Source organism: Micromys minutus (genome assembly GCF_963924665.1).
Source record: "Micromys minutus genome assembly, chromosome: 2".
Taxonomy (NCBI): domain Eukaryota; kingdom Metazoa; phylum Chordata; class Mammalia; order Rodentia; family Muridae; genus Micromys; species Micromys minutus.
The window spans coordinates 95,081,891-95,370,248 of NC_137971.1; the positions used below are offsets into that span (position 1 = coordinate 95,081,891).

Consider the following 288,358-nt stretch of genomic DNA (forward strand, 5'->3'; position numbering starts at 1 on the left):
TTATCCATGTATCCATCTATGCATCCATCTATGTATCCATCTATATATCTATCTATATATTCATCTATGTATCTATATATGTATCCATCTATGTATCTATCTATGCATTCATCTATGTATCCATCTATGTATCTATGTATCCATCTATGTATCTATGTATTCATCTATGTATCCATCTATGTATCTATGTATCCATCTATGTATCTATGTATTCATCTATGTATCTGTCTATGTATCTATCTATGTATCCATCTATGTATCCATCTATATATCTATCTATATATTCATCTATGTATCTATATATGTATCCATCTATGTATCCATCTATATATCTATCTATATATTCATCTATGTATCTATATATGTATCCATCTATGTATCTATGTATCCATCTATGTATCTATGTATTCATCTATGTATCTGTCTATGTATCTATCTATGTATCCATCTATGTATCCATCTATGTATCTATGTATTCATCTATGTATTCATCTATGTATCTATGTATCCATCTATGTATCTATCTATGCATTCATCTATGTATCCATCTATGTATCTATCTATGTATCCCTCTAGGTATCCATCTAGGTATTTATGTATCTATGTATCCATCTATATATCTATCTATGTATCCATCTATGTATCCATCTAGGTATCCATCTATGTATCCATCTAGGTATCCATCTATGTATCTATGTATCCATCTATGTATCTATCTATGTATCCATCTAGGTATCCATCTAGGTATTTATGTATCTATGTATCCATCTATATATCTATCTATGTATCCATCTATGTATCTATCTATGTATCCATCTATATATCTACTATGAATCTACTATGTATCTACCTTTGTATGTATGTATGAATGTATGCATGTATGCATATATGTATTTACCTATCTATCTACCTACCGATCAATAAGCATGTCTTATTTTTAGGACCTTTTGTAGTCCCAGTGGCCAGGGCTTAACTCATAGACTTACTTTTACTTGAAGCCCAAGTTAAATAAAGATGATTAAGCATCCCATAACCAATTCCACATCTGTGCAGTGGGACCCGTAATATACAGTGTCTTGGGGTTAATTTAGAATTAAATCAACTCCTATACACACCATGCTTAGTGTCTTACACAGATTACAATATATGTTCATTTAAGTAGTGCCTAAGATCAGACTGACAAAAACCAGAACTGGGTGCTGGCTTCCTTGACAGTCTATTTCTCATGGTATTTATTTTCAGAGTTCTCAGGCCTCTTCCAGCACCTCCTAGCCATGAATATCATAATCCCCCAGAGGTCATATCTCCAAAGTATCCTTGTTCGCAGAGCTCCTAGCTTCTAGCTTCACTCACAAGCCAGTCCTGTCTCCTTTAATATCACCAGCATCTATCTGGACCTCAGCTTGGGATGCAGAGTAGCGGATAAGCTGAGAGTGGCTCAGAAGGTTGGGCAGAGACTGGGAAGTCAGGAGCAAGAGTGGAGGAGCCCTGGTTGGGGAAGGAGGGGCAAAGGCCAGATGTGAAAAGCATTAAATGTAGGCACCATCAAGCCTGCATTTTAGAAGTGTCTCTGTGGGCCATGGGAGTTGAAAGCTGATTGGAGGGTCAGTAGGCAAGGGATTAGGGAAGCGCTATGGCTCTCTGGTGAGTTAGTGCCACAGCAAATCTAGAGCTGGACCTAGAGGGAAGGCAGATTAATAAGCAAAGTTACAGACTGAAGAGGCATGCTTATAGGTTTAATGGGCAGGCTATATGGCAGACAGGGTGAGAGATGGATGGAGAGTCCAGAGGAGCAATCAAGGAGAGGATGGCACTGGTTTGGGTGCATGTGATGTTTGGTGGCTCAAAACCACCTGGAAGCCAGAGTGCCAGCACAGCAGCCTATGCCCTTGGCAACACAAAAGTTATCAGAGTGACAGAAAGTGACCACAGTTGTTGCAGCTAATGGGCGAGGAGAAACTTCCTGCTATTCACTCATCTGTGGGGCTTCTGCAGCTCAAGTCTCACACCCAACCACCGGCATGCTCATGAGAGAGAGACAGAGAGACAGAGACACCAGATAGATCTTGGAAGTGTCAACAGGAGCAGGAGGGGTTAGGGTTAGTGGCTTGACAGGCATCTGGTGCCACCTGCAAAGGCACAGAGACCACAGTGACTATGGTTAGGACACAGAGGACCCTGAGAGGCGGTCAGAGGTCACAGGAAGCATCCACATCCATAGGCCACACGTGGGCTCCTTACTTACTTTGACAGATGGGACATATTTGGAGTTAGTTTATCTGGTCTCAATTCAGGGTGGCCACATTTGCCAGACAGACCTCGGATAGTTCCTGATAGTCCCTGGTCACCCCCAAGGCTGTCCCTGAGCTGGCTTCCAGGTACGCTTTCAAGCACTACTCTTTGTGGTGACCCTGTTCTCAGCTTCCCACTCATCACACCTCAGGGTCCTCTCACTGATGTCACACTGCCAGTGTCGGACCGGCTCCTTCCCCACTTCTCCATGCCACCATCTCCACAAAGCCACCCAGACCCTGTAGGGCTTCACTTTCAGGACTGAGTTAAGCTTGGTTACACCACTGTCCGAATTCATAAGGATTAGAAACACTTGTTGAGTGGGTTTGTCTTCTACACCAGACTGTGTGAGAAGAAGGAACATATGTTGAACCCCTGCATGGTGCAGAGCCTGTGTAGAGTTAGTACTTCATGAGTGACCCAGTAAATGGACGGATGAAGTTAACAGAAAGAAAGAGTGCAGGTACAGGAGAGGAGCCAACTATGGTCTTTAATCCTGGAAACCTCTCTCCTTCACAACAACAAACACCATATTATTGCACGGGAGGAGAACAGGGCCCTTTCAACAGGTATAGCTTGCCACATGACATAAATTAACCTTTGACCTCCCCTTCCAGCTCTTGGCTACTGACTCCCAAACCACCTGCCAAACCAAAGAACACAGTGTACACAGAGGTCAGGAGCCTGGGGCCACTGAGGGCACAGATGATTCCCTGATCTTTACAAGGGTCAAGGTCAAAGGTGAGGAAGTTGCCTAAAGGACTTCCCCAGTAGCAAACAGGAAAGACAATCAGAAAGCAACTTCGGAGGAGGCTGGAGAAGGACATGGAAACCTACTAGGAGGTTCAGGGAGAGGAGAGTGAGGTCTGGAATCATAGCAAGAGCTCAGAAAAGTTGAGTGTGCCAGACTGCCCAGGAATGTGGGCATGCAGATCTCACTTTTACCCAGACAGCCACGCTTTATTTATCCAGACAAATCCTCCCCATGAGGACATAAGCTTTGCCCTGGGCTCTGGCTTCCCTTGAGGGTCACCTCTTAATGTTACAAGTAATGCCTTAGTGGCTAAACTGTGTAAAAGGGATACACCTCTTTGAATATCTCTCTCTTCTTCTGGACAGACAGACATAGAGAAGCATAGAAGGACTTCCAAGGACAGACTCATTAAACCAGGAAGGGCATCTCTGTTACCTATCAAAGAGAGCTGTCTGCGTTCTATCTTGCTTGACTATACACACTTAGACCCATGGAATCCTAGAAAGCTAAGAACTCAGACTCTGTCCAGTCTCTAGAGAATGTGAGCCCCAGTGAGGGAGGAGTTAGGACTTGCCAGAGATCCCTGCCTTGTCCCCGCATAGACTCCACAACCATTCTAAAGCTCTGGGGAGGATGCTTGCAGAGCTGCCCAGCCAAGTGACAGGGCCAGAAGAAACGGGTTCAACTTGTAAGCAAACAGGCTGGGCTGAGACACAATGAAGAACTCCTGAATACAAGAGTGAGCAACAGGTTCGGGTCCTACCCAAAGTGGTGCCTGATCTTCGCGCCGCATCTCTTAGGGACATCTCTTACATATTAGTCCTCCTCTTTGGGAGTTCAAGATATTCTAGGTCCTTTCTCGGAGCCGGCGCCATGGCCGGCGGCTGAAGGAACTTGAGAGGCCAGCCCGGAACAGGTGCAACAGCTGGAGCAACTGCGCAGCTGTCTTGGGGCCAGTGAGTGAGGCAGAGACCTCTACTGGTGGGAGCAGGGAGGTGCAGAACCTGTCCCTAGAGACCCAGACACAGGGTCTTGCCCAAGGCTGAATGAACTTCAAGCCTTCCCTTACCAGCTCTCCACCCAGTTGAGCACATCTGGACAGATGGATAGAGATGTGACTAAGATGGACAGCAGAGCAGGATTTCATATTAGTAAGCATCTCATGACATATTTTACTACACACCCGCCCCCCAGGCACTTCTTCATAGGTACTGTTCATCTATTCCTCCCCACAGGGCAGAATAATTACACTCTGCCAACTCCCACTCCCAAAGTCAGGTGGACTCGTATTGGAGGCCAGGACATCTTCGCTACCATGGTCCTCACACCTGTTTAAGGACAAACATCTCACCTTATAGGTGGCAAACAGAGGCCTGGGGCAACATTTGGAATCAGGGAAAGAGCAACTGCTGGGTCCCTGACATTCTGATGGTATGTTTGCCTTTGAAACCACATCATTCTGTAGGAACTACCTCCTTGTCCAGGCCTGCTGCTGGGGTCTGAAGCTCCAGTTCCCGTGAGACTCAAACCCTTGAGGGTTGATGTCTTACTTGGCGACCGACCCTCTCCTGGAAGTAGCATTAGATAAACAGAGAGAAGAGAATCCTGGAGCATGTTAGACAGTTTGTAAGGACACAGTTCAGAGAGGAGCAAGTACTAGAGAAGGTCCTGGACATGAATAAGGGAACGGGGCCACTGCTGAGTCACAGAGGGGGTGCACGGCTAGGGCTGAGCCACACAGATGGGACTCCACCTGGAACTGGGGTCAGTGCCAGTCGGAAATGAGGCCAGAGCCTCTCTCAGGTGGGATTGGGGGTCAGTCAGTGGTGAGTGTCAGACAGTCGGGGCTCAGTATGGCTGAACTGAGACTCAGTATGGATCTGCGGGTGGAAGTAGAGCCAAAGAGAGAATAAATAGCCTTTGCTGAGTAGCCTTGGACTTTAGCTAAGGAGTATGCCAAAACCCCTGCTCACCGGCCCTAGACATATTTCAGGGCGTGGCTGCCTTAGACCTGAGAACACCCATCTGTTGGCACCATTTGTAAAAGCATGTTGGATGGCACCAGGAGACTTCTCACACCCCACAGGCTTGAGATCTCTTACCCTAAGACAAGACTTCTCATACAAGACCTTAGAATAAGGTTCTGGCAGGAGACTTGCAAAGTTCTCAGACCAACAGCACTAATCAATTAGGATGTGTTCCAATTTACACAGCCAACAAATGACAGATCTGGGGTTAGGATCTAGGTCTCTATTCCTTTCTTCGTGGCCTTGTAGTATACCCTCCCCCAGATTAACTGTGAAAGCAGTCAATCCAATGGTAGACATAGAAAAGAAAGCTCTCCCTGCCTTGGCAACACCAGGATCTTAATGCTCCTCCCAGAATGCCAGGTCACCTCAACTTCGTGACAGTCATTTTCTTGCGTGTCTGGAGCTCTGTATTTATGGGGGAGATAGCCTACTGCAGAACTTGGTGACAGATACAGACTAGAAGGAGGCCCTCAGAGGCACAGAGGAGGGGAGGTCAGCAAAGGAACAGGTCACCAGGCAGAGGTGATTGAATTGCTGAAGATACAGTGGTCATGGGGGCAGAGGGGGACTTTGAGTACCCTCTGAACCATCCTCAGAGGGGGTCACCCAGGGCAATGATGTTGGGAAGGAATCTGCAGGGCCAAGGCCAGGACAGGCATGGCAGTCTTCTGAGACTAAGTCTCTTTCAGTGGACAGCAGGCAGGCTAGGAGGAACCCCTCAGGGTTTAAGGAAGAAGAGAGGATGTTTTCTGAATATTTGACATTTTGCTAGGCACTTGGAAGCATTGCTTCCTTTAGTCCTTCCCAGAACCCTTAGACCTTGGTTAGTAGCTCTCTTTTGCTGATGAAGAAACGGAGGCTCAAGGATGTTTGCAAAATGACACAGGTGTTCAAGGTAGGACTTGAACCCAAATCTGAACTCTCTCTGTTGTGTGTTCATGAGGCTGTCTATGAATCTCACACCCCCGGCAGGCTTGGGATCTTCAGACAGACAGGAAACCTTTCCCTCCCTAGAAGAAACAGGACAGAATCTAGCCTCACTAGCTCCACAAAGCCAGGAACCAGGCAGAAGCAGAGCTGGCAGGTGGAACTGAGCTATGAAAACGGAAGGTTGCCGGCTAGGAGGTGGGTACCTGGAGGGGGGGTCTTCAAGCTTGGCTGTGCTACTGTGGCCGGGAGCATAGTACTGCCTTCGTTTCTTTATCGGGGAGGTCCAGAAGCGGTTACCAGCTTAAGGGGGGCAGTTAGGAAACCGGGAACGTGATCCTACATTACCTACTGTTTGAAGTGGAAACTCCAGGGGCTTCAGCAGCTGATAGACTTTGGTGATACCACCTTGCAACATCTCTATGCAAGCTGCTCTGCCTGCTCCCTGTCATGTAATGCTCATAACCGGCTTAAGAGGCTCCTGTTTTATAGATTAGAAAAGAGACGGTGAGGTGCCTTCCGTGTCTGACCCGCCAGCTGGTATACAGTGGGGCTGAGAAGATGAAGAACCTCGTTTATTTCACCCCAATGCTTTCTAGTCTCACAACCCCACATCGGAGTGTCTTCCAGACTCTAAGACAGATTTTGGAATTAGACACTTGGCTTTGGATGGCTTACGAGTTCCGGGCAACTTTCTTCTCTTTGCCCTGCCGACTTTACTCTGTTAAACGTAATAATGACACCTCACTGAAGTGTTGTATCAGAAGTGATCACGGACACTACTTTGTTCATCTCTCTGCCCAGGAGCTCTTCCACACAACAGCTTTTCTGTCTTTCACTCTCTTTCCTACGTCGACACGCCAGGCTACTGGGAACAAGGTCCCTTTCCACAATGCACACTGCCCTGCGTCAGCGCCCTGCCTCAGCAGCCCCCCAGATGAAATTTTACCAAACTCCTTCTCCCCAAGGCTCAACAGCCCACACTGGTCGTGGAGCAACATCTACCCCTGCTATGCAGGTACTGCCTGGATAAATGCACACGTTAAGGGATCCCCAGATCCTAGCATCTTCCAGCAAAGTACACCCCACTGGTTCGCATCACTCCCCTGCCTGCCCAGACTTTGCTTGGTTTCTACTTACGGGCTTGGGCTTGTGAGTCCAGCGGGAGCCAGAACATCAGGAGTCCCAGCAAAGAGGGGATGATCCTCACAGCGGGAACCATCCTTCCTTGTCCCAAGGTCAGACAACCCCAGGATGAGCCGGGAGAAAATGAGATAAGAAAGACCCAAGAAGTAAGTCCCCAGGACCAAGTAGGACCGCGGTCTGAGGAGTCAGATAAGCAAAGATGAAGAGGGCAGGAGAGGTCTGAGGTGGGGATGAGAGGACCGAAGAGAGGGGAGGAGGAGAAAAGAGAGATGGAGATATGGGGAGATGGGGAAATAAAGGAAGGTCCGGCAGAAGAGAAAAGCGATGGCAGAGAGAGAGAAGGTGCACCAGGGCGCAGTGTCCCGGTGGCGCTGGCTGGCGACGGCGTGGCGACACGGAGTTCGGCGCGGGTCTGGGACGCGGTGGGGCGACAGGACCCTCGGTGGCGGCGCGGCGCGGGGGAGGCTGAGCGCTGCCGCTGTGCACGCCTCGGGCGCCAGACGCTGCGCTCGGGCGCATTTGTACTTTGCCGCGGGAAGCCTGCAGCCCCGGGCCGGCCTAATGCTGGCGCCTCCTCTGAGGCACCGCAAGCTCGTGGATTGGCCACTCGAGAAACAAGCCCATTTCTCCCCCTCCTCTCTAGTGCAGAGCTGGGAACCTTCGCTCCAGGCGAGGCGCCGAGTGGAGACAAGGGAGCTGGGGAGGGGGAAGGGGCCACACGCGCCCCAGGTTTTAACCCCTGGCTTCCCGCAGTGCCCAGCCTGAAAGGGGACCCAACCCAGTTAGATTTCAGATGGAACTGAGTGGGGTTTGTGTTAGAGTGGAGAAGGTCATAGCGCGGGTCTGGGAACCTCAGGATTGGGTATTTGGGAGATGAGGGGTGGTGGTGCAGAGAAACTTGCCACTTTGAACAGTTTGTGGGCTTGGATGGAGCGTCTAGGATAGAGGTTTTCTCTCCAGCACTAAAATGCTGATTTCCATCACTTTCAAGATCTTCAATATTGTCCTGCAAATGTTGCAAAGGATCAAATAAGATTAGGAACGTCAAAGCACTTCAACTTTGGAGGAAAGCCCATTCAGGAATCTCCCATTGGCAGGTGGTGGTCCCAGGCACCGTTGAGAGCTAGCTTTGCTATGGATTTACTGCTACTGCCACTTACCTAACAGCCCAGGATGAAGTCTGTACAGGTGAGGCCCACCACTCAGCACGTGCCAGTGACAGCCAGTGTCAGGGCCTTGTCTTCTCACCAGGAGGTGAGCACACTGACCCAGAACCCCAGCAGCCTGGGCAGGCTTGTTAAATAAGCTCCTGAACTAATAGGACCCTCAGAAAAGAGCCAGCTCAGTCCACCCCAGAGCACCAGGCTCTGCAATGAAAGGGCAGACTCAAGATCCTGGCTCCATCATAGCTTGCAGAGCCACTGAGGGTAAAAACAGTCGTCCTGGCTTTGGACCGTGATCCCTGAGCCTCTCTTGCACATCTACCAGAGTCTCAGACCAGAGCAGGGGTAAGAGAGGAGAGATGGCGGGCCACACTGACTCTGGTAGAGGGTCTGATCTCCAGGTTCTGTGACTGGCAGGAAGGCTGTGCTCCTCACCCCAAGTGAACAGTGGAGGGAACCAGTGACCAAGAAAGACAAACGCGAACTTCCCCCAGTACTCCTCAGACTTAGGTTCTCCTTGTCAAAACTCTCCTCCATGCCTGCCTCCAGGATGCAGTGTTTAAGAAGCGACCTTTGCTTTCCGTCTCTGCTAATGTGTGCTCTGCACCTGTTTAGATGTCTTAGGTTGCCAAAGGTGGGCTCATTGGGTTCCCCTAAACCCTGTTCATTCTACCTCCCAGAGGGGTCTCCGCCATCTCAGCCCTCCTCAGAGCTCTGGCATCTTCAGTCCTTACTCAGTCCTTTCCCACAGCCTGTCCTCAGATCTCCTGTCCCTGGTCCAGCCACTCTGGTGCGTTTTCCTCACATTCTCTTCAAGGGTTGTGCTGATCACTTCAAGACAAACCGGACGTGTCCTCTCCCTCCTTGAACCCATTCTGGCCATCTTGTAACTCATAGGATTAAGATGCATAACGCTCAGCATTGACTCCAAGACTGTGTATGTTTGACTCCTGACACTGTCACCCACTCTCTACCCCACCCTCCTCCACCCTACCCACCCCCACACCCTGACCAACCACTCGCCTCCCCAAAGTGCCCATACATTTCACACCTCTGTATTATTGTACATTTTTTTTTCCTGCTAGAAGATCAGTTTCCTTCTGCTTCTAAATCTTGGGCCATGAGCAAAGTAGGCCAGCATTTTCTGACTCTCTTCTCCACTCCTGCCTTGCCAAGTTGCACCAACTGGCTTTCAGTGATCCTCCTGCCTCAGCTTCCTTGTGACTAGGAAAATAAGTCTGCACCCTTGTGCTGGAACTTGTGACCTCGAGTTGCTTGTTTATTTTTGCCTTGTGTGTCTTTTGTGCACGCACACTTGTGCACTATATGCATACCTGGATTTGGTGCACATGCTCCTGCACTTGCATGTTATGACCAGATGAGGGCAGTCATCTTGCTAGATCACTTTCCACCTTGAGACTATCTCTACCTGCGAGAATCTAGTACCTGTCCAGCTAGCCAGCCCCAGGGATTCTCCTCTCACCTCCCACAATGGACAGCACTGGAGTTACGGGGTTGAACAGACATACACAATTTTTTATGTGAGTGTGTGTGGAGGGGATTTGAACTCAGGTTCTTATGTTTGTCCTACAAGCGCTCTTACCCATGTAGCCACGCCTCTAGAGCCCCACGATTTTAACTTACAGTGTTCCTGCCTCTCCCTCTAAGTGCTGTTGGTTGTAGGGATACACTGTCACACTCAGCCGGGGTTGGTCAGGGTCTCCTGTATGCCAGGTCAGCACATAACTTAGCTACATCCGCTCTAGGACCTCACGGAGTCTCTCAGTCAAAGATTTTTTTTTAAGAGTTGGGGATCAAACTTAGGGCTTGCTACATGTTAGGCAAGGGCTCTAGTGAGTTCTCAAGCTTTGTGTATAGTGTAAGGATCGATTTGTGTCTCCACACTGCGCCATGAGAAAGTGCCCTTTTCACATCTATATCTAATTCGAGTAGTATGTAAACTTTTGATACACAATGACACTGAATAAACATGGCTGGGTGTCTGGGCAGGAACATGAATGAGTTCGAGAGGTATTACCCTTTCATATGAGTGCACGAGGCATCCATTGCCCTCAGCCTTAATCGGAAAGAAACACAAGTATCTATTGCTAAGGTTCTTGCCAAGCATGTGCAAGGCCATCGGCTTGACCTTAGCATGCGTTACTACAGTCTGCTTTAAAAGGTCTCCCCAATCCCTAAAAATGCTATGTTTTCGCAGTCTCCAATATCTTAACTGTAAGCTCCTATGAATATCAAAACCAAGTGACACGCTTCCAACATATTAGGTACTAAGTAGACATTTGCATTTCAGAGGAGAAAAAAAAGGTCTAAGAAAATGAGAAACCATAGCGAAGTAAGATCAAATCCAATACAGGAAACAACAAATCTCGAGGCTTCAAAGACCATCATCTGGAATCTTCTGAGCTCTGTAGAACAAACATCATTTGAGGAATACTTTGGTTTTTTAATGTCCTACGACTTTAATATGATAATATAGATTTGTAACAATCACTAATATTATATCAACTGATGTTGTATTACATGATTAAAAAAGAAAAAGGGGGCTGGAGAAATGGCTCAGTGGTTAAGAGCACTGACTGCTCTTTCAGAGGTCCTGAGTTCAATTTCAAGCAACCACATGGTGGCTCACAACCATCTGTAATGGGATCTGATACCCTTTCCTGGTGTGTCTGAAAACAGTGACAGTTTACACACATGTATTAAATATATAAACAAATAAATCCTTTTTTAAAAAGCAGAAGAAAGGATATCATAAATATTGACTTAATATGCTTACAAATTCTTAATAACAGGTGGGACAAAAGCATTCCTGTCAATTACAATTCTCATTCCTCAGCAGGTATTTGTAATAACTGCCCCTTCCACAATAGGAATGGTGTTGTGTAGTCAACCTGCCACCAGGTTGCTGGCCGGTCACCCCAGAGAATGACATATATCAGGAGTTTGGTTTTGGTCTCTGCTGCTGGCAGATTTGACACTCAGAAGCAGCCATAGTCAAATCAGCCTTTGTAAGTGGAACTCCATGCTTTTGAGCCCATGCATAACTCCATTTCTGCCACTATAACTATTTATTTCTGGGCTATTGGGCAATGGCAGGAGTGGCTAGAAGAAGAAACAGTGTCTACGGATTGGGTTATCCCATCCATTTGACTATTAAACTCTTCCCCTTCTGAGGTCATCTTTTGAAAAGCATTTCCATGGAACACAGTTCTCTTCACATCCTTCTACTATTTGAAGAGATCTATCTACACTCTTTCCCTAAATGTCTCTCTCATCAGTTTTTCAAACATGCTCCTTTTAAGTCCCTGGCCATATTACCAATCCATTGATTACAGCCCATGGATGAGTGAAAAAAAATCACACATATGCCTACTTCTCTTTCCAAGAAAACACACAGATACGTAAGTTCGCTGCCAAGTTCTGTCCACCACGAAGACCTTTCTCCAGTGTCCTTCACGATTGCTCAGGAAAGAGTCTGTAATGTGGCAGCTACCACTCCTGAGTGACATTTACATGGTATGCCGAACCACCGGTAACCTGGGTGTAGTGGTACTCACCTTTCATCCAGCATTTGGGAGAGAGAGGCAAGTGGACCTCTGTGAGTTCAAGGTCAAGCCTATCTACATAGTGCATTTCAGCCAGGGTTACATAGTGAGACTCTGCCTGGGAACGAAAAATAAAAAGTCAATAAACCAGGTTCTAGTCTTTTCTTCTTCAGTCACCTGATCATAGGGCATACATGACAGGGCCATAGGTGGATGCTTGGAAACAAAAAGCAAATGTAACAGGAGTCGGAACCATAAACATTTGGTAAATGTTGTGTAACACCCTCTGAAACCTCACCTGACAGGGCTCCACTTGTCTGTGTTGCCCTCAGCATTGCCTTCCAAGCTTCCACCATAGCTCATTAAGCTGTGAGCATCAATTTTTTTTTTCAGCCCAAACCTCTAGGATCCTCCCACAATCCTCTCCAAAGCAAAATGGTCAATTCCATCACAGTGATCCTTCGTTTGTGATACGTTGCTAAAATTACTTCCCTGGGGTAAAGGCTGTCTCATTTCCTCTCCCCAAAGTCCAGATGACAAACCAAGGTATGATTTACCAAAGGTCACCCAGGGAAGCTGGTGGGATAATTTGACCTACTTATAGAGCAATGGTGAGGAGTTATGGGTAGGAACACAGATGACCTTAAAGTAGTCATACAAATCAGTACTCAACAGGATGTTGGCTTCCTCTTGGCTGCATAGATGGAAACCCTCTCCTCCTCATCTACAGCCTCTAGCTCTTTCCAAAGACCACACTCAATTAGGGCAGAATTCTATAACACTGGTTGGAAGAGGGGACTGGATCCTCAGGAGAGGTTTCTATGACCATCCCTGACCATGCCTATGAGGCTCAGATGTGATGATCTTTGGCAGAACCCCTGAAGATGATGAGAGTTTGGCTCAGAGAATAGTCAGTCCTGTACACTACTCAGACCTGCTCCCCTCCTCTGACTCTTACTTTTTTTTTTTTTTTTTTTTTTGGCATCTTCTTCCACATGGGTTCCTGAGCCTGGGAGGGAGTGACATAAATTTCTGACCAGTTTCTAACTCTAGTGAGGTTCCAAACCCTTGTGCCCTCTGTGGTGGTTTGAATAAAAATGACTCCTAGAGGCTCATGTTTGACTACTCAGTCCCCAGTTGGTGGAACTAATTGGAAAGGATTAGGGGGTGTGGCCTTGTTGGAGGAGGTTCGTCACTAAGGTAAGCTTTGAGGTTTCAAAAGATCTGTACCATTGCCAATATTCCTTCTCTGTCTTCCACTTACAAGATGTGAGCTCTCAGCTACTGTTCCAGCTGCCTACCCACCATGCCTTTCCCCCACCATCACAGACTCTAGCTCTTGAAACAATAAGCCCAATGAAATGCTTTTTAAATAGGTTACCTTGGTCACAGTGTTTTGTCATATTAATAGAAAAGTAATTAAGACACTATCATCATTCCTCCATCTCTGGAACATGGGTGGGAACTTCTCCTATTACAAAATGCAAGTGAGACAAAGGACAAAAGGAGGCAGGGAATAGGAAAATGTCCAAACAGACAAATGGCAATAATAACTTTGCAAACACAAATGTGGGAAAGCAACCTTGGCTATTATATCCTTTAGCCAAGCACTAGCAGCTGCTTCTCCACTGGAGCCCATGACTTTCCTGGGCACCAGCTTTATTCTCCCCTGATGTGCCGGTGACTTAGTGAGCTCCTGAGTCAGAGAGGCTCTGGGTTAGGGCTGTGACTGTATCTCCAGCTATTGTCTGTCCATCTACCACACCTGCGTGGGAGAGGCCATGGCTGGACGAACTAGCTCTATCTGTAGCATATCTTTCTTTTCTGTAATTTTATTTATTTATTTATTATATATAAGTACACTGTAGCTGTCTTCAGACACATCAGAAGAGGGCATCAGATCCCATTACAGATGGTTGTGAGCCACCATGTGGTTGCTGGGATTTGAACTCAGGTCCTCTGGAAGAGCAGTCAGTGCTCTTAACCACTGAGCCATCTCGCCAGCCCCGCATATCTTTCTTCAGGACTGCTTAGACTACAGGGTTAATGGTCCACCACAGGATATGCTTGACTATCTTCTTCTGTAATGTTTTATCATAGATGCCTTTGGTGACCTGATCCTCAGGCCTTGATGCCTTCCAGAAGTTCATTAACACAAAGTTTAGCTTTCTTTCATTTTTTTTCCCTTAGAAACTCAGATTCAATGCAGATCTCACCACATTTGCCTTCAAGTAACCCAAAGAGACCCTTCCCTCAGTCTTGGCCAATCTCTTTTAGCATGTGAGTTGCTCCATGACCCTGTAGACACGGTTTACATGTTGGTCAAGGTCATGCAGATCCATCAAAGATTTTGCTATTTCAAAAAGGGCTCCACAAACGACTGTAACTCCATCCAGTCTTGGGGTCCTTATTGAATCCAGTTCTTCTTTAAATCATTGGCGAACAAAGTCCCAGAAGCTAGGCATCACACATCAATTTTTCTTGTCCCTAGTTGCTTCTGTTGTGCCTGTCCCTCCCTATGGTTCTCCAACACCTGATACACACAATGACTTCCACTGATGATGACCAAATGGGCTACTCCATCAGGGACGGTCTTCCCGTGCACTGCCTTTGACTGTTTACCTTGTCTCGAGTCCAGATGTATGTACACCATTCAGTGTCTCTGTTTCCACAGCTCCACATCCCAGAGCCTCACAAGCTAGAACTGTGAGCATCTTCCATCGCTGTTTAAAGGGTTCCCCTGTTTCCAGAAACCCCAGTATTGAATTTTTCTTTATTACCATAGTCTCGTCCACTGGACCATTGTTATGGCCACAGACTGGATTCTGGACCGTGGATTTTCCATTTCTGTATCAACGGGAATCACTCTCTTCCTTTTTGCTACTTGGCTTCTCCCATGGATTCCAGGTTTTGGATCTCCAGAAGGGCTTTTGAATAAGATTGTATTTGGGTTTTCTTTACTCTTTGGCCTCCCAGCTGTGAGAAGCATGCTACGCCCCCCACTCTGCCCCCATACACATGCCCTATAGGGACAGATCACAGTGTCAAAAACTCCCTCTGCAGCCGCTCTCACACTTCAGCTGCCTGGCCTGTCATACTCAGCAGAAGCAGTACCATTGCTCTTCCCAAAGGCATCCTTGGTTTGTAGTATCCTGCCAGCTAAACCAAGTATTGCTGAACTCCCCTCCCAAGGGTAGACATTCTTTAGATCTCACAGTCTCCACAAGGTCCCAGTGACCAACTAATGTACAATTTCACCGAAGTTCTCCCTGGGGAACTGATGAATGTACTGGCCTTACTTATAGAGCAACAGTGTGTGGTTATGAACAAGAGCGTAGGTGAGTGTGAAGTGGCCACCCTGGAAAGTCTGGGTGCTGCACCCAGCAGAGGTAATGGCTTCCTACAGCTACATAGGTGCCTCTTCCTCATCCTTCCCCACCTGTCTCTAGACTATCCACCAAGGCCACATGCAATCCGGGCAGAATTGTTACAAGGGGTTGGGAGGGGTGATGGGATATTAAGGTGCAGGTCCCTTGGCTCTCTCTACCCCCTTCTGCTTTTTAGAATTAATTATTTTTCTTTTGAGACAAATTTTCTCTGCATAGCCCTGGCTATCCTGGACCTCATTCTGTAGACTTGGCTGGTCTCGAACTCAGAGATCTGCCTGCCTCTGCCTCCTGAGTGTTGGGATTAAAGGTTTCTGCCACTGTGCCCAGCTCAGCCTCTTCTTTCTATGACACTCCTAAAGATGGTGATGATTTGGCTCAGAAGATAATATGCAGATAGATGCTTGCACAACACGGCACCATTTTCTGTTCTGCTTTGCTTCCTGTTGCTATGGTAAACACCAGGACCAAAAGCAACTTGGGCAGGCTGGTCTTCAGAGTGAGTTCCAGGACCACCAGAGAAAAATAATTTAGAGATGTGTCTCAAAACACAACAAACAAAAGATTACATATTTACCAGAGTTGAAGTCGCCAATACCTCTTCCATTGTACACCATTTACTGACTGCCCTACTAGATGCCTGCTTTGTGCAGGCTGTGTACAAGGTGCTGGGGACACAGTGGAGAGCAACAAAGACACTGGTGACCATAGGCATGTGAGTTTATTTCTGGGTCTTCAATTCTATTCCATTGATCTACCTGCCTGTCTCTGTACCAATACCTTATAGTTTTTATCCTGATTGTTCTGTAATGTAGCTTGAGGTTGGGGATTGTGATTTCCCCCAGAAGTTCTTTTATTGTTGAGAATAGTTTTTGCTATCCTGGGGTTTAGTTATTCCAAATAAATTTTCAAATTGCTCTTTCTAACTCTATGAAGAATCAAGTTGGCATTTTTATGGAGAGTGCATCGAATCTATAGGTTGCTTTGACAAATGTCTTGGTTAGGGTTTTATTGCTATGAACAGACACCATGACTAAGTCAAGTCTTATAAATAAAAATATTTAATTGAGGCTGGCTTACAAGTTCAGAGATTCAGTCTAGTATCAAGGCAGAAGCATGGCAGCATCCAGGTAGGCCTGGTACAGCAGGAGCTGAGAGTTATACATCTTCATCCAAAGGAAGCCAGGAACAGACTGAGCATCCTCAGGCAGCTAGGAGGAGTGCCTCCAAGCCCATCCCCAGAGTGACACACTTCCTCCAACAAGGCCACACCTTCTACTAGTGCCACTCCCTGGGCCAAGCATATGCAAACCATCACAACAAAGGAGCTAAAACCAGTAGAAAAAAAAGACAGCATTTTCAACAAATGGTGGTGGTTCAACTGGTGGTCAGCATGTAGAAGAATGTAAATCAATCCATTCTTATCAACTTGTACAAAGCTCAACTCCAAGTGGACCAAGGACCTCTGCATAAAACCCAATACACTGAAACTAATAGAAGAGAAAGTAGAAAAGAGCCTCAAACACATAAGCACAGGGGAAATTTTTACCAATGGCTTATGCCCTAAGATCAAGAATCAACAAATGGGACCTCATAAAATCGCAAAGCTTCTGTAAGGCAAAGGACATTGTCAATAAGACAAAACAGCAACCAACATATTGGGAAAAGATCTTTACCAATCCTACATCTGATAGAGGGCTAATATCTAATATATACAAAGAACTCAAGAAGTTAGATTCCAGAGCATCAAATAATCCTATTTAAAAATGGGGGACAGAAAAAAACAAAGAATTCTCAACTGAAGAATATCAAATGGCTGAGAAGCACCTAAGGAAGTGCTTGCCATCTTTAGTCATCAGGGAAATGCAAATCAAAACAACCCTGAGATTCCACCTCACACCAGTCAGAATGGCTAAGATAAAAAATTCAGATGACAGCAAGTGCTGGTGAGGATGCTGAGAAAGAGGAACACTCCTCCACTGTTGCTGGGGTTGTAAGCTGGTACAACCACTCTGGAAATCAGTCTGGTGGTTCCTTAGAAAACTTGGCATAGTACTACCTGAAGACCCAGCTATTCCACTCCTGGGCATATACCCAAAAGATGCTCCAATATACAAGGACACATGCTCCACTATATTCATAGCAGCCTTATTTATAATAATCAGGAGCTGGAAAGAACCCAGATGTCCTTCAACAGAGGAATGTAAACAGGAAATGTGGTACAATTACACAATAGAGTACTACTCAGCTATGAAAAGCAACAACTTCATGAAATTCTCAGGCAAATAAATGGAACTAGAAAATATTATTCTCAGTGAGGTAACCCAGTCACAAAAGAACACACCTGGTATGCACTCACTAGGTGAATATTAGCCCAAAAGCTCAGAATATCCAAGATACAATCCACAGACCACATGAAGCTCAAGAAGAAGGAAGACCAAAGTGTGGATGCTTCAGTCCTTCTTAGAAGGGGAAACAAAATACTCACCGGAAGAGGTACAGGGACAAAGTGTGGAGCAAAGACTGAAGGAAAGACCATCCAGAGACTGTGGGGATCCATCTCATATACAGACACCAAACCCAGACAATATTGTGGATGCCAAGAAGTACATGCTGACAGGAGCCTGATACAGCTGTCTCCTGAGAGGCTCTGCCAGAGCCTGACAAATACAGAGTTGCATGCTCTCAACCAACCACTGGACTGAGTACGGGGTCCCCAATGGAGGAGTTAGAAAAAGAGCTGAAGGAGCTGAAGGGGTTTTTAACCCCACAGGAACAACAGTATCAACCAACCAGAACCCCCAGAGCTCCTAGAGACTAAACCACCAACCAATGAGTATACATGGAAGGACCTATGGCTCCAGCTGCATATGTGGCAGAGGATGGCATTGTCAGGCATCAAGGAGAGAAGAAGCCCTTGGCCCTGTGAAGGCTCAATGTCCCAGTGTAGGGGAATGCCAGGGTGGGGGGGGGGTGAGAGGGAGTGGGTGAGTGGGTGGGTAGGTGGGGGAACACTTTCATAGAGGCAGGGGGAGGGGTGATGGGATAGGAGGGTTCCAGAGGGAAAACTGGGAAATATAAGTAAAGAGAATATCCAATAAAAAAATAAAATTTAAATTAAAAAAAAAAAAAAACAAACAAAAAACAGACACCAGTACTTAGAGACTGGGGTCTCTCTGGAGCATGTTGATGGTGTCTGAGTTCGCATCTTTATTCTGCATGCTTCTGGTTCCTGCGTTACATCATCTACCACACTGTTAGTCACAGAACTGTGCCACCTCTACAGCAAGTTCCTTCAGGACACAAATCGGTATTTAACTCATTTCTTCTCTGATCCTCAGCACATAGTTCTACCCACTTTTCCAACCAAATGCAGATTTTCTGGGTAGATTCTCGCTGCTTCAAATGGTCTGCTAGGACCCATATTTCTTATTTTGAGACAGAGGCTCACTAACTTGCCCAGGCTGGCCTTGAAATCACTGTGCAGCCCAGGCTAGCCTTGAACTTGTACTCTTCCTCAACTTCTCACTGACCTTAGATTCAGGAGGAACTCACTATGTAGACGGGCTGACTGGAAGTCAGACACCTGCTTGTTTTTAATCTCCTCAATTTTGGATATAATGACATCTCATTTTGAAATTGTTCTTTTTAAACTAACTTGCTAACTTGAGGTTCATTAAAAAGAATTGTTGGATGAATTTAGGATTAGGACAGTTTCCAGTAATTGCCAAGAAGACCCGGGACATAGCTCTGGGTTTATACTTTTCCAATGTAGTATTTCCAGCATTCGTCATTAGGAAATCAAAATATTGGCCAGTTCTGAAGACTCAAAAGAGGCTTCGTAGTTTATAGTATCAAATATTTAGACAAGATCTAATTGTTTATCTAAAAACACTTAAGCACATCTCTTCGTGAGTATGCCAGTGTACTTTTATGTCCAACAAATGGTAAAGGTGTCCATATACCAAACAATTATTTTTGAATGAATGTAAGATTTATTATTAATCAAATTTTGATACCTAGATAGCCTGTAACAGTGAAAACTTTTTGTGTGAATGGGAGTCCAGATGGACACCGTTTAAGAGCTCTTTCTTGTTCTGATCACGTGTTATTTGTGGCCAAAAGGTCTCCTCCTGGCCTAGAGATTGCTGAGCAGTGTGGAACCAGGAGTGCAACCTGGGTCACAGGGCTTAGGGGACATCACCACTCAATTCTGACACTGCTTCTCAAAGGACTCAACCCGAGGGGGTTGACAAGAGAGAGCTACGTGACAGACACTGGTGAACGTATAAGTTCCAGCTTTGGGGATAGAGACACGGTTCTGGCGTTTATCTTCTTTTTAAATCTATTTCCATGGTAATTTGCTCAAGGTGTGTTTCCCAAAATAAGTCGAGAACTGTGGTGTTTAGAAGAAAGAGATCTCAAAAATGGTGTGGCTGAGCTCAGGGGTAATGGAAAGGAGAGAGGGATGGACACTGGCTCCCAGATCAAAACAAAAAAGAAAAGGCTGGAATCCACTGGTGTTCTTCACCCCCCTCTCCTTCCTTCCCTTCATCATCCGCTTCACTTTCTTTGCCCTCATCAACGTTTTTCCAATCCTCCTCCTCCTCCTCTAATTTTTTTCTTTTTCTTTTTCTTGGATATTCTCTGCATTTACATTTCAGATGTTAACCCCTTCCCCGAATTCCCTTCCCCTCCCCTTCCCATTGCCTCCATGAGGGTGCTCCCTTCTCCCAACCACCCTCTCCCCACTCAGCACACTGGCATTCCCTACACTGGGAATATGAGCCTTCACTGGACCAAAGGCCTCTCTTCCCATCGATGCCAGACAGTGCTATCCTATGCTGCATATGCACCTGGGGCCATGGGTCTCTCCCTGTGAACTCATTGGTTGGTGTTTTAGTCCCTGGGAGCTGTGGTGGGTCTGGTTAGTTGATAATTTTGTTCTTCCCATGGGATTGCAGACCTTTTCAGCTCCTTCAGTCCTTTCTCTAGCTCCTCCATTGGGGTCCCTGTGTTCAGTCTGATGGTTAGCTGCAAGCATCCTCCTCTGTATCAGTATGGTTCTGGCAGAGCCTCTGCCCCTCTTCTATTTTTATAACACCACCATCACCATTATCACCATCTCTCTCTCTCTCTCTCTCTCTCTCTCTCTCTCTCTCTCTCTCTCTCTCTCTCACACACACACACACACACACACACACACACACACAAAATCATCCATATCAGGAACCAAGGGTCTGGCCAACAAATACCTTTTACATCTCTTAATTTGTCTGCACTGGCATGGCGTGGTGAGTCACCCAGGTAAAGGAGCCCCATGGATCCTTATGCCGCCTCCTCCCACTGGCCTTATTCTCCATTGGACTTGAGTGTTTTGTCAAACGCTTTGCAGATTTCCATGTGATTTCGGTGGCCTTTGAAGATGGCTCATAGCTCTCATCCAGACGAAATTCTTCAGAGAGAACCTTATTTTCAGAGCAAAGATTTTCATCAGAGTAAAAATCTACTCTGTAACCTGATGATATGTCTTCAGATTCTGCTACTTGAAGTCTGATCAGATAATATGGCGCCTCTCCTGGTCCTCCCTAAGCAGAGCAGACATGTGTGGTTGACAAATGTCACCCCCAAAATTTGGGATTTTGGTGATAATTCTTACCTAGTCTGAGGGGAAGAAATGGCTGGTGGAGGGTGTCTCCTATAGTCCAGGGCAGCCTTGAACGTCTTGGATGGCTGAGGCTGACCTTGAACTTCTAATCCTGACTCCTCCTCCTCCTCCTCCTACCCTGCCTTGTTTGTAAGGAAGTGAAGATAGAACTCAGGGCTCCATGCAGGACACGTATGCACTGTTAACCAAAGAACACTCCAGCCCTTGCTACCTCCATTTTAAACATATTTGTGTGATTAGAAGTGCATGTAATTTAATTTTGCTAATACTGTAGGCTTTCTTTGGCTGCTTCTAAGTATAGTCTGCCCTCCGTGTCTATGGGTTTAACAGCCACAGATTGAACCAGATTGAGGATCTAAATTGTTAAAAAGGACTGAACACAGGCAGGCCTCTTGCTGTCCTTTTTTCTAAGTGGGATGGTACAGCAATTAATTTATAAAACATTTGCACTGTAGTGGGTGTGAGAAGTCTGGAGGTGGTTTAAGTGTGGAAGCAGGACACGTGTTGGCTGTCTGTAAAAGCTATGAACAGATTCTGCAGGGTCCTGGACTCAGTGGCTCTGGATAGTGAGGGACAACCACTGGTTCCCGCCTTTTCTTGATCATTTCCCTAAGGGGCGGGGAAGGAATTGACGCTTTAAAACAGAACCAATTCCCAAATTATGGAAGGCAACAGCCTCCTCACAGGAGTTATCAGCATTAATGGGTAAAGTGAACTATGCTTGCCTGCCAACATCTCTCTGTCCAATCACTCACTGATGCGACAAGTATTTATTTAAACCCAATTGAAGGTCACTACTCTCCTACAAAAAGATTCATTTATTGTTATTTTAAGTGTATGAGTACTTTGTCTGCATATGCCACTACATTCACACCGGGCGGCTGAGGAGGCCAGAGGAGGGTGCTGGATCTACCGGAACGGAACCGGAGTCACAGCTGTGAGTGACAGTGGGTGCTGGGAACTGAACCTGGGTCCTCTTCAAGAGCTCTTAACTGCTGAGCCATCTCTCCAGCCTCAAATTGCCATCTTAACTAAGTTTGTAGTCTGAGGTACACAACCCCAGAGTCTCCCCCCCCTACCCCCAGGATCAGAAGGATGATTTTGAACCTCTTAATATGTTTAGTGTCTTGCCACAGCTGTCGCAAGGATCAAAGGAGGTCACAATGGTCAAAGTACATGTCAGAGATATGTCACCTACATGTCAGAGACATGTCACCTACATGCCAGAGATATGTCACCTACATGCCAGAGACATGTCACCTACATGTCAGAGACATGTCACCTACATGTCAGAGACATGTCACCTACATGTCAGAGACATGTCACCTACATGCCAGTTGCTCTTCTTGCCTCACCCTCAGTCAGTGTTTCTAATGTTTCCTGGCGCCTCTCACTGACTGACAGCTTTCCCAGAGAGACTCTCCCACTAACCAAGCACCCAGGATGAAGTCTGTACAGGTGAGGTCCACCACTCAGCACGTGCCAGTGACAGCCAGTGTCAGGGCCTTGTCTTCTCACCAGGAGGTGAGCACACTGACCCAGAACCCCAGCAGCCTGGGCAGGCTTGTTAAATAAGCTCCTGAACTAATAGGACCCTCAGAAAAGAGCCAGCTCAGTCCACCCCAGAGCACCAGGCTCTGCAATGAAAGGGCAGACTCAAGATCCTGGCTCCATCATAGCTTGCAGAGCCACTGAGGGTAAAAACAGTCGTCCTGGCTTTGGACCGTGATCCCTGAGCCTCTCTTGCACATCTACCAGAGTCTCAGACCAGAACAGGGGTAAGAAAGAAGAGATGGCGGGCCACACTGACTCTGGTAGAGGGTCTGATCTCCAGGTTCAGATAGTGACCCGCAAGGTTAAGGCTGAACTCACGGTTCCCATCTGCTGTCATCTCTGCTCCAGTGACCAGGAAGCAGAACTTCCCTGGGGCTCTCAGGAACAGGACAGCCACAGTCTGCCTGTCCTTCAGGTTTTACATCTTCCCTCCAGTTCTAAGACATTGCTCCTTTGCCTCAAGTGCACAATATCTTAGAAACAGGAAATATTTTTTTCCTTCCATCACATTTTCGGGAAAGACTATATGCCTGTTAATGGCTCATTCTGCTTCCGAGGAGGGTCTCTGCCATCTTGGCTTTCCTCCCCATCCTTATCTCCAGAGCTCAGGCATCTTCAGTCCCTAGGCAGGCTCTCTCACAGCCTGTCCTCTGGTCTCCTGGTCCCAGTCTGGGTCTCTCAGATGTATTTTCCTCACATTTTTCCAAAGGGCTGTGATCATGTCGCCGACAAACCAGATGCCAACACCTCCCTCCTCGAACCTGTCATGTCTACCCTGTCATCCCTGGGATGTAACTCACATGTAAATCTTACAGCACTGGATGTGAGAGCACACACTTTAACTCCTTTCTCTGCCACCACCAAGTGTGCGTCCCCACGAGGCGGCCGTGTGTTTTCAGAACTCTGTGTCGGTGTATACACGTTTTTCATCTGCTTATAAATGCCCTTGAACATAGTAGGCCAGCACTTTCTGTCTGAGATTCAGACCCACTCTGGTTTTGCCAAATTGTCCTAGATGGGCTCAGTGAGCCTCCTGCCTCAAATACCTAGGATTATAGGTGTGCACCTCCATGCTGAAATTTGCTATGGCCTAAGCTTCTGTCTTCTTTTTAGGGGACTGTGTTCATGGGGAGGGTGTGTGTGCATGTGTGAGTATTGTCTATAACTTTTATGCTGGTGCACACAGCCCCAGACATGGTTGTCAGGTCAGAGGTGGTCACAGGTATACTGTTTTATCATTCTTCACTATTCATTATTATTGTTGTTGTTGTTATTATTATTATTATTATTATTAAACCTGGAAGCCAGGCTCGAAGCTAGCGAGCACAGGCAATGCTCTTCTCTTGCCTGCCACGTTACCAGTGGTTGTGCATGTGTGACACCACACCCAGCTTTTTAAAACACAAAGGAAAACTTTATTTTATATGTATGGGTATTTTGACTGCATGTATCGCTGTACACGCAGCGTTCTCAGAGTCGGAACAGGGCACTGACTCCCCTGGAGCTGGAGTCGGAGACCGCCCTGATTAACCAGGTGGGTGCTGGGAACCAAACCCCGTGTTCGTCCTCTGCAAGAACTTCAGATGCTCTTAACCACTGAGCCATGTCTCTGGACCCCAGCTTTTGTTTTGTTTTTTTCAATGTTCAGTTTCTTTTAATGACTCTCATCTCCCTTGAAGGGTAGGTGGAGGCAGCTAGGCGACTGGTAGGACGTGTTCACTTGAAGATCTTGCCTTGATTGACGGCTTTGCCCACGGGCTGGAAGGCCCCTTCCCAGGAAAAGTACTCTCGAACCCGGGTCTGGGCCTCTTCGCTACCGGGATCCAGTTTCTGCCATGTATACGACTCATAGTCCACCTGCCAATCTGGACTCAGCAGAAAGGCGAGCTCTTGGTCCCGGAAGACCCAAACGCCAGAAATGGAGCTGCTGTTGGTGGTTCCAAAGAGGATAACACTAGCAAAGGCATTCTTCCTCAGTCTGTCCAATCGCTGGAACATTCCAGTGATGAGGCCTGGGTGAGCTCTTCAGGGAAGTGGTACTCAAGCATGCCACAGGGACCAGCCAACTTTACCAAAGTGTTCCCACAAAGATGGCAGCGCCAACTCACCCAACACAACAGTGCTCTTGGGCAGGTGAGCGGAAGGGTCCTTAGCCTTGGGCTCAGCAGACAATGCCTGCTCACATTAATCCATCTCTTCCTCAGGAGCTGGGGCAGCTGACTCTTTTCCTTCTTTCTGCTCAGCCTGGGGTTTCTGTTTCTCTTCTCGTGAACCCCTTTCTTTCCTTGGGGTATCTTAGCATCGAGCTGTGCCATCTTCTCACATGGCTTCACCTCCCCCAAGATGGCGGTGAACTGGGGCTGGTTAATGCAGGTAAGGAGCCATCGGTTGGTATTGAGAAAGGCCTGGCGAAAAGAAGGCTCTAAGACCTGTTTATAGAGCCACAACAGGGTGCAGACAACTGTGATGTCAGCCAATGTCACTTGCTCACCCACCGGAAAAGTCCTTGTCTTCGAGTGAGTCAGACCCCAGCTTTAATGTAGGTGGCTGGAGATTTGAACTCGTGTCTTCATGCTTGCACAGCAAGGGCTCTCACTCACAAACCCATCTCTCCAGTTCGTTATGATCTTAAACACAGTCCCTTATAGCTCAGGCTGGCTTTGGACTCCCGTGAAGCTGAGGATGGTCTTCAATTCCTAATCTTCCCGAGTCTACACCCTGAGTGCTGAGATGGCAGGGTACCACCAAGGCTTGGTAGTCATGGAATGCTGGTGACAAAGCCCAAGGCTTCATGCGTCCTAAGCAAGCATTCCACTAACCACGCCGAATCCCTGACCCTACAATCTCTATTTTAAAGACAGTTGATCTCATATTTTATTTTGGTAATAACTACTTAACAGCCAGTTGCAAAGTATGGAGAAGTATAACTCGTGCCCCAGTACAGTCAGTTCTTCATGTCTCCGGGCTCGGCATCTGCCGCTCGAACCGATTCAGGTGAGATGTTCAGGAAGAGCGTCATAGCGTGTGTCATAGTGTGTGCAGGCTTCCTGCTGTCTTATCGTCATCCCTGAACACTAACGCACAAAGTAGACTAGACGTGAGTAGACCACATGTGCAGAAAGCATGCGTGTGGGCTCTGTGCTGATACATTTTATTCAAGGGGCTGGTGTGTTTACAGTTTTTGGTATCCACCAGGGTCCTGGACCTAATCTTTCATACATAGTGGGAGATACCCGCTCACTGCTAGAGTTGATTGTCTCCTTAAGAAGGGTGAGCTCCTCACTTTGACTCTGAAGTCAGAACCAATTAAGAACAGAGGGAGGAAAATCTTACTTTAGGGGGCTCAGAGTTAGCGTGTGAAGAGAGTATTGCCCACCTACTCCTGGGCGCAGTCACTTGTGTATATAACAAATGCTTATTTTAAAACCAGTAAGACAGGCATGGTGGCACGCGCTAGTAGTCCCAGTGACTGGGGAAGTTGAGGCAGGTGGATCATAAGTTTGAGACTAGCTTGGTTACACAGTGAGATCACGCCACCGGTATTTTAGGATGTGTTCATCTGGATCTCCAGATGGACATTTGCAGAATGAATGAATGAACCCTTAACACATCGAGTTGCTACTTATGCGTTGTGAACACTCAATATCTTGTTTATTTATTTAAGACAGAATTTCTGTGTGCAACAGAGCCCTGGCTGTCCTGGAACTCACTCCATAGACCAGGCCGACCTTAATTAAACTCACAGAGATCTGCCTGCCTCTTTAATGACAAGTGCTGGGATTAAAGATGGGCGCCACCAAACCTAGCTATTACACTGATTTTCTTAAAGTGAAATACACTATATTTTATGTGGCCATGTAAATCTCACTCAGCCTCTCATGCCCCATTATGAGCCTTCTCTTATCGGGGCAGTTTGTACACAGTGAGATGCTGGACCGAAAACGTGGCCAAGCTGCACACACTGCATATGGCTCCTGAAGAGGACCTGGCCTCAGTTGTCAGCATCCAAATTAGGTGGTTTACACTTGCCTGTAACTCCGGTTCCAAATGACTAGATAACACACACATACACAGGCACATGGATACACAACACACACACACACACATACACAGGATGAACTGGAGATGTGGAGTGCTTGCCTAGTATGTACAAAGCCCTGGGTCTGGTCCCCAGTGGAGCATAAATCATGTGTTGTGACACATGTATGAAACGCTGTCATTGAGAGAAGCAGAAGGATCAGACTTTCAGGGTTATCTCTGGCTACATTGAGAGCTCAAAGCCAACCTGGGCTAAATTAACCATAAAACACAACAAAAAAGAGACCTCATGAGGGAAGCTGAATAGGGACAATATTTACAGTGGATTTTCTGGGATGAAATCACCCTTCATCTGGGTCCTACGCTCTGCCACCCCAGAGGCCTCTGGTGCTATTGGCAGTTATGCTAATCTTGCGGTCCTTATTAAGGAAGCAGCATAGGGGATGGACCCGTGGTTCTGGCCTCCTCTACACTCAGGGATGTCAGGAAAGCAGGATGTTCACAGGCTCCTGGTGGTGGTTACCTGAAGTTGGCAGGGGATCAGAAGGAGGATGCTGCCCTGTCACTTGAGCCTGTGCTGTATCCATCTGAATGTGGGAGTCCTTAGAGTTAGCGTCTAGAGGGTTAATTCAAAAGGTCTTAATGTTCTCCTGGATTAGGGGTTCTGCATTTAGAATCCAGCCTCTTGGTGGCTCTTCGAAAGCCCTCTCTGAGCGACCCCTGCCTATTCTTAAACTTCCTTTCTCAAAACTTTGTGCTCAGGCACCCGGCCTTTCTCTGTCCCTGGGACACTTCATGTTCTCAGCCTCCATCAAGGCCTTTGCCTTGTGATTTCCTGCTTGGAAGATTCCTTTCAGGCTTTCTTTCTCCAGAGCAGACTTTACGTGTGTCAAGTGCTACGTCTTCAATGGTCTTCCAGGTCTACCCGACCCACCAGAGTCTGCTTCCAGACTGCCTTCTTTGATTTTCTGCTTACCTTTTTTTTGAGGCAGGTGCTTACATGCTTTAGCTGTCCCCAAACTTGCTGGGTGGTAGAGGATGGTGTTGAGCTTCTGCTCCCCCCTTTCCACTCCCAGAATGCTGGGATTACAGGCCACCAATCTGAAATACAGTACTGGGCATTGAACCCCCAGCTTCACTTCAGGCAGGCTGGAAAAAGACTATCGCCTAAGCTACATTCTTCGCCCTCTGAGTCACTTCTCTCTCTCTCTCTTTCTCTGTGTGTGTGTGTGTGTGTGTGCATGAATATGTATGTGTACCTGAGTGTGTGTATGTGTGTGTGCATGTATGTACCTGTGTGGGCATATGAGTGTATATGTGTGTGTGTGCCTCTGTGTGTGAATGTGTGTGTGTGTGTGCATGAATATGTATGTGTACCTGAGTGTGTGTATGTGTGTGTGCATGTATGTACCTGTGTGGGCGTATGAGTGTATATGTGTGTGTGTGCCTCTGTGTGTGAATGTGTGTGTGTGTGCATGAATATGTATGTGTACCTGAGTGTGTTATGTGTGTGTGCATGTATGTACCTGTGTGGGCATATGAGTGTATATGTGTGTGTGAGAGTGTGTGTGCCTCTGTGTGTGAATGTGTGTGTGTTAACCTGTGTGGGCATGTATGTGTGTGTGTGCCCTTGTGCACATGAATGTGTGTGCCTATGTGTACATGAGTGTGTGTGTATGTGTATGTGTGTGTATGCAATAGCATGAGTGTGTATGAGTGAGTGTGTATGCTTGTGTGTGCACATGAGTGAGTGTGTGTGAATATGGAAGGTGGATGTTTGTGTCTTGCGTCATCATTTCCCACCATGTGTATTGAGACAGAGTTTCTCACTGAACCTAGAACTCACTATTTGGTGTAACCTGGCCAGTCAGCTTGCTCTGGGAGTCCCGTCTTTGTGTGATGGTGGGTGTTACAAGGGAGCTGTCACACTCACAAGCTTTTACATGACTCTGAGCTACAGCCCTCGTGCTTGGACTGCAAACACTTTCCCCATGCGGCCACCGTCCCCGCCCGGCACCTTGTACTCACTGTAATTCTTTTTGAGGAAATATTTTGGTTTTTAATAAATTTATACAATGTATTTTAATCATATTCACCCCAACTCCTAACTCCTCCCAGATCCACCATCATCTCCCATCCTCTCCCAACTTTATGTTCTCTCTTTAATTTAATAATTCACAATCTCCAACTTGTGATGGCCACCGTTTGAGTATGGGACCATTCACTGCAATCTGGTCCCCCTACTGGAAGCTATACCCTTTAAAAACTGACTTACCCCCACCCCCAGTGGATACCATCAAATGTTTTTAGCTCCTCAGTTGGGCTCATGAGCCCTTTCTCACTCCGGGATAGACCGTTAACTGTGCAGACATGGTGCCCGGGTCTTGTGTTCAGAAGACACCATTTTGCTTTGGTCCTTCCTGATCTCTGGCTGCTGCAATCTTTCTGCCCCACCCCCATTCTGTGATGGTCCCTGGGCACAAAGCTGAACACCCCACAGTTCTTTTATCTGCATTGCACCCAGTTGTGAGGTTCTGTGTTCAATACCATCCACCACACAAAAGAAACTTCTCCAATGAAGTCTGAGAGTCTTGGGAGTCTATGTATAGAGAGCTAGGATTTTAAAGGGTAGTTTGAGGCTAAGTCCATTTAACAAAATAATAGTAGCTGACCTAAGTCTTATACATAATCTGTCTCTTTCATGTAGTGAGAATTGTGGTTTCTTTAAAAAAAAAAAAAAGTTATGTTGCGTGAATATCTTTGTTTTAATCCCAGGTGTGGGATATGGGCTGCTTCAGTTCACAGCCATTAACTTAGATTGTCACATGCTCTGGGATGGGGGTGGGGGGGTTAAGCCCCAGAGGGTAAGCAGCTAAGCCCCGAGAGGGTTTGTGGCAGCGGCTGCTCCTCCCTGCCGCCGCTCCCACGGCAGTATGAGTGTTTGCTGTTGCAGGATGCTGACATCCTGGTAATGACATTAGACTTGCCCCAAGGAATCCCTCGACTCTAATCAGCAGGAAGTAGCCTATAGAAGTCTACATCCGCTTTCCCCTCTAGCCTTCTTTCTCTCCTATCTAGTGTTGGGGGGTTGGAAGGGATGGGGTGGAATAAGGGTTAGAAGGGAAGTAGAGATATCAGAACGGAATAAAGTAATAAAACAAACACACCAATACTCCCATGATCTTGAACACTCCAAGATGAGCTGGACCTTAGGGGTGTGTGTTTGGGGGGGGGGTGTTGGATGAGAGGGTGAAGATAGCATAACTTTGGGGTTTTACTGTTTTCATAACAAAACAAAGGATGAATCCTAGGCCCCTTTCCGGTTGCCCATGCTCTGATCCATGGCCTCACATTCTTCCATGTTCTTCCATGTTCTTTTGTGTTATTCTATGTGCATGTAGACAGCACTGACAAGACTTGGTAACTCAGTAGTTCCCAGCCTTCCTGGTACTGCAAGCTTTACCCAGGTCTTCATGCTGTCGTGACCCTCAACTATAAATTATTTTTTGTTGCTGTGTCATAACTGTAATTTTGTTACTGTTTTGAATCATGATGTAAATATCTGGGATGGAGGATATCCGATAAGAACCACTGTATTAGGCTAATGAAGGAAGATATGAAGTTGGTATGGGGTTGGGGCCAAGGGAGTCTGGGCAGAGTTGGAGGGAGAGTGGGGGGTTGATAGGACCCATATGCATTGTATATATGTATGAAATTCCCAAAGAACGGAATTTTTAAAAGATAAAGCATCCGCCTGGCCATCCAGCTGCCTCTCTCAAATCTTCTCCCACGCTTCATGGTAGCCAGGCTTCCTTTGGTCGGTAGGTGGGATCACTCACCTCATCCCAGGACAATCTTTTATGTAGTTTTAGTGTAGACAGTTGGCTTGGTCTGCCCACCGCACATCTCTGCTTCCAGTTATAAACCCACGTCTTCCTGCCTGCGTGCGGTCCAGGCCCTCCTCCAACCGTGTCGCTTACTCTCGGCGGGGTTGCTACTTCAGTCCGTGCTTAGAGAACAGCCCAGTGAGTTCAGGAATCTCCAAATATTCCTCACGTTTGAGGAGGCGCTGGGACGAGAAAAGTGAGTCCAGAAAAGTGGAGGCCAGGATACGACGACTCATCAGCAGTATCTGATTCACACGGACGCCAAAGCTCAGATTCAAGGCTCCAAATCCTCAACATTTCATTGTGTAATCCTTTCGAGAGTACTTCTGCTGCTGCTTGTTTTATTTGAAACAGGGTCTCTGTGCAGCCTTGGTTGTCCTAGGGCTGGCTAGGTGGACTGGGCTTGCCTCTGACTCACAGGGAGCTACCTGCCTCAGCCTCCTGAATGTGTGTATGTGTGTGTGCCAACATACGTGTGTCCTGTTTGTGGGTGCAGTGGACTCGGGGACCAGAAGAGGGAATTAGATCCCTGAAGCCAGACTTAAGGTGGCGGCAGCCTGCCTGATGTAGGTGGCTGGACTTGACACACCGCAGTTTCATGCTTGGTGAAATCCTCCAAATTGCACACAGCACAGGCAGTCTGCAAGATAGCAATGTAGGTGCTGGAGATACTCACTGTTGGTCAAAACACAGTGAGTTCCAGGCAGGCAAGGGCTGTGTAGTCAGACAGAGAGAATGTGGGGAGAACTGGTCTTGTCAGAAGCATTGGTTTCTAGTTCAAAGGATTCATTAAAGAGCTTTGACCAAGCTGTTCCCCTCTCTAAACCTTAGGTTTTTTTTTTTTTTCTTTATTAACAAAGGGGTTTGGTTAGAAACCTCTGATGATTTCAAAGGCCAGCAGGGTTCTGAGTGACTGGCTCCCGAAAAACTGTTTGGAAGTGCAGGCTCTGTTTGCCCCCTGGTGGTCACTTGGTGACATCACAGTCCTGGGAGCCCGGGAAACCAGCTGAGACTAGCAACCAAATAGTGAACCAAGAACCACAGTCCACTAACCAGTCTAGAATAGATAAAGTAATTTTATCACTGGTCACTCTGCTCTCTGCTCTAGGCCTTTATCTGCATCCGCCAAGCGTCAGTTTCTTCCCAAACTAGAGTCATTTTCTTCAGAGGCAAGCTCTTCATTCTGCTTAGCATGACTCTTACCCATTCATTTACGACAATATATGGCTTCACTTTGTCTTACACTTGTCCTCGAACCATGGCCACTTTTTTTTTTTAAAATTCCAAAATACTTAACTATATTGCAACATGAGCAGAAAAGTCACATGTATGACAAAAGCATCCATATAACATTTTATTCCAAATAGAACATCTAAAGCTTAGCATTACAATCCCAGTAGCTAATATAAGTCACTATTTAAGAAACACTCACAAAGGATTAAAAATTAACACCAAAAAAGGTAACATTACATCTTCCAAACACCTTTAGCTTAGTTGGTTTTCTATAAAGAACACATGAAGGGAATCTAAGTCTTTAAACTAAAAGGATCACTTGCTACTTGGCTCATTTCTTCCTCAGTTTGTTCATGTTGAGGGACAGAATCAATCTAGGAGAGGAGCCTAGAGAGAAAGAAGAAGCTAATTAAAATAACTGTCTTAGTATAAAGATGCTATTTAAGTAAAGAGAGAAATTAACTAGTACACCTTAAGAGGGCTTCAAGCTGATCTTAAATCTTAGTAAATACTGTGCTTCCCACTAGTATTTACTAAGCCTATGTTGACTGTATCAAGACTAACATTTGTGATAATCTGCAGATACATCTTTCTTAAGATACACAACGTCTGGGATAAAGTATTTTTAATTTGTGTGTGTGTGTGTGTGTGTGTGTGTGTGTGTGTGTGTGTGTAGGGGTGTCAGCACAATTTGTGGGAGGGAGTAAATCCCATTCTGTGGCTCCTCGGGATGAAAGTACCTTTACCCACTGCATTGTCCTGAGAAGTTTTAATAAACGGCCTTGTTCAACTTATGTAATCGCTCGTCCTAGAAACAGTGATGCCTTAGATGAGTCTCTAAGGACAACAGAAACATCAAACAAATTACAGAGAAGCTGGACATGGTGACTCATGTCAGCAATCCCAGGGTCTATAAGGCAGAGGGAAGGAGATCATGAGTTTAAGGCTGGCCTGGACTACATGAGACCCTGTCTTGGAAAAAATATCAAATACCTCAAAACACATAATTCTATTAATTTTAATTCCATCAGTTTTCTGCCTCTGATGTTTATATGTAGCAAATCAATTTATTTACAGGTACTTACAAGTTAGCCTCCACTGCTTCTTTGAAGGTGAATGATTATGTGATGTTTTTAAATCACATTTTGTTTGATCCTTCAAATCATGAATTAGGCTGAAGGGTTTAACAGTCCTTATTTCTCATCGTAACCCACAATTCTTTCCAGCCAAAGCCTCCATATAGTGATACCCTGTCTCAAAAGCAAAAACAAAGGGCTGGAGAGATATGTAACTGGGCAGTTAAGCCCACAGCTCTACTAAAAGATAGTACTGAGATTTGATTCCCAGCACCCACATCAGGTGGTTCATACAACCTTTTAATTCCAACTCCAGGGGGCCCAATACCTTTTGCTTCTCTGGGCACCCACACTCACAAGCACATACCGCCCCTCACACACATATACTTGTGATTCCTATTGTCCCTACCTACAGGGACTAGCCTTTGAAGCATTTCATAAGGTCCTGGGTTCTATTCCCAGCACCGCATCATGTATTTACTATATTGCTATGTATGTATGCATGCAGGTATGTATATGAGATCCTTGGGTGTGATGGCATGTGCCTTCAGCATTCTAGAGACAGAGGCAAACGGTGACTTAGTCTAGGCAAGTGAAGCTAGTAAGATTTTTTTTTTTTTTTTTTTTGTCTTTTGGTTGAGGTTGCTCATTGAGAATTAAGCAGATCCGAGCTATAATATGACAAGTCCTATAAATGGGGTTGGGTAGAGCTATTTGCTCATTTTTCTCTTATATTTTCTATCATAAACACGATGTAGATTTAAAGTCACCTTTGCCCTCTTATAAGCAATAACTATATGTAATATAAACTCATCAAAGAAATTCTGTAATAAATCAAGCTTGGTGTGGTAATGTAGTCCCAGCATTCTGAGGCTGGAGAGAGGAGGATTGGTGTAGGTTCTAGGCCAGTCTGGACTACACTGTGAGGCTTTATCTCAAAAATGGGGGGGGGGGGTGAAATTGATTACTCAGAATTTCTAGCCAGGGTCTATGGGACAGAAGAGCGGGAAAGACTCAGAGGCAGGAAGCCTGCGGGGATGGGGAATGCTAAGGAGGTAGAGTAAGTAGGCCCTGATGCATATATAATTCAGTGGGTTTACAGTATGTAAGTAGGAAATCCAGAGAGAACTTTGTGGGGAGGGGGCAGGACTTCTCTGTGTAACAGCTGTGGCTGTCCTAGAACTCAAACTGCAGATCAGTCTGGCCTCAAACCCAAAGATCCGACTGCCTCTGCTTTCCTAGTGCTGGGACTAAAGGTGTGTCATGTCACCCTGCCTGGCCAGAGATAACTTCTCTTAATAGATCATTTTTTTCTTATGTGTTGTACTTTGAAACTCACTGAATGTAATGAAATTAACTGTTGGACGTTATTCCATGAAGTTGATTTTGTAACATCTAGGGTGGGTCAAACCTTGTACCTGAAGCTGCCCCCATGTCATCAATCCCCAGCCTTCGTTCTTGTAGCTGAACTCTCAGTGCGTATCAGTGTTGGACACTGGTTTTCTCGAGTGACCGATTGGCTCCATATGGGTGGGGAGAAGACACTGTTTTTACCCCTTATCCATAACTATGGTCTGAGAATTATTCCTATAAAATTCGTGTGCAACGTTCCTTTAATTCAAATATTAAGTCTTTTGACTGTGCCCAAAGATCTTGAGTGTTTTCCTCCGTAAAACAGAGACAAACATGCCCACGGCGCAGGGCTGACCGGCTGAAGTGAGATAGCCCCTTACTGCTGAATGTGCCTGGATGCTCTGTAAATTCTAGTTTTGTTTTGTTTTTTTATTTTTATTGGACATTCTCTGTATTTACATTTCCTCCAATCCCCTCCTCCTCCACTTGTTTCCATGAAGGTGAAATTTTATTTTTAAACCACCTTTTCTTTTTGATTTTCATTTTTAAAATGTTTTTGGTTATGTGTGTGTTTGTCTGCATGCTATCTGTATATTATAAGTGTGCCTGGCGCTTTCAGAGGCCAGAGAGGGCATGGCTGTCAGAAACTGGAATTGCAGACATTTTGGAAGCTGCTCATGTCAGTACTGGGAATAGAACTTAGGTCTTCAGGAAAAACAACCACTAAGCCATCTCTCCAGCTCCATTAAGACAATCTCTTAGTTTTACATTTTGGGGGTAGAAAGAGGTAGAGAGGGAGCAAGGGGGGAAGGGGCAGTCCTTGAGAATGCCAGGCTTACCTGTGAGGATCAGACAACGTGGAGTCAGGTCTTTCTTTTACCACCTGGGGCTTGAGAGTTGATCTCAGTTCCTCAGGCTTGCTGGACCTACTTTATTTCCCCCCAATTTTCTAGGCTCATTTCTGGCCCTGTGTTCTTTCTTCCCAGATTGAATTGCTTAGTCTGAACACCACCCCCCAAACCCCCCGTCTCCAACACACACACACACACACACACACACACAGAGAGAGAGAGAGAGAGAGAGAGAGAGAGAGAGAGAGAGGAGCTTTGCTGCCTTCATCTTCATTCTCAGCTCTTTCCTTCCCTCCTGTCTACTGGGTGAACTCACTTTCAGAGTGGAATTCAAAAGGGGGTTTCAAGGGGCTGGAGAGATGGCTCAGTGGTTAGAGCACTGACTGCTCTTCCAGAGGTCCTGAGTTCAGTTCCCAGCAACCACATGGTGGCTCACAACCATCTGTAATGGGATCTGATGTCTTTTTCTCATGTGTCCAAAGACAGCTACAGTGAGTGTGTTCATATAAAATAAAAATAAATAATTCTTTTTAAAAAGGGGGAGGTCTCACACTTCCCTAGGACTCTGCCCATTCTTTCTGCTTCCATAGGACTCTCTGTGTATGTGTGTGTGTGTGTGTGTGTGTGTGTGTGTGTGTGCTCATTATACTGATTCTAGCTTTGCCACAGTTCTTTGGTTATTATTATGCATACATAGTTTTGCCTATCAAATTGTAAACCTGACACAGGGGAAGCATCTAACACCAAGTGTTACGGAGATTCATGCAGAGTCTGGAGTGGTCAAACGGGTGACGGCATCAAAGTAATGGGTACAATGATTGGCTTAGTGAGAACTTCTGAATCCAAAGGGAGGAAACAAAGGAACTGCTCAAAGAGAAGAGCAGGACAGGCACAGGGAGGTCTATGGGTTGGGTTATTTTTTTTTTTCTCGTGCTAGATGTGTGAGGTCTTTTGTGGGCTGGTGTGAAGGAGCTCCTGGCTCTGCAAGGAGACACACAGCCTTGTTTCCACCTAGACTCAGGCTGAATGGTCTTCCTTACCTCACAGTCCACAGCAGAGCAAAACTGGAGTCATCAGCCTGAAGGAAGAACAGAGAGAGGTTTGCTCTGGAGTGGATGAAGAGTTTTAGGATTAGTTTAGGACAGTTTGGAGCTGTTCCAGCTGAGGCACTATGGTAGCTGTGCGGTCCTCAGCCTGGATGATGGGTGGACCAGAGCCCGGGACTTCATTCTTGTTCTAGTTAGCATCCTGCATTAAAGTGAGTCTACGGGTCCGAGTTTTCCTGTTAGTCGGTGTGGCAGGTGGAGGATGAGAGCAAAGAGCTGGGCTCTATCTCACTATCCTTCTGGGCACAAAGCCTTGGCCCTAGATCCTGCACCGAACCCCAGCAACATAGGCTCAGCCACTGTCCCCTCCGTCCTACAGATCGAAGAAAGACATAGAGTAAGGGTGAAGAGCAGAAAAAGATTTACTCAATGTGGTCCCAGTGGAGAAGAACACAGGTCAGATGGACTATATCCCCCTCCTCTGGCCAAATCCATCGTCTGGACCTTGACAGGATACTTAGCTTTAAATACAGTGCAAGAGGCACGCAGAGCTAAGCAGTCCTGGTCTAAGCGTGGTCCTGTCCTTCCTCATTGCCTGGGCTATATTTCCTTCAAGGTGGTTTGAAGAGCTGTTGGTATTGCACGAAGTCTCCTTCTGAGAGACAAGTTTCTCCTCTGTCTAGCACCATTTCTAGACTTTTCCTTCTCCCAGTATAAGATTTACAGGGAAATTCCAGCCCCGTGGGGTCTATTATTCAGAGAGTTCTGTATCTAAAGGGAGGGGCACAACTGTCTCTTTGGAGAATCTTCATTCCTTCTCTTACACTATTGGGGCTCTTTCTGTCTTAGACCATTGGCTTAACCTTGTCTCATTTCATAATCTGTGAAGCATCCTTAACAACCTGTCTTAGACAATGCCTCAAAACAACAAGAATTGCAGCATAACAGGAAATGAAAATGGTTTAAGGAAAAACTAAGTCAACTAAAGAGGCGAAGAGGCCAGGCAGCTGGTGCCGCAGGAACAGTTCAGCGTGGATGCAATTACCAAGGAAAGGACACCACCCCTCCCCCAGTTCTCACCCAACAGCCCTTGCTGTTGGATACCCACTGTCTTTGTTGCTAGGAACAATTCTAAATCTGTTTCTAAACCTGTCACTCACAGAAGATTCAGAGTTCTGAGAGATGTGGGAAGGGAGTGGAGCCCAAGACCTCTGACCAGTCCTGACTTCTCCAGGCAGGGAGGACTTAGATGTTTCCCTTTGTCAGTTTCCCTCCTCTCCTCAGACATACAGAGAACAAGGGGTTTCTTGGCAGAAAAGAGGTTTAGAGGATGGTGGCAAATGAGATAGAACAAAATGTCTGCCAGGCTTCTCTCCTCTCAGACCAGTGCCCCCTCCTGGTGGCTCTATTTTGCTGGCTTTTCAACCGTGGTCATAGTCTCTGGTTTATGCATGAAACTTCAGAGCCATCTTCTTCTCCTTCCTGTTCTCAGTCATGAATAACTCTCCACAGATCTGCCTCCCCGTTTTCCGTGCACACCCTCCCCCCCGCCTGTCCCATCACCATTACTGTGTTAGAAAGATTACCGTGGCAACAGCATAGAGGAGAGAGGAAATTGGGAATTCGGTCTTCCGAATTCAAGAGCTAGAAGAGACTATTGAATGTGTCCATTTTAAGTCTCCCTTACAATCCAGTGCTAGATTCTTATAGCATTAAATCTGGACCTCACATAGATCTTGGTATCCTTTACCTCTGCCTTTGGCATCAGTACATCTGAGGTAACACCTGGGCAGTCATATGCCCATGTGCATATACTTGAGTGGTGCATTCTGGGCCGAGAACTGCTGAATTCTAGTACATGGATTGTAAAGCCGAGGAGACTGAGGGCAGGAAGGAATGGAGCCGATGAGAAGGACTGGAAACAAGATCAGATCTGGCATCTGGTCATGTGATACTCAGATCTCTTCTTTTCTTTGTGGAAGAGAAAATTTTCTGTTTCTCTTTGTGCCCAAGAAAGCAAGCTACACTGTTCTAGGCTAGCAGTGAACAGGCCCCTCAGACTGAAATCCTACTGAGTGGACAGCTCACAGGAAGCAGCTGTTTCTAATGGTGGCTGCTTTCTAAGTTTCACCAGGCTGTACTGAAACACCATGACCAAAGGCAGGTTTGAGGGCTGGAGAGATGGCTCAGTGGTTCAGAGCACTAACTGTTCTTCCAGAGGTCCTGAGTTCAATCCCCAGCAACCACATGGTGGCTCACAATCATCTGTAGTGGGATCTGATGCCCTCTTCTGGTGTGTCTGAAGACAGCTACAGTCTACCCACATTCATAAAATAAATAAATTAAATTAAAAATTAAGCGGTTTTGAGAGGAAAGGATTTATTTGGCTTATATTCCCTGAATTACAATCCGTTGAGGAAGCTCAGTCGGGGACTCAAACCAGGCAGGAACCCAGAGGCAGGAGTTGATGCAGAGGTCATGAAGAGTGCTGCTTAGCCTGCTATCTTACAGAATCCAGGACCACCAGGCCAGGGTCATACTGCTTACAGTGGGCCAGGCTCTCTCTCCCCCTTCAATCACTGACTGAGAAAATACTCTACAGGCTTGCCTAGAGCTTTATCTTACGGAGGCCATTCTCAACTGAGGCTCTCTCCAGTCAGATGGCTCTAGCTTGTGTCAGGTTGAAATAAAACTAGCCAGCATACTCCCTGTACCGCAAGTGTTCCTTGTCAAAACCAGGTAGAATGACCCTGGGTAGGAAGTGAGGAAGTGTCACCGGTAAAGGACAGCCCAGCTAAGACCACACTTCTGTGTCTGGCAGTATTCTGGCTGTCTGGGCCTTAGTCTGGGCCTCTGACTCTCTGGACATGATATTTAGTTACTCATTGACCCTTTGTCTGTCCTTTAACTACCTGGTTCTCATTTTAAGACTCCATGGCTTCCAGATCCCACCCTGTCCCCGCCCCTGGCTTCTGATTTGGATTAGTCACTGCTTTGAATAGGTTGTCACTAACTGTGGACACTCTCACGGCAACCTGGAGCTTCTAGATGCTTTCTTCTACATGAAGTTGCTTAAAAATAATGTCTTTACAAAGCCTCTGCTTTTCCATAAGATAACATCTTGGTCCAAATGTACTTTAAGGCAAAACAAAACAAAACCAAAAACCAACCAACCAACCAACCAAAAAAGCAACAACAGCCCGAGACCTGTTGTAGTAGAGCCATCATTCCACCAGGGGCGCCATTCTTTTTCCTAAATCCTCCGTATCCAGAAAGGGAAATCACAACAGAGTCTGAACACCTCTCCCTGGCTTTAACAGGTATGATGTGGTCGGTAGGAACGAACTCTAAGACCCGTGGAGCAGTGCTTATAGGAAGGGGGCTGTGGTAGGAGGTCAGTTTGCATAGGTCTCTGCTGCCAGCTAGGCGAGAGCTGAGGAGAAGTAAGTCCTTCAGTTGCCTACGGAATGAAGAAGTGGGTGGGAGCAGGCTGGAAATAGAGCCTTTTGGCCAGAAAATGACAAGACTGTAAGTTAAAGATGCCTGAAGTGGGAGCTCGTGGACCCGTGGACTGTGGCGATGGTTCTGTGATTAGAATGTGGGAAATAAGGGCTGTTTTGAAAGGAGGTGAACGGAGGGTGCAAGATACCCAAGGATGTTTCCATCATGATAAACTGTAACTCTGAACTGCAGATATTAGTGTGGGCTTTCATGAGGAAGAAAGAGGAGACCAGGGAATCATATAGACAGAGAAAAGAAAAGGCACAAGTTTACAAGAGTATCTACATTTAAGTATCAAACACAGAAGTGATCTTCCAGCAGGGTTTGTATAAGTGAGAATTAAAGTATGCTTTGCCCCAGTCGAGGGAGGGAACTTCATAAAGGAATGTGGAGAGAGAGAGGGTGAGATGAGGGCTGGCCAGGTTGTTATTTCAACAACCACTCAAGACTTTTGGTCGTGGTAGGCCTCATTTTAATCACAACAAGCTGTCCCAAGGAGAAAGCCCTTACCAAATGAAGTACTTCGACAAGTTTCTGGATAGCTCACATTTATAGTTCACTTTACAAAGCTCAGATGTTCCAAATAAATCTTTTCAGTGTGCAGTCTCTCCGGATTCAGTGAAGAAACTGCAAAAAAAGGAGGGCGGGCTGAGGACCCGATATATAAAGAATAATCATTAAATATTAATGAGCAGCCTCCTCCTGCCAAGCAAGAGGCTCTAGGAGAAATATCCTCAGGCCAACTAGGTTTCCCCGCCCCCTCATGAATATGCAGATAGCTGTCCGCCTCGCACTGCCCCGCCCTCTACTCTCCCAGCGCAACGGACTCTCCCTTCAAACGGGAAACAAGATGGCGGCGGCAGGTCCGAGCACTCGGGCTTCTTCCGCGGCGGCCGCGGCAGCTCTGAGTCGGCGGGGCCGGCGGGGCCGCTGTGACGAGCTGGCGGCAGCAAAAGCCGGGGTTCCGGGCCCGGCCTCTAGCCCCGCGTTGTTAGTGTTGCGGCCAGCGCCACGGCCGGAGGAGTCGGACTGCACCGGGTGCCTGGAGACCCCGGGGGAAGTGGCGGCCCTGCCGTGCAGCCACTCGCGGTGCCGAGGCTGCGCCTCTCGCGCGGCCGGCCCGGGCTGCCGTCGCTGCCGTCCCCGCGGCTCGGGCTGGGCCCGCCGTCGGGCCCGCGACGACGGCCAGGCCGCCGCGGAGCTGCTGGGCGAGCGCGCCCGTCGCGGACAGCCGGAGCGCTGCCGCCCGCGCCGGGACGGGGGCGCGGCTGCCTCGGGGCCCAGGCCGGAGCTGGAGCCGCTCGCGGAGCCAGGTGGAGCCTCCCCTCGCCCCTGTGGGGTCCAGCCAGGCCCAGCCACCGGGTCTGGCCTGGTGAGCGGGGTGGAGGGTCCCGGGCCCTGCTGGAGCGGGTGTGGAGAGTTCTCCTGGGGTCGCGACCGGGTTCTGCCCTGGCGCAGTTGTGTGTTGGTGAATGTTGAACTTTGGAGCGAACTGCGGGCGTGTTGAATTTGGAGGGGCAGTGAGGGGACCCCGCGCCTTGCGTAAGTCCGAAGTTTGGAAGGAAACAATTCTTGGAACAAGTTAGGGGCATGTGGAAGTTGGTGCGTGGAGGGGGAGGGGCCCCGGAGGATCCCAGAAGCGCTGGTTTCAGTGTTGGGCGGAGGGCTTGGGGTCGCATTCTAGGGAGGAAGTGTCTTCCAGGGCTGGAGAGGATGAGGTGCGGGGTATCCCAGGCTCTGGGGGAGCTTTGCAGACTTGAGAGCACAGTGGGTTTTGAGGATGAGCTCGCGTGTGTAGTTCTCGTGCAATCTTGAAGAAAAAAAAACAAAAACAAAACCCTGCTTACCGCATAGCTTTGCACATAGTGAGGATAAGATAAATGCCAACTATATTGGTGATAATACTAATCATAAAACGGCAGTAGTGCTTGATGAGAAAAGCTGGTGGGATTTAAGTTTTGGAGATGAAGACTGGTTGGCTAGGGGCTGTTTTCTGCCTTTCTTTGTAAGTTTCGTTTATGATGCTGGCAATTTAACGGTCCGTTGTAGGACTCTTGGTCTGAACTTTTTCTTTCTCACCATCGGCAGCCCATCACTTGTTGGTGCTGAAGTCTGAGATGAATTCCGTTTGTAACAGGAACCAAGACCTAGGCTTCTTTGGTGCATGCCTAGGCAACACACCTACAGCTGAGATTTTCAAGAACCGTAAATCAGGAAAATCCATTTGCTAGCCCTTTTATGTTAGGAATTCTGCCTTACCTTATCTTCAGCAGAAGGAAGTCATTGCTCTGTGTGTATGAAAGTGCAGTTCCTAGAAACTACAGGGTCCAGAATGCATCTGTTTTTGGTTCAAGCAAAGACACCTGTCAAAGACAGCTTGCTTTTCAGTCTAAGGGCTGAGATGGTCTACATTTTTCCTTTTTGCATTTCTTGTTATTCCTTCTAACAACATCACAACATTCTTGGTTGTACCTTTATTTCTCTTTTATAGTTGAGATTGAGGCCCAAAGAGATTAAATAACTTGTCTAATGATGAAAGTACAATTCCTCGAATCTTCTCAATTCAATAGCTTGTTTTAATTTCTGAGATTATAATTATAAGCAATTTCTCTGGTCTCCCTACTAACTACATTGACTGTATGGTCAAGTAGGATAGCAGTTTCTCTTTCTCCATCTCTTGGAGCTGTTGTAAAACATCTACTTTGAAATCTGAACTATGAAAGAATATACTGCTTATTGATTTATGTAAATGTTTTCCCATTAAAGAAATTTGTTTTCTTAAAGGATGGGCTATTAGTGATTAAGGACATTTACCTAAAATGAGAGGCCATAGGATTTGTTAAATTATTTAGTATCTTTCAGTTATATGTGGGTCATAATGAAAAGTATTTTTTAGGCTGGAGAGATGGCTCAGCGGTTAAGAACACTGACTGCTCTTCCAGAGGTGCTGAGTTCAATTCCTAGCAACTTCACAACCATCTGTAATAGTATCTGATGCCCTCTTGTGGTGTGTCTGAAGACAGTGATAGTGTACTCATTTAAAAAAAACTCTTAAAAAAGTATTTTTTCTAAATTTCCTTTTTGGATCATTGAGTATATGAAATCATGTTTATCTAGCTAAATAATTTTAGAAGAATAGAAAATACCACTAAACCAGTCATGGTAACGCAAACTTAGAATCTCAGTATTTGGGAAGTGGACTCTAGAAGTTCAGGTTGTTGGCCAGGTGTGAAGCCATTTAGTGTGGGTAGTGACACACATACCACCATTTTATCCCCAGACCTGACAATTCTCCCAGAACTCACTGATCCTGAATACTGTTTGGATAGAAAGGGAAATAAGGAAAAAACCGTAGCCGGGCATGGCACATCCTCAGGAGGTAGAGGCAGGCAGATCTCTGAGTCTGAGGCCGACCTGGTCTACAGAGTGAGTTCAGGTCAGCTTGGAAACTATCTTTTAGCTTTGGTAGGTATTTACTTATGTTATACACAGTGCATTTTAATTAAAACTTTAACAACAGGGGTAGGGCAGCAAGAAGTCACCAACAGTGCCGCGCTTGAAAGCTTGAGTTCAGTTCCACTGAGTTCAGTTCCAGCATGCTCATAGTGAAGGGAGAGGACTATGAAGAATTGTCCTTTGACCTCCACATGTGTGTAGTGGCGTGTGCACACACCTCCCAAAATACATAAATAAAAATGTAATAAATGTTGTCCAGTGTGATAGGGCAATCCTATAATCCCACTGTTTGGGAGGCAGAGACTAGACAATAAATTTAGGATCCTTGAGTACATAATAAAATCCAGGCCAGTCTGGGCTACAGAAGGGTGTCTCAACAGAACAAAACCAAACACCTCCTATCGCTCATGAATTGAGGAAAATGGGAGAAGATATTCAGTGCTTTCTTCTCATTTCAGGGTCAGCAGTGTTTGTTTGGTTTCTTTTTTCACAGTTTGTGCATCTGCACAAAATCCATATCAAAATGAAAATACATATGTTGCCATGCTATACACACTTGTGTATGTTGTGTGTGTGTGTATGTGTTACATGGGCATCCAGAGGTCAGAGCAGTGTCAGATACCTCTCTGCTGGTGGTTCTCAACATTCCTAGTGCTTCCACTCTAGTGGGGATTCCCAACCATAACATTATTGTTGCTACTTCATAACTGTTTGCTACTGTTATGAATTGTAATGTAAATATTTGTGTTTTCTGATGGTCTTAGGTGACCCTGTGAAAAGGTTGTTCAACCTGCAAAGGGGTTGAGACTCACAGGTTGAGAACTGCTTTATGCCGTTCTGCTTGGAGATGAAGTCTCTGACAGAACTGGGAGCTCTTCAATTTTGCTAGGTTGACTGGTCAGCAAGTTCTCACAGTCCTCCAGTCTGTCCTCAGTGCTGAAGTGACAGAAACCTCTAACTGCCTGGCTTTTTATAGGGATCTGAACTTAGGTCATCCTTGCAGATCAAGCATTCTTACCCACTGAACCATCTTCTCCCTAGCCTATAAATTCTTTTTCTGTTTAATAATGTGTGCATACTAGAACAGAAAATGTCTTTAGCATTTTTACAATTGTATGGAATTTTATTAAATGGATATAACATTATTTAACCATTTGTATGAGTGTTTTGCCTGCATGTGTATACGTGCATATATACGTGTGTGTGTGTGTGTGTGTGTGTGTGTGTGTGTGTGTGTGTGTGTGTGTGTGTGTGCCTGCTTCCCAAAGTGGCCAGAGAAGGGTGTCAGATTTCCTGGAATTGGTGTCATAGATTTTTGGGAACTGAACTCTGATCCTCTGGAAGAATAGCTAGTGCTCTTAAGCACTGAGCCATCTCTCTAGACCCATGATTTTTAAAAAGGTTGTTTTGTAATTGTGCATTTCCATGGAGAATTTACCACAGCTTGAACAGATTTTCAAAGAGTTGCTAAAGAAAAGAGGAGGTTAAGGACTGTTTCATTCTGGGTCCTCATTGTTGCAGAGAGAAAACTGAAGTGGAGGCAAGAAGGACTAGTTACAGGTTGCAGTGAGGTAGTAGCTAAATAAACAAAAGCTAGAAGAGGGACTGTGTAAAAAGACAGAAGGCAGACTCCTGACAGGGAAAGGTTCCTGCTGACTTTGTTTTGGTTTCTGATAAGATCTGACATTAGAGTCTAGCCAGCCTGAGCTATTCTGCTTTAGGTTCTTGAGTGCTGAGCTTGCAGGTGTGAGCTACTGTCCTGGCTCGTGATGGCTGTTAATGGAGGAAGTTGAAATATTTTCATTGTGATTTCTTGATAGAAAGCACAGCAGCAGGAGGTCATTTGTAGGAACCCAGCAAGTGTATCTCTTGGTGGATTCTTACAGTACGGTTAGGCCTGCTAGCGAAGGAGGGTTGGCCTGCTTCCTGAGACTGGAATGAGATTGTCTCAGTGCACTGCTGTGTAAGTGAGTCTTTTTGTGTTTGCTTGCTTATTTATTTGAGGCTAGGGTGTGTTCTGTTGCTGAGCCTGCTTTTGAACTGGGGCAGTCAAGTGGTCCTCCCACTTCATCCTCCTGTGTATATTTCTGCAGCTGCTTATTCTGTTCTGCTTTGAGACAGAAGCTTGCTGTGGAGCCCTGGCAGGCAGTGCACGTGGGCCTTCTAGTCTGAGTCTCCTACGTGTGGGATTGAAGCACGAGCCACCGTGCACAGCTTATTTATTTCTAAAAACGATTTCAGAATACAATGTCTCTTTTAAAATCTATAAAAAATGTATAGCTGTACTTATTGAAAACTTTGGCTGTGGTTTTGACATTTTTGTGGCTTGAAATTTATTTAATTTGAGACAGGATATCACTGTGTATCCCAGGCTGGTCTCAAACTTACAGCACTACCCCTTTAGCCTTCTTAGTGCTGGGATTATAGGAATGTACCACCACACCTGGTTTATTAGTTCTGTTGATCTGTGAACCCCTGTGTGAGAAGGCTACAGCAGTAATCATGTCAAGACTGGCTCCAAGCTCAACTTCACATTCTTTGAAGCTGTGCAGGTCCTTGTCTGTATGAATATACTAAGTTTTGGTATTGTCTTGAACAGTATGGCAGGGTTTATAATGAATAGCTACATTTTGTTAAGCATTTTTCATACCCACAAACAAAATCTAAAGTTATTTCTTATGCAATTTATACTCTATAAAGGCATTCTAATTTTGGTTTTTAAGAATACTACACAAATATAAATAGTTTTAGAACTATATATAATAATTTTATTTAAGTCATATTAAAAATGATTAAAGGATTTTGGATTTAAAGCCAGAAGAGCTTCTAAATTATACTGTCTTTAATCTTAAAAAATGGAACATTTTAGTTTTTAGGATAATTCTTTTTTCTTCTATAGGTAATGATTAAAGTAATAAGGTAGAAAAAGTCTGATAACAGTTTTAAGTTGTCAGACTTTTTTTTTGTCTTAAAATTGAATTTAAAGAATGTAGTAGATAAAAAGGTTTATACTATCCCATTTATCCTTCCTTTTTATTCTAGTCTCCCCACCAAACATCCCTGTTCACACTTCCTGTTCACTTATGATTAACACACATTTTAAACATTTGTTTTCTGTAGAAAGCAAATAGTTCTGGTCTATTACTCAATTGTCAGACAACATCTGCTAAGTGTGTTGCCTAAATTACTTTTAGGACTAGTGCATAATGAGATGATGTGATTGTGTACAAGGACAGATCTCTCTGGTCTGTAAGGGCTTGTTTCAGAGTATGTGACTCATCCCTTTCTCCTTAATGACAAAAGAAACAAGTCCTTTGTGTTGCACTAAGGCAGATACTGTGTGCCTCATGCTTGCCCATGTGTTTTACAAAACTAACGCTGAGATTACTTCCCCATCTATTTACCAGGGGAATGAATTACCACTGAAGGAGTTGCTTAGCTCTTCAGATTCAAACTGAAGAGCAGGAGTGCTGGGTGTCTGCTTCCTTCCTCTCTCACTTCTGAGATTCAAACTGAAGAGCAGGGATGCTGGGGTGTCTGCTTCCTTCCTCTCTCACTTCTGCTCCCTGATACCCAGTTAATTTAGAAGACTTGCCCACCTTGAGTTCATTTATATGTGACTTTCCTTGAGAATATGATAATCCATCTTAGTCACATTTTATTTGATTAATGTAATGAATATTTGGTTCCTACTAGTTAGGACACAGTATCCAGAAGAGGGTGGAAGGTCAGGGACAGACTTGTTGGGCGATGGTGGACTTTGGATGCCCTGTCAAAGGGTGAGGTTGTGCCAAAGAATTCCAAAGAGGAGCTCACTTTTGCACTTCAGAGACTCTGATGGGGCTCTGTTGTGCGTGTGTTGGAAACCCCAGTTGAGCTTAGCCATGTGCAAGAGGCAAAGACTTCTGCATTGCTCAAGTTTTTCATGGCTGTGTTCCCTGTGAAAGGATTGGCAAACAAACCAAAAACTACCCTCTGTCACAGAGAGAACAAAATCTTGTCTTGATTTGCCTGGGGTTTTTAGCAAAGTGGAAATTAAAAACAAATAAAACCCAAAGCACAGGATGTGCAGCTCACTCACAGGTAAGATGGGAAAGGTTTTGGTTCAGATAACCTTATGGTGAGGAATTAATATTGAAAAGATATCCCTAAGCTAGTGAACTATGCAGTCAGATGGAGAAACTAAAGCAAGACTTTCAGGAACACTCTCCTACCCCAGATGGTCCAGGGTTCTTCCAGAAGGAAGAAGCCCAGCTGTGGGAAACTCAGTGGAAAATGACAGTATGAGCTAGCAGGGTTCCACAAAAAAGAGAGTCCACATGCAGGAAATGAGGACTAAAGTGTAGAGAGTCAGTTCAGAGGATAATTAAAATAGCGTAGTTCAGAATCCACACCCCAATGAATGGACATGGTTCAGGACTGAAGATATTCCAGAACCCAAGATCTTTTATATAAAATGAAGACATCTAGAATTGAACACCTCAAATGAGTGAGTAAGACAGGAAATAATTTGTAGAACTAACTGTAATGGAAACACCTAGTCAGTGAGGTTGGAGCTCAGTAAGGCAAACCATGGTTGAAAGTAGCCCAGTATGTGAGGGAACTCCTCAGACAAGCGAGGATGAAGAAAATAGCAATGAGAACTGTAGATTGATCAGGAAGCTCAAGTGTTCCTGTTGTCCCCGGGGAAAAGCAGATAGAATGAAGGGTATAGAACATGAAGATATGATGACATGAGTCCCAGGGGAAAAGCAGATAGAATGGAGGGGTATAGAACATGAAGATATGATGACATGAGATGGTTTCAGAATTAATAAAAACCTGGAACCTTTTAAGATTGATGAAGTCCAGCAAGAATTGAAACACCCAGGAGCCCTCATAGCTACACACATTGTGGTGAAACTGCACAACACCAAAGTCACCCCCCCACCCCGCCCGCTTGCTGGGGATTGAACTCGGTTTCTAAGTAACAAAGCCAAGTGGTCCAGGGAAGTTAGAAAAGTAGTAGCAGGTCAAATCCAAAGGCAGTACAAGATAGGAAAGAATGGAGACATTCTCACTGGAGGTGCTGGTCTTACCTGTAAGACTGAAGGAATGCAGTGCAGCTTTTCCAGTGGTACGTATCTGCCTTAGGGGAGCTTACGGGGGTACACATGCTCACGTGGTCCACCTCCAACTGCAGAACTGGAAAGAGTGACAGTTTCCTTCGGAGGAATAGAGATAAATTATGGATCTTTTCTGTAACTACAATGAATGAACAAAGTCCTTATTATTGTCATGAATAAATCTTGAAAAACTGTGTAGTGGGAAGTTACAAAAGGCTCTAGCTAATGCCATTTATACAAATAAAAGGTGCACGATAACGGGCTTATTTGAATAGGCAAAGGACTGAGATCAAAGGAAAAGTCAGCAATATTAACTATTCTTTCTGCAGTTAGATAGTGAGAGAACAGAAACAGGACTTAAGGCAGGAGAGTCCAGCTCTACAGAAGAGAAGCAAAGCAGGTTTTACTCAGGACCCAAGCTGCCTTTGGAGAGTACTCCCCAACTCTCATTGGGATTTTGATAGAACGTGAGAGCCTAATTAACAGAGACCATGTTTCCTTGTTGCTACTTACTGCAGGAATGGCAGGCTGTCCATTTGTTTATGAACTGCTGCTGGTGTCCAGAGGCTGCTAGAAAGGAGTTAATGGTTAAAGAAGGTCAGGGCCAGACCTACCTAGTAAATTAACACTGAGTGCTTAAGTGCCAAGAATTGTTCTGAATGTTTCCACAGACATAGTTCCTTCCTAAACCTCCCTTTCTTCCTCCCTTGTTCCCCCTCCCTGTCTGTCTGTCTCTCCCTTTCTCTCCCCACCCCCTTTGTGTGTGTCCCCATGCACACGTGTGCACTTGCCTTTATAGAAGCTAGAGGACAGCCTTAGGTGTCATTCCTTAGAATCTATCCAGCTGGAGACTCCTGTTTTATTAAGATAGGTTGGCTGGCCAGAAATCTCCAGGGATCATCCTGTTTTCACCTCCCCACTGCTACTATTACAATTGCATACCAACTTTTAACATGGGTTCTGGGGATCAAATACAGGCCCTCCAGCTTGTGTGACAGGTGCTTCACTGACTGAGTTAGCTCCTTTGCCCATTTTTTGTTCATTTTAGTGCTAGATATGGAAGATGATCCCTAAATTATTAAGCTATTGTACTATGTGAGTATTGGCATCTAAACATGAATAGTTAGTTTTTTCTCCCTCAGAATCACATCTTTTAGTTTGTGAGTAATATACATAAATATGATTATTTCCTGTACTAGATTTTTTTTGTTTCAGTTTTCTGGTCCATAAAGAGTAAGTGTCACAAGCTGCTTTAAGATTTAGGTAGGAATTATGTATAAAAGCACTTAGTATAGTGCCCAACATGTGAGCTCAGTCAGTGCCAGTTTACTAGGTTCCTGAGTGGATCGAGCTGCCTCAGGTCCTCTGAGTGCTGTCACCTGCATTAAGTTCTGCACTCGCTCCCCCTTTATTCTCCAGCGTTGGTGGAGGTGCTAGCTTTTTGGAGTGTTTGCGTCCCTCTATGTAAATGGATATAGTAATGGCAACAGCTCCTGGAGAGTATTGCAAGGGTAAAATGAGATGTTCGATACAGTGTTTAACAGTGATATTTAAACAGTAAAACCACGTTGAAAAAGAGAATAGCATACTTCATGTTTTTATGGGATTCCTAGTATGAATGAGTAGGTCTCTTAAGTCTTTATCTGGTTTTTGTGCCTTTTCTTGGGGTCTTTTTATTCTGTTTGTTTATTTTGTTCTAGTCCAGTGTGTTAGTTTTTGTTTTATCTTTGTATATTTTATTTTCTTATTATCCCTTAGACGCCTGTTTATTTTCTAATGAGAGATTGGGGGGTGGGTGGGTGCTGGGAGTAATAGAGGGAAGAGAAACCATAATCAGGATATATTATATAAGGGGAAAATTCTGTTTTCAAGGGGGAAGAGGAACGGAATAGATATTAGCATAGTGAGTGATTTATTTCTGTTGCACACATGAATTTGTTATGATTTGAGGAATGAGGTAAAATGCTTCTTACTGTGGATTGTGTTTTTAAAAGTTTGAAAGTTGCGGGCTAGCAGTTTATAGTATTCTTAGTAATGTTGGCTACTTTTTAGAACCTTTTTATTTCCAATAGATACTTACATAAATCAGTCAGTCTCTGTCTCTCTTTTTCAATGTGTGTGTGTGTGTTTGGGAATCAGGTGCACAGATTTCTTCACATTTGCTAGGGAAAATGATTAGTTTTACACTTAATATGAAGATTTTGGTGGCTCGATCTGACCTAACATTCGGAGGTCGGGCGTGAGTGTGGGCGTGAGTGTGGGCGTGAGTGTGGGATGGTGCTGCACTACCCCGCACACAGTAGGTTCTTAAGCATTTTCTGGATGAATGGGATAACTGTCTTTATTAGAGCCTAACTGAGAATTTCTCTACTTTAATATCAACCTCATAGAGTCATAGACTGAGATTTTTCTGTTTTGTTGAATTTCTTTTTCTTAAGCAGTCATACGACTTATGTTTTTTATGTTTATCCACATTAATAACTTAATTATAATTTTTAGGTTGATGTAAGGTGCCAATTAAGTCCTGAAATGATCTGTGAAAGGAGAGAGAAGGGTATTCTGCAAATTTACCTTCAGGCCACACTGGGTACATTTCAGCTTAGCAGGCACAGCTGTATTCTTAGGTGTTTATACTTTTACTGAGATCAGAAGGACGGTAAAATGCATACATGATTAGTTATATCTTCTACTCACACTAGAAGTAAGTTTTTTTTTTTTTTGCTACTGAAAAGTATTTTGGAAGCAGCATTGAACTACCCGGCACACACATCTGATTGCATTCTGGCTCAAAGCCCTGTTGTAGCTGAGGCTTTGGTGAGCTCCTTAAACTCTGCACTTAAATTTCATTTATAAATTTGAATAATGGTTACACTGGAATGGATTAGATGAGATGGCACATGTTAGGTGCATAGAGCGAGCAGACACCTCATGTTAGCGTCAATTCATTGTTAATGTATTCATTGATTATTGTGCCAAGCACATAGGTAGTTATTAGGGACACAAATATTAGTAAATCACAAGTTAGGAAACTTGTTATGACCGGAAGAGTGCAAGATGGATTTGTAGGGAGTAAACCAGCTGTGGAGACACTCAGAAGTCATTTGCACTCAGTGCAGGAGAGCACAATGAAGCGGGTGGCGGCTGTGCGGCTGCTGCATTTCAGCACTAGCATAGGTGAGGAGGCCGTGTTTCTTTTTTACTAGCTGTTCTAGTTAGCACTAACTGTCAAGTTGACACAGACTAGAATTATCTGAGGGGAACCATTGATTGAGGAATTGCCTGGAACAGATTGGTCTGTAGGCATTTTTGTGGGAGTGATTTGGTAATTAATTGTTGCAGGAGGGCTCAGCTCACCGTGGATGGTACCATCCCTGGGCAGGCATGAGCCTGGGACTGAGCCTGAGAGTAAGCTTGCAAGCAGAGTTTCTCATGATTTCTGTTCCGAGTTCTGACCCTGACTTCCCTCACATATACACTATGACCTGGAAACATAGCCCAAGAACGGCTTCCACCCTAAGTTGATTTGGTCAGGGTGTTTTACCACAGCAACAGCAAGGAAACTAGAGCTTATAGAAATATGGTGTGGCTTGTGTGCACATTTGATCACCCAAGTGCTTTGAACCTCAGAGTCTAGGAAATTTCTATACATCACACTTTTACTGACATCTATCCCGTAGTGTGTGGAAGTAGTAACTGTGCATCTCCTGTCCTTGTGATTCTCTACAGTGCAGATGTTCTGACAAGTAAGTAGGCTTGTTAGTATCGATGAAGGATTTGCCAGATTTAGGCATTGCTCATTACAGGCAGGAAAGTTTTGGAGGTAAAAGAATTAGCATTTCTGGAATTTACTTTGCCTGTATGCTAAGGCTTTGTGCTGTGCTTAACGGAGAATTCCCACTATGGTTAAGGCACTGGACTGGGTTCCTAGAAGGGTAGACTTGAGAGTGTAAGTATTAGGAAGAGGAATGCTGAAGGAACACTGATCTTTTGTACTTAATAAGTGTGTGTTTTGCTATGGAAGAATAAATTCTAAGAAGCTTTAGGGGTGGTGAAGAGACGTGAACTCAGAGGACAGTGTTTGTTGTTTATGCATTCCACTCTTTCCAGTGGGAACAGATCCTGTAAAGACACAGTGAGCCACTCTACCCGGATGTGGGTTCTTTTTGCACAGTGGGTTATGCCCATGTTCTGAACTGTTCTGCATTTTGTAACATGGAGGCCTGTTTGGGCACTTTTTAAAGCATTTGGTACAGTAGTTGAATGAGAACAACCACAGAAACAAAATCAGCCACAGCAACAAAAGAACTCACAGAGTGGCCCGAATTGAGAACTAAAAACAAGATTGCAGAAACAGATAGTCTTTGTGAGTTTGTTGAAGGGGTGCAAGAAAATCAGTACCTGTGGGGATAGGAACTAAAGATGCTTTCCTTGTAAGAGATATGAGTCAAGTCACCAACAGATGTGTTATGTTTGCGTGTTGTGGTCGAGGGAGAGATTGATGATGCCAGAGACTTAGAGTAAAGAAAACTGAATGTGGAAGTTTATATTCTCATTAGATAATTCAACAAATGCTTTCAAAGGCACGAAATGACTATTACAGCTGTATTAGTTAAGGTTTCTATTGCTGTGAAGAGACACCATGACCACAGCAACTCTTATAAAGGACAACGTTTAATTGGGTCTGGCTTACAGTCTCAGAGGTTTAGTCTGTTATCATCATGGCAGGAAGTGTGGCAGCATGCAGGCAGACATGGTGCTGGAGAAGGAGCTGAGAGTCCTACATCTTGATCCAAAGGCATCAGGAGACTGTGCCACACTGGGCGTACCTTGAGCATATAAAATCTCAAAGCCTACCCCCACAGTGACACACTTCCTGCAGCAAGGTCTCACATATTTCAATAAGGCCACACCTCCTTCCCAGTGGTGCCACTCCCTTTTGGTCTGTGGGAGCCAATTACAGTCAAACTGCCACATTTGGATACATGCCGGGAGATCATCTCTATGTATCACATCCTTGGGTGGTGAGGCAGATTCAAGCCTTTGTAGCAAGTACGATACATGCTAGTGCAGTTATAGAATGCTCTGAGCCAGGTCGGTGTGTACTTCTCTGGGCTGATAAAAAAGCTTTGGAAAAGAGAAGGCAGTGAAAGGGGTTGAGGTTTGGATAAAGATCATCACACAGTGAGAAGGAGAAAATGTATTTTAGGAAGAAGCATGTGTGAAGTCAGGTGTAGTTCAAGTATGACTGCATTAGGAATAGTGCCATGGTTGAGAGCTGGGGACAGGGACTTTTATAGCAAGGGTAGAGGACGTAGCTGGAGTGGTAGGTTTGGGGGACTGTTGTATATATGTTAGGGAGTTAAAAACTACCAAAAGTTTCTTATTAGGGGGATGATAGTGTCACCTCTTTATACAGAACTGGATGTTGAGGATATGGAATCAATGCTGAGGATATATGGAAAGACAAAGAGTTTAAGAGACAGGGAGGCTGCCATTGAATATGCACATAAGCTGTCTTCAGTAGTGCTGGAAGATTGGATGAACTATTCAGATAAAACCATTTTATGGTTAAAGACTCAAACTAGCAAGGATGAATACTAGAGGTGCAGTCCAGGAGGAACAAGTGAATGCAAGTCGGTTTGTTCTAGATCCTAGACTATTTCTAACTTAGGAATCATTTTGCTAATGGTTGTTGTCTTAGTCAGTGTCCTATTGTTATTATAAAGGAGAACATTTCATTGGCCTGGCATACATTCAGAGGTTTAGTCCATTATCATCATGGTGGGGAGCATGGCAGCATATAAGCAGACATGGTGCTGGAGAGGTAGCTGAGAGTTCTACATCCTGATCAGTATGCAGTAGGGGGGCGGGGCAGGTAGGCCCTGGCTTGAACATTTGAAACCTCAAAGCCCACCCCCAGTGACACACTTCCTCCAACAAGGTCACACCTCTAATAGTGCTACTCCCTATGAGCCTATGGGGGCCATTCAAACCACCACAATTGTGAGTGATGTTTTGCCTCACATAGCAGCAGAAATCAAAGGCTATTGTTCCATGGTGGTGGATGGGATGCTGTGGACAAATGAGGGTAAGAGCTCTGAGGTCCAAACCCTTCATCGTGGTTGCTCCTGAGCCCTGTGCCTGATGATCCATCACAGGTTGCCTAACAAGAAAATGGCGTTTTGGGGGTTGTTTTTAGACTTAGCATGGAAGTTTTATTTGCTTGATTATTTTTATGTCTGCTTATGCAAGTCTGTGAACCTCTGCTGTCAACCTTCTCTGACTCAGGAGTAGGTAGACTGGACAGTAGGTTAGACCAGCTTCACCCTTCCTTCTGAAAGTGTCCCCTGTCCTTCCCGGTCCTGTCCTCTTTTGGTTTGATTGATGATGTACCAGGGGATGGTTTAAAAATATAAACAGTGAAATTGAGTATATGGTAATGAGAGGAATTCAGACTTATTTATTGCTAGGCAGTCTGTATGCATGATTCTAAATTTTACTAGCTTTTAAGAGAAATTTAAAAGATTTATTTTACATCTATGAGTGTTTTGCTCACTTGTATGTTTGTATACATTGTGCATACCTAGTGCCTGCAGAGGTCAGAAGAGGACATCAGGTCACCTGGAACTTCAGTGATAGGCAGTGTGAGTTGCTCTGTGAGTGCTGGGAATCAAACCCATGTCCTCTGCAAGAGCAGCAAGTGCTGTCACTGTTCTTAGTTCTTAACTTTCTCTCTTCCCAGGTGAGCACTCTTGGCGTTGCCTACTGCAATAGCTGCTTGTGCGAGTGAGTGAGCGAGCAGGTGTGCTAGGCTAATATAGTAGACACTTCGCTGCCGTCCACACTCTTAGACACTAACCCGAGAATAGTAAATACTTAGCTTGTTTATGTTCTTTGGTGCTGGAGATCCGACCCACTGCCTTACATTTCTATGTAAGTGCTCTGACTCTGAGCTATGCCATCCCCGAGAGGAAGGGATCATATTAGTTTGGCTTTAGCACACATTGATGGTTTACTCTTATTTCTCTTCCTGCTGCACAGGGTGTGCTTAATTTAACATTAGATTTCCTCCTTTTGGAGGGCTAGCTATGGTGGCCATACCTGCCATCTCAGCACTCGGAGACTGATGTAGGACGGTCATGAGTGTGAGGTCTGGTGAGATTCCATCTGACAGTTTTCTTTTGAGGCCTGGTGGATAGGCACATACATGAAAACTGTAGATAGCAAATCCTGTGTCCTGTGTAAACACTTAACGTATGTTTCCAAGAGGTACAACATTTCCCCTTTGTCTGCCTGGGATGTGCTCTAAGACCCCCGCCCCTGTGCATGCAGGCAGCTGTGGATAGGCTCAAACCCTGTATTTGCTGATTTTTCCTATGCACATGTGTAGCTTTCTTAAGTGTACCTTGTCCCAGTGCTGTGGTCAGCTGCCCACAAACAGCTGGGATGTCTTTTCCCATCTGACCCTCAGTATGCAAAGTAGAGCCAGGCTTCTTCCCCCCCCCCCCCCCCCCCCCCGTCTTTGCTATGAGGGTTTTAATCCTTTAAAACACTTTTTACATTTATTGATTTTGTGTAGCCTGGGTAAGTACATGCATGTACTTCAGTTGTATGTGAAATCAGAGAAGAACTTTTGGGCATCCTTTCTCTCCTACCATGTAAGTTTCTGGGATCAAATTGATGTCATCAGGAGTGACTACAAGTGCATTTACCCCATGAGCCATCTTGGTGGTGCCATTTTAGTCTTTTTAAAGAGTATTTTCTTTCTGTTTTCCCAAGGGTATGTATATCCTGCTTATTCCTCTTATTTTTAGGGCCTATGTCTCAGTCACTAATAATCAGTGCTCCAGCTTCATCCCTCCCACCCCTGTCACCACTCTCACTTTGCACCTGTCTAGAAGTAGCCCCCACCCCAACCCCAGGCCTGCCCTCTGGCCTCCTCAGCAGCCTGTTTGCAGCCATCGCTCCGCTCAGCATTGCCTCCTGTTGCCCAGTGCTCTCGTGCCCCACTCTGCCTCACAGTGCACTCACCCCGTTCAGGGAACCTGGCCTTTTCATTATGTCAGCTCCTGTTGGTTCTTTCTTCTCCTTTCAGATTTATTGTGTATCTGTATTTGCCAGATAATTACTTCAGCTCATAATTTGAAAAAAATAGTTGGGTCTCATTTGTGCTTTTATCATGAAATTGTGTTTTTCTTACAATGCTTATGAGGCATGTGGATTTTAAATTCTTCTGGGTACAGTGGAACAGATTGTAGCAGACAAAGACTCCTGCTGAGAATAACTAGAAGAGCCTTATTTTTTTTTAAATCCACATAAGAGCACTGTAAGGTTGCCAAGGCAGCCAGAGCTTCAGGCTTGGATTCTTGGTGAGGGGAGGAAGCAGCTAGTAAGAAGCAGAGTCAGATGTGCTCTCCTCGAGGGTCTGAGGAGACACAAAGTGTAACTCAGGGTACCAGGCAGGCAGGTCGACCTGAGAGGCCAGATCCCAGTAAGAAGGAACATTTCTCCTACCTGCTATCTCTTGGAGCATCTGATGGTTAAACTGATAGGTAGGGTAGAAGGCTGGGGAGCCTCACAGAAGTGTAGAGGAAGAAAATGTCCAGGAGCTTCTGAGGAAGACAGGCATGGTGAATACCTGAAATCCTCAATGGACCCGTGTGGGGTGTGCACAAGGGCAGAGTCAAGTTTACAATCTCAAAACAGCAGGCCATCTTGAGTATTTATGAGCTCCTTAGGCTGTGGGGTGATTTACTCTCATTCTGACTGGTGTTAGGGAACATGGTGAACCTTGGTAGGGAGATGATGTCATCCAGAGCTGTTGCTTTTTAGGCACAGTGGATGACATCTTATCCAAAATCACCAGGCCAATTTGAAGCTAGGATAAAAACAGACATTACAGAAGCAACTGTTAGAGAAATGGTGCCCCACTTATACAGTAGTTTGTTTAGTCTCAGTTTGAAGGTCATTCAGATTATAGTCCTCAGTGTTGTGAGAGATCTGCAGTGAATACTCTTGTACATAGGTCTCTGCACATATAAATATCTTTAAAATATAGTATCCTATGCATGCTACCTCAGTGAGTCTTTGTGTGCATTAATCATTGGTTTAGAGGGCATTGTTTTCTTGGTGTCCTCCATCCCCTCTGGCTCTTACATTTATTCATTCTGTCTTTTCTCCTTAGGGGTTCCCTGAGCCCTGAGGGAGGGATTTGATGGAGACATCTTGTTTAGGGCTGAGTGTTCCAAGGTCTCTTATTCTTTGCATGTCTGCCATGGTCTCTGTATTTGTTCCCATTTGCTGCTGCAGGAGGAAGCCTCTTTGCTGATGGCCGAGCAAGGCAGTAGTGTTTGGTGTTACCCTAGGTCCTGGGCTATCTACTCTCAGGTTCTTAGTGACCCAAACAGTTTTGAGTGTGGGCTCCATCTCGTGAAGTGAGCCTTCAGTCATAACAGATGTGGGTTGGTTACTTCCACAAGAGTGCCACCATTGCCTAGTATATTTTCTAGGAAGGACACCATTGTAGATCAAAAGGTTTGTGGCTGATTTGGAGTTTCAGCTTCTCTTTTGGTAGCATGCAGATTATCTTCCTGTACCAAAGATGCTAAAACATAGGGGCGAATGTTCTATGTAGGTAGGAGCTTAACTTTTCCATGTTTTGTTGTGTGGGTGTTGTCTTTAACACCAGAGCCTTCCTATCAGTTTATGGAGAGCAACCTGTAATCTGCCTGGGTTGTTTAGGGGTTCATATAGGAGCCCTTTGGCCAACAACTCAATTAGATGTAATCCAGTCTGGTATTTGAAGCTTCTTTGCTGACAAGAGATGGCCAGCTAGTCTGTCTCCTCCATTATTTGGCAATTTTATTTAGATTACCTTCGTATATGTGTATATTACTATGTTCCGTTTTTATACTACTCCAGGGCCTGATGCATTAGTTGGGGTCCTAGAGCCAGAAGGGAAAGTAGACAGATGTCCCCCTCTTTACTCAGGAGCAATCTGCAGTTGATAACCACTTGCAAATGTACATGTAGTTTTCTCAAGGGGAGTCTCATGGGGAAGCAAACTATTCTTAAAGTCTGCATGTCCACCAGTAGATTGCCAACAGAAAGTGAACTCAGCAGCATCTTTGCAGGATCCTTGTCTTATAATGCCTTGTCAGGGATCTTTTTTAATTTTTTGAAAATGGATTTTATTGTTTTTTTTGTGCCCCACCCCACCTCTACTCAGAGATCTGCCTGTCTCTGCCTCCCAAGTGCTCTGCTTGTCTTTCTCGTGAGTGTGTGTGTGTGTGTGTGTGTGTGTGCTCTCTTTTTATCCTTATCCTATAGGTCCTTTGCGTATACATTATGGATTACAGTTTAGTGTTTTTATGAGATTCCTGACTCTGAACAAGTGGGTCTCTGTTTTCTGTGCCTTCTCTTGGGTTTTCCCTTCTTTTTGTTTTGTTCAATTCTAATGTTTAGGTTTTTGTTTTATTTTATTATTATCCCTTAGAAGCTTGTTTGCTTTCTAATGAGAGAAAGAAACAGGGTGGTTCCAGATGGGAGGGGAGGAAGGAAGAACTAAGGAGCAGAGGGAGACTGAAATTAGTATAAATAATGGGGGGGTGCATTTTTCAATTAAAAAAAGATACAGTATATTTACCAACTCTGGTTTGTACCAGACTTTTTGATATTTGCCAATCTGCTACATTAAAGTATTTTTTAAAAAATAATTTGTGTAACCTAGGCTGTAATTCCTATGTCCTTTGTTTTGGGCATGTTTGAGAGCACAGACTCTGATTTCCAGAGTTTCAGTCATGGTTTTCTTACAGTTCTGGGGCATTAGCAAATTAAACTCTTTGTACCTCAGTTTCCTTGTCTGGAAAACGATGATAAAGACGGCTCAGAGACATTATGAGCGAGTTAGGCATGTGCCTGGCACAGCCTACACTTGGCTACTATTAAAGGGTGTCTTATTTTAACCTGGTTCATGGTAAGAGTAAGGGCAGAAGGTACTGCAGGCTTAGGCATGGGGCAGAACTTGGTTTAGCCAGGAGCCATAACCTGTAAAGAAGGAATGAGGTGATAAAAGCTGCAGAGGTGGCAGACACTGTGCCCCATGACTGACTTATACTGTATGGAAATGTAAGCGCTGTGGAACCAGCTCTGGTGGTTGTAGACAATTATCCCTTTATGTTTGGAGAGAGTGCAACACTCCTAGTTAAACATTTTGTGGGAGATACTAATTCAGCCATGTATTTGCACAGTGGTAAATAACTCACCAAATACTTTTATAGCTTACAACCTTTTTAATTCATTGTTTTATGTCACGTCTGTAGTTTTAAGATGTGGTTATAATGTTATAAAAATACAAATGAAGAACTTCATGCCTAGAGAATTTTCTTTTAAAAAATGTCTGAAGGACAAATGGCTAGTCAGAATATTCACATTCAAATCTAAGACATAATAGGTCTTAAGACTCAACAAATCCAAAACTCTCTTTTATTCTGCTACATCCATAAGAAATTAAACGTTGTGAGTGGGGACACTCAGGCATGTTCAGGAACTAGAGGAAGTTGATTTTGGGGTTGGTAAGCTAGCATCTTCCAGTATGGTAGAGCAGGGCTCTTTTTTCTAATATGACATTGAAGGGCCAGAGGGATGGTTCAGTGGTTAAGAGCACTGGCCTTTCTTACAGAGGATCCAGGTTCAATTTTGAGCACTCACATGGTGGCTCGTCATTGTGATTTCCATTCCAGAAGATCCGGTGTCCTCTTCTGGCCTCCACAGGCAGATGCATGGTGCACAAATACACATGCAGACAAAACACTATGCGCAGTAAATAACAGTGAAAAAGTCTACATTGAATGTGCGTGTTTGGTAGTGACACTGGGCTTGGGTCAAGGAGCAGAATGTCTGTCTGGTAGTTCGTTTGTTTTCATTAACAAATCACTGGTCACCCTGCCACAGAGAATCCATTTTAAGAACCTTTAAGGATGTGTTTCTGTTCTTAGAGTGTACATTGACTAAAGTCTTGTGCTTAGGCTTCTGACCACAGGTGTGCATCACCCTTAAGACACCTTGTCCCTCGGCAGAGTCAGAGTCAGAGGGCAGGCACCAGGAACTCTGTCAGACCTGGATTCCTTTATGGATGGGGAAACTCTGTGCTCTCATGCATTCAAAGCCACATCTAGCACTTTCTGTAAGGGAAGACGTGTGAGCAGTTCTTGTGCTACTCAAACATTTGGGAATCACGAACAGTTGGTAGATGTTTCCTAGTTGGTGGATTCCGAATTGGTAGATTTCCTAGAGAGGCACTTTTAACCAACTAAGCAACAAGGCTTCGTGGGACTGGTAGATTTTCTTTTTCTTTTCTTTAAACTAACTGCTCAGAACAAGGAAGGATTGTGTTTCTTTTCCTGTTGGCCTGGACATCGTGTTCCTCTGCTTATGACAGTGTTGATGGCATTTCAACCTCAAGTTCTTCTTTTGGGGTAGAGGAAGCTGACATATACTCCTAAGAAGGTTAGGGAACTGAGGAAAAATTAAGTAAAATCCCACATCAGCAGATGCAAACCATCTTAGAAATCATGGAACCAACTGGTTCAACCTGCCTGCTGATATGTTAAATGTCTGCTACGTAGTCTCCAATCAGCGGAGGAAGAATGATTTCAAAGGAGCTTTTGGGCCAACAAGATGGCTCAGCAGGCAAGATGCATACTGTCAGCCCTGACCACCTGACCACCCTGTGGTCCTCGTGGAGGAAAGAGTGCTGACTGCACAGGTTCTGTAATCTCAGTAGCAAATACCTACCTCCTGTAAGTTAATAAACATATAATAAGAAAAGTAAAAGAGGAGCTTTCATTTTCTGACCTTTGCTTGGTCCATTTTCTTGATACTCATCCAGGCAGATGGGAAAGCCACATTTCACCGTTTCAGAGATGTGGCTTTGATGTAATAACTACTCCTAGCCAAATAGCATTTTACCTGTAAGATTGAACTGTAGTGGAATTTTACAGACTTCAAGAGTATATTGGCTAGAAGATAAGAGTGAACTAAAAATTGATGCTGAATCAACAATTATTGATGTATTTATTGCTATCATTTCTCAGGTACAAACTGAGACGGAAAGAATTTTTAAAGCTAGTCACTTAGTCCTGCACATTTGTAATACCAGTGTGCAGAAGTTTGAGGCAGGAAGATCTTGAGGTTAGCCTGTGCTGTACAGCTCAAACTCGAGCCCATGTGTGCATGGGTGCACTCGAGCGTGTGTGTGTGTGTGTGTGTGTGTGTATGTGTGCACGCACTCGAGTGTGTGCATGTCTGTCTGTCTGTGCCCAAACACCACCCACACTCACTAGGAACACTTATAGGACTCGGCATATAGTTGAACTCAGCTGTGATCCGGGGCAGTGAAATAATACTGCACAAATCCAACAGGAAACGTGTGAACAAAGTGGAGGAAATTAGGTACAGCTTGCAGAGTCTTCTCTGGGTGGAGGCACTCGAGATACGTGTTACTCCCCCAGCAAGGAGAGTGGAGCACTGCATGCTTGCTGTCAACCAGAGAGACCTGCTGGAGACTGAGTGCGTAGAGTTCTTACAGTGAGTGGATTGTGTACACTTTCTGCTGAGCATGCACCAGATTTCATATTCATCGTAGGTAAGCAGGTACTATCTAGAATCAGGTGCAGCAAATCGTTCTTACCTGTAAGGAGCCCTACCTGAAATCCAAGTCGAAGGCAGCAGCCAAAGGCTAAGTTGGCAGGCAATCCTTTACAATGACAGTTCGATTTACCATATCTCTTTTTTGGCAAAGTATGGTTTGTATGCATTGATATTTAGTATATAGTGTGTGCTCATTAACTGTTGCAAGTTTTTATTGTAAAGATTTCATATTTTTGAGACAGCATCCTACTGCATAGCACAGGCTGAGCTGTGTGTCTGGGGCAGATTGGCATTTTCAAAGATGTCCTTCAGTTTCCTGAGTACTACAGTTGCAGGTGAATGCCACACATGAGACTATTTTAAGGATTGTTCATTGACTGCGAACATTAATAGTACTTGTAATTATGGTGTGCTTTCCTGTGAGGTAGATTAGGATTTTCCTTGGTGGGGTCGCCTACAGGCTTCATAGCTGGCAGGGAAACAATGCAGGTGAGAGAAGAACGAAATCTGGCTTAGCCGTCTGAGTCTACTTGGTTTAGGTTAGCCATATTTAAGCACAGCATGATTTTGGAAACAGCTTTCTGATAACAACTCAGTTCCATGAGCACAACAGAGCTTAAGACATGTTTACATTGAAATTCTTTATAAAGCACATCTGGCTTCTCTCGCACAGATGGGTACTGTTGATTCAGGTAGTGCCCGAGATTTATGGTCTGGAAGGATGATGGCGGTAAACATAACACCTGTGGGGGTCAGGATTGGCCTGGCCCTAAGATAGCACAGAAGTCACTTAGGCTGCTGTAAAGCAGATAAGGATGGGCTTTATGGCCTAGAAGCAGAGAAGATTTAGAGAGAAAGCGTCTGGGATAATTAAAAATATATTCTGGGAGATGTGGGCAGTGCATCTCAACAGGCAGCAAAGGCTCACAGATGGTAAGCCACACCCTTCCCCAGCACTCCAGGACAGGTAAAACCTTTCTTTGAGGAAACTAGCCTGCATGTTAAGCTTTTCCTGGTGTCTGCAGGGCTTATTCTTGTGCACAAGGCTCTCTTGGCCTTTAGAGTACCTTACATAATAGAGAGATGGTGTTGATGATGACTATTATTATTTATTTATGTAGCTCAGGCTGGCCTCAGCTTCTCCTATCTCACTCTTTCGAATGTGAAGATTACAGGCATAGGCCGTCATGCCTGGTTTAGCATTTTATATGTTTAAGGCCAAAAAGCCCATTATTCTAACCCAATATTAAGATGAGCTATGTCAGTCCTAATGTTAGTGAATATACGATAGCACCCTGCTCTTGTATTTTGAATTCAAACAAGTCAGAGGCATAGTTTGATACAGGATAAATCATAACTGTGACCTAATTGCCTCTGAGGTCTCTTGGCCAGTGTCTTGATTTGTATTTGATAAACAAGGAGACTGGAAAAAAGCAAAGCATTGCCATTTCTAAATAAGTTCATTTCCTTGGCAGAACAAGTGTCTGAACTCCATATTATGTCTTTTACACATCTGCAGGGATGTGATGTCAGATGCTGAGTTCCTGTCTAGCCTTGTATGAATTTTTTACCGTTCCAAAGCAAATTTAGCTTTTTGTACATTTGAAAACAACTAGATCTGTGTTTCTTATAAATTTAACTTGTAAATAAAAATAAATTATACCACTAATATGATACAATCTGACCTTATGTTTAGTAAATTATGCTATATGCTACTTTGTTTGAAATAACTTACAAACTTTCTCCTTATTCTCATTTGAGTCTTAAACCTATAGTGAATGATACCATTAATTAGAAGTATATTTGCTATTATTCTGACTTTACAGAAAAGGGAATTGAACCTTTCTTATCAGAGGCTCTTATGCCTGTCCAGGATCAAGTTTTAAGTTTTAGATTATTTACAAGATGAAGATATTATCCTTGAGACTTGAAAATTTTATTCATTTTTGAAATTAGTGTATATTAGTTATATAAAATAATAAAACTCATTGTGTACTAAATAACTAGTAGGAACCTGGTTTAGACAGAGAAAATTCCCTAGTGGTAAACTAAGTTTCTATTTCCACTCAGCTATCACTGAAGTATTTTATTCTCTTGTGTTGAATAGTAGTTTTATTTATAAGCCTGCATAAGATTATGTTCCTTATGTTGCTCCTCAAAATACTTAGAAGTCTTAAAAGTGAGTCTGAGAAGATTGTTATAGTTTGTACCAGAAGGATATGATAAAATTGATTATGTCTTGGTTCCAAGGTTTTCTAAATAATGAATCGAAGTGCAGAAGCCATAGAAGAACAGTTGGAGGCCAGGCATAGCAGTTCGTGTCCCTAACCCCAAGCCCAGCACTCGGGAGGCTGAGGCAGGTGCATCTTGGAGTTCCAGGAAAGGAGCCTGTCTTAAAAACAAAAAGAACAGTTTGAGTAATCTGTTCTAAAAGAATATCCACCACAGGCAGAATCCACATACATGCTAGAAAGGAGAAGTGGTGTCCTTCACTCACACAGAGAGAGGGCTTATGTCATCAACGCGGGGACCAGTTCTCCTCCAGAGGAGATGTCAACTACTTTCAGCCATGTGGAAAGCCCCCGAGTTCCTCATGAGACGTCTGTGTCTCTGTTGCCAATACTGTGTGCTGAACAGAGGGCAGCTTCCTGCTGAGCTGGTGGGTCCATCACCAGTGGAGTCCTAGGAAGGTGGGTTTACATCTGTTAAAATCACACTCATCTTCAGCTCAGCATTCAGTTGTCGGCAGTTTGGCCCGTGGATAAACAAGCAGCCATGAAAGGAACAATATATAATGTTAGTTGTTGTAGTGTTAACAGTCACTGCAGGTTGAAACCCAGTGTGTGACCGAATTTGGATTTTTTTTTTCATCTTTTTCTTTTTCTTCCTCTTGATTTTATCAGCTCCTGGTTTACTCTTTATTTCTGAGTACTTTATGAAAAAAATAGAAACAGCTAAAGTAATAAAAAGCAGAGATCTACACTTGCAAATTTAATGAGAAAGAATATTGGGTAACAGTTGGCCGTTGCATAGCTAGAGAGCTCAACTTGGAAATGGCAGCTGGTATTAAAGATGAAAGACCTTCTAGTATAGATTCTTTCAAATTGTGCAAAATGTTTTTGTAACTTAGTATATTATAAATATTTTGGTTTTTTGTTTTCCTTAATGCACTATTCATTGGGTGGACACACATAAATGTAAATATGATAAAAATGTAATATTTTATTTTTACTAACTTTTTGGTTTGCTCAATGTGTATTTTTAATTGTGGTATTAATTTTCTTACCATAATTTTATATAATTTCTCCTTAAAATTTTGCTTGTTCACTGTGTTGTAGGTTCATACAGGTTTATGATTGTTACCTTTTTAATAAGTATTTTGTGTTTTTAGATAAGTAAGGAAGTTTCCTTTCTGTCCTTGTGATAAAATACTGGCTAAAATCAAATTAAGGTAGAAAGGAATTATTTTGAAAACCTCCAGGTTCTGGGCCATTTTTGAGAGAAATGAAGACAAGCATTCATGCAGGAACTGAAGCAGAAGCTTGGCAGAGTGCTGCCTGTTGGCTGGACAGTTCACGCTGAGCTCCTGTACCAGCCTTGGGCTACCTGCAGAAGCTGAATGGGCTCTCCCGCATCTATTGACATTCAAGACCATCTCCCACAGGTCCTGAAATGGCAGTCCCTTGGTTGAGTTTCCTGCTCAGGTGACTCTGGGCTTTGTCAAGAGGGCCCTACTGCCATGCGTTTTCTAGTTGGGGAGAGAGATTGGCCTTAATTGTTGAAAGCACTGTCCTTTTAATCATTGTACAATGTCCCCATTATCCCCATTCAGGTTTTTCTTCCAGCTCTGTCCTGCACCCATGGTGCTGCGTTAAGCGGAGCATTCTGGCCCATGATTGCCTACCTACCTCAGTTGTAGAACGGGTGTGATGCCTACTTAATATTTCTGTGAAAGCTTTTCTGAAAAAGTCTTTACAGTCTTACCTGTAAAGGACTTTCAGTAGCGCATTTAAAGGACTTAAAAAACAAAGATTTATTTTTCTGGGATTTTCAGTCTGCCGGTATTTATGACCATAACATGACTGGTGCCCGTGGAGGTCAGAGACAGGATTGGATCTCCTGTGAACCATTGGGTGCTGGGAATTGAACCCAGGTCCTGTGGGAGAGAAGCCAGTGTTCTAACTGCTGAGCCACCTCTAGCCCCTGTAGTACTTTTTAAAAGTTTTGCTTTCTTTTTTTCTTTCTCCTTTTCTCTTTAAAAGCATTAGCTGTGAATGTATTTGCTTGCAAGTGGAACGTGCTTTGGGATATGACCGAGATAGTATCACTGGAAGTGGGTGAAGGTGATGGATTGTTTGTCTTCCAAACTGAGGGCGGGGTGTCTTTTTAGTGTATGGGAGAACTTCGAGTCCCTGTTTCTGAATCTGTATCAGGCCTACTGCTTTTAGTTTCTTCTTTATTCTTCAGCTTATTTTCTTATGAAAATATTTGAGACAACTGAAAAAGGACAAAAGCCTTTTGAAGAACTTAAGTTTTTATACAGCCAACTTTGGGAGGTTAAAGTCGCTAATAAATTGTAAAATTATTACTGTAGCTAGAACACTAAATATGGTGAGGACATAAACTTGTCATATTTACAGAAATAAAGTCTGCATCTCTCCACCCTTTAAACAGTGGCTCTTCCTCTGTAGTCCGGGTTACTAATGAATCTATGGCAGTCCTGCTTCTGTCTCCCGAGTGCAGGGATTACAGGGATGTACGTGTGCTTGGCTTCTTAGTTTTTATAAGACTTCTTTTATTCCTATTCTCAATTCTTATTTTTATTGTCCATTTGTGTATCTGTCGTGTATTTTATGTGACTTATAGACCTCATTCTTTGATTTACTAATAGAGGATAGAGAGAAGATGGAATTTTGGATGGGAGATCAAATTTTAACATATGTGGTTTCTGTTTTGTGATTAATTAGTCAGGGGTTGAGCAGTGTAATGATTTTGAAGATGATCAATTAATGGACAGAGCACCTTAAAGAACATGTTGGAAGTAATTACTTTCCTCGTAGGCTCATGAGACCCACTAAAGGCTTGAATGGCTAAAGAAAGTAGGTTATATACTGAAAAGATATAAAGCATATATGCACATATCTGTATGTGTGTATATTTGTATTGTGTGTGCGCACATGTGATGTGTGACAGAAGGCTTCAATACACTTTTCTTTGTGGTCTTTTGGCATGTTTATCAATGAGCCCTTTCCTGACCACCCTGGATAAAACAGTCTTTTCTTTCTACCCTCCATTAATTTCCTTCTGATAGCACTTACTACTACTACTCAGAATATATTCTCACTTGTTTCCTTCTTGTCTGCTCTTCCACAGGATTGTAATTCCTTGGCATAAAGATTATATTTGTTCGTACTCTAGTGCTCAGTACAGACCTTATTTGTAACCTTTAAGGGAGTATTGATTAAGTGAGTATTCAAATTAAGATAACCATGAACAGATATGAAAGCACATGCATGCACTTTTAGTCTTGGGAGGCAGAGGCAGGCAGATCTGTGTGTTCAAAGCCACCCTGGTTTACAAAAGTGAGTTCTAGTATAGTCAGGGCTACACGATGAAACACTGTGTTAAAGAAAAAGATAACCATAATTTTTATGCAGTTTGTAAAATGGCTGTCAGCAGTTAGATGCTGTAAAGACTCCTTTCTATGAAACTCCACTAAAAAGTATTTCCCTTTCTTGCAGAGTTTATATTCAGAACACCAATCAAGTTAAGCAAGCCTGGAGAACTTGGTGAGGAATACGGATGCCTGAAAAAGGTACGAACATACTAGCATGGCGTTTGCCTCATTACAGTCCATTCAAATACTGACCTTCAAGAATGCTTACTTTTAATTCTTTGGGCCTTTAAAGATTTACAACTCACACCCTGTCTTTCTTCATTCCATTTTATAACAGTCTGGATAGATTTGAAGCTACACTAGAAATAAACGTACTAAGAGCCTTTGAGCTGTTTTTTCACAGGTAGAAGTGTAGCTTTAGGACTGTCACACACTTTCAAGAAAGTTGTGCTCCACACTCAGCATGGCCCTGGCCAATAATTGCTTGTGTCATTTTCCCTTCCAAACACTTCTGGTTACTAGTAGCTGCTGTTTTTACTTTACTATGTACTCTAAGTTAAACTTTCGCTAAAAGTTTGGTAGAGAGGGTATAGTAAATTTAAAGATGTGACCAAGGAAGTTATTAGAGTTGCATATTGTTGTTTTGTTTTTAAAATACAAGTCTTTTTCTATAGTTGAGGTTGGTCTTGAACTCAGTCCTTCAGCCTCCCCAGAAGGTAGAATTATAGATATGTAGCACTGTGCCCAACTAGTTGTAGCTTTGGGTCATGGACCTAGGTTTATTGAAAGGACAGGGAAAAAGTAATGAGCTGTCAGTTTTGATATGAGGAAAGGGTTGCAGAAGTTACAGTTATTAGCATAGGGGTTAAGTTGAAGAGCTAGGATACAGTGGTGAGAGACAGGCTCAGAGGGAAAGTGATTTCCAAACACAATCTCTCTTTCTCTCCTCCCCTACTCTCCCCTCCCCTCTTCTTCCTTCTCTTCCCTCATTCCCTCTCCTCCTTTCTCTGTGTATGTGTGTTATATACAAAGTTATGTATCTCTGCCTGTGTGTGGGTGTGTGTATGTGAGTGTAGGTGCTTACCGAGACCAGACAGCAGAGCACCCTAGCTCCTGGAACAGAGCTACAGGCAGCTGTGAGCCTTTTGACGTGCATAGGTTCTGGGGGGCTGAATTTGGGTCTGTATTACTGAAAACTGAACATTTCACTTAATCTACTTGGCTATATCCACATTGTACTGTGACCTAGATTTGAACTAGCCTTTCCCTTTTTTGTTTTCTGTTTACTTGTGTTAGAAAACACTTGGAACACCCTAGAGGGTTTAAAACATGTTCTGTCATGTCACAGAAGAAGCAGGTTGTTGACCTATTTTAAAATGATTTTTCTACAGTATTTATACGTAGGAGTGCTCGCCAATGGTTATTCAGTCGTTGGTTATCTAGAGCCTCTTCTAGAGAACAATGAGTTATGGAACAGTGTCCTTGGTTCATGATGGGACCGGATGCATTTTAAGGTTCTTGGTGCTGTATTTCTGACATGTGTTAGTGTTTTTCTTCCTGGAGACAGAAATAGTTGCAGGGCCTTATATATGTAAGAATAGGCAATTGAATGATAAATGCTTAAACTCGGAGAGTGTTAGATAAGGTTGTGGTCTCCTTTTTGAAGCAATGTGCTTTTTGGAGAAAATAACACACATAAATTCAGAGTGTGATCAAATCACTTCCGGCCTTTTGGCTAAGATCAAGTGCAGAGTGTGATCGAATTTAGAGCAACAAGTTATTAAGGGTATTTGTGAAATGCACCATTTTGCCTTGCTACGTTCATATTTATGAGACAGGATCAATAGTTATAGAGCTACTATACTACTATAATTGTTTTTATGGCCTAGAAAATAATGTAGATAAAAAAATTTAAGGTTACTTGCAAAGCAAATAAAGAAATCATCTAGCTGTAAGTCTTAAGCCCCTAGTACAAACAGAATACTCTGTCAAACTGTCTGATTAATTGTGCTTTTAATAAGTTAGGATAGCTTTATTTTTTCCTTTGTGAAGGCAGCAGAGTTGTATAAGTCTGAATTGTGGAAAACATTAAAACTTTTTTTAAATATTATTTTTTATGTATATGGATACATGTGTGCTTACCAATAGCATGTCAGTGCCATAGGAGCCAGACAAGACTGTCAGGTCATCCTGGGACTGAAGTAGCAGAGAGGTGTTGGCTATTCTGTGGGTGCCAGGAGTGCAACCTGGGCCCTCCGAAAGAGCCGCCAGCACTCTTAACTGCTCTTAAAACATCTCAAAAAAATCAGGCTATGAAAAAGGATTAAAGGAGACAGGAAACCAGCAGTATCATGGCACCTAGTAATCATGCTTAAGTGTTGTTCACAGCAGCAGGGCACAGTTGTGCTTGCCTGTGGGTCTGAGTGCTGGGATTAAAGTGTGCACCACCATGCCTGGCTCACAGTTGGATCACAAGTTCATACTGGACAGAGAAAATGCTGACCAAGGCTGCGTAGTAAAAACCAACCCAAACTGTGTTTACTATAGATAGTATAGATACTATAGATGGTTCTCACAACCTTTCATAACTCCATCCCAGGGAATCCAGTGCTCCTCCTGACCTCTGCAGGCACCGTGCACAGTGGCACATACACACATACAGGCAAAGCACCCATACACATGAAAATAAAGGTTTAAAACAAATTTGTTGACTTTTTTTGCCATTCTGATGGTGGCAAGGGGTCTACTACTGAACTGTCATTGCCCTCCAACGCTTTCAGTATCTATATAGAATTTCAGACGCTGTTAGTGGCGTGTCCTGAATGTCAAGACCAAGAGTCTTTAAAAATATTCTACAGAGAAATTTACTTTTATCTTTTATTACTTTTTAAAGATTTATTTTATGTGCATTTGTGTGTGTGTGTGTGTGTGTGTGTGTGTGTGTCTGCTATATGTGCCCATGGAAGCCAGAAGAGGGAGTTGGACCCCTAGAACTGGCATTATATAGTTATGAGCCTCCTGATGTTGGAAGTGAACCAGGGTTCTTTTAGGAAAGCAACAAGGGCTGGGCCACCTTTACAGCCCTTATGTGCGGGTGAGGGTTAGGGCTGGGAGGTGTTTCAAAACATGGTTTCTCTGTGTAGCCCCAGGTATCCTAGAACTCACTTTGTAGACCAAGTTGACCTCAGACTCAGAGATCCTCCTGCCTCTGCCTCCCAAGTGCTGAGATTAAAGGTGTGGGCTATTATTGCCCAGGTTACGGTCCTTTTCTAGCCTGGTGTACAGAGAAATTACAGGACAGCCAAGGCTACACACAGAGAGACCCTGTCTCAAAACACCAACCAACCAACCTACCAACCAACCAACCAACTAAACAAACAAGAAACCCAAAACAAAACTATTTAAAATGAATTTAAAAGTTTCACTTTTTTTTTTTTGCTAAAAAAAAACAGGGTTTCTCTGTGTATCTGTGGTTGTACTGGAACTTCATATGTAGACCTGGGTGGCAGGCCTCAAACTCATGGAGTTGTGCCTGCCTCTAGGTCTGAATGCTGGGATTAAAAGTGTGCACCACCATGCCTGGCTCACTTACTCTTTTTATAATTAAAAATCTACTTGTTTATCTTACACTTTTAAAAACGCAGACATTTATCAAATGATGTATATTATACACTTAATACTAATCGAAACCAAGAGGCAATGTTGCAGAGCTCAATTGTCCAACTTGAAATCCTGCTTTTGCAACTTTCTAATGTGTGAATTTAGGTAAACCACATAATCTTTATGTGTCTTGGTTTCCTGGTCGTTAAAATGGATGCCATACCCCCTAGCTTATCCTTGTTGTGAAATGCTGTTGGCACATGTACATTTACAGATAACTGTCACTTATTCTTATTAGCATTTTAAAAATGAGCACATGGTGACCCTGTTGGTTGCTGTTGTGGTCCCTGCTTGGGTAAGCAGTGGAAGACTGAACGTGGTAGCTGATGTGGAGCTAGTGCTGTGCCTGGGTGAGCAGTTCCCTCAGAACCGTGACGCTGAGCTCTGTTCCTGTTTCTCATCTTCTGGATGTTACATTAGATGTTGTATCTGTTCAAATGTCTGTCTGTCTGTCTTTCTTTCTTTCTTGCCAGGTTTCTTTTTTTTCTTTTTTTTTTTTTTAATTTTTGTTTTTGGGGACAGGGTTTTTCTCTGTAACTGCCTTGTCTGTCCTGGACTCATTTATGTAGACCAGGCTGGCCTCAAACTCAGAGATCCTCTGCCTTCCAAGTGCTGAGATTAAAGGTGAGCACCATCACCACCCAGTTACCTGTTAAATTTGTTTAGGACTGCATTAACCTGTAATCAGTTTGGGAATAGCTGGCATGTTAATAGTACTGAACCTTTAGACCCATTAGTTTCTACCGATTTCTTAATTTCTCAAAGTAGTGTTATGTGGTTCTTAGCTTATACCTTAGATGGGGATTGAGGTTTGGGGTGGATGGAAGAGAGGAAGGAGAAAAGCGAGAGAGGGAGGAAGGGAGGGAAGGAGGGGAGAAGGCAGAGCTGACTCCTTATAACGGCATCCGTGTCGTCACTGGGCTCTACCCATGATCTCATGTTACTCTAGAGGCTAAAGTCTCAAATATGAGTTTGGTGATGGGAAGGCTCCAGCATATGGTCCCTAGCAAGAGTCTCAGTGACTCATTCAGTGACCAAAGACAGCCTTTGAGTAGCTGTAGTGGAGCAGACTCCACAGCTCATGAATAAGTAAGAGTGAATGCTATGTATAAGAAGAGTCTTTAAATGTTAATGTAAAGCTGGACGTTGTGGTACACACCTTTAATCCCAGTACTCAAGAGGCAGAGGCAGGCTGATCTAGAGAGGACAACAGTGATGTTCCAGACTTTTTGATAGAAGAAAAAAGCCAATGTAATAACAAACTCAGTTATATGGATAAAATCATTAGAGAGGATGATTGAGAAAATACCTTCATAAGATTGTCTGTAGGCAAGCTCATGTGGATTTCCTTAATTAGTGATTGATGGGAAGGGTTCAGCCAATGGTGGGTATTTCTATCCCTGGGTTGTGGTCCTGGGCCCTGTGAGAAAGCAGGCTGAGCAAGCCGTGATGAGCAGTGAGCAGTGCCCTCCATGGCCTCTGCTGCAGCTCCTGTCTCCAGGTTCCTGCCCTGCTTGGGCTCCTGCTCCCCCTGCTTTTCCTGATGAGCTGTGAGTGAAATAAACCCTTCTCCCCTCATGGTGCTTCATCACAGCAATAGTGACCCTAACTAAGACATCCGATATATTGATTTTGTCAAAATGTAAAAACAAAATAAAACCCACAAACTTTGCTCTTTAAATCTGTCTTTAAAGACATGAAAAGGCAAAGCAAAGATTAGGAGAAAATAGTCTAGTCTCAAAATGTGTATGTGACAATGAACTTATATCCAGAATAAATAAAAAATATTGTACTTGCTAATAAGGTAATAAGTAAATAAATACAATTATAAAAGAGCAAAAGGTTTGAATAGATATTTCACACACACAAAAAAAATAGCCTATTAAGGACCTGAAGACAGTATAATTAGCCATCAGAGAAATTCTAATTAAAACCACAGAGACAACACCTTACATCCTCTTCCATGGCTGAAAAGACAACTGATCCCAGACGGTAGGAAGAATGTGAACATCAAATTCTAATCTCTCAGAGCCCTGCCTCCAAATACCATTAACATGCAAATATCAGGGCTACATTTTGAACACATGGACTTCTGGTGAACATATTTAAGCTATAACACAGAGACATATATGTAGATACACACATGTATATATTTTATCCTGAGAGTCCTCATCTCTAGAGACTTAAGTAACTCTTACTAGAAGGGCAAATATGTGACTAGCCATGCCAGAAAGAGGATGTGCAAGTAATGAGCTTAGGAAAGCTGCTCTGCAGGCCTGGCTACCAGACCAGAGGCATAATGCAGTACCAACCCACAGGATGGTAAAAATAGAGTATTGAGTGGTGGAGAATCTGGGAGCGACTGCAGGTGGGAGTGTAGTCTGTAAAACCAACTTGAGAAGCTGGCAGCATGCCCATGTCGTATGACTCACAGGTTCTTTGAGACTGTTCTGTCGTATGCACATCCCTAGGTAAATAGCCAAGAATACCAGCTTATTTTTAAATAGCCACAGACTAGAATGTCTCCAGGTATCTATGAATAATAGATGTTTAGAATATTTTGAAATCAAGCGATTGGATACAGAGAACAAACTGAGAAGGTGCACGGGGTGAGTTTCCTGGAATGGTGAATGAAGGATGGCAGCCAGAAAACAGAATCCGCCATGTACGTCAAAGTCAGAGCTAGGCCAGATGCAGTGGCACAGAACTATACTCCCAGCATTTGAGAAACTGAAGCAGTAGGCTGGTGAGCTCAAGGCCAGCTGGGGCTCTAAAGTGAGATGCTGCCTGATCCCCAAGAAGATACAATGATTCTGTTATTTTAAAGTGTTAGAAACCCAGACTGTAGTTACTTTAGAGTAAGAAGTTGGTAGGGCACAGGTAGAGGCTGGAGTTCTTATAGCCCACTCTTAAGAACACACAGTTTACTGGAGTGCCTCCTTGAATGCAGGGAGCCTCTTGTGCTCACCTCTTAAGGCCAAGTTTACAGCCACACATACCTATGAAGTTCTGTGGGGACAGCCTGTAGCTTTGACATGCTCTCTAGTGCACCATGCTCTAGTCTCCATGTGCTACCCAGAGCTCTGCGTTCCTCTCCTGCAGCCTCGAGCGCAGGCACAGTGTGGGCGGGCGTAGATACGAAAGCCAAGTCCTCAACTCAGTCTCAGTGCCCAGCACACAGCTAGCAAGTGTAATTACTGTGTTGCTAACGCCTGATCTCTTACATTTGTCCTCTGTATCCTGTGCGAAATAAGATGTGTGTTGTCTGTGGTTAGTCTCTAAACAAGAGCCTCTGAGATGGATTGTGAGCACTGACTTCAGTTTTGTTTTCTGTCTGTGGATTTACTCTTTTTCTTGTATGGTCTCATTTGAATTGGGTGGAGCTGGGAGTCCATTTCACTACATTGTAAGTGGTATTTTCTGCTTATATATAACTACTTGAAGTTAAGTTCAGTGTCTTAGAGACTAGTTCAGGCTTACAGGAGTCAGCCCTATAGAAACTGGAAGAATAAAGGTAGGCTTTATTGCTTTGTTTTTGTTGCTATTGATTATTATTATTATTATTATTTAAACCTAGATATAACAGCCTGCCAAAAGTATGATTTTAACTAAGTGTGATGGCACAAGTCTGTAATGCCAACACTTGGAAACCCAAGGGAGGAACCCCTCAAGGCTAGCCTGTGCTACGTAGTGAGAACTTTGATTATAAACCAGAGGTTAGTGAGAGACTGAGTTTGTTAAGGCACCTGCTGCCAAGCCTGACATCTGAGTTCCGCCCCTGGGACCCATACAGGAGAGTTGTCCTCAAGCACACATACACCATGGCTGCTAGCTTGCACCTAATCATCTGTGCAAGTGTACACACAAATAAATTCACTAACTAATTAAAAACACAACACCTCCCCGTAAAATATTCTTGTTTCTTTAATGTTATTTCTTTTAAAACTTATTCTTTGTGAAATTTCTATCATGTACTCCAGTCCCACCCATTTCCCAGTCCCTCCATATCTGCCTTCCACCCTTGCAGCCTCCCCACCAAAATAAAACAAAAACAAAACAACAACAAACCCTCACTGTGCAAACTGCGGCTTACCACAGTGTGTCGTGTGTACCGCTCTGTCCAGACTTCACTTGCCAGCGTTCACCGCAGTGAGTTATGGGTCTGATTCACGGACTCTGGCTTCTGTTCTGCTATCAAGACTGGGTGCACACCGGGCCTCCTCTCAGATGTCCTGTTGTTGGCCTGTGTCGTGGAGGTCCTTACCTTTTGTTCTGCAGGACTGGTCCCTTCACACACTCTAGCAGCTCACAGATGTGGTGGGCCAGCTCAGAGCCTTGGATCTAGGCCTGGGTGGTAACTGGCTTGGTTATCTCTCCTGAGCTACCCAGGTGAGAGGCGGAGCCAGTCCGCCTGTGTGCCACAGAGCTGGAGTCAGCTCAGCTCACCCCTTGGACATCAACATGGACTCAGGCAGCAGCTTCCACAAGGCCTTTGGTGGTAATATGGGCCACAGACATTGACACAGACCACTGCTGCAGCAGGGCAGGGCCAGTGACCAGGCCCTCAGCAGCAGCACAGGCTAATGTCGAGCAGTTCCTTAATGCTGCGGCATCTCCAGTTCACAGTGCACAAGCCACTCCATCTCTCCATCAGATCCTTGGTCCTCATAGCGGCAGCCACTCCCTTGGCTGTCTTCTGCCTGCTCTGGGGGTAGGCTGGCCTCTTAGCTCTGTCTTTTTCAAAAAATGAAAACTATAAATAGCCTATCAGTATTTACGGTATATATTATCTCATTTAAACTCACTAAAACTCTGAGCAGTAAACTATGAAACCAGAACTGTTTGATATAATGTAAGATCACAGCAGGACCCTCTGCCAGCTGTTTAAACAGCTGTGGATTTCTCAGAGTAGGATACAGAGGCCCCTATTTTGAGCTACATAAGTAATTAATCACTTGCCTAAGATCATCCAGGTTTTTATTAAAAGTCCGCTGCTAGTTACATAATGAATCATTACCTTTCCCAAAGGAGAAGCGTATTTGTGCCTTAGACTTCTTTGTTGGTCTGTGTCTTTGTTGACCTGTCTTGTGACCATAAGATAGGAACATAAAATGTAGGGTGCTGGACCTGGGAGAAGTCATTGTTGTTGCTAATAGACCCGGCCAGCTTTTCACATGCTTTGTGGCTGCTTCTGCTCCTGGCCCAATACAATTATATGTAACTTCAGCACTAAGAGTTTTTAGGTTTAAATTTTATTTTTTCCGATGTGAATAAATCTAGCTATAGAGGTAGCTTTTATGGTTTCATGTTGCTTAAGAATACAGAGCAGTTCAATCCTGTTCTGTGAAGTAAATGTTTACCTAGAGCAATGGTTCTCAACCGGTGGGTCCCTGCACATTTTGGGGGTTGAATGACTCTTTCACAAGGGTCATATCAGGTATCCTGCATATCAGATATTCATATTATGATTTATTACGATAGCAAAATTATGGTTATGAAGAAGCAATGAAGTAATTTTATGGTTTGGAGTCACCACAATATGAGGAGCTGTATTAATGGTTCGAAACATTGGGTAAGTTGAGAAAGAACCACTGAGCTAGGGCCAAGTAAAAACAGATTTACTTAACAGTCAGGTGGCCATGTCTAATAAGAGAGTCACCCTGGAGACTGCCACTTGATCTGGTCTGTAGAGTAAAGATGTTTTTTAAGTTTAGAGTTTCCTAAAACTCTACAGTCTCTGCGTGATTTATATTTTTCAGCTGAGAGGAGAGAAGTTACAAGAAGAAAAAGCTTGTGAAGATCAGATGTACAAGGTACTGCAGGAGGATTCCGAAATGGGGAAGAGGAAAACTGATGAACAGAAAAAAAGAGATGAGCCAGTGGTACTGAAAACAAGTCTGGAGCAGGTCAGTGGGCCAGGTCTGGGTGGGCATCATCTGAGAGCAGGTCAGTGGGCCAGGTCTGGGTGGGCATCATCTGAGAGCAGGTCAGTGGGCCAGGTCTGGGTGGGCATCATCTGAGAGCCCTGCTTTGGCAGACATGGCACCAGAACACTCATTGACTGGGTAGCCTAGGAGCAGTGGAGCACTGTCTATCCTCATAGAGATTGAGGAAGTGATTTTGAATGGGACAGTGGAACCTGTGGAAAGATTAAGGGACCTGAGAAAAGACAAGTAAGGACCTGGATTTGATTCCTACCACACACAGGGGAGTTTACAGCCTCCAGTTCCAGGAGATCTGATGCCTTTTTCTGACTTCCATGGAACGAGGCACAAATGTGGCAAACATGTAGGCCAAATATTCATATAATAAAAATGAATAGCATATGTATTATATCTTTATAACATATAGACATATATTTTGTTTATATATTTTGTATATTTATGTGTTATAAACATATACATATATATTTACAGATAGATAGAAAAAAGAATAGGTTAAAAAAAACAAAAACAAAATAACTGCAGAACCAGCATTGCAGCTAAGTACCCCCAGGCCAGGTTTCTAATGTCCATACTTTTGGCTTAGTTTATATAAAAGACATGCTTCCTGTGCTTTAAAAACAGAAAAGTTTTAAACGGTCTTGGGTCAGTGTATTTGTTGACTGCCATATGTAAATAACATATCATCATGATAGTGTTAATCATCATTAACTATTATTAAAAGTAGCCATTTGGAAACAGCATGGTGGCACACATATGTAATGTCAGCACTTGGGAGGTTGAGCTAACTCTGTAGTGAGTTCTAGGCCTGCTTGGGCTATGTAGATAGTGAGTCTCTTCCTCCAAACAATAAAAATAGGCTGGAGAGATGTCTGAGTGGTTAAGAGCACTGACTGCTCTTCCAGAGGTCCTGAGTTCAAATCCCAGCACCCACGTGGTGGCTCACAGCCATCTGTAGTGGAATCTGATGCCTTCTTCTGGTGTGTCTGAAGATAGTGATAGTGTACTCACATACATAAAACAAGAGTATAAATCTTAAATAATAAAACAAAGGCACTTGAATTTTATAAATTTTCAGTCCTATAAAAGATTCCGTTTAACAGGCACAAAATGCTGTGTGCTCTCCACACCATGCACCCCAAGAACCTTTAAAGACAAAAAAACAAAGAAACAAAAAACTGCTTCTAGGAAAGATCCATACCAGCTTTGGCAGCAATAGGACGTGGGATGTTTTGCCCGCAGCCCCAGCTCTGGGCTGTATGGTCTTTGGAAGAGCGTTGCTTCTTCCCAGTTGTAGTGGTTGGTCTGTGGGAACTGTATGAGAATACCGCCTCCATGTCAGGGCAGAGTCATTGTAATTGCCTGGCTTCTGGCATAGAAGGTAGTTGCAAATCTGTGTAGTTCACTTCTTCAAAGGAATCAGAACAGTCTCCCGTGGTGGAGAGGAGCCGCTGACTAGCATGTTGCAAAGGCCCAGTACCAGGGACAAGCAAGTTTAGTCTTGAGCAAATGATTTCATTGTATTAAAATTGGGACCCAGGAGAACCTGAAATGGTCTCAGTAGACAGACAGCCATTGTATTAAGGCTGTGTCCTGAGACTGTCATTACACTTTCCTGCCACCAAACCTCAGTGGCTCTGCACGTCCTTGAGAACTTAATGAGAACTGTTCACCCAGCACTCGGGTCCTTCCTGAAGCAGGAGTCTAGCTAGTCGTTCTGTCCTTGAGGATGTTCCACAGCTCGTGGAACAGAAACATTTGCTGCCAACATACACACTCTGCTTTTCTGTCAGGTGCTTTTCAGCAGCGTGCTGTGGTCTCCATGTCCAGTTAAGCAGCTGCCACCTTCAAACTGGCAGAGACCCTCATCTCACCCTCCTCCTCTCCTCAGTCCACCCTCAGTACTTTGTGACTTTTATGACACTTTATACTCCTATTATAGATTTTTATGTTTGTTTCTCTGTGAGATTGCTAACATGTGTCTGACTCAATTAAAAACCACCCACATGTCCTTTTGCCCATCACAAGGTTTTGATGCATGTTCATGAAATTATTAAACACAGAAAGAATTCTAAAGAGATTATGATGTTATTTTTTATAATAGAAATAAAATGGACATAATGTTTAATTTGTTGTTTTATTATGGTACCATTACTCCAACAATGATATGAATTGTTGGAAAACAGAATTGTAGAGCCAACAGTATTATTAAGGATTAGAAATCAGAGGTGAAAGTTTAGTTATCCTGTGACCTAGAAATAATCCCTACAGACATTTCTGTGATTATCCTAATCAGATCTGTTTTCTTGTGCATTATATATATGTATGTATGTATGTATGTATGTATATATGTATGTATGTATGTATCTATATATATAATACAGAGAGAGAGAGGTGCACACACACACACACACACACACACACACACACACACACGCACACACACTTGTACATGTCCTACATGTCCTTTTCATCCAGAAGTGCTGCCTTGCATACATACTGCTTTATAATGCTTCCATTTTTAGTTAATTATAAATTGTGTCTTTACTTGTAAATAAAAAATTTTTGTCTTTTTAAAAATTTCTTCCCAGTACAATTTCTTTGAATATTTTAATCTCCTGTAGATACCTCACTGTCGTAAATGCTGCTGTGATAAATTACACGTAGAAGGCCGGGTGAAAGGAAGTGTGCTTTGAGGCTGTTTTAATGTTTATTGCACAGTTGTCCTCGAGAAGGTGTGATGTAGATGAACTCCTTCCTGTGTTGTCTGGAAGCCCTGCCCTCCAGTAGCCTAGCCCTGGTAGGGAAGGTATTTTTGTCAAGTGTCATAGGTTTATTTATATCCAAGGTGAAAGGTGAGAGGTCAGTATTTCTCACCTATTGTTTCTAGTTGTTAGGTATGGAAGCAGGGAGAGGAGGGTAGTTTTGTCTTTGTAGATAGTTATTTGCAATAATGCAGCTTAGTTTTCATGAGCTAAAAGGAATTTGGTGAATGGTATAAAATCAAGCTTTTCCTTAGTACTATCTGCCAGCTCATTTGGTGCTTTATCGGCCTTCAGGATCTTCACAGTAGCAGTCTGCAGAGGAAGTGACATCAGACCAGTGACACTGATAGAGATGCCATCTGAATGGTCTTATTGGTCCCAAAGTAGTTATGAAAAGAGACCAAAATCCCTACAGACTGCCTTTGTTTACCTTATAAATCCGTTGTCTTTCTCCCAAAATTGGGAGAAAATATCATATGCAAATTGATAATGGGTTAATTTGATTTTGGATATTTTTAGGTAAAGCCATATTTGCAATTAGTATTTTTTAGAAAAAAATTGGAATCGAAGTAGAACTCAGAACAGTGACTTAGATGGGACTCTGTAACTATGCTAGGGTAGATCCCACAGGAACCTCAACAGACAGTTTTATCTCCCTTTTCTCCTCACCAGTGTCCTGCACGGCTCTCGGATTCCGAGAACGAAGAACCTTCTCAGGGCCAGATGATACAGACCCATCGCTCAGCCTTTGTTTCCAAGAACAGCTCCTACTCCTTAGCTTTCCTGGCAGGGTAAGACTGATGGCTGAAATGAATTCAGTCTGAGTTCTTTCATTTGTGGGGTGACAAAGGGTTTTTGGATGAGTAGAAGGGGTGAAAAGGTGGGAACTCAGTTTTCAAATGTGGAATACAGAGAAGAGGCACTGAGTGTGGGGGAAGTGTGTGTGTGTGTGTGTGTGTGTGTGTGTGCGTGCGTGCGTGTGTATCAAAGGTTAATTTCAACTGATGTTCCTCAGGGGCCATCCACCTCATTCTTTGAGACAGGGCCCCTGATCGGCCTGAAGCATGCCAAGTGAGCCTGAGACCTACCCTGTCTCCACCTTCTTAGCCTTGCAGTTGGCCTCATTCTTCTCAGCCCCTCTCCTGCATTTTCATAGGAAAGCTCTATGTGCCCATTTCTGGTATCCTCTGGTTAGGATTTTGCTAATTTCTGAACTGTACAGTGTGACCCTTTCTCCTATAGGGAAAAGATGAAGCCTCTTCAGTTCGACAGTATATGTGGATTTCACTTTGGACTTTGAACTCTTCCAAGGGGGGAGGCCTGGCTGGGTTTCTTTTCCTTGCTTAGATCTAACATAGATCTTAGGACGTTTTTAAAACCCTGATCAAGGAATTTCTGGATCCTTTAGGCGTTGCAGGTCCTGGAGAGGAAAAGAGAGTGTGGTTGGATGGTTGCTTGACTCTGGAGGAATAAGGGAGGGGAGGAGAGAGGAGGGAAGGAGAAGGGAAGGGTGAGGAAAGGAAGAGAGGGAGAGCTGAGTCCTTTATTCATTCAGTAGACATTGTGGAAGTGGCTAGCCCATGCTGTGCCCCCTTTATAACAGGATATAAAGCACAGTCTTGACCTCATGTTGTCTTTCTTACTTAAAGCTAGCATTGTTTATTCTTCCTGCTCGGGCTCATTCTCTGATTCTTGCCAGCAGTATGGAGTAGCTGTCTGTCTTGCTGCCTCTCTGAACACACTTGGACCCTTTTTTCTTGGAGGTGTTACTGGTCTCTGTGTGACTGTGTTAGACTACCAAGTGTAATAACTTTGTCAGAGCTTCTGTCCTGGAAGGTGTCTGATGTGATGTCTGTCCTGGAGACCTTGACTATGTTCTTCTGGGACAGTTTGCTGTCCTTTGTTGAAGATTTCTAAGTGTAAACGTCACCAGATCTCTAGACTTCTCTGGAGTAATTGTATCTTCTCTAGGACCCTTCCCTGGATGTTTCCACCTGTATAATTTGACCTAGACCAACCAGTGTTTCTCAACTTGTGAGTTGTGACCCCTTTGGGGTTTCACAAGGGTCACATATCAGATATCCTGCATATCAGATATTAACATTACAACTCCTAACCATGGCAAAATTACAGTTATGACGTAGTAATGAAGTAATTTTATGGTTGGGGGTCACCACAGCATTAGGAAGGTTAAGAACCACTATGCTAGACAGTTAGCTTAGTCAATAAAGTTAGGACCTACCTAGTTCTGGGTAAGCCTGTGATGAAGATAGACTCTGTGTGTGAGCCGGAAGTCAGATGTCCTTCCAGCTCTACAAATCAGAATAATTGTACTTCCTGATTTCATATGTGGATTGTGTATCCCCAATCATGGTTATATCTTAATGATTGTAAAGCAGTAAGAAAATAAAATCCTTTTTTTTCTAATAAAACCAGAAATTACAATAAATATATACTAAAACTAATACTTTATGATATCTGTGATTAATGTTATTATGTGAAATACCTTAGAAAAATAATAATATTCCTGTACCAAATAAGCATTGTCCCAGTTGGAGTTCATGCTGAAGGAGTGAACTGCTTGTTACTGATTCCAGCTCTACCTCTGTACTGGTATAATTTATTCTTCTGAAAGAGGGCCTGTGATTAGTATGCCATTACAGAAAGACCTTAAAAATTATTTTGTCCTGGACAGAATTGGATAAGCACAGAGGAGTGTGCTTATGAAATATCTCCACCAACCATATCTTCTTTTGTGTCTCTTAGATTGTCCTTGCCATGATAGGACCAATTAATATGCAAACACTGACTTTAGACATTGTCTGTTAGCTTGCGTTAAGGTTGTAACAACTTAGATCTCAGGGCTCATATTACACATATTCCAGTCAAGTGAACCTCAGTCATTAGTTTAGTTCTTGAGGCATTAATTGGGTCATATATGCTCATGACCACCCCACAAAGAAGTATCCTTGGACGCTGTCTCCCATAGCTGCGATTTCTAAGTCAGAGTCTCCAGTAAAACCTAAGTAGCCACATGAGATTCCGGGGAGACAATGCAACAGGGACGTTCATGAACATGTAGTAATGAGATAGCCAAATCTAAATTCCTCCAGTGCTGTGGGTGCTCACTTAGACCACCGCAAAAGAGGTGTATGCAGACACACCTTTGACGTCTCACAAGGTAGATGGAAGAGTGGACTGTAGATGGTGATCTCAGGAAAATCTCCAAAATTAATCACTCACTTCACTGTGGGAGATTTTTATTGGGAGAATTAAAGAACATACTTGAGAACATTATCTTAGTCAATGTTCTGTTGTTGTGAAGAGATATTATGACCAAGGCAATCCTTATAAAATAAAGCATTTAATTGGAGCCTTGCTTACCGCTTCAGAGGCTTAGTACATCATCCTCATGGTGAGAAGCATGGTAGCATGCAAGCAGACATGGTGCTGGAGCAGTCTGATTGATTCCAGCAGTAGCAGCAGCTGTGGCACTGATAGGAAGTTTTCCTTTTGTTTTGAGTTTTGTTTCTTGGCTCTGTCCCCCAGACTAGCCTCACTCTCAGTCCTCCCTCCCCAGCCTCCCCCAGTTCTAGGATCGCAGGCAGGGTCAGAAGGTGTTGGTTAGGCTAGACACCAGTTTACCAGAAAGGGGAGCTGGAGAAGTGATGGGGAAGGCACAGGTCACAAGAGTTTGTGCTCCGCTCAGTGGTGGCAAGGCCCAGCTGCTCTGGAAAGGATGTGCTTTAGACAGCGTTCATGTGTGCACGGGAAACTCAAGGACTGCCATGACTGCAGGGTCTTAAAGTAGCTGACTGTTTCCCCTCCATGCTGCTGATGGTTAATGTGAATGACAGCAGCACTGAACAGATATGCCCTTAAACATTACTTTTATTTAAACGATGCCTTAATTAGGGGTACAGCTTGGTGGAAGAGTACTTACGTGCCTAGCAAGCAAGAGGTGGTAGGATTGCTCTCAAGCACTGCCAAAACAAATCCAAACCCAAACAAATGACTAAAAACAAAAGCAGTGTAATTTATGGGGTTGTCTTTTCAGGAATTGGCCTTGAGCACAGTGGGAACCTTCAGTAGAAAACTTCACTACAGGAATGCTGACCAAGTCTCTTTATCGTAGCTCCGAAACTGCTATGTTCACTTCAAACTGTTTACAGGCTTTTAGGAAAGCAATTTAAAAATTATAATGCTGACAGTGATGTGTAGTTACGGACAATGAAAAATTAACTTGAGGATAGTTTTACAACCATCTAACTACATTTAAAAATAAAAATTTGTGTTTATATTTTACTACATAAAGATAATAGCATTGTTTATAGTTTGGGGAGATTTCAAATATATTTTTTTCTATTAAGTAACAGGTTTTTCTATTAATGAACAGGTTTTCTCTGAAAATGTGTTTCCTAAAGAGAGTCCCTAGGTAACAATCTTGGACTTTTTTATAGTTATATTTTTATCAAACGATGCTGCCATTTGTCCTCTGCAAGCTTGTGTTTCTTAAGCTCAGAAGCAGGCAAGCAGGTGCATGGTGCAGCTGAGGGCAGCCGTTGAAGAAGCACTCGGAGAGATTCTGCCTGTGGGTATTGTCAACAGATCAACTAATTTTCCTAAAAGAAACAAAAGGGTTCTGTGGTCATCTGATAAGATTATGATTCTTTCAGGTAACTAGAATAGTAAGTTAATCAAAAATCATTTCTAGATTAGAAGTTAGAAATTAATTAGAAAAATTAATTTAAACCTAAGTAGGTAATTAAAATAAAAATTAAATACATGAAAGTTTTTACTTTACTCCTCATCTCCATTTCTCCACTGAATTCAAACTGAAACTGATTCTAGAAGCTTATATAGGGAAACTGTCTGGTTGATGTGTTTTGTTCCTCTTGCTAAGAGTTCCACGTGGGCTGTATTTTCCTTGTCATCTGGGCTGTCATGGGCTGGGTTTGGGCAGAGTTCAGATTAGTTACCATGGCTTACCAACATAACATAATTTGAAGAAAGTTGTTGCTATATACTCTTATACTTATCAATGTCATCTGTAGTCTTCATTAGGAGTTTTATTTATCTTCACACCTGTTGTGTGTACGTGTGTGCATGTTCCTGTGGAGACCAGAGGGCAACTTGAACCATTTCCTATACCAAAACCAACTGCATTTCTATATATTGGCAGTGAACAATTTAAAAGTGCAACGACAAAACCCAATCCCATTTTGATAACTTACTAGGATAAAAAATAGAATAATTAGAAATAAAGTTAACCACAGGAGCATAAAATTTTAATACTGAAAATTCCAAAGTTGGATGTTAGAAGAATTTAAATAAACAGAATGGCATCTTGTTTATGAATTGGCCTTATAATGTCAGTAATCCCTGAGGAGTTACAGTGTCAGAAATCCCTGAGTAGCTTTTGAAAGTTCAGTATAACACATGCTGGAAGTTCTAGTGGATTCCCTTGCAGAAATAGAGACTGATGCCAAAGTTCTCATGTGGGATTTCAGGAGACCCTACATATCCAAAGCTTGCCCAGAGAAAGGACAGAGGCTGATGGTAGCGATAAAAATGGTGTGATGTTGGAGTAGGAGACAGATAGAGAGCAATGGATTTAGAATTGAGAGTCCAGAAATGATCTATACATTTATGACTGGTTGATTCTCAACAAGGATGGCAAGATGATTCATTGGGAAGAAAACATGGTGCTGGCCAGCTGGGAATCAGCATGCAGGAGCATGTGAGATGCAGTTCCTAGGACAGACTCTGGGGTTAGCTGTACAGTAACTGCCCCTCAGGACCGTCCCTAATGCGGGGCTAGATGTGCCTTTGAGTTATCCTATCAACTGGTGTCTAGCACTTGGAGTAGAGTTGCTGCTTGAAATGTGTTTTCCTCACTAAATGACAAAGAATATTTCAATGATGCTGAAGTTTATGGAGAATATTTTCACTGTCAGGAACCTCCTAGGTGTCTTCATTGTATGCTTCATCACAAATGTGAGATTGCCCCCTAGGTTTTTCTTTCACCAATTTAGAGTTGAAGGGACAGCAGCTGCCCACAATTGTCATTTGTGCGTCTGTAATTTAGACCTGAAAGTAGACCAGTCAACTGTCAGCTTGGCGATTTCCCCTGACAGGATAGATTCATAGCCTGGTATCAAGACTGTATTGTTAATTCCTCAGTCCAGAATCTGGAGCTCGGGGTTTAGGTGTGGCCTCATCTCAACTACAGTGGCATCAAACTCAGTGTTCTGCTGAGCATTGTAAAGCTCTTTTTTCTTGCATGGTCAAACAATCCTTTCCTCTCAGTGTTTGCTTGCCTCACCCACTGTCGTGTGTGTTTGAAATGATAATGACACCTTTCAGCTCTAAATCCAGGTCAATGTGCTCATTATCTACAAAGCATTTGGGATGGCTTATGTGGCTGGCAATTTGTGTAGCTTCTAGCAATGCAAATGAACTTTAATATTTTTCTAAGTATCAATCCAGCTTGCTTCTAAGGAACTGTCTTCTTAGAGTGACAGTTGCTCCAAAATTGTGAGACTTTCCTTAAGTGCCGAATTTTCTTGTTAAAGTGCAAATATGTGTTACATAGCCATCATTTTCTTCCACTGGCACCATGAGGCTGAGACATAGGATGGGAGAAACCATGCAGGTACTGGAGTAGAATTCTGAGTGGTAGACAGGCTTTCTCTTGAGTGCAAGATGCAGAGAATTCCGGGGGTGATTTTCACCTGCCCACCTCCTTGTTTTCTCCGAGCCAACTCTGACATTAAAATCTTGTCTACAAAAGATTTTATATGATGCATTCTGTTAAAGAGCTAAATAGTATCAATTGAGAAAATAATTTCTATTTGGAATCATTTACTTAGTTATGTGTCTGTTTTGATTTATTGCAAATACTTATTCATCCAGCAAAATAAATATGTTATAGAAAGGCTTTTCAAGTTTTTTTAAATAAGATTTATTTATTTATTATATATAAGTACACTGTCGCTGTCTTCAGACACACCAGAAGAGGACATCAGATCCCATTACAGATGGTTGTGAGCCACCATGTGGTTGCTGGGAATTGAACTCAGGACCTCTGGAAGTGCTGTTAACCACTGAGCCATCTCTCCAGCCCTTTTCAAGTTTTCTTATTCTGTTATTAATAATTCCCTTTTAATGCCATTTTTGCCTGTTATGCCATGCCTATGTTTTTGATTTTTTTTTTTTTTAAAGATTTATTTATTTATCTTATTGATACACCAGAAGAGGGCATCAGATCTCATTACAGATGGTTGTGAGCCACCATGTGGTTTCTGGGAATTGAACTCATGATCTTTAGAAGAGCAGCCAGTGCTCTTAACCGCAGAGCCATCTCTCCAGTCCTATGCCTATGTTTATGGTGACTTTGTAATGCTGGATTATTTGTCTGCCTCACTGGTTTCTGGTGGCCTAAAGAGCTTGACTGTGTTTTGTGTGCTGAGTATGTGATAAATGCTTGGTGAAACATGGATGCTGTGTGGTGTGGGCTGCCTGCTGTGTCACATGCAGTTCTGCAGTGGGTTCTGTTCGGCACAGGCACCGCTGCTGGGAGTCAGACCTCCAGTGCCTTACCACATGCAAAGTTCAGACGGAATCAAAGCCCCACATGTAACAACTAAACGCTTGGAAATTTAGCTGTGTAGGGCTGTTCTGTTACTTCATGCATGCAAACATGGTGGGCTGCAGTTCTCTGTGGGGTGGAGGGCAGTTTGCAGTATGACATAAGGGCTCAAGAGCTGGCTCAGTGGTTATGATCACAGGCTTGGTTCCTAGCATCCACACAGCAGCTCACAAACCTTTGTAACTCAGTCCTGGGGTCCAGCGCTCTCTTCTGGCCTCCATGGCTCCAGATTTACACGTGCTGCACAGATATATGTGCAGGCAAAATACCCACATACATGAAATAAATAAAAAAAAATCGTAAAGTTATGATTCATAAGATAAAAATCATGTGTCTGGAAGACTTTGGAAGTCTTTTTCACTTTGGCATTTGGTTGATGAATTGACCTGTTTTCTATTATAGCTACCTAAGGGAATTGCCTTTCTTGGGGAGTGGCTTAGGATGGTAAAAGAAATTGTCATCTATTCCTAAAGTCGTGTATGGAGTAATTGTCACTATATATTCTTTTTTAGGAAGCTAAACACTAAGATGCAGAGGAGTCAGAGTTGCAGTGACACCGTTCAGGACAGAGTGAGGAGCAGGCTCAGGACAGCTCCACCCAACAGAGCCAAGGTACACCTCAGCCTGGGGCTGCTGTGGTTCCCCGACTTCCCCATCTTCTACCTCAGCACATGAAGCTTTCCCTGCACAAGGCAAAGTGGATCCCAGACAGATTATATTAGTTTTCTAGAGAATTCTACAAAAAGATGTGAAGGAAGAAGGTTTGAATTAGATAGGGCTAGTAAACCATTATAGAAATCTTTTTAAAAGGTCTAGGCAAGATCCATCTTCAGATTTTGATGTTGCTAATTCTTTCACATATGTATATGAGTTTTAGACTAGGAACTTTTGCCATTTTTAGGTACACATTGCCCTTCCTTTACCTTCCTTCTTTTCCTACCCTCCCACCATCTAAAGGACTTATGTAGAAAAAAAAAGCATGCACAAGAGGGCTGGAGGTGGGTCAGCAATTAAGAGCACTTGTTTTTGCAGAGAGCTAGACCCACACTGGACAGTTGCTTCTCATAATTCTAGCTCCAGGGGATCCAACACCCTCTTCTGGTTTCTTTGGACACCTGCAAATACATGTACATACATACACACAGACCCACATATACAAGTTTTAAAAGATAAAAAAGTAAAACCACACACACACACACACGTTCTTTTATATTTCTTTCAGATCACAACTATAACTCCAGGCTCCACCCCCATTATTGGTGTTCTCTTGTCTACTCAGAACAACCGCTGCCTCTCAGCGCCTGACTTAACCATAGAAAAGCGCCTGCCCTTCAGCTCCCTTTCGTCCTTGGCTTCCTTGCATAAGTCAGAACGCTCTATCAGCCCTGAAAGCAATGACAGCATCTCTGAAGAGCTAAACCACTTCAAGCCCATTGTCTGCTCACCGTGCACCCCTCCCAAGAGACTCCCCGATGGCCGAGTGCTCAGCCCTCTCATCATCAAGTCGACACCTCGAAACCTGAGCAGAAGCCTGCAGAAGCAGACATCATATGAAGCCAGTCCTCGCATCCTCAAGAAGTGGGAGCAAATCTTCCAGGAGCGGCAGATCAAGAAGACCCTTTCAAAAGCCACTCTCACCTCCCTGGCCCCTGAAGCAGGAGAAGAGCTACCAGGTTCTGAAGCAATCCATTCCAGCAAGGAGAGGCCGTCTCTGGCTTTAAGTACAAGACTGTCAAGGGTCCAGGTGCTCTCAGAGTGTGCTGAGCCCACCTCCACTGCCCTTGAGTACTTCCCCTCTGCTAACCAGACAAAAGGAGAACAGGACTGTGTTAGAAAAAGGAGCCATGAAGTCCCCCTGGAAACCTGCCATTCCTCAGAGCACAGAGGAGTAGCCAGTGGGCCTTCTTTGGAAGGGGAACAGTTGGAGGAGTCAAGGTCCAGTGTGGATGCCACATTAGTCAAAACTTGCATAAGCACAGTCATGAAGACTGCAGCAGTTAATTCATTGCTACCCAAAAATGATGTTTTGGGTGGGGTCCTCAAAACAAGGAAACAACTGAAGACACTCAGTCCTTTTGATCTGGGTAACGGCATTCTGGTCAACAGCCTAGGAGAGGAGACAATTCCTTCTCTGCGTAGAGGTCGGAAAAGACGCTGTAAGACCAAGCACTTGGAACAAAATGGTGTTAAGAAACTTCGACCACCCAGCAGTGACATAGGCTTGGCTCCCAAAGACCCAGGGCTGCTTGAGGTGGGGCAGAAATTGAAGCAGGAGGAAGAGGACCAGCAGCTGGCCCTGCAGTCACAGCGCATATTTGACAGTGAGAGGCGGGCTGTGAGCCGGCGGAAAGGAAGCGTGGATCAGTATCTCTTGAGGTCCAGCAGCTTGGCTGGGGCCAAGTAGCACTTAATGTACAAAGTAATGTTACCAGCTTTTCAGAGGTCCTTGGCCTCAGTCACTTATCCAAAAGAGCTAGCTGAATGTTCTCACTTTGAATATGTCTTTCAGTGGCAAAATACTGTCTTCTATGGTTCTGAGAGGATCTAGGGCCTTGGTATTCAAAAGCCAAGTGTCTGCATCTTTGGCTTTCTAGGACGAGGGCCAGTACTCCTACCCCTCTGAGTGAGCTCTGAAGTTTCTGGGCCCACATCTGGCAGCACCCACTTGGAATGAGCTTGGGAATAGCCTCATTCAGGAGCATGATGGCCAGTGTTAGAGATGGTAGGGAGTTGGGGTAACGTCTCACACTCATAAAGCCCCTGGCTTCTTACCACACAGTGGTATTTTAGGTTAGCCTTGCAGATAAACATGGATTCTTTTCAGACACAAGCAGTGCCTGTACTTTGGAAGAGCCAAGATAATTAGATGCTCACATTCATCTTTCTCTCCCCTTTGCCACAAGTAATTTCTACATACCCAAATTAGTTGAGCTTAGAACTTTTACCTCTCAGAAATTAATTGACATTCTCCATTTAAACTATGACATTTGATTGGAACAGTGTGGTTTATTTACTGAGTCTTCCTGAGACCTAATTTGTAAGTGCTGTCAGCTGGATGATGAAGCCACAGTATAGATGTCCAGGTTCTCTTAGCTACCAACTGGCCTAGCCCAGACTGACCACTGCCTCTCATGGCCACAAGTCCCATGGATTCTCCACAATCACAGGGTGTCCAAAGGAAATACAACCTAAGGGCATGCCAGGGTCACCCGGGGAGACTGGCTAGGCACTGAGACAAAGCCCACCTAGAAGCACTCACCTTGATGGGCTATAAAACACAGAACTGCAGTGACCTCACCCAGCCCGTTTACAGGCTCCTGCTCTCCTAGGAGTCCTCGAAATGGACTGAGGTTTCCTTACTGCTTTCCACGTGGCAATGGCTATCTGCAATTTTTGATCTAAAAATCATGAAAACACTTGCCCTAAAGTCAGGCAAAGGACAAAGCTGAAACTCCATACTGTGGAAACGAGGTATCTGGCTGGATGCAGCTGGTAAATTCAGTCCCATGGACCTTTGGGGTTTATTTTTCTTAGCAGCTGACACCATGTGTCTTTTGCATCCCTGGTGGTGCTTGGTGCTTCTGCCCTTCTGGGCTCATTGAGAATAGGGATTATGATATGGTTTTAGGGACTCTCAGGTGGGCTGGCCTTTCCTGTGTTTGTATGAGCTGTTAGCATGGTTGTGTGACCGACATTTTAACAAACCTTCCAGAGCTTTTATACCAGTCCTATGTTGTCCCCTTAAAAGGTCCCAGCAAGATACTGTATAGTTGTCTGGTAAAGTTGCCTTTGGTCAGAATGTTTCTGAGACATTTGGAGTCTAGAAGTAGCTGCAGCTTAGACTCACTGTTCTGTGCCAAGGGAGATGTCAGTCTTTTGGAATTCTAGAATAGAGAACTTCAGATTTGGAGTTAGCCAGAAACTAGTTGAAGCTTTGAAGGTGGGAAGAAGGGTGGTGTCCCAGGCACATGTCCTTGAGGCCGACAGCTCAAAGCTGACTGTTCCCAGGGATACTAGATATGCATGGCTATTAGCGAGGTGGCTTCAGAGGCTGCTCCACAGGGAACTGTGTGAGTCTGAAGTGTGGGTGTAGGTTTTGTCTCATTGCTTTATACTCAGACTATGTCACTTCCCATCCTAGGCAGCTTCAGGCCTTTAAGGGCTGCTGGAAGGCATGCTAGTGCCCCAGGGAGGAGGGCCGGCCTGGTGCAGACACCAGGACATTTCATTAGAGAACACTTAGTAATTCTACCCTTTCACGTATTCCTTTATGGTCTTCGTAATTATTATCAGAAGGCTAGTCTTACTGGGTAGTATTAAAGACACTTATTTTTCCACTTGCCACCCTTTTATACGTCACTAATGCTTAGAAAAACACTTTCAGTTGGAATTAATTTTTGGTTTTGGTAAAAAGATAAAATATTTTAATAGATGAAAGATATATATTTTAAGTATCCCCCTCCCCTAGTGACTACCTTGAGTAAGAGTGCGTAGCAGTGGTGACAAGTGTGGGGTCCGGTGCAGTGTTGCTGCTGCTGAGTAAGTGTTGCAGCCACTGGGCTGTCCCTGTGTCCCCCCCAGGGAAACCCCAAGTGCTGTAGACAATGTTATTCCCCATACTTCCTGCTGAGCAGTGGCCCTTGAAATAGAGGCAAAACAGTTTATGTTGAGAAGGAATGGCTTGCTCTTTAATTTGCTTACCCTTGAACGTGGAAAAAAATTACTAAAGTATCTTCATGCAAGATGCTCTCAAACGTAGTGAAACCTGAACACTTCGTTTCTGAAATTTTCTATCTTGGTGTTTGAAGTCTTTTGCTGACATGGATCCCCTAAAGAGTGACTAGACCGGGAGATGGACTGTCTGGGAGGCTGGTGAGCTGGAGTGGACGATGTTCCACAAAGTTCTCCTGTGTCTCTGCAGTCCTTAGTGTGTGTGCATTCTTTTCTTTCTCATGGGAAATCCAAGAGTTGTGCTATCCCTCAAGAGGGCGTGGTAGCCCTTCTCCAGAAGGGTAACACTGGTAACATTCAAGAACGGCTGCTCATACCTGTTTGAAGAAGTCATCTGGGCCTGATGGGCTGGTGTCAAGTCAGGGAGTACTCTGCCAGCACCTGACTTCTGGCCTCTCGCCTCTGGCCCTTAGTTGCCTCTTAAAAACAAAAACAAACAAACAAAAAACAAACAAAAAATTGGCTGAGGCTTGCCTAGGAATTTTTTTTTAATTGACTCCATTTATTTAAAAATTATTCTTTGATTATGGAAGAAATATTGGTAATAAATGCTCTCTCTTTCTCTTGGGGGAAGGGCGTAGGTAAATTACCCTTCAGAAATTAAAGCTATTTGATTAGTTATTGTCCGATTACAAGCTAGCCACTGACTAAAATGGGAGGCTAGTGAGGGAGGCTATGTTCATTCAGAAGGCACTTTTAAGCTCTTAGACTTCCCACCCTGTGCTGGACCACAGACTAGCCTCTCATGCTGAAGGCTGTGTGCAGTGCAATGTACAGGGATGCATCTGACCCAAGAGTGCACTCATGAACTTTAAATGGCTGTTTCATGCTCTTTAATGATCCTGTTCAGGAGAGCTGGCTGAGCAGGTCATCCACTTTTTCCATACCTTATCAGTATTTCTGAGTTTGATTAACTCTGCTTTTTCTATTTCCTAAGTAACTTTTCCAAGGAAGAGTGGATTTTCTCCTGCAGTGATTATAGAACAGTCGCCCCTGTTCAGAGGCTGCATTTAGCTCAAATCCCTAGAAATGAGGCAGGTTTGGATTGCCCTGAAGAAGCCTGTTCTTCACTTGAGTGACCTCCTAATGCATCCCAAGCTGACCTCTCACCAGACCCAGCAGTGACTTGAGGTTTCTTTCTGGCTTGTCACTGAAGCAGAGAGCCAGTAGGGAAGAACAGCTAGCTCGCCATCATGAGGTTAAATCTAGACCCACAGTTCTGTTTCCCACTGTAGTGCTTTAAGGCCCAAATAATTGTGAAAGTTACATGGTTTGTGAAAGGGACATCCAAATTACAGATTTTATAATTCTTTTTCTTCTGTTAAGATATACCTATATCCCCTGAATATACCCACAATATATAGAATACTTAATAGGGAAAACCCCATAGTGTGATGTAAGTAATTGGTGGGATTTTGGTTGGAGTAGCTGTCATTTTAATTACAGCCTTTGCTGTTTATTTCAAAACCAAACTCCACAGGGTCCTAATCTCTTCTTAGCTAGCTCTTTCCCCGCCAGCCGTACAATATTCTATTAATTGAGCAGTGAATGGAGCTGGTTATCAGTTCTTATAACTCAATAGGATTTGAGGAGCAGAATTTAAGGCTGAGGCTGCTGCACAGATTTTTTTTTTTTTTTTTTTTTTTTTTTGGAAGATGACCCAGAAATGCAAAGTTCCCAGAATGTTATCCACTGTAGCATTCTGAGGATTGTTCTGTAACAGAGACTTGGAGATACACAGAGGTTCCAGTTTTTTGTCAGACTGGATGGAGGGAAAAGTGCCATTGGCAGGACTTCTTCTGGGGGAAAATGCACTGTGTGTCTTAAGTTTGTTGCCAGGAGTGTGGGAACTTAAACCATATGAGAGCCAACCCTAGAATCTGAACTCCTTCTTCCCTCTTCTGCAGTCTTGGGTCTAGAAGGAGTTAGATTGGCCATGCTAAGGCCAGACTTGCTCCTGCCCTTTTCTACTGCTGTGAGCGAGGCACAGACAGTTCAGCCTTCGGATGTCAAACTGGGCCAGGAGCAGCTTCCATGTGGTTCCAGGTTTCTGAGGGAGCAGCCAGGTTCTCCCTAGTTGCTGCTTACCCTCCAAGCTGAGCCACAGTGCCGCCCAGCAGACCCCAGTTTGCCCAGGCACAACCACCAGCAAAGCAAGCAGCCTATGACTATGCAAGACAGGAAAAAACTGCTGAAATGTCAACTAATGTTTGTTTTTGTTTTTCTTGCCTGATACACTGTTTACTCTTAACTGTACAAATATAGTTGTCCTAAGAGCCAAGAGGGGGGAACCTTTCCACATAAAAATAGAAAAAGGTTGTCTGTTGGCTTTAGGCTACCTGCTACAGCTCCTTGTGGTCTGGTGGCTGTGATTTATTCAACCTGTTTACATTAGAATTGCAGAAGGGGCCCTGGATCTTGGTGGGCTGCCACTGCTCTCTGTACCCCCTTGAGTCTTTGGATAGAGGGGCTTGGAACAAGGTATGGCATTTCAGGGATGCTTTCACCACAGAGAAATGGTATGGAATCAAGTGGGATGACTGATGTATGATTAACACAGTACCAAAGTGCATTCTTCAATGTGTATGTGCCTGTTCCAGGCAAGGCCCAAGTTGAAAATGCAGTAAAGCAGAGTCATGAAAGCAAACAGACTATTTCTGATCAGTCTTCAGAGAGCTGCGTCTCAGTGTGGACTAAGCTGTCCTGGGGCTGGGAGGTACCTGGGTTAGAATGCCTCACTTTGGCATTCACAGTGAGCAGGAAGCAATGGGGTGGGGTCTCCATAGGGAACACTGTATCTTTTGATGTGTTCTAATGGGCATTTCTTACTGTTTCCTGATCTGTGACCATTCCTGTTTCTCAGAAGACACCACCTTGAGTAAAGAATGACTTGAGAATGCCATTATCTTTGCACCTTATGGCCACTCTTAGCAATCTGGGTTTTTAAAATATCCTTCTTTGGAACCATTGCAAGAAAGTCATAGAAAATTGACATAAGTGTTTCATTAAAAGAGAACAAATGTTAACCTGCTCCTTTTAAACTGAGAAAATGAACCTGGAAGACCATTTGGAGTTGATGCAATGCATGGTAAGGACGTGTGGGACCTTTGAAGTCACCTGGCCCAAGACATTCAAGGGAGTGTGCTTAAAAGTGAACGTCCTGCCAGTGGAGACTTGAAAACGGCACTGGGCACTTGGTCCTTAGTGTACAGATGTTCTGCACACTGTATGCTGGGTTGTGTCCTTTTCCAGATGGGAACTCCAGCCCTGGCGGTTCAGCATCTAGGCGCGAGCCTCTAATTCCAAAGCTGCTGGTTGCCTCTTCTGCCACTGGCCTTGGCAAATTGTGGTTCCAGTTGCTATCGAGACTGGAAGTGGTTGGGCCAGGAACCAGGTTGTCTCACTTTACCCACTGCACTGTGGAGTTCTAATTCAGGATGTGAACACAGTCTGCTCCATCTGCCACTTTTCTCTCCTAGCCTAACTTCCAAATAGCATCTTGGCTAACTAGAGACAGTTGGGAAGGTTGGAGGACACAAACTGAAGCTCAAAGTTAAGAAGAGTAAGCCAAGCATTGAGTGTGTGGAGGCAGGAGGATCAGGAGTCTAGAGCCATCTTGGGCTACATGGGGCCCTGTCTGAAAACAAAACAAAAACAAAACATGAGCTGCCATGGCCTTTGACCAAGTGCAGCAGAGATGGAGTACTACATAGTGGCTTCCTTCTTGGGGGTTCAGATGCAACATTTTATTATATATATGTGTGTGTGTGTGTGTGTGTGTGTATGTATATATATGTATATATATGTATATATATATATATATGTATATACACAGAATGATCAGGAACTTGGCAAAGAGGCACCCAGCCTGGTCGAGGTGGTGGTGCTTGTCCCAGATAGTGTCCCTCTTTGGGATGCCTCACACTGACTAGGGGCTGCCATTGGGGTACAAAGAGCAGAGCTGGAACTAAGAAACATAGGCAGATGGCTACAAAGCCCATTGTAGCAACACCATTAACACCAAAGAGAGGCAAGAAGCTAGGTTGGGACAGGTAATTTTTTGGTGAAGGTAGGTCCATTCTTAAAAATATGTGGCATGAACACATCTGGCTGAAGGAAGCCATCTAGGAGGTTCTACAGACGTGGGACCTGGTGGGTTGAAAAAGTCAGTGTCAGGATGGGTTCTCCTAGCAGGAAAGATGGGCACTTTGGAATTCCAGAAAGCTCAGTCTATCAAACGCCCTAAATGTGCTACTGCTATGAGTAGCTACTACTAGTATCTCACTGTACCTTTGTCCCCTGGTGTGACGTGTAGTGATGGTATATCACATGCATGTCTGGGTACAAATCACAGCTTAGCATAGGCTCCTAACTGGCTACCTGCATAAGTCTGCGAAGTTGGATGCAACAATATGCATATGGTTGGAATAGCCTTGTGCTTCCTGGGTCCTGGAGACTGCAGGTCAGCTGCTTCCAGGGGAAAAGTCTTAGGTCCCACCCAGCTCAGTACTGGTGGACTTATCCAGACTCTCCTGGGGCAGATGCTGTCTACACAACCAAGAATGCAGCAGCTCCTGTCTGCTTTGGCCAGAGCGTTTCTTTATTGGGGACCTCGGTTCCCAGATGGCCTTTCTTGTGTCTTCAGCCTGTGTCATGGATTACAGGACACTGGGGAACTAGACCCTTCCCTTCTACCAGCAATTATCTCAAAATAAACCATTCCACCTTATTTCCCCCTCAGAGTGGGAAAGTGTCTCCTGGGCCTCTGCAACACCCCCATCCCATCCTGTGTTTTGCTGCCCTGCCTCTTGCTGCCACTTCTGAGCTTTCTAGGCTTCTTGTCTCAGCATGTATGAAAGCTGTCCTGAATGGGGTTCTTATGGCCCTTTTGGGATGCAGGAATCAGCAGATTTTTTTTTAGTGACACTGCCACTGTCCGAGAAGGATACCTGGTACCCATTCTATTGCTCTACACCACTCTTTATTGCCGCTGGGTCAGCCACCAGGTGCGGCCTGGCCGGGCTCGGAGGCAAGGTCCTGCTGTGTTCCCCATGCTGACCACGGAGCGAGATGGAGCCCAAGCCCCCTCTGTTCAGGGCTGGGCACAGTCCGGGGCGCTGTGCCCTTGGGGAGGGCAGTGCGCAGCTCTACTCTTTTGAGTCGCTGGCCGTGGGCTCCTGGCAGAACTCATCCATGAACTCGAGGAAGCGGCCCAACTTGGGCTGGCCAGCGCTCAGCGCACGGCGGGTGGGCGGCCTGGGCGGCGGGCTGGCGGCGAACACAGTCCGCAGCGAGTTGCGCACCAGCTGCCGGTAGCGTGCACGGAACTCCTTGAGCAGCCGCTTGGCCTCCCGGTATTGCTTCTGGTTCACTAGCCGCTGCTGTGCACGCCTCTGCAACACAGCGCCTACAGGGACGAGAAAGGACAGTGCCAGGTTCACCCGGTTTTCCTGGCCCAGAGATGCACAGTGTCTCGGTGTGTAGAAGCAGTCCAGCCCCGACAGTAGGAAGTCATGCCTTAATTCAAGACCCGAAGTTGCTGATGATGTGGAAACCTCCTTCAGCACAGGCTGAAGACAAGGAAGGCCATCTGGGAACCAGTAAAACACTCTGGCCAAAGCAGACTGGGGCTGCTGCATTCTTGGTGTGTGCCTCAGCACACTGCAGCGAGACGCTCAGCAATTCCCACCTCCCACAGCCCTCCCTGCTTTCCATGCTCCCTTCTGGCTTCACACGGCCCTCCGACATCAGCCTGGTGAGACAGCTGGCACCGTACCCAGTGGAGCCTCAGTAACATTCCGAGGGTCCCGCATACGAATGAGGATATCATCCAGCAGCTGCGCTCGGGTCTTCCGTGGGGTTGGAATCGGTATCTTCCCGGCCTGGCATAAAGCAAGAAGAGGTCTGTCATACAGTCATAGTGACAGGCAGGGGGCAGTAGGGAACGCTGGGAAACAGGCCTCGGGGTCCTAAAGCAACCTCTGGATTTGTACTTTCAGAGTCCTGAGAGGTCAGGGACTGTCAGTGGCTGAAGGGCTTACCCTCTTCTCCTTGGGAATGTAGGGTTTCTGGAAAGTGTCCAGCCTGGGCTTGGAGGAGCGGCAGATGAGCGGCTGCTTCAGCATGCGATGCAGGGCCTGCGCGTTCTTCTGGATGCCTGGTGGATGCAGCAACAGGTGTCATCCCCGACCCTGCTCAGCATCCAAGAAAACCATTCCCAGGGGTCCCTCACCTGCTCCCTTGCCTAGACCTCCACCATTCACTGAGTGAAACCAATGAGCTCAGAGTCTAATGTAGAGAGACTTTTGACCTCACAGTGATCCCTTAAACTGGGGGTCACATGGAAGGGGCTGACTCTCAGGAGACCCACTCCCTGGCATGCTCATTTGGAGGCACAGACACTGGGGCACATCAGAGGAGATGGAGTCAGAGCTGAGATGGCACGGTCTGTGCTGCCCGGAATAGGAGTGGCAGGTTTGCAACGGGCTGGAGAGAGCCCAGGAACCTGGCTTGGTTTGCTTATCAGCCCTTTTCTGCAAGTAAAATTCTCACCCAGGGTGACTGGGCTAATCTAGCTAGTCTTGAAAAAGCCACGAGCCCAAAGCAATGACAATTCTGCAAAGGACAGTGATGCTGCCATGCCCTGAGGTCCCTGACAGAGCAGGGCCTGGTGGCACACCACCTTTAACCCCAGCATGTTGAGCCCATACCCTTCGGCTCCACAAAGGCCGGGTCAGGCTTGACTGAGAGCAGCTCCTCGTAGCCTTCATACTTGTTGCGCATCGAGGTGGCCGTCTGCTTCCTCCGAGTCCTCTTCGTCTCTCTGGGGGCTGTCGATGGCCTCCTTTCGTGGTTCTCCTCTGCCTCCATCTTTTCCCTGTGGACGGTGGAGGACGGCAGCTCATTCACCTGTGTCAGGAAGAAAATACACTCTCTTGTTCCCTGCCACATCCCAGTATGGGCTCTGCACAGCTGAGGCCTGACACAGAGAAAGCTGGGGCACGGAGGACAGACAGGAGACTGGAAGGGCGGGAACAGTAAAAGGTGTGGCTAATCTGGGCCCTCTCAGAGGAGACCCAGAACTGGACTAAGTCCCAGGGACACAGGAGAGCTGTCCCCAAAGCGGAGAGAGGGCTGGACAGCAAGCCATAGGAGGGACTGCAGCTGCGGCAGTCAGGGAGTGACATCATGGCACACTTAAAAGAGACAGGTGGGTGGCTAGAGTGCTGAGCAGGCCCAGGAAGGACCTTCCCTTGCCATACTGAGGGTGTTTGTTTTGTATTCTTTCCTCCTGCTCTGAGGTACACCAGGGACACTGCAGCATACCCAAGACTTTATTCAATACAGGAAACCCTATTTCATGTAGGGACATTCGGGGGCGGGGATTACCAATCCCAGCCTTTCAGACGTTGAACAGTCCTTATGTGAAATGCCTGGGGTTAGAGGTGTTTGCTTTTTTTAGAATATTTACAAGATAAGATACCTTGGCACTGGACCCAAGTCTATGCATAAAATTTGCTTATGCCCCATGTATATTTTATCCACACAGCCCTAAGGTAATTTCACACACCTTAAATGACTTTATGTATGAAACAAAATATCATCAACATTTCCTCTTGTGGGTATGTTGTCACATAAAAGGGCTCAGAATTCGGAACACTTGGGATTTGAGTTGTTCAGGTTGGGGGTGTTCAATCTTGATTTCCTCTCTGCACACTGTTGTACTGACACTGAACAGTTGTTCCAAACACTCTACTTGAATTTCTCTCTGTCCTGAGTTCCCTGTTCTCTCCACCCATGTCCACCATGTTCCTCTCCTAGCCTGAGAAGTGTAGCTCATTTGACCCTCCCACATCCTCCTGGAGGGAGGAGGCATCCTTCCTCAGGTTCTTGCCCCTGGGTTCTCCCATTCTCAGCACCAATGGTGAGCTTTGTCCCACCAGCTTTCCCATTAGACCATAAGCACCTCAACGGTGGCATCTGTACATGAGCCATCGTTGTTCCCAGAACCCAGGGGAGCATGAGAAGTAAGATACCTTTTAGGAGAGAGGGACAAGTGGTGACAAGCCTCTGCAGACTGGCCAGCACCAGGTCCCAGTGAGATCTGAGATGCTGTCTATGCCACAGGACCTCTAGTGTCCTGAGTACCCTCTCACCAGAGGGCGCCTGGGAGCTGCACTTCCTTCGGGGTTTCCCACCTGCCCTGGGCAGTCCATGGCAGTGCAGGGTGCTCAGGGGCCACAGTAACCTATGGGCACAGCAGCTGGGAGCTGTCACCTGGGTCAGGAAGATGGACTCCGTACTCTTGGCGTCTTCATCTGATGGGTGCTCTGGGGTCATGAGGCCGGCTGTACGGCTCCTGTGGGACACTGTCTCACTGTGAACGGTGGAGTCGGAGCAGATGGGAGGCATTGGCACAAAAGCCCGGTGAGTTAGGGAAGGGGCTTCTGGGCCCTCATTGGCAAACAGTGCCTCGTGAGAGGTGTTTTCAGTGGAGTGCTCTGGCTCCGGCATAAGACTTGATGGAGGATTGTCGGCGATCGTGTTGAGGTGACGGGGGCCCAGAGAATACTTCGGCACCTTGGGGATGTAGGTTTTCACCTGTGTGAGAGAAAGGCTGGGTTGGATTTGCTCTCTAGCCCTACCAGCCTCGGATGGGTTGTACAATGGGAAAAGTTTGGGGAGGCAGAGCTCACACGTGCTCACAGACACAGCCCCACTCCATACCACCATGGAGGCTCAGTGGAGAAGGGCTGTTACTGCCACCCGACAAACTGAGTTGATCCCTGGGTTTCACACTGTGGAAGGAGAGAAGTGGCTCCCACAGGTTATCTCCTGACCTCCACGTGGGCTCTGTCATGCAGTGTACATTTTATAAATTACCCAAGGAGCATCGAGCCTGTGTCCCAGGCACAGAGAGGTAAAACGACTTGTCAAGTCAGTGACACAGTCTGTCCCTTCTGCCTGGAGGCCTGGGCTCTAGGCCTCACTCTGTTTCTGGCAGCTTCTCTTTAGGGTTCACCAGGATGCCTCTTGCTTTCCTCAGGGAGTCCTAGAGTAGGTGGGAGTGGCCCTTCTTTTCCTGAGCCAAGCTTCTCAGGAGCTGTGGAACTACTTCCTCAACTGGCAAGGGCCTGTCACCATCTCTCCTGTGCCGACTCCCTGGGCACTGGCCTTAGGAACATGCAGGCTGAGGCACAGTTGGGTCCCTGGAAGCTGCTTCCTCCCGTGAACAGGGCAGACCCCCTCACCTCCACCCCTACCCCAGCCCTACCAGATCCAACCCCTGAGGAACAGAAAGGACCACTCACTTCTAAAATAGATTTCATTTTAAGAGAATTTTCCTTTAGATATGTGTATTGTCTGTGTTTTGAATGGAAGCCTGAAGGGCGTAGACCTTCTTAAAAACCTACTTCACAGCAGGGCTTTGGCACACTAGGAGTCCTTGCCAGGACAGAGATGGGGGGAGGCTTCTGAATCCTACCCTACACTGCCCTTCCCACAGGGTGAGCTGGCACTCTCCATCCCGGCTCACTGTGGCCTTCAGGACTAGTCTGGTCTACTTGCCTCTTGTGTCCTCACTGGGCGAAGCCCACCAAGTATGCTCTCCGTTTTCTCTGCCCGCCCACGACTGCACACAAGGGCACACACGGCCTGGAGCCTCTGTCTCTAGTGCACTGAGACTCTCCCCACCTAGCATCAGGCCTAAGCCATGTTCTGGGGTCAATTGCTGGGTGTGTACCTAGATGTGCACACTACTGTTTTGTTTCCTGCAAGCGGATACTTGCGTTTGTTAACATTAATATCTCAGTTACTCAGGACCCTGGACAGGATGAGGAGCTTGGAGAAGGCCACCCTAAACCCAACACACATATCTGGTGAGCTGGTGCACCATTCTGAGCCTGTTTTCTCCGGAGCTGAGCGAGGGCAGAGGTATGCACCATGGAGCCCTGGCCACAGAGAACTTAAGAGGCCTGCACTGAGCACCTAGCTCACTAGCATTCCCTCCAGATGGCAGGCAGGACCTTCTCATGGATATTTTTAAATTCCTTCAGATCAAGAGGATGGTAAGTACTGACTGGTGGCCCCCAGAGGCAAGCCACCGGAGTGAGAGCAATCTGCCTGCCTGCAGCAGGGGCTGTGCCTCTGCCCCTGCTGACTCGGAGCTGTAACCTGCACCAGGAATTTGTGGGGCTAAGGCTTGGGCTCTGCAATCAAGCTCATGTCTCCTTTCATCCACCCCTTTCAGCAGCTCTGAGCTGAAATACTAGCAGCTCAAAAATCAAAACTCTTGCCAAGTTCAGACAGCTGTAGACAGCGGTGGGTGTTCCACCTACAAGGTTGGTTTCTCCCTACTTCGCCTCTGGTCCTTAGTTCCCCTGTGAAATTAGGAGGTCACTGAGTAATGGCCGCCAAGGCGCTTCATCTACCCCCCTCTTGCTGGGGCTCTTCGTCTTATCATTTCTGCCCCAATGGTATTTGACAGGAAAGCAGAAGGCACTGGAGCCCACAGAGAAGTTCCAGGTTTGGCTGGGGAGCAGGGTTTGTGTGCCCAAGTTGTGTGCATGTTAAAATAGGCTCCATTTCTCTGCGGCCAGGGTCCTGCTGGAAGGCCTACCTTCCGGGATTCTTTCCGAGGCATCAACATATGATGCTTAGGCTTTACCAGTTTCTTCCGAACTAAGCGGATGCCCAGGCGATCCTGGAGGAAGCTCTTCAGCAGCGGTGGGATCCCTGGTATGAAGGAAGATGAGATGACGATTAGCTAGTGTCTCCTGGGGCTTACTGTGTGTCCGGCACTGTTCAGATTGCTTTGCCTGTGTTAATGTAATTGTACTTCCCTTTTCAAACCTAGGAAGTAGGTGCCATATTATTCCTGTTCTATAAGCAAGGAAAATAATGGACAGACATGCTGAGGTAACAAAGTGAGCCAGGCTTAGCACCTCCACTGTTGTCCCAGCAGGCCCAGAACTCCAGTGCACCTCCAGCAGCTAGGTCTTCGCCAGGAGACGGTGGGCACCACAAGAGAGCCGCATTCGGGCTGCTGGCAGAGCTAGCCCAGCAGCTGGGCCAACCCCAGATGAGAAATGGGGATGAGACCACACAGACCTGCTCTACAACCAGGGGCGCAGCTTAAGGAGCTGAAGGAAGGGCTAGAGGACTCAGAAGTCCCAGCTTTTCTCCATGAGTGACCCTGGGCAGATCATAACTGCTGTGAGCTTTGGTTTCCATCAAAGTTCTTGAGGTTAGCGCCTGTCACCATGGTTGCTGTCAGGGCAAGCAGGTGCTTAGCAATGCCAGCTGCTTCCTCCACTCTCTGGGGTAGCTGAGCCTTCCTCCTCTTCACACCCCACCCCTCACTCCCCACCAGCGTGTCTGACCTAGCACCTAAGAGGCGAGAATCAAAGTTCTAGGCTGACCCTGAGCACTGGGCTGGGGGACAGCTCTGTGACCACCATACCTCGTGTGTGTGATACCAAAGGGTTGTTATGGAAGACAAGCTCACAAAGGGATGGGAAGAGAGCTGCTGGCAGAATGGCATCCTCCTTGGCGATCTGGAAAAGTGCAGGAGACGTGTTAGTGGATGCTCCCCACCCAGGTGCGAGATGCTAGCTAGCAAGGGTGGGCTGCAGAACAGATGTGGGGGGTGACAAACAGTCGGCAACGCCTTATCCCTGTGCCATCGCCTACTCAGGCCCAGAACACTTTGTCCTCTGGTCCAAAAGTTATGCCACAACTGCTTCACCTTTTAAAAAATAATTGTTACTATTTTATGTGTATGGGTGTTTTGCCTGCACATATTTCTGCAGTGCATGTGTGTGTGTGTGTGCAGTGACCTCAGAGGCCAGAAGAGGGCGCTGGATCTCCCTGGGACTGGTGTTACATAACACTTGGTTCTGAGTTACCACATGGATGCTGGGAACTGAACCTGGGTCCTCTGTAGCCAGTGCTCTTAACAGCTGAACCATCTCTCCAGCCCCCATTGCTGCATTTTTAAGAGTTAAAAATCTCTATCCACACTGGATATGAAAGTATCAAGGATACTGGTGGCCAAATAATTGGAACGGAGGGCTGGCCCAGCACTGACTTTGTATGTAACTGGTCTTCCTTATAGCAGGCCCGCACACTCCAGCATTCATTCCATCAACAGCACTCCTGGAGAGCAGACTCACTTGCCAATGGGATAAAGTTGAGCCACAACAAGGGACACATCATGGCCGGCTGTGCCCCTGTGTACTTAGCCTGTAAGTTGTCATGCCAGACTCTGCATGACGAAGATCACACAAGCATTGTTGAGTGGAGTGGCTAGAACATGGGGGTAGCTGCAGAGGAGAATCGGGGCTCTTGGTGCCCGAGAAGCCCAGAGTTGGGTTGGATTCAGGGACAAGGGTGAGAGGGTGTGGTGGTCTGAACATCTTGGCCAATGGGAAGTGGCACTATTAGGAGGCGTGGCCTTGTTAGAATGGGCGTGGCCTTGTTGGAGGAGGTGTGTCACAGTGGAGGTAGGCTTTGAGGTCCCCTAGTGCTCAGGCTGTGCCCAGTGTGAAAGAGACCCTCCTCCTGGCTGCCTGCAGAAGGGAGTCTCCTTGTGGCTGCCTTCAGATCAAGATGTGGAACCTCAGCTCCTTCTAGAGCACTATCTAGAAGCCTGCCTGGATGCCGCCACACTTTCCACCATGGCAGTAATAGACTAAACCTCAGCACCTGTAAGCCAGCCCCAATTAAAGTGTCCTTTATAAGAGTTCTTGGTCATGGTGTCTCTTCACACCAATGGAACCCCTAAGACAGAAGGGAAGGACAGACACTTCAGTTTGACTACTGAGGCAAATGGTTGCTCCCTCCGCCAGCACAGGTGGCTAAGCCTTCTTGTCAAGAGCCAGGTAGTGAGGGCTGGCACACAGAGAGTCCCTGCTCCTGACTCAGGCTGCTCTTATAACCTCAAAGCAGCCCTGGACAGCTCATAAGCCAATAGCTAGAGTATCTCTTTTCCATGAAAATTTTATTTATGGACCCTGAAATTTGACTCCTTATGATGTAAATACTTCATGAAATGCTATTGTTGTTGAATGCACATGAGAGTGTAAAAGTCACTCGGTCCAGAGGCTGTGCCAAGACCAGGTGTGGAGAACTCAGCTCCCCCGAGTCTCAGTAGCTCTAGCTCATCGCCTTCCTGTGTTTCTATTGCCTCTGCAGAGCTACGGAGCGACAGCAGACTGATGTACTTTGTCTGGCCTTAAACCAAAATGACCGGACTTGGGGATATGACTTGGAGGTAACCACTTGCCTAGGATGTGAGACGCTCAAGGTTTAATCACTGATGCTGAAAACACATTACAAAAAGCTTGCGGTCCAGAGAAGGAGGCTTAATCTGCCTGTGGTGTGTGTCATGGTGGCCCAAAGCCTCTGTGGGCAAACCAGGCAGAGCTAAGTTCTACAGATGAGGGATGGAAATATAAATGAATTCAGCCAAGACGGATGATCCTGTTTCTAACTAAAATTAGGAGCAGCATCTTGAGTGACACCCAGGGTATGCCATGTTCTGTTCCGTGATACAAGCTCTAGCTCGAAGGCACAGGCCCAGGGTTCTGGCTGATTGGCAAACAGTCTGCCCAGGCTGGCCTGCTCCCTATGGGGTGAGTCAAATGATGCCAGGGACACAGTCGGGTTCTAGAGATCACCTTTGGTTTCTGCCTAACCTCACTGGATCAGATTGGTTTCTACCCAACCTCACAATTAAAGACTATAACTCCCCAACCTATGGGCTAAGTAAATACTGGTTAAAAGTAAAAGTTAAGTTTTGCATTTGACATATTTCTAAGTGAACATCTTAGGGGAGAGACGTTCTGTTTGGAGGTAGAGTTCGTTTTGAAAACTTATACATCTGATAAGCCAAACCCTAATTTCAATGCACACAGCAGTATCCGTGTTATGACACAAACAGCACCCACAAACAAACAGCACCCACAGACACTTGCTGCGAACCTGCCGTGCACCGAGTTATTCTGAAAGCTAAAGATACACAGGCGGGGAGAACAAAGCCTAGCATTCAAACAGAATGTGTCCTGGTGGTCTATAGCAGATCACTGGCACAGAGATAACCACGATGGTGTGGGCCAGCTGCCACACAGACATCGGCAGCCATGGCGAGGACACAGAAGATGGAAGGAGTACTGCCCCAACTCCAGCAAGGACAAGTGGGGTCCACAGTCCTGGCTGTTTTGAAGCAGACTGGGAAGTCGGGTCTCAGAGCAGTCCCGAGGAGCTCTCAGTAAAGCAGAGCATCTCCAGGAGAGCAGGACACTAACTTACCTGTGCTCCGTGCCAGGGCCTCACATGCGTTAAAGACTCATCAGCTACGGGTTGTAATGAATTGTTAGAGTCCGAAGGGACAGAACTGAGGGTAGAAAGGAACAAATCCACAGCCACAAGTGGATCTTTCTTTTCTTGTGTGGTCTGTACCTATGTGGATATACTTGCCGGTGCATGGGAGTGTCAGGGCATTTTCCTTTCTCATCTCTATTTTTGAGATAGGGTCTCTCTGTGAATCTGAATACGTTCCTGCTGGCCTCGTTGGCCAGCAAGGCCCTAGGGGCCACTTACAGCTGCTCTTCTCCTGCACCTAGGGCGTTACAAGTGTGTGCTGCTTTTTATGTGGGTGGTTTTTATGTGGGTTCTGGGAATATGAGCTCAGGTTCTCACACATGTGTGGCAAGCAACTCCCTAAGTCATCTCCCCAGATGCACGAGTAGATATTTGAATATACTGCGTTCAGCAGCTGATAAGCAAGCCGGAGTTTACTGACTAGCAGGGATGACTGCTGATATCTTATCTTGACTGGCATTCATCACTCTGTCTCCACAGCTGCAGATACACGTTGCCTTAAGAGCTTACAAGACAATCATCAATTTTACAGGGAACCTCAAGGCAAGTTTAAATGGATTTAAAAAAAAAAAAAAGAAATCTCACAAATCATGTTTACCTGGCAAGAGATATAATTAGAAAGCAGCGTACCTAAGATGCCTAGAAGAGCCCTATATATTTGAAAATTAACTAACTGACTCCTAAGGAATCCACGGGTCAAAGATGAAAGGCACAGGAAAAATTAAAAATACTTGAGTTGAATGAAAAACGCAGGAGTTGGGGGTGTAGCTCAGTAGGTGAACACATGCTTAGTGTGCACAAGAGCTTGGGTTTGTTCTCCAGCACCAACAAACAAACGAGAGTCTATGGGTACTAGACAGGGGGAAACAGCTGACGGACACATGGGCCCTTCAGTCTGCTGTGTCTCCTAAAGTCAGTGATTCAGATCTAAGAGACTACGTCTCCTTGGCCACACACTGGGTCAGACCGGGCATCATACCCTTACTTCACAGTGCTGTGTCTCTCTTTCATAGCACCAAGTGTGCTTGTACAGTGCGGCTGTCTGTCCAGTGTTGATCTCCGTGGCTGACAAGCTCTAAAAGACCAAATCTTTTCCTTTCTTTTACACAGTGTCTCCAGTGTCTCCAGCTCAGGCTAATCCCAAAATCGCCAGGGAGCTGGCCCCAATCCTCCTGCCACTACCTCTCCAGGGGTGGGATCATAGGGACATGCCACCAACCCTGGGTTTCACTAGCTAAGCAAGCATGATACAGCCCCAGACTCGAGGTCTTTCTTTGTGCACCTGTAAACCCAGTGCCTAGCATGGAGGCTAGTGTGTGGCAAGTGACAACCTTGGCCACCTTAAGAACCAGGGCCACACACTTGCATTCAGGGAAGAAAGGGCCAGACTTCAGGTCAGAATAGTTCACAGCCCTTCCTCCCATCCGGGTCCCACGGAAACAGCAAAGCAATTACCTTGTTGTAGGCCAGGCTAAGATATCTCAGTTCTGGGAAGGGCGGGGCCAGCGTCTGGTTCCTTGCTTTTAGTGACTTCACAGGAAGAATCTCAAATATGGGAGGAAGTGAACATACCTTGGCTGTCTTAAGAGGGGGGAAAAGTCAGAGTTAAAATGTCACAATGATTAAAGAGGAAGCTGAGGCTCGCAGCAGCCAGTGCACTTTCTATTGGTGTGGTGAAAGACTTCTGTAGAGAGTGTGGCCAAAGAGACATCCAGGGTCACAAAGGCCAGGATTCTGACTCCATATTCTCTGAGGTCATAGGAGCTAATACCCCAGCCTCCAAACTTCCAATGTCAAATTCTCTGGGGACACAGAATACCACAGTGTGCTGCAGGCACAGAGGCTCCGTCCTCCCTCCAGCCCCAGCCCTGAGCACCACAGCTCCGGCTGCTCCTTCCGGGCATCAGCTGAAGTTTCCCCCAGGAGGCAGAGCAGGTTTTACACCAACGAAGGCCACCAATCGCCTTAGCCAAAAGCGGGAGGGCAGGATCGGGCTGAGAGGGGAACCCAAGTTCTCATCATCCAGGGTGGAACAACAGCTAAGTCCTGACCAACCTGAGGCAGGCTCAGTCTGATGACAGGATGGTTCATCTGGATCCCCTGTGCCTGGCTACAGCCTCAGGGGCAATGTGGGGTCAAGCATGAAAAAGGAACTCATGGGTTAACCACGCCGAACTCAGCTCACTTGTGTTCCATGAATTACAAGGAGCCAAAGGATACGATGAGGGCAGATGACAGACTCAGAGGAACCAAGTGTCCCTGGAGGCACTAACTGCGGTATGATCTTGACCCACCATCCTGCTCTCCTGCAATAGATGAGCATGTGAGGAGCAACTACTTGGAGCCAAACAGTTTATGTCCTGAGTCAACTTGTGAAGCCACACACATGAGACAGGTCAGTGTCGGGTAAATGGTACTGTCCGGAAACTCAGATGGTTCTTCTCGTACGGGCCGCCCACGGCAACCTGACAGATCTGGGTAGCAGACATCAGACAGCAGTCTCCCCTACTTTTCAATTCCTGTTAACAGGGACTCCTGCGTGGGGCTACAGCTATCTCCTGTGCAACTTTGAACTTAGGGTCACATCCCTGCTCAACTCCACACTTACACAAGCGAATCATCTAAAAGCAAGCCATGGAAGATTAATTATCCCTAAACTCACCTCACATCTCCCACCATCCTTCAAGGCTGAAGACACCAAGATAAGAGTAATTAAGGTGTTTTCATGATTCTAAAAACAGATCTGAGGGCAGATTACCACCCCCATGGGAACAGAGGAAGGAACAATTAATTATCCCATGATGGTAGTGGAGGCTGCTGCCCAATGGGGAGCAATCCTGACTGAACCAAGCTTCCCCATTAAGAAATACTTTCCTAAGAGTCCACAGGACCTCTACAACACACTTGAAATAATGAACCGCACAGAGACAGAGACTAATTGACTATGTGTGCTGACGGGCCCACCACACAGTCCTTCCCCTACACAGCCTGGGCTCTTATCAGCACTCCAAGGACAAGTCTAGCCACCAGTGCCCCTGTTTCTTCTCAGTGAGGTTACGATGCATAATTATTTTCTTCCTTGACTACCACTCATCTCACTGGCTGATATTTTAAGGAAGCAGGTGGCAGAGCGTGGCATGTTTGACCCTCGGAGGATCAGAAGTGGAGCAACGTTAGGTAAGCAGAAAGGGGCAAGCCAGAGAAGAGAGATCGCGGACCAGGAAAGTCAAGAGAGTCGGGCTCAGAGTACACCAAGCTGGGGGTATGACTGGCCCTCTCTTAGAGGGATATACATCTATTACAGAGAAAAACTCCTGAACATCTCTTCCACCAAATCTGCCTTCCAGGTTCTCAGATACTGAGCTATAAGCACCCACATTCCCGCCACTTCCATTGATTTCCAAGGTCCATCACTGGCCTCAGGCCCCTCCCCAAATATGAATGTCCTTTTGCAATGTTACCCTTGGCACTGGCCAACTCAAAGGAGCAGCTGCCATTTCTATATTTCTAAAACTACACTGGCTGCCTTATGGTGAAGGCATATGGTGACTTACCTACCCCAGATCTTGGTGTTGAGCTTCTAAATCCCTGGGTCTACATGATGGGCTGCCTGTTAGCCAGGGTTCCTTTAACCACATTTTCATTCTGCTAATGGGGTTGGGATGGGAGCTGGTCAGACCCGGTTGGAGGGTCGGGGCTCTGAGCTCAAACCGTACATCTAAGAAGACTAACAAAAGTTGTGCTTTGAAGGTCAGGCAAGCTCCCTGGTCAGTAAGTACATCGTGTCAGGAGGGCAGATGCCAGGTTCCATGGGTGCGTGGGGGATGGCTGCATGGGGAATGGGTGCATGGGGGGATGGGTACATGGGGGATGGGTGCATGGGGGGATGGGTGCATGGGGGATGGGTGCATGGGGGATGGGTGCATGGGGGATGGGTGCATGGGGGAATGGGTGCATGGAGGTGGGTTATGCACAAGCTTTGCAGGTGAGACTTTCTGGATCTCGCCTTATGAGCCTTCTCATTTTGTTGGCCTCACTTTTTGTCCTTTAAATATAACTGTAGTTGTCTGAGCAGGACCCTTTCTTGAGATCTCTTGAGTTCTAGTAAATTATCAAACAGGGTGGGGCGTGTGGAGACTCCAAACTTATAGCTAGTAGGCCACAGCATGAATAGCTTACTGTCTTTTCCTCTCTCATGACTAGCACCTAGAGTGTGGCCAGTTTTCCTAGGAAACACACACACACACACACACACACACACATACACACATACACACACCCCTAAATTCAGCCTCACGCTGGGCGGTTAGTGTCAGCATGGTACCGCAATCATCCTGCCCTTCTGACTTCCTCTGACAAGAGAACATGGCCAAGGTACCACATTTGGATTTCTCTCTTCCACTTCCTTGCTATCTTGAGACCTGCTTCTGTCCTGTTGTTAAGACCAGGATGAAGATGACAAGGGAGAGGCCTGCCATACCCTCTGAAGCTCAGCTCTCAGCTGGCCTGCCAAGATGACAAACCCAGCAGATCCGTCTTGCCAGCTCAAAGAATTCTGGGAAGTAACCGGCTGAACTAGAGTCGGTGTTTGCCGGTTTTGTTCTGCATCAGAGAGAGGCCAACGTCACGGCTTCTCACAGTCATGTCGGTGACTGTGCTATGGCTATGGTTTGGCTAGGTGTCGAAATGCACATCTTATTGCAAATGAATGCATCTACATTTAGTTTACATGCATCAGTCTTCATGAGCTTGGCTAGTGAGCTCCGCCCTGAGAGAAAACCAGTCTTCTACAAAATCAAACGGTACACCTCTGAGAGCGAGGCTCTGATCTGGGCAGCACTGTACCCAGCAGGAACTTGTCCACTTTCTGAGCTGCACCCTGGTGGCAGTCCCAGTGATACCGCCCGAGGACACTGCTGTCGTTACACTAAGCTGGACAGTATCTGGAGGCACAGGGGCAAGGCTGTGGACCGGTGAGGTCAGAGCCCGTTCGGTGCCCCCACCGCGTCAGCGTAGGGCTGACTCACAGTAGGTGTTCTGCAAAAACTTATTCACTTAGTGTGACCTAAAGAAATGTCTCCTGTGGCTCTATTAGCTCGTTCAGTTTTGTCATTTACACCTAACGCTCTTGTCACTATTCTCTAGCATAAGACAACTCTGTACAAGAATTAACGCTGTATCCAGTATTACAAGTAATCCGGATGAAGTTACTTGGGTTCCATCCCTAGCAGGACAGCGAACAAACACAACTGAAGTAGCAGCTCCTCCTACCTCTGAGGTTGAAAATCCAGGGTAAGAGGAGAACACAACCTCTGAAACATAAAAAGAGACGAAAGGAAGGTGGTGAGGATCCTTAGGACCCACAGGTTCGCATCTCTCCCCCACTGTGTCTTCTGGGTACCTCCCAGACAGGTTCCAGCACTACCCGGAAAAGGGTCAGCCGGGGAGAAAACCCAACTCCATAGCCAGGCTTCTGGGCCCTGGCATGGTTAGTCCCCTCCCTCCCTCCCTCCTCCTCCTCCTCCTCCTCCTCCTCCTCCTCCTCCTCCTCCTCCCTCCTTCTCCTCCTCTTCCTCCTCCCTCCTCCTCCTCCTCCCTCCTTCTCCTCCTCCTCCTCCCTCCTTCTCCTCCTCCTCCTCCTCTTCCTCCTCCCTCCTCCTCCTCCTCCCTCATCCTCCTCCTCCTCCCTCCTTCTCCTCCTCCTCCTACTCCTCCCTCCTTCTCCTCCTCCTTCTTCTCTTCCTCCTCCTCTTCCTCCTCCTTCTCCTCCTCCCTCATCCTCCTCCTCTTCTTCCTCCCTCCTTCTCCTCCTCCTCCTCCTCTTCCTCCTCCCTCCTCCTCCTCCCTCCTTCTCCTCCTCCTCCTCCCTCCTTCTCCTCCTCCTCCTCCTCTTCCTCCTCCTCCTCTTCCTCCTCCCTCCTTCTCCTCCTCCTCCTCCTCTTCCTTCTCCCTCCTCCTCCTCCCCCTCCTTTTCCCTCCTTCTCTTCCTCTTCCTCCTCCCTCCTCCTCCTCCTCCTCCTTCTCCTTTTCTTCCTCTTCCTCCCTCCTCCTCCTCCTCCTCCTCCTCCTCCTCCTCCCTCCTCCTCCTCAGCTCACTCTGCCCTTCTGCTCACGCTGTGTTTCAGTCCCATGGACCTTCATCTTAACTTTGCTATATGTGAGCTCTTTCTAGCCCCAGTGCTGCTGGGGAGCCTGCACGGAGGAGAAAGCTAACAAGCTGTCTGGTAAGAGAGAGAACAGGGAAGACACCCATCTGAGGAGGAGGTGAAGACATGTTGAATGCCTGGAAACAAAATGTGTTAGTTGGTGAAGTCAGTGAGGACAGCTGGGATAGGGAAAAGGCTACAGAAGGAGCTCATCCTGGGGTGGTCGGACTCGGATGAGCCAAGCAACTGCTGAGTTCACCTAAGGACCAAGGCAGGGCATCAATGGGGCTGCATCCTGTGCAGGCAGCACTGTCCTCTACCTGGAGCCTGGGCCCTCCTCATATTTCTGACAGGATGAAAAGGGCCTCAGGAGAAGAAGCGGTGCCGTACAGTTGGGCGGCACATCGCTTGCCCTCAGCAGTTCTCCTAGCCGGCAGTCTAGCAGGGATGTAGGTCAGCTCCACAAGGCCAGCTGAACTCACATAGCAGCAGCTCTTCCTCATGTCTAAGTCTTAGGTCTAGAGCCTAAGAGGGCCCTTCCTGCAAGACCCTAATTTTCCTGGATTTCAACTTCTTGTGTGTGTGTGTGTGTGTGTGTGTGTCCGGACTTCAATGGCTTCACAACATTGTCTCCCAACACTTAAAAGATGAAACAGTATCTAACTTTCCTGGGGCACAGAAAAGAAGGGCACATGAATGCCCTGGACTCAGCGTATGAGTCAAGCACAGCCTTTCTCGCCAGTCCTCACGGGAGCGTCCTAACAGGAAGACATTACACCAGTCACCTGCTGGGCATGGCTGCAACATCATACGAAATGTCAGCACATTCGATTGGATGGCCAAGGGCAGGGGCTTGTCCTGGGAATGCAAGGCCGAGTCAGCACTGAGGTGGCCATCCAAAGATGAGCCACTTTCACCAACCCTTTCCAATAAAGAATGTGCCGGCTGGTGGTGCACACCTTTAGTCCCGGTACTGGGGAGGCAGAGGCAGGTGGATCTCTGTAAGTTCCAGGCCAGCATTACATGGTAAGACTGCTTTAAAAAAAATCACTCTCCCACCACCAAAATAATCAATGCATATTGTATTCAATAAAATTCAACACCAATTCACAGAAGGAAAAAATACTCTCGGAAAACTAGGAATACATGTGAATGTCTTTAAATTTAAGGCATCTACAAAAATATATAAAGCTAAAATACTCTGAAAATACCGAAGAATTTTCTCTTAAGGTTGCAAAGAATATTTCCCACCATCCCTTGTTTTCAACACCGTACTGTTTTGGTCAGTCAATAAGGCAATAGAAAGGTGCCAAGAGCTATCACAACAGGAAAGAGGAGCTGAAACAGGCATCATGGATAGATGCTGGGGCCACGAATGCAGATGAGTCAAAAGAGCCCGAAAGTGACTGGAAGCGAAGAACGAACTTGGGGTGGCCGCTGGATGAGTTCAGTATGGCAGTGTGTTAGCAATAAATGAATGGGACTCGAGTGAAAACGAAGCACCGTTGGTTACAGAAAGAGATCAAAGACCCAGAAACACTTCTGATGACAGATGTGCATGGTCTCAGCCTTGGAAGCAACAGAGCCTCCTGGGAGAAACTAGAGGACAGTCAGGCTGGAGAGGTGGCTCAGTGGCTAAGAAGACCACTGCTCTTCCAAAGGCCCTGGTTTCAATATCCAGCACACACTTGGCAGCTCACAATCTTCTGTAACTCCACTTCCCCAATTTTAACCGTAAACAGGTAGTTGGCAGACACGCAGTAACGTAACTACCTTAGTGGGACCAGAACACACTATGTCCAACCCAGAGGTCTGCTCCTCTGTTACCGGCTTGGGTCTAAGATGTGTCTTTCCTTTCTGCCTCTGGGGGCTGCCCTGTGGATGTGACCTTTAGAACTGTGCAGCCATCCTGAGAGACTAATAGGACAAGCAGGTACGCTAGTGCCTGAGGAGGATGGAAAGACCTGAAGCCCTTGAGGACATGGATATATCATAGACTTTCCCGACTTCTTTCTTAGTATATGAGATTTTTTAAAAATCACTTTTACTTGGAGTTTGACAGCATCTTACCGGATAGAACTGTTTTGGATGTCACTAAGTGGTTCGTTTAGAATGCAGGAGCCCCCAGAATTAGACTCTTAGGATCACCCCAAAAGCTTACTCCCTAGTGGAACAGCATCAGGAACAAAGGACACGGCTCACCTGTGCGGTCAACGTCCTTTTTCATGGGCAGCACAGTATAATTTGGTTGCTCATCAGGAGTCTCAAATATCCACATCTGGGGCTGCAGCTCTTTCTGGGGATTTGGCCCCTCTGTAACCCAGTCCCCTGACCCATCACAGAGCTGAACCTGTTGTAGGTACGGGATCCAGAATATCTTGTTTTGGTCCAGGCTCAACTTCTTCAGTCTTCAATTAAGGAAAGTAAATTCAGAATCACAGCAGTGACATCACCTCTGGGTATTGCTGAGCAAGCTGGGGGTCACTCGTGGATTCCGGCATGGACATGGACACCTGTTGTGTGACCTTGAGTTTGAGGGTGGCCTACTTTCTCTGGGGCTCAGTGCTCCTGCCTCAAAATGGGGATAATGTTTATTAATCTTCAAGGCTCTGGTGAAGACTAAATGAGACAATATGTAAACAGAAGGCACAAAGTAGTATCCAGTAAGTCGTAACTGAATTCAAAGGAAATATTCTAGGGATCTTTGTCACATATGCAGAAGTTGGAAGTTAAAGTTCTCTGTGGGGGCTGTGTGTGTGGGGGGTTGTGTTGTGTGTGGTTATGTGAGGGGGGTTGTATGGGAGAGTTACATGTGTAGGGTTGTGGGGAGTTGTGTGTGGTTGTATGTGTGTGGTTATGTGAGAGGGCTGTATGGAAGGGTTGTGTGTGTGTAGGATTGGGGGGAGTTGTAGGGGTTGTGGGGGGGGGTCTTGGTTTCAGGGTCAGGGATCTATCCTGGGCTAATCCTACACATGACCGGATATAAACTTACTGATGTTGCCCTTCTCTGCCAAGCTCAGAGAGAGAACTGGCTTGCCCAAGGCTACAAAGCAGAGTTACTTGGTGGAGCGGGGACTTCACCCCCTGCTGTGTAGCCTGGATGCAGCACTCAGGGTGTGAGCCCCACTGGGGTTGGGGACAGTGAAGAGGAAGGCTGTACAATACCTCCTGAGCCCAGCCAGACTGGCAAAGCAGCTGGGATTGGACAGTTTGTTGTCGTCCAGCATCAGGGTCTCCAGTGCCGGGAACCTCAGGATGTATTTCTTGCTTGTGAGTGATGTCACAGCCGCCTCCCTGTGGGCACAGAGATCTTGGGTACTGAGCGGGGGTAGAGAATCAGAGCCACTGTCCCCAGGAAGAAGGGAAGACAGGAGGCTGACCGGGAGGATTAGCCAGCCTCAGACTCCCCTAGTGCCCACAGGTCCATGTAGAGATGAACAGCAGGCGTAGTTCCCACCCACTGACCCCTTCCCCAAGTCCTGCTTGTCCACACAGGCCACTGAGCAGAGAGTTTGACTACACTGGGCTTGAATGGGATTGTGGGGTCACTGGCTGTGCTGACGGTCACCTCCAGGGTGAATGAAGCAAAACCAAACTGTACAACTCTGGCCGAAGGCAGATTGCTGGGTACCTGTTGATACCTCTCCTGAGGATTTTGGTAACCATGGGAATAATATGCTCTTGGCTTGGACTATGGCTGTGTATCAAGGTCTCCTTGGGGAATTCCAGAAACACCTGAGAGGCCTGGTGTCCACAGGTGGGCAGGAAGTGGTGGTGGTTTAGGTATGATGGTTTATATGACCTGTTTCCAGGGGGATGAGGCTTAGGTTGTCCTAAAGATCCATGAACAGATGACTGATATCACAGTTTTACCCCTCCCTACACATCCCTCCATCCTCACAGAATAGAGACACTGGTGACACACAGAAACACAGAGCCCATGCTTGAGCTAAAGCACACAGCAAGAGGTAAGAATCAGCATTTCTCCAAAGCCTCTGCCATTCCTGCTGCGGTAAGTCTGCTCTAGTGAAAACACAGGACAAAGTGTTATAAAAGAGGGACAGGGACCAGTGAGATGGCTCAGCAGGCAAAGGCTCCTCTCGCCAATTCTGGAACCCGCAAAGGAGGAGGAGGGAACCAGCTTCCACAAGTGGTTCTCTGACTGCCACACATGCGAGGGCAGGTACACCCCCATAATAAAATCAATCTAAAGAACCCACAATTATAAAGAAAGCAGGGCACAAATATGTGTGTGTGTGTGTGTGTGTGTGTGTGAGTGAGTGAGTTTGTATGTGAGTGTGTGAGTGTATATGTATGTGTGTGAGTGAGTGTGTGTGTGTGTGAGTGTATATGTATGTGTGTGAGTGAGTGTGTGTGTGTGTGAGTGTGTGAGTGTATATGTATGTGTGTGAGTGAGTGTGTGTGTGTGTGAGTGTGTATGTATGTGTGTGTGAGTGTGTATGTGTGTGTGTGTGATGGGATCTAGCAGGGGAAGTCACCTGCAGCTGTAGCTTTCCTGCAGAGCTTTCGAAACAGTCTAAAATCTCCGAAGTGGCAGTTTGCCAGGAGTGGAGACCCTCAAATTTCTAGATCTTCATACTAGAAATGGCATGAGCATTGCCCCTTGCTAGGGAAATGGGTTACTGTGTTAAAAAAAAATAGGGTAGGTAAATATCTTTTTAGAAGCTGAACACACACCTAGTGGTTGGATCCACCCATAGGAATGCATGCATCTTAATAGCAGAAGCCAGTGCTGAGCGTAAGAAGCTCCAGCTCACGAAGGCCGACGACTGCTGTGCTCGGCCCTGACTTCTGAGGCCGAGCATCTTTGTCATATAGTAAAAGGTAAGTTCTTATACCTTATGCCAGGAGCACCACAGCTCTCTCAAAGCACAGGGATTTCAACTGACGCCCTGGTGCAGACAGCAGCACATGGATGCGGCAGTTCATACATACAGGGCAACGAGTTCCTATCTGGACCTGAAATACCCACCAAACATCATGCGCTAAATGCTTGGTGCCAGCTGATGGCGTTATGGGGCAGTCATAGAAACTCCAGGACATGACACCTTGTTGCAGAGACTTTAGGTCCCTGCTGAAAGTAAGGTCTACCTTGTCCCTCGTTCCTATCCCTAGTTCTGTGTGTGCGTCCTAACCACTACACGTGCTCTAAGGTACCCTCCATCAAGACAGTCTGCCTGGCCCCAGCCAGAAACGAGGGAGAAGGTGAGCATGGGCCAAGACTCCAAGAGCGTGAGCCAAAATTAACTCTTTCTTGCCCTTGTTTCTTTGGCGTGTTCTGTCACAGCACCACAGGGAGGAATGACAGGGAGGAAGCAATGGTAGAGACTTGCTTTCCTTTATGCAGCAAGGCTTCCTGCTGAGAACACCCATATACGGACTGTATCCCAAAGAGTGGTCTGAGTGAAGAAGCTGGGCAGCCTCGAGGGCATTGGCTGGTCCTGCTGGAATTGAACTATGGCCGAATCGTCTGGAGAATCAAAGCCTTGAACACGCTGACAGTAGGTCATCCATCAAGAAGTGGAGATGCTAAAGGCATGGCCACCCTCAGGACAGACAAAGCCCCCTCTCGTTTCACAACCTGGAAAGCTGTCTCGGAGTGAAGAGGGGCAGAACATTCTCAAAGCTGTACCTCAAATCCATGCCATTAGAATAATCAGAAAAGAGCCATAGTGAGTGCTCCTGGGCGTCTGGCCAAATACATGGAAAGGTTTATTGTGTCACAGACAAGTAGCCAGGGCCAACTTCCTTCAGCATAAAAGAGAGAATCCCACACTTAGAATGTACACATTTTAAAGCCATCTACTTTCAGGGACCTGAGAAGTGCTGAGCTCTAGGAGGTGACCCAAAGGCTGCTCTCCCTAGGGCTGTCTGCCCAGTACAGAAGCGACAGGCAGGCCGGGAAGCTGACCACACAGTTTGTTGGTCATGCCAGTGGAAGGTCCCAAACCCTAGGTCCACAGTGTGCCACAGGATGAAGCCCTAAAAAATGCCCAGTTAGAGATTGAGACGTTGAAGCACTAAACCATAAGAAGGCAGCACGCACTAAAAACAATTTCTAATCATTTTAGTTACTGTAAGTGAATTAGGAAGGTTCAGAATTATTCATTTAGATAACCAGAGACTCTCAATCTGACAAGAAAAAAGTGATTTAAGTTGTTCAGAGGGAGAAATGGGACATCTCATTGGGTTCCATGTTTGCATTTAAACTGGATACAATTGGGCTCAAATACAATAGAAAAGCAAGTTCTTTCCCCATATTAGCTAATTTTGAGTACTTGCTATGACTGTAGTTACCATGCTGAGCACCCACACAAAACACTTCCCGCACAAGCAAGAAGCCCCACACACTGCTAAACTAGACTTACACAAGCCGTCAAGACATTACCTACAGACTTGTGCGAGTCTCTGAGGGTGTGGAAGGCACGGGGGCCATCATTCAGTGTGGGGATCATGGAGGTCAGAGGAGAACTAGAAATTTAGCCCACTTGTAACACCCCCCCACTCGGTGTGAATTAGACACACTGTCCGACTGACAGAACACCCACAGTGCTTACTCAGTAACAACCTGGTGGACTGTTAGTATGGAGAATGCCACCTTGAAGCTCCAAGAACTTTCCTTCCCTAACAGTAAACTGAAAACACCATTGGTGTCACTGCAGAGAGAGCTCTGCCAGCCGGGAAGAGGAGGAGCTCGGAGGCTACTGAAGCGCGTGGCATGCCTGCAAAGCATCTCGTGCGCAAACGTCAGGTCTGTAGAGCATCTTTAACATCATCTTTAACAGCCTGTTGCAGCTGTGAAAGCTTCCTATGCTAAACCAGCAGAGCTCCTGACACCTGGAATCTGTCTGAGAGCCTGAAAATGGTTCCTTCTCCTTGTCAGTTAACAAAGACTTCCAGAAATAGTTTGTCTTAATCTGACAGGGACAACAGTTTGCCTGGGTCCTCTTCCTTCAGGGCCATATTAACTTCAAGCCTCATCACCATCGATCCATAAAGATGAATTATTTTGATGTCCCATGGAAAACAACATGCTGACTGGAGTTGGTGACAAGAAAAGTTACCACTCCCATCCCCGGCATTCCCCCAGGCAAGAGATAAAACACACAAGAATTCTGGGGACTGTCACCTTGCTCAATTTTCTTGGCTTTCAGGTTCCTGGAGCATGCTGAGCTATGTCTCTAGTCCTTTGTATCACCTGTTGCTAAGAAAAGAGCACAAAGCTTCATCGGTCTCTTTGGGATTCAGAGATTACGAGTGTGTGTGCCGTTCAAACCATTGACTAATTCTTCCCTGAGACCACTGGTGGCCAAGACAAGGTTCCTCAGCAGGCCGAGAGTGTAGTGTGACCCACTCAGCAAGCCTACTGGGTGCAAAAGGTCCATAGCAACAGATGTGTCACAGAGACAGGATTGACACACATCCTGTTTTTCAAGGGAAGGCTGAGTTTCTCCATTTTCTCAAACAACTGTTCTTTTGTTCTCCCTTGAATATGTTCTGGTTTGGATGATGAATGACTGACAAGGTTATGCTATAAATAGAGCCCTTTATAGACAGAAATAGTGGAAGTCGTTCAGAGCAAAGTAATGCCATTATTATGATCTTTTTGAAGTTCAGTTTCTGGCTCACTACTGTATGTTGGCAGAAACTGGCACACAAGACACGAAATGGCCATGCGATGTGAGTCAATTATGAACCATATGTCTGAGAGAATGGCCTCCTTGAGTGGCAGAAATATGCTTTTGAAAATAGAAACATATTTCTTTTCCTCTTTCTTTTTTTGGAGACTACCTTTCTCTGTGTAGCCTTAGCTATACTGGAACTTGTAGACCTGGCTAGCCTCAAACTCACAGAGACCTGCCTGCCTCTGCCTCCTGAGTGCTGGGATTAAAGGCGTGTGCCACCACACATTTAAAATGTATATATTATGGAGTGCTGTCTGATACTCTGATAAGATGTACATTACATCGTGTTCAAACCAGCACAAGCACATCGGTTTTCTCAAGCATAGACTATTTCCTGATAAAATATTTCAAATATTTCCTTCTAATTATTTTTCTTTTTGAAAAACTATAGCACATACTCATCTGTATAGTACAACTTATGCTAGTGGACAACAGAACACGAGAACTCAGTTCTCCTACACACCGCTGCTTCCTGCTGCTGATTCAGCTCTCCTCGTGCTCCGCCCCAACTTCCCTAGCTCTACTTTATTCTACTCTCAGCATTTATGAGATAAACCTTTAAAATTTCTGCATATGGGGTGGCATTGATGTGTGTGCATGTGATCATGTTTGTGTATGGGGGTGATATGGTATATGTGCATGTGCGATCACGTGTGATCGGTGCAACTGTGTACATCAGTGTGTGGGGGAGAGAGGGCAATGCCAGGGGTCTTCCTCTATCACTCTCCACTGGTTTTGTGGGACAGCATCTCTCACTGAACCCTGAGGTCACTGTTTGAAGGCAGGCTGGCCCTAGAATCCATCTGACTCTGTCCTTCCCTTTAGAGTTTAAGAGTCACAAGCACATCCCACGTTTACCACTGAGCCACTCCCGGCCCTACTTTGTGAAATAGGATCTCATGCACCCCAGCTGGCCTCTGATCCACAGAGAACTCCCGGTTCTCTTGCCTTCACTTCCCGGATGCTAGGTTTGCAGATGTGTGTCACCACACCTAGTTTATGCTGTGGTGGGGGTTGAACCCAGGGCTTTGTGCACACTAGGAATGTACTTTACCAAGTGAGATAAATGCCCAGCTGGGCTCAGCAGCTTCAGATTTCATGTGTAAGTGAGATCTTGCAGGATTTGTCTTTCTGAGCCTGGGGAAAGCATCATTTAAGGTCAGTTTCCGGAGTCTGGAGCATACGGCTCAGATTCCTGTGGTGTCTACTCCAGCGGTGCCTCTGTCTCCATCAGCCCGCAGCTGAAGTCTTAGGACCAGGAGCCTGGGGATGCCTCCACTGTACTTGCAAATTATTTTGTATGTGATTTGGCTCTACAGCAGTGAAGCTTTGAGCAATGCACCGGACTATCGGTTTGCTTGCTTGGAGAGTCAGAAGTACAGATCTTTCATGGCCGGTGGTGAATAATAAAAAAGCTTGTAAGAAAGAAAGGGAGGAGGAAGGGAAGGAAGGGAGGGAGGGAAGGGAAGGAGGAAAAGGAGGGAGGGAAGGAAAACAGCTAGCAGTGATTTGGAGTGATCTTTGAATGAATTTCCAGCACAGGTGGGGGTATGAAGGCTAGTCCTGCCCTCTGTGGATATGTCCTCTGTGGATATACACACTGCAGTGATCTCAGTGACCAGATAGACAAGGTGACCTAATTCTGTGAATGTCAGGTGGCCAACTGGTGTCACAGCAGGAAGGAAGACGATGCACTTCCCTCATCGAAGCACAGCTGCACATCATCTGCCAACAGCAGAGGTCACCGCTGTGCGCAGAGGGCACTGTTTCCTGGAGCGAGAGACTGGAAGAGATGCAGTCTCTCCACAGATGGAGACACACAGAAGGTGGGACACAGATCCGCCTTCTCTGCCCACAGTGTTCTGCAGCCGGAACTGCAGTGTTAGTACAGCGATACGGTGTTGACTGTGTATTGACCTAAATCCTCAGTCGAAGCCGGTATAATCTTGGTTTCTGCACACAGCTTTGGGTTACTGTCTGGGGTTCTTACATACCAAGTCTCTGGCCACATCCTGCCCTAACACTCCCTACAGAGCAGCTTTAGAGGTAGTGAGATCATTTAGCTTTTGCTTATCTTGAAATGTCTTAATTTCTCCCTTACCATAGAAAGACTTTTATTTTTTAATTGTGTGTGTGTGTGCACTCGTGCACACATGTGAATGCAGGTACCCTCTGGATCCTTGGAGCTGGAATACAGGCTGTTGTAAGCTTCCAGATGTATGTGCTAGGAATCCAAGTTGGGTTCTCAACCATGTCTCCAGTCCCTGAACAACAGCTCTGCTGGACATAGGACTCTTGGTTTACAGTTTTGTTTTTTTCTTTAGCACTCTGAATATGTCAGACTTCTGCCTTCTGGCTGCCATCTTACTGAAGGCTGACAGTCTTACTGAGACTCCTTCACACACGAGGCTAATTTCTCTTGTACTAGTTTCTAATTCCTCTCTTATCGTTGACATGGACCGTGGGGCGTCTGGGTGTGCATTATGTCCACTGAACTTCATGGACATTTATATTCACATGAACTTGGGACGTTTGGGGTCACTATTTTTTCAAATAATCTCACCCACTCTCCCTTCCCCTCTCCCTTCCTCCCACCCCTTTGTCCCCTTTCCTGCCTCTCCCTTCCTTCCGCTCCTTCCCCCTCTCCCAGCTTGCCTTCCTCCTCTCCCAGGGTTTCCTTAGCACAGACACTGCTTCGCTGGCGGTGCGTCTTCAGATCCCTCTGACTTTACAGATGCCGTCCTTTTATTTACTTCACAGACTGTAAATGTAACTGTCCTACCTTTAAGGCCACCAGTTCTTCTACCTGCTCTAATCCGCCTCTGAATTTCTCCAGTGACCCTCACCTCCGTAACTTTTAGTTGGAGAATTACTGTTTTCTTTTCAGGTTCTCTCTCTTTGCTATTAATATTTTGTTTGTGTGTAATTTTCCAGACTCACTTCTTTCTTGGCCTCTGCTAGCTCTCTTAGCATCTTTACTACTGGTGTGTTTTCTTCTTCTAGAAGATCTTCCTTCAGATTTTTCTGAGAGATATTTCTGTTAGTTTTTCTTAACAGCTTAGAATTTTTAGTGGAAAGCTGAATGTCGGGATGTGCTAACGTGATAGGTCTCTACCATGTTAGCAAACTACTTTCTCCTCAAGACTTCCTGAGGTTGACTTATTTTTATAATGTTTATAGGCTACCTTCATGGCGAGGATCATTCTGAGGCATCAACATCAGGTCTTCTCAGATATTTTGGGCCATGTGCCTTTCTCTGGACATTTATGGTGAGTTTCTAATTTCTTCCACATATACAATTGCTTTTGAATGTCCTAGACTTTGTCTGGCTCCCAAAAGGGGGACAAAAAATACTATCAGTCTTGAGGTTTCTCCAGCGGAAGTGGGAGGGGGAGTGTGGGGAGCCACAATGGATGACTGGCACCTCTCTGCTTCACAATCAGTAGTAGCACTCAGTGGTCACAGGACAGACTCCTGGGGATGGCAAGCTGCTCATAGTTATACTCCAAAGGCATATGTGCCATTATTGCCGTGAGTCGGGATGGCGGGATGGGTGTAGCTACTGAGACTCGAGCTGAAATTATCGGCAGCTTGACAACTGAGCCTTCTTCCTCTGGAAGATAAGTCTTCAGCAGGTTCCAGAGTTCCAATGATGTCCTAAGACAGATTCTGCCAATGCACTTGTGGCTAGGTGAGGACACAGATTTGGGGTGCTTCCTATCCTACTATCTGCCCAGAATCCTCTGAGAAATAGCCTTTATGACTCATACCAGATATGTAGAGCTGGGGAAATGGGGACCCTGACTTACAGTGGAGACATCACATGACTCAGCCGTCACTATGAGGGTGGCTTTCTCCTTAGCATTCTCATTAAGGACCCAAGGATTAGCAGAGGGAAGTGGAAGTATCCTCTCACAGTGATGGCCGATGGTGGAATAATGATATTTCTGCTTCTCACTTCTGGGCTGTGTGTGGCACACGCGCACACACACACACGCACACCCAGGAGAGGGAGGGCTTAGAGGTCGGCTTTGTGGAGTCAGTTCTCTCACCTTTACATGGCTCCCAGGAATTAACTCAGGCCATCAGGCTTGTGGAGAAGTCCTTTCAACACTAAGCCACCTTGCGGGCCCCACATTCAGTGCTTCTGATTTAAAAGTCTGTCTTCTCAAGAGAGGCACATCTTGAGGGGTGGAGGAGGGGGTCACAAGAATAATTTTGTGAAACTAGAAGCCAATATTGTTACTAGCCACTTGGGTTTCTTGTTTCAGTGAACCAAGAGGTTGGTCAAAAAGGGGGGGGGCTTGCTTTTGACTATATGAGTAATTATCCAAAGCAAATATGCTGTTGTTATTTCTTGAAGACCCAAAAGGATGTCTTTGGAATCCATGGAACTGTTGGTTTTCTCTTAGAGAGTCTAGGACATTTAGCGAAAGTTATGAGAGTGTGCATGTTCATGTATACTACACGTGTAAGTTGCTAGGTGATGGACCTATATCTCAACTCGTGGTGGGGGAGGGTGTCTTCAATGTAAGTTACATGAAGCCTGTGGTGGTTGCTACTGTTGTGTGGAAATCAGATACGGAGAGGAGAGCTTAGGGCTCCAGTGGGTGGGTGTACCAGTCATCTGCCTCCTTGTTACCCTTCAGTCTTTCCCTCTGAGTCAGCACTCTATGGTAGAGGGTTGGGGACAACTGCTTAACTCTACTTGCTAGACCAACTTTTTGAACTGGCTTCTAGCCAGGTGCTCTCAATGGAAGGGATTGGTAAGAGCCTGCCCAGCACAGTAGGGTGGGAGGCAAACCTTCTGCCTGGCTTCTGACAGCAGCAGCACAGGGACAATGACAAAGGCCGAGGCAGCTGAGCTGGAATTAGAACAACAGCCTCTCTAAAAGTCCAGTGGCAGATGCAGACTCCTGCTCCAGCAGTGCTCCAAGACTGACGTCACCAAGTCTCCCTGTCACTGGTGATGCTGGAGGTCGAATGAAGGTTTGTGAGTTGCGAGTTTTAAAGGAGCCCTTATCTCTAGAGGCACATTTTGAATATTTATACATGACGATTGAATTTGCTTATTCATTTGTGAGTAGATTCATTTACAACTGGGTACATTTTTCTTAAGAATAATCTATATGTGGGTATGGTAGGGGTATAGCTGTATTGGGTTGGCCACAATCTCACAACTGTCAGGTGCTAACTCCTGGGTGGAAGAAACATGGGAACATATTACCATCTATTGTCCCGTGTTAAGCATTCTGTCCACTGCTGTGATGAACACCTGTGAAAATCAACTTATAGGGAAGAATCATTTATTTTGGCTATTGGTCCCAGCTTTAGTCCTTCAACTCCTCGATTGTGGGCCTGAAGTGAGATGGAAGGTCGTGCTGATGGGAACCTGTGGCAGATATTACCAAGCTCACAGAGGGCAGGGATCAGAGAGTGGCGAGCCTTGGAGAAGCACACGATACCCCAAGGCCTTTCCCAGGCCCCACTTCCTCAACAGGAACCTCCCAGAACAGTGCCATCAGCTGGGGATCTACCCTTTAGTACATAAGCCACCTGCAAGGACACTGAATACTCGAACCATACTCTACTTTTATGCATTTCTGGATAAACTAAAATACCTATGATGATCTCTCTCTACTCAGAGCAAGCGAATCCTCTCTAATCTCCATACATTGTTGTGAGTCTGACTAAGACAAGTCTTGTCACAGAATGCTTACCTCCCAGTGAAGTCAGCACCAAGGCGAACAAAGCAGTGTGCAGGGGTCTAAGAGCATAGAACAGACACAGTGACCGAAGTCTGCATATGGGACCAGAACCCTGACACATCCTGTCCCTGTGTTCCCCTGCATGAATTCGATTTTTTAGGACTTCTTAGATTTAGAAGCACCCTTCCTCTCCTTTATAAAAAATATTTTTAAAGTGTATAATTTCTGTCTAGTACATGCATGTAAGACCCATGGAGACCAGAAGAGGGCATTGGATCCTGTGGAACTGGAGTTACAGATGGTTGTTAGCTGCCATATGGGTTCTGAGAACTGAACCCAATAAGAGCAACAAGGGCTTTTAACTGGTGAACCAACTGTCCAGTCCTCTTCTGCTTTGATGGGAGATAAGGACTCACTATGTAACCCAGGTTGACCTTGAACTCCCATGATCCTCTGACCTCAGCCTCGCATAGTGGTATTACAAGCATACCCTTTTTGTCTATGTTAGTTTGAACTAGATTTGTGACATCCAGCTTGGAAACAAAATAATCCTAACTTAAGAAACCCTAAATGCAATGACCACTCTTATTCCAACCACCTGGAGCAGCCAACTGCTATTATCGTCTTCGTCACAAACCTTCCATCATGGCGATGAGCATCATCACCAGCTCCATCAGCATCTCATTGGCCAGTATCAACTGACTACAGAGTATATGAAAAGCACCAGTTCCTTGTCTAGTTGCTGCTGACGTGTGAGACAGAGCTCCAGCTCCGAGAATACTCCTGACCATGTGGAGGGACCAGATGTACCAGCCATCTATCCTTCTATAAAGATACAGGTTTGGATGGCTGAGGGAGGTCTCAACTGACTAGCCAGGGAAACATCCAGCGCATCTGACAGAGAAGAGAGGAAGTGAACTAGGAGCCAGGCCTTGGAGGATGATCACCCTGTGTGAGAGGCCACCATGATGATGACTTCAAGTTCTGCCTCTAGAGTCAAAACCACTTGATTCAAATCTTGGCTCTGTAAGAAACTAGTTTTGTAAATTTGAGGAAGTTATTTAATTTGTCTCCACCTCAATGTCCTCATCTGAAAAACAGGATGATAATCACCTCGCTCATTAAACTGTTGGGAGTGTTAGAGTGTGAAGGACAGTGCCTGGCACACAGTAAACACTACTTACGTGTTATTATTCAGAAAAGAAAGCCAGTTCGTTCTGACAGAAGAAACGGCCTCAACAAAGGTGCAGACGTGAAATGTACAAAGGGTAGAGACCAGCAAGTAGACTTACGGAGCTGACACGGAGGGAGCAGCTAACAAGAGCAATGCCACAGCCTACAAAAGAAAATGCAGCTCTCCCTCCCTCCCCTTCCCCCTCCCCCTCTCTGTGTACATGTGCATACATGTGAATGTGTTTGTGTTCATGTATGGGTCCATGTGTGTGCACCCTTATGTTTTGAGACAGGGTCTTACTATGTAGCTTGGCTAGCTAGAAGTTGCTTTACAGACCAGGCTGGCTACAACTCGGCCTACTGAGGGCTGGGATGAAAAGCCTGCCCCATCAGGCCCAGCTCCGATCCCTCTGAAGCCAAGATTCCAATCAAGTGGTTTTGACCGCAGAGGCAGAACTTGCAGTCGTCATCATGGTGACCTCTCACACAGGGTGATCATCCTCCAAGGCCCGGCTCCTACTGCACTTCCCCTCTTCTCTATCAGGTGAGCACACAGGACAGCATCCGTGGGAAGAATTTCCTGGAGGATAAGTAAGCAGCATTCTTGCATTGGGCACTCAAAGCCTGTCTACAGAACTCCTAAGAAGAGATGCTCTAAGCTATTCGTTGGACCCAGGCAAAGGCTCCTGGGGGGGGGGGACACACATGGGACAAGCTCAAGGATGTAGAACTTACTGTTCTTTGACAGCCATGTTGGGTGGCAGAGAGGTGAGCCCATTGCCTGTGAGGAGCAGCACACGGAGATGTGGCAGAATCCCCAGATCGCAGATGGCCTCCTCAGTCAGGCTGTTGAAGGAAAGGTCCAAAAACTGCCATGCAAAACAAGAGATGGGATAACAGAAGCGACAAATGACAATGATTCCCAAACGCAAGCGGGGCGTTGGCTCTGCTCCCTCCCCTCACTTCTGGATACCCATTACCCACAGGGTACTGTCTCAGGTTTGACTGTCCTGCCAGTCACCTTCTGCATGTTTCTACTAGAATGCCCCTCTCTCAGCACTGGAATCCCAGCCCCAGAAGGCCACCTCAAAGCTGCCTCCTTAGAAAACATTCCCCAAATGTTGGCCAGGTGGACTATCTCCCTCCCCTGACTTTATCTGCAGGATTTAAACTATCCTAGGATATTTGTCCCAGTCTGCGGGCTCTTGAGCTAGCTGGAGATTGTATAAGAAACTGGTGTGCCATGTATTTTGTCTTGCACACAGTGGAGAACTGGAGTGTAAGCCCTTTGAGGTCAGGAATCCTATCACTGTAGCATGGTAGCCACATAAGTGAGCACGGGCCCTGGCACAAGCATTTGCACATGCAAGTGAACTTAAATGCAATAGTTTAAAAGAACAATGAGTCCAAATAGTCACTGCCTTCCTCTGCTGCTGCCCCTTCTGCTGCTGTGTTTGCTGCTGCTTCTTCCTCTTCTTCTTCCTCTTCCTCCTCCTCCTCCTCCTCCTTTTATCACCACCACCACAACTTCTACATCCATTGAATAAAGGCTCATTTTGTCCTTGCCCTCTAGGAAGTCCCAGTTTTCTTTGGCTGTGAACTATCTATGTCTGTGAACTATCTATGCTGCTGGACTCTCAGCCTTCATCAGAGAAGCTTCCTTTACAGTGGAGTTAACACAGACTCACAACTGGTCCAAGTGCAGAGAATAAGTGACTGTGTAGTGCTCGGCCCCAATGGAACACCCATGTCCCTTCCTCCAAGGCTCAGGCACCATCACGGAAGAGGGGCTGGAAAGACTTTAAGAAACAAAGGCTGGGGAGGAATGCGGTGAAACTGTCTTCTCATGACATCACTGTAGTCACGGCTACCCGAACAAGACTGGGCTCATCAACATCTCATCAGAGACAGAAAGGCTCTTGGGGCCTTACCTGTCTCTGAAGGACCATTGGTAGCTATAGTGGCAGGAGTGGGGTGTCACTTTTCAGTGGGGATATGTTGTCCATGTCTGGTAAGTAACCTCCCACCTCTGTCCATTTCAGCAGGAACAGAAAGGGGAGAAAACAGCACAGGGAATGGAAAGAATTAAAGTTCATTATATACATAGGTGATAGTCAAAGGATAAGTAAAATTTAAAGCAAATCATACTGCGGGAGAGATTCTAGGCTCACACAAGCCACAAAGGCAGTAACCATCAGAATTTCACGGCAGCGTGAGCCATCCCCAAACCAAACTGTTAACGGCGAAGAGAGCTGAAGTGAGAGAGGCAGGAGTCAGGAGGTAGCTGCCTTGTTCTGAGAGCCGCAAAGGCTCTGGGTATCAGGGGAGCTTGTGGTGGAGAAGAGGTTTAAGAAGACTGGCCAGGGTGTGAGAGGTTCAAAGCACCAGGAGGAAAGACAGGGCTTGAGGTACACAGAACAGAGCCATCTCACTTGGCTGGAGCAAGGAGAGGGGCAAAGCCTGGGAAAAGCACAGGCAAAGATGGGGACATCCTTGTCTCTTATACTTGTGTGTGGACTGACAAGGCCTATGATTTTACCTGTCCCCTTTGTGTCTCTCATGTCCCTCCAACCTATTCCTCAGACAGCAGCCGGAACACGTTTTCTAAAATATGGCCCTGGCCACAGCATGCTTCAACTTAAAATTTGGTGACTCCTATTCCGTAGGATAGTTCAGCTCCTTAGCAGGTGTCTAAGGCATCCCGAGGTCAGTCCTAAGCCACCTCTTCAGGCTCACACTGTTCCACCAGCTCTCAGCTCTCACCCTCCACCTCAGGAGTTGGTGAACCAAGGCCAACAAGCCAAATCCAGCCTGATGCTCCTTTGTGGCTAGTGAGAAAAGAACGACCTTTACACTTCGAAAAATAAAAACATGAGGCCCGGATATGTAGTGTGTGTCTTTAGTCCCAGCATTCTGGAGGCAAAAGCAGGTGGATCTCAGTAAGTCAAAGCCAGCCTGGTCTACAGATTGAGTTTCAGGACAGCCAGAAATACACAGAGAAAGACCCTGCTTCCAAAAAATAAATGAAAAAGGAATAATGTGCCTCAGTGGGCAATGAGAGGTTCACATTTCAACATATTTCTTTGTTTGCCTTCTGTCAGAAGCCGGCTAGGAGCCTAAAGCTAGAAGGTAACTTTCCTGGGAATGGCCGACCTCCCTCCTCCCCCCATGGCTTACAATGGGCGAGGTCTAAGAGGCAAGGTCCCAAAAGACTTCATCTCAAGATTGCCTCTTGCAGTTGATAAGCCTTTCCTGTCACTATTACATAGCCTACGGACTCCTGGGCATTGTCCCACCCTATTGAGCAAATTTTCTGCAGATCTACATAAAGATGAACTTTCGTGAATTAATGTTGTTTATATAAATTAATGAATTCATAGAATTCCTCATCTGATTCAAATAATTTTAGGAAGAAAGATTTTAGAGATGATTTTATTTCTTTTGCCAGAAAGATATAATAAAGTTAGAATCAAGAATAGATTGTGCCCATTCTTCATAGAATAGTAAGAAAAGGCTGCATATTAAGGAATACAATGAACCTTTACAAGTACATTATAAAGAGAAATAGGCTTGGGGAAAATTTGTGATCAAGGGAAAAACATTCATTCTAGGTCAGATCCAAGGATGATGTCACAGGTGTGCACGAATATAAAGCAAGGTCATGTGAAACTGTTGCTTTGAACTTATAATGAGCTTAAAGGATGAAACACAATTTTGAATTTACTATTAACATCCTTCCGTAACTCCCTTTCTGTGTAACATTTTATCTATGTGGTACTTTTCTAAGAACTTTTGTCCATAAAATGGTCAGAGAAAAGAAATTAAGTGTGGCTTAGGGGGCTCTGCCCCATCCTTCCCACCAAATATATATGCCTGTTTGTTTATAAGTACACGTGTATTATGTAAGTATGAATAAACACTATGATGTTGATTGAGACAGGAGGTCAGGCCTGTCCAGTGTGTGTGTGTGTGTGTGTGTGTGTGTGTGTGTTTGGGTATGTGTGTATCTGTGCATATTTGCCAGTGTAAAGGATTATAATTCTTTGCCTTTCTTTTCTCTCTGGTTCATGAAGAGTTCTAAACCTGGCCATAAAGAGGTCCTTGAGCCATAGAGGAAAAAAACTAGCACTTATGAGCACAAATAGTAAAAAAGTTAGAGTAAGAGACCTATTGTGCTTATTAAAGCACAAATAATAAAATTATAGGGCCAGGGATTATCACTCTTTAGCCTTTTCAGATGCTGTGTCCTGCCTAGTACCATTCCCCTAAGGGCTGGGGCAGGCCCCCAGCAGCCTCCGTACTGTCTGCGGTTTTTTTCCTCCCAAAGAAGGATGACTTCTTATGACAGCCACAATTGATACTGAGCATGTGGACCCAAAGCTTAGCATACTTAGTTTCTTGTTTCACACACACACACACACACACACACACACACACACACACACATACACACACACACACACATCCGTGAACCCTTATTCTAGCTGCTTTAACTATTTAATGTTGGATCCAAATTTGCTTTACATGAGGAGTAGCTCAAAGAAATAAAAGTTAGAATGTTAGAGCCACCCAGATTTTACAAAGGGAGACACTTTATCCTCAAGGCCAAGTTATTTGGACAAGGCAAAGGGTCAGCAGGACAAAGGTGAGAAAGAATGCCTTCAGGCTTCTGGGGCTGGGGTCCTGCTGGATGTTTTTCAGATTTGTAAACACAAAATCAAATCACAGCAAAGTTCAGTTTCCTAAGAGTGACTCAAGAGATTCCACTCTGGGCCCCTCCCCTTGGGGCAGGCTCTCTGACAGACGAGGACAGAAGATTCCTAGCCTGACTTAGCCTGCCAGCTGTATCTGGCTGAGTCATGCTGAGTTTTATTACACATCAAAGTATTTATTACTGTGAGATGCAAATTCAGGATATTTGACATGTTTATCTTTTCCCCTAGGGAGCCCTTGCAAATCACAGAGGGATGAGAACAAATGACTAGTCCAGAGATTTCCTTTTCTCATTTATATTCTGCATCCTAAAATGAGTCTGTTTTCTTTGTAGACAAATTCCTTTGGATAAGGCTGGGTTTGTACGATAAATAATCGTCATCAGATACAATCAAAGTATAAAGTGGGTCATGTACGAAATCAATCATGATTAACATTAGAACCCAAGCTAGTTACTCATAGAGTCAAGGTGTGTGATTATATCCCTCTGGCACCTGTTTTAGAGGTTTTATTTGAGAGGAGGAAGACAAGGTTCAAGGCACAATATGCAACTCTTGGGAGTTCAGACTGTTCTCTGAACAAGTCAAAGAACAATGGAAGTTCATAGGAGGCCCCTGGTTCCAGAGGTAAATCTATTTCCCACTGCTGGCACCAAATTACAACACAGAAAGATGCTTTAACATAGCTCCAAGCTGCATCAGTCACCTCCACTGGGCTTTATGGGACTTTGAGAGTTTGCCCACTGAATAATAATCAGTTTGAGGACCAACTCATGTCCCAGGTCAGAGCAAACTGCTGTCATCTTCAATGTGACTTGAAAAGTCTCACGGAGAGAAGTCAATTTTACATTCAGCACAGGATGTTTTCAGAGTGTGAGGACATACCCACCATCGTGGGATGGTGTGCATTTCAATATGTTAAAAGTGTTTCCAAACTCTGGCATACAAAGGCCATCAACTCTTTGAAAAGGTCATCCTCCCTAAAACAAGGCAAGGGAGGCGCATATGAAGCATGGCTGACCTTTGATGCTTGCAGGTTTGAGCTACCAAAGCTAACAACATGGAGACATGTTGCTAAAGTGTGAATGGAAATGCTTTACTGTAAGGCCAGCACAGGGGGAGGGGGAGTGCTCAGGGAGAGAGAGGGACCCTGGCCAGGGGGCTGAGCCCCACTTCTGGCACCACTCTCCAATCTATATGTGCAGTGACTCTCGGGTAGTGACAAAACCTTCATTTCCTTGTTAAAAAATGGTCCCCGAGCCTTGATCAAAGTCAGAAGAGGTAACAGAGAACGTGGCTCCACAGAACAGACTTCCTGTATTTTCTATCCCAGGTTCTGAGAACAGCTAGCATGGGACGTGTGCACGCCTCTAGTGTCCTGCTGAATCCACAGGGCCATGTTTGCCCATCCTCATCTCTGGGTCAAGGAACTAGATGTACTACCCCAGTCCACTGGGACCAACCTCACTTACTGAGGACAGGGTATGTCACTGGTATTGGTTCACAAAGTCTCTAGCTCACTGCACCCGGCTCTTAACCTGGATCCACAGCTCTCCAAACACCCAAGGAATCTCCTACGAAACTCTTCCCCCTATGATATTCAATTTAAACTCATTTTTCTATTCCTCTGAACATGAATGACCCTTAGCATTTATATTCCAGGGTCAGACAGCTTGGCCGTAGTTACCCATCTGCCATGAGTATTACCACCACCACCACCACCATTCCCATCATCATTATCACCACCACCACCATCATCACCATCACCACCACCACCACCACCACCACCACCATTCCCATCATCATTATCACCACCACCACCATCATCACCATCACCACCACCACCACCATTCCCATCATCATCATCATCATCAACATCACCATCACCACCACCACCACCACCACCATTCCCATCACCATCACCACCACCACCACCACCACCATTCCCATCATCATCATCATCATCATCATCAACATCACCATCATCACCATCACCATCACCACCACCACCACCACCATTCCCATCATCATCATCATCATCAACATCACCATCACCACCACCACCACCACCACCACCATTCCCATCACCATCACCACCACCACCACCACCACCATCCCCATCATCATCACCACCACCACCACCCTCTCCAGAGGCCAGAGCCATGAAGCAAGAACCTAGCAGTGAAAGCCCAGAGAACCTTTCCCCAAAATCACAGTCTGTCAAGACTCCTAGAATCATTCCTTACAGGGGAACAGGTAGGATCAAAAACTTCCTACCTCCAACTTACTTCCAATGTCTTAAAGTCTCCATATTTCACATAGACCATCTTGATGCCATTGAATGCAAGCTCCAGCTCCTTTAGGGTTGGAAATGTGTGAAAGACATCTACATGGGGACAGAAAGAGAGGATTGTGAGCTTGAAAAGGCTCAACGAGAAGGATACTAACAGTGACTGTTCACTGAGCTTCCGGCTGCGGAAGATGCTTTCCATCTCAGATCTCTAACCACAGGCTGGAGATGGCTTGGGGGTTAAGAGAATTTACTGCTCTTGTACAAGACCAGAGTTTAGTTTCCAGCATCCACATTGGGTGGCTTCCAACTACCAATTACTCCAGCTCTCGGGGTTCCAATGAGCTCTCCTGGCCCCTAGGGGTCCTGCATTTATGTACACACACACACACACACACACACACACACACACACACACACACACCCTACACACACACATACACACACACCACACATACCCCACATACACATACCCCACATACACACACCCTACACACACACATACACACACACCACACATACCCCACATACACACACCACACACACACACACCACATATACACCACACACCACATACACACCACACACACTACACATACACACCACACACACACACCCCACATACACCACACACACACCACATACACATACTACATACACACACACACACACACACACACACACACACAGACCCCGTATATGCACACAGAACAGAACAGAATTAAACATAAAATGACCTTTTTAGAAAAATGTACATCTGTAGCCACTCTCACTAACAGAAATCGTGGCGTTCGTTCTGTAGCCGAGGAAAGTGACTTGTTAGAGCTGAGTTGGCTGGTGAGAAAACTGAGGATTGAATGTGAATCTGTTCAAATGCTAGGCCTGCCCATTAAAAAATGGTCTCTGTTCTTTTTGTTTTTTCTTCCCAATTCAGGACCAACTGAAGAGTCTTGTGCATGCTAGACAAACTCTACCACTGAGTCACACTTCTAGATGACCTCTATTATTTCTGATTAGAAATGCTAACACGCCCACCCCAAATAGTAAAACATCACAGGGGAAAATGTTCCTTTAATCCCAACATTTAGTGTCAACTGTTTAAAACCTCATATATATACCTAATATTTTTTCTCATGTATGTACTGAAGTTTCTTATAAAAACGGAGCACACGCTGTACTGTGGCTTTTCTCCTTTAACACTATGACTTGAAGATTATTTTATGTTAAATTTATCCAGTATCTTAGTTACCTTTCTAGGACATACATGCACTAGCTTTTCCTGTTGGTAGCATTTAACCTATGTGGGAAGGAGGTAATCAAACACTCCCTCTTGCAGGATAACTGGATCCTAGATTCACTTTCTAAGCCTGTTTCCCTGGTAACCAAAAGCATATGCTATGGTAACTGTGTTACTAGGCAACTATTGCTTGTGGTAAAACCACTGCAGACTGGTAAACTGTGTCTGGACCAGGAGAAAGTATAAATTAAAAATACCCAAAGAAGGGGGCACTTGTCTCTAAGGTGACATGCCCTTCATGGGGACACTGTAACACAGACCTATGCAATGCTACATGAAGATGAGATTTCCAAACAAGGGCGATTCCTGCATTTACTCAGTGAGAGTTTCTGTCCAGTACCCAGGGTGACTCAGCTAGTGGACAGCCCTGTGAGACAGCCAACCATGTGGACTCCACGGCAGGACTCCTGAAGTTGTACAACGGGGACATAGTGTAGAGTCATTTAGAGCCTTCTAAGTGAACCTGGTGTATTATTACTACAACGTGTGAGTCAGGACGCTCAGTAAAGGCTAGTAAGAGACTGACTGCAGGAATTCCCATGTGTAAGTCTCTCTAGAATATGTTATTAGAAATGCAACTGCTAAAGGCAGTGACTATCTCAACTTTTTAAAGGTCTATCTGTCCGTCCATCCATCTATATGTATGTGTTCCTGTGTGGTGTTGTGTGTAGTGAGTATGTGTTGAAGCCCATGGAGGCTAGAAGAGGTCACTGGATGCCCTGGAACTGGAGTTCTAGGTGGCTGTCAGTGGCCCCCATGGGTGCTACAGATTGAACCCGGGTCCTTTGCAAAAACAGCAAATGCTCTTTACAGTTGAACCAGATCTCCAGCCCTGTCTTAAATTTTAAGACACTACCAAATTTCCTCCAAGGAGTCATACTGCTCTCTTATATCTGACTTTCTCCGAGAGTCTACACTGCCTCCCCAGGGCTGGCTGTGGTTAGCGTTTTTCATACTTGCCGAGATTTGATGGTGCTGTTTTCTTCCTTAGTGAGGCTGGTCGCCTATTCACAGATGCCTGTCTATAGCAAGGCATCTCCTAACGGACTACACTTTCTTCAAAGGCAGGGATCTCATTAGATGCTCTGATAGAAACTCCCCTCTCATTGAGACAAACTCATCAATGACCCCTTCTAGAACGGTCTCTGAGTATCCCCTTGATTCATCCCTTTCCTTATATCCTTGCAGGTTGCCAAGCCCCATTATTCCCACCCCTTCCCAGGTCATTCTCTCAATCCCCCTCACTCCTCCATCTCAACCTTCATCTCCCTCCCATGGAAAAACTCCCCTCGCTGAGCTTCCCTGTTTAAAAGCCTTCCACGCCTCTTCTGTCTGGAGGACTAAGCTTCGCTCTCAAAGCTCCTGACGATCGAGTCCCCAGCAGTGTGTCCAGCCTCGGGCTTTTCTCCTCATGTATCCCTTGTAGACAACCTTCCTGACCAGACAACCCAAAGCACCTTTTCCCAATTCCCGAGTCAGTTTCTTATTAGTGTGCGCACGTGTGTGTGTGTGTGTGTGTGTGTGTGTGTGTGTGTGTGTGTGTGTGCACGCACACACCTGCCCATGCTGGTGTCAGAGGACATGATTTCAGGAGATGGTTCCATTCTTCTAACACGTGAGTCCTGGAGACCAAATCCAGGTCACCGAGCTTGGCAGCAGGTGCTTGAACCCACTCGACCATCTGGCTGACCCCATGTATTTATCTTTTGATCCAGTCCTAGGTGCTCTCTCCTAGCTTCCTGACCCACTGGACTGGGTTAAAGTCCCTCTGGTATGCTTGCCTGGCTTCCTCTGATCTCCCTGGACCAGTGCTTGTATGTACCCTGCTTGTGGTCTGAGTCTGAGCCCATCCTAATCGGGTGTGCTTCTTTCTAAAGGTCACATAGTCCTGGCACCAGTAGGGGTCACTATAGATCTGCTGAATTACTGAGGTCCTTTCTCTGTCTGGAGTTTACAAGGTGGCCTGCCAGGCTGGAGAGGGCTGTCTGTGGTTTTGGAGAGGAGCTTCAGCTGCCTAGGAAACCCTGGTGAGTGACAGCACAGCTCCAGAGTTGAGATCTGTGATCTCCCCAGAGCCATCTCCTGGCCTAGCGGGAGAGACAGACAAATCTTAACACAAGTGCTTTGCAGGCTAGGAAGACAGTTTCTGAGAGGAGAAATCTTACCTAGAGGCAGCAGGTTTTCAGAAGCATTGATATAAATCACAGACGTGAAATGTTTGAAGTCCTTTTCCTTTGCCTGTCAGAGAGCATCCCAGAGAAACACAGGATAAGTTCCCTGCCCAGGAGCCCGGTAGAAACACCAGAGCAGCTACCAAGAGGACAAATGCCTAAAAGGGACTAAGAGACATTCTTGGTGCAAGGGCAGCCACGTGGGGAGGGCTGTGGGGACTCTTCTGTTTTCTTCTACCCTGAAATACTTCAATTGTATCGAAAAGCAGAGAGTGATACTTTGAAGATGTAGCTACCATGACCCAGTTTTCACAGCCCGGAGTCTGAGCTGTCTAAACTTGAAAGAAACTATTAGAAGACTATTACCACACCCTCCACATGTCTCCTCAAACCCCACGGCTCATCCCTGCTCTTGGTTTTTATGTATATAACACACACACCAACGTTTATACTGTTCAGTTATGCGTAGGATTATTTACATGTTTTAAAACTTGATATTCATACTACAGTATGAATGTGACTTTTACTAGAGAGTGTAGGTTGGAGATTTACGTGAGATGCGTATGGCTCTTTGGAGATTAATCTGTGTTGATACACATAGGTCCAATTTGTCCATTTGAATTCCTTGCTTGAGTATATGACAAGTTATCCTCTTCTATGTGCACACTGAGTCTGTCCCAGAACTTCCATCATTACAAACAAGGTGCTACACACATTCTTGTACACTCTTTCTCATCCCAAGAGTTTCTTCACCCCTGCCATACAGTTAGCTTGTGTGATGGGAACTCCACACAAAGAATTAGATTCTACCAAACTCCCTGGCCAATTCTCGCCATGTTCTATGGCCCAGTCTCAAGAACAGATTCTTACGGTGAATTTTTCTAATTCACAGAATACCGAATTCACAGCAAAGTTTGTGTATGAATATTTTTCGCCTTTGTCTGTCTTCCCCTTCTTCCTCTTTCTACATAACTAATCTCTAGTTCCCAGGGACTGTGGAGGTGCCATACACAAACCAAAGCGTCTGGGTCGCCTGCCGTCTGGCTCAGTCACGCCTTTGATGCGGGCCTCACCTTGGAGAACTTCATGCCGCTCACGTTGATAGTGCAAAGTTCTGATGGCTTTCCGGCAGAGTGGTGCTTCAACTGGAACACAGGACACAGAGTTGGTCCCCAAGGCACTAACAGAGTGTAACGATTTGAGTTACTTTTGTTGAGGGTTTTCACCCTGCGCACTCTCAGAGGCTTGCCATTTGTTTGCTTGTACATTCACTAATTCATTCACCCATTCATTCATTCATTCATTCATCAAGTATTAACTGAACACTACTTTGGGCATGAACCATACTGACTATATTAACAAACTTTTTAAAACCTAACCGAACCCCTCTTTAATGTAAGTAGTGTTTCTTAATACTTATTATTTGTGTTAAAGGGTTTAGCTCTCTCTTCCAGGATTACTTTAAAGAGTTTAGTTCCCCCTTTTTGTCTCAGGCCATACAGCTAGAACACGATGAATCTATGATTTGGATTATATCTGTACTCATTAAAGTGGATTTTTTGCCTGCCGTGTATCACTGTACATAATGAAAAAGTTAGGATCAAATATCAGCTTCAGAATATCTCCAGTTTAGTGCTGCAGAATTCCCTGTCCCATCCATCATGGTCTAGCCCATATGGGGTCTACTATGAAGAGACTTTGAACAGGCTCAGGGAAGACTGTGGGGAAGCAGTAGGTGCCTTCTAAACTTTCTCAGAGTGACCACTTAGTGGGAAGGCAGATAGCAAGTACTAAGAAATGTAATGGTTATTTTGAAGGAGAAATTCAAGATCCAGTAGGATATGGAAACAGGAGGCCCCAACATCAGTCTTAGAAAGAGGAAACATTTCCTCAAGGGTCTGATTTTCCAGCTAAGAGCTAAGCTATAGGAGATGATCCTATGACGTGGGCAGGGAGTGCAAAGGTGTTTTAGAGAGGGAGTTAGGAGACTGTGCAGATCCACACTGGCTCTGAACAGGGAGTAGACTAAATAGGGGCTGACAGCAGTTTCATAAAGATCAGCATGTCTGACCTACTTAGAAAGGATAAGAAGACAGAAGAGACCAGTATGCCAGCTGTTGTTAACGACCTTTCCAATAAACACTCATCTACATGGCTCCTGTTAGAGAACAGAAAAGCCATTGACCACCCTTAAAGTGGATCCTCAGTGCAGCCCCAAGGATGAGTCTTAACCCATCTCACCAGCCCAGTCAACCCTCAAGGCCTCACCCCTCCATCCAACAGCTGGACAGGCCAATGAGATGTTGGCTACTGAGAGTCGAGGTGGGTGACCAGCTTAAGGATACCTTTTCTTCTAAAGACAGGCATGGGGCAATGGTGACCTCTTCTCTACCTCTGGATATTGTCCTCTTTGTCTGTGTATGTGATGACCAGAGCTGCTGCCATTTTGGAATGATGAGGGGAGTCAGCCCAAGGAAACAAGATGGCATGCTGAGAATGACGGGGCAGAAAGATGGAAGGCTGCTGAGCTTGGGGGTGTTGGCTACATAATTTTTACATAATGGATCCCAAACAATGCCTCAGGTTTCTGGGTGAAATAGAAGCAGTCTAGATTTATTGTATTTATTATTATCATTATTATTATTAACAGCAGCAGCAGCAGTATGTGAGGATGTGTGCACACATGCACATACCATGTCATACATGTGAAAGTTAGGGGACAGTGTTTTGGGGACTTGGTTCTCTCATTCCACCTTCCCTCCTGAGGACTAAACTCCGGTGGTTAGGCCTTGTACAGCAGCAAGAGCTTTTACCCACTGAGCCACCTCAATGACCCTAAAGAAAAGCATTCTAATTGGTTTGAATGAGTCAAGAGTTATGTGGTTAGCCCAATAAGAAATGATGGTGGCCTGGTTTAGAGCTGTAGCAGAAGACATGAAAGGAAGTAGGCTTGAAGACTTTAATAGACGTTCCAGGACCCGGTACAGTGGGAGTGTGGACAGAGGGCAAGAGGCAAGTGCAAACTAAAACTCGGTGACTGGCTAGTTAGTGCCAGCACAAAGGTATCATTACCCAAAGTGATGCAAAGGGGATGTGGGGTTAGTGGGATATGTGCAGTAGTATAATCTGAGGTGCCAGCGAACTGAGAGGCAGCATAGAGAGCCCATTGCTCTGAAAACCATTCTCACTGTTTCCTCTACCCAGAGCAGCAGTGCAGGCAACCAACGCCACTGGTTAATAAGGGAACGCACGTGGACGGTCATCCCACCACCACGCAACTGCTGGAAATACTCGGATGCAAAACCAGGAACACCCAACACTTCATTTATAATTTTAAAAATTAACTTTGTTCTCTATATCTGGGTGTTTGTCTATATGTACGTCTGTGTAGCACTTGTGTGCCTGATACCAGTTGTGGTGGTTTGAATACGCTTGGCCCACAGGGAGTGGCACTATCAGGTGTGGCCTTGTTGGAGGAAGTATGTCACTGTTGTGGTGGGCTTTGAGACCGTCCTCCTAGCTGCCTTGAGGAGTCAATCTTCTGTTTGTCTTCAGAGCAAGATGTAGAACTCTCAACTCCTCCAGCACCATGTCTGCCTGGATGCTGCCATGCTTCCTGCCATGATGATAATGAGCTGAATCTCAGAAGCAGTGAGCCAGCCCCAATTAGATGTTGTCCTTTATAAGAGTTGCCTTTCTCCTGGTGTCTCTTTACAGCAATGGAAACCCTAACTGAGCCACCTGCAGATGTTAGAAGAGGGTTTCAGATGCCCTGGAGCTGGAGTTACAGATATCCTGAACTTCCACGTGGGTGCTGGGAAGTGAACCTGAGTATTCTGGAAGAACTATTGTTCTCAACCCCTGAGACATCTCAGGGTCCTCAAGTCCCTTGTTTAAAATGGTGCAGTGTTTTGTTTTGTTTTAAAAAAAGACATGTATATCCTATATACTTCTAATCATCTCTGGGTTATTGATAATACCCAACACACACAATATGTATATAGTGAAGCAATATGTAAACAGTTGTTATGTCATATGGGTTAGGGATTAGGAATACAAGAGTAAGCGTATGTGTGGTGCACACTTTCGCTTTGTTTCTCAGACATTTCAGTATGTGGTTGTTAGAATCTGTGGATGAGGAAAGGTGGATATAAACAGTCACTTGTATTTGGGAATGAGGGGACAAAAAAAACACTGTGGAGTGACGTGGTCTGCCCCACCTCAGTACTGCTGTTTCTGTCCTCTGAACTCCCAATGAGGAGCGGTCTTAACAGAGAACAAATCCCACAGGCTCCGCAGAAAGCCTGCGCTGCTCAGTGCGGTGACGGGGAGCCAGGCACATTCTCTTGCAGCCTCTGACACACACTTCTTGGAACTCACCAGCAGGACTCGGGCATGAGGGAGGCTGCCAAAGTTCTCGGGAAGCAACGAGAGCCCGCGCTGCCCATTGGTATTAATTTACAAAATCCATCTTTCTTTGCAAAGCTACGGAAGCGCTGCACAGAACAGATGTGAAACTGCCTGGCTGGTCTCCAAGCCACCATCATAGGCCTGTGCACACAGAGACTGCCTCAGGCTCCAAGTCCTCCTCCTTCCAGACAGATGCCAAAACCAAAGGCTGTGGGAAAGCAGGACCTCCCTGGGGAAGTAACCACTGAGCAGAGCTTAGCATGGCACACAGGAATCTCACTCCTCCTCAGCACTGGCATAGGATCCTCAGTTTACCCTTTATTTCTGAAACACTCTTGCCTTTCCAACTGATATAAGAATTTTCACTTTGTACAATGTCTTTTGCTTTTCCTCTTAGAGCCAGGGTCTCACTAAGTAGGTTCACAGAGGCCCATCGCCTCTGTCTCCCAAGGACAGAGATTAAAGGTGTGTGCCGCCCTGTCTGGCCATTTTACATAATATAAAGGTACATGTTTTAGAGGCAGTAGACCTTTTTAATCCTGGTCTGACTATTTATTTACTGGCTGTATGTGGAGCCTCTTCTCCATGTCTAACCAGTGGCAACAATATAGTAAGGGTGACAATACTGGGCCTGTCTCGCAGGGTGTATGTAAAGACTTCACATGTTAAAGGAATTTTCCAGGGTTATTTCGTCATCAGCCACAATGAATTTGCCACATCATTCTCATAGCCTGAGGTCAGGCAGGAGCAGCGGTGCCCGGACAAGACAAGTCCTTGCCCCTAGTCAGACAAAGTAGGGGACTCTCATTTCTCCCTTCCCCTTCCCTTAGACAATGCTGTCGGCCGTTCAGGAATGCGTTTACTCTCACCAGAAAAGACCGGTCCAAGACGTGTCCAAGAATGTTTGTCTGGCTATCCCGCCGAGATACTTTCTTCAACCCAGTATCGAAAGAAACCCTCTTCTGGTTTTCCTGACCTTCAGTGGTGGATGCCTTAGCTACACCTTTCTTCATGCTGCCTTTCCGAGCCACTAGCCAGTGTCCCCGGCCTGTGAGGAAGATTGGGAGAGTGAGTAGGGCCAAACTCCCTTAAAGCCAAGGGTTCGAATTCAGAATATTTATCTCTAATGCAAAAACCCCAGCTGTTCCTGAGTCCTACCAAGCACTCACTTCTGCTGAAGCGTGTCTGTACACATGTCTCACTTAAGCAGCCGTTAATTCAGTGAGGGATATGCTACGGACGAAAGGATTTAGGATGAAGAGGGCAGGACGCTTGCCCAAACTCCTTCCTTATCTCCAAATTCGTTCCTCCCAAGGCTCCTTTAAGAGACAGAATCAGATTCTTCCTGTCATGTGACATCCTCCCTGATCCCTGTCAGCATGGAGGATTAGTCTCTCAGTGCTAGGCACCAACTCTACCTCTGGTCATCTCCAGGGTAAGGACTCTGTGACTTCAATTCCATCCATCAGCAAAAAGAATAATATGACGCCTGGGGATGTGACTCAGTTGCCTATAGCATACACGCAAACCTCAGTTCACACCCCCGCCCCCACACTATATGAAACTTGTTGTAGCAGAGCACACCTGTAATTTCAAGACTCAGAAAGTGGAAACAGGAGGACCCAAGGTCATCCTTGGCTACCCCACAAGTTTGAGGCCAACCTGAGTTATGTGGAACCCTATCTTAAAAAAAAAAAAAAAAGAAAGAAAGAAAGAAAGAAAGAAAAGAAAAGATTATGACATTCACCGTAAGTCCATTTAAAAATCATGATGACATTCTATAATCTGTTATCTATCACATTAGTAATTAATCTACCCTTGGCATTAACTGCAATTTTTGTATTACTTAGTTACTCATGTGTTGTCCTCGTTCCCTTCCTCCGGAATAGAAACTCTCTAACAGCAGGAACCTCGTCTGACTAACTCATCTTCATGTCCCAATGGCCTGTGCAGAGCTCGCCACTGTGACAGCTGCTAAACGAATGACTTAGCGAACCCACAAATCATCTGCTTAGAGGTTTGTGGACATCTACTTTGCGAGCTGGGGTCACGGCAATGAACACAACAGAAGCCCTGACCCCTAACAGTTCGATAATATGAGGTAGTGTGGAAGCCCAGAGAACCTACCAGCATGAGATAGCCCTACTAAGCTGAAGGAATTCCATAGATGAGGATTAAAACCAAGGCAGTTTAGGTAAAGGGAAGAACAACAAATGTCCAGATTATGAAGGCCAGAACAACACACAACAGAACAGCTGTGGGGCCTAGGATAGGGCCATAGGGCTCTGGCAGGCAGCAGGTCCTGGCCCTGCCTCCAGGACTTGGCCCCACACTAACCACTGTTGCCAGTCCTGCCTGCTTGGTCTCATGGGAGGCATTTCTCACGCCTGCTCTGGACTAGGCAGTCTGATACCCCACCAGCAAAGGCTGCCCCACGTGGCGTAGGTTTCGGCACACCTTCACTCAGTCTGCGTATCCCTGGCTCCTGAAGGTAACAGTCTGAGTTGGTATGAAAGTGCTCAAGAGGAAAGGCCCAGATGTGCCAGGAGATCAATGAGAGGAAGCTGGAAAGGTCGGGAGAGGCAGCCCAGAGAAAGTGCTGAAGGCTGACAAGGCACAGGAATGGTATAGCTTTGAGCAGAAAGGAGGGTTGAGGGAGGATTGTCTTGTCTCTATAATTTTTTTTTTGAGATACTTTTGGACTTCCAGAAAAGTTGCAAAAACAGTACAAATTGGCACATAGCCTTCACCTAGCTCCCCCAATGTTCTGTTCTTGCCTTTATGACAGTCATGGAATTACTGAACCCCAGCAATTAGCATTGCTGCAACATCAGCTACTGACGTCAGCCCTTCTTTGAGATCTGCCAGTTTCCTGACTAATGTCCTCCCCTCGGTCCAGAATCCAGGCTAGGACCTCGCATCACATTCAGCTGGCATGGCCTCTTGGTCTGCTCCAACTGGAGAGACGGCGCTCCATCCTGCTCTCTCCTTCTTCAGGCTTGACACTTTCAACGAGCACTTGTGTCAGATAAATATTAAAATAGCCAAAGTAAGATATCCACCGATGTGCACGTGTCTAATGCTTTCCCATGATTAGACTGGGGCGCTGAACTTGGCAAGCTACCACACAAGCAGGCTGTGCCTTGCCCTGTGCATTTATCAGAGAACTTGTCTGTGTTACTTCTGGGGGCAGAACCTTGTTTGTGAGACAGGTTCTCAGTATACAGTCCGGGCTGGCCTCAAACTTACAAGTCTCTTGCACCAGCCTCCTGAGTGCTTGGGTTATAGGAGTGTACAACATGCTGATGCATGTTTGTTCCATGTGATGTGTATGTACGTATGTATATACACATATATGCATGTTGTATGAGTGCCTGTGCACATATGTGTGCAACTGTGCATGTGGAAGCCAGAGGAACATATGAAGTGTCTCTGTCACTCTCTACCTTGTTCCCTTGAAACAGAGTTTCTTGTTGAACTCGAAGCTCAGCACTTCAGCTACACTGGCCAGTCAGCGAAACCCTAGAAATCTTTCTGTCTTTGTCCTCAGTTCTGAGGGACAGGCATATGTGGCCACGCTCAGCCTTTCCATGGTTCCATGGTTCGGGGAATGGGTCATCTTGCTTGCTGCAAGTGCTCTTCCCTGCTGAGCCACCTCCCCTGCTAATATCGAGCACTCATTCATTCAGAGTTGGGTCTTCTTGATGACACTGCTGAGACGTTTCTGTTTCTTACCTTTGTTATTAATAACTGTAACTAGGAAGTTGTTCAAATGTTCCATTTCTCATACTTATACCCTGTTTTGTTTTTTTTTCTGCATCCTAAACTGCTGGGGTGTCAGCCTCACTGATATGAAATTGTTCAAACACTGTGTGTTGCTTTGACAGTGTTCTGTAGTTTTAACTAGTATCTGTGATGAGGTGACATTAATGAGAGAGGTACTTCATAAGGTAGGTGGCTTTACCTCAGTCCATCAGCTGAAAATTAAGGGGCAAAACATGAGGTTTCCTAGAGGAAAAAGAAGTCCTGCTTCAACACTGCAGTGGAGGAGAGGAGGCATGGAATGTACGTATTTAATCCCAGCATTCCAGAGTCAGAGGCAGGTGAATCTCTGTGAGTTCAAGGTTAGCTTCTCTGCACAGTGAGTTCTAGGACAGCCAGGGCTGGCTAGAGATACTCAGTATATTAAAAAATAAAATAAAAAAGACAATAGGCTGGGATGTAGCTCAGGGGTAGAACACTTCTCCACCTTGTGCAAAGCCTGGGGTATCATCCTCACCATCCGGAAACAAACACACAAACAAATATCTTGTTCAGATTAGCTCTCCCCAAAGATCACCTAAGCCTCGACAATCACACACATCAATTTCTTTCTATCTATCTATCTATCTATCTATCTATCTATCTATCTATCTCCCTACCTACCCATCTATCTATCTATCTCCCTACCTACCCATCTATCTATCTATCTATCTATCTATCTATCTATCTATCTATCTATCTATCTATCTACTTACCCATCTATCTATCTATCTATCTATCTATCTATCTATCTATCTACCTACCTACCTACCTACCTACCTACCTACCTACCTACCTACCCATCATCTACCTATCTTCTACTATCCTTACTTCCTTAAAGAATCCTGACTGACATATTACCCAAAAGTGAGTTTTCCCTGTAAAAACCATTACTGTGATATTTGAACGGTGATTTTCTAGTTCCCCCAAGTCTTCTGTATTCATTAGTGAGAGTTTTACCGGAAGAAAAAGATGTTTCTTCTCTCCTGCTTACTTATTGACTTCGATATTTATTTATATCATTATGGGCTCATGAATATTTATCCCGCCATTATTCATTTCTCTATTGAGGCGATTTGTTTCCCAGACTTGGCTCTGTTGTCTGACCCCTGTTGTCCTTTCAACTTGCCTCCAATGTTTCTGTGAGCATTTCTTTTCTTTCTGGTACCAGGAGATGTTTATAGAGTACAATGTGAATTCTTTCCTCCTTGCCTCGGACCTGTAAACTCCTCTCACTGGAGAATTGTATTTAAAAGCCAAGATCTAGGCAGCAAGTTTATTCTGCACCATGGCCACGGCTCTTCGTGAGCATGCATACCAACACATGCAGACAACACCCCAACCCCGTCTCTCTGACTGTCTCAGTCTGCCTGTCTCTTCTGTGTGTGGAGAGAGTTTGAGCAAGGGAGGGAGGGGGAAAGCATACATCCACAGTGACTGTTTCCTCACAAGATTCAAACAGGGGCAGGAACGATGCCTGAGTGCAAGCTGAAGTCCCTTTGGAGAAGCAGGGAGAACAGGGCTGGGTGGCTCAGTGGTAAGACCCTGGCCTGTCACATGTGAGGCCCTATGGTTGCTCCCTAGTTACTATACTCCCCATCAAACTGGAGAATAGGCTAGAGAAGAGCCAATCGATAGCCTATGTAGTCTGTGCTCCCCTTTCCCCAAGGTGTTCTCTGTCTTCAGTTGCTAGTACTCAACTATGACCTAAAAATATTGTGAGAAATTCCAGAAATAAAGAAGAATTAAAAACAACTTTGTAGAGATAACCTCTTGTGCATGGTATAAAAGCATCTGCCTGTCAATAAAGGGCTAACTAGTCAGTGAGCTGAGGCAGGACTAGAAAGTGGGACATCCGGCAGAGACAGAGAGATCCTGGGATTGAGTGAGGTGTGGGAAGACTGTCCCCACTCCCAACTCGGAGGAAGCTAGTGCATGATAGTGAAGGAGAGGTAAGTAGCCCTGCGGCAAGACTGAGACCAGTTCAAACGGGCTACACGCTATGAGGTAGTGGAAGTGAGCCAGAGCCGGTGTGTGGCCTGAGCATCTATTCATATATATTAAGTCTCAGAGTCGTTATTTTGAGGAACCTAAGTGCAGGTGGAAATCCCTGCATTTAGATAGCTTAGTCTTTATAGCACACTGACATAATTATTGTACTTACTATCAGCTAACTACAACAGTTTTAAACTCTGTGAGTTAATCTCATACTATTCCTAGTTTATGAATTAAACCTTATCGGGCCTATATGTATGGAATGGTGACATTTATACACGTGTGTGTGTGTGTGTGTGTGTGTGTGGTCTATATGTATATATGGTTTGCATTACTCATGTTTTAGGCATTGACTGGTCACCCCTCCTACTGAAGATAAGGAAATACTTAACAGTAGAGCGGGCAGCAAGTCGAAAAACCGAGGGTTAAAGGATGTGGCCTTTCCTCCTGACCTACTCATCCGAAGCAACAGAGCTACCTGACTTCTAGACAGCTTCCCACCTCTGAGGCTACGCTCACTTTAAAAGTCCCTGTGCGGGGGAAGGGTAACTAGATGGCTATCTGAAAACTACAGAAGCATTAGCAACTTCGTTCGGGAGCGGTATGACTGCCCATCTAATAAGAGAAATGGGAAGGGAGGTGCACAGCAGACTAAGGGGTCAGAAGATGGATCTTTGAAAATCGTGGGAAAAGGGTAGGGCTTTGTGGATGGAAGACTCTGGCTGACAGGAAGGAAGGCTGGAACACTCAGGACAAATCCAAAAGCGTTGTGAAAGGCGCATCCTGGGAAAGAAGCGTAAATAAAGGAAAGAAAGGGGCTGTGGCAGAGAGTAAGGGTCCGTTAGGCTGGGACTGACATGGTGGGGCCTCTACAGGTGTCAGCAATGAGAGGCCACTGAACAGAAGCCGCTGTGGTTAAACACACACGGCCTACTGAGCCTGCAGCAGAAAGAGGGATGGGAGGGGATGGGCCTGAGCAGCAAGGAGAAAATGAGGGAGAATGGTGCAAGGCAGGAGCTGGCTGTAGAGAAGAGGCAGCAGCAGAGAAGTCACCTCACCTTCTTCCGGCAACCGGAGGAGACTTTTGGCTGGAAAGCAGTTGTTGAGGCAAGGCGTGCCGTTATCCATTTTGTACATTCCAGAAGACACCATCTCCCTGAAGGACACAGGGCAGCGGGGAGTCAGAAGGGTAAACCGGTGCAGGGGAGCCCTTCACCCAGTGCCATTCGCCAGCCCAACAAGACCACTGTGTCCTGAGCACCCTACATCTAAGGACCAAGAGGCTCTGCTTCAGAAATGGGGTCACTGTGAACAGAACAGGGAGACAGGACCTGGCATTTCCAATCCAAACCAGTCCCGCCTCAGCAGAATACTCGATCAGGCGCAGACAGACCTGGTTTGAATCCTGGTTCTAGCTTGCCTGGCTGTGTGATAACTAAGTTCCTCTACTCCACTGAGTACCGAAGTCCTCACGTGTAAAGTGGGGTGGGATGGGGGTGTGCGACAATCCTACCTTCACGGGGAGTGAGCAGACCACATGTGAAGGCTACTTGTCTTTGTTTGAACAGAGTTCAGAGAAATGGGGCTCACAAACCACGTTTGGACAGGACAGATCCAGCCTGAGGGGTAAACGGAATTTACTGATGGAGAGAAGCAAATGGTAAAAGAGAAGGAGCCCTGGAAGCGAGGGCACTGCAGCTCTCTAGCCGAGGTTGTCAGTCTCAGGGAGGGGGAGGATGTGCATCTGTGTCTGCCAGCAAGGCGGGAAAGATGGCGCCTGCTCCTGAAGGGTCTTTGCTATGAGGGGTGAGGCTCGGGAGGGGGGGCACGGCCGTGGTTTCCAACTGTGGGCGACAGGAAGATGAAGTCAACTTCTGAGCTCTGCACAAGTCATGACCAGAGCTGTGCTTCAGAAAGGAGGCCTGACAAAACTGGTCCCAGTGAATGGGACCGGCAGTGGGCACCACAAGTAGGGAGCTATGAGGGCCCCAAAACACAAGAACTAAACCAGGAGAAAGAGAAAACACCCAAGAGGACAAGCCTAGAAAGCTAGGTAAGGTCAGCCGGCTTCTGGGGAAGGGGAGAACTTTAGTTCTTTAGAACTGATGTGCATAGGAGTGGGGAGAGGGACACAGAGTAAGGCGAGCGAGGTAAGAGGTAACCGCAAGCCAGGCTCCCAAAGACCTGCTCTGTGAAAGGGAGGAGAGAGCCAAGCAGTAAGGCGAGGTCAAGAGAAAGCAGGCAACGGGCCAGGGGTTGGGGTTGTGGGATGTGGGGAATGTCTGCGGATGTACTCCCTGGCTCCCAAAGGGAGCAAAGGCAACCAGAGTGTTCACACTAGTCCCAGCCTTGGAGGGCAGTCACTACAGAGCACGGGTCAAACTGGTCAGGTACTTCCTGTGTGGCTTTGGACACTCAAATTATTTAGCCTTTCACCACACTGCCTCAGCTTCTCCCTGTATGAAATGTAGACAGTCCATGGGCTTCTTTGGTAGAACTGCTTTTGACGATCTAATGAGAAATGGGAATGGGTTTGGAAAGTAAACAGCACCTGGCTAGCACGCACTGATAAGCTTCTATGATGATCATTGTTAACAGGATGAGAAAGGCTCGGCTGTAAACCTGTCACCAAGAAGAAGAAGCAGATTTGAAGAGGAGAGAATGAGAAAGACGGGTGGCCTTTCCCCCACCTGGGAGGAGTCTAGGGGTTCCTCCACTGAGGGGAAAGAGGTACAGGGAAGGAAGGCTCCCTCAGGGACAGCTACAATAGGGAAGATGTTTTGCATGTTCTGACCAGTCCATTTCTCTACCACCTAAGGAATAAAAGTACACAAAGGAAATCACTTTTCACTTCCTGTTGGTTGCACATGTATGTACATACATGTATACTAACAGAAGTGTGTGCACATGCATGTATGCAGATAGAAATTGGGAAGTAGATATGGTTCTGCCTCTAGGGTTTGACTTGGGCTGTTTTTTTTTTTTTTTTTTTTAAATCAAATTGTTTTAATTGGAAGCAGTTAGTTATGGAGCTTGCAGAGTTCAGGGAGGGTGACAGAGCTGAGGACGGTGGGAACCCTGGCATGTGCCAGGGTTGAGCTTGAACCCAGCACCACAAAACAAACAAACCAACACCCCTCCCATTTATCATCTGTATCTATTAGTCCTTGTTTCTCTGGCGTCCGACCTTGCATCAACCTCCATAAGTAGCTAAGTGTGGCAAATACAGGCCTTTACAGGAGTGGGCAAGCTATGGGAGAGGGTAAGGAAAGCTGAGCTCCAGAGACAGGGAAGCAGAGGGTGTGCATGTGAGCGCGTGCGCTGCAGGAGTAGCTCCGAGTCAGCCCCCCACCCCCACCCCGTTGCTGCCAAGCAGACATGGGTCAACATTGCCACATCCCCCTTGATTCTTCCTCCCCCAGACAGATGTCTGGGTTTCTTTTTGTTTGTTTGTTTGTTTGTTTTTAGTATGGAATCTGATTATTTAATCATGAGCAACTCATTTATCATTCTGAAACAATGTGCAGCCCAAACCAAACGTATCTGGGGAGATAGTCAACTCTGAGGCTACTGCTGGCTTTCTGTGATGAAAATCCTTTGACTTTCACAGGTCAAAGTAAGACATTCAGTTAAAAAACCAAACAAACCAAACCACCAGAATACTACTATTACTTAGCTTTGCAAATCCAACAACAAACATGTACTGTTGGCTGGAAATGCACAGCAGCGGACTACCCTGAGTAGCCCGGACAGTGTCCAGGACACCGGGCCTTTCTTTTTATCCCGTGTGTCTATTGGTCATTTGCTGTGGCAGAATGTCTACTCCTACTGCTCTGGCAGTCTACTCTTCTTCTCCACTGCCTTCCTTCATCCCCGGCCTGTATCCAATCTAGACTGCCACCGCACCCTTCTGCCTGGATTCTCATGGGAAAGCCAGAGGCCCTGGTCGCTTTTTGTTTGGCTAAACAAACCTTTTGCTTTGCTGGAGATGGAACCCAGAGCCTCAGACACACTGAACCGAAGGCCCACCATCCTGCTTTTGAAACCTCTCCTCCGAGGTCCTTGGTGTCTCTACCCTGCCTTCCCAGCCCAGCGACACCTGTCCCTTTAGCCTATGAGGGTTTGTGGTCAGCAGTGTTCCCAGCTCCGTCCTTTATGTTTAATGCCCATCACTCCCGCATTGCATACCCTTTCTTACTCTGTCCATTAAAATTCAGTTGCGGTCTCTCAGAGATCTAAGTCTCTTAAACTGTGAAACCTAGAGAGTTTTCCTTAACAGACTTTAGTTATCAAAAAAAAAAAAAAAAAAAAAAATATATATATATATATATATATATATATATATATATATATATATATATATATATATCTGCTCTGGGACAGCTCCAGATGATGTGAGACTTTCAGTCACGTAAAGAGGCTGTGGTGTCGAGAGTGTAGGAAGAATCCTTAATTGACAGGGCCAATGAGGAAAGCAGGGGTCCAGGTGTCCTGGGGAAAGGTTTCCTTGAAGTGACAAACCTGAGGTGAGGTGGAAGGTAGTGGGCAGTTTGGCTCTAGTTTCTGCTACAGAGCCGCATGGCCTTGAACCCAGTCTCTTTACCCCTTTGAGCCTGTCTCCCCCTTACAGAGAATGAACCTAAAGATTCTGTGCCTTGGGGAGCCGTGGTGCGAACACCTGAAGCCATGAATAAAGTGTGTGGAGAAAAGCCATCTTTTCTACACCCTGTGCACATGCCTTTACTGGACTCTCTAGTGAGGAACAATTGTGCATTTGCTAGACTCTGAGCTCATTTCTTCACCTCACCTATTCTCTCCTTTATGACTCAAGCACTTCAGACCTCATAAGACAAGCACCAACCAAGCAACAAAACTCCCGCCAGGGACTAGGCACCACTGGGTTGGAAACCTGCCAACTCATTGCCTCTCTCCTCCCCGTGGGATCTAGCACGTGAGAAGCACCTAAGAGACAGAATGGACCTGAGGAAGAACACGCTGGCACTCCGGGGAACGAAGGATGTATAGAAATCTGATCTCTCTAATTTCCCTCAAGGCAAAGGGCAGTGTTACGCAGTTAATTGTCTGTTTACCCTAACAGCATCTAGCACATGATAGATTCCATAAGTTGGGCTCTCCTCTGGCCTAGTGAAGAGCCTATGTGTATTCTGATCCCAGAGCTCCTCCCTCTAAAGGGGTGGAGGCTTTTCTCACGTGGTCCTCTGACACCCCTACCTCTAGAATCCTATGTGTTACTTTATTGCCAATTTGCCAGCTTCCCGCCTCTTGCAGGGCCTCTGATTACCTCATCTGTATAAACCTACTTCCAGATTAGTTTGATTTTGTCAATGGACTGGACCCAGGGTTGGTGTCATCTGAAGAGCAACTGAGAAAAAAGCCTCTATCAGACTGGCCTATGAGCAAGCCTGTGGCATACTGGTTTTGATTAATGGTTGGTTTGGGGAGGGCCCGGGCTTCGGTAGGAAGTCATCCTGGGGTGTAGGAGAAAGCACGCTAAGTAAGCAGGCATTCCTCTGTGGTCTCTGCTTCAGTTCCTGTCCTGCTTGCTTCCTGCTTTGGCTTCCCCGGTTGATGAGTGTGATTGGGATTTGCAAGATGAGCAAACCCCTTTCTAAGTTGCTTTTTGTTGTTTTTATCAGATCAACAGAGAGCCAAACTAGAACACCCTGACACCTACCACAGAGCCCAGAGGTGTCTAAGAAAGGGCAGGCGGCCAGGTTCAAAATCAGTTGATTCGTTTTTTCAGGAAACTTCTCTGGAGATCAACCAAGCTATTCGGGTCATGGACAGCTAGACAGGGAGTACCTGTAAAAACCACTGTCAGGAAAAGAGGTAACAGCTCCTAGAGAAGGCTGTAGCAATTCACCAGATACTGGGGCCTAGCTGCATGTTTATATGGTACTTACTTGATCTTTGACCTCGGGAATGATTCTTTGCCTTCCTTTTGCTTTTGTTTCTTTACCTGTCTCTTTACCTGTAAAAGAGATCATGTTTCTAAGAACTCTTGAACTTTAGTAATTGTATCCTGCGTTTTGAATCAATGGAGCCTTACGCTGTGAACGGCGTCTTGTATGAGGGGTCAGGGGATGTGTAGTGGGAAGAAGAGAATGAAAACAGTTCTAAGGAAAAGCTAGGATAGCTATGAAGAGAAAGGGGGCTCAAGGCCCTGGTTTTGATCCTGAACATCACACATGCACACACACAAAAGATGCAGAAACAGACATGGGCATAGATTTTACAAGAGCTACACTGCTGAATAGTAGAGTGCAGCTGCGTTGCTTAAGCATTCTACAGAGAGGACCAATGGTAAAGGAAGGGGCCATCTATAGCATCATTTCTATGAAATACATTGCTGCAGAAAAGAAGTAGAGGAGACAAAGTTGAAAGATAAGACCCAGTCTGGGAAAAATAAACCCTATGTATTTAACACAGAGAATCAATCCAACTGAGGTATTACACAGGACATAAAGAATTACAGAGATCCCAATTCAGCATGAGAAATAATGTATAGGTATACAACTAAAGGGCCCGGGAGGGGACACAGCTCCTAGTTACATTTTTTCTAGACTGTAAGCCCCAACAGAAGCATGAACTTATCTTTATGGCAGAAAATGAAAGTCCAAGGTTCAGATTTGAGGGTTAACTTCAGCTCCCTCTGGACTCTATCTCAAACTTGAAAGCTAACGTCAAGCCGACTTTAGTACCTCCTAGCTCCAACACACACCTATCTTTTGTCTACTTGTTTCTTTCCTACACCTGTGTGCCTGCATCACCTGCTCATTAGACTCCCACACAGGCACCTATGTCCAGATGTGGAACCATTTGCATACTCCGTTCCTCTGTCTTTATCTTGATCCATGCAAATCATTTTCCTGTACCTCCCGGTTCCCAGATTGACCCTCTGCTACTCTCTCAGGCCCACTTCATTTTATAAAATTTTATTTTATCTGCTTTGCCTGCATGTGTGCATGTGTATCCAATGCCCACAGAAGACAAAATAGGGCACTGGATCCCTTAGTATTGGAATTATAGATAGTTGTGAGTGAGCCTTTAAGTCGGTGCTGGGAACTGAACTGGAATCCTCTGCAAAAATACCAAGTGTTCTTTCTTAACGGCTGAGCAATCTCTCTCGTCCTTCTTAATGGAGGTACTCTATTACAATGACCTGCTTTTCTGACTGTTCTCCAACACACCCACCTCAGGCTGAGGCCTTCTAAGGGCAGGCCTAGGTCCTAGTAACCTCTTCATCTCCAGCATCTTAAACAGGACATGGCCTACAGAAAAATGACTCTTAATAAATGCTTTCTCAACTAAACAGAGGCATAAACGAAATGCTGCAGGCATACTTTGTTTTGCCTGCAAGGGAGGCAAAAGCAAAGACCAAGGGAGGTGAGCTGGTGCCATTAGAGCTGGGTGCTAAGAAATGGAGCTGTGACAAGAGGGATGTGTGGCAATATTTTTAAAAATCACATTGCCAAACTGGAAACATATTTTTAAATTATAAAATTTAAAAGTTGGCTTCAAATTTGTTCTGACCCACGCTCTCTGGCTTCTTGTAAATTCCTTTTCTTGTCTAAACAGCATTACCCTGAGACTGACACAGAATGGGTGGATGTAAGGGCACACAGTAGGCACTAAATAAATGATAGTTCTACAGGAAACATTACTAACAGCTAAGATGATAGTCATTTCGGAGAGACTAATCGAGCTAATGTTCTACCATCAGGGATAGAAATAGGTGAAGTGCAGGCTCTACCTCTCTTCTTAGAGATAAAACATCTGGGGCTGGAAAGACTCAAGCAAACTTAAATTTCCAGCCACACCTGCCTTCGGCGTCGTTTCCGCCTCCGAAGAGCCCGCGGGGGCGATGTCCCTGTCAGGCGGAGTGCACGCCTGCGAGCCTCACGGGAATCTCGGAGTCGCTCCACGGTGGCGCTTGCCACAGCCTTCCCCACCCACTCCTTAGTAACCGCGACGGTGTGGCTAGCAACGTAGGCGGCAACCGGCGCCGGCAGATTCTAACTACAAGTCCCGTCAAGCCCCGCGGCCACATTCAGCACCCGTCAGCACCCTGAACTACGGATCCCGATGGGCTCTGGGTTGCGCATCACATGAGCAGCTTCATCCAATCGTCTTTGGACAAGTCGTATGGGAGGGAGACACAGAGGGAGACAAGATGGCGGCGTCGGCGTCGCAAGGCGGGAGAAGCGGTGGTGGAGGAGGCAGTAGTGGGGCTGGAGGCGGCCCCAGCTGCGGGACAAGCAGCAGCCGCAGTGGTTTGTTGGATAAGGTGAGGAGCTCAGTCCTGGGGACAGTCTAGAGCCCGGGGGATGCCCAGGAGGGGGTGAGCCCACCTTTCCATCCCCGCCCCCCTTATTTTCTGCGGCTTCTTGAGCGCTCCTCTCTCTATAGCACACCAACGCACGCTTGGAACCTGCGCTCTCTACACATTGAAAAACCATCCTCCTTAGTCATCTTTTTTATTTTTGCAAGTGTTGCTGGTCCCTAACCGCCACCGCATCTTCTCGTAATTACGGCAATAGTTCACCATAATGATCACGTTTCTATTGTGCTAGGAGGGCCACTCTTGAAAATGCCCATTTCACCAACGTGGAAAACGACTCCTAAAGAAACTGAAAGAATCTCCTCGAAATCAGTATTCCCTAAACTCTTCCACCATAATCCCGTGTGTTGCTACAGAGGCCAGAGTTCAGTGGCATTTTACTAAAGTTTTTAGGCGGGGTTTTTTTTTTTTTTTTCTCCATGATATGCCAAATAGTGAAATATTCGTATGTTGACTTATCTTGCTGGACTAATAGGAGGCCTTAAGATACTTTTTCCCTCTTGGGTTCTCTACCTTTCTCTCTTTCTTCTTCCCTTGTGTGTCCATTGCTGTCTGCACCAGCTGGCTACTTCCCACTTTCTTTACCTACACAATTATTAAAAAATTTCACATCGGTATTCATCAGGGCTTAAAGAGGCAGGGGAAGAAAGCTGCTCCTGGATTGACCTTCTTGCCCCTTGCACAGCAACTTGGAAGACACAGTTGCCTGAAAAAAGGCCTGGTATTAGTTCTGCCTCTGTGTCCAAAATGTCCCTGTTTTCCCCATCTCAAGTTACTCTTTTGTAGAGTGAGGGGTTTCGCCTGGTATACCTTCTGGCCCCTTTCCAGGGTTGTCATTTGTGGTTGATGTGATGAGGGTGAGGCATGGTGCTTTAATATAGTAAGCCATTTTCCTTGAAACATTTTATTTGAAATGCTTTCTTACTCCACTGTGCCAGCTCTATGCCAAACAGATGGCTGGGGCTTAAGAGATTTTGCGGGGTTTGAATCCAGGATTTTCATAGCTCCCAACATGGTAGTCAGTGCTCCACCACTGACACACACACTCCCACCCCACCCCTCCAGTTCCCAGTTCTCCTTGTTTTTATGAGGGTCCTTAGATTCAAATTTGAGACAGGTTCTTGCTGTGTAGCTAAGCTGGCCTGGAACTGGCTTTGTGCAGGATCCAGAGACCAAACTCAGGCTGTAAGCCTTGCCAGTAAGTATCTATCCCTTGAGCCATCTTTCTGGTCCTCAAATCTTTCTTGAGGAAAGATATACAGAATATGACAGTGCTAGAAGGGTCTCTATATAAACTTAGTGAATGGTCAGAGTTAGACTGGGGAAGGGTTACTAAAGAGTGGGAGGTAAAGGCTTTTCAGACTATATAAAGAGACTTGAGGAAGATTATTTATGTAGTTCATGGAACCAGACACAATAAGGCTACACACTAGTATATCGGATTTCTTAGGCAGGTAAGTTTGAGTTTTAGTATAGCATACTAAAAGCTCTGGATGATTGTTCATTACTGAACTTGTATTTCTTTACCACAATAAACATTGTAGGTATCTCATTACAGGCTTGTTACAAAGATTAAATGATCCAATACTGGTAATATTGGTTTTAAAGGCCTGTATAAAAGCAGAACGACTAGGTGGTGAGATCCCCAACTAGCATATCAGAAAGGTAAACTGTTGAGGAACATTTTGTTTTGTTGTGTAATCTTGAAACTAAGGGTCTTTCTGCCTCTGCCTGCGTAATGGTGTCATTTCAGGCATGTCCCACCATACCTCCTCACCCTCAGATTCAACCAGGAAGTGAAAAGCAGAGAAGAGGGAAAATAGTCAAGAACTCTCTAAAGTCCTTTCTCCTGGAAAGCTCCATTCTGCTAACGTTGAATTGTTCCCCCTCTGAATTTCTCTTGCCTGTGTCCTACCCATTTGTATGTTTCCGGTTTCCTGTGAGGGTTTCTCGACACCGATCATTGAGTAAGTGCTTATAGCCCTGAATTTAGCTGAGGAAGATGCCAGCCCAGTCTTAGGAAGAGCTGTAGGAGATGCTGCTTTGAAATGTCTCTGACTGACTGCTGAGGTGGGGAGCGTGGGGACTTAATTGATTGACAGAGCGGGGCTGGAATGAGGACATGGGTTGTTCATATGAGGATGCTGCCCTTAGTAGAACCTCTTGAATTTATTTCTGTTTCTTCCTGCCTTTGGCTGGAGGAGGGCGTTGGTTCTGCACCTGTGTTTCGCTTGCTGTGAAAAAGTGCATTCTGGGTGTGTGAATGTGCTTCTCCCACTCTACGCTGTGTGAGTATCTGCTCCCCTGAAACCCACTTTAAGAACAAAGAGACACATACTTCCTGATTTTTAAAATAAGTTTGTACATCTAATCTTCCATCTTGAAGTGACTTACTTCACTGCACTAAGTTGTTTTTGCCCCAAATCTTTTAAGAGCATTTTGTTCTGTGTGGCAGCTATAAAGAATAGCTGTTTCCCAATTTGTTTGGGCTATTAAAATTTGGTATAGTATTTATTTTATCTTTTTTGTTCTTTTGGTAAATTATTATCCAAACCTTTTTAACCTCATTACTTGGATTCTGTCTCATGGTTGGATTCTCAACCTGACCTTAAAACATCTTAGTTGAGAACATAGATCTGGGGCCAGCCTTGCTTTGAATTCTGGCTCTCTCCTTGATATATATATATATATGTATATATATATCATCAGACACACCAGAAGAGGGCATCAGATCTCATTACAGATGGTTGTGATCCACCATGTGGTTTCTGGGATTTGAACTCAGGACCTCTGGAAGAGCAGTCAGTGCTCTTAACCACTGAGCCATCTCTCCAACCCCCAGCAGTATATTGAACCAGTTAGCAAATCTCTTTGTAACACAGTTTTTGCCTCTGCAAAGTGAGACTATGTGTGAGCACTTCCCATCTTTCTTCCTCTCTGGGCTTTGACTGCTGTATATAGATATTCCTAGTGCACGTGTGGAAACTGTCTATAGCACATTTCATCAATATTCAGTTAAAAACAATAGATTTCCGTACCACCCAGATCAGAGTGAGTTTGTAGTATTGAGGTTTGACTGTTCTTTGTTACCCATGCATTTTAATAGTATGTTTTTTAAATTGAAAATAATATTCAAGTTTTACTGTCTGATTAGTACACAGTTTCAGAAAGTTTTTATAACTTACCCCCAAACCCCATACCCATTAGCAGTCTACCTTAGTCCTTATTCTTAGCTCCAAGTCACCATAAAGAGCTTTTTTTTTCCCAGTGAGGAGACTCAAATGGAGACTCTAATGCTTGTAAGCTAGCAAGAGTCTAGTTTATGTTTGAATGTGTTTGTTGTGGACATTTTTATATAAATGAAATATATATTCATGGACTATTGTTATTAGCTTCTTTCATTTAACATGTTTTCAAAGTTCACATGTGTTCTTTTGGTTTGGTTTGGTTGTTTTGAGCTTGGGTTTCTCTGTGTAGCCCTGGCTTTCCTGGAACTCACTCTGTAGACCAGGCTGTCCTCAAACTCAGAGATCCTCCTGCCTCTGCCTCCTAAGTGTTGGGGTTAAAGGTGTGTATCACCATAGCCTGACTAGATCACATGTTTTATGGCATTTTATCAGACTTTATTTTATATGACCTAAATATATTCATCAGCACTGATAAACCGTTTTAAAATTTCTGAGTGTGATATGTGTACCATGGCACTTGTGTGGATATAGAGGACAGACTCAGGTATCCTCACTCTGCTTTGTGAGGGGTCATCCTGTTTCCACCTCCTCCTCACCACAGGAGCGTAGGCATTACAGATGTAACAACTAAGTCCAGTTTCACAGGTGGCTTCTGGGACTCCAAACTTAGGTCTTCACACTCGTGTGACCAGTGCTTTATCTACTGAACCCCTTCCTCCGATGGATACTGGTATATCATATTTTATTTTCCCACTTCTCAGTTAATATTTGTATCATGTACCTTTTGGCTGTGTGATACCTACTATAAATAAACACAGTTGTCCACTGGGTGGGCATTTTTAGTTTGTTGGGCTACCTAGGAGTGGAATTGCTGGGTCATATGGTAACAGGTGATATTTTAATTGATTGCTTTTTGAGGTGTGGTCTCTGTAGCCCAGGCTGGCCTGGAACTGGTGTTGTCTTGCCTCAGTCTTCAGAGTGCTTGGATTACAGGCTCCCTTGGTGTTTCCTGCTGTAGTTGGCGGTGTGAACCTGGGTGAGTGGGACCTCAAGTGTCTAAAGTCTCATGCAATACCAGCTTTGTTCAGTGGTGAGACAGGCTACTCTGAGGGTTAAGAAGAGTCACCGTATGAACACAGTCACAAGAGCCAGCCTCGCTCTCGTGATTAAAAACAGCGGAACTCAGCTAATCCCTTCCCACTGTACCTGTGAGGACCACAAATACATTCCAGGAACAAGTGAATGTTCCGAAGAAACTCAGGTCACAAGGCAGGTCTGGTCTTATAAGCCTTCAGAAATGTCCTCACACAGGACTGTGTTCAGCTTTCTGAGAAACTGTCAGAAAGTTCCTCATTGGGGATGTCACTTTACATTCCCACAGAGAACCCAGAAAGTAATTGATAGTGTAGTTGCAAGTTCTAAGCTGGTTGCATGTAGTGTTTTAATGCACGATCTACCACATCCATGGAATAAGGACTCACATCTTGTTTCTTGGGGTTTTTGTTGTGTTTTTTGAGAGTCTCACTATGTAATGCTAGTTGGTCTGGCATTACTGTATGAGCAGCTTGGCCTTGAACTCAAGTTGATTTGTGTGCCTATGCCTTCCAGAGTGCTAAAACTAAAGACGAGCACCTGACTTTGTTGTTTTCAGGCAGGGTCTCCTGTGTTTTAAGTTGACCTCTAGCCTCCCAAGTGCTGGATTACAGACATGCACTGGTGTATGTGGTCCTGAGGATTGAACCTAGGACTTCCTACATGCCAGGCAAGCCCTCTCTACCAGCTGAACTTTGTCCTGCCTCCTCTTTTTAACCATGGAAGTTTTCACCCTAAGCTGTTCCCACCCTTAGATCTCAGGTGTTTGGCTCTGTTTGTGGGGTGTTTAAGCTATAGTGACCATGACATGAAGCTGTCTCCACAGAACTGCAGTAATGCAGGCTTCCTGAGTCTTGGGGCCAGGCTGCTGTTACAGTTTGGGACCACAGAGAAAGCAGTGGGGGGAATCTTTTTCATTAGTTTCTCTGGAATTGCCACTAATGTGCATGTTCATAGTTTAACTGACATATGGTAATTTCTAACCTCCAACTAACTCATAAATGCAACGACTAATGAGCACTCATATACCAGCAATTTCCATTACAGTATTTCTTGGTCCTTAAAAAGAACTTGAAATGAAGGTTCAGTGTGCCAACAGCTGGTGTCTTGTCTTGGTAATACCATGGGTTTTCAAATTGTGTCTAAGTTAAGCAACTGCATTTTCAAGATACACATCGTTCTCTTCCTGAATTACCGTTTTCCCCTTTAGCTTTGCACTAACCAAGACTCCTGATCTTGCTAAATGTGTATTAATGGAAGGTGAGGGTGGGTTACACTTAAACCCAAGCAGTCATCACAGCTTCTGAATATCAGTTTCCCTTATCTCCTTATTCCTGGTCAGAAAATTCTGGAGTCAAAGGTAAAATACAGCTCCAGAACTTAAACATCTCAAACCCAGTGTATACAAAGGAGGATTTACTCTTTTCCTCCTGTGTTCCTTCTCTTGGGAAATGATGTGATGGTTCAGAAAAGTCATGATGGAAAAGTCACGTGGCAGGTGAAGTTACCTCTGACTAGTTTGTTACTTAGTTCATTCTATTCCACACCATCAATGTTCACTTCTCATCCCCTGCTGATGCAGTGTTGAACATTCAGGCTCTGTACTTAAAGCAGGCCCTGTCTTACTTACATATTACTAGTACTACTATATAATTATTTATTATAATTGTCCTAGTATTACCTTTGAGATTATCTGCTGATTTGTCTGAGGTGATTTTCAAAACAAAACCAGCAAACTCTTCAAACACATAAAGGTGGTTGGTATTACCCACTCAAAATGTTGTCCACTTCCTGCTCAGAATCCTTACCTTTAACCTTGTAAACAGTCCTAGGTTATGGTTCCTCCTACCAACTCTCCTGCTTTTGCAGCTTGTATCCACTTTCTGAGCTGGAGTAGACAAACAGGAGAGAGAAACTTTTTGTTATTTTTTTTTCTAAGTCAGAGGGGTCCTTTCGTAGGCACAGCACTGTCACCCTGGGTGCCCATCTCAGAATGAGTTGAGGGATCCTTTGAGTCAGGTTAAGGAGCTCTCGGAAGCAGTCCACAGCGGTCCTCATGTCGCCACACACCGTCTGCTTCACTGTGGCTCAGTTGAGAGAAAGCCCCACTGCTGCGCTGTTCTTAAGACTGTCCACTTGCTTTGCATACTAAAAATGTTTTGTTCACTCATCCCCAGCCCTTACTGTCAGAAGATACATCCCCAGATAAGTTCTAAGAAATGACTCCTATATTGTTTACATATTCTTCAAAATGGAGGTGTATTCAAAAACTTTACTGAGCATTTGAGAAGTGAGATTCCCAATGCCATGCCTGCAGTGAAAAGTCTTTGGAGAACTTCCCAAAGTGTAGAATCTCAAGTGAAATGAATCTTCAGTGGTCCCTGGAAATGAACAAGTACCCTTTTTCTGTGAAAGCCATTTCTGTCTTCCAAAGTGTGGCCAGGGACAAACATGGCCTGTTCCTCTGTTAGAAAAGTGGTTTCTAGTGACTCCTTCATGAATAGGAATAGCTATACTAATGAATTAGGTATAATGTAAACTCAGTTATGATCTGATCCAATTAAACTAGTAGATAATATCGAGTCCCTACTATGACCGTATTTTTAAAAAAATGGCAGGAGGAGCAGGAAAGGTAAATGTGTGTGACAGGAGAGCTTCTCAAGATTTGTGACCTGTTAGATAAACCACAAGACTCGACATATGATGCTGCTTATGAGATGGAGTGCAGAAGGAACCACAAGGTATCCTTTCGATCCTCTGCACTAGAGCCCCACAAGGTATCCCTTGAGTAGGGAGTTATGACAGCACATAGACAGTGGTGTGTGTCTACCAGGGAGCCTCATTAGACACATAGTGAGTGGTTTTCCCTATGCCTGGTCTGTGTCAGACTCCTAGAAGGAAAGGTGTTTAGCAGGATCACAGCTTAGACACAGGAGCTACTTTTAGCATGTAGGGTATGTTTTATATCAATGTAAAGAACTGTTTAACAACCAAATTGCCAGATAGAAGGCAAAGACCAACCTAGAAAATGTGCCTTCCTAATTAAGATGGCAGCCCTTAGGAAAACCTACCTTAATTCCTTTACACACGTTATATCCTTCATTATAATTTATCCTGTGAGGTCCCCTGTGAAACAAACTTGCCATTGCCCCTGTCCTCTGTGTGTGTGTATGTGTGTGTGTGAGTGTGTGTGTGTGTGTGAGAGAGAGAGAGAGAGAGAGTGTGTGTGCGTGCTTACACTTGCATATGTAGGTGCATGTATATGTGTGTGGAGGCTAGAAGCTGATGTTGAGAATCTTTAGTTGAATCCACCTTGTTTGTTTTTGAGACAGTCTTCTTTGTAACCTTGGCTGGCCTGGAACTATAGAAACCAGACTGGCTTCCTCAAACCTCTGCCTCCTGAGCACTGATTAAAGGCATGGCTACCATACCTAGCTCTCTGCCTTATATCTGAGAGAGAATCTTCCTGAGTCCAGAGCTCACTGAGCTACTCAGACCCTGCTTTGTCTCTTTATTCCTCATTATCACCCGGGGGAGATGCCTACAGAACAGCAGAGGAGATGTGATTTACAGACATTTTTAGGATGATGGGAATATTGACCACAAATAGACACCTAATGTCACTCCCTACTTGTCCAGATACTTCTCTGCTGTAGCAGAAAGGACTGAAGCTATTAATGTGGGCTGAAGAGATGGCTCAGTGGTTAAGAGCACTGACTGCTCTTCCAGCAGTCCTGAGTTCAAATCCCAGCAACCACATGGTGGCTCACAACCATCTGTAATGGAATCTGATGCCCTCTTCTGGTGTGTCTGAGGACAGCTGCAGTGTACTCATATACATAAAATAAATAAACCTTAAAAAAAAAGAAGCTATTAATGCATACAAAGTGGAATGAATGATGTTCCCTCTCTTCAGAAACCAAATAAAAGCCTTCCTTATGATTTTGTAATTCCCTGGAAGAGTTCCTGTTCTCTCTGCTGACGATTCTGAGCACCAGGCAGTAGAGCTGACGCTTACTCGACACGTTCAATGCTGATTTTACATTTTCTCCCTGAAAGTTACCAGGAGACTGTAGAAGCGTCTTGTTTCTGATGTGCTACATTAGGGATGTGAATCTAGGGCGGGGATCTATGAGAATATATGTTTATTTCTTCTTCTGTTGGAATGACATTGTTTTCAAAGTGACTTAATCATTTCACAGATTATTCACAAATCTTGTAGGCTTAGCTTTACAAATTGTTTGGGATTATTTAAGTAGAATATATTTGACTGAATGCATATGATACAGCTGTTGATTCAAAAAAGCTGTCCTTTTTTTCTTAGTTCAATGCATAATTTTTAAAATTAGGTGTCATGTTTGATTAGTAGGTTGGCAGATTGAGAGAATCAATATTACAAAGTGCTTTCATGAATAATTAAAAATTTCGTTTTCCTAAGACACTGATTGGGAAAGACTTGATTTATAGTGGCTTTAAATATAACTAATCTAGGGACTGGGAAGATGGCTTAGTGGTTAAGAATATTTGCTGTTCTTGCAGAAAATCCAAGTTCTGTTCCAGCACTGTATCAAGTGACTCTCAACTACCTGTAACTCCAGTTCTAGGAGACCTGAGAGGGATATGTGTGCACATGTACACACATACACACATGCTCAAATACATACATGCAAGCACATAAATACATATACATACATACATTTCATTCGTATTTTTTTCTCTGAACAGACTTCAGGTTTTCTTATTTGTAAATTAATGTATAGAATCACAGCTTTTTAAAAAGGTTGATAAGGTAGAAATATTTTCTGTCTTTCAGTAGAAGAATCCATTCTTTGAGTCAAATGAATTTGAATTGAATTACCTGTTAGTGTTCCAACCCAGGGCCTCATTCATACCAGCCAAGCACTGCTGAGCCACATTATCCCTGGTTTCCCGGGTTTCCAACCCAGGTTGTTGTGTATTGTATTCTGTCACAGCAACAGGAAGCAAACACTTGGTTTATAACAGAAAATATGATATTTTTAACAGATTATACTAAGCTTGCTGTCTTAGAGTTACAATATGCTAATAAAGTATACAAATTGTCCACAGACAATAATGTTTTAAAGACAATCTTTCCTCATTGCTAGTGTTCGTAAATTCCTTTATCTGTATTTTATGAATTTTGTGCTTATAAAATGTTAGGATGAACAAAGGCAGTTTTTTTCCTGTATTCATCTGTGGGTAAGAAGGGGGTAGAATATATGAGTTTACATAGCACACACGTGTGTTCTGGTTCTAGGCTTGTAGGATTTGAGTCTTCGGCGTGGAGACTCGCACCGTGCGTATGAGAGTGGCGCTTAGCCATCTGAGTGTGGCGCTTAGCCTTCGTCTTAGAAGACAAAGGATAGGTGTTCATATACTCAGCAGCCTGGAGAAAGCAGCTCATGCTACTCTGTTAGGCGCCATGGTTTTTGTTGTACAACTTTTCTGTTTGTTTTGCAGTGGAAGATTGATGATAAGCCTGTAAAAATTGATAAGTGGGATGGATCAGCTGTGAAAAACTCTCTGGATGATTCTGCCAAAAAGGTACCTGTCGTGAAAACCTGAGAGCGTGCTTTCAGCCTGTGGACTTGTCTCCTTTCTTCTCTTACTTGGAATGACTATAGTTTTCAAAGTTAGAGAAGGAGCCAAAGCTTCTAAAATTACCACAGAATAAGTAGAGGAAAGTGTGTTATAACACAAATGTTGGGATATCAAGAAAATTGGTAACTCATTGTTCTAAGATTAATTTAGCTTAGAGAACAGAGACTTGGGAAGGCAGAACATTCATCTATGGTGAACCCATTTGCAAAGAGAAAAAATGTTAGCTGTGTCCTATGGGCAGAGTTGAGAATTTTAAGACTAGGACTTGTTAAGTTTTTTTGCAGGGCAGTATGCTTTAAAGTGGGTGTGAGTCTTCTTTGTGTAGAGTGGTCAGATGCTGGTTGAAGGGAACTGTGTTTATTCCTACACATGGGAAGAAAGCTGCTCTTACCTTACACCCTACTTCTCACCAGGTACTCCTGGAAAAGTACAAGTATGTGGAGAACTTTGGTCTCATCGACGGCCGCCTCACCATCTGTACCATCTCCTGCTTCTTTGCCATAGTGGCTTTGATTTGGGATTACATGCATCCCTTTCCAGAGTCCAAGCCAGTTTTGGCTTTGTGTGTCGTGTCATATCCTTTTTATGCTATAGTTTGCTTTTTCGTGACAATTCAGAAGTCTCTGCCATTATATCATTTTTGCTTTCGAAATATAAAAGCTTTGATTTTAGAGCATGTTGTTTGTAATTACTTTGTTATTGACGTATAGGAACACCAAAGCTCCTGTCACACAGTGAGATCCAGCTCTTTTAACTTGTTAGAGTTTTCCCATTAGACTGGGTTGCTTTAATTAATTTATTCTTGACTATTAGTAGAAAAGCTTTGGATTATAGAAATTTGAATTTGTTTTCTATTTTTCTTTGAAGCTGAAGAGCTGGCCAGGGTGGTCCTGAGCATGAGCTATGAGTTTGGCCCTGTGTTTCAGGGAAATTGAGGACCCTTTCTGGGACAACACAACAGAGTTTGAACTCTAAGGTGTTTAATGATCTTGTGTTAGAGAGAAAAATGTTAAGTAATACCCCTTCACAATTGCAAAACTGAAGGGACTTTGGATATGGCAGCAGACACTTGTAATTTCAGCTCTCAGAAGGCTGAGTCAGGATGGTTTATGAATTTCAGCTAGGGCTACCTGGCAAAAACGTGTGCCATTTAAAAACTGGAAAAAAGAAAACCCAGGTGTTAAAATATTAGCCACACAACACAGAGACCTGAGTTTGGAATCCGAGCACCCATATTAAAGTTGGACATAGTAGCACAGTTGTAATCCCAATGCTGAGGGATGAAGGTAAGGATCCCAGGGCCATTACCCAGCCAGTCTTCCTGAATCAGTGAGCTCCTGGTTGGTTCAGTGAGAGACCCTGTCTCGATAATTAGGTAGAGAATGGTATAGAAAGACATCTGTTGTCAATCCCTGGCTTCCATACACACATATATGTCTCTGTGTACCCATACATACATTCACATGCAGGTGAACGTATGCACATGCCTATATCCCACACAAACGGAAAAGAAAAAAATTAGACGGGAGATTATATTTGATATATAACATAGACAGTTCCCAAATTTAAGAGCTTAGCTTAAGATTTCTCTACTTTATAATGGTATGAAAGAATATTCATACAACCATTGTGGTTTTTATTTTCAATATAAAGCTCAATAAATTACGTCAGATAACATGCTATTATATAGTAGGTGTTTATTAAATGAATTTGCCCAGTTGCTAGCTGATGTAAATGTTCTGAGCACATTCAAGGTAGGCTAATTAGTCTATAGTGTTTGGAAGTTTAGTGTATTATATGCATTTTTAATTCATAGTTACTATTGTAAGTTGAATTTTGCCTCTTTATGATAAACATTACTTAAGATATGCAATACAAAGAACTTGTATTACAAGGTTTATATGAATTTGTAGTGATGATTTCTTTGTAGTCCTTCACTCCCATCTCCTGTCCCTTAGTTTATCTGCATATAACTGTTTTACACTATGACTTTAAAAATTAATGCATGTCCTGGGGGTCTGTCAGGAAGACTGAAGGCCATTTGCTGGAATCTAGAGTGGAAGGAGAGAACCAGCTGCTGTACAGACCTGACGTGCTTTCGTGCATATGTTGCCCCAAACAAATATATAAAATCTATAAAAGTACAGATATAACTTCTCATTGCTCTGTGGAACTCTACTACTAACTGATTATATATAAACACTACTCTCCTGAGGTTGGAGAGAGTGCAGTAGTTAAGAATACTTGGTATACTTGCTGTAGACTGGAGTTCCCAGAACCGGTGTTGGGTGGCTTTCAGCCATCTTTCAGGCATCAGCTCCAAGGGATCTGACACACTTATTGGGCTTCCACAGGTACTCACACTAATGTACACATACCTTACATGGACACACACATACACCTAATTTTAAAATATGCTTTCAGAGGTGAGTAACAAGGCATCTTAAAGTACCTGATTAAAAATAGGACTTGGCAACAAGTACTCTTCAGTTAAATTAATTATCCTAGTGTGAAGTTTTCATTGTTGAAGCAATCTAAACAATGACAGCAACCTTCTTACACACAGTCTCTAAAAGAATACTTTGATAATATTTCAGTTATATTTGTATAAAGCAAATCATGGTCCTAAGTTTATGTTCTATCTATACAGTGCTAGTGACTACTGTTCTAAATAACTACTGTGTGGGAAATGGTTATATATAAAACCCCCATGACAGTTCTTGTTTGAGACAGAATCCCAGTACACTAACCTTAAACTTGCAGTAGTCCTGACTTAGCCTCCCAAGTTTTGACATTATAGGTGTGTACCGCTGTACTTAGTTGAGTGTTCTCATTGTAGACATGAGGGTAGGTGGGAAAGACATTTATCAAAAGCAGAAATGCAAATCCAAGACTGTCTTAACTCTAAAGCCCATATCCTTTGCACTGTACTTCTACAGTTAATACAATTTAAATAACACTCCACATAACATGTTAGCAGTTGACTATAGAGTTAAGTCAGTGGAATAATGTATCTGTATATACACATGTTGCTCTCACAGACTAATCTGAAGCCACGTTGACATTGGTTGAATATGGTCAAATCTACTGATATATTGCGGGGGCGGGGGGGGCGGTGTTTGTTTTGTTTTTTGAGACAGTTTCTCTGTGTAGCCCTGGCTATTCTGGATCTTACTTTGTAGACCAGGCTGGCCTCAAAATTAGAGATCTACCTGCCTCTGTCTTCCAAGTGCTGGGATTAAAGGCGTGTGCCACCTTTCCTTCTTTCCTTCTTTCTTTTCTTTCTTTCTTTCTTTTTTTTTCTTTCTTTCTTTCTTTTTTTTCTTTCAATTAAAAAAATTTTTTTACATGAATGGGTGTTTTCCCGGCACATATGTCTGTGTGCCACATTCAGGCCTGGATGCTCAAGGAAACCAGAAGAGGGTATCAGATCTCTTGGAACTGGAGCTATAGAATGTCGTTAGCGGCTGTGTGGGTGGTGGGATTTAAATCCAGGCTTCCTGCAAGATCAGCCAGTGCTCTGAATTGCTGAGTCATCTCTCCAGCCTCTGGTCCTTGTATTGTTTTGTTTTTTAATGGAGAAATAAGCACAAGTTATAACAAAGTCTCGAGAAACTAGACGATAGCCTATTCTTGGGCCTGTTGTCCTTTAGTATAAAAGATGAGAAAGCCTGTTTGTCTTTTTGAGGTGTCTAGAGAACTAACACTGTCTTGCTCCCTTTACGTATGTACAAGGGTACAGAGTAAATACCTAAGTTTCCAGGGCTTTAGTCACTTAGGACTCATGTGTGTCATTGTTGTTGTTGTGTTGGCATATTTGTATATTTTCCCTTAATGCTATTTGAACCTATTTTGTGATGATGGGGATTCTGACCATTTATACCTCATATAAAGAAAAGAGCATCTTTCTTGTGGCCCACAGAAAAGACCCTACAGGAATGGATCCTGATGATATTTGGCAGCTGTCCTCCAGCCTCAAAAGGTAATGCCCATCCTTAGTTCTTAGAGATGCTTAAGGACTGGCTTTGTGTTTGCTCTGGGCATTGTTCTGATTCCCAGTGTACTATTCTGCATCTGTTCTACACAGAGCATAATGCTAGTCGTGTAAAATGAAAGGGAACGAATGAGGTAGTAGGTTTTCCTAACATAGCAGTTCTGAATTTCTTTATTACAGAAGATGCTTTAAGTTTATACTTTGGAAGACTTAGGAATGATAGTCTTTTTCCTTGTGGCCAGTTAGCAAAGGTCAAAGGTTGGGGTGGAGGAATGACTCAGAGGTTAAGAGTGCTCACCGTTCTTATAGAGGACCTGGTTTTGGTTCCTAGCATCCACAGTGGCTCACAACTAACTTAACTTGAGTTCCAGGGGACCCAACATACTCTTCTGGTTTGTTTTCTGGGTTTTTTTGTTTTTGTTTTTGTTTTTTTTTTAGGGGGTAAATGGGAGGTCTTTTGTCTTTTATATATATGTTATGCAAAACTCATGCAGGCAAACACACATACACACATATCAAATATATCTTTTTAAAATAGGTCCAAGTTGGGAGGGTGGTTATCTTTAAGGATCCTCTATTTAGCATCTGTGTCTTCTGACTTCATTCTGAATGTGTTCAGACATTCCTGGAGTGGTGTTCTGTACAGTTCAGTACAATCCAGTCTTTCTGAACTGTAGTAAAACACATGTGTTCATTGGTACCCAGACCTGGATCCATGTTCCAGTGTGTTTGTTTCTAATGCATGGCTTTTGGTAAATTATGTAAAGTAAAGCTTATTGAGGTCAAAACAAAACAAAAACAACAACAAAAAACTCCATAGAGTTGTTAGGAATGTCAAATGTCAATTACTATAGCAAATACACAAGCAGCATTTCTTGTATCTTAGGCATTAGTCACTTTTCTGCTGCTTTGATAAAACACCAAGACCAAGGCAACTTACGGAAGGGAGGGTTTATTTGGGCTTATGTTTCCATTGCCACCAGAGCAGGGAGGCATGGCCACAGGCATAATGGTGGCTGGAGGAACAAGCTGGGAGTTCATGTCTTGAGCCACAAACACAAAACAACAAAATTAGAAATGCTGCAAGTCTTTAAACGTAAGAGCCCATCCTTAGTGACATACTTTATCCAACAAGACCATGCCTCCTAAACCTCTTCAAATAGTGCCACCAACTGGAGACTTGAGTGTTCATATATTATCCATGCCTGCGAGGGACATTCTCATTCAAACCACCATAGGTATCATGCTAAAATCATTACCTCATTTAAACCTTAGGACACATTTACAGGTAAGAACATGGTCCTAAAGGTTTAATTGACTGAGCTCAGGATTAAGAATTAAGGAGTAAGAATTCTAGGCTAAATTGTGCACAGATTTCAGACTCCTAGTCATTAACTAAAAATACATGATACACTTTGTGGCATATACAGGCTGTCACATCATAGTAACTCTCATTGAAGGTAAGTAGCATCAGGGCCTGCCCCTTTCTGGCAGTTTGTGGGGTAGGAAGAAGAAGAAGACAAAGAGACTCTGACAGCTGAGTTCTACTGTCTCCTGTCAGGCTCCGTGGCTGTCCTCTCTGGCAGCTTCACTCCTAACAAGTCCAGATTGTTTGGACCCCAGCGTTCCTCTAGTCTGCCAGCTCTAATGTTACCAACTCTTACTCCTGGTGGACCCTGGGAGTTTCTGCTTGAAGTCATTGCCAGCAGAGCAGGAAAAGAGAGTGATCTGTAAATATAAGTCCCACCCACTTTGTCCTCTGTTAAGAACTCCTGTTTGGGGAAAAGGCTAAGTTCTGAGTACAGCTTAGCCTTCCTCATGTGTGTGGTATGTATTCCACATGCATGTGCAAATATACCCTTGTCTGCTGTTCCTTTCATGTTCCTCAGACACCCTAGGCATGTTTTCACCTCAGGACCTCTGCTTTCTGGTCCTTCCACATGGAATACTTTTCTTGATACCCTGGTGTTCTCATCTTCATTGGGATTCAGCATTTAAACTAATCAGAATTAGTATCTTCAGGGCAGTTAGGAGACTGTGAGTAGGGTCTATTGGTTTTTCTATCTCTCCCTCCCTCTCTCATTCTCAGTGAGTGTGTGTGTGGTGGGGTTGTCCCTGTGCCAGCGTTGCCAAGCTTATCCACACCTATCAAACACTTGCTGAGGAATTGTTACTGCTTTCCCTTTGTTGTTAAATTAGCATTAAGTGGTGCATCATTTATTGGGCATTTTCCTGTGTGTGCTCTCATTGGTCCTTCACCTGCTTCCTTTTGCTGCTTCCCTCCCTCCCCAGAACCCCAGTTCTGCTGACATTGTCCATTCTTCCCACGCTAAGAGCTCCTCAGTTCCCCAGTCTGGTTTTTGATTTGTTCTCTTTGTCCTGATGCTTAGGTTTGACGACAAATACACCCTGAAGTTGACCTTCATCAGTGGGAGGACGAAGCAGCAGCGGGAAGCCGAGTTCACCAAGTCCATTGCTAAGTTCTTTGACCACAGCGGGACATTGGTCATGGATGCATATGAACCTGAAATATCCAGGCTCCATGACAGTCTTGCCACAGAAAGAAAAATAAAGTAGCCAATTCTAAAAGTTCTCCTTCTGCTGGATCATACGAATTACTGGTGGGTAGGGAAGACAGGAAGCTTAAGCTTGGCTAAGTAAGAACTGCTAACGTCTACCCTGGATGAATAGAATTTCCTAGTACAGATATGCAAAGTTGTATCTTTGATGGCTAGCTGTAGCCTAGGTTAGCTGACTGTTTTTCTGTTGTTTTCCTTGAAAAGCATTTTTGTAAAAGCTAAGCCTACTTTTTCCTTTGTGCTTAATAGTACTTTACACAGTATAGCTTTGTGCCATGCAGTGTTTGCATGCTCAGTTCTTGAGAACTGCTAACCTTGCTGGGGGGAGGTAGTGTTCACCTTTAACCCCAGCACTCGGAAGGCAGGAAGGGGTATTGAGTTTGAGGCCATCTTGGGCTATGGAGCTAGGCCCTGTCTTGGAGAGTGGGTATTGTTAACTTGTTGCTGACTTTGTGTTGACCCTGCATCAGCAACTATTTCCTAAAATCCAGGATACAACTTCTTAAGTATGACAGCTTTCCTTTACACACCATTTTTGTGGGTGTATATATATATTTGACTTGGGGAGAATTATTTTTTAAAAAAATACAAAATAGCTTTTTAATTTGTTTAAAATAGACCTGCCTGTTACATTTTGTGCTCTTAACCAATTAAAGAAGCCAGTAGCATTTTTAGTTTTATATTCTCTGTTTTCCACTAATATGTTCCTGTTGATTTGTTTGTGCCCTTTATTAACTGCCATTTTCTAACATTTTTTTCAATAAATGAAAGAAGATGTGAAAATGTGGAGTACTAGTCTTGGAAGAAGGAACAGCACAAGCTTTACTCGGGTGGAGTCCCTTCTAGGCTGGCTCACTGTGGGCCCCTGAGGCCCGGAGCCAGGAACTCTCAGTTCTAGTGAAGGCAGCAGCACTTTACTCTGTCGGGTCACATGCACACCTCACCGAAGCTCACTCACGGTAGTCCTAAGGGCAGGCACTGTTGTCCTTACCTATACATGAGGAAGCTAAGACATGAAAGTTAACAGTCCGCTGGATGGTTCCAGAATGGGATCTTAAATCTGAGTAACCTGGCTCCAAAAGTTATGTTCCTGCAGAGACAAAAAAGTAGAAAATAAACCCAGTATCTTTTCCAGCATCTTTTCAATTTGGTCAGAGGGCGGGACACTTTCAGGAGTCTGATTCTAAATCTAGTACCCGGATTATACATTTACTAGAAGGAAGCATCCAGAGAGCATCGGGGAGGTCTTCCTGTCGGCACTGCCCAGCAAGGCCACACTGTTGGAGCTTTGGATCCTATAAGCCCTCCTGTAATCCTTTGTTAGTCAGAGTTTGAGTTTCTCACGCTGCCCCCACCCCGTCTTGTAAAAGTAACAGTGCAGGGCTGGGAGGGGGCTCATTTACTAAAGTGCTCGCCATGCAAGCACACCCCTGAGAATGCAGGTAAAGAGGAGCCGGGCGGCACAGTTGTGATCCCAGTGCTGACGACGCAGATACAAGATGTGTCTAGCGTGCTGGCTGGCCAGCGTAAGACCAGGGCCGGGGAGATGAGCCTGTGGGTAAAATGCTGTGTGAGCAGCGGCGTCTGAGTTTGGATCTCCAGAACCCACATAGAAGCCATGAATGGTGACGCACACCCAGCCCTTGTGTGGGAGCAAAGGCAGGGCTAGGGTGAATGGTGACACACACCCAGCCCTTGTGTGGGAGCAAAGGCAGGGCTAGGGTGAATGGTGACACACACCCAGCCCTTGTGTGGGAGCAAAGGCAAGGCTAGGGTCTGGCTGACCAGCCAGTCTGGCTGAAATAGCAAGCTCCGGGTGCAGTGAAAGACCTGGCTCAAAAGTCAGGATGCAAAGAAATGGAGGAAGACTTGTGCTGACCTCTGCCTGGGCACACGCGCGCACACACACACACACACACACACACACACACACACACACACACACACACACACACACGGTGAAGTCAAATGCAATGACGCACTTAAACATTTTGAAAGTGTTTAATCAGATAATGGTACTTTCACAGGGACAGAGCCATTACTGTTAGCCGGGAGGCTCCAGGGCTGGGAGAGTAGGCAGCGCTTACTTCACACCTGCTGTACCCTTTGCTTTATAGCCTTGGGTTTGGGGTTTCTTTTGTTTTCTCCTGTGTTGGAGTTCAGACTCAGGGCACCATACATGATACACAAATGTTCCAACACTGAGCTACATCCGCAGCTCTCCAAGCTCCCCCTTTAAATAAACATTCCAACTATGTTGACACATTCTTTTCCTTTGTTTTCAAATGGGGTTCTCATTATGTTGTCAAGACCAGTCTTAAACTGACGCACACAAGTGATTCTCCTGCCTCAGCATTGTAGCAGCTGGTACTATATGCTTGTGCCATTGTCTGTGTCTTCCAAACTTGTTCTTATAGTGTAGTGTTTTATAGTTACTCTACATAGGCAAACCAATTTTAATAACTATAATGTTGCTTAATGGTTTTAATTTAACTTCCCTTATCAATAGATAATAGATTAATAGTGATGCTTCTCTGGTTTTTCACTAACTCAAAAGGAATGCTGTTCAGAGTCAAGAGACTTGATTGTTCATAGCTTTGTTTTAATGTGAGCTTGAGTAAACCCCAGTTCATCTCTAGGTTAAGTCACTTAAGAGGGTTAGAAAGTATCCATTTGAGATTATGGTCAACATAAAGCATTTCTCATTATAAAGTGTGTGCATACTATAATCTTTAAGAAGGCAGGTTCTAGTAAATCCACTTAAAGACTTGGACTGCAGCCAGTTGAGGCGGTCTAGATGTGTTGAAGAAGACAGTTGTCAGTCACACAAACCAGGAATTCTTTGCAGGCTCAGGCTTCCCCGGCACTGTGGGACTACAGGGCACTCCCTGAGAACTGGCTGTTCACCCACTCTGTAATTATTGCTCATGCTGCCTGGCTGCTTCTGACCCTCTAAGTCTGCAGCACCCTTTCCTCCTGGAAACTAGTGCCCATCTTCCTGCTTTTCAGCTCTTCACACTTCCCTGGTGGACTTGAGTCTTCTCAAGCAGACAGAACTGCTAACGATCATTATTTGCAAATTTCTATTGCTGATGTTGCCAGTCCTTGTCCAGTGAGTTCAGTAACTAACCCGGAACGGAGATGTGGAATTCAGCGAAAGAATGGACTTTGACCACTTGTCATTCAAGCAAGTGGCCCCAAGTAGCTCAGGCCACCTTTATTACACAGAATTTCAGAGCATTCAAACACAGTTTCAGATTTTCCTTAATCACTATCCAAGAATCTCAACCAGTACTCATGAAAATTCATTTTAAGTTCCCCTAACTTCCTTGCTGCCAGTGATTACCCTTTTCCATATCTAGGCAGTATTGTACAACCCAAATGATTACATCATAGCTAAGCACACCTGAATATTGCAAGCCAAGGAACTGTATCTAGCCAGGCACATCTAGTTTGTACACAGGCCAGCAGCAGGCATGCAGTTTCAAATTAGAACCCAAACAAACTTAACAGGAATATAACCTTTGTGTTTTATCACCTCCTAATTCAATATGCTCACAATGCATTGTAAGTTGTCTTTATGCTGTAATCTGTCAGTTTTACAGTATGGTCCTGCCCTATATAACTTCCCTATAAAGAGCAGAAACTGACAATTAACACTTCTCCCTCAGCTCATACTGTTTTTTTGTATAAGCCCTTACTTAAGGCAAAGATGAACCTATCCAACTTATATTTCTTTTAAGTGCACAGCAAATTTCACTTACTTATCCTCAGAGTGAACTGACTTGTCTAAGAATGAACTCTTTACCGTTGACCTTTAGGCCCTATCTTCTCTGAGTTTGAACTTTCCCTCTCTTCAATGTATGGGCATGCTTAGGGCTTCAGAGGAAGTAGTTGACATTGCCAAACCCCTTCCTTTTCCCTCATACATTCCTACAATTTTGAGACCATCTGATAAGGGGTCTCTTTAAAGATCTTAGCCAGTCCTGTCTTTACTTAACCTTTTGAAATCATGGCTCCATCTCCTAAGGACTGACGCAGTGGCTCTGGTTGTCATTCCCACTGGTCCTTGCCAAGTGGGAGAAAAAACTCCTAGGGTCTCAATTGCCTCAAGGAGGTCATTCACAGAACGCCGTGCTCCTTTCCCAGGAGAGACAACATGGTTCCCACCAAATGTAATTAGCAGTACTAATGTTTATAATACTCTCATATATATTTCAAAAACTTTTTGCTTTTAGAACATCAGGGAATAGAAGGACAAGTAAAGTCTCTCGTTGAGTCACTCAGCCGTGAAGACATCTTCCGCTAACTGTATTTTGTCTCCACTCTAACTAACCTGACTGTGCCCAAGCCTTGTGTCTCCACAACAGAGTCCACAGGAAAAGCCACCAGTCTTACAGTCTTACAGTCGTACTGATTTTTTATAAGAGTATACCTGTCCTCAATGATCCAGTACTCTGTTATTAAATAGAATAGTCTTAACTCTGCTAAAGATACACATGCTTAGGTATCTTCTGATGTCTGTACCACTTTAAGAATCAAGTTTGTAAACTTGATACTAAAGCTTGATGTGGTGGTACACATCTGAAATCCCTGCTCTAGGAGACTGGATGGTTATGGTTAAGGCCAGCCTGGCCTATGTAGTATGTTACAGGTCAGCCAGGGCTACATAGTGACATTCTGTCTCAAAACTCCTGGACCTGGTATCCTGGAGGTGTCTGTGGCTGCCTTCTCTGAATGTCTTGAATTCCTATGTAATTGCCTGGTAGTCAGGGAGGGTCTGAGTTGTGAGAAACACGTTCAAGGTGAGGTGTTGGAGAAACAAGACCAACCCAATCCCTAAATCAGTAGTTGGAAAGAAACAAGAACAGGCTAGGGGGAAAAAATTACATAGAAACATATTTTTTAAAAAATCAGTGAAAAGTTAGACAACACCATAGTTAGCAATGAAATTGAGAAAATCCTTAGCATATGCCTTAAAAGCATATGCAACCTATGTAGACATAGATGGCCTATCAAAATTAAACCAAGATGAGCATTTAAATAGTCCTATAACAAGCAGTGGGATTGAAGCAGTAACAAATCCCCCAACTAAAACAGTTAAGTCTCACAATGGGTTCACTACTGAAAGCTTCCAGATTCTTAAAAATCTAACACCAGTGCTTCTCGGACCAGTCCAAATAGGAAAGGAATGCATGCTACCAAATTCCTCTTATAAAACCAGTATTATTCTGGTAACCCAGGTAAAGACAAAAGAAAAATTATAAACCAATCTCACTAATGGACATATATACAAATGTTATTAAAATTCTTACAAACCAGTTTCAAGAACACATCAAAGACCATTTACCATCTGAAGTCATCTTCAGTCCAAAGATTCAGGAATGGAAACCATGCAAACCAGTATAAGGATCCAAAGACAGAAACTACAGCATCATCTAAGTCGATGAACAAAAGGCTTTTGATAAAATCCAGCATTCTTTCATGATAAGAGTCCTGAAGAGACAAGGAGTAGAAGGAACAGATCTAACTACAATATGTCTATAGGTAACAAAGCTATATTCTCTATTACACTAGATAGGAGACACTGCATTTCCACTAAAGTCAGCAATAGACATATACGGTCTCTCTACACTTATGGAATAGACAGCTACTTGAAATCTTATCTAGAGCAACACGATGAAGCAAATGGGGTACAAATGGGAAAGGGAAAAGTAGATAAGATTTCATATGCAGAAGAGCCAAAAGAAAATTTAGCTCTCCTATAAGCACTTTCTGAGAAGTGGTGGCGTACAAAATTACCATACAAAAATTATAAACGTTACGTGCCTAACAGCAAACATGCTAAGAAAGAAAACAGGAAAACAATCCCTCTCACAGTTGTCCTTTCTGACCCTGCCCACACACACCTGGCAAACCCTTGGGATAAACCTAACCAAAGACATGAAGGACCTTTACAATGAAAATGCCAAAGCATTGAAGAAAGAAATTGAAGACCTGTGCTTGCAGATTATAACAGTATTGTCAAATCGATACATTAACAAGAAATCCAAAGATATGATGCAATCCCCATCAAAATTTAATGTCATTTTCACAGAAAATAATAATAATAAAATGTATGCTGAAACACGGAACACTTTGGGCGATCAAAGCAGTACTGAGAAAAAAAAAAAAACTGATCTCAAGTTATGCTATGGAGCCGTAGTAACAGCCCACCACCACACAGATCAGTGGGACATAAGAGCCACGTGTTAATCCGTGCTACTACAGCTACTTTACGTGTAAGGAAAAGGCCAAAAAAATACGTGTTGGAGGAAAGTGTATTTTCACCAAATGGTGCTGGTGATACTGCACACCCACATGTTAAAAAAAAAAAGAAAAAAAAAAAAAAAAAAAAGAAACCAGACCCCATTTCTAGCCCTGTGTGAGCCAACTCCAGATGAACCAAAAGACCTTAAGGTAAGACCTAAAACTGAGCCCTCAAAGGAAAAGTAGAGAAACCAGTCAGGATGCAGGCACAGGAAAGGCCATTCTGAACTGAAGCCAGTCAGGAAGTAATGCCAACTATTCACAAATGAGAGAGAACTCATCAAACCTCGATTTAAAAGCTGCATGATAAGGTCATTGTGTGAAGAGACAGCCCAACGAGTGGAACAAATACAGCTAGTTCTATTTCTAACAAAATTAGCATCTAAAGAATTTTTTAAAAATAAGGAAATGTTCTGGTTTTCTTACTGTTGCTGTGGAAAAACAAACAAATAAACAACACCCTGACCAAAGGCAACTTAGGGGAGAAATGTTTGTTTCACCGGATAAGTTATGGTGCATCACAGGGAAATGTGGGCAGGGACTTGAACTCATGGAGGAGTGCTGCTTGCTGGCTGGCTCACGGGCTTATGCATAGCTAGGCTCTCTTGTAAAGTCCAGGATCATCTGTCATGTTACTGCCCTGCCTGCAGTGGGCGGAGTGTGCTTTGTGCTTACATCAGTTAGCAATCAAAACATCTTCCACAGACAAGCCCAGAGACTAATTTGATCAATGCAATTCTTCACACAAGGCTTTCTTTAGATGACTGTAGGCTGTGTGATATTGACAAAGCTAACCAGGACAAGAAATCAACCAACGGATCAACACAGGAATTATGAATAGCTCTCAGAAGATGAGATACAAAATGACCAATAGACATACAAAGACATGTTCACTCTCAGTAGATATCAGAGAAACTGAAATTGAAAATATCTTGCAATTCCATCTTCGGGTATCTGTGGGCATGATCACATAGGGCAAATATATACACACATATACACATTGTGTAATGTGTGAAATTCCATACCTTTACTTACGGTTGGTGAGAAACTAATCCAACTATTACGCAACTCACTGTGGAGGTTGCTTAAACTAAGAGCTCTATATGACCTAGTTTTGTCTGCTCTAGATATTTATCAAAGGGACTCCTAATTAACATGTCTCGGTCATACAGTGTTTATATTAGCTTAGTTACAAAACTAACCCAAATGTCCAACTGCAGAGGAGCAGATCAGAGAATGTGGTATATACACCTAATGGGCTCCACCCCCAGCTATACAGAAGAATGAAATTACAGCATTTGCAGAAAGCTGATGCAGCTGATGGTAATCAATCACATTTAGTCAGTCTTAGACAAATGTGAAAGTTTTCTCTCGTTTGTGAATAAAACCTTGTATTGTATTTATGGAAGTGAAATTGTTTAGAGGAACAAAGGGGACTAAAGGGAGAGGCAGCAAAGTTTAGGAGGGGGAGTATGTTCTTGCATGGTATATACCTGCATGAAAATGCCCTTACGTAACACCATATAATGTATAATGAATACACATGATGAAGAAATGCTTACTACATAGAAAAGATGAAATAGCCCATGAGCAACTCAATCCGCCATTCTAGTATTTTAGGTTAGGTGCTGCCCACAAAGCAGGCTGTGGGCAGTCTGGTAAGTGGTTCGTATTCACTTCCCCTAACGTTCTTACTTCAGAGGACCAGGGCAGCCAAACCAAAGGTGCAGAGGGAGATTAGATGTGCTGCAACCTTGCTTGGGTGGCCTCTCCTGACTGCTGACTTCTGAAGATAAGGTGATGTTGAGTTGGAACAGCCAGAACGCTCTGTCCTCATATCGGTTACTGATTTGTGTTGGATGTGGACCAACCTGGGTAAAGGGCTCAACTTTAATAGCAGGGCCTTCTGCTGAGGAAAACCCAGAATCACCTGATGTGCTGACCAAACACTGACAGCAGTTCCTGCAGCTGTAGCCGTGGGCCTTTCATGAAGGAGGACCTGCAAAGTGGGTCCCAGCATCCATGACAGGAGAAGACCGGTTGAGTCACCCTTCTTCGGAGTTTTCAACCGCCTCTGAATCATTTTAGTAAGAAAATTATATTTTCTATAACATCTTGTTATAATAAATGGGGCCCTTCTGCTGACCTTTAAAGGGAAGACAGTGGTATTTTTCATTTCTTCTGCCAATGTTTATTGGCTGTAATTCTATTGTCAGGAAGAGCTCTCTCTCCCTTTCCCCTAGTTCGTACAACTATTCCAGTCAGTATAGACTTGATTTTATTCTATAAATTACAGTCTCACTATCAATACCTTCTAACCCTGTGGATTTTAGCTTTGGCCAATAAGGAGTTCCTGTGAAAGAAATCCTGGTCACTTTGTGACTTTTTTATACATTATATACCACGAGGTGTTTGACATACAGCTTGTGATTTTTTCCCAGTTCCACCTCTGGTATCAACTATTAGAAGCCAAGATCTGGGGACTCCGTGCTCATTGTTGGGAAGATAAAACACAACTACAATGCTGTTAGTATTACTAAACAAAACTGAAATGTCACCTAATGTCTGCTCACTGGTAAAATCACCTTGGTGTCTTTTTACAACTCATTTATACAATCTGGGATCCAAACAAGGTTTAGAGACTCACAGTTTTGTTTTATTTTGTAATTGATTGAGAAATTTTGAATGTTTCGTCTGCCCTGTCCTCTCCCCATTCACGTTGACATTTGTGAATCTGGCCAGTTGTATCTTAATGATGTCATTTAACAAATTTTCTACTCCCCTCTTGTCCGTGCATGTGGGGCTGGCTGGGGACTGAACCAGGGCTAGGCAAGCACTCTACCACTGAACTGCACCTTCAACTCTCAGACTTGTTGTTTAGAAGTAAGATGTTATATAGGAGCACTCATAATAACCTGCTTGTCTCTATTTGTCATGCTATGCATAGTGGGCTCAAATGATTTTGGCTTGATTCCTCCAGTATAGTAGTTCTCAACCTTCCTAATGCTCAGACCTTTTAATACATGCTGTAGTGACTTCTGACCATAAAATTATTTCATTGCTACTTTATAACTAACTATGCTACTGGCATGAACCATAATGTAAATTTCTGATATGCAGGATATTTGTCTGATATGCAACCTCTAAAAGGGTTGAGAGGCATATGTTGCAATCCACTGATCTAACACAAAAATATATATGGTTCTAGCAGACAGCAAGCTATTGCAACCTAGGAACCAATTGTATCAACACTTTATTATTATTATTGTTATCATTGTTGTTATTGTTATTGAGGAGAACATTGGAATACAATTTGTATAGCAAAGGGTTTATTCTACTTTCTTGAAAGGACCAAGAGACTTTTTTCCCATATGTCTATATGATGTCATGATATTTTTAATTTTTTCTATTATTTTGTGTGCCTAAGTGTTTTGTCAGCATGTTTGTATGTGCACTGTGGTGGTTTGATTATGCTTAGCCCAGAGACTGGCACTATTAGGAGGTGTGACCTTGTTGCAGTAGGTGTGGGCTTGTTGGAGGAAGTGTGTCACTGTCGGGGGTGGGCTTCGGATCCCTCTTCCTACCTGTCTGGGAGACAGTCTTCTCCTGGATGCAATCAGATTAAGGTGCAGAACTCTCAGCTCTGCCAGCACCATGCCTGCCTGGATGCTGCCTTGCTTCCCACCTTGATGGTAATGGACTGAACCTCTGAACCTGTAAGCCAGCCCCAATTCAATATTGTCCTTTGTAAGAGTTGCCTTGATCAAAGTGTCTCTTCACACAGCAATGGAATCCTTAAGACATCACCATGTGCATGTCTGGCACTCTCAAAGTTTAGAAGTGAGTATTGGTTCCTGTGGAAATGGAGTTAAGGATGTTTGTGATTCATCATGTGGGTGCAGGTGCTGGGACCTCTGAACCTAGGTCCTCTCAACCACTGGGGCATATCTCTCTGGCACCATGTTCTCATTTCTCATAGCAGTAAACATTTAATCGAGCCCTTTGTAAGTTGTTATTCCTACCCCGCCCCCTTTGTACACAGGTTCTCAATATGTAGCCTTAAGTACTCTGGGACTTGCTATTGCAACCCAGCTGATTTAGAGCATGTGGCGGTCCTCTTGCCTCTGCTTCTACAACGCTGGGGCGGGTGTGCAGCACCACACCTGGCTGCTATTTCCCGCAGATTTGGTAGTAGGGTCCTTGTTAGGTCAGCTCTTCTGCCATGACCTCGTCGCTTTCTTCTGGCTGCCTCTTTTTCAAACAAGACCGGATACGTAAAGTCTATGCCCTGCCTCCTTCCCCAGCTCTGAAACCAGCCGTTTTTTCTTTGGAGTCCTGGTTCCTTTTAGAAGAAACCCATTTATCTTCTCTCAGCCAAATACAAGTCCCTCCCCACAGGGCAATGCCACTATGGTGAATGTCCTGGTTCATGTGTTAACCTGGTACTGAAGGAACCACTGTGTGGATTTTGGTGCCAATGTACTCCACATCTTGGTTTGGTTGGTTGGTTGTGTTTTTTTCATTTTCCTTTTAGTCTCCTTGTTGACTTAAGGGTTTTGTTCTGTTTTGTTAGGTTTCGTTTGTTTCTGTTCTTGTTTTTAAAAAGACAGTCATTTTTAGCTTTCTTTGTCCCCATCCCTGACTGACTGACCTCTTAGATGATGCAGTATCTCAAGAGGGGCCTTTTCCTCTTTTGATGTTTAGTAGGTGGGGAAGAATGGGGTGATCCTTGCACGGGACTGTGAAACGAGAAAGGATTCAGTACTTGGTGACAGATACATGCATGTAAATGCATGTAGACTATATGTAATAAGTTATCTACAGTGCAGGAGAGTGAGCCGAGGCGCCAGCTCCCCTGCGCGTCCCTTCTGCCCCGAGGACGTTGCGCCTGCCGGACAAGTGCTCTGCCACCTAACTGGTTTCTCAGCTCTGTTCATACTTTTTTTCTCTTTATCTTGCAAGAGGGGCAATTATTCAGGTTGGCCTCAAACTCATTCTGTAGTCTAGACATAGGACACTTAACAGCTTTAGTCTCTACCATACTGGCAGAGTTCACAGCCCTGCACCATCAGGCCCTGATAAATATATACATTTAGGAATTTTTTGCAAGGAGTGCTTTGTGTGAAAGAAACACCCCCTCTGAGGCCCGGAACCTTTGCTTAGACAATTAGGCTGTCTAGGGAACTTTTAGGCGGTGATACCTTCCACAGACCAACCAACAGTTAAGGGCGGGGAGAAGCAAACAGGGCGGGCACTGCGCGACGTGGGGGCGTGGCCTGGCCGGGGAGATTGACACCCGGATGCTGTTCCTCTCAGACCTCTGGCGCCAGCTCCCCTGCACGTCCCTTCTGCCCCGAGTGATCTTTGTCTCATTACTGCCAGCTCTTGCGCAGCGGTGTCTGGGTTTGGTTCCACGGCTGCGGTTTCTGTCGCTGCTACCCTGTCTCTGTCGCCCCAGCTCAGCTTCAGGCTTTCCTCCGAGACTCCACGGGAGAGCCCAGAGAGCCTCCGGAGCCGGTGAGCTGGGGTAGGAGTCACCCCGAATTCGGCCCGGGGGCTGTGGGGACCTGTATCAGGAAGAAATACTGAGTCAGCCAGAATCAGCTAGTACCTCACAGCCAGAGTGTGTTCTGGGCCATTCTACTTTCGCTCTTCTATCTAAAGCCAAACTTAAGCTGTAGTTTAGAACCGTGGGAACGAAGCAGAACCGGAGACTAAGAAATTTACTTTGGAATTTTTTTGAGACTCGGTTTGCAACTGAGTGGTCTTCTCTTGGTTTTTCTCCTCAAACAAGGATAACTTCAGAAGTCGTGCTAAACTTTACTCTGTCAGAGAGAGCAGAGAGGACTTGGTGGGAAGGTGAGAGAGTAGTAATTAATAATTGGAATTATCTGCTAAGGCAAAAAACTCCAATGCAGACCTGTACTTGATTCTTCTCAGTCCCCAGTTCTCAGCACATAGTTTGGGTGAATGCTTTAGATCTCAGCGCCAGGCCACTGTGTTGTTACCGCCGTCATTAATGTTATTAGCATAATCATAATTAATGGCAACTTAATTGTTGAGGTGATGGCAGGACCAAAATTGAATTGTAAAAAGGTCAACACTCATGGTAATTAAAGACATCGATTTGTATAGTGCCTTAAAGTTTATAATGCACTCTTAAATGGTTCTCATAAGTACACATTGTTCACCTTATCCAAGCTCTCTGGAGACTGGGGCTTGAGAATCACAAGTTCAAGACCAGCCCAGGTGCTAAGAGCAGAAACTGTAATTGACAGAATAAGGAAGTGTTTAACGATAGGGCTTTAGCCGGTCCTGAGAGCGCCACCATGATGTGGTTTCGTGGTGAGAACATCATCAGCATATATGCACATCTGAAAGGCACAGGGGTGGCTGTGTGGAGTATATTTATAAAAGCCATTGCTGCTGGATCCGTGATGACTCTGAAAACATGAAATGTGTGAGGCTTCTGCCAGCTAACGTAACCTGCTGCTTCTCCGTAGACGTTTAGTGAGTTCGTATTCCAAGATAGTGATGGAAAGGGTAGGATAATGAATGTATGCAAATCGGTAAAGTGGCTTTCCATCATTTCAAGTCCTGTACATAATTATCTGTATGTGACTGACATCACAAACGTGTGAGTAATGTGTCAGGGCTGGGACACTGGTGACTACGATGTCTGTAGGCAGTGGGAGCGTTAGCACTATTAGAATCTTGTGGAGTCACCACACACATGCAGGCATTCTAGTATTACATGTTACGTTGTGCATGACTGCTGTTAGACGTCAGTTTCAGGATTCAGAAATAAGCCCTGTTTAGCGCATACCTGGAATCCTAATACTCGGGAGCCTAAGGTTCCAGGGTAACAAGTCCAAGGCCAGTCTGGGATACAAAGGGAGACATTGTTTAGGGGAGCAAAAGTAACGATTTCTAATTGGAAAATAGTGATAGTGACTGCCGTTGTGCAGTAGGCTTTGTAACAGCCACTTAAGGCTCCTTTGTTCTTTTTAGGTAGAATTAAATTCATTTTACAGATGAGGATCTTGAAGCAGTAGACCCCGCAGTACTCTAAGCCTTCAGTAGGCCCTGCCAGCAGTGGGACTCAGAGACAGGCGTCCTTAGAGCTGGATGTGGAGCACAGACATGCTCTAACATGCTGCGAAGACAGTCCACCCCGTCTTTTGATTATGTGGTGCAAGCCCAAGTCTGGAAGGAAGGGCGGCTTTTCTTCTGACTCAGAGGCCTCCTTCTCCCACTCTTCTCACAAGTGAACCCCAAGTTAGTGCTCGATTGAGTTATTCACTCGTGTTTGAGTTCTCTTGCTTGACTCAGGCTGTAGACGGATGCAGCGCAACATTACCCAGAAGGCCATCTGGGAGCTTGGTCTTAACGGACCATTTCATTCCTATCAGAAACTCTACAGGGCCTCCGTGTCTGTAGGCTCGATACCACAGTAAGGTAACAAAACCCACAGGGGTCTAGTTCTGCTGGTCCACTTAGTGCTATCTTTGCTCACAGGTTCTGCGCTCCACCTCACCACAACCACACTAGCTTACTGAAAGCCCCCACAGCTCCCTAAACCAGCAACCTCGCTGCTTCTCACCCCATCGCTTGGCTGACCATTGATCTTCTCTCTTTATACCCCAGTTCATCTATTCATGCACTCAGCCAGCAAATACGTTCCAGAGCCTATCAGGGACCATGCCTGGTTCTGGGTGAGGAGATAAAGCCGTATGTGTGTAAGCAAGGGATGCCGTAAAGAAACCGCAGAGATGGCAACCTCTGTAGAGATTTCCGGGTCTGTAGGAGAAGTTAAGAAAGTAATGGGTTTTATTGACAAACAGAAAACCACTCTACAAGGTTACTGAGGAGTGCTGAGTGTTCCCTGGGTCAGAGTTCAGGCTGAGCTGCATGTAGACGGGCATCTTGGCATTGGGACCTGACGCTGTGGAACTTTCTCATAGCATGCATTGACTATGCAATAGCCACTTCTTGGGTAGGTCCAAGGCTTTTATTGTGGGTAAGAGAGAGAATAGCCATGGCTACCTCTCAAGGACAGAGCAGTGGACTGGTGATTGCCAGGACTATGTGAACAGAGGGGATAGCAAAAGTGGCGGGAGAGTCCTGCCAGTTCACAGTGGCTATGCTGTAGCTGGAGCGGGCAGGTTAGCTGGAACAGCCTGGGAACTCCTGTGGGGCCTCTGATCTGCTGGGAGCCTGTTTGGTTTAATAGAGAACCAGAGGCCCCCTCCAGACATGAGGGGCCTGTAGGAGAAGATAAGAATGGAATGGCTTTTACTGGCAAACAGGAACCCACTTTACAAGGTTTCTAAAGAACACTGAGTGTTCACCAGGTCAGAGCCCAGCCGGGGATTAGCACAGATTACCATTTTAGGATTTTTTTTTTTTTTTTTTTGTAGCATGCATTGAGTATGTATACTATTCTCGACCTCCGAGAGTGAGAAGTCCTGTGGAGAAACAAGCAGGGAACAAGGCACAGAGGTGACAACAGCCCAGCCACTGGAAAGGTATTCCAACACAGCTTCAGGAGGCGAGACAGTAGATGACGTTAGACCAGAACTGAGGGAAGGGAGGTAAGGATTTGTGTGACTGTTTGGAAAAGAATGTTCCAGGCAGAGTAGGCAGCTAGCTTGGCCCAGTTGTTACCCTCTCAAAAGGTCCTTTGCTGGGGCCTTGATCTGCACAGGTGTGCCTTTTCGGTTTCCCTGCTTGTTCTGTGTGTATCTCTAAGACAACAAGTTCTGCTTCATACTTATCTCTGTGTGTAACTGCTTCCTTCAGTTGTTGTTCTAGCCTGAGAACAGGTGTCTCCTCAACCCCAGTGTAAGGGCCTCATATATGTAGGCCCAGAAATGTTTATTGAATATAGAGGGTCCTCATTGACCTGGCACTTATGGGCCACTTTCTTTCTCTCTCTCTCTTTCTTCCTTTCTTTCTTTCTTTCTTTCTTTCTTTTATTCCTTCCTTTTTCTTTCTTTCTTCCTTCTTTCCTCTCTTTCTTCCTTCCTCCTTCCTTCCTTCCTTCCTTCCTTCCTTCCTTCCTTTCTTTCTTTCTTTTCTTTCTTTCTTTCTTACTTTCCTTCTCCCTTCCTTTCTTTCTTTGTTTCTTCCTTTCTTATTAGTATAGATGATTTGTAAGATGGGCCTTAGGTGACAAATAATTTGAAAGAAGATTAAATCTTAAAGTTTATTTGTTTTTCTGTTTGGCCCGAGTCCCTTCTGTGGCATCTGGGAAGTGGGGCTTCTGGGCTATTTCAGTTTTTGGAGGCTTCTACTATCATTGTCACAGACCCACTAGTCTAGCAAATGGCAGCTAGACTGTCACAAAGACTCACATTGTTGACTTTGCAAAAATCTAATCTCCAGGGGGCTGGGAATAAGAGCAAACCCAAAGCCAGAGTAGCTATCCCTAGAGCTACACACAGCCGGTCACACACAAAAGTGTGGTTTGTAATACACTTTCACACCAGCCAAAGTGCAGGTCTACCTGTGTTAGACACCCTCCCCCACCAGGAACTGAGATCACAGCACCAAGATACATCCCTTGAGAATCCCCACCCTCTATTGTGTGTGCCCCTCACACAGTGAACTAGAGGGCAAAGCCCTCTTACTGGCTCGGGTGAGAAAGCAGATTGTCTTCTATACTAGGCTTCGGGGTGGGGAGGAAGCATCCCTAGGGCATTGTTAATCTCGAACGTTACTCTAATGGGTCTGAGTAACCTAGGACCCCAGACCAAGGAATGGGCGTATCTAGAAAACAGAGTTGCCGAATGAGGGTGCATAGTATTTGGGATGTTGATACCATGATGTTTTTCTTCATATAGACATTCAAGTACATGCACAGCTCCCATGTGCCCTCAGCAATGAAATGACGGAGAACTTGTCTGCAGACCCACACTGAACTGTTGCCTGTCCTTACAGAAGTCATGGAAGACGTTTCATCCTGCTCCCTCAGCAGCACTCTGTTCCAGCAGGAAGAACAGGACGGGATTACCTACCGGATCCCAGCTCTGCTATACATCCCTCCCGCCCACACCTTCCTGGCATTTGCAGAGAAGCGTACCTCATGCAGAGATGAGGATGCTGCCTACCTGGTGCTCAGACGAGGGGTGATGAAGGGGCGCTCTGTACAGGTGACTCATCCCAGATACGGGTGTGGGCCTCTGTCGGGAACTGGCTCTAATGCTCTGTCTTATGTCGGCTTGCCCGGAGCCAAAGCAGCTTAACTGCTTCACCGCGATGGGCCCTCCTCTTCCCTCGGTGCTGAGTACCCTTCCAGGTGTCTTCTTTTCTCCCCGCCTTTGCCCGAAAGACTTTGTGTGGGTAGCTAAGAAAGAAAAGGCTTCTTGTGTGGTTAGGGATACACAGCATCTTCACAGCCTTCCTGTGGCTTAGGCATTGAGGTCAGTCTGGCATGTGGGGAAATGAGGCTCAAAGCGTTTGTTGTCACTCATCCTGAACCATGCATCTATATTCCAGCAGCAGAAGCATACTTCAAACTCAGACTCAAGCTCCCAAGGCCTCTGTGGCTCATTCAGGCCAGATGTGGCCTACTTTTTGCTCCTATGCTCCGGTAAGACCACCCAAGGAAGGAAGCACCTTTTACTCAGCTTATACTTCATCCCCGAATCTGCCTGCTTTTCTACCTCTTAACCGTCTGAGCTTCATATCCAAAGTGAGTGCTTTGCTGTGTCGCAGTGACAATGTGACGGCTGAGCCCTTGCTCTTGCTTTACATGGCAGTGGTTCCCAGATCCTTCTGAGGCTTTTGTACTTTAGGGACTTTCCAGCTCTTGTTCTTTACTGTATCTCATTAGGTCTTCTCAGCAGCTCTTTCTGGTGCGGCCTGTGAACGACTAAGCAAGGGTATTGCTTTGTTTTCCAGTTTGCTCTTGCAGAACGTGTTGCAGAGCCTCACTGTCCAGCAACCCACACTTTCCACATTTTCTAGTCACTGTGTTGACTTTCATTCTCTACTTAATTGTAGACTTTGGACATTAGGAAAGAACATTCCTCAATATAGAAATCTGATTTCATTAGCAGCTTCTAGCTTAGCTTTAGTCAGTGTCCTAGTTAGGATTACCGACTCTTGCAGTGATGAAACACCACGACCAAAGCCACCTCGGGAGGAATAGGATTTATTTCATCCTACATTTCCAGGGACTGGTTCAGTATTGAGGAAAGGCAGAACAGAATCTCAAACAGGGTGGGAACCTGGAAGCAGAAGCTGATGCAGGCATTCAGCCTGCTTTCCCATGGGCGGGGACCTCTCAATCACTAATGAAGAAAATGCCTTACAGCTGGATCTTGTGGAAGCATTTTCTCAGTTGAGGTTCCCTCCTTTCAGATAACTCTAGCTTGTATCAAGTTGACTTAAACCTAGCCAGGGCAGTCAGTGTACCCTGTTGGAGTTCTGAACTTGGGTCCTTGAGTGTTCTCTGCTTTATCACTAACAGGATGTAATTGATCATGTGAACTGCCTAGTAAGAACTCAACCCTGGACATCTTTCCCGGTGGTCTGTTCCCCTAATTCTTCCTACGAAGATCTTAATCATCGACAGTAAATTGCATGTTTTAAATGAGACAGTCTCACTTCTAACTCTACAGTGTTCTTGTCCCTGCCTTCTTGAGCAGTCATTCTATGCAGAACTTAAAGCCCTTCTGCAGAGAGCTGCTCCTTGAAGCACCTACAAGTGCCTCAGGCCCCTACGGCTTCTTTTCTCAGGGGTGAAAAGCTCTCTTCTTTTAGTGGCAGGCTTGATTTGGCATCTGCTCTCTTGTAAAGTTCAACCTGAAGACCTGCCTGGGCTGTCAGCATTCTTCTGAGTGTACCAGGCATGCCCAGCACGGGCTTGGCCCCTAGAATAGAATTCCCTGCAGGGCATAGGCAGGCCTAATACAGGAGGTACCCTGTGTAGATTAACATTTGATAGAACCCGTCCTCTATCACTTTATATGAACAAAGGGTCATCTCCCCCTCCCCCATCAAACACAACCTCATGTGTTGGGATCCTTTCTCTTACAAGCAAAGCTACCATGAAATATCATTCGTAAAATTTTTATGAAGAGGTTTGTTTAGCTTGCCGGTGAATTTCCTTGTACCCCTTCTCTCAGTGTGTGAAGCTATCATCCAACCCAGGGTTCTCCATATGCGAGGCATGCGCTCTATCCCACTCCACACCTCTAGCCTTTTATTTAATAAGCACATATATCTTGGGGTAGTTTTCCAGAACTGAGTATCCTGGCAAAGGATAAATGTATCTGTACACAAGAACTCAACTATTATATTTCCAATCCATGTATAAATGAGCCTATTTATCCACATTTTTTTACCAACAATTACCAAACTTTATAATTTAGTTTATATAATGTATAATATAGCTTAGTTGAAAATGCTATCAGTTTAGTTCCAATTTATATTTTATGTGTGAGGTTGAACTATCTTTCTTCTCCTGTAACATGTCTGGTTTTGCTCTTTGCCCTTTTCTATTGGGGTTTTAGAAATTTACCAAATTTCTGTATGGGGAGCTCGAGCCTTTCTTGGTTGTGTAACCAGGCATGGTCTCTCCTGCTCCCTTTGTAGCGCCTCTGTTACCCTCCATTTGGCCAATGAGGAAATGCCAATCAAGTCTCACAAGGCTTGGGGGCGGGCTGTCTGACTCTGCTTGAGTCTTTAATGTGCTGTTATGCATCTTTCCAGCCGTAGCACTGGAAACGAAAAGCTCTTCAGCCTTGAACTTGGCTGGGAACTTCCCTGTTTGATCCATTGTTTATGTCTCATCGTTCTCTTCCCCCCAACTAGACCTCCCCTCAACATCTGTGTCCTTCTGTCTGTCCCTCTGTGTACATGCCACAGTGCATGTCTGGTGATCAAAGGAAAGTCCTTGGTCCTCTTTCTACCACTGGGTCCCAGAGATCAGACTCAGGCCACCAGGCTTGGCGGCCAGCGTCTTCGCTGTGAGTCATCTCACTGGCCCTTGCTGTTTTAAATTTTTTATTTTTTGATTGATTTATTTATTTTATGAGAGTACACTGTTGCTGTCTTCAGACATACCAGAAGTGGAGATCAGATCCCATGACAGATGGTTGTGAGCCACCATGTGGTTGCTGGGAATTGAACTCAGGACCTCTGGAAGAGCAGTCAGTGCTCTTAACCACTGAGCCATCTCTCCAGCCCACACTTCTTTTTTGTATGTTTGTTTTTGTAAACTTTTATTGGCTGTTCTCACAGGCATGGGAGATGCGAATTTACACAATTTAGGTTTTGTTCAAAAAGCTCATTGTCTAAAAGGGAAGACACTTACCAATAACATGGAGAGTGTCCTACACTGCTCAAAGCTGTTAGAGGAGTGAGTTTCAAGGGAGACTTTCCAGAGGAGGTGTCCTGGAGTTGGGTATTGGAGAATGATTTGGAAGCCCAGATGAAGCAAAGAACATTCTTGGGAGAGCACAGCTCTTACAACATCTAGCCTTCTCATTCTTCAGATTTGAAGCCACCCTGTAACAGCGGCCCAGTTAGGTTAGCGATTATTCGGGCCTTCAAGATTCTGTCATTTATTGTTCGGAACAAAGAACCGATGCTTTTAACGAGCCTCTTGTCTTCACTTAGTAACTCACTTCCATTGTCTCTCTTTCCCTCGACTAGTGGGGCCCCCAGCAGCCACTGATGGAGGCCACATTATCTGGGCATCGCACCATGAACCCCTGCCCGGTGTGGGAGAAGAACACCGGCCGCGTGTACCTGTTTTTCATCTGTGTGCGGGGCCATGTTACCGAGCGCTGTCAGGTTATATGGGGCAAGAATGCTGCCCGTCTCTGCTTCATTTGCAGCGAGGATGCTGGGTGCTCGTGGGGTGAAGTGAAAGATTTGACCGAGGAAGTCATCGGCTCAGAGATGAAGAACTGGGCCACATTTGCTGTGGGCCCAGGCCACGGCATCCAGCTGCATTCGGGGAGACTGGTCATCCCCGCCTATGCCTACCGTGTGTCGCGCTGGTTTCTCTGCTTCCCGTGTGCGGTCAAGCCCCATTCCCTGATGATCTACAGTGATGACTTAGGAGTCACGTGGCACCATGGCAAGTTCATTGAGCCCCAGGTGACAGTGGAGTGCCAGGTGGCAGAAGTGACTGGGATGGCTGGTGACCCCATGCTCTACTGCAGTGCCCGGACACCAAACAGATTCCGAGCTGAGGCTTTTAGCACTAATAGTGGTGACTGCTTTCAGAAACCAACCCTGAACCCACAACTCTGTGAGCCTCGCAGTGGCTGCCAAGGTAGTGTAGTGAGCTTCCGGCCTTCGAAGATGCCATACGTATGTCAAGACTCAGGTGGTAAAGATACTCCCACCACTCAGAAATGCCCTCTGCTGGACAGTTCTCTGGAGGTGGAAGAAGGAGCTGCAACAGCGTCAGGAACATGGCTCTGGTACTCACATCCAACAAGCAAGAAGAAGAGAATTAACCTAGGCATCTACTACAACCGGAACCCCTTGGAGGTGGACTGCTGGTCCTGCCCATGGATCTTGAACTGTGGGCCCAGTGGCTACTCTGACCTGGCTGTTGTGGAAGAGCAGGGCTTGTTGGCTTGCTTGTTTGAGTGTGGGAACACGCACGAGTATGAGCAGATTGACTTCCGTCTATTCTCAGACCAAGAGGTCCTGAGCTGCGCAGACCGTACCAGCCCTGGTAGCAACTCAAGCCAAAGCAGGCAGGACTGATGGCCGAGGCCCAACTTCCCACAGAAGGGATGGCAACTACAGCCAGGATAGCAGAGGTCTCTGATGTCTAGAGAAGATCTGGAAACTAACCATCTGCTCCTTGATGTCACTTTTCCCTTTAAAGAGCATAGTGAAAATTGTGCCATGTCTTACATAAGGAGGCTCTTGAGCTGGGAGTTTGGAGACTGTGATGTAGTTCTGGCTCTGCTGTTGGCTTGCTTCAGGACTCTGGGTGTATCCCCCTGGACTCTTGGACATCAAGTCTCCATTTGTATAATGAGAAGATTGGGGTAGGGTCTCTTCTCTTCCCATTAAAAGGAAAGGCCACGTGCTCGCTTCCTGTCTCACAAACCCTGGATTCTGGTCTTGCACGGAAGCCACAGACTTGTCTTTTCAAACGACTCGCTGCTCACCTGAGTGTTAGGTGATGCGTCGTTGTATTTTTAATAAGAAGAATGTCTCTATCCTTCCAGTCATGCCCAGAGCTGTACAAATTATCTTCAAAGACTCGAGAAAGCCGAATTGTAAGGTCAGATGCTTCCTTCAGCCTTGATGCTGTATATTCCTCCTCCTCCTCATCCAGAAAACATCTACTAGGGAGAAAAATGAGGAACCTGTGCCAGCTGCCCTTGATGATGGTTGATAATGGTGCTTATTTTACCTGTGTTAAAGATGGATCTGAGCCACAGTTCTTGACTGACTTCAGCTGCATCCACCCATCTCCAGGTGGACATTCACACTGCTGAAAAGTCAATGAACATGGGAGCTGTCTGGGCCAGCCCAGTTCCAGGTTTGTCACAGTGCTTCCCGGAGCTGCATGCTTATCTAATTCCAGGAGCCACCTAGGAGAGGCTAAAAGCTAGCTGGTGATCTTCCTGAGATGGTTTCACTGTGAACCATGATGGATAAACCCTTTCAGGGGTACAACATTGTAGGAAAGATTCCTGGTATTAATGTGTGTGTGTGTGTGTGTGTGTGTGTGTGTGTGTGTGTGTGTGTACTGTCTTGCAGTGATGCTATATAGACAAATAGATGATTTTTTAAATTCTTAATGATGATCCTATAAGAATTGCTAAAGTCATACTAGTAATTATTAAGCCCCTTAAAATAGGATTACTATTAATGCCCCCTCTGATAGGAAAACTGCAGTGAGAACTCTGCCAGTCTTCACATGTCATGAGTTTATTACTTCTGAGATAGAAAACAGGCATTTACAACTTAGAACACATTTCTTAGAGCTGTAAAACAATTAACCAAAGGTCATAAAAGAGAACAAAAGATTTATTGTAGGTGCTAGGACAGAAGATAAAATATTGACTGGGTTTATCTATACTAAACTCCATTGTTAACTTAGACACAAGAATTGCGATTTTTAATTTTCAATGAACCTGTGGAGCTAATGATAGAAAAGATATGTCTATTTAGATATCGACTTTTAATGGAAATACAAGAAAACATCTGTTACAAACGTCTTTTTAAATATATGTTTAAAATTGTGGTGAATGTATGAATTAGACACCATGTGAGCATGTAATCTGAAAAAAAGTGAACTAAGAATGAACAGTTCAAAATTTAAGAGAACGTAGAACAAAGTGATTTAGATAGTTTTAAGTTTTCCCTCATTTTTCTTTTCTCTTAAAAATAAAAATTGGAATCCTTTTTAAAAGTGTCGCTTTTTTTTTTTCTTCCTGAAAGTGACTTTTCCTAGCTGACAAGGAGTTAAATAAACTGTAAGCTTCAGGTGTTTGACCTGTGGAGAAAAGAACAAAGGACTTCTTTTAAAGGATAGGTATTGTAAGGAAAAGATGATGGGGCAGCAATGAAAGGAAAAGTCACTGAAAGTAAAAGTCACAGGGCACCAATGTTGTGAAAAGATGATGTCCTGGGTTTCAGCACCAATGTTAGGGGAAGGATGAAGGGGGGGGGGTCATATGGCCCATGGAGGTGCAGCGAGGCCTGGGGGTAAGGGAGATGCCTCTGGGGGGCCCATGTTGGGAATCCCTTCCCCCTGAGGGACCAGACCCACACAACAGTATAGTACAGAATAGAGTTTATTCAGGTCATGGGAGAGTTAAGAGGGTAGTAGAGGCAGAGAGAGAGAGACAGGGAGAGGGAGAGGAATAGAGGAGTAGAGGCCGGTCATGAGCATGTGGAGGGAGAGGGGGAAAGGGAAGGGGAAGAGGAGGGATAGGAGTGGGAGAGCAAGAGAGCCAGGAGGCAAGAGAGGCCAAGAGAGAGAGGAGGGGGCAAGCAGCCCCTTTTATAGTGTCAGGTTACTGGGGCAGAGCATACCTGGCTACTGCCAGGTAATTGAGGGGTGGGGTTTACAGAATCCCAACAGGTATTAACATTCCAAGAGGCCTGCAAGTTCTGGTCTCAAGAGTAACTTAAATTCAGAAAGCACACAATCTCTCACAAGATCATGTCTTACACACACACACACACTCTGATGTTTTTTGCTCTTTACCCTTGGCTACCTTCAAGAGAGAACCAGAGCCCCAGAGCTGGTCTCTAGCCATGCAGGTTGGGTCTGGTCTTACATTGTGAGATGTTCCAAGCCTCAAGCCAACCTGTATTGTGTGGGGTTCTCATTTTAGCAGTATTTCCCTTTTGTCCATGATTGGCTTTTCCGTGACTTCCACTCCTCCAGGACTCCAAGGGAGATGCTGAGCTCATAATGTTCTGAGTGTGTCTTACCTGGCTCTGTGATGTCAGCTCCAGACACATCACTCTGTCATCAATACTACCATCACTTAGAACAACAGTTCTCAACCTGGGGGTCATGACTACTTTCACAGAGGTCACCTAAGACTATCAGAAAATAAAATTCATAACAGTAGCAAAATTACAGTTATGAAGTAGCAGTAAAATTATTTTAGGGTTGGGAGGTCACCACAACATGAGGAGCTGTATTAAAGGGTCACAGCATTAGGAAGAAATAGATATGTTTAAAGGTCTTCATTCCATTGATTAATGATTTTTTTTTTGGAGACAGGGTTTCTTTGTGTAGGCCTGGCTGTCCTGAAACTTGCTCTGTGAGCCAAGCTGGGCTCGAACTCAGAGACCCGCCTGGGTCCACCTCCTGCATGCTGGGATTAAAGGTGTGCACCACCACCACCCAGCAATTAATGATCTTGATTGATAAGGAAACTGAAATGATCATCATCTTAATATCTATTAATAGTTTATATTCAACGTTTTTCAAAAAGTGCATTTGAGTCAATTTATTCTTTTCGGAGAACTCTTTAGGAAACGTTACTCCTCTCTTGTAGTTTCGCACGTGGTTGTTTAATCAGCAAGAGGGAAACAGAGCCAGGGCTACAGTGGCTGGTTTGAGAGCAAGAGATACCCATGGGCCTGCATGTGCAGAGGCTGGCCTTGCAGCCACCACCGACTGCAGCTCCAGGTCTGACTACTGCATGTCTTACTGTGTCTTCAAAAGTACTGAACTTACTGTCAAACTGGCTGGAGTCCCAGGTGTTCCAGTAAGAAGGTGATGCTTACAAGTTCACTACTGATCTACGGCGTGCATGCCTCTGGGATGTTGAGCTGCTCCTGGGCTTTTCCAACCAATTCACTACCACTCTTAAGTTCTCTCAGCAAGTCCATATGCCCTCTAAAATTCACTTAAAGAAAGGCTTCAAGTAAGCATAGCAATTTTCATTTTACTGAGACACTCCCAAGGACAAAAGTAACATTACCTTTTCAGTACTTTTATAATAACTGTTTACACAATCATTTAAAGCAAGAAATCTGACCTCTCTTACTTTTGCCTTTTTATTACATTCATTGGTCCATGTGGGCTTGAGGGGAATATTCAAATCTCTGCAAGCCTTGGTGGTTCCATTTGTTTAACTCATCTAAGATTTTTATCAAGACTTTGTAAACATTTAATAGTAATTTTTTTATAAGCTACCTTAGACATAAATACCCATTCCAGCATCAGTAAAGCTGATTCTTTGAAAGTTCCAGTTTATTCAGCATGGTTACTCCAAATAAACGCCACCATTATAACAAAGTGGGGGTACAAAAGTCCCACAGTCTGAGCACATGTTTAACCCACAACCTCAAGGCAGCAAGAGGGCTGTGGGGTAGTTAAGATTGACCAGGGAGTCCTCCGAAGAGCTCAGCAGTGTGGAGACCAAAGCAGGAAGTCACCTTCATCCCACCACTGCCTTCATTGTCCTCAGCATGGGCAGCATCTGATGGCTGAATGTTGACAATGAGGTAATGAGGGGAAGAAAGCAGGGCCCCTGACGGGGTACTCCCAGGTGGAATACTGGTGAGAGGTTACAACATGCCTGTGGCAGTGTGTGTCACATGACACTTCCTTTCAGAATCCCAGGCTAGTGGAGTTGCTTTCTAACCTCTGAGAACCTGCTTTAAAAGAATTCAGCCATGTGAGAATTTAGAAAACAAGCCTCACCAGGTCTCACAAAGTCTTCACCAGATACCCAAGCTACTGGCACTTTGACCTTGGGACAGTGACCCACATTGTTGTTACATATGAACTTTTCAGTCCAAGGCACTGTAATAAAATCCAGCAGGTTGAACTAAGATGCAAATTAAATGATTATTATGTTCAGTATATGTTAATTAGTGTCGGAGATTAATATGGCATCAGTTAGTCCTTAGCCAGTCGTTTTCCAAATAACCACACAAAAACCTTTTGATATTTCAAAGCTTAGGCCTAGGTGGGAAGACTCTCAACTAGCTCATCTAAGTTGGGTTGGTTAACCCAACCACCTAGCCACATCCAGGCCCATAGTTACACCTGTCCCCTCCTATGTATCCTAGTGAACAGGCTGTCCTTTCCAGAATTTCTTTCTCCCTTCCAGAAAGTCCCACCTTCCACTTCCTGCCCAGCTAATTGACCATCGGATTTTTATTAAAGCCATTCAGAGAATACCTTAGGTAGGCGAGGAAGGACAGAGATACAATTTTACACAGCATACCCCAACATCTCCCCCTTTTAGTTCAGTAAAATCTTTTACAACAAAAGCTATATGCAATAAAAAAAAATCACAAGAACTATCAGGTAAGAATTGCATTCACAATGTTAAGTTCATTTTTATTTGGCACTCTTTGAAGAAAGAACTCTACGATTTATCCTATATTGATGAAGTTCAGTTCTAACTCAATTTCTACTTTAATTTGCATCACCAACCTAAAAACGCCTGTTTATATTTTCTTACAACCTTCATAAGGCATCTTCTGGACCTTCTAACTAACTTTCACTTAGCATCCTTAAAACATCTCCTTAAACCCTAAAATCTTAGATTTATGATATCTAGTCTTCACCCCCATCAGAGACTTGTGAGGAAAAAAATATCTGCTTATGCAGGAAGTGCAGGAAAGCATTTCCAAAATTATAGAAATGACAGTTGGCTGCGTGGACCACTACCTAGTGTTTTAAAACATTGGAGCATCATCTTTAGCCTTCTGGACCAGAATACCTAACAGATATTTTATGAAGCGGGAATTATGAATTCTTGTCTTGGCAGAGCTTGGCAATTGACTTCCCTACATCTGTTTGTCCTTTCTGGACAGCATTCTGTCAGCAGATAACGTTAGGGCATTATCTTTGCCTGAGGCTAGCTTACCACAAATGAAGCCATCTTTAAATGGAGGTCCTTCGATGCTCATCTTCTTCCACGTTGAATGGTATGTTGACAGGAGCTGACATATCTCCATGTCAAAAAAGCCTGAAATTAATTTAAAAAAATCTTTAAATGACATATTCTGTAAGTCTCTGAAGTTTTCGAAGACCATCTGCTTACAGCATATCTGAATAAGCAAACATTTCTTGTTTCTATTTACTATCTGTTTAACCTATATATTTGGTGATGATATAGACTAGCATCTGACATAACCATGAGTTTGATTGTCTGACCATTAACTTTTATTTCTTAGTCATCCCTATACTTTGCAATAGCAGCTGTAAAAGGACTGGAATTAAATCTTACCTTTTCAAATGAGCTGCAAGGCACATCTATATAAGAGTTGAAACATCCATATGCTATATTGTAACAAAATTAACCTTAAGTTTTGTGCCAATATACAAAGACTGGTACCACTAAAATCCTTAAATCTGTACCAATATACAATATTTTGTATAAATGTAACAAAAATAACCTTATTTGAGAATATCAATAGCTTTTAAGTTGAAGAGTAGATTCAATAATCTACCCTTTTATTCTACTATTTCTATATAATAATTCTAAATTCCCCCTTTCTTCTTAACACCCTTCCCTTTAGCTAAGAAAGATAAGAAGGACAGAGAGAAGGAATGGAAAGATAGACCTCCCTGAGTCTAAGCTCCCTATTTTGTTTCCTCTTTACCCAAGACCATAATTATTTGTAATCATCCTCCCAAAGGACAACATACCTATAACTCATAAAATGACCCAAACTATCCATCCCAAAAGAAGGGACTGGGATGATGGTCTTCTGATAATTGCTGTCTGCTGAATTGGGGCAAAGGCTGTCTTTTGGGGATGGAGAGGACATTGGGAAAATCTCTAGCTCTAAAGAAAGTGAAGCCATCATCTGTTCTTCAGTCTCTGCATGCCTAGAAAGTTCTGGTCTAAGAGAAGTAACTGGATCAGTCTGAATAAGACTGAAGGAATTGGAGTCATCTGGGGTCAGCAGCCCTTCTTGATGCTGTTCTGGAAGCAAGTCTCTTGAGAACACAGCATCAGAGAAGTCTGAGGCAGGATCAGGAGTCCTAGCATTCTGGAGGGTGGATCCTGTTAGGACTCATTCCTTGGTTATTTTCTGTGAAAACACAAGCTTTTACAAGTAATATGCAGTTGTGTTAATGTATGTAAGGAGTGTGCAAGGTGCAGAAGTCTGCTAAAGATTCTTTGCTCTTTGTTTTGAGTAAGTGAAAACCATCTGTGTGTCTTAAGTCAGTTTGATTATATAATCAAACTGCAATATAAGTCTCCATTCAGGTCATCTGAAAGGATGGTGTGTAATAGTCGTTCATGAGCATTCTATCACCAACAAGATTTAGTGGCCATGTGAGCTGAAGTCCTGGCTGGAGACATATATGTCCCAGTCAATTTCAGAGCTGTTTCAATAGAGGGTTTGGCATTACACATTCCTGGTTCATTTGGTCCTTTGGACTTTCTCCTTTCTTTCTGCAGCCAAGATTTTCAGCAGACTTCCCTCTATAAAATCCAATTCTTATTATTTTGGATGGAATCCAAAGCCCCTTTTCCTTTACTGTTGACACAAACAAAAAGCCCCTCTCCCTACATGACTTACTTTTTGTCCCACAGTTCGAAGTCATTATAAGCATAGACTGATCCAATCAGTCTACTCCATTTTGACCTCTCTCAAAGAAGAAGTACAAGGTTACTATCACCATTGACAATGTAACCATTTTCATATTAATAAATCAGAACAAGACTGTATGGAGTCCTTTACAATGACATATGTTTATTATTATTTTTTGAGACAGGGTTTCTCTGTGTAACCTAGGCTGTCCTGGATTTGTTTTGTAGCCCAGGCTGGCCTTGAACTCACAAGGAACCTACTTGCCTCTGTCTTTGTCTCCCAAGTACTGGGATCAAAGGCATGAGTTTATTGAGTATCTATGTACCCTTGAAAACATTTATATCAATTTTTATCTTCCTTTCCTTTCTCTAGAGATTGCTTTTTATGTATCTATACATTTTTCATTTAATTTAACATTTTCCCGTGTTCAACATTATTTAAATGATGTTCCATCTTAATGCCCAAGCATACCCTCAGGAATATTGTACTTGTCAGAGGTCTTGGCCAGGGTTATGTATTTTATGCTAGGCTGAGTTGCCATTAGTTCTGTGGGAGCCCAGTATTCCAAGGAGACAGGCTGGTTGCTCAGAGTTGCGTGTATTTTACCTCATATTAGTTCTCATAAGCATAGCTTTCTTTAGCTGTTGTGTAATAGCAAAACAACTCTGCTTCAACCCCGATTCTGGGTCCTTACATTGGCTAGTAGACTATATCTTTCCTAGGGCAAAATGCATTGTTTTTCTGGTTGAAATTATAAACATGCCTTATGTGCATAAATATACCTATATTTCCCCTTTCTCTTCATATAAAATTAAAATATCCTGTTAAGGACATATTTATTACTAGTCAAAACTTACATACCTTTAAGGAAAAAATGGATTTTAGATTAACCCTAACCCCAATCTTATCAGCAGGGTGTCCCACCCAGACTTCACTGTGTAGAATCTCAGGGGTCTAGTGTTTGCACAGATCTGCCCATCTCTGTCTCCCGAGTGTTGGGATTAGAAGCATGTGTCATCACTGGCCTGGTCAGATATTTCACCCCAATTGGAAATCATTATAACTCTTTAATTTAGAAAACAACAATTTTTGAACTGTAGTGACAGTCTGAATTTACTTAAAAACCTTTACAAATCTCCTGTGTATTAGTAATGCCAAACCAAAAAATGTCCTCTCAGTTTCTCCCTATTAGGGAAAAACGAAAACATTCAAACAAAAATCAAGGAAAGAAACAAGAAAATTCTAAGTTTTGGGGCCGGATGTGTTAGGTCAGCTGTAGCATTGAAGTCTTGTCTGTTAGGCCTTGGAATTTAGGTGTTGCTACACTGTATCAGCCGGCCCTCAGCAGAAAGAGCTGACAAGCATCTTATAACTGGAGAGCTCCAAGCCCCAGCTTCCGTCCATTTCCTGTTCTCCATGGGAAGAGCCCTTTTCCGTCCTCTGTTTCTACGGCTTGTAATTTAGCATTCCATCTCTCAGCTCCCCTGACCTAAGCCTGTTTTATTCTGAACTTTCCTAGAGAGGGCACAGAAAACTGTGGTTACTAATGAACGTGTAATCAGCTCCATGATGACAACTAAGACGAAACTGTACAAGACCCAAGCACCTTCTGCTGGAGTGGTCTCCATTTTCTAACGTGGAAAACACTTTCCCCTTTAATCTCTGATTTGCTCCCTAAGGATTTCAGTTTACCAGTTTAAACTTAATACCTTACCAGTTCAGATGCCTGGGCTGTGTACCTTGTGGTGTTACTAGTCTAGCCCTATCGGTTCAGATAGCTCCGGGTTCCTGGTTCCACCTTAGGACGGCCCTGGCCAGGCCTTTCCAACCGTCAGTGTTTCTGCGCTGCTTCAGGTCACAGCGTCAGACAGAACTCTGTCTAGCACGCTTTCAACTGTGCTGTGCTTGGGAGAAGTAGCAGGCGCTGTGTCCTCAGCCTTTGGTTTGCCTGCTTCCTTTTTAAATACACCAGAACTTTTTGTCAGGCTAACCTGACTTTTCCCCTGCCCTTTCCCTGGCCCTTTTAGGCTGCAGGTTTGGCTTCTAATTCCTATAAGTTGCACACTATTTGCAAATTAGATGATCATTATGTTCTGTTTATATTAATTAATTCTGGAGACTAAAATAGCATCAGTTATTTCTTAACCAGCATTTCCCCAAATGACCACACAAAGACCTTTTAATATTTCAAAGCTTAGGTCTAGCTGGGCAGATTCTCAACTAGTTCATCTAAGTTAACCGACCACCTAGCCCCGTCCAGCCATGTGGCTATCTATACCTTCCAAAGGTTCGTGGTCACATCTGTCTCTTCCTATGCCTCCTGACGAAAACACCTTCCTCCTTCCTTCTCAAAGTTCCTTTCTCTCTCCCAGGAAGTTCCACCTTCCACTTCCTGCCCAGATAATTGACCATCAGATTTTTATTAAAGCCAATCGGAGAATACCTTAGGTAGGCGAGGAAGGAAAGAGATACAGTTTCACACGGTGTACCCCAACACCAAGCTGGAGTCTAAGCAGTGCTGTCCGACCTTGTACGCACACACATCACCCAGAGAATTGTTAAAAACAATTTCCACTGTCCCACCCTCTATCACACCTCCTTCTGGGGAATAGAATTTAGTAGGTCTGGGGTAAATCTCTTCCATTGAGGGCCCCAGACTTACGTTTTTGGGGGTCAGATCACTGGGAAATTGTTCTTGCAGCTATACTGCGTGCTGGTTTGAAAGCATCTGTGTTGAAAATGAAGGTCATGGAGTTTGGGTTATGACAGGTATCGACTGGAAGGAAGTGCATCAAGTCTCTTAGCTTTCCTTTTGTTCTTGTACAGTAAGGAATTGATAGATATTTCTTAGGATAGTGAATCAATAGCCATTCCTGTTTGAATTGTTTGAGGAAGTATAGTGCCCACAAGGTCTGAATTCAAAGGTGGGTCTTATGAAGATAGAAACCCCCTGCTCTTCTTGGCCTTTCTTGACTTCAGGCTTTGAAGCAATCCCAAGGCTGGTCTCTGGTAGCATGAAGAGAAGTGAAACCAGGGTTCAGAAAGGGACCATTAACAAAACCCTAAGCTGAGCCAAGGGACTGCTTTGTCATTCTAGGTACACGCCAGCCAGCTCTGTTGTTCCTTGGAAGCTGTGATTCTTTGACTGAAAATGACTCCATAGGCTCATATATGTTGCAGTACATAATAAATTGACGGGCTAACCTTTTATTGATCCTCCCCGTGTATTCTCACTCTGTGGACACCACCCTAGTGTGGAGCTGAGCACACACTTTCGGTCCCCACATCATCCTCTCTGTGTCTCTCTTTTAAGTCTGGAACTCTGGTTCCCTGTGGCCATATGCACTGCTGGAATCTCTAACTTGATGTTCTACGCCACCTCTAGGAACTCAGACACTGTTCACTCTACCGCCTGCCTGGCTGCTTCTGTCCCGGGTGGATATGACTGTCCTGGCCACGTTCCTTTCCTCTACTACCCGGCACAAACATGACTCCAAAGCCTGGTAGCTTATCAAGCAGGTTTATATATTAAATTCTCAATCCACAAACACTCTATACAATAAGCTTACAACCAATGGACAAAGATATAAATTCCCCTTCTATATGAGATAAAAAGACCCATACAAACCCTTAGAAATAATAATAACAACCTCATCAAGCTAGAGATGCACCGAGAGAAACATACACATCTGCCTCCATCTCCATTTCTCCCAAAACCCTCTCCTCTTATCTCTGACTCCTGCCTCCTTTTCTGGTCCTAGACCTTTCTCCACTTATCTCTCTCAAGTCCAATAATATATCACCTTAACATAAACCTACACATATATTTGAATACTTTGTCCCCAGTTGATGGAAGTGTTTGGGAGGGATCAGGAGGTGTGGCTTCGTTGGAGGAGGCGTGTCATTGGAGGTATCATTGGAGGGGGATATGGGGTTGATGTTTCAAATGCCCATGCCATTCTCAACCTTTGTCCCCAGTTGATGGAAGTGTTTGGGAGGGATCAGGAGGTGTGGCTTCATTGGAGGAGGTGTGTCGTTGGAGGTATCATTGGATGGGGGTATGGGGTTGATGTTTCAAATGCCCATGCCATTCTCAACCTTTGTCCCCAGTTGATGGAAGTGTTTGGGAGGGATCAGGAGGTGTGGCTTCGTTGGAGGAGGTGTGTTGTTGGAGGTATCATTGGATGGGGGTATGGGGTTGATGTTTCAAATGCCCATGCCATTCTCAACCACCTCTATATATGTTTATGGATCAAGATGTAAGTTCTCAGCTACTGTCTGGTGCCATGCCTCCCTGCCTGCTGCCATGATCTCACCCATGATGATGGACTTACCCTCTAAAACTTAAACAAATTAACTTTCTTCTAAAGTTGTCTGTTCATGGTGTCTCATTACAGAAATAGAAGAGTAACCGAGACAGAAGCTCTTCCAGAAGCATGACTAGCACTCTAGTTTGCATCTGCTATGTTGTTAGTATTAAGGAATGCTTGGGGCGAGCATATTTAACCTGGGACTTGTGATTGGACGCTGAGGCTTCCAAAGACCAATTGTGCTGGTAATAGGAATTGGTGGCAATAGGAGGCACTGCCCACAATGGGCTGCCGTGCCCCTCATCAATAATTAATTAAGGAAATGCCCTACAGCTGGATCTTATGGAGGCATTTTCTTAGTTGAGGTTCCCTCCTCTCAGGTGACTGTAGCTTGTGTCAAGTTGATAGAAAGCTATCCAGCACAGCTGCTTCTGTGTATGTCTGGCTAATGGGGCTTAAATTTAGTTATGTGGTACTTTTCAAACCATGGAATATGCCCAGACGGAGCACCGTTTTGGGGATTCCTGATTTTGAGTATCTGAGATAATGTTAATCACAGCTGCCTAAAAGGTCAAGAAAGTCTGTGCCTGGTTTCTTTATGGAAGGCTGGAAGTCTAGGTTGCTCTAGGCTTGTGTGTCAGGCTAAGCCCACTGGCCTAGGGCCTGGGATACATCTGGTTAAATATAGAAGAATTTAGACCACAGGGAAGAGAGGCCTCCCTCTGGGCTTGGCTGTAAACTCTGTGGCCTGAGGGCAGGGATTATTAAAATATATTTTCTGTGACAAAGTTTCAAGGGAGGGAGGGAAATACTTAAGTGATGCTTAGGAGAATGTTGACTGTTGTATAAAACTTTACCAAATAGAACAATGTGGGATTCGAAATGCTGGGAATCAGGAGAAAGCTGGGAGGAGAGTAAAGGGGTGTGTGCGAATGTGCACTTGTGTGTTTGTGTGTGTGTGTATGTGTGTGCACGTGCACTTGTGTGTGCTTGTGTGAGTACGAGGGCTTCTCTCTCTCTCTCTCTCTCTCTCTCTCTCTCTCTCTCTGTGTGTGTGTGTGTGTGTGTGTGTGTGTGCGTGTAGACCATACACTGCTATTGGCTGTCATCCCCATTAGCTCTCCACCTTATTTTTTGAGGCAGAATCTCTCACTGAACCTGGAGTTCTGGATTGACCAGGTTGACTTGCAGTGAGACCCAGGGATACGCCCATGTGTCTGCTGTCCTGGGGTTTCAGGTGCACACTGTTCTGCCCAGGGTTTTGTCGTTTTCAAAAACATTCTGTGGAATTGAACCTTGGTCTTCCGGTCTTTGTGATTTTTGGTAGGCACTTTTCCAACTAAGCTATCTCTCCATCTCCAGAAGGAAAGGTTCTTTTTTTATTTTTTATTTTTTTGTGGTTTTGTGTTTGGGGTTTTTGTTGTTGTTTGTTTTTCAAGACAGAGGTTCTTTGTGTAGCCCTGCAGTCCTCAAACTCACTGTGTAGACCAGGCTGGCCTCCAACTCAGAGATCTGCCTGCCTCTGCCTGCTGAGAGCTGGAATTAAAGATGTGCACCACCACCCAGCTTAAGTCGTAATTCCAGGCCCAGCTCTTTCGTTTTCTCTCCCCTCAGTCTCCTTGAATTTTCAGAGCTCAGGCCCTATGTTGACCTCAGACCTGCCTTTCCTCCTCTTCTCAGGGGGGTGGGTGCCCACAGCAGTGTTGACCTCTTGGCTGTTGAGAGGGCCTCAGACGCTCTCAGTGAAGCATTCAGGGTAGAGCCAGGAAAGGCTTAACCTCTAATGCCTGTCGGGGTCCTGCTCTTGTTTCTGCTAGAGATATCGGCCCTTGTGTCTGTCCATGAGAGGGCTCTCTTTTGTGTCTGATAGAACCACAGTGACAACAGACTTTGGGACAAGGAAGAGGCAGGAGGCAAAGGCAGTATACGTCACGTGTCTGACAGGAGTGGCCCATCGGTTGTCAGACTCCCCTGTCCCTGCAGTGCCCTGTCCCTGTCCCTGCCCATTCTGTATACTGGTTAGCTTCTCTGCCAACGGAACACTTCTCCCTCGTCTGCATTTGCACTTTTATTTATTACTGTTGTGTCATGCACATGTGTGGGTGTACAGAGCTGGAGGAAACCTGTGGAGTCAGCTCTCTCCTTCCACATACAAAGTTCCCAGGGGTCAGACTCAGGGGGTCAGGCCTGCAGCACTGTAGTCAGTGCCTTTGCCTGATAAGGGCTCGCAGATCCAGGATAAAGCCTTTATTTTGGTAGCCAGGGACCAATTTCTACCCCACCCCCCTCAATTGTTTTATACATGGGCAGATGTTCCCAAACAGGTTTCATTTCTGCCTCTCTGTGGCTCTCCTTGTCTGAACTGCCCCTTCCCCTTCTTCTCTGCTAAGATATCCTGTATCCTGGGGTACCTGCCTTGCTCCTAAGTCAGGACACCTTGCACCCGAGGTCCCCAGTCATATAGCGTGACCTTGGTGCCAAGTGTGCCATCACTATATTGGCTTCATATATTTTCTAGAATGAGCTCCCCAGCGGCAGGGCAGAGGCCAGATTACATCCGGGCACTAGCTATAAGCACCATGGAGCTTGTTGGATGCATTTGCATATGTGTGAAAATGTGGGGAGGGGGAAGTTACAGGTAAGTTGTAGGTAGCCTTATCCCCAAGGCTCCGATAGTCACCTGGACTGGATTCAGAATTCAACCCATTGAATTCATGATATTTATCTCTTTTTAAAAAAGACTAGATATTAATTTTCTTCCCAGAAATTAGAACAGGTTATTGATAAGACTGTTTTTGGACCAGCAAGTCAAAAATCTGAAATCTGTAGCATCTGTAAGGCCCTGCATAGCTTTGTTTGAGGCACTACCAACAGTAACCACAAGGTGGCACTCTTCCCCAACTCCCTTTAAGCTGCAGGCAACCCCAATTTTAAAGCCTGCTGTCTATCCTTGGTGGCGGAACAGCAGTGCAAGTTCTTTCTTTCTTTTTAAAAGATTGATTAATTAATGAATTAGTTTATATTTACATCCCAAATGCTGTCCCCCCTCTAAGTCCTCCCTCATAGAGTGCCTCCCCCCATTTCCCCTTCCCTTTGCTTCTGAGAGGACAGCCCTCCCCCATCTCCTCCCCCTGGTGGATTAAGTCTCTGCAGGATTAAGTGCATCCTCTCCCACTGAGGCCAGACATGGCAGCCTCTGCTGCATATGTGCTAGGTGCCTTGGACAAGCCCATGTATGCTCGTCTCTGGGGCCTCCCAGGAGTCCAGGTATGTTGACACTGCTCATTTTCCGACAGGGTTGTCATCTCCTTGAGGGCCTTTGGTCCTTTCCCTAACTCTTGCATAAGGGTCCTCGACCCCCATCCAATGTTTGGCTATGGGTCAGTATCTGTCTCAGTCAGCTGCTGGGTAGAGCTCACAGAGGCCTGCTATGTCAGGCTCCTGTCTACAAGCACAGCATAACATCAGTAATAGTGTGAGAGGTTGGTGTCTGGCCATGGGATGGGTCTGAAAATGGGCTGGTTGCTGGTCGGCCATTCTTTCAGTCTCTGCTCCATCTTGGTTCCTGTGTTTTTGGTTTTTTTGTTGTTGTTTTGTTTGTTTTGGGTGAAAATTTTTATAGGGGGGCTGGTGTCCCCCGTCCCTCCACTGGGGGTCCTGTCTGGCTGCTAGAGGTAGTCTCTTCAGGTCCCATATCCCCACTGTTGGGCAGTTTGGCTAAGGTCACCCGAATTGACTCCTGGGAGGAGATTCTTTAGGAAGCCTGTTCTTTCAAAGTGCCTGAACTTTCAAAATTGCTCCAAGGCATCATTCGATAGCCTTATGGTTTCCAATGCATGAACTCTGTGTGTGTGTATGTGTGTGTCTCTCTCTGTGTCTGTCTATCTATCTGTCTTCCTGTTTGTCTCTCTGTCTGTCTGTCTCTCTTTCTCTCTCTCTCTCTCTCCCTCCCTCCCCCATCATTCCCCCTCGCTCTGTCTCCCTCAGAGGAATGTGGGATCTGCCTCTGGTTTCATATAAGATAGTTGGTTCGGTTGACCCAGGGTTAGCTGGGAGTTGGTGGGCTTGGCTTCTCTGTGCAGCGTCCAGCTTCTCTTCTTCACACGCCCATTGCCAATGTGTTCAGAGGCAGGCAGCTAGGTTTTCCTTCTAATTTGCCAGATACCCAAGGCTCAGCCTTTTTGTAGGTGGTCAGCTCTACCTCATATGTAACCACCGGGCTGGCCTGTGCATTCTGTTATGGGGGCTGTGGAAACCTCTCTGCTCTTCCTCCAGGCGTGGCTAAAGGGGGAAGAACATGGAGGGGAGCTCTCTGCCTTCTCCTGGAATTCCTCACCTTGTTCCCTTCTGATAGCTGGACCGCACCCCTTCAGGGTGTCTCCAGCCATCTCTGCTGGGGCCCTACCTCAGTCTCTCTGTTGTCTAGTGACAGCCCTGGGATGGCCCAGAGAAGTGAGGGATGGCCAGCACCCACGAGGATCTTGGGAGTACTTTTCTACTCCACACACACTCCTCCCTCACACAAGGCCACCACAAAAATCTTTTCCCATCGTGGCCTCAGGACCTTTTGGCCTTTGGCTTTGGGCCCTCACTGCAAGTCCAGAAGTCTGAGACCTCAAGGGAATTCCTACTGGGTAAATGTCACGACAACTGCCTTGCCTGACTAGGACAGGGTTTACGTCAAAGAGAAGTGGGTAGGGGGGAAAAAGAAGTGGATAGGGGAGCTTCCCAAGGTAGACTACCACTGGAGCCCCTTGTCCCCACTACCAAATAGGGGTTCTGCATGGTAAAAGCCCAGAAACTATTTTTTCGTGTGAACAAAGGCCACAAAGTCCCCCCCCCCCAAACCCTGTTGCAGATCAGCCTGTGCCTCTCAGCAGAACAGGCCGTCTCTCTCTGAAGGCCCGGTTCCGTCTGCAGGAACTGGGGCAGGGTGGGGGAACAGAACAGATGTTTATGGACGTACATTGTGCGGCTGTTATTTCAGGCTCTTACCGTTCACAGCCACACACTCCCTCCATAGTAGCTAAATCGGTGGCTTATTTTTAATACTTTCCTTTAGCATACTTTATTTGGATCTCTAATTTCATGGTCCCCTAGCAGTGATACAGGCCCGATATTATATTTTTTTTTTCCTAACACACATTATGATAAATACATAACTGCTTTAAAAATATCAAAGAATGCTGACGAGCACCCTTGTCACTGCCAGGGAGGCGTGCGCCATGCCTGGGTGAGCTAATCTTCGCAAACCTTGTAAAGTCACTGACATCATTTATATTTTACAAGAAGTTGGAGCCCAGAACGGTGAAATGACTTGGCCAAGGTCACACGGAGTCTTTTGATCTTGGCCCACAACCCATGGAAGGGAGGGGCAGGTGCCTGAGGGATGTGGGGGAGGGGCGTAGCTGCCAATGAGAAATGCAAGAAGGCAGAAAAGATGGAAGGGTGTGGGGGATAGGAAATCCATGTCAGAAAAGCAAATGACCTGAGTTCCAATGTCCTATGCACAGTAATGGCCATGAAAATAGCTGCAGATTTGCCTGCGTTTGTGTGAGCAAGATTTATCGTGCCAGCAGCTCCGGTAATTGGGTGACGAAAGCATTGCAGCTGGGCCCCGCAGGCTCGCAATTCATTATCGGGGAGACGGTGGCTGGGGAGGGGCCTGGAGTTCACCCAGCTGTGGGAAGACTGCCACTCTGGGAAGAGCAGTCGGGCAGGCCTCAGAAATGTGGGGGGCCTTCCTCTTTTCAATGAGGATCCCGGGAAAGGGTTACAGATTCGATGGGGGTGGCCGCTGCACAAGCCGGGGCTGGAGGGGAGCTCATCTTCAGAGTGTAGGGCCCGTCCAGAGGCGGAGCCTGGGGCCAGAGGGGAAACCCCCATTTGAACGTTCTTGCCTCTGAGACCCCAGCAGAGGGTGTCACTGTTTCAAGCCTCAGCTTCTCCAGACATACGCTGCAGGTCATGGTGCTGACCTAAGTAGCAAGTAATGAGGCACCGAGAAGACGATTAAGATCTTGTTGAGATCCAGAACCTCCTTCATCCCTTTCTGCCCACCCAGGTCTGCCCATCCTGGGCATGTGAGCCCTGAGTCCTCCCCAGATCCAAACCTGACACTCAGCCACTGTGAGCGCGGTCTACGTGAATGCTAACTCTCCTGTAGGATGTGGAGAGCCGAAGCAATGAGCCCTAAAGGAGAAAAAACTCCGCAACAGATCTCGAGTTTACCTCAGTCTCTAGAGGCTAGGAGGTTCTGGCTGGCACCTGACTGACTCTATTCCCACCTGCCAGGACCCTCTAGGGACAATGGGGGCTGATGGAACTGGGGACACAGAGAAAGAGGCGGGGCTAAAAGAAGAGAAGAGGGACTCTTGGATTCCAGGCCTGCTTCTGCTGCTTTTACAAGTAGTTTTCCCTCTAAGCTTCTGTTTTCTCATCTGAAAAATAGCCACAGGCTTTATCTGGATTTCTTTAACTGTGAAGAATGGAAAATTACTCAACCCTGCCTCCACCCCCAGACAAAGTGGAGTTGGGTATGAACCAGCTGTGAGGTAGAAGAGGAACTAAGCCCTGGAAGAGTCTAAGTACCAGGCCCTGTCCTGTGCCGTGTACAGTGTGAACTATTCACAGCCCCTCATTTTATTATTTTATTTTATTTAGTTTTATTGAGGCAGAGTTTCATGTAGTCTAGGATGGCCTTGAACTCACGGATGTAGCCAAGGATGATTGTGAACTTCTGATCTTGCCTGGTTATATGGTGGTTGGGGCTCAAGCCCAAGGCTTTATATAAGCCAGGAAAACACTCTGCTGATTAAACTATATCCCCAGCCCCCAGATCCCCCTCTTGACTGGGAGCTTTTCTCAGATAGACAAATGGAAATTCAGCATGAAGCAGTGTGGATTCAGGTCTGATTCCAGACCAAAGCTGTGAGTGGGAGTGACAGACAACAGGCTGACCAGGGTTCCCCTTCCCTCCAGCTGTGTCAGATGAATTAGCTAATAGAGAGCTGACTGGCCACAGACACCAACTTCATCAAATGCTCTGTGTGCCACACACTGTTCTGAGTGCTTTCCAATGCCAGCCAGCGTTCAGTTCTTAATGACTCCACAGGGCAGGCATCTCTAGTTGGCAAATCCTTGTCTTACATTAAGTGACTTGGCCAAAGTCATATGAAGTGGACCCCCTGGCTGCAGATCTTGTGTCCTTAAACTCTCTACTGTAGTACAACGATCAGAAAGGAAAGTCTCCTAGGCTCAAGGCCTGAGAGCATTTCTGCATGCTTTCCTCCAGGTACTCTTTTCTCTCTACCTGATGCTTAGCATTTGGTGTGATTACAAATTTCTCATTTCAAGTGACCGAAATCCCATGATACTCTATAGCCACCAACACCTCTCTCTTCCCTAATCATGGCAGCTCAATTTCTTGAGATTCATTCTGTCTATACTTGCTTCCTGCTCTTTCAACTGACCTTTACTTTCCACAACCCTACTACCTAAACGTTTCCTTGCTAATGGAGTTTAGGTTCCTGTATTTTGAAGAAGAGAATTATTCCTTTCAATAGTCTATATCGATCAATCATGGAATCAGTTTTATAGCTGTAAAGTGGCTTGGCCTCAGTAGCTTTATGGGCCTTTTCATCAGGAGTAACAGCAGCAAAGAGAAACTCTGATCATGATTTAACCCAGTTGACAATGATAGTGACCCTTCATCAACTCTTCTCTATGTAGCTGGAGCTTGCATGCATTTGACTATTATACCCAGCTATGGTATCATTCATGGGTAAAGGCAGTAGCTGAGCATGTGCTTCACTATGATACCCAGCCATGGTATCATTCATGGGTAAACGCAGTAGACAAAATGTCTTCCAGGACATTTGGTTTCACTTGGTACACACAGTTCTCAGTTTTCTCTGCTAGCACTTCAGCAATGGTGGGTTGTGACTTTGTTCTTGATAAGTATAATCATTTTAAAATAGTAACAAAATAAAACTTCCTTTCCCTTTGGTCTATCTGTTATACCTTTCTAGCAATCTTCATGCATTTCTCATTCTTCTTCTTCTTGCAATTCACCCTTCTTCCCCTCCCCCCCTCCTTTTTTTCCAGACAAGATTTAACTATGTACTTCTGGCTGACCTAAAATTCACCAAAGTGGCTCTAGATTTACAGAGATCTTCCTGCTTCCTGCATACTGGGTTTAAAGGTGTGTATCATTGTACCTGGCTTTGCTCTTGGCCTTCTTATTCTGACCATTCAGAGTTTCTGGAAAGGGTAGGATAGGAGTCACCCTTTTGTCAGGGCCAAAAGATTTCCCCCATGTCTAGTACACAATATAATTCAAGTCTATGAGTAGGTGTTACAGATCCTTTCAACTGTTCGGATGGTACAATGCCCATAAAAGCCACTTGGACAAGGTCCCCATGGATGCAGGAGTATCTCTGCTTTGTTTTTGCTTGCTGGTCCTACTTTAGTTTCCACCTTACTGATGGTGGTCTCTGCTGGCTGACCTCATATAGCTCCCCCACTGAGTTCTTACCTTTCATCTTTATGCTCTGAGAGTTGGAGTGTTCAGGCTTGATCTTCCATTTGCTGTAAGCACTTCCTCTAACAACTGTCGTTTGTTTCTGTTGGGCACGACTGTGCTCAGTGTCTCCTTCCACACCTTCTGACTTTCCTGTGTTCTCTGTCCAGCCACCACCCACGTTTCCACTGTCAGCAGTCTGTGTATCATTCTTTCTTCCCCTGTTCTTTGCTTTCCACATCTAAACAATTTAAAACTCAGGTTGAATCAGTGCATTCGTAGGCCCTAGAAAATGGCTTTCCTTTCCAGGAGGCAGAGCCCAGTGGAGAGATCTGAGCTGGACAGGTGTGAGCATTGGGATTGGGAGGGTCTGTTGCCATCTTTCCTCTGTCACTTGGAATTGGGCGGGTCTGTCTCTGTTACTTGGGATTGGGAAGGTCTGTCTCTGCCATTTGGGATTGGGGGGCTCTGTTGCTATCCTTCTTCTATCACTTATTGGCTGTGTATCTTTAGGCACGTCTTGATTTGTTTCTTTACAAAATAGGAGTGATAATCTACTTGAAGAATTGTTGGATTAGAAACAGATGTTAATATCTAGCTCTATCACCATTCCAGTGAAATTTGATGACAACATTCATTAGGCTGATGGTAACAATAGTATCTCTTTTTAAAAAGACTTATCTTCATTACTTTCAATTGTGTCTCTCCCTGTGTGTGTGTGTGTGTGTGTGTGTGTATGCTTGTGTATGCGTGTACATGCATTTGAGTGCTTATTTGCATGTGTGTACAGATGTTCACAGAGGCCAGAAAAGGATATTAGTTCCCCCAGAGGTAGAGTTTAAGGCAGTTGAGACTTGGGTGCTGGGAACACTACTCTAGTTTCTGTAAGAACAGTATACACTCCTAACATCTAAGTCATCTCTTCAACACCAATAATAGTATTTTTTTTGATCCACTGTCTTGTTTTTGATCCATTGTCTTTGCTCCACTCTAGGACAAAGTCCTCTCTCTTGGACCATTACATCAGCTTCCTCACTGGAGTTTCCACCTTCCCTCTCTGGTCCTACTGACAAACCAGCTTTCCAGATAGCCAGAGAGTCTATTCTAAAACTCAAACCTGGTGGGGATACACTCTGCTTAAAACTGTCCCTCCCTTTCTGTGTGTCCCATGTCTCAGCCATACTTTCCAGTCTCTTAAGAACATTCAGGCGGCTTCCCTTCCTCTGGCTGTGTTAGTCAAGCCACTTTGCTTGCATCTGCCATGCTCTTCTCCCTCACACCTCCTGACAAACCTGTATTCTTCATACCCAGTACCAATGTCTGTGCCCGGCCATGGAGCTGTCTGTTTACTTGATGTAAACCACAGCTCCAAGAGGGCTGGAGCAGGTCTTGTTCTTTTATGCCACCCCCTCCCTCCTGCCTGCTGGCTCAGGCTGTTGATCCAGCATCTCTAAGTGGGCCAGCAGCATCAGCAGAGCTGAAACTCAGGTTGACATCTCCCTGGCAGGACCCTTGTACTACGGCTGCACACTCACAGGGCTGGTACACGGAGGTGGAGGTGCTCATCAGTGTAAGAGCAAGCCTGAGGACATCACACCTGCAATTTTCCCATGCTGCACTGGTAAAGTGGAGAGAGGATCACATTATCCACTCCCCATGGCCTGTGTTTCCCCATCCGACATAGACTAGAGATAAAAAATGAACGATACAAAATCCAATCTTCCCGGTGCAGAGGCTGGCGAGGGTGGAGGTGGGGGGGGGGGCGGCCCAAGCGCCTGCTCACCAAGCCGCGTATCTCATATTTATTGCCTCATAATTGAAGGCAGCCTGGAGATGTCCCAGCATTGGTCCCTGACAAGACAGATGGGGACACAGTGATGCTGAAGGAGGGAGTCAGGACATAGTCTTTCTCTCTCTCTCAGAAGTGCAGCTACGGAGGACAGGCAGCTTGCTGGCTGCTGCAAGGCCCCTGGGAGCTCACCTAGGTTCAAGGTCTTGTTTTACTGTCTCTTGTGTTCACTTTGGACCAGATGCTCTGTTCTAGGTCACGACATCAGCCTTCTACATTTCTTAATCAGGGTATAGTTCTAAGATTAAGTGAAATCTGAGGTACTAATCTTCTGTGTGGCTTTAGATGAGTCTCTTTACCTCTCTGGCTGTGTGCTGTTTACTTGTAAGGAGGAGAGAATGGCTCCTTCTCCATGAAGACCAAGAGGGTTGAGTTGGCCTAGAAGCAGATAGATTGTGCATTTTAGCAACTGCACTGGAGAAAGTCCTGCAAGAGAAACAAAGACATAGTCCAAATAGCAAGACTCCATCATGGCTCTAGGTTGCCATGGAAATGGTCCAACTGGCCAGGTTTGGTATCCAATGCCCTGTAAAACCTCCAGTTTTATATCTACTTCTTGTGTCAGATGGGAAGGGTTCTGGGTCTGGGAGTCAAGTTGTGGACCAGTCTTATCTTTGTGTGAGACCATGGACTGGCCCCAAATGCCACCAGGTCTCAGTTTCTTCATCTGAAAGGTTTGCATGTATGATCTATGAACAATTAGTGTCCCCAAGCCCATGCTAGGTGCCAGATTCTATCCTTTGTCTGAGTCTGTTCCACATATCCCAACTTGCACTCCAGTTAGGGCTGCTGGCCATCTCGGTATTTTTTTTCTTGTTGACCATCATAGTGACCCCTTTCTCTGATCATTGCTACCCATATTTCAGTCAGAGTGATTGAAAGCATGCATTGTGGGATGGATACACTGTTCATGCATGTGCTGTTGGAGGCAGGAAGTTCAAAGTCACCCTTGGTATATATTTTGTGTGTTTGAGGTCATCCTGGGGTACATGAGGCTGTCTCAACAAAAAAATCAAAATGTAAAAAGCAACCATCCAATCAACCAACCAACCAACCAACCAACCAACCAACCAATCAACCAACCAACCATCCAATCAACCAACCAACCATCCAACCAACCAACCAACCATCCAATCAACCAACCAACCATCCAATCAACCAACCAATCAACCAACCAACCAACCAACCAACCAACCAACCAATCAACCAACCAACCAACCAACCAATCAACCAACCAACCAGCCAACCAACCAATCAACCAATCAACCAACCAACCAACCAACCAATCAACCAATTTTTTTTAGCTTTTGAGACAGAGTCTCACTCACTATGATCCCTGGATGTCCTGGAACTTCCTACAGAGACCAGGCTAGCCTTGAACTCGCAGAGATCCACCTGTCTCTACCTCTCGAGTGCTCTTGGCATAGGTTTTAAAGTCTTGTATATCAGACCCTGTATTGTCTTTCCTTCTACTCCTGTCTCTCTGTTGGCTTCACTGACTGACTTTCATGAAGTGGTCCACAGAAGGAGCCCATACTGCTGTGGTGTTTTCAGTTGCCATGTTAGCTTCCTATGTGGGATAAGGTCAACATGGAGGCCAGCACATCCAGTCTATTCAGAAAGCAAACATAGATACCCACCTATGTAGAACACATGCTTGATATCAGAAGTCCTCAGTTTATTTCACTAATCCTTACAAATCACCATGGGCCAGGCTCAGTTCCAGACTTGGAGGTCCAAAGACACCACCAACATCTTTCTCTTATTTCGTTTTCTGTTTGTAGCTTCATTTAAACTTTAAATACTTTACTGGCCTTGAGTTCAGTGCAGTAGAGAGTAAGAGGTGGCTCCTCTGCCCCATTCATCTCTATGTCAGATTTTCCAGTGATTCCACATTGTACTGGTCCCATAAGACTTTTAGGAGTGGGGGAAAGATTCTATGACTAATAGTTAAGGACCTTCCTCTTTTAAACCCTTACATTAGGGTGTGTGTGTGTGTGTGTGTGTGTGTGTGTGTGTGTGTGTGTGTGTATGTTCATGTGTGTATGGGTGTGTGTACTTGCATTCAGATGTCTGCACACAAGGGGCGTCGGACTCCCAAGAGCTGGAGTTACAGGTTGTTGTGAGCTGCCTCACATGAGTGCTGGGTGTCAAACAGAGGTCATCTGGAAGAGGAGCACATGCTCTTAACTGCTGATCCATCCCTCTAGCCCCTTAAGAACCCCCTCTACCCCGCCTCTAACAGATGGGCAGCATCCGTTAACACAACGAAGGCCCCAAGGAGTCCTGGAGTCAGGAAAACCAGATGTTCAGCTTTGTAATTATGTTAGTATTTGATTTCCAGCACCATTTTTTTTTTTTTTTTTTTTTTTTTTTAAGGAACAGCCACTGGCAGCAGGTCACGACTCTGAGGAGGGAGGATAACAGGGCCAAGTGGAGCCTGAGGCTTTCTCTCAGGTCCAGCTTCTGTGGTCTACCTGGAAGCATCGTGTGTGTGTGTGTGTGTGTGTGTGTGTGTGTGTGTGTGTGTGGCTGGCTCTGTTCCAGGCCTGCAGCAGCAAAGCAGGGGTGCTCAGGCAGGGCAGGATGGCTTCACACTTGGCTAAGATGTCATATTGAAGCGTCTGCACTGGGCCTTGGAGGGTGAGAAAAGGTGTGTTTGAGTTGGTCCTTGTGAGCACAGGATATCCAGGAGTGGGCAGTGGCTTAGTCCACAGGCAACACACAGACATGCCTTTGAGAAACCAGGCAAAAAGGAAGGTGTGGGCCAGAACTCTCCCACAGGAGCCAAGGAAGGGTATCCACCATGCACGAAGGATAGTCTGCCATCATGAGGCAGGGTCTCTCGGGTCTAATTACCAATCAGCTCAGACCACATATGTGGCTGTCTCTCAAGGCCTAGCTTTCCTCTGGGAGCCTGCAAAATTCTTTGCTTGTCTGGAACTAGAAACCAGGGAGTGGAAAATGTGGGGACCCAGATTCCTAGGGATTCATTAGGGCCTGTCAATGAGATCTGTTTCCCTTCCGGGGGCCAATTAAAGCTGCAAGGAGCTCAGGCAGCAGGGAGGTAAATGGTGCCTGTGCTGGGGGTAGATCCTTCTCTCCTCAGTGGGCCTGGGTCTCTGGAGATGGGGAGACTGTCCCCAACAAACATTTGGTTGCCAAGAGCACCTGGGGTCATTTCTTTAAGAGCTGCCCTGTGTGAAGCACATGTCATCATCTTAGAATCACCCTCGTTTCCATGGTAACTGGATTGTATCAAGCACTAGCAAGGGACCAAGCCCTAGGCTGGGCCTTTCCATAACCTCCCTTTAGCAAACGGCTATGCTGAGCTAGAATTCATGGACAGTCACCTGATTCCTCGCTGGAAGTGTGAATTCAGTTTTCAATATATTAATGGAACTGTGCAGCCATTGTCAAAGGTGCTTTTATATTTTATACATTTTTAAATATATATTTTAATTACTTGCCTATGTGTTTGCTGGGGTGAGGGATGTGTGCATATGCAAACGGAGTTGCCCGTGGAGTCCCAAAGAGGGCACTGGATCGATTCCCTGGAATTGTTACAGGAGGCTGTGAGTCTCCATGTGAGCGCTGGGAACCCAACTAGGATCCTCTGCAAGAGCCATGTGTGCCTCTAACAGCAAAGCCATCTCTCCAGGCTCCGAATTACTTTTAGAACCCTTTAATGTTCCCCATCAGAGACACTCTGAATCCATTAACAATCCCCCCTCTCTTCCTCAGCTCCCCTTAGCTCCAGGCCATAGTTTCTAGCCCATCTCTTTATTTTATCAACCTTGGTTATCTCGTGTGAATGACACCGCGTGATGTGTCTTTTGTGTCCTGCTCGAGTCACTTACCGGAATGCATCAGCGTTCTCTCATGCTGTTCATTGATCTGAATAAATGTAATACTCTGCTTCCGTTTTTTTTTTTTTTTTTTTTTTTTTTTTTTTGATAAAAGCAGTTATACTGACATATAATCACCCACCACACAAACACACTCATCAAACGTATGTAACTCAGGATAGGCCTTTTGTATATTACATTGTTAAAATCAGTTTTTGAAATAGCAGCTCATATAGCCTATGCTGGCCTCAAATTCAATAGATGGCTGAGGAAGAATAGGACTGAACTTTCCCACCTCCGTCCCCCAGCCCTCCGGAGCACCAGGCTCACAGGCGTGCCCCGCCACCACAGCATACATGGTTCATTCTTAAAGCCAGATACACCATTAGCTACTTTAACAATTTAAAAAGATGCTTTATTATTCTTTATGTGTATGTGTGTGTCTCCGTGTGGGTATGTCTGAATACATGTGGGGGCTCTCAGAGGCCAGAAGGGGGCGTTGGATCCTATGGAGGGACACTTACAGGTAGGTGGTTGTGAGCTGCCTAACATGGGTGTTGGGATTTGAACTGCAGACTTGTGGGAGAGCCGGAAGTACTTCTGACCACTGAGCTCTCCAGCTCCGGACTGAATCATTCTTGAGTATTCGACTCTACAGCAGTCACTACAGTGCAGTGTGGTGCCACCATCGCCACTATTTCCAGAAGTCTCCTCATTTCTACAAACGGAAACTCTATCAGCCAGTAAATGACAACACCCTGTCATCTCTCCTCCTCCCATGCCCATGATAATTCCTAATCTATATTCTGTCTCATGAGTCTGCCTGTTTTGGAAACCTCCTCTACATATTTATACGATGCTCCTCCTTTCATATCTGGATTGTTTCACAGATCCGTTCAAGGTTTCTCCATGTTATGTCACGTGTCAGAACTCCACTCCTTTTTATAGTGGAATGATGCTCCTGGGTACACAGATGGCACATTTTATCTTTATATCATCTAGTGCACATTTTGGTGGCTTATTTTGGCTATTTTGAATGGTGTTCTCATAAACATTTGGAGCACACATTTTTGTGTGTGTGTATGTGTGTGTGTGTGTGTTCATGTGGAAGCATGTACACTTGTATGAGAGGTGACAGAGGACAGCCCCTGGTGTCATACTCAGTAATGTCATCCACCTCGTTTAAGACTAGCTTTCTCATTGGGCTGAACGGTGAGCCCGGGGGACGCTCCTGCTGGGGTCTCCCCTCACCAGGATAATGAGCATATACCGATGTACCTGGTATATTTCTGTGGGTCCTCAGAATCAAGTTCAGGCCCTTGTGTTGTGAGACAATCATTTTCTAAACTTCGCCGTCTCTCCCCTGACCCCCGTGTTCAGTAAGCACCTGGGGTCACTATTTTGGGTATTTACCCAGGGTGCATTGCTGGGTGGAACTTACTAAGAAGTGTTATGTAGTTTCTGGTTATGATTGTGCCTTCTACGTACCCGTGAGTGACGTAGGAGGGTTCCATTTGTTTACATCCTCACTGAAACAGGATGTAGCTCAGGCGTCCCTGAACTCACCATGCAGCCTACACTGGTCTTGAACTTGTACCTGCCTTCCTTGCTTGGTCTCCCAGCACTTTCTATCACTAACTGCAGAAGTTCTGGTGGGTGTGAAGTGGTGTCTCATATTTTCCCAATGGTTAATGATATCAAACACTATTTCAAGTGCTTATTGGCTCTTGTATATTTTCTCTGGAGAAATACACATTCAGGTCCCTTCCCCATTTACACATTGAGTTGTCTGTGTTACTTAAATGTGGGAATTGTTCTCAGGATTCTTTTGTGTATTGTCATTTAAATTAACCAATTAGTTATATTTATGTTGTGTGTGTATGTGCGCACGCGCGTGCTCATGTATACAAGTGCCCATATAGGTCAATTGAGTGTGTTAAATCCTTGTGGCTAGAGTTACACATGAGCTGCCAGACCCCATGCCCTACAGTAGAGCAGTAAGCTCTTAGCCTCCGAGCAGTTCCTGTTGCTCCATCTTTCACTCTCTACAGTGGCTTTTGAAGCTCAGTATTTTAAACTTCTGACGGCATCATCACCTTCTTAACAATATTACATTTTCCTATGTATCTTCCTTAATTTGTTATTTTTGTTCCGTATCTAAGTGATGACAGCCAAATCCTGGCTTATCAGAAAGTACTTGTTCTCCCCCTAAGATTTCAATGGTATTACATTGGATCTTTCATCTATTTGAGTTGCATTTTTGTATGTGATGCATAAGTTATATTTTAAATATTATTATACCTATTTACATTATATTTTTATGAATACTATATACATTTGCATGCAATGTACAAAGATCCAAGTTTATTCTTTATGTATGTGGCTGTATGTGGAGGTCAGAGGTCAACCTCAGTATTTTTCTCAATCACTATCCACCTTATTTTTTGAGACAGAGTCTCTCCTTAGACCAGGAGCTTGCCGGCTGGGTTGAACTGGTTGGTCAGCAAGCTCCAGAGATTCTCCGATCTCTGATTCCCCAGAGAAGGTGTTCCAGACCCATGCGGGGATCCAACTCAGGTTCTCATCAAAAGCTACAGCACTTTACCAACTGACCATCTCCCCAGACTTCCAAACTCATTTTATTCTGCACAAGATTATCCAGTTGTCTCAGCACACTTTTCTTCAGTGATTGGTCTTGGTGACCTGTCAAGAATCAGCTGACGATAAATGTGTAGCTCAGTTCTAGAGCTTCAGGGCTCCCAATGATCTACGTGTCTGTCTCTATGACCCACCACACCAGTGATCTCTCACAACACATTCTAAAATTAAGAAGTGGGGATTCTTAGGCTTGCACCTTTTCAAGGTGCCTTGTGTCAGGAACCTGAAGGCAGGAGCTGATGTGAAGGTCATGGAAGAATGCTGCTTACTGGCTTGCTCCCGATTATTCTCTCAACCTGGGTCCTCCCACATAAATCATTAATCAGGAAAATGTCCTATAGACTTGCCCACAGGCCAATCTGATGGAGCCGTTTTTCTCAAATGAGGTTCCCCTGACCAGATAACTAGTTTGTATCAAGCTGACAAAACCAAACCAAACCAAATGACAACAACCAACCAACCAAGGATTTTGAGGGCAATGTTGCTCTAGGAGGAAAGAAAGGCTTTCAGACCTTTACCAATGAGATCACTTACTGTGGGTTCTTCATGAATGCATATTTCCATTCAGAGGAAGTTTCCATTTCTTCCCAGCTTTCTGAGTGTCTTGCCTTGAAAGGCTATTGAATGTTTTCACTGCATCAATTAAGGCGATCACGTGATCCTCCCACACCCGTCATTCAGTTAGTGTGCTGCCGTATATAGACTCTAATGTATTCAGACACTCTTTCGGTCTGTGGTCAATTTCACGTGGTCACAGTGTATCACGGTTTGAAAATGGATTCAGTTGGATAGTGTTTACTGATAATTTTTACATCTATATCACAGAGGGTATTGACATATTGGTGTTAGTTTTCTTTTGACGTCTTTGTCTGGCTCTGATATGAGGCTGATGCTGAGTTCACTGTATGATTTCCACGATGTTCCTACCTCTTCCCCATCCCCTTAACATCCTTGAGAAAAATGTTAATTATTCTTTAAGTCATAGGACATACCAAGCATGTCCTATGATCTGGACTTTCATTTCTTGAAGGTTTGTTCCATTCAGCCTCTTTACGTACACATTTATAATATTTTCCTTTCTTTCTTGACCCTCTATAAACCTGGTGTTTATAAAACTTTTTCATTTTATCTTGTTAATCTAGTTCATTGATGTGTCATGATCCACAGTGTTGTCTTACAATCCTTTTTCACTTTGGTTTGGTTTAAAACACCTTACAGAATGGGAGAGACTTTTTTTTTTACCAGCTATAAATTAGATAGTGAGTTAATATCTAGGAGATATAAAGAACTGCAAAAATTAAATACCAAAAAGCTGAACCACGTAGTCAGTGGATTGACTATGAATAGAATAGATCTCAAAAGAAGAAATATAGCTAGTAAATATCCCCAAATTATTCAACATCCATAGCCATCAAGGAAATGCAAAGTAAAACTGAGTTGGGAAAATCATCTCGGTTGGAATGGCACTGGAGAGATGGCTCACTGGCCAAGAGCACTTGCTGCTCTTCCAGAGGACTCAAGTTCTGTTCCCAGCACCCACATCAGGTGGCTCACAAGCATTTGTAACTCCAGATCCACATAATCTGATGTCTCTGACCACTGGGGGTATTTGTACATACATGTACTTGTGCACCTACACATAATTAAAAACAATACAAATAAATCTTAAAAATATTAGCATCAAACGCTGGTAAGGATATGGGGAAAGAGGACCCTTTAATCAGTGATAGTTGTGATGTAAATTCATATAGCATACATCAGTATGGAAGCTCCTAGAAAAGCAGCAACTACAGTGAATCTGACCCAGTTATAGTACCCTGGGGTATGTGCTCACAGAACTCATAAGTCAATATTCCACAGAGATGCTTGTAGTTTTCATTATAGCTACAGTATTTATTTACGATAGCCAGGAAATGGAACTAGGTGAATGTCCACCAACAGATGAATGGATAGAGAAAAGGAGGTGCATATACACAATGGAATTTTATGCAGCTGTACAAAGAAACAAAGTCATGGCATGTTTCAGGAACATGTCTGCAATTGAAAGGTCACTGAGCTAAGTGAAACAAGTCAGACTCAGAAGACACTTCACACAGTATGTTCTCTCTCTCTCTCTCTCTTTCTGTGTGTCTTTCTCTCTCTATGTGTGTGTGTGCTTGTGAATGTGTGTGCCCACACGTGTGCACACGAGCATGTGTGTACACATGTTTATTGTGCATTCTTTAGGTTGTAAAACTGCAAACGAGAACAGGAGAAGGCAGGAAGAGGTCTTAAGGTTCTATGTGATTAGAAAGTCAAAGTTGGAGGACAATAACTATAGAACAGGAATCAGTTGAAGAAGAGGAGGAGGCAGGACAGTAGGTGTGGGGGAGGGGAATGAATGAACACAAAGGATACAGTGTTATTCTTCCTTTGTCTGCTAAATTTAAAAAAAAAAAAACAGTAAAGATAAATGTGTCCTTTGCTGGAGAGCCGTCAACTACTAAATGAAGCACAGGGATAATAAAGGAAAGGGGACTGGAAAACATTAATAGACAGAAACTGTTACTTTCTAATTTCTCGTTTTCATTTGAAAGGATATTAGCTTTGTATACTTGCTCTTTGATCCTGAACGATATTAGTTGTATCATTAATTTTACTTTGTCAAGCTTTAGAACATTAATTTTTATTCTGTAGCTGTAATTCCCAGAATGCTTCAGTCTAGGTTCTGTATTTAAATGCTACTCATCATTGTAATTCCCAGAATGCTTCAGTCTAGGTTCTATATTTAAATGCTACTCATCATTGTCACTTTTATCACCAAGTCTTAATTCTGGCCATTCTTTATTTTGAGTCGTCTGCTGGCTGGCTTCATTGCCTTATGTAACAGGCTTTCCGAGTGGAGCCCACAGGTGCTGTGCTCCCACTTCTTGTGTGTCTGAACCGTCCGCCTGGTGCCTTTAGCCTTGAGTGAGCACTGTTCATCATGTGGCCCTGATGAGGAGAAAGCTTGTTCATGACCTTGATGCCATGGCAGTGTGCACAGGGAACCCATTTCCTACTCTCACTTGTTTTTCTTGGACATCTACTATATCCTTTAATGCTATGGAATTAGTTCTTTATTTCAGGGGACTTTCTTACTATTTATTTCGAGATACTTTATTGCATTCATTGACACCTTTGCTTCGAGGATGTCAAATAGCCTAATAAGAAATGTTCTATCACTCACCTTCCTCCCTCCCTCCCTCCCTCCCTCCCTCCCTCCCTCCCTCCTCCTCCTCCTCCTCCTCCTCCTCCTCCTCCTCCTCCTCCTTCTTCTTCTTCTTCTCTCTCTCTCTCTCTCTCTCTCTCTCTCTCTCTCTCTCTCTTGGCTAGGGAGTGGTATGGCGTGGCGGTGTCCACCTGAAATCCCAGCACTCAGGAGGAAGTATTTTAAATTTGAGGTCATTCTTGCTGCATGATTAGATGCTATCTCCAAAACAAAACAACAAATAAAAATCCATACCACCCCAAAAGAAAAGCAAAACACTTTAGATTTTGTTCTGGTTTTATGCTGAGCTCTGGGAGCTGAGTTGACTCTCCATCTTCTTTTAGGCATTACTGGATGACAAGAGGGCGGACGACCAGGTGGACTGGAGTGGAAGGCAGTCTGTCCAAGAGGAGGCTAGGGCCCACCATCAAAGAAAGAAGGTGCTACAGATGTGTAGTCTCATCTGCATGTGAGACACAAGACCATCAGAAGGAAATAGAAGGGGGGATTTGTGTCTTCAGGAGACACAGATTAGATGTGAAGAGAAAGGACTGAGATGGTTGCTGTGACCCTGGACCTGATGGCCATTTGACTACATAGATGGACTTGTAGACCTCCATCTTGTTCTCTGTCCATACCCCCTGAGGCTACATTTCCTATCACAAAACTTTTCTTCTCCATCAGTTGCTCAGCCTGGGAGGCCTTTCTTGTCCTTGTGTTCCCCAATTCAAATAGCCCCAGAGGAATTTCTTGTTCCCCACTGTGGGGTATGCTTAGAGATATTGTGCTGTGTGGGTCGGGGATAGGAACAAACAGAATCATTTTCCTTGCATCCCATCTCTTAAAGATGGTGTCAGAAGAGGAGGATTCTGGGTAAAGGAGGGGGGAAATCATGAAGAAGTCTAGAAACCACATTGACTGTTGAGTGTGTGCTATAGGTGCCACTCATCCTGACCTTGACCTTCCTCTCCCCAGAGACTGCCTTGGGAGTGTTAGAAAGATATCCCAGTGATTGACTGACCCTGCATACGAAGGGAGGGCAGGGACAGAAGAGGGTTCTGCTATAAACTAACCAAAACATTTTTGGTCGCAAGTGGCAGAAAACTAGCCATCAGTAGCTCTCACGGTCTTGTTTGAAAATAAGAGAACACCTTCAGTTGATTTAGCACAACAAAAGTTTTACTAAAGGAACATTTTCAAAAGTAACGAGTTCTCTGGATATTGGCCCACTGGCAAATGAAATGGAGGGGATCCCAGCATGGGAGGAGGCCCTTAGTCACACAGAAAAAAATGCCGGGGTACCTCACTGGGCTCCCGCAATACATAATAGCACCAACTCTCAGCTTCTCCTAGACCCTGATACCCATGGTTCCCGCGTCCCACCTTTATTTTTGTTGCTGTGATGGTATATCTGAACAAAAAAAAAATTAAGGGAGGAGGGGTTTATTCCACTTCAAATTCTAAGTTACAGTCGATTACTGAGGGAACTCAAGAAGCAAGCCACATCACACTGCCTGTCAGGAGCAGAGAGAAATAAACATGCACGGGCCTACATCCTTGCTTCTCTCATCTAGCTCTCTCCTTTATTATACTGATCAGGACCTCCCAGCATAGGGAATGGTACCGCCTTGACTGGCTCTTTCAAGATCAGTCAAGAATCAGGAAAACCCCATACAGACATGACTACAAACTAACCTGACCTAGATAATTCTTTATCCAGACAATTGTTGTTGGTAGCTCTAGTTTGTGTCAAGTTGACACTTAGCACATAGACCCTAATACTTTCCTTCCTGCTTCTCAGGTCTGATATCCCCCTTTCCAGAAAGAACATTAATTAAACAGTTCATGGATAGAAAAATTTCCCCAAGCTAGAAATTACCCAAGACAACCCATTGGAAAAAATAAGTAACGTAAAGTAATAACTGTGAGATTTTTCTGGTGCTCTTTATTTTGTTTGAAGTAGATTTCCTCATAATCATACCGATGCACATTATACATTTATTTGCAGTCCATGTGAAGAAATATTTGAGACGTCTGTGGAAAGCAGTGTAAAATAGGGCAAAACCTAACAAAAAATAATTTAGAAGGGAGGAGAAGAACAGTTTCTTCTATTTTTAGGCTCCCGATAAAGAAAGGTGCAAGTGTTGAGAAACAGGCTCCAGTTCTTGTCAGCCAAGGCAAAAGAATCTGGTGGGGTATGAAGTATGTCATTCTCTGGCAAAAGAAAGGTTGATACATCTACTTTCAGATGATTCGTTTTCAAACAGGAGAAGGTTCCAGGACGATTCTGGGTGACATTATGGGTACTATATTGAAGGCACCATTCTGTACAGTAATATCAAAAGCTATGTATGCTTAGAACTCACTATTTACTTATTTATGTAAAGAGACTCCAGTTTAAATGCTTGGCCCACAAGGAGTGGCACTATTAGGAGGTGTGGCCTTGTTGGAGTAGGTGTAGCTTTCTTGAAGAAGTGTGTCACTGTAGGGGTGGGCTTTGAGGTCTCCTATACTCAAACTGTGCCCAGTGTTGCAAATAATCTCCTTCTGGCTGCCTTTGGATCAAGATGTGGAACTCTCAGCTCCTTCTCCAGCACCATGTCTGCCTGCACACTGCCATGCTTCCTGCCATGATGATAATGACTGAACCTCTGAGACTGTAAGCCAGCCCCGATTAAACGTTGTCTTTTATAAGAGTTGCCTTGGTCATGGTGCCTCTTCACAGCAATGGGAATCCTAACGAAGACAAATGCAAATCCCAGGGCCTCACTCAATATTCATTAGATCAGAAAAGGCAGGTGGGGGCCTGGGCATCCTGCGTTTTAATAAGCTGTCAGCAGGATTTCCCTGAAGTTTGAACACTGTGGGTGGTAAGGCCTGGAGAATGTAGGGAAACTTGATATTTATTGTTACCACCAACCATCCTTGACTCTTGACTTAGTTCTCAGGTACAAACCTGCCATCTGTTCTTCCTGTGATGATAAGGGACAGTCGTGAGCAAGATGGCTGTAGCTGTGGGTTTTCTTCCATTTACTACAAGTCCTTCAGACATGCGTATTCTCTATCCTTGGACCTGTGCAATGTAGAGACTGATGAGATGTGTGTGTGTGTGTGTGTGTGTGCATGCGCGTGTGTGTGTGTGTGTGTGTGCATGGGTGTACAAATGCTGAACGACACATGTCCTTTAAAATTTATTTATTTATTACTTGTATCTGTGTGGGAGTGTGAGTACATGCTTGCCAAAACATGCAGAAGTCAGAGGACTTTTAGGAAGCAGTTTTGTGTTTCTACTATGGGTTCTGGGGGTGACACTTAGGTCCTCAGACTCATTAGCTCTTAAGTGACACCTTTGAGAGGTAGGAGGACATAGATTCCCGCTTCCATGTGACTTTTTTAATATGCAAAAGCATTAGCAAGTAACTATCATTCATTATAGTAGGGTTTGCTTGCAGACTGGATACTAGTTAGAAGTATTCTTACTTTCTTTACAGCAGAACTAGAAAAGGTAGTGTTAAGTGCTGTAAGCAGAAGGGGACATACAATACACAGAGAACTAAGTCGACTCTGAAATGTATGGTAAGATCAAAGGGTCGTCCTTCTATCTATGGGAAATTCTACACACTTGAAAGCTATAGTAAAGCGATCCGGTCCTTGCACAGCAACGCACAGATGCTGATAGAACAGTTGATGCAGAAGCAAGCATGCTACAGGAGAACTTTATAGGACACTGGAGGTCAGATTTTACAAAAGCTTTAGTTTTCCTTTTAATGAACATCTGCTTATTTCTGTGTGGATGCCATGTGCATGCGGTATCCATGGAGGATAGGAGAGAGAGCGTGAGACTCCCTGAAGCTGAGGGAGAGTGTAAGCTGCCTGAGGTAGGTGTTGGGAACCGAACTCGGGTCTTCTCGAAGCAGCAAGCATTATTAACCATCCCTCCAGCTCCCGAGACAGACTGTTTGGTTTTTTAGACAGTGTCTTACTATGTAGTCCTGGCTGTCCTGGAACTCATGTAGACCAGGCTGGCCTTGAACTCACAGAGATCACCCATCTCTGTTTTCTGAGTGCTGAGATTAAAGGCCTATACCACCTCACCTGGCTCTGGGACAGACTTCTTGAAAAGATGAATTTGAGGAAAAAGAGAAATGACTTTCAATATGGATAGAAAGATTTCTTTCTTATGCCTTAAACAGAAACTCCACGTGTTCTCAGGATATAAATGTAAGAACTAATAGAAAGATGTTGCAACATTTTTTTCAACCCAATCACCAATTTGTTGCATTTTCCTCTTTAACCCAAATAAACCTATTCAATGAAAACACAACTCAGTAATTAGGAAAACAAACTTCCGTCTATTCTGGGCAGATTTACCACTATACTCTCTGTTCCCCTCCTAAGAAATCCCTCTCACTTGCTGTGAACAGTCCTCTTGTTCCAGGTCTGTCCTCTCTTTCTTCTCCTCTAACTCCTCCTTTTACGTTTTCTTCCACGACTCCCCCCTTCCATTTCCTCTCCTTTAACCCACCTCCTCTCCCTATCTATGATGTATTGCCTTAACATAAATCTATAGGAAGACTCTCTGAGAGTTGGGAATTCCTTTATGACACAGATGGCTGGACACACTGAGAGAAGGTGCATCATAAATGTGACAGATTTCAGTGCACCACATCAAGGGTTTCTCCTTAACAAAGAACAAATTGCAAAGTGGGTTAGCAGCTGTGGTATTTAACTTCTGTAATGAGCAAACAGATGAGAGTCCCCCAGGAAGGTAAAATAAGAGGAATATAAAGCAAAGGACTACATTTCCCAATAAGCAATTGCACAGAGAGACTTGCTGGCTGCTGAGAGTAAATATAGACATGTCCACATTCATTAGTGAGCAGAGAGATGTAAATTCAACAGATCCAGCCAGCTCTTTAGCTTAGCAAGACCAGCAAAGCTTCACCCTAGGGAGAGAGCTTAGTAAAGTGCTTGTTCTGCGTTTGGATCTCCACACTCAGAGAGTGGAGTGGTGTTGGAGGCCAGCTCTGACAGCTAAACTGAGGTGGGGCGTGGTGTTTGTGACTGGTCACTCAGCAGGCTTTTCTCTGGGGGAACAAAACTTGATTCTCTGGGGCTGGTAGAAAACTCTCTGGGGCTGGGGAGTCAACTAACACACACACACACACACACACACACACACACACACAGAGAGAGAGAGAGAGAGAGAGAGAGAGAGAGGAGAGACTCACACACATGTACATATACACAAAGAAAGAGAGAGACACACACTGAGACAGAGACAAACAGAGACACTTGCAGAAAGAGAGACTCACACACACACATACACACACACACACACACACACACACACACACTTTTGGTGGATGGGGCAAAGGTCCAACAAGTTTATGTTTTCTCTCAGAGCTTACACAGCCCAGTAAAATCTTTTAAGCCATACACAAATCAAACAATATGGTTAAATTCTATTTTTATTGGAGCAAACCATTACAATGACTATAATAATACAAAAACATGTTACCCAATATCCAACATGATCAAATATTTTACATATTATAGATTAAAAAGGCAAATACTTACATTTTTAACTAAGCAACTTGTTATAGATTACTAAAACATAAGCTGCTTTGTGAAGTGGAAATGTAAGGGTTCGTTGGAAAGTCAGTTGTGTTGGATGGTGTTCGGCCCGGGCACACCCATGAAGAAGTGTTGTCCTGAAGTGGACGCAGGTGAAAGGCTAAGGCAAACGTGTGAAGGGATGTTTCACTGAGGCAGACACAGGAGAGAGGGTGCTCTGCTAAAGCAAGCACGTGGAAGGACACGTGATGAAGGGTTCTTTGCTAACAACTCACATGTATTGATTCGCCTTACATTGCGTAGTTGAGCTGCGTTTGTCTGGACTCTAAGGCCCGGGGCCGATTGGATGCATGTGCTGAGGTAAGACATGCGTGGGGCATGATGTTTGGAGGGTATCAATAGGGCTCAAAGGAGTGAGAGAGAGCTTGGCTTGGTGCAGCTAGATGTGTAACACGTGTCTTCACTGATCTTTACTTCTCAGAGAAAAGTGCAGCCAAGAACTTTGGTGTTCCTGCTGGTCCCTCCTGCTGACTTGAATAGAGGCCTGGTTGTCTCTGCCAGGCCGGGTCACCACTGTTGCTAGCCTGGTTCTACCGAACTGGACGGCTGGTGTTTCTGGGAAGTGTTTGTGAGTGGATCAAGCTGCTGCTGCTGACCTGTAAACTGAACTGCCGATTTCCAGCCAACACAGATGGGAGTTGCTCCAGAGAACCTTCCTAAACAGGTCCACCCCCCGCCCCCAGAATCCTTTCTTTTCCATTACCTCTGGTGGGTGGTTGAAGCAGTTAAGAACCATCATTAAAAATAAGGTTTGAAAATAATTAAAGTTACAGGTTTTTAAAATATTTATTTATTTTATGTATGTGGGTACACTATAGCTGTCTTCAGACGCACCAGAAGAGGGCATCAGATCCATTACAGATGGTTGTGAGCCACCATGTGGTTGCTGGGATTTGAACTCAGGACCTCTGGAAGAGCAGTCAGTGCTCTTAACCGCTGAACCATCTCTCCAGCCCCAAAGTTAGTTTTGTTGCTCCTCTTGCACAGCCCCCAACAGAGTAGTGTGGTACACCCCTGTTACCCAAGCACAGAGAAGGTAGAGCTAGGTGGCTCCCCAGAGCTTGCTGTCCCATCCAAGGTCAGTGAGCAGCAGATTCGGTGACAGACACTGCCTTGGGAAATAAAGTGAGTAGACTGAAGAAAACAACCATCATTAACATCTGTACACTCATGTGTGCACACACATGAGTACATACACGTTGCCTTGCACACAAACACACACAAAGGCAAAGGCTTTAAGTTGAATGAAATCGGATTCTAACAAAGAGCTAAAAAGACAGGAACCCAATAGTCAGTTCCTTCCGGGAGCCTAGGTGGCAGAGCCACTCTGCAAGAAAATGACTTCAAAGCACTCAGTTCTGTCGTTTGCAAGAATTATTTTCGACAAAGTTACCCTGAAATAGTGGACGCGAACCATTGTGTCGGGAGGTAAAGGGTTAAATTCCTCAAAGTTTATAGTTATCATTTTTGTCAGCCGGTAATGCACAGCCTGACTTCACAAATGTTCGTGTTTAAAGACCTTTATTTAATGCGCGCTGTCAGTTCACTGGGCTTATGGCCAATAGCGCCATGACTCAAGCCTACAGAGGCAGAATGTGTGTTACATAAACCTTGTGTGGTCTTGAGTCGCAATGCTAATGCACTTGGATATTCTCGACAGGACAGCTGCGCTTGACTTGGGGGACATTTTAAGCCAAAAGAATAAAAATAAAAAATTTTGCATAGAGTGGCTAAAGCCATCACACATGACCATGTTGCTTCTTAGTCATCTGTCAGTGAACGGTTATGCACTTCTACCTCTCCAGGATAGTAAATGCCGGTGCTTATGAATTCAGATAAACCATTACCTCTGCAGGCTCTGGATTTCACTTCCTTTTGTGATTTACCTAGCATTGCTAAATCCTACAGGAAGTCTGTTTAAATGTGATAGCCCTGGCTGGTCTGGAACTCATTGTGTAAGCCTGTTTGGTCTCAGACTCACAGAGATCAACCTCTCTCCCACCCACCCGGAGTGCCTGGATGAAAAGTGTGCATCACTAGACCCCAGCTTGCTTTAACTAGTTAAGGAACTGCCATGGCGTCTTCCAGACCAGCTCTACCAAGTTGCATCCCTTCCAACAGCACTCAAACCTTCTAATTTCTCCACATCCTGTTGCAATGCACACGTGGTGGTCAGAGGACAACTCTAGCAGTCAGTTTTTTTCCCTCCTACCATTGTCTTAAGGATGGAACTTGGGGCATGCGTGTTTATGCAGAGGCATTCTGCTAGCTTCCAAATGTACTTTTCTTTGAGACAGGGTGTCTCTACACAGACTTGCTACGTAGACAAGGCTGGCTTCAAACTCACAGAGATCCACCTGTCTCTGCCTCTTGAATGCTGAGATTAAAGGCACCGGTGTTTTTGTTTTTAAAGCAGTCTTCTTGATGGACATTTGGTGATGGTTCACTATGGGGTTTTGTTCTGTTTGTTTATTTATTTATTTATATGTATGACACTGTTTAGCTGTCTTCAGATACACCAGAAGAGGCCATTGGATCCCATTACTGATGGCAAAAAGTATTTTACCTCCACTCCCTGTCTTTCTGGGGCTTCTTTTAAATATCATAAGTAGAGATGAAACAGTAACCACAAAAAGCTTATGTGGTTACTGTTTCATCTCTACTTATGATATTTAAAAGAAGCCCCAGAAAGACAGGGAGTGGAGGTAAAACCACCCCACCCCACACCAATCAATCCACTTTCGGTGTGACTGATCCTTTGCACGGTCTAGGAGGCTTGAGGATGAACAGATGTCTAGGGACAGTGGAGGCAAAAGTTTTCACCGAAAACTGACAGTGAAGCCCAAGGGGATGTCCTGAGCCCAGATTTCCAGCAGGATGCAAGTTAACATGTGTGGGGGAGTGTTAGATCGTTCATTGGTTGGAAACGGGCAGAGCGTGAGAAATTTCCTCTCCTCATCCTTAGGCTAAGTTCTGGTAGTTTTGGAACTCCTAGGACTAGGTTATCTAGTCACCCGTCTCTCTTGAACTTGAAGACTGTGGTCCTGCTGGAATCTAGACCACACTGTCAAAGAGTGAATTTGAAGTACGCTAGAGAATGGGTAAGGCTTAGATGGAAGGATGTGTGCTCCAATCCATTTTCCAGAGCCAGTAAACAAAGCTTGACTTGGCTTCCAGAAGGCTTTTGTTGCAAACTCTAGTGACTCTCAACCTTTCTAATGCGCCAACCCTTTGATACGGTTCCTCATCTGTGGCGACCCCCAACCATATGCTATTTTTGTTGCTACTTAACAGTTTTGTTAGCTTTTCCTCTAGGCTCCGCCCAAGAGTTACCTAGCAACAGCCAGGTCTGAGCCTGGCTCAAGTATAAAGACTGTTCCAGTCTCCTCTCTCCCTCTCCCTCTTCCTCTCCTCCCTCCCTCTCTCACTCTCTCCCCTCCCTTTCCCCTCCCCTCCCCTCCTCTGCCCTGCCTTCTCTTCTCTTCTCTCCTCTCCACTCCTCTCTCCTCTTTCATCCTCCCTCCCTTCCCACCTGTTCCCAGCTGGCCTCTTCCCTTCCAGATAAATTTCATTTTATACTAGACCCATTGTATGGCTGATCCCTTGGGTGGGGGTGGGGTGGGGGGGTAGGAGGTATGTCTCAGCGTGGGCCCACTAAGGCACCCCCTTTTTCCGAGTCACACTGTCACATTACAAAACATACCAACTGCGATTTTGCTGTTGTTATAAATCATATTATAAATATTTTTGGAGACAGAATTTCCCCAAAGGGGTCGTGACCCACAGGTTGAGCACGGCCGTGGTCTAGTGGCCCCAGACTGCTGAAACTAGCCTCCCAGGACTATCCAAGTCCTGAGTTGCATCATTATTGAGCTCTGTCCTACTTTGCTGTTGTGATAATGCACCACGACCAAAAGCAACTTGCGGAGGACTTTATTTGGCTTACAGTTTACATTGAGGAAATCCAAGGTAGAGACACAAGGAAGGAACCTGGAAGCAGGAACTGAACAGGAAGCAAGAACTGAACTCATCATGGAAGACAATGATTACTGGCTCTCTACTGCCTCGAAGAGCCACCTTTACAGCCTTGGCACATCTGCTCTGCAATGGAAGTCTTCAACTGAGAGTCCCTCTTCACAGGTGTGTTGAGGTTTGCGTCAAGCTACGCTGAGTTCTATGTGACCAGGGGTCAGAGATCAGATTGGCAGAAACCCCAGACATTGGAATGAGACTACATGTGAAAAGCAAACATCCAGCACCCAGGCCCCCCCACCTCTTCCTCTCTAAATACTTTGTACACTTTTGTTCAGTCCCAGGATGAATGGAACTGCCAGGTACTTAGAAAGAAATTCCCCCCCTCCCGAGGTGGAAAGGTAGCTCAGTGGTTAGGAACGCTGGTGGCTCTTTCGCAGGATCTGGGCTCAATTCCCAGCACCCATTTGGCAGCTCACAACGGGCTGTAGCTCCAATTCCAGGGCATCTGGCACCTTCGTAGACACACATGGGTAAGGAAGCTGTAGTTTAGTGAATTAAAAGAAATGCAGTGCTTCTTGCCCAGATGGGTATGCTGAGGTGGGTTAGTGTTATGGGGGATGAGTTCTGCTCCTGTGACTCCAGGAGGGTCCAGTGAACATAGGCGTGTCCCAAGGGGTTGTCATGAGAACACCAGAGGTGACTGTAATGCCGGGGCAGCCAAGAGAGTTAGCAGTTCCCATTGCTCCCTTGAGAGACGGCGAGTGGATCACAGGTACGTGTCAGAAACACTGGGAATTTTCAGAAAATTTGAGAATACATCCAAGAGGAAAGAATTACTTGGCAGACAAATACTGCAGTCTCTGAGATCAACATATTTAGACTTTATGGGTCTGTGACCCCTGTCCCGTTGTATTCGCTGTGTTGTAAAATTGAAGAGCAAGAATTCTGTCCATTTACTTTCTGCACTAAGAAGATTTACAGTGGAGGAGACGTGTGAGACTTAGTGTTCTGATTATTTAGCTAAACGAGTTTACCATGATTTCCTTTCTACTATTAGTGATGTTTATGAGGAAAAGTTCAGTTTACAGAATTATGGGTACATTTAGGGCCTTCTGATACTCTTTAGATCCTAGTGACATGCAATTTTAGTGATGGCCGCCTTGACATCTTTGTTCCTCAGGATGTAGGTGACAGGGTTGAGAACAGGTATGAGAATCGCATAGACCACGTTCCCCATGATGTGGAAGTCCAGGGGCAGGTCAGCCCTGTAGGCCACATAGGCTACGGCAATGGAAGAGTAGTAGGTGCCCACCACCAGGAGGTGGGAGCTGCAGGTGGAGAAGGCTTTGGAACGCCCTTCCTTGGAGTTGATCCGAAGCACTGAGGTCAGGATTCGCACATAGGAGAGGAGCACCAGGAGGAGGGGGAGGAAGGACACCACCATGGCAATGCAGAAGCCCATGAGCGTCTGGGGGCTGGTGTCTGAGCAGGAGGCCTGGACCACAGCCAGGTGGTCACAGAAGCAGTGGTAGATGTAGGCAATTTCATTATATACCATCTGAGAGGTCTTTACCACTGCTGGGACGGGCAGGAGGAGGGCGGTGATCCAGGCACTGGCTGCCAGTGCAGTGTTTGTCTGTGGGGTCATGTGGACGGGGTAGTGCAGAGGGCGGCAGATAGCCACATAGCGGTCATAGGCCATGACCACAAGGATGAAGGCTTCTGAGCAGGAAAAGCTGTGGAACAAATACATCTGCAGGAAGCAGGCAGGGAAACTGAGGAAGCGGTCTTCCAGCAGGAGGAGAGACAGCATCTTCGGGACAGTGGTTGTGGTGAAGAGGATGTCTAGAGCCGAGAGGCTGATTAGGAGAAGTACATGGGCTTGTGGAGGCTGGGCTCGGCCACCACAGCCACCAGGATCAGGGTGTTCCCCACCAGGATGAGCAGGTAGAGGAGGAGAAAGATGAAGAAGACAGGAAGGAAGAGAGATTTTTGCAGAGAGGGGATGCCTATAAGGTAGAAGCGGGCCTGAGAGTCCCCTGACCAGTTACAGGCTGTGTTCTCCATGGCGGGCGGGGTAAAGCGGGATGCTCAGGAGGTTCCCACGGCAACCTGTAAACTGAAGAACCCAAGGTTCTGAGATGACAAGTACACAACCTGACCAAGACCAACAATTCATTTACTGTCAATTCTAAAGGAAATACATGGGCTCTGTCTTGTGCCTGATTTCTCAGCCTGTGCCATAACTCCCCCTTTCCTTTAAAATCAAGGATGGGTAAAGCACTTGCAACGTAAACCTTATAGAAAACACACACACACACACACACACACACACACACACACACACACACGCAACATAAGAGCCACAGAGGTGCCCTGTAGTATAAAAACTATTAGTCCTTCACTGAGTATCCATAGATGTGTTGATCAGGAGAGGGGTTTTAGCCCTCACAGGTCTGTAAGTCTCCTGGTAGAGAAAGACATGAATGAGGCACTGACACCATTATGCAGCCGTGGGAAGCACTGTGGATGAACTGGGCCCTCCTTTCCATGTTCGATATGATTCTTTTAGGAACACCAGCTCTCTCCAGTCAATTACACCATTCACTTTTGACTGGAGAGGTTTTGCTTTTCATTGTGGCCCTGCAGTGTGGAGGGCGGACGTCTCTTCCTGGAAACATCCTGTCTTGGAAGTGTAACTATTAGCCCACCACTGACTTCCTTGCTACTTTCTGTTGTCTCCTTCTAAGTTAGCCCATCTCTCCTTTCCCCCATGTGAGGGTCTCTGTCATTGTAAGGAAAAGTGGTGACATTGAGAATTCTTCAAGCACTCTGTCAAGTCAGGGGAGCCTGATGATTCTCCTCTGGCAATTCTGCAAGACAGAATCGATGGCAGTCTCTCTCTGGGACCACTGATTTCTTCTCTCCAGCCCAGGGGGCTCCCTAGATAATCACTGTATGGCCGTTACTCAGCAGGCCTCTCTGATGTCCTGGGTAGATGGGGAAGGAGTGATTTGTAGAAAACTTGGGATATACTGCAGCAATGGTTTCTACAGAAACGGACTCTCAGAAGAATCAAAATGGAGTGTTTCATCTCATAGATGTAGGGACTTAAAGGTGAATACTGTTTTACTCTCAGCTTAGGCTAGTCACCTGGACTTTGGAGGCAAGTGTCTCCTGACATTGATAACACTGTGACTTTAATCTCAGTGGTCCCATGACTTTTACTTCCCCACTTTCTAACAAAACATGCACAAACCATTATGTAACACGAAGAGTTCTTTTCCAGCCATCCCATCCCCTGTGGGTCAGAGACTTTTCACAGGAGAATGGGGGCTTTCCAGGAGCCACACCAGCTGGCTGAAATGCCAGGAAGATTGTGCTGAGACTTTGCTTTCTGGGGCATGACTCTTCCTCCTTTCCATCTTTCCTGAGGAATCCAGACATCAATTTTCTAAGCCAAAAATATTTGGGCAGAGGTTTCGACTTCCCCCTTTTTAAGTTGATAATACCAGGAAAAACTAAATTTCAAATATTTTTTTTTCCTGAGGCTCAATGTGGTAGAATTTAAATTGTTGTTTGGCAATACGAACATCTCCTTGACAGTATGTCCTTGACTTAACCAAGAATATGCCAATTGGTTCCAAATGAACCAGACCTCCACGCACCAATGGGTTCAGTAGTCTGGTTGCTTCACACCCTCAGAGACATCACCTGCCCTACCTGGACATTGAAGCTTCCAGCCAATCATGTGCTGTCTGCTTTCCCAGGATCAGACTGAGCTTGAGGGTAAGGGGTTATGTTGGAGGAATGAACCTGAGAAGAACACACCCAGAGGTGACCCAGCTGCCCCTGCATCTCCCTTCTATGCCCACTGTTTGCTGACAGAGACATGGGTGCTGAGATCCTGGTGGGGAGCTAGCCTGTGGATTTTGCCTGCCGTGTGGTACTAGGTTGTCTAATAGGCAGTCTGGGTTTGGGCCACCATCAAAGCAGGGACACCAAAGCTGCCCAATTTCTTAAAGTGTTTGATATTTGGTACCAACAAGTTCATCATAGGAAATGCCAACATCCCTTAGGCTTACTCTATTTTCTAAGATGGGGTTGTTTTATCCTGAATTCTAGTCTGTGTTTAAGCAATGTAGTCCATGCTTAGAACCAAAAGACCCAGTCCTAGAGGATCTTCTAGCACCAACTCTACCACTGGTTGAGAGAGAAGAGCCTGCCCTTGAGGTTCATTGTCCCCCATTACAGAGCCCCCTCTGCTTTATATGCTCCTTAAGACTGAAGAAACTGGGCTGTGAAGATGGTGTGGTGGTTAAAAGCTCTTGCTGTACCTGCACAAGTCTGTTGACCTGAGTTTGATCCCTGGATCCACAGTAGAAACAACCGAATCCCAAGGTGGTCCTCTCACATTCACACGTGTGCACATGAAGTCATAAACACATTACACACACACATGTGCTCACATACTCACACACTCACACACAAATACACACTCATGTGGACACACATACACACTAATACACACACAAATACACACATGTGCATGCACACATATACATACACACCTACGCACATATTTATTCACATACTCACACACATACACACATACTTACACTTGCACACACATATATACACATACTCACACACAAATACACATAAACACACACTCATGTGGATGCACACATACACACACTCACACACACGCTCACACACATACACACACACTCACACGTATACACACATACACACACTCACAATCATACACACATACACACTCACACACAAATACATACACATTAATAAGCCAAGTAAAAATTAAACATATATACACAAAAGGAAATTAAGTATTTAAGGTTAAGACATGGGCAGGCTCTCATCCAAGGCACAGAGTGAGGAGCGAAAGCAGAGGGTGCTCCCGGAGCCAGCCTAGCTGAAAGGTCTAAGTCCTACCTATCAACCAAGAGTTCTGGTGCTGGACCAGCCCTTATTCTTTCTTGCTGTGACCTTCATCACTGTTTATCTAATCTGCACAGGGAAGGTGTTTGATGGATAGATCTCTGAAAGATTTACAGTTCAATGAACTGCCTTCTGAGTGTCCCCTGTGTGTTTGGCAGAGTGTGGGGAGGGTGAAAAGACATATGTCACATGATCCCTGCTCTCTGGGAGAAGAGTCTTCACCACAAAGCCACACTCTTTGCTTTCACAATGCCACACCCACTGTAGAAGATAAGTCTGTGGACTTGGAAGATGACAAGAAACAAATGCCTGCTCACCACTAGCTCTGTGACCTTCAGCAAGCCACTTCTTTTGGTCCCTGTCTGTGCCCTTGTAAGCTTTCCTTTAGGTAGATAGTGCTTACATATGCTCACAGAAGCTGGACCTCAGAAGAACTCAGATTGTTGGTGTTTCCCATGGCTCTGGCTCTCCTTATTCTTGTCTTTCTGTGGGGAAACTCAGGCCCAGATGGTTTGAAATCCACTGTTGGTAGACCTCCTTGCCTTCACCTACCAGTGTACCTAGCTCTAGGTCTAAGACCTAGTGTGTGTACAATCATTCTGCAGACTTAGGACCCCTCTGTTTACATCCCAACAGCTCTATAATGTATGGGCCCCTGCTCTTCTCTTTACTGTGGCTTTCCTCTGTCTCTGTCTGACTCCTCCATCCCCTGCCACACTCACCTGTTGGGTCTGCTTCACACCGGTGTCTTCAGTGGTTCTCCACACCAGGCTTTGGTGGGCACAGCAGGCTGGGCTGAGCTGTGGCCCATTAAACCCTAAGCCCTCTCCTTTCAAGCAGGTCTCTTGGGTACTTTCCTTTAAGATGCATCTCCCATAGCTCCACTGCAGCATCCCCAGGGACCACTTCCTACTATCTCCTTCATGGACGTTTCTCCCTAGACTTTGTTGCTAATGAGAAGATTGCCATTAACAGTACTCAAGGGCCCAGAATTTTACATTAATAGTGTAACCTGTGTTCTTGTTATCCCGTCTCATCTCACAACAGAGGAGATAGGAAGTAAGAGCAGGAAACAGTAAGAAGTCCAAAAGGACAGTGAAGTGTAGGATGTGATATAACTTAACCTGTTTTAACAGCGATTGGCTGGACCCAGAGATCTATATTCTACCCAAGACCTAGACCACTATAGCAGGATTGCATACAGCTAGAGGAAGACCTGGTTCTTTAAATAATAAACAACCTCCTGTCTTGGTTTGCTGGCTTCCTGCTAACTTTCACTGTTGCTTCTGGAATACTGATAGACCTTTCTGAGACGGCTCTGGCACCAGGAATAGTTGTCCTTGATCTCACCACATGGCTACAAGTGTGTTTTCCCTTTAGGACCAAATACATTAGAAGTACCCTTCTTTGTCTGTTGAATCTGTGGTATAAGGATCTTCAGAATTTCAGGTGTCAATCTCAGCTTCCAGGCCACTGAATCATTTGAGTCCTAGTGGATATATTCTAGTCTTGTTTGTTTTTAACTTTTTATTGATCCTTTATAAATTTCACATCATGCATCCCAATCACACTCATCCCCCTGTCCCCTTCGGATCCCCCCACCCCTGACATGGCAACCTTTCCCAAAACAAAGCAAGCAAACAGACAAAGCAGCAACAACCAAATCTCACTGTGGAAGCTGAGGTGTGCCACAGTATATGCCTTTTGTCCACGCATCTTCATTTGCAGATGTTCATTGCAGTGAGCCATTGGCTGGTTTGAGGACCCTGGCATCTGCTATCCTATCAATATGGATCCAACTCTTCTTGGATATTCTGACGTTGTCCTATGTTGCAGCTTTGTATCTGTGGACTGGCAGATACCCCTTCACATAGTTCAGTAGTTCATAAATGGGGTGGACACTGGAATGCACCAACAAGATCTGAGCCCGGGGGGTAGCTGAGTTGGTCAGCCTACCAGCTCCCAGCACCCATGCCACCAGGGCCAGCTCTCCAGCACTTCCCCAGCTAGTGCACCCAATGCCACAGCCATCGAGGTGTAAGGCTGTCTCACACATGCCTATGCCACCAGGGTCAGCTCTATGGCAATGCCCAGGTGAGGTACAGCCCTCCTGCCTGCTGCAGGTGCTGAGGGGGCTGTGGTGGTGGTGGTGTGGCATTTCTCATGTACCTGTCACCTCATAGCAATGTATTTTCCTCTAAAGAATGCAAACAACCAGCCAAGAGATCCCAACGTTGAGGAGAAGAATCAAGTCTTTGGAACAGGTTTAGTGAGAGGGGTGCCCCTACTTGCATCTGTTTCTCAGACCCGTGTGCTGTCTAGAATACACTCAGACTGTGTAGACCGCCCTCCATAGTGGCTTCTGGCAGAGTATGTGTATTCTAATGGGTCAGGTAGCATCCTATGCCCTGCCAACTGTTGTTACTCAACCCGTACCTGAACCAAACTCTCAGCTACCTGCTTCTGAGTGATGACAAACATTCTAAGATCTGTAATTATTATGGGCACAGGACTGTCATATTTCTTTTACCCCATTGAGTTCCTAGGTTTGTGGGGCGCTGCCTGCACATTCTCCATTACAAGATGGCGCTGACATCCGGCTGGAGTTAGCAGTAAACAAGTCATGTGCGCACGCGCTGGGTAACTTTCCACTCCTTGAGCTCTGCCTCTCCTGTGGCGTCATAGGGCCTGATGAGTTTCAACCAATCAGGGGGCTCCACATCCAAGGCGAGGACTGATTCCTATATAAGGGGACGGGCTAGATAGTTCGGGGTCTTCGTCTTCACTTGTTACAAGCTTATGCTCTGCCTCTCGAGATGCATTAAAGCCTTACCGCAGAAGAATCCTATTTTGTGTGCCGCGTCGTTATTGCTGGCGAGACGGTTGCGTGGGACATCTGGTGCCTGAACCCGGGAACTCAGACCACTCCATCGTCAGCACCAGCAAAGACCCCCTGTCTCCGGGCAGGGAGGATACAGAACTACGGGGAGATAAGTTCGGCAAGGTATGTCTGACCCTGGATCTTTCTTTAATTTTGGTTTAAATCTTCCATGGTTGTGGGAAGGGTCTGTAGAGGCTCTGGTCTTTGTCAGTGCAGTTTTTATTCTCTTCCTCTTAATTTCCTATTGTGTCCATTGGGGCTGGTATTAGTTTTGTGTTTACTCGCCTTTCAGTTTCACTTTGTGCTGCAACGTAAATAAGCCTCGGGCATTACATCGCTGTGTTGGGCTCTTCACACTCGACCATTACAGCCCTGCAGTCCATTCTTAAGCAGAGAGATCTAGAATTGCCCACCCGCGTCTTACAGCGTTTCGTAAAAGAGGTAGAGCGTGCTGCCCCTTGGTTTGCGGTCTCTGGGTTTCTCTCACCAGCCTCATGGAAAAAATTGGGTAGAGATTTAGGCTGTGCGCAGACTGCCGGAGACCTCGGGCCCGGGACCATGGCCATTTGGACGATGGTACAAAATTGTTTAAAAGATGAGAGTTGTAGGCCCGCTGTCGCTGCGGGGCAAGAGGCATTGAGTGAAGTCCAGAATAGACTATCAGAAGCCGAACAGAGCGAGAGGATGGGTGCACACAAAAAAAGGCACCCCCCCCCAAGGAAAACAGACCTCCAGGTACGCTGCACAGCAGGAGAGATGTTACCCACAACCTTCAGATTTTCATTCCCTTATGCCCTCTAATATTAAGAAAAGGGGAGTCAGCTTGTACCCTGTAGATAACCTTGAGGCTCTTAACATTGATAGCTCCGAGACTTCAGATGATGATGAGCGAGAAGGCTTGGACCCAAAGAAAGGCAGGGTCTGGGCTTTTCCTAAGCACCATTGAGGCAGTACGGCCCATACCATGGAAAATGGAGGATCCAGTATGGGTTCCTCAATGGCCCCTTACCTCCAAAAAATTAGAAGCTGTTACCCAATTAGTTAGAGAACAACTACAATTGGGTCATGCAGAACCCTCTACTTCACCTTGGAATACCCCCATTTTTGTGATTAAAAAGAAATCAGGAAAATGGTGATTGTTGCATGACTTGAGAGCCATCAATGAACAAATGCATTTTCTTGGCCCTATACAACATGGCCTACCGGTTCTCACGGCGCTCCCAAAACATTGGCCTTTAATGATAATAGATATTAAAGATTGTTTCTTTTCCATACCTTTACATTTTCAAGATAGGCCTAGGTTTGCCTTTACCCTTCCTTCTATTAAGCAAATGGATGTTACCCATGTCTCCTCCTTTGGTAAGCTGCAATATGTACATGTATTCATTGACACCTGTTCAGGTGTAATTGCAGCCACTCCCTTATCTGGAGAGAAGGCCTCGCACGCCATCCAACATTGCCTAGAGGCCTGGAGTGCCTGGGATAAACCAAAGTTCTTAAAAACAGATAATGGTCCTGCTTATACCTCACAAAAATTCCAACAATTTTGTAGCCACATGGCCGTGACATATCTCACAGGTTTGCCTTACAACCCACAAGGGCAAGGCATCGTCGAACATGTTCACCACACCCTCAAATCCTATTTAATAAAACAAAAAGTGGGAATTATGCAAGCTCTACCCCCTGAGCCTAGAACTATAACTTCCATGGCACTATTCACCTTAAATTTTTTAAATCTTGATGACCACGGCCATACGGCGGTTGAAAGGCATTGCCTACTCATAGACAAACCAAGAGAGATGGTGAAATGGAAAGATGTCATAACTAATAAATGGAAAGGACCGGATCCTGTGTTGATCAGATCCAGGGGAGCTGTTTGTGTTTTCCCTCAGGATGAAAATAATCCCTTCTGGGTCCCCGAGAGGGTCACTCGAAAAATGGTGGAGACTCCTGATGACAGCCCTGCTCCTGATGCTTTGGAACCAGAGAGTCAGAGGAGAGGCGAGATGGGCAATTCTGTCAGCATTCCCGAAACCAATTCCAGTGGAACATGATGCTACAGTCTTCCCTAAGTTTTTCACCACCGATATCAACTTGGGTGGAGGTGGGACTCTTTGGAGCAATCCTTTGCTGCAGATTTGTGTTGCTTCTCTGGCTGGTTTGTAAGCTCAAGGCCCCCCCCCCAAAAAAAGAGACAAGGTGGTTATTACTCAAGCGCTTGTCGCTCTAGAACATGGAGCATCAGCCAATATCTGGTTGTCTATACTTAAGCAGTAGGTTGCCGGCCAGACAGCTCTTGCACTCCTAGAACTTCGGTTCATTGCACAGGATTAGAGTGTCTGGTTTGAGCAGCCCATGAGGGATGCCGAGCAAAGCATCACACTGAGAGCCCCTCGCCGCAGGGTATCTCTGGGAGATATGTCATCTTGCATGAGGGTTGCCTGCCCCAGTGTCCCTCCCTCAGAAAAACGGCAGAGTGACAGGTCAGGAGTACTACGGGCTACAAAAAGCCTAGCGGTTACTCCTGTACATGGTCTTTATACACCTTAATGAGGATTTGACTTATATCTCCGCCCTCCTAATATGGGTGTCCTACTTTGCTTAAAGAATAAAAGAAAGGGGGAGATGTGGGGCGCTGCCTGCACATTCTCCATTGCAAGATGGCGCTGACATCCGGCTGGAGTTAGCAATAAACAAGTCATGTGCGCACGCGCTGGGTAACTTTCCACTCCTTGAGCTCTGCCTCTCCCGTGGCATCATAGGGCCTGATGAGTTTCAACCAGTCAGGGGGCTCCACGTCCAAGGCGAGGACTGATTCCTATATAAGGGGACGGGCTAGATAGTTCGGGGTCTTCGTCTTCACTTGTTACAAGCTTATGCTCTGCCTCTTGAGATGCATTAAAGCTTTACCGCAGAAGAATCCTATTTCGCATGCCACGTCATTCTTGCTGGCGAGACGGTTGCGCGGGACATAGGTTAAAGACAAGGCTTTATAGGATGTTACCATGATGAACAAGGTGCTATGGGTTGGATCTAAAATGTCTCTGGAAGAGTCATGTGCCAAAGGCTTGGTCCCCAGCTTGATTGGCTTTGGAAGAAATGATTGGATTATGAGGGTTCTCCATACATTAGTGGACTAGTCCACTGACATGGTCATAATTTGACGGCCTTGGTGGGAGGGAGGTCATGGAAACTGGAGGCTGGACCTAGTTACAGGAACTAAGTCACTAATGGCATGCCCTTAAAGGGTCTGTTTTTAACCACACTCGCCCTCCCTTTGTTTCATAGATGTCACACGGTGAACTGTTGCTATCACATCCCTTTCCCTGGTGATCTGCTTTAGCACAGACTCAGAGATGGGGTCAAGCAGCCTGGGCTGAAACCCTGACGCTGTGGGCTACAACCTTACCTCCTTACTACAACTGTGACAGCAAATGTAACTAAAATGGCTAACTGTGTTATTTTTTTCTTTATTGTGATAAAATAGTGTGACCCAAAGTAACTTAAGAAGGCATTTATTTTGGCTTACAGTTTCACAGAGTTAGATGTCTATAAGAGCAGGAAAAACATGGCAGTAGGAGCAAGAAGCCTACCAAGATCGGTTTTTGACCACACACAGGAAACAAAGAAAACAAACAGGAAGTGGGGTGAGGCTTAAAAAAAAAAAACCCAGAGCCAGTCCCCAAGTAGCATTTCCTCCATCAAGGTTTTATGTCCTAAAAGTTTTATAACCTCCCCAAACAGCATCACCAACAGGACACCAAATATTTGAATACACGGGCCTACGGAGGACATTTCTAACTCAAACTACAACACATGCAATGCATTTATTAAATGCATAGAAGGTGTTGCTGGCAAATGCATTGTGAGTAGGAAGACAAATTCATATTCAGAATAGACTTTTATTCTGCTAAAGCAAGACCACTGTCCCGGGGTGATAGAAGATCCAATGTCATTCATAGCTGGTTTCCTTAGCCAGTGGGTCCTTCACATCAGGAGCTTGGTGTTGGTCCTTGTTGCTGGTGTCTGGGATCTTAGCAGAAGATGAGACTTCTCAGCCTCAGTGGCCTCACCTTCAGTTTCCACCAAAGGCATTGTAGTCTCCCCCCCACTTCATGACTCTTTGGAACGAACACTGTTCATAGACTCTGACTGACCATGTGTTTTTCCAACTCTTGCCTGTTTCGGTGAGCTTGGCTATCATGGATGTACTTTGGTAAATAGTCACATGGAGTGCCAATATCTCTACAATCTGTATTCATTTTGGAGATGTGCCACCTTAACTAACCCGTCTAGACCTCCTCCTCACCATGCCCTTGGACTGGCATAGACATGTCGCTCTTTTGATTTTACTTTCCAGGTGAGATGGATTTGGGTGAAAAGCAGACATTGCTGGAAGTTCTGTCCCATTGGTAACACGCATTTAGCTTGTTGGTCTTTTTGAGAGCCCTTGGTGACAGGCCAGTATTGGCTGGTCCTAGCATATTTTAAGAGAACTATTTGCTTTGTTTAGGCTTGAACTTTTTTATTCCCGAAGGAATTAATTATAAAGAATAAAGGATTTCTCACGAGGCCATAGTTAAGAGCTGATGGAAGGAAACATGGGGATGCCATGGGACTGTGGATTTATTTGAACTGCCTGCTCTTGCGAGTTGTTTGTGTCTTCCACTGACACGGTCCTTAAGCCCAACATGACACCTGTTACTTCCATCTGATGATGAAATTTTTTTACACAGGCCGGAGCTTACCTTTATACATAATGATGGGAAACTTTTATGTGTTCAATTTTATATATTGTGTATCTTTTTAACAACAAGCTCATAAGGAACCAGGGACCTATGTTCATAATGTTCCTCAGTTGGAAATTTATTCTGACCAGGGCCAGGAAATATTACTCAGACAAGAAAAGTTATCTAAAAGAAAAATGAGCCATCTCTAAAACCCTAGGGGCTGTCATTGTTCTATTAATAATGCATGTTACCTCAAGAGAATTTTGAAGTTTGAGCTATAAGAGAGTAGTTTGCTTGATGTTGGGGTGACCTTTCTTTACTTTACATGAAGGTATGTCTCTGGATTTTTTAATTTTTAATTCTCCACCAGCAAAGAACTACATACTGGCAGGATTTGGGTATTGCTATTTCTATAGCCCATCACTAGGTTTTCTATTTTGCAAATATTTTTTTTCTTTTCCCACCTTCATAAAGACAATCTGAAGATGCATTGGAAGTTGCCTCACGCTGATTGGTGAAGTTATCTCCTGCCGACTGGGGTAATAAGGAACTGACAGTCAATATCTGGAGTAGGAAGCACTAGGGTAGAACTACTGGACCAAGGAGGACGCAAGAAGAAAACAGGAGAAGTGAGCGTGGATGGGGAGGGAACAGACACAGAAGGCGGTGGAGCAGATAAAGGTATAGAACTAGCCATGTGGCAGGCCATAGGCTAGACAGAAAAGTTAAGTTTAAATGGTCCCAGCAAAGGCCTAAGCTCTAAACTTTAAGCCTCCGTGTCTTATTTATATGGCTGGAGGGTCCAAGAAGAACCCCCTCCAAATTTTGGCACCCAACATGGGGCCCAGAATCCAAGTGTAGGCACTAGATCAAGGCTTAGACCAAAAGTCATGGCACACTGCTCTGTAAGTGGCAGGGGGCAGAGACCTCAAAGAAGCTGAGACACAGCAGCAGTGGTGGCAAAGGCAGCATGTGATGCCTGTGGGTGAGCAGGGTCCGTGAGCAACTGGCATAACAGGCAGGTGCTGGAGCCACAGTGCATGGACCTCTGTCTGTCTGTCTGTCTGTCTGTCTGTCTGTCTGTCTCTCTCTCTCTCTCTCTCTCTCTCTCTCTCTCTCTCTCTCTCGCTCTCTCTCTCTCTCTCTGTGTGTGTGTGTGTGTCTCTGTCTCTGTCTCTCTCTCTCTCTCTCTCTCTCTCTCTCTCTCTCTCTCTCTCTCTCGAATGCTGCTGCATCAAGTGGAAGCATGGCAGGCAGACAGTGGATAGGGTAGGAGCCGCTCACCCTACTGTGAGACCCGAGTCAGTAATCAGGGCTTCAGCAGAAGAGGATCTGTGGCATTCAAGAAGCCGAGACCCAGAAATCCTGAGCAAAGTCAGGATTTACAGAATTACAGCTGAAGACATTGAGCTGTAGTAACATATGTATGGAACAGGCCACCTAGAGGACGGAGTTTAGGGAAACTTAGATACAGAAATAAATATGTAAGTTTAGAAGGAATAAGAAAGAAATAGAAATGTCTTGTAAGTGTGCTTAGATGCTAAAAAGGGGAAAGAAACCGAATGTAGACACTCATAGAAAGAAATACTAAGTTTAAAAATAATGAAGTGAAGACTCCAAAGGAAGGAGAGAAAGAAAAGCAGGTAGACATGTTTTGTATATGTGCATAGACCCCAAAGGAGGGAAAGAGAGGAAATATAGGCAGCCATAAAAACAAATATTAGTTATATTCTCAACAATAAAAGAACTTCTGGGGGAGGAGGGAATCACCATTCCTGACCTCAAGCCGTACTATAGAGCAATAGGAATAACAACCTCATGATACTGGTACAGACACAGACAGGTAGACCAACGGAATAGAATTGAAGATCTAGAAACAAACCGACACACCTATTCTAATCACTCAATCTTTGACAAAGAAGCCAAAACCATCCAGTGGAAAAAAGACAAAATTTTCAACAAATGGTGCTGGTTCAACTGGTGGTTGGCATATAGAAGAATGAAAATTGATCCATTCTTATCTCCTTGTACAAAGCTCAAGTCCAAGTGGATCCAGGACCTCCACATAAAACCAGATTGCTGAATCTAATAGAAGAGAACATGAGGAGAACCTCAAACACATAGGCACAGGGGAAAATTTTCTAAACAGAACACTAATGGCTCAGGCTCTAAGATCAACAATTAGCAAATGGGACCTCATAAAATTGAAAAGCATCTGTAAGGCAAAGGACACTGTCAATAAGACAAAACAGCAACCTACAGTTTGGAAAAAGATCTTTACTAATCCTATATCTGATAGAGAGCTAATATCCAAAATACACAAAATGCTCAAGAAGTTAGACTTCAGAGAACCAAATAGCCCTATTAATAATGGGGTACAGAGCTAAACAAAAAATTCTCAACTGAGGAATCTTTAATGGCCAAGAATCACCCAAAGAAATATTCAACATCCTTAGTCATCATGGAAATGAAAGTCAAAACAACCCTGAGATTCCACCTCATACCAATCAGAATGGCTAAGATCAAAAACTTGGGGAACAGCAGATACTGGTGAGGAGGTGAAGAAAGAGGAACACTCCTTTATTGTTGGTGGGGTTGTAAGTTGGTACAGTCACTCTGGAAATTAGTCTGGTGGTTCCTCAGAAAATTGGATATTGTACTATCTGAGGACCCAGCTATACTACTATTGGGCATATATCCAAAAGATACTCCGATCTATAACAAGGGCACATCTTCCACTATGTTCATAGCAGCCTTATTTATAATATCCAAAAGCAGGACACAATCCAGATGTCCCTCAATCAAAAAATTGATACAGAAAATGTGGTCCATTTACACAATGGAATACTACTCAGCTATTAAAAGCAATGACTTTGTGAAATTCTTAGGCAAATCATCCTGAGTGAGGTAACCCAGTCACAAAAGAACACACATTGGTAGGTACTCACTGATAAGTGGGTATTAGCCAAAATGCTCAGAATATCCACAATACAACTCACAGACCACAGGAAGCTTAAGAAGAAGGAAGAACAAAGTGTGGATGCTTCAATCCTATTTAGAAGGGGGAACAAAATAATTATGGGAGGTAGAGGGAGGAAGGGACCTTGGAGGGAGAAGGAAAAAACGGGGGCAGGATTAGGTGTGGGAAGATACAGGAGAGAAATAGAGGGTCAGGAAAATGAATTGAAATATGTAGCAGCGGAGGATGGGAAACTAGGGGTAGCCACTAGAAAGTTCCAGGATCCAGAGAAGAGAGAGGTTCCCTGGACCCAAGGGGGATGACATTAGCTGAAATATCCAACAAAAGGGAAATAGAACCCATAGAGACTATCTCCAGTAGATAGGCACAGATCCTAGTTGAGAAATGGGCCCACCTACCCATCTCAAAAATTTTAACCCAGAATTGTTTCAGTCTAAAGAAAATGCAGGAACAAAAAGCAGAGCAGAGACTGAAGGAAAGGCCATCCAAGGACCTCCCTACCTAGGGATCCATCCCATCTGCAGCCATCAAACCCCAGCACTATTGATGATGCCAAGAACAACTTGCTGACAGGAGCCTGGTATAACTGTCCTCTCAGAGGCTCTGGCAACACATGACTAATACAGTTACAGATACAACTATCCTAGTAAGCCCAGGGACCCCAATGGAAGAGTTAGGGGAAGAACTGAAGGAGCTGAAGGAAATTGCAACCCCATAAGAAGAACAACGATATCAACTAACTGAAACCTCCCCTCCCCAAAGCTCCCAGGGACTAAACCACAAACCAAAGAGCACACATGGAGGGAGCCATGGCTCCAGTTACATATGTAGCAGAGGATGGCCTTGTCTGGCATCAATTGGTCCTGTGGAGGCTTGATGCTTCAGCCTAGGGATAAACGCTGGACTGGTAAGGGAGAAGTGGATGGGTGGATGGAGGAGACCCTCATAGAGGAAAAAGGAACGGGAAAATGGGATGGAGTTGTGGAGGGGAGAACAGGAAGAGGGACAACATTTGAAATGTAAATGAATAAAATAACCAATTAAAAATAAAACACCTGTCTAGCAAGCATCTGGAATTCCTGCGATGCATCTCCCTGCAAATGAGGCACCTCCTCATACCCTTAACTCTAGACAACAGTACACACCCAGCCTGGAGACCCCAACCCCATTCCCCAAAACTATATACACTTATTCACCCTGAATAAAAGGTCAGCTGCCTCTCTGAAGCTGATCCCAAATGTCTGTCATTTCCCTTGTACTCACAGGCTGTCTGAACCCTGCTCCTCACCCCTGTTCTCTTTATCCTTACAGGCTGGTGGCCAGTAGCACCCAGAGAGAAGAGATATCAATCTTTGCTTGATTTTTATTAATGTTTTTTGTTTTTTCCCAATAGCAGGAATGACACAATATTAAAAGTCCCTTCATGGAAAATTTTTTCTCTAATATTGAGGATAACTTTATTAATGGTCCCCTTCATTGGGAAAAAAATAGGATAAGCTCAACTTTTAGTTCAAAACCAAACATGATCAAAGCATAAAGTACTAGGCCAATACTGTTTAAAATTTTGGAGGTATTAGTCCTAAGAGTTGTTTTGCATACAGAAACTGCTGAACTTATTTCAGAAGTGCAAAATTTGTTATTTCTACTGCCATAGAGTAATTTGAAACAGAGATCATCTATTATACATAACCCATTTTTGATCTCATGCAGGTTTGTCAGGACCATTGGCACTAGGAAATGAGGAGATAGATCAATTATTAATAGGAAAAATGCTAGAAGCTTCAAATTCTTATAAAAGTCATCATGCAAATAGTAGAGGTTTAAGGAAAAGTTTTTTTCTAACCTGGTAACAAGCCAAAGAAATTATAAAAAATTGTCCTTCTTGTTCTTTGTATAATCAAATGCCATTGCCTGCCCAGAAGTAATGTGAAAGGTAACCAAAGAAATGAAATTCGGCAGACAGATATGTTTGATTTTGCAGAGTTTGGAAGACTAAAATATGTACATCATCATACAATTGATACCTACTCAGAACTCCAGTGGGATGCTGCCTTGAGTTCTTAAAAGACTGATTCTGTAATTACACATTTATTAGAAATGACGGCCATTTCAGGGATACCTTTACAGACTAAAACTTATAATGCTTTGTCATGTATGTCCAGTAAAATGCAACATAAAAAAAACCCATTATAACACAAAACACGTTGTGGGTATTCCTCACAATCATATAGGTCAATAAATTATGAAAAGCTCTAACTATGCTTTAAAACAAATGGTGATAAAATGAAAGGGGATATGGGATCTTCCAAAGATAGATTACAGAGTGATTAAACTTTAAATTTCTTAAATGTCAAAGAGGCAGGTCGCAAGCACAATTGCTGAATTAAACTATCCCATATACTTTAAGGCTGTGTCAACTTCAGGATGGAAGTCTGGAAATGTGTTGCATTGGGGAAGAGGATATGTTTTTGTTTCTACAGGAAACAAAAAGCTATGGATTCCTTCAAAATTAATAAAGATTAGATTTCACCAGGGAGGACCTCCTGAAAATTTTGGCTAGTGACATGTAAGAAACCCAGAAAAACAACAAAATATATGGCATGAATTCGAATCCCTTTACATGGTAACAGCTCAGAGACTAGCTGAGACATCAAGGTCTCAGCAATAGCCAAAGAAAATTTTCGGCTACCTGGTCCTTACGGTTCATTATCACATACCATCCTTTCATGTGGCATGAATGGAGACTTTATATTACAGTTTGGTTATTCAGTCCAAACAGACTTATTAAGAAATTGACAGATGCCTTTTACCATCTCAAACATAGAGCAGAGAATTATCATTAGCCGATTTGTGCACACCACACAGCCATACATGTGTTAATACCAAAATGTTCCTACAATATTACCTTTAAACATGTTTGTGTGTGTGTGTGTGTGTGTGTGTGTGTGTGGTGTACGCGTGTTTGCAGAGTAAAAGGACCAGACACCAATGAAGACAGAGAGAGTGTCCCAGCTGACGCAGCTTCACAGACTGCTTCAATTACTGTTTCCTCAAACACTGCACCCAGGACAATTAGAATGTGGCATTCAAGATGCCTGAATGATAAAAGCCTTTCCTGGCGGAGAGCTACATCTCCTGTATCCCAGTCTACTTTGAAGAAGTCGATGGGCACCAAAGAACCTCCACCTGGACTTTGATTTAAATGTGGCAAAGCTGAACACTGAGCAAAAACTGCCCTTTCCCTTGGCTGTTGAGTGCATGTTCTTTAAATTGTGGACCAGCAGCACACGGAGGAGTTCACTGACCCTTCGCTGAGACTGGTGGGGCAATCCTTCAAAATCCTGCTCCACAGAAATTCTGCCAGACTTTCTGTACCTGGTGGCCAAAAATGGATGTCCCACAAACAGAGGAAACTCGAGTGACTGTCCAGCTAGTCAGAAGTCTCTGCCATTTCTGAGTTTGGAAGCTTCTTGCTCTGTACTTTCTGTTTTTTTTTTTGTTGTTGTTGTTGTTTATTTGTTTGTTTGTTTTTTGTAGAACAACTTTTATACATATAGACAAAAACATGGAAAACTAAAGGCTATAATATGACTTTGCTAATGCAAATTATGGTATAAATTTGAGTTAATTTAGGAACAAGTTAAAACAGTAATTTACAATACACTGACGCTACCCACAAATTGCTTCCCCCAATGGATACATCGTCAAAGCAAAGCTGTCAGCTGAACCTCACAGAAGTAATACAATGTGAAATAGAAGTAAATGTCTCATTCCAAATAATTTACTTTCTTCAAGCATCACAGATTTAATTTGTGGTTTAAAAACAAATTACTGAAGAACGTTAATAACTTTTCAATACTTTATATACTAATTTAGAAGTCATGAGGATTTACTTGTTTGTTGATGCAAGGCACTTTTCTTTTGGGGATTTCATATTGAAGAAGCAGTGCTGCATTGGTTTGGTCTACTTTGAACCATTTTAAACAAAAGTTCTAAGAGCTAGGCAACTCTGAAAAGACCAAATCTACATTTGGCTTAAACAGCAAAGAAAGAAAAAGTTATGTGGAAAATAGTATCTGGTTCTAGAAAGTAACACCTCTTTGATTATTACAACTTTTCTCATTTAGAATAAGAGAGACAATTGGAAAGGAAGTATTAACTGTATTAACATTAGTAAAGTAGGCTAGTTGGTTAAAGTCATGATTTAAAGATATGGGACCAAGAAGTCTGAAAAAAAGAAAATCAAGTCACTGAATTATACTAAAAAATGTGGATGAATTCTACATTTTGTTAATGTTTCTGTAAGAGGCTCCACCATAAAACTGAACTGTAAAATTACTTAAAACTATATATATATCACAAAATGAGTTTTTAGGATACACTAGGAAATTTGTTTGTTATAAATTATCCAAAAATCAACAAATCCCCCTAGCTTGTATTTTGTTTAAAGTAATAACTTTGTATCATACAAATAAATTTCAAGTATGAAAAGTGTATTAATGCAATAATACCTCGTTGCAAGTCCAAAAGTCTTGGTTATAATAAAACCATAAGATTTTTTTAAAGTAAACCCCATCACCCATCAGCGCCATCATACTGCAGAGGTCCAACATCCCAAAGTGTTGTTCAACAAGTTGCAGAGAACCGTGTCTGGAAGCAATGTATAATTGAAAAGAAAGTATTTGTGTGTTTGCCATTTCTTATTACCATCACCAGGATCCTCTCCTCTCTAGGTGGAGCTCACACCCATGTGACGTCAGCAGTCCTGTGCAGTGAACGGTCCTCCCAGGTCAGCTGCTCTGTGCGGTTGCCACTTGCATGTTTCCTAAGTCATCTTCTTCTTCATGTGTTCTCTTCACACTACCTGTGGTACCGAATGAACAGATAAAGACCTTCCTATCTGCACTGGTGACATCATCTGTATTGTTAGTTTTGCTAAGTAGATGGCTTCATATTCCTGAGGTTGGTGGGCAAATCCAGCATTAGGATTAATACAAAATCTCCTTTCTTGGACATAAGCAAATGCATCTCTGTACTTCATCCCAAATGTCTCCATGATGTACGCAATAGCAAAGGCCGTGCTTCTAGAGATACCTGCATTCTCATGGACAAGAACTTTTCCTCCATTTTGTAAGCTTCCTTCAATAAACTCTTTTGTCATAGGGAAAAAAAGTGTTATGTTTTCAACTGGATTATCAGCAATATCCAAGGCTAAATATCTAAATAACTGTTGAAAGTTTGGTTTAATGAAGTTTGCTTCAATATTTTGCCATATGCAAATTATATGTGTTATGTCATGTTTCTGCAACATAGGTAGCTTGCTTTTCATAGCAGAAGAGTGTGGGCCTTAGGACAATCCAGGCAAAACTTCCTGTATCTCTCCTCTCATAGGGTAAGTGCACTCCTCAGCGTCGTCTTTACATTGCAGGAGTGAGGGGAACTCCAGTTTCACATCCTCCATGGTCCCCAGGGCCCTGGCGGGTGCAGGTGGGCGCAGTGTGTTTGGCGCCCCCCCCTGGGAGGGCTGGCAGAGGGAGGACGGGCGGACTGCAGGTTGATGCACAGAGGGCTCACAGCAAGCACTGGTGGACCACAGGGTCCAGGCAGCTGTGACAGGAAGGCGGAGGGCAGGGTGGTGTGGTGCGCTGCCAGCTGGCTGGCTATATCCTTCCAGCAGGTCTCCGCACCCCTCAGACAGCCGGGATCATGCACTTTCTGTTTTCTCAGGTAGATTTTATCCTTCTCAGGTCTCTGATTGGGTTGAAGACTGGATTGTTAGAGCCTTACAGGTTTCCTTGTTATCAAATTCAGAAAACAAAGCTCAGGAAAGAGATGTAACTTTATAAAGATTAAAGACATAAAGGATTAAGATCTAAGAAAATGTTTTAAAGTTGTTAAATGTACTTTATGAACGTTAGAGGATATAGAAGTTTATTTGATGGTAGAAAATGATTGACATATTAGACATGATTTAGGTACAGAACTTTGGGCTCACCATGATAGCATAGATAACTGAGTACTTTCTCCAAAGTCACCAAAAGAAATCAGCTGGAAATTGTGAATGTAATCTTACCTGAGAGTTCTCAAAACTGTTCCTATTTCATATAGTTTATTAATGTTAGAGATAAAGCTATTTCTCAGACTAAGAGGGGGAGATGTTGGGATGACCGATTTTTACTTTGTTTGAAGGCGTGTCTCTATATTTTTAATTGTTACTTCTGTACCAGCAAAGAGCCTAGTGCTGGCAGGATTTTGCTCTATTTTGTAAATATTTATTCTTCCTCACCTGCCTAAAGGCAATCTATTGACATATCAGAGGTTGTCTCACTTCTGATTGATTGTAATAAAGATCTGATAGCCAATAGGCTGGAGCAGGAGGAAGTAGAAGGGCAGAACTTCTGGGCAGAGAAGTAGGCAGGTAGAAGAAAGCAGAAGCAGGAGAATCAAAAGCAGTCTTGGAGGAACAAATACGAACCTCAGAGAAACAGATAAAGGTATATAGTGTTAGCCATGTGTTAGAACACCTGGGTCAGGGGCTTCCTCTTTGTGTTGTGGGAATGGGTGCAGAACCAGCACCCAAGATCTGCATGTGCACACATGTAGGTGCATACACATATGTAACAGGTCAGTGGATGGAAACAGACAAAGACTATAACAGAACTCTGAAATTAAATAACTTCCAAGTAGATCACTATTTCCATCCAAGTTATCCTTAAAACCCATTGGGTAAATAATGAGCCTCCAAGAGGACCAACAACCGAAGCAGTTCATGACCATGAAAACTGCATATATATGTCCCGCTTGAATAAGAAGGAGAAGGAGGAGGAGGAGGGGGAGAAGAAGGATAGAATAAATATAAAAGTATGAGAAATTTAAAATTTCACATCGGAAGAGTGGATAATCAAATGATAAGCAAGATGGAATCAATCACTATTAATTCAATAAACCTGATGAATAATGAAGAAAGAAATGGACATGGACTCTTCAAAACAGCCAGATAAAACTTGACATGACTTCAGGAACTTGTTCATTCATTCAGTAACAACTCTGAATGCCAATGGCCCTAATTATCCAATTAAAGACTGGACTGATTGAATTAGCCAACAAGATTTAACAACTTGCTTCCTGCAGGAAGTTTATCTCCTCAGTCAAGATGTGGCTATTATCATGTGTTGAAAAAAAAAAAAAGCCAAATCAACTTTCATGCTAAAATCAGAAGAGATTAAGGTCACTAAGTTCTGAGGAAAGAACAATCCACTAAGAAGAGTGCCGAATACTGGAAAACCCAATTTTATAAAACAAATAGTATTGGAATTAAGATAAAAATAGGCTCCCAAGATAATACTAAAAGATAGTTTTAACTTCCTACTCTCATCAATAAAGACCAACAAAGAAATATTAGAGTTAATTATACTATGGATCAAATTAATTTAACAGATGTTTCAGTAGAAAATTTCACCTTGAAGTAGCATAATACACAATCTACATATGAGAAATGCAACTTTTCTAAAACAAGTCATATTATTGTAAGCTTAAAATTTTCACACTCTATTTTTAATAATGGTTCTTAAACTCTTTAACCTCCCTTCTAGCCCGCCACCCACCAGAAGTAGAGAAAGGTTATTAGGATACAGGGAAAGTGAACCAGTTTAGAAATTGTTCTTTGGAACAAATCCCACCTGCATCATCAGGAAATCAGCAGTTCAGTTCACATGACTCAGCAGTGGCAGCTCGATCCATTCGCAAACACTTCACACATATGCCTGCAGTCCAGCCAGTTCACGGGTCAGCAGTGGTGGTACAACCCAGCAGAAACAGCTAGGTCTTGGCTGAACTGGCATAAGAAGAAAGCAGGACCATCAGGGACATCAAGAGTTCTTTGCCATGCCTCTCTCAACTAAAGACTCAAGACCAAGAAACGTTTTGAAGCTAGCTCCACAAGCAAGCCTGTCACTATCCGTTGGCTCCCTTTAATATTCCCTCCAAACATCATGAGTCCCATGAGTCCTGCACCACGTGTCTTCAGCACATGAGTCTGTCTTAGTATGTCTCCACATGATTCTGTCTTAGCTGACATCACTCTGCCAATCGACCTGAATCCAAGGAAGCGGTAAGAAGCTACAGCAACCTTTTGAGATGTTTTTTTGATGTGTTTCTCTCTATGGAGTCACAACAAATGGAGCTCAACAATACATGGAAGGCAGACCAGCACATGCGTGTCATAGGGAAGAATCCTTCATCACATGTCCTTTCCCTTGCTTTGCTTTAGCAGAGCATTCTTTCTCCTGTGTCTACCTCAGTGAAACATTACTTTACGTGTCTGCTTTAGCAAAACATCCTTTCACCTGTGTCCACTTCATGACAACCCTCCTTCATGTGTTTGCTCCAGCAGAACACCATCCAGAAAAATAATGTATTTCATTTCACTAGGCTCAAATCACATAAAGCATAAAGTTAACAGCAAGAAAAACTGCAGAAACTATACAAACACACGAAGACTAAATTGTGTACCTTTGAATAAATAGTGTGTTTCTGGAGAAATTACAGTGATCATAGAGTCAAATGAAGATTCTAGCCCTGCACAACAGAATCTGTAGGCAATGACAAACATGATGGGTATCTACATTAAAAAAGAGACAAGTAGAGAGATCTCAAATGAATAACTTAATGACACACCTCACCGTCTTTAATGAAACAAGAGCAAACCAAACTCTAAGTTAGTGGAAGGGAGAAATAATAAAGAATAAAGAACTGCGATGCAGACGAGAAATACAGTACAAGAGAACAATGAAACAAAGTCTGTTCTTTCAAATGTAAACAGAATCCACAAGTTCTTGGTCAGATTAACTAGAAGAAACATAGAAAGGACCCTCAAGTAGAGAGGAAAGGGGGCATTACAATAGATACTACAGAAATCGAGATGATCATTAGGAAAGATTTTCATAATGATAGTACAATAAAGTAGAAAACTTGAAAGAAATATGTAACCCACCAAAATTATAAGAATATAAGAAACCTAAATATATCAAAAACAAGCAATGAGACCAAAGTTGTAATTTTTTTAAAATTCCCTTGACAACGGATAGTGTATTACTAGATGTATTCACTACTGAATTTTACTGTACATTTAACAAAAATATTAGTACTGATATTCTCCAACTATTCCACAAAATAGGAATAAATAAACCCTTCCAGATACATTTTATGAATTCATATTTACTCTGCTACTAAATTCTGATATACCAAAAGGACTCTGTTCTACTAGATAGATACCAGCTTACCCACATTTATTGCCGCTCTATTCACAATAGCTTAGTAATGGAATCCTCCCACTTGTCCATAAACGGATGAAAGGAAATCGAAAATGTGATACATATGTACAATGAAATTTTGTTTAACCAGAAGAAAATGGAAATTTGCAAGAAAATGAGTGTAACTTGAAAATACACTGAGTGAGATAGCCCAGTCCCCTAAAGACAAACCACACATCCTAACAGATCCTAACAACGAATCTTTAGATTTGTGTGTTTAATTTGAACTGCCTGTAGTGGTCAGAAAGCTAGAAAAGAAACACAGTGGGCAAATCCTTTAAACAGAGGAAGGGAATATTAGAATATGTGTAATATTTAAATAGAATGGGAAGTACAAGGAATGGGGAAAAATGGTGGTTGTAAGAAAAGTTAATCCAAACCAAAAATATATGAAAAACGGTTATATACATTTTGTATATGAAATTCATATGAAAACCCACTCCTTTGTAAGTTAATTCAAACATATAATCTTAAAAGTAGTTTTAATGATGTTGTGAATGGATAATAAGCTTCAACAGACAAACAAAAACCCAGCACCATATCTGGGATATCTCCCTATGAGTTTTTTGGTCAAGGAGGTACCTGAGACCCCAAAATATGATAGTCTTTTGCTATTGCCATTGAGTTGCCCATTAAACTAGACAGTAAGACATTATTAACTAAAACATCATAGACTTTGGTTGCAGGACAAAGAGAAATCAAACTGAGGCCTACTGGATATATCCTCACTGTTGGATAGCTTTCAAGTATTATGAGGTACTATGCAGGCTGCTGCAACAGAAAGTTGTCGATGGTCTTACCCTGCATGTCATAATTTCAACCTACCAGGCAAGATGTGCTTACTAGTGCAACAGTGGCACAGCTGTTAAAGAGGTAACCACTTCAGCCTGAATTTAAAGCCTTTTCCACAGGAGGGAATTCATGCCTGGTATCGTAAACCTGGTCAAAAGCCCAGGACTGGAGAGGTCTTGAGCACTACGAGGAACTTACTGCTTTTGTTCTGCCAAATGGTCAAGTTTTCAAACTACATTTTAAATTCTCCTATTTATTCTATGTATTAATGTTTCTTTCAACCATGTTTAAAAAATCCTTCTGCAGTGGGAGTAGTTAATACAGAGACTTAACTGGCCAAAATGCTGTGAAAAAATGAGTGTGAGTACACTTAGCTCAAAATAGGGATTCTAAATCACTACCACTCTCTCAGAGGTCAGGAAACTTTGTAGAAGAGCTGACTGAAAAAATAAACAAGAGTCAGAAATGGGGAGAAGTGCTACGAATGTCATTTTCTGGTCATGAAGTGTCCATTTCGCTCATGAATTTATGGCAGCCATTGTTACCTGCACAGAACCAGTCAACATTTCAGCTTGAATGGGAAAATTGCTGGTAAGGCCTCTCTGCTATCTGAGGAATTAATTAATGACAGCTAGGGGAGATATAATTCTTCACACATACTAAATTATCAGGTCATAAATTATGAAAGTAGGAGTAGATTTTATTTAAGAGTATAGTTTTCAAAACATTTGAACACACATAGAAGAATGAGATATGGTGATGCCTAATGGGCACAGGAGAAGGTAGTCAGTGCTACCTCGTGAGTGCAAAATCAAGCCACCATGAAGCCAGGCACAGTGGCTCAAACCTGTAACTCCTGCATTCGGGAGGCAGAAGCAAGAGAGTACCAAGCTCTACGTAACCCATCTCCAAAGCCAAAGGAAGCCAACACAAAGCTACTGTGAGCTGTCACTCAGCAGTCAATGAAATGGCTACAATTTTGAGGTGACACCAAGCACTGGGTATACGGAGTGACTGCAGTCACGCATTGTGAGACACATCGGAAAACTTTTGCAACACTGGCTGTAGATTAAATATACATTTACTATATGACCCAGAACATCTACTCTGAATGTATCTCCCAGTCGAAATGAAGGCATGCATCTACATGTGTGCAAAACCATCCTTCAAAGCTTTGTTTCTAAAGCCAATTTTACCAGATAACCACAAACTTCATAGTAAGCAGCTTCTAGGCAACCCAGTGCACTTTGGAGCCACTCCCTTCTCAAGATTGAACCTTTCAGATTAGTTTATTCTTTCACACCCTCAAAACTGCAATCGGTGGGGTCCGGCCATTTTTTTAAGATAAATTGAATGCATCTTTCCTATTGCTTGGATAGGTCTCAGTATAGTCTACCCAGGCCTGGAACCTCCATGTAGCTCAGGACAGCCTTGAACTTACATTTTTCCCCTTTACCTCTGCCCTACGGCTGAGATTTCTTTTAACACTGTTAAACTCTTTGGAAATCATGCCTCCATTAACCTATTTTAGAGGGAATTTTCTGATCAAACTGTAAGCTTATCAAGTCTTTCTGCTAAGCTCCCAATTTCGCCATAAATCCGACTAAAACAAGCTATAACAACCACACCACAGCCTGAATTCTGGACTGCCTTGAAATTTCTTGTTCCAGATTAATTCACCCATCATCTCTAAACTCAACCTCACAAAAAGTCTCAGGCCATGAACAAAATCAAGAGAAAGTCTGCCAGATAGGACATGAGTAATATCTAGAGTCTAGATCAATTGCCAGTAGCGACACTCCACTTGCAACTTCCTGAGCACAGACTTAACCATCGTCTTCACTTCCATCTGATTTTCCCATTAAGCTCTGCTGCCGCATTTGAGTCTCTCCAAAACATGTTTCTCCATGTTATCCATGTAGTTAATCCTCTCTGAAACTGCTGTCACAGACATATCCGGGGGTTTACTACAATCTTATATCCCTCTCAGAGCAACCGACTTACCAATTACAACTAACCATCCAAAATAGCCAAAAGAAATGAAAGTATAGGGTCATACATTTAAAAATCTGGGGACTGGAGATCTGGCTTAGTGGTTAAGAACACTGGCTTCTCTCCCATTGGATCCAGGTTTGATTTCCAACACCTACATGACAGCTCATAATCTCCGGTGACTCTACTCCTAAGGGATCCAATTTCTTCTCTTTGCCTCCACAGGCATTTCATGTGATACACAGACACACATGCAGGTAAAACATGCCTGTTAAATAAAGAAAATAAATACACACAAAATTTAAAAATTAGTAATATAAAGGAAGAGAGAAAAAGAAAATAAGAAAGAACAGATTGACTAGGAAAAAAAACAGCTAGTCAGGTGATGGACTATAATTGGTAATTAGTTAATTTCCTTAACATACTAAAATTCCTTAAAATGGAATGTTAGATTGGATAAAGGAGCAAGACCTAGCAATATCCTTTGTATAAGAAATTATTTTAATAGCTAGACAAGGTAGCATGCACTGTCAAATCCCAGCACTTTGGAGAGAGAAACAGGCAGATCTCTGTGAGTTCAAGGCCAGTATGGTCTACCTATCAAGTTTCAGGATGGCCAAGGTTTCAAGAGTGAGACCTTATCTAAAGAGCTACAACAACAAAAATCCCTTCAGGGCTAAGACAACATTGGATGCAGAGGTGTAAAAATACGTATCATGCTGCAATAGGTGTATTAATGACAGAAAAAAATTATAACCAAGGAATAATGTGTCCTAGGGCACAAGATGGAAGACTCCTCAATATGTCTGCTCCCAAGTGAGCCCCTGAACATACAGGAAACAAAACCTGCAGAACCGAAGGAAAAGGGGGAAAATATCTGATGAGGACTGGAGATTAGAAACCCCTCTCTCCATAATTGCTAGTACAAACTGACAGAAAATCATCCAAGGAACGGAAGGCACTGCTTGGGAGATGATTAGTGAACACGGAACAATAGCAGAACACATGTCCAAGCACACACAAACTTCCAATTGCAAACTGCCACCAAGATGGACTATTAAACAGAAGCATGTTTTTTAAAGTGGAAAAGAAATTTTAAATGGGTATAAGAATAAGTTCATTATTCTTGAACCACAATAGCATTAAACTAGAAAACAATAAGACATGGGGGCAGGGATTGTGAAAATATTCTAAATAAAATAGTCTTAAATAACCATGGGCTAATTTGGAAATGTAAAGGAAAATTACAAATTAGTTGTGGTATGTGTGTGTGTGTGTGTGTGTGTGTGTGTGTGTGTGTGTGTGTGTGTGCATGTGTATGCACATGTGTGCATGGTGTGTGCATATATGCACCTGTGGGTGGGTGTGTGGTATTTGTATGTACATCTGTAAGCAGGTGAATGCCAGAAGTCAGTGTCAGGTTCCTTCATTCATTTCACCTTGTCTCCTACTCCTGGATTTATTAAAGTTTTCATCACCAAACTAAAGTTGCTTTCCTATGGAAAATAATATGTTTCCAGAAATTTTATACTTTCACATTTCCCATTTTAGTCAAATTGTGGATACGATGTGAAGTTTTTGCATATGGATATCCAATTGTTCTGTGGTCCAAAGTCTACTCTTTACTATTAAATGCCCTCAGTTTTTAAAAACTATTTTATTGTATATTCTCTGTGTTTACATTGAAAATGTTATTCACTCCCCTCTGCCCTCTTCCCTCTCCCCCTCCACTTGTTTCCATGAAGGTGCACCCTCTCCCAATCAACCTCTCTACCTCTGTTCCTTGGCATTTCCCTACACTGGGAAAACTTGCCTTCACTGGACCAAAGGCCCCTTCTCCCATTGATGCCACACAATGCTATCTTCTGCTATATATGCAACTAGAATCATAGGTGTGCTCAATGGTTGGTGTTTTAGTCCATGGGAGTCATGGAGGGTTTAGTTGGTTGATAACGTTCTTCCCATGAGGTTGCAAACCCTTTCAACTCCTTTAGTCCCTTCTCTAGCACATTCATTTGGGGTCCCCATGTTCAGTCTGATGGTTAGCTGAAAGCATCCTCAGCTGTATCTATATGACTCTGGCAGAGCCTCTGAGGAGGCATCCATATCTGGCTCCTGCCAGTAAGCACTTTTTGGCAACAGCAATAGTGCTTGGGTTTGGTGACTGCATATGGGGTGGATCCCCAGGTGAGGCAGTCTCTGATCTCTTCTTCAATCCCTGCTCCTCTGTTTGACCTTGTATTTCCTCCCATGAGTGTTTTGCTCTACCTTCTAAGAAGGACTGAGGCATCCACATTCTGGCCTTCCGTCTTTTTGAGCTTCATAAGGCCTGTGAATTGTTTCTTGGGTATTCAGAGCTTTTGGGGGCTAGTATCCGCTTATCAGTGAGTCCATACCATTTGTGTTCTTTTGTGACTGGGTTACCTCACTCAGGATAATAGTTTCTAGTTCCATTCATTTGCCTAGAAATTTCATAAAGTCATTGTTTCTAATAGCTGAGTAGTACTCTATTGTGTAAATTAGTACCATAATTTCTGTATTCGTTTCTCTGTTGGAGGACATCTGGGTTCTTTTTAGCTTCTGGCTATTATAAATAAGGCTGCTATGAACATTGTGGTGCATGTGTCCTTGTTATATGTTGGAGTGATTTTGGGTATATGCCCAGGAGTAGAATAGCTGGGTCTTCAGGTAGTACTATTTGTACTTTGCTGAGAAACTGCCAGACTGATTTCTAGAGTGGTTGGACCAGCTTGCAATCCCTCCAATAATGAAGAAGTGTTTGTCTTTCTCCACATCTTAGCCAGCATCTGCTGTCACCTTTGTTTTTGATCTTAGCCATTCTGACTGGTGCAAGGTGGGCTCAATTTTCTCAAATATCAGTGTCGACTAATATTTATTTGTATCTATTTGTGGACTCTACTCAATTTTACTGGTGGATATTTTCTCAGGTTTCTCACTGCTAGGATTAAACGTTGTTAGCAGAAGGGTCCTTGACACTTGCTGCCCCCAACAGCCTACCACATCCTTCCCCTTGTTGGTTTATAAGTTGAAGAGAGAATTTATTTCTCCAGAAATTTTAGGAAGCTACCATTGTCCTTAGGAAAACATACTGCATTTAGTACTTAATTAACATGTCCCAGAGATGACACTATATCAAAACTTAAAGAACGTTATCAACTTAGACATTCAAAAATGTTTAATGAGTTTCTAGTCTGTGCTAGGCACCCATGTTTAGTGTTCCGGGAGTAGAACTAACTTGATTTAAAGGTTAATATCTCTATCACAGCCTGAATCTTGATATATAGGATTTTAGTGATGGCCGCCTTGACATCTTTGTTCCTCAGGGTGTAGATGACAGGGTTGAGAACAGGTGTGAGAATAGCAAACACCACATTACCCACAATGTGGAAGTCCAGGGGCAGGTCAGCCCTGTAGGCCACATAGGCTACGGCAATGGAAGAGTAGTAGGTGCCCACCACCAGGAGGTGGGAGCTGCAGGTGGAGAAGGCTTTGGAAGACCCTTCCTTGGAGTTGATCCGAAGCACTGAGGTCAGGATTCGCACGTAGGAGAGGAGCACCAGGAGGAGGGGGAGGAAGGACACCACCATGGCAATGCAGAAGCCCATGAGCGTCTGGGGGCTGGTGTCTGAGCAGGAGGCCTGGACCACAGCCAGGTGGTCACAGAAGCAGTGGTAGATGTAGGCGATGTTGTCAAACGCCATCTGGGAAGTCTGTACCACTGCTGGGATGGGAAGGAGGAGGGCAATGATCCAGGCACTGGCTGCCAGTGCAGTGTTTGTCTGTGGGGTCATGTGGACGGGGTAGTGCAGAGGGCGGCAGATAGCCACATAGCGGTCATAGGCCATGACCACCAGGATGAAGGCTTCTGAGCAATTAAAACCATGGAATAGATACATCTGCAGGAAGCATGCTGGGAAACTGAGGAAGTGGTCTCCTAGCAAGAACAGGGACAGCAACTTGGGGACAGTGGTTGTAGTTGAGAAGATGTCTAGAGCTGACAGGTTGATTAGGAAGAAGTACATGGGCTTGTGGAGGCTGGGCTCGGCCACCACAGCCACCAGGATCAGGGTGTTCCCCACCAGGATGAGCAGGTAGAGGAGGAGAAAGATGAAGAAGACAGGAAGGAAGAGAGATTTTTGCAGAGAGGGGATGCCTATAAGGTAGAAGCGGGCCTGAGAGTCCCCTGACCCGTTACAAGCTGTGTTCTCCATGGCGGGTTAAAGCGAGATGCTCAGGATGTGGGGGGCAGACATCTTGAAATCACACTCATCTGTAAACAGAAGGACCAGAAATTTTGGCATGACAATTACACAACAACTGTCTAATTAATATAAATTATTTACCACCGTTCTAGTAGCTCAGTGGGTAGAGTTCTACCTCAGCACACTAAAGGTTAGTTCTGCTCCCAGCACGACCTAGACCTGGCCATCCACCTAGAGCTGGAACAAGAAAATTGGGAGTTAGAAATCTTCCCCAAATTCTTTCTCTGGCACCAAAATAGACTCTTTGCTTTTAAAATCAAGTATAGACAAAAGATCTGCACCACTAAGTCTATGTGATGCTTTCATGGGCGTGTCCTAAGAAAGACATTACACGACCTGGAGCACAACCATCTCAATGTATTAAGGAGCTTTGGATGGTTGTTTTCTTTATGTATTATACGATCTTGGGAGGGGGTGTTAAATCCCCTAAGCCAGAACTCTTTCTTCACTTTTGACAATACTTCAGTATTTTTTGAGAGACTGACATCTTTGTCACCAACTGCTTGTGGAAACCAGCTGTTTCTGAGGTTCGCTAGAACATGCTGCCTCCCATCAGAAGCCCTAACCTGGGACTGACTTCTTTCTCTTTTGTCTGCTTCTAATTTGAAATATCTACATTCTGTCTCCGGGATCTCTATATCCTGCTCTAGATCAGGGGGTGGAGGTGTTCTGTCATTTTGTCGGGGTAAGGGTGACTCTGAGAATGTTCGAAACAGGGAAGAATCCTTCTCGATGGTGCTCCTGGTGACTGTCCTCATTGACCACAATTCGTCAGGAAGAAAAAGAAAATCTAAGCAGGTTCACTGACTGGTCCTGTCTGGATCTCAGGCTGGCTCAGATCAGCAGGTTCTCTGACTGAACACTGCCCACCACCTAGAAGAGCTCTCTGGACCCTACTCAGGGATGCCATGATGCCCCAGGATGGTTTGTGGGCACTGGGACATAAAAATGGTCCCAATGAAAAAAGGACCTTCTCAAAGAAATCAGAAGCCAATTACATACAAATTTGGAGGTACTTAGATGAAGAAAAAAAATAACGACTTATTCTCAACTTTGTGCTCATCCTTTGGAGTAAACAACTCTTACCCAACCCAGTGATTTGTGGGTACCATCTTTTTACCTGCTTGAGAGCCAACCTAGTTTCCCACTCGTCTAAGGAAACATCTCTTACCCTTGAACCAATAATGCAATAACTGAAAGCTTTTTGAAAAACATTTTAGCTCCCAACATAGGTCAGTGACTGCACACACAGGACAGAGGTTTCCCAGCTGCCACAGCCAGCTAGCTGCTCCTCCAGGGTGTCTCTGCCACGCCTTTGATTCCCGGAAAAGGCTTATTCATCCACATGTCCTTTCCAGCAAACCTATAGGGTCACATTTCCAAGGGCAAAATCTCTCTCTCTTTCTCTCTCTCTCTCTCTCTCTCTCTCTCTCTCTCTCTCTCTCTCTCTCTCTCTCTGTCTCTCTCTGTCTGTCTGTCTGTCTCTCTCTGTCTGTCTGTCTGTCTCTCTCTGTCTGTCTCTGTCTGTCTCTGTCTGTCTGTCTCTGTCTCTCTCTGTCTCTCTCTGTCTCTCTCTGTCTCTCTCTCTCTCTCTCTCTCTCTCTCTGAGATAATGCCCGATAAGACTGATTTTTTTCCCTGTTATCTGAATGGTTGACAGTTAATTTGGATCTGTTTCTCATTTCAGGTTGAGGTTGTTGTTTTATCCTGAAGTATATGCTTGGTCTGAATAGTGCTGTCCAGCAGGCCCTGCCCTAGAAGATCTTCCAGGCAGTGGCTTCCTAGTTACCCATTCCAGTGTTGGTAGGGAAAGAAGAACCATGCACTGGTCACCTGAATGCCCAACCTAAATGTCCTGTCATCTCCTCTTATTTCTCAGCACTACCAGGGGAAAATCATCCCTCTTCAAAACACAAGATCTGAGTGTAAGAGAAGGGCAAGCCATGTCCAAGACTATGGTGGTGATAAGTTAGGGCAAAGGGTCTTTTTGAATCCAGCTTCCAAGGACTAAGCTGTACCTGTCAGTCAGGAGAGCTCAGCCACCCTCAGGAGGAGTCTTGGAGCCTTTAGCCTTGTTTTGCTCATTTGTAAAGTGATGGTTATGAGACAAATATCTCCAAAGGGTTTCAAGTTCAGTGAGCCACTGCTGAGTGGAGATGCTGGCAGAAATGGATGTGACAAAGTCTGGTCTAAGTGATAGAGTTCTTCCCGTCACAAAACACTGGCTCTTTAAGAGTCAAGTGTATGGACTTGGGAGACCAAGGACTGACCAAGTGTGAATCCCTGCTGTGACTTACATGTACGTGGCCTTCATGTCACTTCACATTCTGAACGTTGTTTTCCTCATCTGCAACCTTGAAGGCTTTATTTTATTTTCATGGAGAGACCGCTTAGACAGCCAATGCTTACTGAGGCTAAACCACATAAAAGCTCAGAATTTGCTGTAGTGTCATTTTCCATGACTCTAGCTGCTATCAGTCTTCCCGAGGGTAGGTCTGGGCTCAGATGGTCTGAATGTTATCTGCAGGCATATCCACTTGCCTGCCGCTAGCACTGTATCCGGCTCAGGATCCCACAGCTCCTGCTCACCCATGGGTCCTAGATGCTGAGAGCTTCTGTCTTTACACTCAGTCTTTCTGGTCCAAGCCTATAGTCCCTGGACCATTACCACTCTCTGCATATCTTTGGCTTCGCCGTCCCCAGCATTGCTTACCTGTTGGATCTGGTCCACAGTGATGTCTGCTGTGATTCTCCACAGCAGGAGTAGCAGGCTGGGATGAGGTTGAGCTCATTAAAACCTCAGTCCTCTCCTTCCAGCCAGGTCTCCTGGGTAATTTTCAGTATGATGCCTCTTCCCTAGTACAATACTCCATACTCTCAAAAAATCACTTGCTGGCGTCCCCTACAGCATTCATCCCAAGGAGGCAAGATGTGTCCCTGGGCTTTGTTGATAATGAGAAGATTGTCACTAACAACCCTCAAGGGTCCAGAATTTTATACTAATGATATAGGTATAGTCTTTGTTCTCATTAGCTGGTCCTCACAACAGAGGAGGCAGGAAGTAACAATGGGGCAGAACAGAAATTTCAAAAGGACAAAGAGACTTAGGGGATGAAATGGCTTGTTCATTTTAACAGTGATGAATGAAGACCGAGTTTGCTTTTTGACCCAAAGCTCTATTTCTTGCCTAGTGCCTTGATCACTGTAGCGCAGTTGCATACTACTCAAAAGCAAGTGACCTGAAACTATTCGATATGAATTCCCTCCTGCCTTGGCTTGCTGGCCCTCCTTTAACTTCCACTGTGGCCATAGGAATAGGAATCTGCCTTCCAGACAAGCCTTTGGTTCCAGAAATAGCTCCCCTTCCTCTGTATTTTCTCTTCAGAGTGTGCTGTCTTAGCTATGTTTTCCTTAGCTTATTAATTCAGTGGCGCGGGGTCTCCCAATCCATCGTACACAACAATCTCAGCTTCCAGGCCAGTGGAATGACTATTCTAATCTTGGTGGATGTGTACATTCTCTGGAGCTATGTTATTTAGAGACGAATAATCTTAATCTAAGGAGAAGGAAGGAACTCCTTTGGCTCTCAGGGATAGGGAAAGAGGCCCTCCTATTTTCTACCTCAAATTCTAGACTTGTATACACTGAACAGACTGGGAACTGCCATGCCTCCTGGCTGCTTGTTAAAAGTATAAGCTGTAGCTCATTTATTTAGCTTTAGCTTATCAGCAACACAGCTATGACTTCCCAACCACGGCCAGCCAGCCAGCACCCAAGCTGAGTCTTCAATCTGTTATTGGTCCCTTAGCCCAGGTTGCCTCCTTCTGAGTGATGGGGCTTCGTTGTAAGATCTGTGACTCTTAGGCACATGAGACTTACCGCTTCAATTCCCTTGCTATGAACTGTGTGCCATCACCAAATGCGAGGTCATACAAGATATCATTAGGACGGATGAGTTATTTGGCTTTGCATAGAGACTATTTCCAGAAGGTGCATGTTTTGAAGGCTTGGCTGCCAGTCATTGTGATTTGGGGAAGTCGTTGGCTCCTGACGGCTTGCCTTCCCCTCCTCCGTAGATTTATTCATCAGTGGGTTCATAACTTGATGATGCTATTGGGGAAGTGATGGAAAGTAGGAAGTGGGGCCTAATTTCAGCCACTGCAGGCATATACTGTAGGAGTTTAGCTTACTTGTCCACCATGGGGTGGGCAGCTTGGCTGTGCTCTACACAAGCCCACAGAACCAAGGCAAACAATCATGCTGTAAGCCTCTCTAAAGCTGTTAGTCAAATGGGCCCTTAGGTTGACTCTCCCAGGCATTTTGTCATGATTGTGAGAAGTGACTAAGACTTTGGGTAATTAAGTGTGCAGATGACAATGGCAGATACACTGTGGGCGAGGAGGGCAAATCCATATCCAGACTGGGCTTCCTGTCTGTAAAGACAAACAGCACCCTCCCTTCAAGAAGGGAGAAGGAGATCCAGCACCATCACAGCTAACCAGCTCCCCCGAGTGCTGGCTATTCAGAGCCTGTGTGCAATGCTGGCCTTTGCTGTTGGCATTTTGAGTTCTTAGCAGAAAATGAACCAGATCAGCCTTGGGATTCAGCCTCTCTCCATATTGCTGGAGTTTTTATTCATGATTCTTTTTAGAATACTCATATTTTATAAAATCTCCCACTATCCTCTCTTGTTTTCCCACCACTAGCTCTGAACCCCTTCTTTCTCCCAGCAAGTCCTCCTCTTACTTTTATGTCTTTTTTGCTTCTGTCTGTGTGACCCACTGAGTTTAGTTGGGGTTGTTTGCATGAGCATAGGTATTATGGATCTAATATAAAACTGAGATTCTGGCAAAGTATGAAACCTTTAACTCTTCAGAGCCAGGGTCATTTCACCTACTTCACACTGCCCACTCCTGCTTATGGTGACCTTTTTCTATCATGGGTACCCTTTAGAAGTCACATAGGGTGGAGCAGGAACTCACCAGTTTCCACTCTAGAAAGCTTTGCCCCCAAGAAACCCTATATAAAGCCTGCCTCCTGCCCCGTTCTTTGTTGCTTCTCATCTGAGCAGAAACAGCCGCCCTCTTGTGTCCTTCCCAATAAATCTCTTGGATGAGGTTTGTTGTTCAGTGTGACTTTGTGGTATTCACAGAAAGGTCCTTCGTATCCATGAGATGCTAGAAAGTTAATTCCTGTGTATTAAGTAAGATGTTTCAAAAGAGAAAATAGTGAGGGGGTTTTAAGTTTCAACGGATGGACCTTCCCCCCCTGCCATAAATAGAATTATTAAATCATATTACTTGTTATTAATGAAGACCAAAGAACGGATTGGTAGTGTGACAATAATTAATGATGTTGCAGCAGTCACCTAGGGAAAGTTCTTGTGCATTGACAAATTTGTTCACGGAGGTAGTTTCTGTGGTTGAAACATTGCAATCTGGGGACTAGACAGTCTCTGGCTTGTGGTTCTAATTGTGATGGTGAACACATGGAATCACAATTCTTAAACCAAAGCCAGTAGCAACCAGTGCAGCTACTTCTCTGACCTCAGTCCTCCTTCCCAGCTGACCATGAAAAAGAACAGCCAATGGTTCATATTCCCTTTGGTACAGTGTTTTCATCCAAAACATTAAAAAGAAACTCATTGCTTTTTCTTGAAGAAGTTTCACCTTGGAGAATGAGAAAGGTAAGGTTCCAATGGAGGGACTGGACCAGAACTCAGACTTTTGAAAAGGTTATTTGAAGCCCAGCTCTTCTACAGATGAAGCAGGCCCTGATAAATCTAGAAGTTTTCCAAATGTGGGGCAATATACAGATGATGGTTTGTGGTGCAGGCTGTGCTTACGTTAAAGGTGCTATCTTAATAGATATATGGAAACTTTAGTTTCAAAACACAACAGCCACATGGGACATAAATATATTCACATTTATTTGCTGTTGTTACCGGGGTCTCTCCGAGAAGATAACAATATCCGTGGTCAGTAAAGGGTTCAGAGATGGTCAGTAGAGGGTTCAGAGATAAACCACCATGGAGACAGTTTTAGAGAACAATGTCTGCTTTATGGCACTAGAGAAACGACTTAGGTGACAGAAGCCTATCAGCTGTGATTGGCTAGCACATGAGTGTCCATGCTATTATGGGCTCTGAGGGGAAAGATAAAAATGTTGCAGCTCTGAAGGGAAAAAGTCTTCTGGCAGTTTGGAGTCAAGAAATACCACAAAGTCCCACTGCACAGCATAGCTAAAACCTCATCTATATCAGCACTGAAATAAGCCTTAAACAGAAGCTCTGTTTAATGGATTTGTTTTGACATTAACCCCAAACAGAACAACAGCATGAGCTAATCCAGTGACTACCGCCATCCCCCGTGTGTGGGCAGAGATGCAGCTCTGAGCTCTGAATACCTAACATCGTTCAGTGCTTTGGCATCAGTGTGCCTGCAGATCTTCTCCAGAAAAGAAGCTGCTACGGACATGAACGTCTCAGCCCTTCACAACAGACTGTCTCCTGCCTCTTGCATTCATTAGATGATGTTTGCTATTTGACAGTCCCTGGTGGGACAGATAACCTCCCTCTACCAGCCCCATGACATTCTGGAATTCAACTCTCTTCTGAAGTTTCTTTTGTTGCCCTTTTGTCTCTTTTTAAGAAAAAAATCTAGGTTCTCATGAGGCAGCCCAGGCTGGTCTGGGATTCCCGATTGCTCTTCACCTCCCAAGTGCTGGGATTCCATGTTTCTTATCACAGCACTCAGTTTAGACGTTTGTATCTCCAGTTTTCTTTTGGATGCTGGCTACTCATTATGTCAATGGCTTCCTTATCTTCATCTTTATCTACCTACACAACTTCTTCTACAAGTACCTTCTGCTTCATTCCCCACTTCAGAGTCATCCAAGAATCCACAAAGTTGAACCTGTAGCCTCCACAAGCAGGCTTGTCTGCATCTTCTTCCTCATGACCATAAGACTAGACACTGGCCCGTCGTGGGCGCCTTTTCCTCTAGGATTGGGTGATTTCACAGAGGCAGTCAGCTCTACAATGCCGCCTTTACGTTGCACAACAAACCTCACACGTGGGAAAGACACGAAGGCTGGCTGCCTCTGCTCAGGCAAGAAATAGAAAAGAACTGAGCTGGAAACAAGCTTCATATAATGTTTCTTGGGGGCAGAGACTTCTTGGGTAAGAATTTCTAGTGTGGAGATTGGTGGGATTTCAAGACTTGAGTTTGAGTGGACTCAGAGATTGGTGGGTTTTCAAACTCAGAAGTGAGCTTGGACCCTACAAGTACCACTGCGGTGTCTATGGAGAAGAGCACACTAAAGTAGATGTGGAGAGTTCGGATTCATCCACTGGCCAAAGTCCTTCAGAATTTAGTATTCTGATTTCTGGGAACACTCAGGAACATGGTGGTGTGTCACACTTGTTACTTAGAATTGTAGTATGCCAAGCAGGCTAGCTGCCAGGTCATGCCTGCATTTTCTCCTCTAATTATTGTCCATTCTGAAAGGTCACCATCGTAGCTCTTGTCTAGTCCCTGTGCTGCTGACCAGTCCTTTAGCCCTGTTCTTTCCAATGTCCTTAATATCCTACTGAAGCCATCACTGGTAGACTGGCATACACCCACATTTCTTTGGACTTCACTTTTCAGGGGACTAAACCTAAATGAAAAAAAAATCAGAGTCTCTCATGGACTCTTCCTGTTGAAAGCAATTATTTTCTTAGTTGGTGCCCTTCAGGACTCTCCTGCATAGGGTTGTAATGTGGTCCTAAGTCATTTATACTTCAGAGAAAGATTTGCAATGCCTTCCCTGAAGTCCACCAAAGTAATTGATTCTAGAGATTTTCCAATGAGGCCATAGCTAAGCGGGTTGAAAACTCTAAATGTTGTGAGAGTAGATATCACGAGAGTCTGAGCCACCTGCTCATGCACCTTACACCTTCTGGGTCTGCCCGAGCTTAGTATGACATACATCCTACTCAATCATGTGGCAGTTTTGTACAGGTCCCATTTTAATGTTTGTGTGTTCAATTTAATAACAAAATCATAGGTGATAACTGGAGGCCTATTAGATTTGAATTTGGAATATGCCCTACAGCTTGAATGTGAATTCTTAGCTCCTAACTAATGTTGGTTGGGGAAGTCCTAGAAACTTTCTGTTTGGAGGAGGTAGGTCATTGGCTGTGCATCTTTGAAGGTTGTATCTTGTCTTGATCCTTTCATGTTTCTCCCGCTTGGCTTCCTGTCTGCTAAGAGGTGAGCAGCCATGTTTTCCACACATTCCCACTGCTGTGCTCTTCTCCCTAAGTGCATGGAGCGGAGTAGCCACTGAGTGAGCCTTCGAAATCCCAAGGTGGAGAAGTCTGCCCTTCGTGCTGTTCTCTCCAGTGTTTGACCACAGTTATAATAAAATCGACTAACACAAATGTAGAGGTTTTGCTCTACCTGAATATAACCATGTGGTTTTTAAGCTTTTGGAATAGATTGGTGGGACGAGTTTGAAGAGTTTGGACATGTGGATTAGAGAAACCATTGTGTGACAGAAGCTAAGCTTAATGGTTGGCTTCTGCTCTTCCACTGAGCTATATCCCCAGTAACATTTCTTTTCTTTTGAATGTTTCTGATAGAATTTCTTTTGCCATGCAGATTTTTAAAAATCTTTGTGTGTACATGATCTATGTGCATTTTCATGTTTCTCTGTATGGTTGCAGGCATGCCATGGCACACCCGAGGAGATCAGAGGTCACATGTTAGACTCACCTTCGACCTTGACATGGGGGCTTTTGTTTGCTGTGTGTGGCCCACTTTGGGCTGGCTGGCCCCAGGGATTCTGCTGTCTCCACTTCTCACCTTGCTGTAGAAGCACTGAGATTACAGATGGGGGCTACCACATCTGGACTTGTGTGGGTTCTGAGATTACAGATGGGGGCTACCACATCTGGACTTGTGTGGGTTCTGAGATTACAGATGGGGCTACCACATCTGGACTTGTGTGGGTTCTGAGATTACAGATGGGGCTACCACATCTGGACTTGTGTGGGTTCTGAGATTACAGATGGGGCTACCACATCTGGAATTGTGTGGGTTCTGAGATTACAGATGGAAGCTACCACATCTGAACTTGTGTGGAATCTGGGCATCCAAACTCAGGTCCTCATGATTGAATGTCAAGTGCTTTACACATTGGGCCTCCTCTCTAGCTTCCAATTTTTAAAATATACTTTGCTTGGCTGAACAGTGGGGGCACACACTTTTACTCACAGCACTGTAGAGGCAAAGGCAGGTGGATCTCTGTAAGTTTAAGACCATCCTGGTCTATAGAGTTGGTTCCAGGATACCCAGGGCTACCCAGTAAAGCCCTGTCTCAAAAACAAACAACCCAGAAACAACAACAAAACTCTAACAAATAATATATATATATACATGCAATATATGCAAATATATATTGTTTATACAGAATTTTTTTATTTCTTGGCTTGCAATTGTTTTCTTTTTTTTTTTAGTAAATGTTTTTGAATTATCCAGTAGTGAAATTTATAGACAACCTTAGATTCTTATAAAAAATAAAGGTTAACATTATCTCACTGTGCAGAGGAAATGCCATGAACTAAGTTATGAAGATCAAAGAGAGGCCTGTTCACTTCAGTGGGCTTTTATTATACAACTTTACACTCATTAATTTGGCCATTTCGTAGTATTTACTGAGTTTCTACTCTGAGCACTGAACCACTCCGAGTCTTTTCCTCTGAGTGATACATATCTAGTTGGAATCCTGGGGTCAGAGTTAGCTGTATTGAGAGTCAAACATTCACATCATGCTTTTGAGATAAACAATTTTGGTAATGGCCGCTTTGACATCTTTGTTTCTCAAAGTATAAATGAGAGGGTTGAGGATTGGTGTGAGAATCGAATAGACCACGTTCCCCATGATGTGGAAGTCCAGGGGCAGGTCAGCCCTGTAGGCCACATAGGCTATGGCAATGGAAGAGTAGTAGGTGCCCACCACCAGGAGGTGGGAGCTGCAGGTGGAGAAGGCTTTGGAACGCCCTTCCTTGGAGTTGATCCGAAGCACTGAGGTCAGGATTCGAACATAGGAGAGGAGCACCAGGAGGAGGGGGAGGAAGGACACCACCATGGCAATGCAGAAGCCCATGAGCGTCTGGGGGCTGGTGTCTGAGCAGGAGGACTGGACCAGAGCCAGGTGGTCACAGAAACAGTGGTAGATGTAGGCAATTTCATTATATACCATCTGAGAGGTCTTTACCACTGCTGGGACAGGCAGGAGGAGGGCGGTGATCCAGGCACTGGCTGCCAGTACAGTGTTTGTCTGTGGGGTCATGTGGACGGGGTAGTGCAGAGGGCGGCAGATAGCCACATAGCGGTCATAGGCCATGACCACCAGGATGAAGGCTTCTGAGCATGTAAAGCTTTGGAATAGATACATCTGCAGTAAGCAGGCAGGGAAACTGAGGAAGCGGTCTTCCAGCAGGAATAGGGACAGCATCTTCGGGACAGTGGTTGTGGTGAAGAGGATGTCTAGAGCTGACAGGTTGATTAGGAAGAAGTACATGGGCTTGTGGAGGCTGGGCTCGGCCACCACAGCCACCAGGATCAGGGTGTTCCCCATGAGGATAAGAAGGTAGAACAGAAGGAAAAGAAAGAAGACAGGGAGGTAGAAGGGCTCTGGCAAAGAGGGAATGCCCACCAGGTAGAAGACAGTCGAGCCATCTACCGACCCATTGCAGGTTTTATCCTCCATAGTGGATCAGAACCTGAGGTCTGGGTCATGGGTGTCTGGGACATCTGAAAACCAGAAAAACAAAGAATTCTGTCATAATAATTTTATAATGTTCATTCTTAATTAATCCGAGTACAGCTATTTACAACCTCCTCCGAAGGGTTGGCAGTAGGCTGTGGATTGGTTCTCATCATCTGAATCCCAGCTCTGCCAAAATCAACAGTCCACCAAACTGAAGTTACTAATCACAGTCTACCAAACTGAAGTTACTAATCACAGTCTACTAAACCGAAGTTACTAATCACAGTCTACCAAACCGAAGTTACTAATCACAGTCTACCAAACTGAAGTTAGCCGACAACAGTGGAGAATGCAGGCCCAGACCCGAGGTTCTCCTGTGGAAAGGTCAGAGGTAAATGGTTGGGCATTGGGTCACTATCACAAACACGCTTGACCTCATCTCAGACTTCACACTATGTGACCCACTTCATTGGATCTCTGACATCAAGTTCTCCAGCCCGTGCCCTGCCTTTGCACCCGCTCAAAGTTCCAGCACATGGCATTGCAGGCGCTGCTGTGTCCAAGGTTCTCGGTAGCGTATTGTAGTTCACAGCCATCAGGTCCGCTTTGTGCTCCTCAACCTGGGCCTATTTTGACTGCATGCAATCTGGGTATACTGGGCCTGTGCTCCTTAGGATATAGTAGACCATGGCAGCCCAGCACCCTACTGTCAGTCTGCATGAATGACACAAATCACCATTTTTTTGGGATAGGGTCTCATGTAGGCTAACCTGGCTTTGCATTCACCATGAGGCTGATCTTGAATTCCTGATCCTCCTGCCTCAGCTTACTAAGTGCTGAGATTACGGTCATGCACCACCACATTTTAAAAATCAAACTAAAGAAGTGCAGATGCAGTAAGGGTGGAAGGAATTGGACTTTCCCAGGCTGGGGGACCTCCCGGAGTTAAAGTACAATCACTGGCTTTTTTGTTTTTCCCTCAGAGTTGCCTATCTGATTTGGCAACCATCATGGAGTTGGCTTGAACTAGACAAAAAACAAAACAAAACGAAACAAAACAAAAAAAACCTTGAATATAAGAGAAATCAGCAAGCTTTTGTCAATCAAAAGAGACTTATAACATAGATTAGACAGTTAAAGCACTCTGGTTGTATAACTGGTCTTAAGTTATCTGGATTCTGAGGTTCTACAAGGAGCATGGGGGTTAAGCTTTACTAAGATCTCCCTGGAATGACTAGTTCTTAAAATGCTACAGGGGAGGGCTGGACTCACATGTTCTAAGTGACACTTCACTGGCATTTCAGAGGACGTTTGTAAATCTCTTAAATGTGACATGAGGATGTGCCTGCATCTCTATTAACAATGAAGGCTGGTGACATATTTTTCTTACCCTTTACTACACGAGCCCTCTCAAAAGCATGTCTGGGATTCACCTCCACCAACAGAGCAGAAAAACAAACAGCAGAGAATTAACTCACAGTGACTCAACCTGCCTATGCCACCCACCACGTTACCTAACAATGAAGACATGCAAACCTCATTTCCCTGAATCTCATGAAAGGTCAAAGAAATCGCTGTGTATTGAATGCCATGAACTTGGATCAAATTGGATCAAATTGGATCTCGAAGGACAGACATTCAAAGCCATCAAATCCAATTATATAGTTTCCCCTCCACTGCTTCATCTGTTAAACAGTGAGACTGGTTGGTCTTGAGGCTCAAGGCCAGAAATAGAGGAGCCAGCAAACTCATTTCAGAGACAAGTCTGGAACCCAAATGTGCCAGCTCCTTGTTTTGGTTACCTGTAAGCCCCTCCTCTTGCCCTGTACTTCTGTGACACTATCTCAGATGTCTCCTTCTCCAAGAAGCTTTCCCCAGCTCATGAAGTCCCCATATTTTTTCTCTGTGATCAACACATTACTAATGTGACTTTGGCTGCACCAGGCAGAGCACTTTCAGGGTGGTAATAGAGTCTGAGCGTTTCTATTGACCAAGGCCCCCCAGCCTTCCCAGGAACTGTCTCTTGCTGTCTGGAGACACCATATAGCTTCTGCTTCAGTGTGTCTCACTCTGTTGGTGATCATGAAGTAGCAACAAAGGAGCCATTAGTGACGAAATCAATTAAGTTGTCATAGCCCACTCTTTCATCATGTAGAAGGGAACACAGAATGGGGCTCAGAAATGGGCTGTGGCCATCCCAAGGCAACAGGGAAAATGTTGTATCAGTATCAGAAATAGACTATCAGTATGTCTCAGTGGTCAGTCCTCTGGGGCTGGGGATAAGTCTGCAATGAGCCTGGCCGCCCTATAGCATGGACCACTGTGGAGCCTAACAAGTGGGGCTTTTGTGCTCTTCCCCAGAGCGCTGGAAGTACTTGCTCCCCTAAGCTGCTGTTTCTGTGGAGCGTACTGAAGCAAAGGTCTGGGAGCTTTAGCCAAAGAGTAGCATGAAAATGCTTTTGAAAGAATTTAGTATTTGATGCTGTACTTTAGAAAGCACCGGCCTTTCATTGTAGCATAAGATCCCTTTCAACGTTTATTCTGTAACCCGGAGGTAAGTGATGTTATTCTGAATTACAGCTTCCAGCTACTAAGGGTGTGAAGCGGCCTGGGAGGGTTTTTCCTGTTGGAATTCGCTAATGGTCCAAGAGTGAGCCGGAGAGAGGAAGAGAGGAAGCGGCACTCCAAACGCTCAGGCTGAGGCTGCACTCTGTAGACAGCGCCCCTACCGCGGCCCTGCCAGGAAGTAGTTATGCTTCCTCAGCAAATCAGAAGAGATGAGACCCTCACTCAAGCCCACAGCTGGGGAGGCTGTTTCTGTAACCGGTCAGCCATGAAGATCTGAACTCACCTGGCAAACGCGTCCTGGCTGCCGGACCAGCCTTCTGCTTTGGCTGTGTTTGGGCCTCTGAGCTCAGTCTTCACCTCTGTAAAATAGGAGTTTAGTAAAGACCATGCCCTCTGACCCTATAAACATTTTTGAGGTCCTTTGTGCATCTGGCTGAAAAGGAGGTTTAGAGATGGCTGTCTTATGGCCCACGCCACTAAAGATGGATATTAAGGACTGTCCCAGTTAGTGTGTGTACATGTGCGTCTGAGTGTTCATGTGTCTCTCTGTCTGTGGCCAGAGACCAATGCTGAGTGCTGCTGCCCTCAGTCACTCCTTAGGCTTCTGAGGAAGGGTCTCTCACTGAGTCTAGAGCGCAATGGCTGCCCAGGGAGCTCTGGGGATACAGTTATCACCTTCCTGTCCTTCCCCTAGCACTGGAGTTGTAGCTGAGTCCCTGGCTGCTATCATGCCCTGTTTTTGTTGTTGTTGTTGTCGTTTTTAATGTGGTTGCTGGGGATTTGAACTCAGGTCCTTGTCGAGTACTTTACTGACAGAACCTTTTCCCCAGGCCAGGTTCTGTTTTTAAGCCCCAACTGCAAGTTGATTCTCCAGTGCATTGTGCTTCATTGTAACCTGAAACTCCACACAAGCTCTGACAAGGCTGAATGTGCTGTTCCCACTGTGTGTGAGGCTCAGTATATTAGCTTCCAGCCTAGACCTGGTTTTTAATCTTGTCTCCACTACCTTCCCCTTCCCCTCTCTGACCTGAAGTTTCCCTACCATGATTCTGAACGTTGAAAGGTGTCTGTTAAATACCTCCAAGGCTTTAGTGTCACAGGCTTTGCTTCTTGGCAAGTCCCTTTTCCCAGACCTTTAGTCCCCTACAGTCTCTGATTGGCCTGTCACCGTGTCTGATCCAGGGTCAGTCATGCAGCTCAAGCACACAGCTGATGTGACTCCAGGAACCAGGATATCCACACATAAGGTGGGTGTCCTCAGACCACACTATGGCCCTACAAGCTCCCAGTGCCCTAGACTTTATCTTCCACCCTAGCGTTTGCCTGCGTCCTCCATCCCCAGACGTCTTACCTGTCAGATCTCTGCTATCTAATCATCTGTTTGAGGCATCACACCGGAGTTGGTAGAAAGAGCCAGACCGGGGTTGAACCATGGCTCATTAAACCATCATCCCATCCCTGGAGTCAGCCCCTCTGGGACTCTTCCTTCAAGCTGGCTCTTGGGACCACAGGGCTGGCAGTCAGACAACAACTTTGTGGAGCAAAGCAGGAGCCCTGGCTCTGAGGTTTGCTGATAATGAAAATGGCACCATTAACAAGCCTCGTGGGTTCCAGACTCCATTGCCTGAAACGGTTACTTTCTTAATTTCCCATCTCAATTTCATAACCACCAGGGAAAACGTCAAGACTGTCTGGCCCAAAGGAGGGAGTTGACGATGACTGTCCCGTGGTCCCTAGAGGTAGACGGCAGAACTGTAGAGGCGGAAGGATGCATTCAGAAGTGCCGAGGACAGGGTTTGCACCAAGGCTCCAATTCTGGGCCAGCAGCTCAGTTGTTTGTCTTCTATAGCTGAGACCTGAGCTCGCTGAGCTTCCAATCAATGATGTCATGATGTTTCACATTGGATTCCCTGGAACTGGAGTCACATGTCGTTGTGAGACACCATGTGGCGATGGGAATAGAAACCAGGACGTGCCGAAGAGCATCCAGTGCTCTTAACCGCTGAGCCATCCCTCCGACATGCCCTCATTGTAGATGAATCAGAGTAGAGCTTTGTCAAGTGAAGACTCCATTTTTTTCAAAGTCCATTCCCTGCTTTTTCCTCGCAGGCATAATCACCTTTGGACTTACACTTCTTCCAGATTCCTTAAAGTGTTTTTTTTTTTTTTTTTTGTGCCCATTGTCTTTCTTTTGTCATGACATGATGTGTTCAAATTGATTTAATTTATGACTTAAAACATGTCTTTAAAAAAGCCTCCAAGTTTTTATTGGTCTTTTTAGTTATCATTCAAAATAATGAGTTGCATCATGAAACCTCACACCTGCCTGTCACTATTCTTTGTTCATAGTCACTGTCACCCCACTACCATCTGCTGTGCCCCTCGCTGGTTTCTCTCCTTCCTTCAAATGTCCTTTCTCTGGTTTTATGACAGATGTATGTTTGGATAATGTGTGGTTCTGTATGAAAGGGAAAACGTACCCTTGTGAACCATGCCTTCCCTTTGTTCTCAGCCACTCCCCCACCACTGCTCCTCCTCTACCCAATATTTAATTTTTTTTTTATAGAAGAGAAAATATAATTCTTTGAGTCTGGCTTGTTTTACTTAACCTGACGAACTCTATCTTCACCCATTTTCTATTTGGTAGTGGTGCTTGGTTTGGGGTGTTTGCTTTCTTGAGATAGAATCTTTCTACATTATCTTGGCTGTCCTGGAACTCTGTAGACCAGGCTAGACTCAAACTCAGAGATCCGCCTGCCTCTGCCTCCCAAGTTATGGGATTTACGGCATGAGCTACCGTGGAAGCTTCAACCATTTTCCTTAAACCGTGTAATTTCATTCATAATTTATTCTCAAATAAAATTTGGTGTGTATGTACACCATATTTTCTCATCTGCTCATGGGCATCTAGGCCAATTCCATATTTTAGCTTTTGTAAATAGCACTTCATTAAGCACATGGTTGTCTCCATAGTGTGGGGTTTAACTTACTTTGGGCACACAGCAGAAATAGACTGTATAGTGGTTTCTTTTTAGATTCTTTTCCAGAGACCTGTACAAGGGGTTTCCCTATGTTCTTATCATCACTTTTTTATTGTTTGATGCCTTCTCATTTTTATTTAGTGTGTGTGAGTGTGTGTGTGTGTGTGTGTGTGTGTGTGTGTGCTATGGCATGTGTTGGTTCTCTCCTCCTCCAGGTTTCAGTAGTCGAGCCTAGGTGGTTGCATTTATATGACAATCACTTTTGCAGGATGAGCCATCTTGTTGGCTTCTGGGTGGCCATTTTAACAGGTGAGATGGATGGGCTCCCCATGCCGTTTGCCCTGCATCTCCCTCATATCTAGGGATATTGAACCCATTTTCATCTGTATTTCCACTTTTTTTTTTTTTTTTTTTTTTTTTTTTTTGCTTATTCCTGGTTCCTGAAGATTTTTTTTTCTAGTGGCTTCGGGATCTCAAGTCTTCCACTGAAATCTTTGGTTCTTTTAAACTGAGTTTTGAATAAAGTAAAAGGTGAGAATCTAGTTCCATTCTTTTAGATGTGAGCACCATGTTTTTCCTCCACCATCTGTTGAACAGGAGATGTTTTTCCCCATGTGTGTTTCTGGCCCTCTTGTAGAAAACCAGATGGCTTCTATTCATTTGGTCTGTTGGTATGCATCCTTTCCCTTTCTCTCTCTGTGTCTTTGCTAGTGAGGTATGTTTCTTCGAGACAACAAGCAGGTTTTTTCTTCTAAATCCAATCTCCTAGTCTGCATTTTTCAACCACAGTGTTAAGATTCTTTGCACTGATCATTATTGCTGAGAAAGATTTGCCTAGTTCCTGTAATTCTGTTGATTGTCTCATTTCCTTGCAAGATTAGAATGTTGTTTCTTCTCTTCCCCTTCATTTAAATCTGTGCCTTGTTAATTTAGACCTTTCTCCCTCTGCCATTTTTTAAAGTTATGATTTATTTTTAAAGACTTAATCTTATACACACGAGAGTTTTGCCTGGTGCCTGTATAGACCAGAAAGGGACACTGGATCTCTATATGCTCATGTACAGACAAACATACCTGTGCACTTGCACATTCCACAAACACTAAATAAGCCAGAACTGCAAACGTTGCCTTATTCTGTACACAGCAACTCATGTTTCCATGAATAGAGACTCTTGGGGCTAAGATAAATTCATGACTACAGCATTTTGTTTTGGTGTCATGAAGGTGGATATTGAACTTATTTCAGGAGAGTTTTAGTTACCTTCAAGTCAAAAATAATTCCACCGATTTACCAAACTGATAATTCTCTTGCTCTGTTTCTTGTTTCTCAGACACTACCACAGAGATACTTAGTGAGCAGTAGGAAGCTACCCCTTGGAAGCACAAGAAGAACTGGAGGCTATTTGGTATGATTTACCAAAACTAGAAAAATAGCACAGACTAGAAGGACCCACAAAGAGGCAGCAGTTGTAAGTAGAAAACAAATAAACAAAAACAAAGGTTTATACTTCCCCTTAAAATATTTCTTATTTTATCCTGTCTTTCATAAGACTGTAAAAATATTAGCAATATTTTTTTTACAAAAGCCAACATCTTAAGACTTACTGTTGTTAGATTCTGAAGCAGCTTAAAGAAGGCAGAATAGCCCAGAGACAGACCAACATACTGCAGTGTTTACTTCAGACATTGAAGGGCAGACATAGAGGGAAAGAGTGTCTTCCAAAGGGAAAGGACTACATCTGGGATTTACATATGAAGTTTCGGACACAGGAAGTTAATTAAGCAGCTTCAGGGAGCTATGTGCCATTCTGATTTCTCTCCTGGAGTTGTTTGTCCAGACAGGGCTGCTTTATCTTTAGAAACTGTCTTTTTCAGCTATCTGGATGCAAGTCATGGTGGGTAACCTGCATGCAGTGTTGGTGACAGGGAAGAGTGTGGAGTTTCAACATAGGGCCTTGGTCAAGATCTGTAAGAGTTTGCTCATGGTTTATTCTAAATACTATTGCAAATTAGGAGTTTGTTCTATTTCTTCTAAGAATAAAACTTCCATTTCTAGGAAATGACAGGCTACAGCTGTAACTGCAGTTGTCAGAGCTTGTTTGAAACATTTTGAATTATTCAATGATGGTTTCCTGCAAGTATACATGTTTCTGAAAGGCTGGTTGTGCAAACTACTTCACTCTAGTAAATACTTCTGCAGCTGGAGGCAAACCAGTTCCCTTCCTACCTGAAAGGCCTACCAACTCCTGGTCTAAATATGAAGTTTACAACATGGCCTCATATACTATGAGTCTGGTTGTAAGGGAAAGGAACTAGATTCTTAGGGCCTTGACCTAATCAATGGATTCATTCCTTTTGAGAGATGGCAATGAATAAGAATGGGGCCTAGCTGAAGAAAGTAATCCATGAAAGCCTGTTCTTATGACTTACCTCAGCCATTTCCTGTAACTCTCTTATCTTTCCCCTCTTTCCCTCCCTCTTCCAGTGTGCCTTCTATATTTCTGTTTTTCCCTTTCTCTCTTCCCTTCTAATTTACATTCTGCCATGAAGCTTCTATCAAACACGGGAGCTAAGGAGGTATAAACCAACTCCCCTGAAACCCTGAGCCAAAATATATTATTTATCCCTTAAATTGTTTCTGTTGGGTATTTCTGTCACCAATGTAGGAAAAAATAACTAATACATCTCATTTCCATAGCCCTGTGCACTCAGAAGCAGACTGTGCCACACAGCATAGCGTCCCATGTGTAAGCTACTGTTTATGATCCACTTCCTGTTGCTGAGACAAAATATCCTGACAGCTTAGGGGAGAAAAGGTTTGTCTTAGCTCACAGTTATCTTCAGTCCATTGTTTTAAGGAAGTCAAAGTATCAGAAACATGAAACAGCTATTCGTGTCTAGTCAATAGCAGAGAGCACTGAGTGAATGTATTCACACTACTTAGCTTGCTTTCTCCACCCCTACATAGTCCAGGACCCAAACTCAGGGAATGGCGTCACCCACAGTGGGCTGGGTCTTCCTACATCAGTGAATGTAATGAAGACATTCCCCCACAGATATATCCAGAGGCCAAACTGATCTACAAGATTTCTCGATGAGATGATCTTCTTGGGAGAGTCTAGATTGTAGCAATAGATTGTAGCAAGTTGCCTTTAAGACTAAAGACCACAGATAGTGGTAAGTTCAGACACTGAACAATGATTCACATTTCTTATTTATTTTTATATACTTGATAGTAATGTCTCTGCTTCACTTTTTATTATAATAGTCTTCTTTCTTTTTCTTGGTTAGTGTAACTTAATGTTAATGTATCCAATAGCATCTAATGGATAAGGTTTTTTATTACTTCAATGATACCATTGAAGCCTGATGTCACACACATGTGTGGTCACAGCTTCTTATGATCGGATCCAGGAGCACCATGAGTTCAAGGCCAACCAGATAGTCCTCATCTTCAAAACAAACAAATAAAACCTACCACCACCAACAAAACAAAACAAAACAAAAACAACAACCTCCCCAGAAAAAAAACAAAAAAACAAAACTCTCAGAAACAGTGTTTAAAGCATATGTTTTTCAAAACCCAAAAGGGCATTTGAAGTAATGTAGTTTTCAAAGGAGAAGCAAGATTTTCCTAGATACAAATCTGGGAGTGTATTATGGAGAAACAAAGGAGAGAGTAAAACTTAAAGTGAATCATACTATCTGAAATAAAAAGAGAAAACACTAAATGAGAATTTGTGATTATTTTTATTTGCTACCGAGAACATACACTGAAGAAATGGTATCGCTACAGACATCATCCTTGCAACCAAGCAAAGCCTCATGACTTCAAAATGACTGCATGAGTGTATTGGCCACATTGCCATTACTGTGGCAAAATACCTGGGCAAATCAGTTTACAAGAGGAAAAGTCCCTTCTTGGCTAACAGTTTCAGAGGCATTGCTAGGGTGGCGTGGGAAAGAAGGGGTGAGAACTGGCTGGAGCTGTAGTTCAGCGGGCACGGTGTGCAGGGCAAACCTGTCAGCCCTCAGTCACTCTCCACTTCTTGGCTTCCTCAGGCTGAGCAGCTTTGCTGTGGCATGTCTGTCCCCCACCATGATGATCCATCACACAGTAGTCTCATTACAGTGGGGCCAGCTGGTCATAAATGTCTGAGATTGTGAGTTGAAATAGATCTTCCTGCCTTTAAACTGTCTCTCTCAGGCATTTATCACAGAGATGGGATGTCTGACACAGGAAAAAATGCAGTCATGTGTCATACAGTGATGTGAGATAGTCATGGTTGGACTACTGGTAGCATAGCCTTTAAGCCAGTTTAATTTAAAACACATACACAGACACACACACTCACACATAGACACACACTCACACACAGACACACACACTCACACACATACACACAATGTTCATGTGTATAATATTCATTCTATCAGTTCTGTTTCTTTAGAACCCTGACTAATACACAGTATATTGCTGTAGTTTAAAGATTAGGAATAAAGGGCCCTGAAACATGTATTTTTTAGGCTTATTCCTCTGGTTAGAACCATTGAGAGTGTGGGGAACCCTTAAGAGATAGAGCCTTAATGAGAGGTTTAGAGATGTGCCCTTGGTCTCTTCTTCTGTCTTCTCCTCTACTCACTCCCTCTTTCTTCTTTCTGAGATGGGGTTTCACATAGCCCAGGCTAGCCTAGAACTCAGTACGAGCTGAGGATGACCCTCCAGTCTTTACCTCCCAAATCCCAGAATTCCAAGAATGTATTGTTTGTCACACTAGGATCTTGTCTTAGGCAATATTTTATTGGTGTGAAGAGGCACCATGACCATGGCAACTCTTATAAGGAAAACATTTAGTTGAGGCTGACATTCAGAAGTCTAGTCTGCTATCGGCATAGAAAAAACATGGCAGCACACAGCAGACATGGTGCTGGAGGCAGATTGAGGTTCTACCTCTGGATCCACAGGCAGCAGGAAGAGCAGAGACTCCAGGCCTGGCATGGACTTTTGAAACCTCAAAGCCCACCCCCAGTGGCACACTCCCTTTAACAAGGCCACACCCAATCCTTTCAAATAATGCCACTCCCTGG

General features: G+C 44.7%; 7 protein-coding genes and 3 pseudogenes across 11 annotated transcripts in view; 3 read left to right on the top strand and 7 right to left on the bottom strand.

Moving 5' to 3' along the window:
- Positions 1-7,225, bottom strand: part of CHRDL2 (chordin like 2) — a gene marked incomplete at its 5' end in the record, with an annotated part of 26,990 nt that extends 19,765 nt beyond the window's left edge. Inside the window, one exon of one of the 2 annotated variants that reach the window (XM_080913316.1) lies at positions 7,144-7,225. In XM_080913316.1, the coding sequence (XP_080769442.1) occupies positions 7,144-7,225 (82 nt within the window). Of the gene's footprint in view, positions 1-3,736; positions 3,840-7,143 lie in introns of those variants that run through there. The other variant, XM_080913315.1, reaches the window with a different exon arrangement.
- Positions 7,226-24,202: 16,977 nt separating this feature from the next.
- On the bottom strand, positions 24,203-25,505 carry LOC308417772 (elongation factor 1-gamma-like; annotated as a pseudogene). Its single transcript has 2 exons — positions 25,473-25,505; positions 24,203-24,996 (listed from the first exon to the last, which is right to left on the bottom strand). The product of its transcript is annotated as an elongation factor 1-gamma-like (transcript).
- A 14,801-nt stretch (positions 25,506-40,306) lies between these two features.
- RNF169 (ring finger protein 169) lies at positions 40,307-89,855 on the top strand. Its single transcript, XM_080910848.1, is given in 6 exon segments — positions 40,307-40,804; positions 67,426-67,497; positions 76,719-76,865; positions 80,339-80,457; positions 87,830-87,929; positions 88,540-89,855. Coding segments are annotated over 6 exon segments (2,103 nt in total). The 5' UTR covers positions 40,307-40,321; the 3' UTR covers positions 89,722-89,855.
- Positions 89,856-97,195: 7,340 nt separating this feature from the next.
- XRRA1 (X-ray radiation resistance associated 1) lies at positions 97,196-148,991 on the bottom strand (the record flags this gene model as incomplete). Its single annotated transcript, XM_080911360.1, has 17 exons — positions 97,196-97,455; positions 97,825-97,930; positions 98,090-98,205; positions 98,759-98,957; positions 100,326-100,649; positions 102,667-102,782; positions 103,510-103,603; positions 107,886-108,011; positions 111,702-111,742; positions 114,779-114,984; positions 115,742-115,870; positions 127,899-128,032; positions 134,164-134,261; positions 137,628-137,700; positions 138,707-138,778; positions 142,913-143,091; positions 148,898-148,991. 17 exons carry the CDS (start codon positions 148,989-148,991, stop codon positions 97,196-97,198), a joined length of 2,367 nt encoding a protein of 788 aa, XP_080767486.1.
- A 7,022-nt stretch (positions 148,992-156,013) lies between these two features.
- On the top strand, positions 156,014-173,410 carry SPCS2 (signal peptidase complex subunit 2). Its single transcript, XM_080912498.1, has 5 exons — positions 156,014-156,147; positions 165,963-166,046; positions 166,517-166,676; positions 169,950-170,085; positions 172,488-173,410. Exons 1-5 carry the CDS (start codon positions 156,034-156,036, stop codon positions 172,672-172,674), a joined length of 681 nt encoding a protein of 226 aa, XP_080768624.1. The 5' UTR covers positions 156,014-156,033; the 3' UTR covers positions 172,675-173,410.
- A 14,051-nt stretch (positions 173,411-187,461) lies between these two features.
- NEU3 (neuraminidase 3) lies at positions 187,462-194,425 on the top strand. The gene is made up of 3 exons (XM_080912152.1): positions 187,462-187,579; positions 188,928-189,139; positions 192,651-194,425. The coding sequence occupies exons 2-3, from the start codon at positions 188,933-188,935 to the stop codon at positions 193,719-193,721; spliced, it is 1,278 nt and encodes a 425-aa protein (XP_080768278.1). The 5' UTR covers positions 187,462-187,579; positions 188,928-188,932; the 3' UTR covers positions 193,722-194,425.
- Positions 194,426-236,134: 41,709 nt separating this feature from the next.
- Positions 236,135-237,099, bottom strand: LOC308416734 (olfactory receptor 2AT4-like; annotated as a pseudogene). The gene has a single exon. The product of its transcript is annotated as an olfactory receptor 2AT4-like (transcript).
- Positions 237,100-255,375: 18,276 nt separating this feature from the next.
- LOC308417370 (serine/threonine/tyrosine-interacting protein-like) lies at positions 255,376-256,046 on the bottom strand (annotated as a pseudogene). Its single transcript has one exon. The product of its transcript is annotated as a serine/threonine/tyrosine-interacting protein-like (transcript).
- A 9,895-nt stretch (positions 256,047-265,941) lies between these two features.
- Positions 265,942-266,912, bottom strand: LOC308417773 (olfactory receptor 2AT4-like; the record flags this gene model as incomplete). The annotated part of the gene is given in 2 exon segments (XM_080913075.1): positions 265,942-265,980; positions 265,983-266,912. Coding segments are annotated over 2 exon segments (969 nt in total).
- Positions 266,913-276,770: 9,858 nt separating this feature from the next.
- LOC308417901 (olfactory receptor 2AT4) lies at positions 276,771-277,721 on the bottom strand (the record flags this gene model as incomplete). Its single annotated transcript, XM_080913208.1, has 1 exon — positions 276,771-277,721. The coding sequence occupies one exon, from the start codon at positions 277,719-277,721 to the stop codon at positions 276,771-276,773; it is 951 nt and encodes a 316-aa protein (XP_080769334.1).
- Positions 277,722-288,358: the final 10,637 nt, after the last annotated feature.

What these genes read in the sequence shown, in the direction of transcription:
- SPCS2 (XM_080912498.1), top strand. Translation starts at nt 156,034, where the DNA reads ATGGCGGCGTCGGCGTCGCAAGGCGGGAGAAGCGGTGGTGGAGGAGGC. An exon ending in GCAGTGGTTTGTTGGATAAG is followed by an intron (nt 156,148 to 165,962) that starts GTGAGGAGCTCA and finishes TTTGTTTTGCAG; the next exon opens with TGGAAGATTGATGATAAGCC. An exon ending in CTGTCCTCCAGCCTCAAAAG is followed by an intron (nt 170,086 to 172,487) that starts GTAATGCCCATC and finishes CCTGATGCTTAG; the next exon opens with GTTTGACGACAAATACACCC.
- NEU3 (XM_080912152.1), top strand. Translation starts at nt 188,933, where the DNA reads ATGGAAGACGTTTCATCCTGCTCCCTCAGCAGCACTCTGTTCCAGCAG. An exon ending in TGAAGGGGCGCTCTGTACAG is followed by an intron (nt 189,140 to 192,650) that starts GTGACTCATCCC and finishes TCCCTCGACTAG; the next exon opens with TGGGGCCCCCAGCAGCCACT.